Source organism: Trichosurus vulpecula, chromosome 5 (assembly GCF_011100635.1).
Source record: "Trichosurus vulpecula isolate mTriVul1 chromosome 5, mTriVul1.pri, whole genome shotgun sequence".
NCBI classification, from domain to species: domain Eukaryota; kingdom Metazoa; phylum Chordata; class Mammalia; order Diprotodontia; family Phalangeridae; genus Trichosurus; species Trichosurus vulpecula.
Genome location: NC_050577.1, coordinates 54569723 through 54858080, shown reverse-complemented (window position 1 = coordinate 54858080; position 288358 = coordinate 54569723). Strand labels below are relative to the sequence as shown.

Sequence of the window (288358 nt, the reverse complement as noted above, 5' to 3'; positions counted from 1 at the left end):
AACAAAAGTCCACCAAGTTACATAAAGTTGGACAGAACTGAATGACTGGAAAACAAGAATAACAGAGAGATTCAACAGGAAAAGAGAGAGAGGCCATCCTAGATACGGGACATTGTATGAGCAAATACACAGAGACATGAGGTCAAATGGTATGCTCAGAAGGCGTAAGGCTGTGTAGTTTGGCTAGAGCCTGGAGGACATAAAGGGAAGTCATTACATGATGAAATCCTCAAGGAATAGAATAGCACCAGATCATGGAATCTAAACTTGACTGGGCTGACAATAGTGAGCAATCATTGAATAAGCACTTAACATATACTGAGGATACAAAAAAAGCCAAAATAGCCCCTGCCCTCAGGAAATGGCATTCTAAGGAGAGAGACAGTATATATGAGATACAGAATAAATGGAAAAGAACTCCTGCCTTTCTCTGCCCATATGGGTAAGAAAGATGAGCCATCAGCTTAGGATAATGGTGGTCAGGAGACTTTCCTTCAAATCCCAGCTTTACCATTATTTATTATCATCATGATACCATTAACCATGTGACCTTAGACAAGTCACTTTATTACTCAGAAATTTAGTTCCTTCATCTACAATATGAGAAATTTTTGGCTAGATGATCTCCTAGGTCTCTTCCAATTCCAACATTCTATAGCTCCAAAGACTATTTTGATGGATGTGCAAAAGGTAAATGCAGAGGCTTCATGGTGGGGTAGTTAGAGAGTTAGCCTCAGAGTCAGGAAGATCTGTGTTGAAGTCCCATTATGACTCAACTGGTCATTCACCCTTTCAGTGCCAGTACTCCCAGGCTCCAAGTCTCTAAGACAGGAAGTTAGAGGGCACTGGTAGAGGAAGTTTCTTTGCCAGGAGGTCCCTAGATCATTGAAATCATAGGTCCAATCCTAAGGAAAAAAATGAAGGAATAAATAGAAGGAAGACCTGGAGAAGAGATCAATAGATACAATAGCTGAGAGATGGTCATGTTGGCCTGTATGGTGATGCCAGGAATAAGTAAGTAAGTAAGTAAGGATAGGATTGGTCCTATTCTTCATGTGAGAGATTCTTCAGAAGTGGAATTGGCAAGACTTCCTTGTTTTTGCCAGGAGTTCTCCAGACAGAAAACTTTACACACTATGGCAGTATAATAAAGCAACAACCTGGGTAAACACTCTCAGCTTTTTATTGCCAAATTATAGGCTCTTGGAAATGGTTAACCATCCTCAGATCCATTTACTTTCCAGTAAAAGAGGGGGGAATGGAGAATAAGATACTCGGGATTTTCACCTAGTATTTTCACCTTTGACTCAATTACTATATAAATAAATCACAGAAATTAAGGCATCGCTTTTAAAAATACATCATCCTAGAGCCTCATTGGAAATTCTAAGTCCCTTAATTAGCTAATTTAGCTTTATTTATGGAGAAACTTCTTTATCTCCCTCTGGAGAAAGAAGACTGGAGTATGTCAGCTTATGAAAACTTCAGTCTGTGTCTAGGTCAAATGTATATGGTGAAGTAATAATAAATGGATTTAGGAGGATAAAAATAGCAATGTTAGGGTAATAGTATCTATTAAGAGGCTTGCAAATCTTGGCGGCATCCCTGTGGCTGCCCACTCTCCAGTTCCACCTGGACTTGGGTATATTTAGTTATCCCATACCCTTGAATTACTGATGAGCTATAGCCACCACAGAACTTTGCCCCAGGGCAAAAACATCTGGAGGCAGGGGGACTGTGATTCTTCCCCATAGTGACTGTTATCCCCAAACCTTACCTTGTAACTTTCCAATGGCCCAAATGACTGTGAAATACAACTGTCCTTGGAGCACCTTAACTCTCCCCCAGGTACCACCTTCATCCAGCTCCCCAGATTCCTCTGGTCACTGCTCAGGCTCTTTGTATTTAGGCTACCCTATCTCCTTTTGCAACTGTACCCACAACTGATCTCCTTCTGAACCCCTCCATCCCAACTCTCCTCTCCCAGATTTTTCCCCAGGTAAAGAAGTCCTAGCTGTGATTCTGCCAAACTGGAAGGCAGACCATCTTTGTTTTTCTATCTTCACCCCTTCTCCCTACATCTACCACTTAGCACAGCTCTCTCTATATAATAATAAGAACACAGAGACTTAATAAATACTTATTAACAAGGTTTGCTGCAACACCCATGCCATGAATGCTTCCATATCCTTCTGGGTCTTCACACTGGCCATCCCCTATGTTTAGGATGTATTGTTTCTTCATCTCTATGTCTTTGGATCTCTTTATTCCTTCAAGATGTCACTCAATATAACCTATGTGAAGACTTTCCTGACCTCCCAGGCTGATAGTGTTCTTTCTCCCAAACTATATTTAACTACTTTGTAATTTTTTTTATTTATTCTTTTTGTATTTATTTTATATATGCTTATACATATACAAGTGGTCTCTTCTCTGGTGGTAAATAAGCTTTGAAAGGATACAAATTATTTTTTTCTTTGTTCCCCCAGAGCCTAGCGGAGGGCCTGCAACATAGTCAGTACTTAATAAATGCTTGTCAATTATTTGATTGATATCCTAGGATACTTTGGTCCTTCTCTCCTACTCCCCCTTGTCCCTTCACTCCCCTTTCCCCCAACTCCTATCCTCCTACTCAAATGTACACTGTTGTCTCTTTAAGCTCTCTCTTCCTGTGGAAGGGAGGAGACCAGTGTCAACCTTGGCATGAAATACATCCTTGTGATCTGATTCCTAGTTAGAGAGCCTGCTTTGAACATTGCCCAGATCACCGTCTCCCTACTGTCCACAGTGAGGTGGGTGAGTACACCAAAGGTGGGCTGATTAACATCTTTCAGATGGAGTTCTGCCAAGTTGATTGTTGGATTGTGACTTTTTTCTCCAGAGATAACGATGAGAAATTGTAAGTGGGAAAAACTCTCCATACATCCCCTGGGAAAGTGAGTCTTCTGACACTAGTGACAAGTAAAGCAAAGTTGTATGAGGCCTGTCGAAAGGGAGGATTCCTATCCTGCAGACGAAAAGCAGCTCCCTCTGGACAGCAGTAATGACCTTTCCACCTCTGCCTAGTTGCTGGTTTTTCTTCCTAGTTTACAATCCTGGGATTCAGTTCTTTGTGAATTGTCGTCTCCTAGTTCCCTTTCCCCAACAAAATCCAAACACACATTCACAAAGTCAAGGATAGGTACCATCAGCCAGCTGGACAAGGAACGTGCAATTTGATCCAGGGGACAGCTCTAAAATAAGCGACGTTATGTTTTTCAAATGGTGGTGATTTCATTCAAGCAGGGACCTCCTAGACTAGATTTTGCTGAGGTCCAATGGAAAAAGGTAAGATTTTGACCTCATGTGAATACTTGGATGAAAAAGATGTTGCTTTGAGAAAAAGATTGCCAAGACTGTTTTGGAGAAACTTTCCTTGGGCCCAGTTATTTCAGTATTGGCACTCCAGTATGCAGAAACAGTAGTAATTCATCAGGCCTAAGCCTCAAGAATCGTCCTTCAACCTTACTTCGAATAGGATAACAGATACTACATGAAGTGAAGAATGTAGATGAAGAGAATTCAAGTTTAAAATTCAATACATTTTATTGGGTGTTAATGTATATATAAGTCCCCGTGGTAGACATCGGTGATATGAAGACATAAACAAAATAGTTCCTACCCTCACCAAGCTTCATCTGCTAGGGGATGTGCCGTGTAAACAATTAAGTAAATGAAGGTTAATTTGAGAAGAGAAAGAGTGATAACATGTGAGGAAGGGGCAGAGAAGAGAGGATCAGAGAAAGCGTTATTAAGAAAGTGCCAGCTGAACTATGCCCTGAAGAAGAAGAAGAATTATGAGTAACCAAGGCCAAAGTTGTGATTGAGGGTGAGGATGGGTATAATGACTAATTTTTAGATGAGTTTGAGGTCATATGTGGTGACTTTTCAGGGAAGGGCATTCCAGGCAGAGAAGATGGCCTTTGCCAAGGTATGGAGGTCGAAGATGGAATGTACAGTTCTGGGAACATCTGATAGCCCAATTTGGCTGAATCATAGAATTTGGGAGACTAAATAAAATGCTAAGAAGAGAAGTTGGAGCCTTGGAGTTTGTATTTTATTCTAGCGGCAATAAGCAGCAGCCAAAGGTATTTGATATGACTGTATCTGAACAAAAACAATATTGCTTTGATTATCTTACCATTTCAGGTAACATTGGCCATTGTTTGGGTAATTCTTGCATGGGATTTACTGCCAGCAAATTAATCTAAATATTATCTAATTTGATAAGTGTATCTCAAAAAGTATCATTTGGTTTTCATATAGTATTTCTCTTTTGAAATAATATGGGCATTTTCCCTAAAAATTTTCACTTCCTTCACCCACAAAAATTCCTTTTTCCAATATAACCTTCTTATCAACAAAAGCAGTACTTGCTCTGAGAAGCTTAGTCTCTTAAACAATCAAGTGTCTTTTAAGCATATGCCATGTGTCTGATGCTACACTGGGCACAAGGGACACAAAAGCAAATATGAAATTGTCCCTGCTATGATGGAGCCTACATCCTACTGGGAGATACACGATCCCTTACAAACATATACAAAATAGGTATGTGCAGTATAAATACAAGGTAATTTTGGAGGAAAGATACTACTAATATCTCAGAATATCAGCAAAAGCATCATTCATATAAGAGATGACATTTGAGATAAGTGTTAATTAAAGGAAACTAATGATGTTAAGAGGCAGAAGTGAAGAGGAATGACATTCCAGGTATAGAAGACTGTGCAAAGGCATGAAGACAAAAAAAAAATAGAGATTTGAGGAAGGGTAAGACAGTCAATTTGGCTGGACATTACAAAGCATGAAAGGTAGTTGGAGTTAGGTTGTGAAAGTCTTTAAATTCCAAATGGAGGAGTTTGTATCTGACGCAAGGGGGCATCACTGGGATTTGTTGAGCATTTCTTGAGCCATCAAGATGACCTAGTTGTTTGTCCAAGCACCGAAGCTGAGAAAGTGTGGATAGCAAAATTGTCTGTGTCCCCATGCTGGAGGATACTGGAAGCTGACTCACTATAGGAACTCACCAAGATAGGCATAGAAAGGATTACGTGCCAGAGATGCCCCGTGCGCGACTTTGAGGATCACACTCATCTGTGGCAATGTCTTGTGACTAAAGATGTATGAGCAACAATACTCTTAGAGCACAAATACGACTTAACAAATTAGTATTTGAAGTCAGCATTTTGATTAGTTAGATTTGAGTACTTTGAAAAATGTAAAGCAATACACACATACATGTATATACATAAATTTTAAAGAAATATATGAAATTGTATTAAATAATTACAATTAATATTAAGTAAATAAAAGTACATTCCTAAAAATATATCTGCCCAGAGAAAATACAAAAATACATTTCAGAAGTGTCAAATTTGTAGCTTACTTGGGCGTTCCTTTCCCCATTAGGCTGCTTTTCTTCTTCTTTGTATGTACCTCCTACGCATCCTGTATGTACCAATATAACACACTTGTGTGTTATAATAATTAGCTCATTTAATCCTAGGGCAATTTAATGATCTCTAAGGCCCACATGATTCTTTCTTCTCTAGCTTTAGGGAGTTTATTTGAGATGAAAAAAACTCAATAACAATTGCTCTGAGCCACCACTTAAGAAAATTTCAAACTTTTCGGCAGAAATAGGGATCTCTGCTTAAATTTACATTTTTATGATTTCCCCAATCTGATAGGCATAAAGTGATAACTCAAGATTGTTTTAATTTTCATTTCTCCAATGATGATTTAAAGCATTCTTCTTACGACTTTACACTGTTTTGATTTCTTTATCTAAAAACTGCCTGTTCATATCCTTTGACCATTTAGCAATTGGGGAGTGACTCATATTATTTCAAAGTATTCTATAAACACATATCTCATTTGAGCCATATGATGGAGGAAGTGTGAGAAGAAGGAAGGTTACTCTTGTTAAGCTATGTGCCAGAGACAGGATTTGGGCCTATGGCTTCTTGATTCCGGTCTATTACACAACATCTGACAAATGCAAAATCAAACCTTGGTATTCTCAATCTTTTGTAGTTCGTGTCTGAAAAACATTTTCTTTATATTTCTTAACAAATTTATCCTATTCTTTCTGTACCATTAGATTCATCATAAAACTTCACCAGTTCCTATAAACTGAAATCTTCTACTTTAGAAAGAGAAAGTATATCATTTCAATACTTTTAAATGATACCATAGAGACAACATCAAGATACATTTATATTGCCAACATTCTTTTTTATGTAAGAAAATCACATCATTAAATTAGATCTCATGAATATTCAATAACTTCACATCTTGATCTCACACAGGACAATCTTCTCTACAGTGCAGCTCCTTTCCCTGAAAAAAAAAATTCTATGTAAATTTTGTGGGATTTTTTTTTCCTTGAGATCTTTTACAACTGGAATTTATTGAGATATTTCAGTAATTGTGACTTTTTCCAGCAAAACTTAAAGGGGTAGACTGGCCTATGCTTAAAAATCATGAAAAGATCATGTTGTCTGGTCCCAGATATTTTCTTGACTCTTCATATCCCTTGACTACAAGACATAAATTAAAATAGGCTCAAAGACACAGCTCTGCAAGTTTCCGTTTTACGTACTGACTTGTGCAAGTCTCTTGGTCAAATCAATTAATTTCTTTGGGCCTCAGTTTCCTTGCCTGTAAAACAAGGTTGGATGAGATGATCTCTAAGGTCTTTTCTGACTATAAATTATGGAATCATGAAATTTCAGAGTTGGGCGGCACCTCAAGAACCATATACCTAAAAGGATTCCCTTTATAACACACATGACAAGTCATCCCTTATTCTTAGAGCCCCTTTCCTTGACCTTGCTACACATCCAGCCATCATCCCATTCTTTTCACAACCAAATCTCAAAAATATAGTCTAGACTCACTGATGTCCCACCATACAGTTACTCCTCAAATCTGCAAACTGACTTCTTTCTCCATTCAACTCAAAGGAAATTAATCCCTCCTCTCCTACTACTCCATGATATGGTCCTCAAGCAACTTGTGCTTCTCCCAGCTCTCTTTCTCAACCTGAGAAATCCTTGGCCACATGAGGTCCTCCCCCCCACCCTAAGGAATCCTACAGAGGTACTTGGATATACTCTGCAAATCTGCCATGCACATAGGGTGTCCTGGGAGATGGGAGGCTTAAGACAAGGGAAATGGTCTCTGAATACTTGGCATCTAGGAATCTTGGAGCAGCGGAAGGGAGGAGTATCTGACAGCAAATACAATGTCATAGCAAGGATTCAGAATAATTCCAGAATAATTTCCATGCCAATGGAAAGAACTCTGGGTCTAAGATCAGAGGATCTGAGTTCAAATCCTGACCCTGTTTCTATTTGTGTGGCCATGGACAAGTTATCACTTTACCTCTCTGGGTCTCAGGTTCCCACACCTATGAAATGAAGTGGGTAGACTAAATGATATTTAAGATTCCTTCCAAATGACTTTTGTTTAAATATTTTTCTATTACAATAACACATGTAAGATCTGACATGGCTTTTTTTCTGTAATATATGGAATAGCATAGTATGAAGAACCTTATATTAGTAATTAGAAGACCCATAATCCACATCCAACAGAATCATTGAATTTCCCAGTTGGAAGGGACCTTAGTGACTATCAAGTCCAACCCACAACTGAACAGAATATCTCTTATAACATACCCAGCATATGGTCATCTCGCCTCTGTTCCAAAGAGGTCCACTTGACTACTTTCCAAGAAAGCCCATTCCATTTTTGGATATTTCTCATTGTTCCCTTAAATCAAACCTAGATCTGTCTCTTTGCAACTTGTCTCCGCAGCTCTTGATTGTGCTCTCTGGCTCTCTCATGCAACAGTGTCTCAAATACTTGAAGACAGTGTGGACCAATGGAAAAAGTCATTATGGGTAATACTGTGAATCCCTGGGACAGTCTCGGCTTACTTAGCCACATCGGAAGCCTTTCTAGCTTGGGGGCATCTGACAGAGCTTGTGTTCCACTAACATTGCTCTCAAGAAGCCCAGGTCACATGAATGCCACAATAAGGCATTGGAGGAGGACTTTAATGAAGCCTCAAGAGTCAAAGAAGAAGCATCAACCATCAATTCAATAAACATTTACTAAATGCCTACTATGTGCTAAGCACTGTAATAGGTGCTGGGGATACATAATAAGAAAAACAGTCACTGCCCTCAAGGAACTTACAATCTAATGGGGAAAGACAATTCACAAAAGGAAGATGAAAAGTGTCAGGGGAGGGCACCCCACACAGGTGCATGATGTTCTGTGGAGTCAAAACCAAGCAAAGCTGCTGGTGGAAAATGAAAGTTACCATGCCTTTGAAATAACGTAGTCCAAAGGTCATCATTAGACACTAGCCCATTTTGAATGACATAACCAGGGATGGCTCTAGAAAAAACTGCTAAGGTGCAGAGGGTTCTCTTGGGTATTTTCCTAACTCCTAAGTCACTCTATGAATGCCCCTGAATGGGTTTTTATCCTCCCCCAAGCTTTTTTCCCCTTATCCCATCTCCCATGGTCTATCCTGTCTTCTTCTGTTCTTAAACTCAGTGAGCACTTAGCTATTTTTGCTAAGATATAAACTGATGGTTTAAGGCATGACCCCTCCCCATGATGTAACTATGGGCCATTTCCTAGAATTACAGGACCACAGCCTTCAGAAATTATCTAATCCAATATTTTGTCAATGGGCAAGCTGAGTCACAGAGAAGTTAAATTTCTTGCACAGCCACACACAGAGATCTCTGAAAGTGTTTATGTAAGGAAACTTATGGTTGAACACGTTAACATGAAGATGATGTATGTCAATACAAAGCCTGCCCTAACCTATTACTGAATAAAAAAAATTTTATTTTCATCAAACTGTCCTCTCTACTGAATTGGATGTCTTTATAAACGACCAAGTACGCAAAAGGGAAATAAAGAAAGAGACTGAGAGAATTAAGTGTTCTCTTGTTCCAGTGTAATATGATCAACAAGTGGGAATCCTGTCTTTCTTTGAAGATCTCCAATAAGGAGGAACCCATGACTTTTAAGGAATGCTATTCCTACTCAGTGCTTGTAAATGTTTAACAACTGACTCTCTAGGGAAAAAATGCACACAGGACACACTTTTAGGTTTAATTTGAATTACTAACATTCTCTCTAGCTTCCTTAAGTCTGGACTATCAACAAAACAATCAAGCCCTGGTTTGTAGCTTTTGCTGATTTCTAATGCCCATACTAAAAACCTAACAAAAAGCTTCCCAAAGCCAATTCAAACTGGCTCCGGCACATCCCCTTGATCCCAGTCCACTTTTGTGTGGCACAAATCTAAATTGACCTCTTTGAGCCTCTACCCATTGTTCTTGGTTTGGCCTGTGAAACCAAGGAAAACAACATAACTCCTTTTCATGTGATAACACGTTAACTGCTTGAAGACAACAGTCATATTCCACCCTATTCCTCTAAGGCTTCTCTTCAAGCTGACCATCCTCAGTTCCTTCAGCTCCTTGCTCTGAATTCAAACAAGTAACTATTTTGACAACAAGCAATTGCATCCAGTTGTGGGAAGGGTCATTAACTCCCACATCACTTCTTTGCCATTGCAATACAATGGAACCTCATCATATAACAGCTAATTAAGACACAGATTAGGGTAGACTGTGAATCAGATCTTGCTCCTGAAACATAATTACAAGCACGAAAAGTCTGCCATAACTCATGGTTAGCCTATGAAGAGGGTATACACCTTTTCCCTTAACTATGCCAGATTTATCAAACAGTCCCACTATGTTATATACCACATAGTTCTTTTGTTCCACATGTATGTGGGAGCCAGCTCAAAATGGTTTGAAAAAGCTGATTATTAAAGTTTTCAGTGTGAACATTTAACTCCCCCTGCCCCGAAATCAACAAATGCTACAATCAGAGCTTGATTTAATTGTTTTGTTGACTGTCTAAACCAGGGATAGGGAACCTGCAGTCTCAAGGCCACATGTGGTCTTCTAGGTCCTTGGGCAAGACCTTTTGACTGACTGAATCCAGGTTTTACAGAACAAATCCTTTTATTAAGGGGATTTGTTCTATGAAGCTTGAGTTCAGTCAAAGGACCATACTTGAGGACCTAGAGGGCCACATGTGGCCTCCAGGCCACAGGTTCAGACTTAAGAAAGTATTGGAGAAAATGTTAATAAATGCAGATTAAACTTTTTTTTTTCCTGGAGACCTGGTTATTAGACATTTACCAATATACCATTGGTTATTCCCCAACTCAAGGATAAGTATTAATTGGAAACAGAAAGGTGGTAAGGGTCTCTTTATTACTTTACCATTTACTGTATAATTTAAAAGTAAGCTCTATATATAGCCATTCTTACGTTCTTTAGTCCACCAGTAAGATACAAGTCTTTCCCACATTCCCAGCTTCATGGTCTTTGTTCTAAACCAATATATGATCCTCCTTTCCTTCTCTGAGTTACTCGAACAATCAGATTTAACTGTGAATGGGATGGATAATTCTGAAGACTTCACAGGGTATGTCTAAAAGGGAGTAGGAGAGGTTTGGGATTTGGCCTTGTGATTCTGGAAGGTCAGGGCCTGGAGCTGTGGGCATGCCCTTCCCCCTCTCTCTAAGATGTTAGAAGATAATGAACTTCCTATGAGCTATTTGTTCTCTGCTCCAGGAAGGTCTCTCCTCCCCCTCCCACCCCATTTCTTCTCCTAAACTTTCAGACACCACCCCAGCAGTTGAGTTCCAATAGGGAAAACCTGAATGGATCGGATCAACCTTGGTCCTCTGTCTCGTTTTCATGCCTAAGACTGTAAGACTGTAAGATAGAGGTGGGTGGGAATCTTTTCATTAAGAGTATAAATTAAGGCAGGTTCCCTTTTACCTTGCCTCCTCTATTATGGAGGTGTGCCCAAATCTTGCAAGGTTTGTAAAATAAATTTACTTTGTTTCTCCTAAAGATGTCTCTCCTATTATTTGAAAATCCCTGTCCCCCATAACTATTTTATACCATTCTTTCATTTAACAAACATTTATTAAACACCTAGTATTTGCAGAGAGCTGTTCTAGGCACTGAAAATTCAACCAAAACTGAAGGAAGAAAGTAGCTAGTAACTGGGAAACCTGGCCCCAGTCTCAATGGTTTTTGGTAATGCATTTTATCATCCTCAATAGGATTTTTAGAAAGCAGATTGCTCTGAGGAAAGCTTGTTCCAAACCACTTATTTCTGGAGGTTTCTTTAAGGCAGTTTATTTTTGTTGTATTTATCCTTCAGTCTCCAAACTCAGCCAAATAGCCTGGAAAATCAAAAGGATATCTGGTTTATTTTTCATTAATTAAAGAGAACAATAAAGGAGAAATTCAATTTTCTTGGCCTCCAATCTGAATGCACTGAAGGGGACCAAAAGTGAAATTAATTATAAATGGGGCAGTTAGGGGAGTGGGGGAGGCAAGAATCAGCCAGTCCAAAGCAAATGGAAAGTTGTTTTTGGCTTATACATTGCTAAATGTTTCAATCTGAAAACTCCCATCCAAGATTAACATTGAATATCAGTAAAAAAAAAAAAAAGTGGGGCGGGGGAGGGAAGGAAGAGGGAAGAACATTTATGTTAATAATCTAGGGTGCAGTAGAGGAATTCTCTGTACTGATCATCTTGAATTATCTAGCTTCCTTCAGCCTCAGTTAAAGCTCCATCTTCTTCATGAGACCTTTTCTGAAACTCCTAGCGGCTAGTGCCTTCCTTCCCCTCCCCCCCCCCAAAAGTTACCTTAATTTTATTTTGCATAGATGTTGTGTATACTTTTGTTTGTACATACTGTCTCCACCAATAGAGTGTAAACTTCTTGAGGGCAAGAACTGTTCCATCGTTGTGTTTGTATCCCTAGCACCTAGCATAGAGAGTCTGGTGCACAGCTACATGTTTGATAAATGCTTTTTGATTGATGGATTAATCGAATTCGCTAGGAATAAAGTAAAAAACGGGATAACCTGGAAAAACCAACTTGTCACTCACTAGAGAGAGTTTTGAAATTCTCAGTTAGAGAGGTGATAAGCACTGAGAATGAGTTCAGGCCCTCTGGGTCTCACCAGTTTTCTGTGTGAACTTGGACAAAGCATAAAGCCTTTCTGGGACCCAGTTTTCCATGGGGAGACTGGAATCAAAATGATCTACTTCACTGAGAAGGAAAAAATGGTAATTAAAGAGAACATGGGAAAACACCTGGAGATTCTCAAATAAAACATGCCTCTCGAACACCTTGAAGAAAGTCAGTGGAGAAAACCCTGATTTACATAAGGTGCAGCATTTTAAAATGTGTTGGAATATAAAGCTTAAAATGATGGGCATAGCCCCGCGGGAAGTGGTCAAATGGCCAAACTTCTCTCAACATCCTCTAGGGAACCATGATTGTTAGTAAGTTTTGGAGAGAGGTTGAAAAGTCATAAAGTGAGAAAGTAAAATAGAACAAAGTATAGCAGCTCCATCTACTGACCACTGGGTGATTTTTTTACTTCAGGATAATTCATTCAACAATCTTCTGAAACTAGTTACAGATTCATAGCCTTAAAACTGGAAGGAATCCTTAGAAGTCATCCAGCTTCCTCATTTTACAAGTGAGGAAACTGAGGATGAAGGTGGTTGTACTTTGCCCAACGTCACATAGGCAGTTAATGGCAGAGTCGGGAGTAGATCCCTTTGTCTTCAGCTCAAGGCCTTTTCATTGCATGTTGTTGTCTAACTCCATCCTGGGCCATCTCCAGTCATCCTGATCTACATCTTGCCACTGGACCCAGATGGCTCTGGAGGGGAAAGTGAGGCTGGTGACTTTGCACAGCCCTCCCTCACTTAAATCCAATTCACTTGCAAACCATGGCATCTTCCTGATGCCATGGACCTCTTCAAGAACTAAGGACAAAACAATGACAATTAACCCCATCATTTTACAAATGAGGAAATTGAGTTTAACAGAGGTGGTGGCTTGCCCGGTGTCACACAGGTAGTAAGTAGCAAAGCTAAGAGTAGATTCCCTTTGAGTCCAAATCCAAAGCCTTTCCATTGTACATTGCAGTGCAACCCTCTCACTTTACAGATGGGGAAACTAATACTCTTGGAGGCTAAGTATTTGCCCAAGTTATAAGCGACAAGGTTGTCATGTGAATACAGGACCCCTTATTCCAGATCCACCATTCTTACATATTGAATTATGACTAGAAGAACCTTTACTGGTCAGTTAGTTCATTTCACAGATAAGGAAACATATCCAAAGAAAATCTAAACAGCTTAGGATGAGTCAGGGATTTATATGAGGAAAGATCCTTAGAGTTCGGTCCATCCAACGTACTCATTTCACAGATGAAAAAGCTGAGGCTCAAACAGGTTAAGTGATTTACCCAAGGTCACACTAGTAGAAAGGGACAGACAGAGGTCCATAGTCAGGTCCTTTAACTCCAAATCCAGGATTACGTGTGTTTTTAAAGGGTTTTGAAATTACCCATAAAATAAAAACAGTACACCTTAGGAGAAACTGCAAAATTAACAGATTTCCTTCTTTTTAAAACTGGTGAAAAGAAAATATTTTCATACTTTGTTTTTACTGTGAAAAGTATTTTTTTAATTTTTTTCCACTTAATAGCATTTTATTTTTCCAGTTACAGGTAAAGATAGTTTTCAACATTCACTTTTATAAGATTTTGAGTTCCAAATTTTTTTCTCCCCACACCCCTCCCCAAGACAGCAAGCAATCTGATATAGGCTACACACGTACAATCATATTAAATATATTTCCTCATTAGTCATGCTATAAAAGAAGAATCAGAAAAAAGGGGGAAATCACAAGAAAGGAAAAAAAGAGAAAACTATGCTTCGATTGGCATTCAGATGCCATAGTTCTTTCTCTGGACGTGGATAGCATTTCCATCATGAGTCTTTTGGAATTGTCTTAGATCCTTGCATTGCTGAGAGGAGCTAAGTCTATCGAAGCTGGTCATCACACAATGTTACTGCTACTGTGTACAATGTTCTCCTGGTTCTACTCACTTCACTGAACATCACTTCATGTAAGTCTTTCCATGTTTTCCGAAATCTGCCCACTCATCATTTCTTATAGCAAGATAGTATTCCATTATATTCATATACCAAAAATTAAATTTTAATATCCAAATTATTTAAGCCACATATCCTTGACAAGTAGCAGAGCCATTTTAGTATTGCATGAAAGCCAATTCTTAAATTGCCATGTTTCACTATGTATGCAATAGTTGGGGTTTAACAAGTCAGAGCTGAAACTTGCTACTTTAGGAAAAGAAAGAGGAAAAAAAAAGACAAACTGAAAAAGACGAGCCTTATTTGGTATCAAAGAATTGTGGACTCTTAGATGTTTAGATTTGGAAGCCACTTTCTAGTCTCTAAGTGTCTATGATTACAAATTCATGGAATTAATATCCCAACCTTCTGGTCAATGCAGGAATCTCCTCAACAATATTTTACAGAAAGGCATTTGTCCAGTCTCTCTTTGAATAGTTCCAATGATGGTAACCTGACCCACTTACAATACAGCCATTTTATTTCTGGCCAACTTTAATTGTTGAAAAGTTCTTACTTGAAAAGAAAAAGAAAAAGAAATTTACATGACAACTTTATTATGTATTTAGAAGGAACAGCAAATTGTACATAATGGATTTGCAATGTCATTTTTTTTATCATACTATGTTGTGGAGATATTTGTTTTATTCCATAAATTAAAATTTAAATAAATAAAAGTTCTTACTTAAGTTAAGCCAGCATCAGCCTCCTATCATATCCACTTCATGGTCCTCCAACACTACCCTCCAGAGACCTTCAAATGGATAGAGATAATTTTCACATACCACATGCCTCTCTCCTTTTCCAGGTTAAGCATCCATAGCTCTGCATTCATGTGGTACTGTTCTGGATATCTCCTCTTTACAGAATCATGGAATATAGAGGCAGAGAGAAACTCAGTGGCCTTTTATTCCAACGACAACAGAAATTCAGTTTCTGTTTGAAGACCACCAAAGAAGGAGAACCCACCCCCTCTCCAGGAAGGCCCTTCCATTATCAGGCAGCTCTAAGTGTTGGGAAGTTTTTCCTTAGACTGACTCTACATTTGCATCTTTGGAACTTCCGCTTCTTCTTAGCACAGGGCCTGGCACATAGTAGGCACTTGATAAATGTTAGTCGACTGACTAACTAACCACAACTTCCATTGTTCCTGATTTTGTCCTCAGAGGTCAAATGGAATAAGTCTAATTGCTCACCCGCCTTCACCAGTCCCTCAAGTATTTGAACCAAGTTATCACATTTCCCTTGTGGCTTCTTTTCTTCAGGGTAAAATCCCCAATTCCTTCAACTGATACCCGTATTACATGGACCCGCAGCCCTTCACCATGCTAGCTAACCTCTCCTAAACAGTATCAATTACCTCAGATCTTTTCCAGACAAAATTCCTGGCAAGCTGTACCCTTGTGTCAAATTTGTGTTGTTTTTCAGTTGTGTTCAACATGATACCATTTGGGGTTTTGCGGCAAGGATACAGGAGTAGTTCACCATTTCCTTCTCCAGCTCCTTTTACAGAAGAGGAACTGAGACAAATAGGGTTAAGTGACTTGCCCAGGGTCACACAACTAGTAAGTATCAGAGGGCAGATTTGAACTCACAGAGATGACTCCAAGCCCAGTGCTCTATCCACTGTGCCACCTAGCTGCCCTGTTGTGCCAAATATTTTCATATAAATCTGAAGAGCTCAGGCAGACTTGAGGGAGTTCTTAATTCCCTACCTCACTGACATCCCCGAGACAATCTAGGGATTTCCCTATCTGACTGTAGCTAGGATGCTGTTGTTAACCTCCTTTGCAAGCCCATAGGTACAAGATACAAAGAATGAACAGAATAAATTGTAGATCAAAGAAAAAATAACACAGAACTCATGAACAAATAATGAATAACCCCTTCTGGCTAGGTCTACCTAGCTTCAGTCACGGTATCAAATTCAAATAAAAATGTTCCACTAAACTATGTATAAAGGTCCCTGCCAGCCACCTTTTGACTTAGAAAACCACATGTCAACATTATCTATGTTCTATTTTATTTTATTATTGTACTTTTATTAAAATGTAATTTTGTTGACATTATGTTTTAATCTAGTTCTGGCTGCACTGGTATTGTGGCAGCCAAGTGACCCGTGGGAAGTGTTTTGACATTTCTTGTCTACAGTCGTGCCCTAGATACTAACTAGCATTTCTTTGAATATTTCCATTACTATGCAAACTAAGGATGGCCCCCAGTTTGGCTCCCCAACATGAATATGGCTCCTACTAAGGATTTACACAGCCCTGATTTGATACTCATAGGTATGACTCCTCTGGATGTCTACACAGAGTAATATCTTTGCTCAGCCCGCAATTCTCTGCAGCTTCAGAAAGTGAGGGGTGTCTCTCTGGGTCTCCTCTTTCCATCTGAGTTCCTCTGACTTCCTGTGCAATGCCGTTCTGCCTGCCATCCCACTTGCCTTTGGGCAGGGGTCTCAGTGGAATGCTCTCACCACTTATCCTGCAGTTTTACATAATGTACAGCAGATGGCACCCCACACTCTCTTTTGCAATTCTTAGCTACTAGCACCCCGAGATTATCAGGGGCCATTTGGGTGGCTGCGGATGACTCTGAGCTCCCTTGTCATAGCTAGAAATACATGATATAAAGTCAACAAACGTTTCTTGAGCTTTCACTAGGTGCAAAGTATTGTGCTACACCACGGGCATACAGAGACAAAAAGAGACTCAAGCTGACCTTTTAATGGCGGTACAACATTCATACAGGTAAGTGAAATATAAAGTGTTTTTGAGAGGGAGAGAACACTAAGGAAGGTGATTAGCAAAAGCCTCCTTCGTGGAGGAGGTGGCACCTGAACTGTACTTTTTGTTATTGTTAAACTTTGAGTTCAAGTTGTCTCCCTTCCTCCCTCCCAAGCCCACACTGGAGAAAGCCTACATATACATACACATACATACACATATACATACATATACATATACATATACATATACATATACATATACATATACATATACATATACATATACATATACATACACATATACATACATATACATATACATACAATACACATACACATATACATACATATACATGTACATGTACATATACATATACATATACATACACATATACATGCACATACACATATACATATACATACACATACACATACACATACACATACACATACACATACGTATATGTATACGTATACACATATGGAACCATACAATACATACTTCCATGGATCAGTCCTTTCTCTGGTTAGCATGGTCCTTTATAAGTCCTTTGTAGTCATTTTCAACGATCATATCACACAGAATAACTTGGTCATTCACAGATACTCTTTGTACAATATTATCATTACCATATATGACATTCTCTTGGTTCTGCTCATTTCACTCTCTGTTATTTCATGCAAGTCTTTCCATGTTTTTCTAAAACCAACCTGCTCATCATTTCTTACAGCACAGTAGCATTAAATCACAACCTAAGCTGTACTTTCGAGGAAATGAATTCAACAAGGATATATTAAACTCTTACTATGTGCCAGGTATTGTGCTAAGCACTGAAAATGCAAAGAAAGGCAAAAAAAAAACTTGATCCCTGCCCTCAGGGAGTTTATATTCTAATGGAGGAGATGATATAAAAACAATTAGCTAGATACAAGATATATGCAGAATAGATAGTAAGGATTTATAGATGGGGATGGTATTAACCACTATGGGGACCCAGAAAGGCCTGCCCCCTGGAGAAGGTAGCGTTTGAGTCAGGAAAATGGAGAGGTGGAGGTGGCTGGGTAAGGGATTCCAGATACTAGGAACAGCTAGAGGAAAAGCAGAGAAATGGGACATGGAATGTTCAGAGAAAGTAGGCCAGTGTTGCTAGAACATGGAGCACATAGAGAAGACTAGAGGATAAGAAGACTGGAAAGATAGAAAAGTAATAATGTTCTATAGCACTTTAAGGTTTGAAAAGTACTTTATGTATATGATCTCATTTTATACTCACAATAACCAATTTGTGCTATTATAATCTCCATTTTTACCAGTGGGGAAACTGAGGCAAACAGCAGTTAAATGACTTCCCTAGGATCACTTAGCTAGGAAGTGTACATGGCTGGATTTGAACCCAGGTCTTCCGGACTCCAAGTCCAACATTCTATCCACTGTTCCACCTTGATACTAGGTTATGAAGAATTTTAAATGAGTTTATATTTTAACATGGAGGTAATAGGGAGCCAATTGAGTTCATTGGGTAGGGGGATGACGTGATCAGACTTTAGAAACATCACTTTGGCAGCTGAGGGGGAGGGATTGGAATAGAGAGAAATTTGGGGTGGGGAGAGCAAATTAGAAAGCCATTGTGAAAGTCAAAGTAAGAGACCAAACTAGACTCGTGGCTATGTAACTGTAAGGGAGGGGACATAGATAAGAGATGCTGTGAAGGTAGAAATGTCAAGATTTGACAATGTGTTTGGCTATATGGAGTGACTTGAGGATTCTTGAGAGAGCCTTTAATTCAGTGACCACCTCAATTCAGTGACCCTGCCTATGTAGGTTGTTTGGGTTTTTTTAAAACAATTCATGGCATTGATGCAAATATTCAATAGCACAGGATCAAGTACTCAAGTATGGATTCATTTTTATCAGCCAGTCAATAAATATTCATTAAGTGCCAAATGTTTATGATTTACCAGGCCCTGTGCTAAGCATCAGGGATACAAGGAAAAGCAAAGAATGGATCCTATCCTTGAGGAGCTCACACTCTAATGGGGGAAGGCAATGTATAAAAAGAAGCTGAAAAGGGTCAGAAGGGGAGGGTACTTTGTATGAGGGTGGGGCATGATGAAATCCAGAGGAATACAACCATATGGAAAATAAAGAGATGGCTGCCTTCGGTGCCATCTTGAAACTGAGGATCTCAGAGGAGTTCTCCACCCTCTGCCCTCCATCCTCTCCAGTCAGAAAGAGGGAAAGGCACCAGGGACAGAGAATAAGTTCTAGGGTTAATGTAATCTTGAAGGATGATGAAGTTCCTAGGAAGCATGATGAAGTCTAGTTGTTATCATACCATTTCAGTCATGTCTGAGTCCTTGTGACCCCGTTTGGAGTTTTCTTGGCGAAGTTACTGGAGCAGTTTGCCATTTCCTTCTCCAGCTTATTTTACAGATGAGGAAACAGCCAAAGTTTAGTGACTTGCCCACAGTCACACAGCTAGTAAATGTCTGACACCAGATTTGAACTCAGGAAGATTAGTCTTCCCGGCTCCAGGCCCAGTACTCTAGCCACTGCACCACCTAGCCGCCCTGATGAAGCCTAGAGGACTTGGATGATAGCATAGTCTTGTATCCTCATCAAATTTGCAGATGAGGCAAAGCTGAGAGGTTTAAGTAACAAAATTGCCCAATGGGCTAGGACACTGGGCTGGATCCAACAAGATGAAATTCAAGAGGGATAAATGTAAGATCTTACCCTTGGCTTCAAAAATTCAACTTCATAAGTACAAGGCGACAAAGGTGCACTTAGAGAAGTAGGTCTGAAAAGGGTCTGGGGATTTTAGTGAACTACAAACTCATGACAAGTCAACAGTGTAATGTTGTTGCCAAAAAAAAAGCTAATGATGACTTTGGCCACGTTGAGAAACATAACTTCCAGATAAAAGGAGGTAAGAGTCCTGCAGGACTGTGGTCTGGTCAGACCACATCTGGAGTATTGTATTCTCTTCTGGGCACTGCAATTTAGGAAGAACAGAAATAAACCGGCAAGCATCCAGATAGGAGGGCAACTAGAATGAGGATGGGCTGAGAGGTCATTAAAGATCAGGTGAAGAAACTGGAAATGTTTAGCCTAGAAAATAGAATATTCAGTCTGAGGGAAGGGGAGAAAATATTAACTATCTTTGAATCTCTATGAATATTGTATGGATGAGGAAGTAGACTTAATCTGTTTGACCTCAGAACACTGACTAGAAGCAATGGGTGGATATTGTAAAGGCTTGATCTAAGGGGAAACTTCCTAAAAATTAGAGCAATCGAAAAGCCAAATGGGTTTGTTTAGGAGATAATGCAGTTTTCCCTCATGAGGCATCTTCAAAGAAAAGTTGGATGACTATTTTGTTGGGTGTGTTTTCATGAGAATTCTTTTTGGGGTCTGAGCTGCAGTGGATGAATTCTGAGGTCTCTTCCAACTCCAAAATCCTTTGATTTTATAATTGTTTCTTGGAGCTCCAGGAGTGTCTTTGGGGCCAACTGGGTGAAGTTATGCAAATTATACAAAGCATTGGAAGAAAGGGGTGGTGGTTCAGGGAGCCACTTCTCCAGGATTGACTAGAACCATGTAGAGAAAACTTTGTAGTTACTGCACAGTAATTTTGGCTTTAAGGTAAATTATTTGCTCTAGATCATGTGACAAGGCTCCAACAGCTCAATATTTTGTAATGAAATTATTCAGTGTGACAATAACTTTGTCTGGAAAAAGTCCAAGCTTCAATTTGGAAATCAACAGATTTCCTGTGATGGCGGTAGTATTTGGAGGGACAAGCTGAGGCTTGATGACATCAGAAGAAATATTTAAGAGTTCTTCTGTTCTACAAAGACTTAAACTCACTTTGAAGAAAGGCTGTGCTTCCTTTCTCAAACTTTGTAAGCAGCAAAACAGAAAAGGGTCAGCAGAAAGCTCCTTTAAACTGAAATGGGAAGATCATTCTAATAGCCCCAAAGGTTGGGACTTCTAAAAGCATGTAGCCAGCTAGGTAGCAGGCTAGTCTTGGAGTCAGAATAGAGGTGGGTCCAAATCTTGCTTCAAACACTTTTTAGCTGGGAAAAACATTTAGGGTCTGTCTCAATTTTCTCATCTGTAAAATGGAGAGAACAAATAGCACCTATTTTCCAGGGGATTTGTGAAGACCAAATGAGCAAGCACTTTGCAAACTTTATAAAACAATACAAATATTGACTTATTATACAGGCTCCCAAAAGTAGGCACAGGTAGACAGCTTCTCTCTATTCCTATAAACAAAAAAAGATTCTTTAAAAAAGAAATAGCATAAATATGAAGAGTTACTGACATGATCAGCAAACTACCAGCTGAATCCACTTTAAGGACTTTGGTCTTTCTGTTCCAGAGAAACACGATATGGATGACAATATCCCAATTATAAATTGAGGCTGATGGTGGCCTGGCAACCAATTATAAATATAAAAGAAAGGGAGTGCCAGGGGAACTCCAGGGAGAAACTTTGCCAAATAGGCAAGTGAGAACAGCTCCAGCCAGGATACATTTAGGTATTCTCTAACAAGACATATATTAATTGGGCTGATAGGATTATGAAAGGTTGACAGACCGCTGACTCCAAAACACAAAAAAAAAATGGATGAAAGCAAAGACATTGATTCTATCCCTATATCTTAAAGGAATTTGGCTTATTGTAATGAATGAAGGAAAGAAAGGAAGGAAGGAAGAGAGAGGGAGGGAGGGAGGGAGGAAGGAAAGAAGGGAAGAAGGAAGGAAGGAAAGAAGGGAGGAAGGAAGGAAGGAAAGGAAGGAGGGAGGGAGGAAGGAAGGAAGGAGAAAAGAAGGAAAGAAAGAAGAAAGAAGGAGAAAGAAAGACAAAAGGATTGAACAAAAAATTAGTAGCAAATATGTCAAGAAGGAATCAGAAGCAATTCTAAAGAGGAGAAAAGAATGAAAACCAATGAAAATGCAGTATTTTTTATTGCAGAATACATGCACCTTGAGGGCAGGAATTTTAATTTTTATCTTTTGGATGTCAGGTGCCTGGTATATAAGTGCCTAATAAATGCTGAATTGTATTGTATGCTTACATAATATCTAAGACCACCTATCTAGAGGGAAGCGAATGTCCCACCATCTAAGAGCCCAATTCCTATTCACATGTGCTGTTGCGGGGACCAAATGGAGTAACCGGCCTAAAGCACTTTGCTGACCTTAAAGTGCTATATAAAAGTTGGCATTACTATCACTATTACTCTTGAGATTGTTGTTTTTATTATATGTGAGGAAACTGTGACTTTCCCAAGGACACGCAGGCAGTGCCAGCCCAGTCTAGAGAACCTCCCAAGCTAGCCTCCCAACTGAATGACAAGTCAGCAAAATGAAGAGAAAAGGGCGCAGAGGAAAAGTCAGATTCCTCAATAACCAAAGACATGTCCATCCTTTTACCAGGTTAAAATGGCATTTAAGGAAACAACGGAAATGTTAAACGGTAGAGATTTTTTTTCCCATTATCATCCAATCCTAGTCATTCTACCTTTGCCCATTGGAAAATAAGCCATTTAAGGGCAGGGATTGTCTAGCTTGCTTATATTTGTATTTCCAAGTCAAGACAACAAGCATTCATTAGGCACCCACCACATGCAAGGCACTACGCTAAGCTCTGGGGATACAAAGAAATATTAAAAAACAAAACAAAATAAAATCCTGCTCTCAAGGAGCTTACAGTCCAAAAGGAGAGAAAACCTGCAAACAGCTATGTACAAACAAGATATAGACAGAGCAAAATGGAGATAGTTTCAGATAAAACTTAAATGAAGGATGAAGACTTCGTGCAGAAGGTAGGACTTTAGCTGAGACTTGAAAGAAACCTAGAGTCAAAGATGAGAAAGTAGAAAGTTCCAGGCATAGCCAGTGACAGGGACAGGATGGAAGACAGGATGGAAAGGGGCCATCGCCAATCATTTTAACTTACGTCTTGGCACTGGACTTTGAAGACTTTGGAAGAGAGAGTGAGGCTGATGACTTTGCCCAGCTCTACCTCACTTAAATCCAATTCATTGGCAAGTCAAGACATCACCCTTGCAATGTCATTGGTCCTCTTTAAGAATGAAGGACAAACAACCACCAGTGAAAATACCTGGAGGCCTAGCCTGGTGCCTGGCACATAATTAGCACTTAACAAACTCATTATCTATCTGTCTACCCTAATTCATAGAATCACAGGATTTGAATTGGGAGGGTCCTCAGCAGTCATCTTATCCAACCTAATTTGTATCTGATCATTTTTCTTCCTCCACACTCCATCCCTACTGCCCTCTTCCTTCACTCTTCAATTTTTATACTACTATTTGCTGAAAACTACTATTTCCACAGGGGGCACAGGGAGTCTGAAGGAGACCCCTATCCCTTTTGTGGCATAAGTAGATGGATGCTTCTCCAACCAGCTCCCCTCCGTATCATGTACCATAACACTGGTGGCTTTTGGCCAACAGTTCTTTCCCTAATTACCAAAGTCATAATCTGCATCCAAAAAAGTACTTTATTAAGTATCTAACACTGTTGGACACAATGAAAATGATCAAAGGGAGCTATATAAACCTGGTTCCCTGCCCTAAGGGAATTAAAATCAAAGACAGAGACACTTATTTTAAGAATAATGTTACTAACAATATGCCATTGAAAGCAGATTTGGAACACATCTTTAATGGATATAACTGCATGTCAAAAAGGAAATTAAACTAACTAAAAACAAATCCAGTTGAGACCCTAGCTTCTTAAAGTGTGCCATCTTCAAATAAATCAGCAAAATGGAGCATATTTGGGAAATGAAATGAGGCAGCAGAGATCTAGGTGGTTAGAACTGATTTTTTAAGCCTTTCTGGGCTAGATCATTCATTAAAACATATATGACTGATACATTGTCTTATTCTCCCCAATAAGTCATCAAAAATAAGTCTGCTGCAGCCTCAACTGACTCTGGAATCAGAGGAGCTGAGTTCATATACTGGTTCTGCTATATCCTAGTTGTGTGACCACAGGCAAATCACTTAACCTTTGGGGGGGGCCTCAATTTCCTCATCTGTAAAATAAGGAGCAGGGGTGATCTCTAAGGCTGATTCCAATTCTAAATCTATGATTATAGATGATCCTCTGAATCTTGTTTTTAAAGGAGACAGGGGTTGAACAGGAATGAGAAACCATGCCGCCACCTAAAAGAATCAGGAGTGTAGTGACAGCATTTAGATAGGCTTTATGCTTCGTGAAGTATTTGAGATATTTCATCTAATCTAAACCTTGCAAGAGCTCTGCAAGGCAAGTGCAACGTTGGGGTATGAACCCAGACCTTTCTGACTCCAAGTCCCAAAACACCATCCACTGGGCAACATGGCAGCCCCCGGGAGGAAAGAAGCTTTGGGAGAGAAAGATGTTGAAAGTGGTAGGAGCCGCGGCATGACAACTCTCTTCAGGTATTCGAAGGACTCTCATTGGAAAAGGGATTAGATTGGTTCTGCTTGGCCCCATAGTGGCAATGGCTAGAAGAGGCTGAAAGGCAAATTTTGAGTCTAGGTAAAAGGAAATTCTTCTCTATAATTGGAGCTGTGCAAACATGGAATAGGTTGCCTTGGAAAGCAGTGACTTCTCTGCCACTGAAATGAGTGTAGTACACTGGAAAGAACATTGTGTCTGGAGTCAGAGACCATGGGTTCAAATCCCACTTCAGTTCCTTACTAGCTATGTGACCTCACAGCAGACAGAGTGCTGGGCTTGAAGTCAGGAAGACTCATCTTCATGAATTCAAATCCAACCTCAGGTATTTATGAGCCATATGACCCTGAGCAAGTCACTTACCCGTGTCTGCCTCAGTTTCCTCATCTATAAAATAAGCTGGAGAAGGAAATGACAAACCACTCTTGTATCCTTGCCAAGAAAACCTCAAATGGGGTCATGAAGAATGGGACATGATTGAAAAACAACACTTCACACCTCCATGGGCTTCAGTTCCCTGCTACAGTAAGAGGGATTGGGCTACCTGGCTTCTGAGAGCTCTCCTAGCTCTAAATCTGATTCAAGCAGAATCTGTGAGTTGACCCGAATGGAAAAAGTAGGAGAGATTATTAGGCCTACTCAATGGCCTCTGGGGACCTTCCAGCTCAAAGACTCTGCGAATAAACAAAGTTGTAGAGCACAAGTAAACCAAGAACATTAATAACAATAATGGATCTGTGAACGGTAACCTATTTACAAGCCCAGCCTAAATGGCTCCTCAATGTAGGAAAGGGACAAAGGTATAACTGGGTTAGTGGCTATGGGGATTTTATTTCTGTACTGATCAAGACAAAGGGAGACAATTGAGGCTTCTGCAAGCAGAGGTGGTGCCAATTTGGGGGAAATCTCTTATCTCCAATCCCTCTTATCCCAAATCTCCCTCTATGTAGGAGACCCTGTAGGAGACCCTGAGCTAGATGCCTTGTGGCCATCTCAAGATCAAATGACCCAAAACTAGTGAGAGGAACTCCGGGCTTGGAGTCAGGAGATGGATCCCTGGTTCTGATCCTGGTGCTGACACTAACTCCCTGTCCAATTGTAAATAAGTCATTTATGCTCAATGCAATGACCAACCCATGATTCCAGAGGATGAATAATGAGGCATACTACCCTCCTCCTGACAGAAGTGATGAACTAACTATGCAGAAAAAGGCACGTACTTTTTCTGAGATGGCCAATATGGGAATGTTGCTTAATAATGCATATTTCTTACAAGGGTTTTCTTTTTCTTTCTTTTTCAGCAGCATGGAAGGAAGGTAAAAGGGAGAGAAAACAAATTTTGTTATTTTTTTAAAATACAATTTAATTTTTAAATAAGTCCCAACTTCTCTGTACCTCAATTCAGCCATAAAATGGACATACTTACCTCGCAGCATTTTTGGTGAGATACTATGAGTTAGTATCTATGAATCCCCCAACCAAACAGTAGTTATTTAGAATTGGCATGCCCTCAGCCCTGTAATAGTAATAATTGGCATATTGTGCTTTAAGGTTTGCCCAGTACTCTCTCTCTCTCTCAATCTCTCTCTCCCTCCCTCCCTCTCTGTATATATATACATATACATATAAATATATATATTATATATATATATAATCTCATTTCATCCTCAAAATAACCTTGTGAGGTAAGTGCTATCATTAACCCTGATTTTACAGGCTAATATTCTAATGCTTGTGGATATTAAGTGCTTACTTAGGGTCACTTAGCTATTAAGGAACTGAGGCAGGATTCCAACCCAGGCCCTTCTGACCCCTCACTCTGTCTATTACTATACACTCCCTCGCCAATGTACTACAAAGCATGGTGGGGAATAGATGTCCAGGGCCTGCCTCTAGTTTAATGAGGGAGCCAAGACTAGCATACATGAAATAGAAGGCAAAGAGAGAAGACAGTGTCTACCAAGGAGCTAAATCATATTGTAGGTAAGGGCCAAGGGCTGCCCCAGTCCAGGGGAGAGAAAATCAATACAGGCTTGAAAAGTAAATAATGCTGAAGAGATGTAAGTCGTTGCTGCTTTGTTTTTGGAACTCAGCCGGATCTGCTGCGAATTCATTATAAAAGTCAGAGATTAATCATGTTGTTTTAATATTATTGCCGTCGCCTCATCTTAACCTACAGGCCAAAGTTATTAACTGCTACCTGAAGAATGTCTTTGTCTCATCCTTCCAACAACAGAAAAGGAATAACATGGTTACCTTCTCCTACCCCCTCTCCTCCTGTCTGTCCTATCCAATTTCATAAACATGCCCTAAGTGATTAGTATGTAGAATGCACTGTACTAGAAGATCGAAAAAGAAGAAGGAAAGGGGATAAGGATGTTGTGGTTGCTGTCCTACCCTTTGTAACCCCATTTGGGGTTTTCTTGGCAGATATGCTGGAGTGTTTTGCCATTTCCTTCTCCAGCTCATTTTACAGATGGGGAAACTGAGGCAAATAGAGTTAAGTGACTTGCCCAGGGTCACACAGCTAGTAATCTTCTGAGACTGAATTTGAACTCAGGTCTTCTCGACTCCAGGCCCTGCACTCTGTCCGCTGCACCACCTAGCTGGAGGTGGGGGTTATAAAGATGAAAACAGTTCCTTCAAAAACAATACAATCTATAATGGGGGATGTGCCAACCACATGAGATTACTAATGACAACCCTCATTCTAAATCCTTTTAAGATTAACAAAGCATGCCCCCCCCAAAAAAATCCTCCCGAGACAGAATGACAGGAGCAACAAAGGAGGAATAGCAAAAGAAAAGGATGGTTTGGCTGGAGCACAAAATCCATAAAACAAAGCAATGAGAAGCGAGCCTGGAAAAGAAGACCAGAGTCATGTTGTGGACGTCTCTAAGGGCCAAACTGAGGAGACCGAAATTTAGCAAGGAGTGTATTATAGTGGCAGGTGGAAAAAGAGCTAGGATTGGAGTCAGGAGAAGCTGGGGTCGAATCCGTCCTTGGACACTTCTTAAAATGTGTGACCCTGGACCTCCCCGAGCCTCAGTATCCTCCGCTGTGAAACAGGAACAATAAAAACACTATCTTCCTAATCAAATGTGATAATGTATATAAAGCTCTTTGCAAAACTTAAAGAGCTGCAGAAACGGCCGCCATTATTTAGCCCAGAGGCAATCTATGCTCAATTTGATGACCCACCATGGTTTTCCAGAGACTAATAAAGAGGCATTCTACACCACTCCTGACAGAAAGGTGAACTAGATATGCAGAATGGGGCACACTAAAGAGAGTCACTGAAGGGTCAAAAGGGGGGAAATGCTTGACCTGTTCTGTAGGAAGATTAATTTGGTAGCTGCACAGAAGATGCATTTGAGAAGGGAGAGTTTGGAAGCAGGGAGACCCCATAGAAGACTATTACCATTGTCTCGATGAGAATGAAGGCCTGCCCTAGGATGCTGGCCGTGTGAATGGAAAGAAGAAGGAAATGTGGAGGGTTGGGATTTGGCAGGGCATGCTCATTGATAGGGTAAGGGGGCTCCAGCAGTGGAAGATAATACATACTAAACTGGAAGCAGGCAGACCTGCTAGGTGCAAATGCAGCTTGCCCAGGGTCACACAGCTAGTCTGAGGTCAGATTTGAACTCAGAAAAATGAATCTTCCTGACTTTAAGCCTGGCACTCTATGCACTATGGTGCATAGTTATATTAGATATTATTATCATAAATACTATTTGACTGGTATTCTCTACTTCAAGAGCCCTGTGATGATGGAAAGAAGTCTGTTAAACACCAGAGAAGAAAAGACATTGGGAAGCAGCATATCGATGTTAGTGACCTCGTGACTGGGTATCCAGCAGCCTAAATGAACTCACATTCACATTTAGTTCCTTTACCTCATCACCAAAATAGTAGGAGATTTAGTAGGAAATGAAGTCAACAAATAACCAGCACATGGAAGGTACCCTGGCTTCTTCAATGGGCCTCATATCCGAGGTCCTATTGCTGGAGAAAGAGTCCTCTGATCCTGGGTGCAGCCCTAATGACAAGAGACCTGGGGTGTGGACAATCAGTGGCTCAGGCCTTACTGTTTTTCTGATAAAAAGCAGAAAGAATAATGCCTCCACACTTGCCATAAGGTCCAACTTCAGGCTCCAGATGTTCAGGCATCTCCTATCCCCCTAAATATTAGTTCAATGGGAATGAAGACTGAGGGTCGGTCATTATTTTTGGCATAAGAGACAATTTCTGAGAGAGAGAGAGAGAGAGAGAGAGAGAGAGAGAGAGAGAGAAGGAAGGAGGGAGAAAAAGAGAGAGAAGGAGGGAGGGAGAGGAGAAAGGGGGAGATTAGAACACAAAGAAATGATCAACAGAGAAAAGTACTGAAAGGGATGGGAGGGGATGAGCTCCAGGGTGCTAAGGTGGGAGGAGGGGAGGTTGTTAGCCTCCACCTTTTATTCATTTTATTCCACTATTTTATTCATTTTCCCCTTTTGTGACACCTAGATATTAAGGAATCCTTGATGCCTATAATTTTCTAGGCCTCAGAATGCTAAAAATAATAACCAAGGAATTAAACGTCAGAAACCTATAAAGTCTAAATTCCTTAGTTTGGCATTTTAAGACCCTACAAAATCATTTCTTCTAACCTGATCTCACACTACCTCTACTTCATGTACTCTTTGCTTCAGCCAAATTTGCATGTTTCCTATTCCCCAACCACTCCACAATCTCCTGCCTCCATGCCTTTTGTTTGTGCCCATATTCATGTCCATCCTTCCAGCATCCCCATCTCTACCTGTTGCAATGCTATCCCTCTACCAATGAGGGATACCCTCCCCCCAATCCCCAACCCTGGCCATCCCAGAACCCATCTTGGGTGCCCAGGCAGAGGAGCTCCCACTTATTGCCCTTCCCCCCCACCCATTACTCCAGCAGAACCATCCTGGTTGCTCTGCAGCCAGAAAACCTGCCACCATCACCCTGTTGGTGCTTGATTACTCACATATCTTGAATGATATGAGAGTCAACAATTGGACTTTTATTGACATGAAGGACACTAGGCTGCCCTACCATTGCCTCTGAAATTCCTCCAGGCCTTACCTGCTTCTATGTCCTCCAGACCTCCAACCCTGTTATCTGAACCACGAGTATGACCTAGGGCAGCTAGGTGGTGCAGTGGATAAGGCACTAAGCCTGGAGTCATGAAGACTTGAGTTCATGTCCAATCTCAGACACTTACTAGCTGTGTGACCCTGGGCAAGCCCCTTAATCCTGTTCTGCTGGAGAAGGAAAGGGCAAACCACTCCAGTATCTTTGCCAAGAAAACCCCAAATGGGGTCACAAAGAGTTGGACACGATTGAAAAATAACACAACAATAATGTGACCTAAGGACCCCTGGGCCTTGCCATTCATCCTGCTACTGAACCTTATGATTTCTAGGGCTTTCCATCTACCCTCAGGTGAACTTTATTTCATGTGCTTTCTCCCTCAAAGTGTGAGCTCCTCGAGGACAGAGACTGGATCTTGCCCAAGTTTGTATTTCCTTCAGTGCCTAGCCGAGTTCTTGTCGGGTAGTAAAGCCTCATTCAAGTTTGTTAAATCATAAATGGAAAGAAAAAAAGAAAATAAAAAGTGCACAGCAAAGAATAAAAGAAAGCCTAGAAGGAAACACAGAAAAGCAACCAACACGAAGGATTTATTACATAGGTTTTCATGAAACGAAAATTTATTGTTTTATACTGAATCTTCTTTTCTGTTCTGCTGCATATGTGAAAATGTTCTTTTTTCCATTTTATACATAAGTTAAAATTAATTTAAAAAGAATCATAAGTGGATGTGTGATAATCACTAATCCTGGGAAAATAAAATGAAAAATACTTAGTTTAAAAAAATTCCTAACAAATTGAAAATAAGTAAATGAAGAAAAAAAAAACTCTTGCTAAAAGTTTATGCCCACTCCAAGGTAATTGGTATTGATTTTATTCCCTTCCCTGGGAGTTCAAATAGAGACATTTGTGGAATTCTACCGTGGAAGGAAGTACAATAACTAAGACCCAGTCACTTGCAGGAAAGCTTTATCTTAAATAATCCTTGCAAAGTATAGAATCTTCCTGCTATTCAGCCTAAAACAGGGAGGAGAATTCAGTTGCCAGATGTCACACAAGGACTTAATTAATAAGATTAATAAGGACAAGAAAAGATCGAGCGACAATCATCCAAATCCAGTTCCCCATTCCCCTGTGGAGGCCCGTGAGAACTTTACCTCCTCCCCTATCTTCTTCAAAGACATCCCCCTGTTCATTCAGAAGACATTGGAATAAGAGAGCAAAAAATGCCACCCTATTCCTATCCCATTTATCTCAGGAGATGAGACATGGTTGGATGCTCATGGACAGGGCCAGTCAATAATTCCTAAGTATCCCTGTATCTTGTCTCACCAACTGTGCTGAGCTTGACTTCATAGTTTCCTAATGATGATGATCTCCCTTCCTCCCTATTGCCTTATTAGCTCTCTGGCTCTCAGAACCTGACCTGACCAGGTCTTTATCATTTCCATGGGCTGTTATCTACAGTGGCTAGACCAAGTAACCATTTACTGGGACACTTAGAGAGATCTATGGCCTCATCTGCTTCCATTCACATCACTATGCCCTCCACCAGCACTGCCTAGAAACATTTTCTCAGTCCATATGACTCCTAGACATGTCTTTTTGTAAATATGCCATTGAAAAGCTATTCCACACACATGGAAGAGTGTGAAAGAGGCCTTCCTTTGGCTTTTTTCATATAGTGGGCACATGATTCAGCAATCAGACTGTCCATTGTCTCATGTTCTTACTACATGATCACCCCATTTCTGGTCATGCATGTCTTCAGTGAAGCACTGTATGTCATTTCTCACAATTATGTCGTCTTTGGGACTATGCTTCAGCCTATTTATATCCACCTTTTATATATGTGTTTTCCCATTCCTTTTTGATTACTTGGACTTTTCTTCAGTTCAATCAATTAACATTTGTTAAATACCTACTATGTGCCAGGCCCTATGCTAAGCTCTGGGATACAAATGAGAAAAAGACAGTCCCTTCCTCTAAGGACCTTACAGTCTAGTGGGATCACATAATGCACAAAAAGAAGCTGAAAAGTGGGAGGTGAGGAGGGGCACCAGGGAGTGCCTGGCCCGGGGGCATAATGTTCCATGGAGTCCAAACCAAACAGCTACTGATAGAAAATGGAGAGTTACATTTCTTCCAAGACCATCATTTCAGAATCACCAGGAAATTACCAGTGTTAAGAACATGAGCTTTTATAGTATCAACCTGTTTGGAATCATAGAAAGCACCATTCAGTTTCCCAAAGGCAATCTATCCCAATATCATGCTCCTCCTTAACTATATATGGGTCCAGCTTATTGTCCATATGCAAAATTTGTCCATGATGTACTGATGGGCTAGCTCAACAGGCTACCTCCAGTCAGGTGCAGGCAAGAACCTGGACCATATACATATTTCTTTCACTTTGTATTTAGGGCAGCTAAATACCAAGTGGTTAGAGCACTAGATTTGTAGTTAGGAAGATCTGAATTTTAATTCTATATAAGTCAATTAACTAGCTAGCTGACTTTGGGCAAGTCACTTAACTCTTCTCAGCTTCAGTTCCCTCATCTGTAAGATGGGGATAATAACACCCATCTCACAGAGTTGTTGTAGGAATCAGATAAGACAGCATATGTAAAGTGTTTTGCAAATATTAAAGCTGTATACCAAGTTAGCTTTTATTATTGTTGTTTTCCTAATGTGGGTGGCTGGAAAGTTCTCCGTTCAGTTATTATGCATTACTATGATGTTTCAGAGCTTGATGCAATGAATGCAAGGTCATCCACGAAAGGAAGCATCTGGAGAACCCTTGTCAGGAACTAGGAATCCTTTGGTTTGGCTCTGTGAAGGGTATTTTCCAGGGCACTAAGGTCTGCCATTAAGAACAGCCATCCCCTCTGGACTCTTCCTCCTCGCTGGCCCCCACCCTCCCACCCCACCTAACTCACCTCATTCCCCTCCTGAACAGCAATCAGCAGCACCTGCAAACCTCCTACAACCATCCAATTTCAGGTCATGCCATTAGTTATGGAATTTTATGGGCAACAAAATGGAGCAGATGCAGAAAAGGATACCACACCACACAACAAGCAAAGCTTTCTAGGTGGATTTTCAATGGGAAAAGGGATATTTAGTCATAACTTCAACTGCTCGAAAAGCATTGAAGTTGGTAATAACAATGATGGTGGCATTCTACTTGGCACTAGCTCTCCATACAGATCTCTCAGCACGACTGTTTTCCTGCTTCTGCCCCCCATTAATATTTCATCCATCGAGCTCTTTATCTCATGTGTTGCTTTAGCTCTATTCTTCCCAGAAGACTTTCAATGAGCACATAACTGCCTGCTTACCACTCCCTAATTCTCAGTTCCCTCCATCCCTCCCTTCTTCAATGATAACCCCATATACACACGCAAAAACAGCACTCCTCTGAAATTTTTTCTTTTGACTACCTTATGAAGATAACTAAAGCTTTAAAATAATCCCAAAGAGCCGATCTCAAAGTACATTCCAAAGTCATCACCCTCACGTTGTGTCACACAGCTTAAAACAAGCATAGATTGTGCCGAACATCAGGCAGAATGGCATCAGTTCTTAGGGATTGCCCAAAATATGTCTCAACCAAATAGGCTGGACGTCAAGACTAATTAGCATTTCCTAGACTGCAATTTGTCATTTTTCAGCTGATCGAGGGTGCCGCGTACCGCAAACTGGTGAGATATGTTACAATACCCAAAGCAAACTTATCCGGGCAAACCTAAATGCCCCATGGAAATTCAGGAAAGAGAAAGAACAGAAAGTTAGGAGTAATTGTGATTCCTGCTCTTTGAATCCCCAATGAATTTTTAAAATGTGTTCCAGGAAATATGCCCAAAATGATCCTAAAGTGCCACCCTAAGAAAACAAAACATGCTGGTACTGTGTAGAGACACGGCATTAGATGGTGGTTCGGCAACTGGTAGAGGAATAACATATGGTATATGGGTATATATACCAAGTTCTAAACCTTGCATAGGCTCTCTCTGGGGTATATAATAATAACAGTAACAACCAGCATTGACATAGCACGTTAAGATTTATAAGGTGCTTTACCTGTTATCTCATTCATTGGGTTATATATTTTGTTACTAGTAACTTGTCTTTCATGGGTTGTCGTGGTCACTTATTGGACAGAATACTGATGATGAGCCTCTTGGCACCTATCTAGACTGGTCCTGGGAAAGCAGACACAGTCTATCACTGGAATTATATATGGAAGCCTTTCTACCACCATCGAATCTTCCAGGGCTTAAACTCCACCATCCATAACATTTAAAAACCCATAGTTTGTCAATGTACCATATTCCTGCCAAGCTAAGTTTGGAGGGTTTCTTCACCATCAGGTTGACCACAGATGGGGAATTTTTTTTTCTTGGCTACAATTACTCACTGAAGCATCTGCTACAGAGAGGAGGAAGCACCCACACTGAGGAAATCGTGGCTCTTTAAAGTATCTAGACAATTTTTACTTGATAATTTGTTGGGATCTATGATATCATCATGATGATCACCAAACCATTATCATTATTAAAATTAAAGTTGAGGTTCAAACCCTCTAACTGGCCCAGGGACCACCAGTGGCAGCTAAGATTTGGTGCACAAGGCACCATAGTTAGAAAATTATCTAACATGGACACACACGTACATCTAAGCACATATTATATATATGCGAGTCCTTTAAAAATAGACTCCTTAAATTTCATAGCACATTGGGGTGCACCTTTCTTCCAAAATGGCACCATTTGGAAGGTGTTTATGTTTAACCATGGTGCACATAGGCAGCCTATTTAAAAACAAAACAAAACAGGACAAATGTACAGGAAATAGAACAGCCAGTCTAAAAAAATGTAAATACTCCCTCGACCCTCCTTGTTTTTTTCCAAAGGACATGTCTTGGTAAAAAAAAAAAAACTGAACATAAAATCAGTAAACCAGGCCCCACCCCAACAAAGGCTCACTCAGACTGGGCCCCATTCTACGGCTTGACCCCAAAGAAGTCATTTCTTCCCTCTAGGCCCTTGCCCCAAACTGGAGTTTAGTATATACTTCATGTCCAGGTTTCCTCATTTTTATTGAAAGTAATAAATGTTTATCCAGTAGGACAGCCTTTATTTTACCCCACAGAAAAAGTATAAGATTCAGAGGGCTCACAGGAGCCCATAATCAGGCATAGAAAATACATAAGTACATGAATAACTCCTAAAAGTCAATAAGCAGACAAGGAAAACATGGAAAGCATTCAAATAACTCATAAACTGTCCCTGGGAAGGCAATCATATCTGCAATCTGTGGAATTAATCATGTCCTTCCCATCAGCCCTATATTATCCAAATAACTAACTAGAGAAGCTAAGGAGGGCAAGGTCCAGGTAGGATCTTTGCCTTCCTAAGTCAAAGGTCCCCGTCACTTTTCCTTCAGCCACCAGGGATGATTTCTTTTTCTCCAAAAGCAGCATTGTTCAGGCAGTTCCCCTTCTCTCTCTAGAACAGGATGTGACTCCCTTTGGCAGCCTCAAAAAATGCTTTTAAGTGCATAAAATACATATTGGTAGGATTATAAAGGAAAATAATTATATTGAAATACATTTATCAAAATATTTTTTTTAAATCCATGAGGCTCTGGAGTCAGGAGAACCTGAGTTCAAATCCACCCTCAAATACTTACTAGCTGTGTGACCCTGGGCAAGTCACTTAACCTCAACTGCCTCAAAAAAAAATCCATTAAGTCCCTACAATCTAGCCACAGACCTCTTTGGGAACACTTGGGAAGTACTTGGCCCCTAGGTTAAGAATTCCTGTTCCCCTCCTCCTTGAGATTGGTGATGCCCAGAAAATCTCCTTTTTTTGGCAAATGAAGGAAGAAAGGAGGGAGAGAATGAAGGAAGGAAGGAAGGAAGGAAGGAAGGAAGGAAGGAAGGAAGGAAGGAAGGAATTAATAAGCACTTACTATGCCAGGCACTACACTAAGTACTTTACAAACAGTATCTGATTTGATCTTCATAACAACCCTGGGAGGTAGGTGCTATGATGGTCCCCAATTTATAGTTGAAGAAACAGAGGCAGATAGAGGCTGTGACTTATATAGGATCACACAGCTAGTAAATATTTGAGACTGGATTTGAACTTGGGTCTTCCTGACCCTAGGCCCAGTCCTCCATCCACAGCCTGGCACTTCATCCTCTACTGTAAATATTGTTATTCAATAACATTGTCCATAGACTTCCCACTCTGGCTATGTAAGAATCATATGGTTATTGCTTTCCAGGATGATTGGACCAGTTTACAGATCCACCAACAGTGCATTAAAGTACCTGTTTCCCCACATCCTCTCAAGCATTTGTAATTTTCCTCTTCTGTCATCTTAGCCAATTTGATAGGTGTAATGTGGTACCCGAGAGTTTTTAAAAGTTATATTTCTTTAATCACGTAGATTTGAGAAATGAGGCTTTTAGCAGAGCAACTTGTTACAAAGATTTTTCCCCCAGTTTCCTACTTTTCTTCTAATTTTGGCCACATTGATTTTGTTTGTGCAAAATCTTTTAAAATTTTATGTAATCAAAATTATCCATTTTACCTCCCGTGAACCCCCCTGTCTCTTGTTTGGTCATGAACTCTTCCCTTATCCACGGATCTGACAGGCAATTTCTTCCATGCTCCTCTAATTTGTTTTTGATGTCATCCTTGATGTCTAAAGCATGTACCCATTTGAAGCCTACCTTGTATTGTCAATTGTCTTCTTAAAAAGGTGCCAACTCACACACCCATACTCTATAAGAGGAGAGCTATGCACATGTAGGTCTGAGGGAATCTCTCTTACAAATATATATTATAGAATCATAGAAACTAACACTTAGGAGAAGATATTATTTATATAGCACCTATTCACGACGACCCTGGGAGACAGATAGACACTATTATTATGTTCATTTTCCATATACCGTATCACCTCTCCCTTAGATTTCATCCTCTTCTTCCCAGTTTCTTCTCCTTCCTTATGAAGTGGCTATCAAAACCCAAAGAAATTGACTAACAATGTTGCTTTTAAAATGGAATCCTACCTTTAACAAAAGGCTTTGTTAGGAAAGTTGATTTAAGCAAGTTAAAAGTATGTAAGGAGCAGCTAGGTAATGCAGTGGATAGAGCATTGGCTTTGGTACCCAGAAGATTCTTCTTCATGAGTTCAAATCCAGCCTCAGACACTTATTAGCTGCATGACCCTGGGCAAGTCATTTAACCCTGTTTGCCTCAGTTTCCTCAACTATAAAATAAGCTCTGGAGAAGGAAATGGCAAGCCACCCCTAGTATCTTTGCCAAGAAAACCCAAAATAGAGTCACAAAGAATGACAACAAGGAGGATTCAGATCCAACACTGGGTTTGTTGATGCCTAGGGCATTGATTTAAAGGGTGAATGGAACAAGAGACCACACATTACCTGGGGTGAAAGTTGGCTTTGTTTCGAGAACCATGTTATTAGGTGCTGTATATATACACAGGAGCCTCAAGGCTGAGATTATTAATGTTTTTATTATTTTTCCAGCAATTAAAAAAAAGAGCACAATTTCAAAAACCCAATTAGAGAGGCTCATTAGCCAGAAGCCAAGAAACATGCCTACACAACGTTTGCATTCTTTTAGTGGTCACACAATAGGGATCCTCAATAAGACTGTCCACTACGGGTCTCTCATTTGAAAATTTGCTAATGTGTTAATCTGGTTTAAAATTGTGACAGCTTGATCAAATTAATTTCATTAGCATCTTCTCTCTTCTCACTTTTTCTGCCACTGTGGGAATAGCCCATCAGAAATCACAGCATATCAGCACTGTAACCCTGAAATCCTCTTTCTTGAAAAACACTTTCATGCTTGTTAAAAGGGTCCCCTTAGGAGACTGTTTGTCTGCTAGGGAAAAATGCAGTTTCCTCTTCTTCATCTATACCTCTGACTTTCCCAGAATGAGAAACCTGGGAGCCAACTTTCAAAGCCATGGAAATTAGCCATGAACCTCTCCTGTTGCTAGGAAGGAAGGGATTGGGTTCACTGAGTACAGTGAGGCAGAGGAAGTAGCCCAGCTTTCCCCCATGAATTCAGTTCAAAAGAGGCAGAGAACACCAGCTCAGTGGGTGAAATCTAAGTGTTGGGAGATCCGGGAGCCAGCGAGCAGACATCTGGGCCCAGATGATATGGAGCCCTCTACCGACAATTAGCTGAGATCTTTGGAAGTGAGCACCTGAGGAAGGAGATGGTATCTGAGAGTGGCTGTGGCTTTATGAGTCATGGTTTAAAAATGAAGGAATGATCAGTTTATGGCCAGGGAGAGAGTGTCCCTAATGAGAGCTGGTAAAAACGTGTTTGTCCCAAGTCTTTCATACCTAATCAAATGGGTTTTAAACTGAAAAAGGAGAGAGAAAACTACTTCCATGTATCTACCAAACTAGGTACCTTAAGATGAGGTTCTTAACCTGAGGTCCATGGGCTTGGCCTGGCAGTTTGGGGGCAGGAGGGTGTATATACCCCTCTACACATACATATATACCCAAAAACATATATACTATAAACATATGTCTATATTTATACTTAAATCTGTATATCCATGCGTGCGTATATATATGATATATAAGCATGTAAACATAATTTTATTTCAATATGATGTGCTTCCTTTATAATCTTATGCAGTTTATTTTATGTATTTAAAAACACTACTCTGAGATGGACTTGGTAGTTTTCACCAGACTGCCCCAGGGGTCCATGTCACAAAAAAATGTTAAGAATTCCTACACTAGAGAGTAAATACAACGAAGAAGAATGGTAGTAGTGACAATAACTAGCATTTATGTAGCACTTTGTAAATATGATTACGTTTGATCACAACCCGAAAATTCACAGTAGACAACATCCACAAAATGGAGTGCTGTGTAAAAAGCAAGCTCATGGATGCAGTAACCTGGAAAATCTCCTTTACGTGACATCAGTATAATTTTCTTCTTCCAGTCCGACCTACGAGCATGGAGCTTTCAGAATTCATAGATTTGCTATGAGCCTGAAGGAAGCCTAAAGGGCGTCCGATCCCTCTTCTTAAAGATGACGGAGCTAAAGCCCTGAGAAGTTAAATAAATGTTTGGCAGATCATAAATTTGGGGCTGTGGGCCAGTCATAGAAGTCATATCAGTTCATTACAACTAAACAAATGTGTATTAAGTATCAACCATGTACAAAACACTGTGTTTGGTGCTAAAGACACAAAGATTTTAAAACAGCATTGTACCCATATTCAAGGGAGCTTACAGACTTACAGAAGGGAAATTTCTGTCTCTCGCTGTCTCTTTCTCTCTCTGTCACTCTGTCTCTCTTTCTCTGTCTCTCTCTCGATTTCTCTGTCTCTCTCTCTCTTTCTCTGTCTCTCTCTGTCTCTGTCTTTCTATGTCTCTGTCTCTCTGCCTCTCTCTCCATCTCTCCCTCTCTGTCTCTCTGTCTCTCTCTCTCTATCTGTCTCTCTCTCTCTCTCTCTCTCTCTCTCTCTCACACACACACACACACACACACACACACACACACACACAGACCAGAGAATATGATGACATGGCCAGCCAAACAAAATGTTATTAGAAATTTTCATTGGAAGCATAAAGGCCATAGCCCATAAAAACAGCAATAAAGTTGAGGTACACTTTGGAGTTAGGAAAGCTAGGTGATGCAGTGGATAGAGTGCCAGGCCTGGAATCAGGAGGACCTGAGATCAAATATGGTCTCAGATACTTACTAGCTGTGTGACCCTGGGCAAGTCACTTAATACTGTTCGCCTCAGTTTCCTCATCTGTCAAATGAGCTGGAGAAGGAAATAGCAAATCACTCCAGTATCTTTGCCAAGAAAACCCCACATGGGGTCAGTAAGAGTCAGACGTGACTGAAAAATGACTGAACAACCCTTTGGAGGTGGTCACAGGTTGAATTTTCCCAGAAAAAAAAATAATAACCCACTGGAAACAAAAAAAATTACTGATGGTGGCCAAGCAAGTTTCAAGAATTTCATAAAGGAACTTTCTCTCCCTTTGGGGAGATCAATCTCTTGGCTCCAATTGTCCTAAGCCTTGGCAGTTTGGTTTCCTTCTCTGAGGCACTAGGTCAATGGCCCTTCTTCCATTGTCTCTACTCTGCTTTGTGGAGCAAAGTGTGTGATGGAATGGAATGAGCCCTGGAACTGGAATGAGGGGCCCCGTCTCTTGATTCCTGCTCCTCAAATCCATTGAGCTCCCTCCACACTCCCTATGTACCCTCTGTCTCTGGACACTGGTGGGGTTTGGAGTGCAAAAACAAGCAGGGATTTAGAAGCCATACCTCTTCTCTATAAATCCGATCCCAAAGGGGAAACATGGGGCATTTTTCCACTTTGCTTCTTAACCTGATATTAAATTGGTCTCTTTTCTTTTTTCATCTTTTTAATTAGTCACAACGAAGGGTGAACCATTGCTTTTCCAGTGGTAAATCAGATATAGGATTAGGATAAATTACTCCTCACTCAAGGACTAGCTTCTGGGTTCCAGATTCTTTCCCTTCCTTACTTTTGCTTTGATTTTTAATAGTGAACTAGCTGTTTTAGGGAATTTCAAGAGGAAGAATATTGTCCTCTAGAATCCAGCAAGGAAAGAGAAAGAGAAGAAAGGCTGCCTTTGTGCCATTTTTTTGGTGTTAAGATACACACAAAGGCAGCTTGGTGACACAGCAGACAAGAGTTCTAAGCTTGGAGTCAGGAAGACCTGAGTTCAAACCCTGCTTCAGATACTTGTACCCAATGACCTTAGACAAGTCACCTAATCTCTCTGAGCCTCATTTTCTTTGTCTACAAAGGGTGGAGTTAGGTCTGACAGCTTCTAAGCTCCAACCCAGCTCTAAATCTATGATCCTATGAGGATGAGGGGTCCCTAAATCTTGACTAAGCTTCCCCAATGGCCAGGAATGCATGGAAAAACTGCTACCAATATACTAGAAATAAGCAACGGTTGTGTTGTTGCTACTTTCTTCTGTGCTCCCTACCCCCCACTGCCCACAACCAAAGCCAAAGTACCACAAATCAAGGTGATGCCTGTGTTCCAATGTCAGAAGTACGGGGAAGATGGTTAGGGAGCAGACAGCATCATTTGGAAGTGAGGTTAATCCGGAATGACTTTTCCTTGACAAAGTCATGACGGTTCTCTATACGTTCATTTCTCATTCTTTTCATTGGTCGCTGAGATGGTACACAGGATAGAGGACCATGCCTAGAGTCAGAAAGACCTGAGTTCAAATCTGGCCTTAGACATTACTAGCTGTGTGACCCTGCACAAATCCTGTACCCTCTGTCTGCCTCAGTTTCCTTATCTGTAAAATGGGCATGATAATAGCACCTATCTCCCACAGTCATGAAGATCCAATGAGATGATAATTGTAAAGCATTTGGCACAGTGCCTGGCACATAGTAAATGCCATCCAAGTGTTAGCTGTTATTATTATCAATGGTCACAATGTCCTTTAAAGATCCATTCTAGAAAGTCCCCAAGAACAGAAATCCTGTTAACTGGCCTATAGTTTTCAGCTTCTGTTCTCTTCCTTTTTTAAGAATCCGGATTTTTGTCCTTCAATCTCATGCTACTTCTCCCATTTTCCATGCTGTTTCTAATTGATATCACTGACTCAGTCGATGAGTCAACTCAATTCATTAAGCACTTGGCATTTTTTTTTGCCTTTCCTGTAGGTAAATGCATAAAAGTTCTATCAAGAAATACAGTGGTCACTGGTCTTATTTTGTTCCAAAATATATTTTTCTTTCCCTTTCTTCAGGATCACTGTGTTCTTGCCCAAGTTTCTATGCTCCAATCCATCCAACTGAGACCATCTCTGAGGTGCAAGCTGCTTTTTTCATTCTCGGTACCCAAGTGCAAACATTCATCTTGAGAGCAGTGATGCCAAGAAAGGTTTTTCCCTCTCTTCTTTTCACCCCGCTGATCGCAAAAATGAACATTATAAGCTGAGGTGTTTTTCCAGAGGTTCCTTGGATAACCTGGAACCCAGAGTCTCTTGTGTGGCTTTGCTCTTGGGAACTCCTTAAACATGATGCTGCAATTCTCTTTCATGGGAAATAGATGGGATGCTCAGTGGGGGAGTAATGGAGCAGATGTGGGAAGCTATCTTCAGGTTGTGGAGGAGAAACTCAAGGCAACCTGGTGCTCCAGTCTAGGGAAACATAAGACTACCTGTTTTCCTTACTTCCTCTTCTTCCCTGCTTCCTCCCCCACTTCCCAACTCCCAGCAAAAAGCAATCATTTTCTTAGTGTAGCAAGTTCCCCACAATTCTGGAATCCCTCATTATCCTAGGCTCATTGTTGGGTGTCTTGATTAAATATAGTCTTGCTAATACAACTCAAGCCCCCATCTAGTGTATTTTCTGCCAGCAGACCAGACAGAAACCATAAATAAACTAGAAAAGCATTTAATTGGATCAGAATACTCAAATAAATAATGGGGAAAATAAAGCACTACAACAATCCTCAAATACTTCCCCCATACACAAAGGAGGAAATCTTCTTGGGGACTCCCACACTGGTTGGGGCAAGAGAATATATCCCCCAATCCCTGAGTGCTAGCTGCTAGGGGCATGACAAGCACAGAAAGGTATTTGCCCTAACCTGGATGGTAATTAGGACCAAGGGACTTTATGTTGTCAGGGGTTGGAGGAGTGGATTGAAGAAAAGAGAGGGCAATTGACACTTTAAAGTGTTTACATCCTTGCTGGCATACTATCCATTGCTCAATCTTGTGGCAACCTGCTCTATCTCAGGGGTCCTTGACTCGACATTTTACAATTCCTTTGGTATGGTCCTGGAACTCACTTTGGGGCTGCCATGCTTCTCTGCCTCCTTAGCAACGATTCAGTGAAGGGCCTCCCTGTTCCCTTCCAAGAAGATTCTTTGCTACTTTCTGTACCAAACCACTGCTGCCATCTGCTATCTGATGCTATGGTTTTCTTCTGGGATTGGCAGAAGAGGAAAGAGTGCCATGTGAGACTGACCAACATATTTCTATAATTTGTTAGAAAGACCTCACCTTACCTTACTGACATACAAAACGGTTGCTCAGATATCAATCCTAGACTTGTTCTTTTCCTCTTCTTCAACTTACTACTCCACCCCCCCCCAAACCCCTGACAACATCAAGTCCCTTCGTTATCATTCTCAGTTGGATTGTCATGTCAGTCATAACTGACCCCTCATGACCCCATTTGGGGTTTTCTTGGCAAAGATACTGGAATTATTTGCCATTTACTTCTCCAGCTCACTTGACAGATGAGGAAACTGAGTCAAACAGGGTTAAGTGACTTTCCAGGGTTACCCAGCTAGTAAGTGTCTGACGTTGGATTTGAACTCATGAAGATAAGTCTTGCTGATTCCAGGCCCAGCACTCTATCCACTGTACCACCTCACGGCCTCTTAGCTAGATTAGGGCAAATAAAAACTTTTCTATGCCTGTCATGCCCCTGGCAGCTAGCACTCAGAAAAATTTGATATGCCTCAAGGAGATCCTTAACAACCATATAGAGGGAGCAATGGATTTCTGCCTTTATGGAAAAGGTCCCTATCTTCTTAATTTTAGTATTTCAGTACTCAGGCTATCTCTTCACCAAATATATATGAGAAAACATCATTCCCTCTCTCTTCATTCTACACTATTCCCCATAAGTTTTATGAGTATCTGTCTCTTGGGAGTATAACAGATCATATTTAAAACTCATGGAATTTTCTATTTTTATCCTAAGTCTCGAATGATTACTTTTTTAAAAAAATCACGTCATCATTTAACATCTTCGAGGTTGGTATTTGTTTTCCTTTTGCCTCCTCCTATTTTATTAACAACAATGATAGCTCTTTTTGACTGCCAGCTGTCAAGTCATATAGAGAATCTAGCCCATGTGCTCCTCTTCCTCATCTTCATCATCACCATTGTTATCACTACCATCACCACCACCACTCTCCCTTACTTGAAATTTTCAAAGCCAGTGCTCGCAGCTATTATACGACGATCATCTCCATTAAATAGGATTTAGCACACACTTAACTTCATATTTTATTAGGATGTATACGATTTAATCAACCTTCTATGAATCTTGCCATTTCACATATAAGATAAGCAATAGTGACCAGAAATGCTGACTCACACAGATCTGTGTTTCCTTTATTCCTGCCTCTTCCATTATAGATGAACTGTCACTGCCACTGAGGATTTTTTCTGACTTTGCCCTTCTTGAATAGCAATGTGCTTTTTGGCCTTTATTAAAGCTTAAGCAGCACCCCCTGTTTTCCTTGTACCTTCCGCTCTCTGCTGATTAGCCCTTCCTTCCTTTGTAACAAGAACTTTATAGACAGGAAAGATGGTGGCTTCCTGTTCCTGTTGAAGTGTTTATTATATTTAATTAACTCCTCTGAGTGGTGATTTCTCTGTTTTTATTAGCCAAGGAAATGTATGGTAAAACTCAGCTGTGGTCTTCCTTTAGCAGCAGTGAAGTTTGGAAAGCCTTGCCAGATCTATGCTGAGGTTTGTGGTATAGGCTCCTGTCCAAGAAAAAAAAAATGAATGGAGACCACCGACATATTTCCCACAAACCACCACAGGTGCTTGTGGCTTTTGAATGATCAAATATTGAAAAGAATCATTCAAATCCCCATGGTGGAAGTAGAAATTAAGGCAGGTAGGCTGCTGCCAGTTTCTTTGCTGTCTTTAAACATTTGATACATAAGAAGAAGACAGCTGTGTTTGCTCTGGAGGCAGCATGGTACAAGGGAAAAGTGCTCTGGGTCTGGAGCCAAAAGATCTGGTTCAAATCCCAACTATGCCACTTGCTACCTGTCTAATCATAGGTAAATCATTGCACCCCCTCCCTGAGCTCCAGTTTCTATCTTGGTAAAGTAAAAGGCTTAGACTAGATCTAGGGTCTCTTCCAGATACAACTTTATGATCCTGTGAATGGTTAAAAAAATTGACAAGTACAGTGTCATAGCTGCTAATACTAAGGCCAGAAAGGGCACGATCTTTGTATTTGGGAAGCATCTACTCCAAGTTGCTGAAGTACAGTTTTACGAGAAGATGAGTAGGTAGTTCCAAATGGCCCAGTTCCTCCTTGTGTCTCTCAAATGTTTCTCCACATGTAGAATTCAATCTAATCCAATCTAGCAAACACTTAAGTGCCTACTACATGCCTGGTTCTGTTAGGTTTTATCGAAAGACAAAATGAAAAGCAACCCCTGCCCCCAAGAAAACATTCTACTGATTCTTGACCTGTTTTGCAATAGGCAGAATAAAATACTATTAGGAGATGAGACCCACTCCCAAAGCTGTGCTGGTAAATGTTTAACAGCTGGCTTTCCAGAAAAAAAATAAATGTATCCATGACATGCTTTTAAGTTTTATCTGCAATATTAATATTTTCTCCACTTCTTAAGTCTGGATAACCAATCAGGCCCTGATTTGTAGCATTTGTGGATTTTTGAGGTATAAATGCTCACAATGAAAATTTAACAATCAGCTCTCCTGAGCCAGTATGGGCTGACTCCGGCACACCCCTAGGACTACTCTCCTTCATTCTGCACCTTGACAGTTGACACCAAGAGAACCTGAGCACCCCCAGCTATCCTTCTCCCTCAGATTCTGGAAATCATTCTTGAACATCTGAGCTACCTCCCTCATGCTAGGGGGTTCTGAATAGAACTTTATTTTTATTTGGTGGGGAGAAAAATGAGAAGAAAGAGTATTTCCATTCTACTCTTATCTTACTGAGCTTTCCCAGACTTTGAAGACTGTCTCCCAACCTAGATTTGCCTCTTTCTCATATTTCTTCAACAAGTCCATGAACCAAAAACAATTCCTTAGGTCCAACTTCATACAACTTGCCTCAGATCATATCTCACAATTCCATGTACAACTTGTATTCATCTGAGTGGGATCTCTGATTTCCATCTCCCCACCTTTTCTCCTGGCTTTCTTTTCTAATTTAGTGATGATTTTTGTTATTTTTATGACTGGGTTAGTTTATTCCTGCGAATGCCATGTTTAAGTATTTCTTTTCATTATGGCCTCTCCACTGTGTGGCAGAGATACTAGAAATGTTATGTGAAGTCTAGAGTTGAGACCTAAGGGTCAGGATGTTTTTGTTTTCCTGATTAATTATCCTTCTCAATTTAATAGAGTAATAGGTTGGCTCTCAATTTAAGAATAAGTGCCAAATCTCTCTGTAAGCAAAACCTTGTGAAACACAGTTTTTTCCTTTTCAAAGAAAACATCATTTTTATATCTTGATCCCTTGAGTCTTTTGGCATGAACAATAATTTGCGTATAAATTTACATATTAACAAGAATTTGCATATAAGTTCACATATTAACAAGTATTTGCGTATGTTTTCATTTCCACGAAAACCTCCTCTGAGTACCATGAAAAGAGTAAAAAGTTGATTGTTTATATACGTATGGATTTGTTTTATGAATATTCCATGGAATCCAGGCTTTTCTCAAGGGTTTGTCATTATAGAGTTATCAAGCAATTTGTACCAATCACTAAATTGACTAGTAGTGGAATACCAACTGTAAGTGCAAGAAATATAATGGCACTGCCTTTAAGGAATTTAAAAACTAGGGTCATGGCATCTAGAGTTAAAAGTCATACTTGAAATCATCCGGTCCAGAGCTGGGGAACCTGCAGCCTCCAGATCACATGTGGCTTTCTAGGTTCTTGAGTGTGGCCTTTTGACTGAGTCCAAGTTTTACACAACAAATCCTTTTATTAAGGGGATTTGTTCTGTGAAGTTGGATTCAGTCAAAGGTCCATATTTGAGGACCTAGAGGGCCACATGTGGCCTCGAGGCTGCAGGTTCCCCATCCCTGATCTAGTCTATATACAGATGAAAAAACTGAAGTCTAGAGAAGTTGTCAGTTGCTCAACGTCATACAAATAGCTGGAATTTGAACCCAGGTCTTTTGAGTCCAGTGGCAATGTTCTTGCTATCATAATACACTATCACACTATGCCTATTAATTGTTGATATTATATGTATATATAGATATGTACATATATATAAATACATATGTATATATGTACACACATAAATATAAACTGAGGAGCACATACAGCAGTGTTGTATGTCACATCTACTTAACATGTATTTATTGAATTGTTGAATAGTAAGAAACCATTGTAAAATGAAAGGAAAGAGGCTTTGGGGAGGATATGGGATTTGAGTTGGGCCTTGAAATATAGCTCACATTTAAAGAATAAGGGAGAAGAGAAATGAAGCATTTTAAGCAGGATATCAGTACTTCCAAAGATGCAAAGGCAGCAGGATGTAGAGGGGACAGTGGGTAGACCAGTCTGTTTAAAGAACAGTGTTTCTGAGTAAGGATACTGTACTTTGGGGCTGTTCTGAGGCTAAAAAAAGAAAAGAAGTATTTTTTTATTGTTGGCCAACATGTATGTTAAATCAAGAAGTGTGGCCCAGATGCTCTGAAGACCTGGCCCTATGGTTCTTGCCCTAAATTAATTTGTATACCAAGCAAAAGGGATCATAGAATTGAGGAAGGTTTTGTAACCTCAGCCTCCACTCACCTATTGTTTTTTTGAGTGGAGTTCCAAAATAGATTTTGGGGACTCAATGTGGGGTGAATCACAGTTTAAATAAGAGTTGCAAGGACCTTCTAACTCTAAGTCAAATAGTTATTTGCAACTAACGGATCTCAATCAGCATCAGAAATAAGGTAATTAAAAAGAATAGATTTAATGTTAGCCTGGGTATTCTATTGACCTTTGTTGATTTCCTGATTAGATATCTTAAGTCTTCAGCTATGCATTAAAGAATAATTAGCTTGCCCTTATAAGGCAGAAATTTTGTGGGCTTTACACCTTAGAAGATAAAAGCAACAACCCAGCAGATGGTAGCAGAGAGTAGCTCAATGACCACAAAACCAATAGAGATTCCCTGCAGAAGCAGTAAAATCACCAGCAGAGATGAGGAATCAGCATATGATATTACCAGAGAACAGTGACGTCTCTTCAGTGCTGGAGGATTGAATTGTCTGAGTCACATGTACAAGAGAATTAATGGAAGATTTTAACTCAAAATAAAAAATCTCCAGAGGAAAAATGAAAAAAAATCCTTGCCTCAATGGAAAACTACATGAAAGAATTAATCATCAGAAGGAGGAAAATGCAAAAAAAAAACTTAGTGGAGAAAAAGAATAACAGATGGTGAAAACAAATTTAAAAAATAAATTTAGCTCAGAATGCTACTGAAAAAAATTGAAGGCAAAATGGGAAAAATTCATCTACATCAAAGATAGATCTTCAAAATAGTTACCTACCTCACAAACAGAAGAAAAAAATCTCAAAACAACAGACAGTGCCAGAGAATCTTGAAAAGATAAAGGACCTAGACACTTTATTTCAAGGAATAATTGAAACAGGAGCCAAGATGGCAGAGTTAAAGGCAGGGACTCACTGGAGCGCTCTCAAATTTCCCTTTTAACAACTTTAAAATTATGCCTCAAAATTAATTCTGGAGTGGCAGAACCAACAAAAGTTTAGGGTGAAACAATTTTCCAGGCCAAGACAACTTAGAATGTCAGCAGGAAAGATCCATCTCACAGGAGTGAGAGTGGAGCACAGTGCAGCTCAGGACCCAACTCAGCAGGACAGCAGCAGACCTTGGGGGCATCTGCATCTGCATCAGATTTGGTGGCTTCAGGAGCTCTCAGCCTTCAGATGGTAAGGGAGTTGGACTACTGGTCAGAAGGAGATTACAAGGGACTCTTTGTTGGTAGTGGGTTCAGGACTCTGTTGCATTGCCCACACACTGTGAGGAGGAGCACTAGCACCTGTAGCCACAGTACATCAGGGGTCCTGGTCACAGTTCTAGTGAGGAAAAGAGTGCTTGTGGTCACTCAAGCTATAGCACAAGCCAGGAGAACAGTGACCACACCTCTCCTTAGATCATACCACCTTGGAAGAACTGAAAAGTTATAAGCCCACAGAACTAGCTCTGAAAACAGCAGCACAAAATACCCAAACATGGCACACTGCACCCCAACCCCTGGAGCAGAGCCCAACTTAAATGCAAAGTTAAAAGTCAAGAAATAGGTTGGAAAATGAGCAAACAACAGCAACAAAAAGAACCTGACCATAGAAAGTAACAATGGAGACAAGGAAAATTAAGATCCAAACCCAGAAGGAGACAAGTAAATCAAAGCACCTACATACAAAACTTCAAAGAAAAAATGTGAGTTGGTCACAAGCACACAAAAAATTCCTGGAATAGATCAGTAAGGATATTAAAAATCAAAATAAGAGAGGGAGAGAAAAAATTGGGGAAAAATGAGAGTGATGCAAGAAAATCGTGAAAAAGTAGTCAATAGCTTAGTAAAAATGGTGCAAGAATCCTGTAAAGAGAAGAATTCCTTAAAAAGTGGATTTGGCCAAATGGAAAAGAGAGCACAAAAGCTTCCTTAAGAAAATAATTCCTTAAAAATTAGAACTGGGCAAGTGGAAGCTAATGACTCTGTAAGACATCAAGAAAGAATGAAACAAAGTTAAAAGGATGAAGAAAATGTCGAATATCTTATTGGGAAAAACAACTTACCTAGAAAATAGATTGAGGAGAGATAATTTAAGAATTATTGGATTATCTGAGAGCCATGATGAAAAAAAAATTTAATGACCCTCAACATCATCTTTCAAGAGATCATCAAGGAAAACTGCTCTGATATCCTAGAAATTGAGGGTAAAAGAGAAGTTGAAAGAATCTACAGATCACCTTCTGAAAGAGATCCCAAAATGAAAGCTCACAGAAACAGTATACCCAAATTCCAGAGTTCCCTGGTCAAGGAGAAGATATTGCAAGCAGCCAGAAAGAAACAATCTAAATATCATGAAGCCACAGTCAGGATAGTACCAGATTTAGCAGCTTCTACATTAAAGTATAAAAGGACTTGGAATGTGGTATTCCAGAGGACAAAGAAACTAAGATATAACCAAAAACCACCTACCCATAATGAGTATAATCCTTCAGTGGGAAAAAGTGGATATTTAATGAAATAGAGAACTTTTAAGCACTCCTGATGAAAAGACCAGAGCTGAAAAGAAAATTTTACTTTCAAATACAACACTCAAGAAAAGCATAAAAAGGTAAACATGAAAGAGCAGTCATAAGGGATTCAAAAAGGTTTAACTGTTTTTACTCCTACATGGAAAGATGATACTTGTAACTCCTAAGAACTTTATCATTATTAGAGCAGTTAAAAAGAGTATACATAGACAGAGGGCATGAGTATAAGTTGACTATAATGAGATGATTTCCACAAAAATAAAGTGAAGGGATGAGAAAGAGGGATATACTGGGAGAAGAGAGAGGAAGAATGGAGTAAAGTTATCTCACATCAAAGAGGTACAAAAGGAAGAGCTTTTACAGTAGAGAGGAAGATGGGGTAGTGGTAAGCAATGCCTGAAACTTATTCTCATTGGAATTGGCTCAAAGAGGGAATAACATACACTCAATTGGGCACAGAAATCTATCGTGCCCTATAGGGAAGTAGAAGGGGAAGGGGATGAGAGTAGGCGGTGGTGCTCAAGGTGGATTGGAGGAGGCAGTAAACAGAAATAAAACACTTTTGAGGTGGGATAGGGTGAAAGGAGAGAGGGAGGGTGAGAGAGAGAGAGAGAGAGAGAGAGAGAGAGAGAGAGAGAGGGAGAGGGAGAGAGAAGGGAAGAAAGGAAGAAAGCTGTATTACCTCTCTCTCTCCTTCTCTCTCTCTCTTCCTCTCTTTCTCTTTCCCTTGCTCTCTTTCTTCTTTTGCCACATAGAGTATCCCACCTTTACCTGCCAGTGATCTTCCCAAGGGAATATAAATTTTAATCTCTGAAACTTTTTGTTTTGTTTTTTCCTCTTAAAGACCAACCTTAACCGCAAATCACAAATTGATCATAAGTTGGAGACGACTCATATTTGGGTATATGCCACTATTTTTTCTCTTTTTATTAGAAAGTATCCAGATTTACAGATTAATTTCAATTCAATGCAACAAACATTTATTACAATATGCTTACAATATGCTGCCAACTGGGGATACAAACTTCAAATGAAACTGTTTTTGCCCTCAGTGAGCTTACATTCCCCGTGAGAATTCAACATGACCCAAAGGCAAGTGAGTATAAAGTAAAAAATAATAATAATTCTAGTGAGAAAGAGTTATAAAAAGTTGGGGGATGAGGGAAGGTTTTGTGTAGGAGGAGCTATCTACATTGTGGTTCGTAGGAAGCCAGGGGTTCTATAAGGGAGAAAAAAGTGAACAGAGAGTACATTCTAGAGGTGAGAGATGAAAGACATATGAGAAATAGAGGGCAGACCAGTTTAACTGGAAGAGATGATGTGCAAAAGGGAATAAGATCAAACACTCATAGCAGTATAGATTTAGAGTTTGACAGGTCCTTAGAAATTATTTACTCTAATCATATCACTTTAGAGATGAGAAAACCGAGGCCCAGAGAGATGGAAGTGCACTACTGTATGCCATATAGTAAATGGCAAAACCAGAATTTGAACCCAGATCCTCTGAATAAAAATTTAGCAGTCTTTCCATTGTGAGGTGAGGAAGCCACTGTGCCTCCCCCACATCACCTGAGTGGGAGGTCAGTGTTACATAGATTTTTATCTCCAATGCAATAGGGGCCCATTGAAAATGTCTATTTAGAAGGGGCTACATTACATGGCCAGATCTATATTTCAGGAATATAAATTTTGCACTTACGTGGAGGATAGATGAGAGAAGGAAGAAGCTGAAGATAGGGAGGATGATTTGTAGTCTTTGTTATAGTCAAGGCAAAAGGTGATGAAGTTTTGGTCTTGAGTGGAGGCTTATGAGAAGAGAGAAGGGGATTAATGCAAGAGAAGTTGGGGAGATTGGATTGAAAAAACTTGGCAACTGATTGGAAACCAGTAAGAGGAGGGGACAGGTGAGTCAAGGATGACTATGTGTTTGAGAATCTAGGTTACTGGAAGGATGATAGGCAGAATCAACAGAAGTAGGGAAGTTTGGAAGAGGGATGGGTTTAGACAGAACATAATGAAATACAGTGAGTCTGAGATGCCCCTGGGACACCCAAGTAGGGATATGCTGTACATAGTCAGTAAAATGGGAATGAAGTTAAGGAGAGAAATTAGGACTTGATATATAGACTTAGCATTCATTTTCTTAAAATTATTTTTCTTAGGAAGGGGGAAGGCAGGACAATTGGGGCTAAATGACTTGCCTAAGGTCACACAGCTAGTAAGTGTGTCAAGTATCTGAGTCTGGATTTAAACTCAGGTCCTCCTGACTCCAGGGCCAGTGCTCTACTCACTGCACCACCTAGCTGCCCCAGAAGTCATTTGTATAAAAGTAATCATTGAACCCATGGCAGCTTATGAAGTCAGTAATGGAAAAAGTATAAAGAAAGAAATGAAGAGAGCCCAGGACAGAGCTCAGGGGAGGTGGACATCCCTTAGAAGACATGAGCAAGATTATGGTCCTGCAAAGGAGTGTGAAGATGAGCAGTTGGAGAGGTAGAGGAAGAAGCAAGAGAATGCAATACTTGTAAAATGTGTAAAGGAAAGGAAGCCAAGAATGAAGAGATAATGAAATGGAAGTAAAGAGTAGAGCTAACATTTATATAGCACTTACTACATGCCAGGCACTGTGCCAAACACTTTATAATTATAATAGCATTTGATACCCAGAAAAACCCTGTAAGGTAGGCGCCACCTTTTTGGAAGTTTGACTGTGAAACAGAGAAGAGTTATCAGACAATCATTTTAGGTAATGGCAGGGCCAATTGGAGCTTTTTAAAGGATGGGGACACCTGGGCATGAGTATAGATGGCAGAGAAGGAGTCAGTGGGTAAGAATAAACAGAAAGTAAGACAGAAGATTTTATCAAAAGGGCAAACTCCTGGAGGAGATAGGAAGTATGAGACCAAGACCCAACTGGGAGATTAGCTTTTGCAAGTTGAGAGAGAGAGGGGAGAAGTGGGAAAGTGGGAACATGGTAGGCAGTTGATATCCCCTCAACAGAAAGGGTTTCAGGGGAAGGTTTGAGGTTTTTTTGGTTTAGTGTGTTTTTCCCCTCTGTTATTTGAACATCTGGATATTTTGGAAGTTACCATAAAAGGTATCACTAAAACTTTCTTTTTCCTGCTAGTTTTCAAAGCTCAGCAATGATTTAAACATTCATTCCCCTTTTCCCCAAAGAAGTTTTAGTCTCTTCAGAAGAGAAATGTTCACTTTTCTATCCTGAAAACACTCAGGTCTATACAAGGCAAGTGTATCCAAGTATACTATTTTCTGACCAAAGAAATATTTTTTTCCATTTCATTTGGATTGTCTCCATGGCCTGTACTGAAATGGAACATAAGCAGAAGTTTGGAGGCGAGATGGGTTTGAAGGGAATATAATGATTCCATTATGGAAATACTGAGCCTGAGATGCCTCTTGACCTAGCTGACTTAGAGAATGAGTTTTGCTGGAAGGAGAGATAAGAAAAAGATAGGATAATTTTGCAGCATGAAATATTGCCACTTTACCAAGCTGTATTCAAATGTGTCATCCTGATGGAGGTGTCAATTGGGTTCTCAAAGACTATGTCAGCAAAGCACATGCCCTGGCACTTTCCAACCATATAGTTTGGATGGATACACTTGGATTAATTATTGAATAGTTAGGACTGTGTCTTTTCAGAGAAATGGCCTGGTAGTAGGCAGTTTGAGGTCAAAAGTTTTAAATGAAATAAGATCTTGCAGGCAAAAGTCACACCGAAAGAGGCTTTATGATTGGTGTCACTGGAGGAGGTAGCCACAGATGAGGCCATGGATCCATCAAAGCATCAGAGCATGATCTTAAGGGGAAGGGACAGGAAATAATAACAATAAGGTAAAACAAAAAAGGATATCTACAACACTGAGTGTATCCCCCAAGGAGATCAAAGACGTAAAGAAAGGTATCATATGGACCTAAACATTGTTAGCAGCACTTTTCCTGATAGTAAAAAATTGGAAGCAAAGTAGAAGCCCAATAAATGGGTAATGGCTGAACAAATTGTGGCATGTGGATGCTATAGAATGTTATTTTGCCATAAGAAATGGCAGATAAAAGAATTTCAGAGAAGCTTGGGAAGACTTACGTGAACTGATACAGAATAAAGAAAGCAGAGCCCAGAGAATATGTATAATAATAATACAAACAAAAACAATGCTAAAAGGCAGCCTAATGCTAATTAATTTAAATGACCAATTTTGATATTGGGAAGTAAAATAAGGAAACAAGAACACTTTTCGCTCTTGAATAAAGAGGTTGAGAAGTGGTAGGGACAGGAACAACCATACTACACATCCTACTGATTCTGAATCCCTATTGGTCATCATTCAAACCCCATTACTCATCCTCCACCATCAGATTCCTTATCTCCCTCAACCCTCCCACCCCAAAGTCTCAACTGAACTCTACCCACTCCTTCCAATGAGCCCTGTGGAATGCTTGTTCCATAGACAATAAAGTTGCCTTCATTTTAAATCTTTTACTCTCCCATTACTTCCATCTTCTAACAATCACTGAGACCTGGCGTTCCTCTCCATCCCACCCAGATGAAACAGCCTTCCTGGTCATGTTTTCCGGTACTGACCATATCTTCACTCATTCCTCTTAATTCACTGTTCGAGGTGAGGGATTTGGAATACTCCTTGATTTCCATTTCTACTTTCAGCTTCTCCTCCTACTTCTATCACTTAGTAACGTCTTCTTCTTTGAGGTCCATACAATCCACATCTACCACCCAGTCAAAATCCTGGAAGCTGCTATCTATAGACTTCAAGGTCACTTACCTTACTTCCTCCATGAGTTCAGTGCCCGGCTCATAATTGTTCTTTCTTCCCCAGCTCCTCTTCTCGTACAAGAGACTTCAGTATACATATTAACTTTCCCTCAAACACCCCAACCATTCAGTTCTTCTACCTACTTTCTTCTCATAACCTACTCTTCCACCCCACCTCAGCCACACCCAAGGGTGGTCATACCTTTGATCTTACCATTACCCACAAATGTACCACTTCAAAGCTCAAAAAATTTTGAAATCTCCTTATCTGAACTTATTTGCTTTCTACCTCTCCCTCTGCCTTCCCTTGCCTAACCTGACCTCATCCATACCATGACCTCTAACCCCTTAACCCCCCACTTCTCTCCTAGACCATCACCCCTGAACTAGCCACTCTCTTTCCCCTTTTTTATAGCCTTGATGAACCAATTCAACTCTACACAGTCCTCTTCTCTTGAGTCCCTGGCCCCCTAATATCATCGATTACAAGCCTCAGACTGAGATCACTTACATCATTCACTACTTTCTACCTTTCCTCCTACATATATACTGCTGAATGAAGGGGAAGAAAATCATGCTACCATTCTTATTGGGTTCATCACAAATTTTCCTCTATGAATTATTTCCTATTTATCCTGTATCTAGTTTGTTTATACATATTTGTTTGCTCATTGTGTCAACCCCTAAATCGCGAATTCCTTGAGAGTAGTGACTGTTTTTTGCCTCTTTTTGTATCCCAAGCACTTAGCACAGTGCTTGGCACATAGTAGATGCTTAAATGCTTACTGCTCACTGCTTAAATGCTTGTTTAATAAATACTTACAACAAGCATGTTGCATATGCTGTTACATGTGGCATCTTTGTCAATTGGTTTTTCTTAAGTGTTTTTCTTTGTTACAAGGATGGATTCAGTAGTAGAGGAGCATAGTAAGAAATGGTGTAAAAAATGGAAGGAATCAATAAAGCAAAAAAAAAGGAGAGGGTAATATAGAAAAAGCACTCCCCTGAAGCTAGAAACAACCAAAGACAACTCCAAGTCATGATGCTACTACTTTTACTGCTTTTTCCTTTCCTTATCTTCAATCCTCTCTTTGCCTTGAGTCTTTTTAAAAATGCTCTGTTCTTCCCTAACTTGTTGCTTTCTCTTAGCTCTCAAGTAGAATTGAAACTGTCACAAAGGGCATTCCCAGTATCCACAAAGAGTCTTCGTTGTTATTGTTGTTCAGTTGTTCAGTTGTGTCTAACTCTTTGTGACCCCATAGGCTATAATATGCTAGATCATGCTATCCTCCCCTATCTCTCGACATCTGTCCATGCTCATGTTTGTTGCTTTCATCACACTATCGATCCATCTCTTCCTCTGCTGTCACCTTCTTCTTTTGCCTTCAATCTTTCCCAGTTTCAGGATCTTTTCCAGTGAGTCCTGTCTTCTCATTAAGTGGCTAAAGTGTTTAAGCCTCAGCTTCAGTATTTGTCCACAAAGAGACTTTACTTGTATAGTAAGTAGAAAGCTACAGTTTTCTTCCCTTAATGTGTTTCTATTGTTTATATGATGATAGTCCAGTAGATAAGCCAAGGGTTCCCTGACAGAGAAGCTATCTCTTCACTCTAATAGAGTAGCCTGTCTCAAACTGAAATTTATTTTAAAGGTATTTCCAGGCTAAACTCAGATTAAATTCAATGACCAATCATGGTCCCAGAGAATAGATGATGAAACCCTCCTCTCAACAGAGAGTAGAGAGACTTACAGGTATGGAATGTGGCATATGCTGTTAGACACAGTCTCTGTGCTAAAAGTCTTTACTTAACTTTTTAATTATTATTATTGCAAGGGAGGGTTCTATGGAGGAAAAAAAGTATATCAGGAAATGACCGTGATGGAAAAAAACCCAGAACTTATCAACAAAACTTTGAAAATAAAAACGTATTGGGGGCCATCTCATGGAGTATAATTGGGAATGGACCTGTACTCTGGTTTCTTCTGGTGGGATAAATGTACTGGCTCCTTGATAAAAAAAAAGGACATGCCAGGGCTGTGTTCCAACAAAGAAATTTACTGTAATGAGACAATTTCTCTTCCGTTATTAGATAGTCCACAAAATGAGGGGCATTTCCTTGTTCAGTGGCTAATCATTTAGAACCCTAACACAGGGACCAAAGTAACAACGAAGAGTTTCTGGTCATACATGTCCTTGCTTAAGCAAAGGTCTGGACCATGGTTCTTAACTTGGGAGTCCATGAACTCTATTTTAAAATATTTTGATAACTGTATTTGGCTGGTGAACTTGATTTTTAATATTTTGATAGCTTTCAATATCATTGTTTCCTTTATAAACTTTTGTATTTTATTTTGTACATTTAAAAACATTAAGAGAAGGTGATCTTTAAAATTAAAAATATATATTTTTAAATCATAAAGAAATTAATTTTGACCAATTCTCTGGTATACATGTAATTTTACCATTCATTAAAGAGAGCAAATTTGCATACTAATGAAATGAATGTGCTTGTTTATTTTTACATAAATAAATCTTGGCAGAATATTTGATACTGCGGGATGTAGAGCATCTTCAACATTTTTCAGAGTTGATTGATATTTTGATTTTATAATCGTCAGTGCTGAGAATGATGCTTCACATAAATATGCAGTATAAAGTGGCAGAAGTACGTTTCAGAAATTGTTGGAAAAAATTCATTTAACGATTTTGTATGTACAGTAAAAACACTTCAACTCATACAATAGTCTCTAATCTGAGCCGAGGTGTTTCTGGCAACATTTGTTGGCATGTGCAGTGCAAAGTGTGCCTAACGTTAAAAATATTAAGTAGCCCTAATCTAGGTCATGCTTCTACCAAGAAGAGACCCATCCTCAATCATGTTCCATGGGATAGCCCCTCTGCTACAAAAATAAATGAATGGATGAACAAAAAAGCATTTATTAAGCACTTACTGGATGCCAAGCACTGTGCTAAGCACCAAGGACACAAATTCAAAAGCAAAGCCTTCTCTGCCCCCAAGGAGCTTATGTTCTGATGAAGGCTATAATGCATCCAAGGTAAATAGTTGTCCAGGAGGGGCTCTGTGGTTTGGAAAGTTAAGGGGATGTTGAATAAGGCCATAGGAAAGCAAAGTGAAAGGCATTTTCCAGGCTGTCTGACTCTCCTGTGCTCAATGGACTGAGCTCATTCTCATTAATTGAAATCAATTAATAAAGAAGTATTTACTGAGCATCTATTATGTCACCAGACTGGGCACTGTGGGAGATACAACATATTGTAAAATATCTCCTAAGAGTGTTTGAAATATTATCATTATAGATGTGTTCATTTGGCTTAAAAGCATAGTCTATAAAAAATTATGTGATCCATGTCAGAGATAACACATTAAACTATCAGTCATTCATACCATAATGTGTGTTCAGATATCTTCCCTCCTTGACTTGACCTAGCCTAGACCAGGCCACCTAGAAAATGAATATTGGTGAGAGAAGAGATGAGAGAAAGTGTGGAACATTATTTTTCTACAAAGCTGTATTCAGATGCCTCATCTTGATGGAGAATTGGCCCTGAGTTCTAAAAGGTTATGCTGGTGGAGGGTAAGCTCTGGTATTTTCCAACAATCTGGAAAGGGTTAGAATATAGGTCTGATAACAGATTACATGTTGGTTATCCGACCTAAGGACACATTTCATTCATTTTAACCATGTCCAACTCTTTGTGACCCCATTTGGGGTTTTCTTAGCAAAGATACTGTACTGGTTTGCCATTTCCCCCTCCAGCTCATTTCACAGATGAGGAAACTGAGGCAGAGAACCTCATCAATGCACAAGCAAGCATTTATGTAACCACTACTACGTGCCAAGTACCACACAAAGACAAAATAGACCATGCCCTCAAGAAGCTTACATTCTACTAACAACATAGGAAACAACATGCACACAGATGAGTGAGCACAAAATATACACAAAAGAAACAGAAAGTTATTTGGGAGTTGAAGTGAGGAGAGGCTACTAATAGCTGGAATAATCAGGCAGGGAATTTTGTAGGGGGTTGTACTTGAGTTTAGTCTGGAAGGTAGCAGCTACAGATTCCAAGAAATGGGGGAGCAGAGACTATTACAAGTTTGGGAGACAGCTTATGCAAAAAGCATGGGGGTGAACAATGGAATTTCATGCCCAGGTAACCATCAAATAGGTCAGCTTGGCTAGGATGAAAAATGCATGTGAGTACTGGGCTGGAGGAAGGGGGAAGGTAACCAGGGAACTAATGAACAATCAGTCTGAAAGGATAGTTTGGTGCCAGACTATGAAGGGCTTTATATGCCAAAAAGAGATGTTTGTATTTGATCCCAAAGACAATAGGATAACTTCAGGGTGGTTTCTTTTTAGCCATACCACTCACAAAGCCATCAACCTGTTAAAGCATGGAAGGCTTGTGATGTGTGTGGGTTGAAGAAACACATATACCAATTAAATCAGTTTCTTCAAGTATTTTAAAAGGCTCCATGTTGTCCAGTGGTCAATAGGAGTGCCCTGTATAACTGGTGCCAGGGGAGGGGAGAGAATGTGGAATGAGAGATGGTCACAAGTAGGGTGAGAAGGTCCTTAAAGGGGAAATGGAATGATATTGAAGATGTAGTTCACTAACTTCAGAGTTTTGCCCAAGATGGGTGGGTGGGCCTTTGGTTATCAGTATTACAACTATTATTTTCTTGGGATTGTGAGGGACACAGTGGTACAAAGGTAAGCCTGACAGCAGGGTTACAACAGCGGCACAAAAGACAACCACACTCCAGGTTACAGAAGCACTAAGAGAGGGGATAGCCTGTCCTCTTAAACACCTTGTCCAAGTACAGATTGAAGAAGAAGGTGGAAAGAGAGGCTCCAGGGGATGGCAACATGGCACTCAGTGAAGAACCATAAGACAAGATACAGGAGTGAAGATTGCTACGGAGAGGAAACCCTCCCCTTTCCACGTTGGCAGACTGAGGTAAAATCCTTTCCTGCTTGGGCTACTTACAGCTCTTGTAAGCACTGTATACAAACCTCAAGCTTTGGCTTTTGGTTTTAAGAAAACCTTTCCAATTCTATTAGAAAATACCTCCATGTACCCAGTACTCTATACCTGAAATGTCTACCTCCCTAGCCCTGCTTCATAGAATCACCCTCTTCCTTCAGGATACAGTTCAAATGCTGCCATCTACATTAAGCCTTTCCTGACACCACCCCCCAACAGCTGCTGCCCATTCTCCCAAAATATTCTGCATTTATTTGTATTTATTTTCTTCATAATTATTCTGTATATATTTATTTCTATATTTCTTCAGATTTATTCTGTATTATTTCATTTTCTTTGCATAGTATCTGACACCTAGTAGGTGCTTAATAGATGGTTGTTGATCTAGTGACTTTAAGATGCTAAACTAGGCTCTTACATTCTTCCAATGGTGACATTTTTATCTAAACTTCAGTAAAGTCTCCTGAACAAACAGGGCCAAAAATCCCTGTGACACACTTCCTTAACTGTAAAAGTTCTTTTTTAAACAAAGTACATGTTTACTACTAGGCACTTAAATGGGCAAGCAGAATCTCCAGAGGTTACTCCAGACAATTAAAATTCCACCACGTTGGCATCAGCCTCAGGAAAGATTTCAATAGAGGAAATAATCTTTGGCTGAGAAATTATGACCTGGAGCCTCTGAAATCAAGGTCTCTGGAAAACTGCAGGCAGGAAAGTCCTGTGTATGGCATCCCCCCTCTTGGCAAGGCCTTCTGAAATTAAAATCAAATGCTGCCTCATCAGGCAAGTTCCAAGTCATTTCATAAAAGTACAGTCATAACTCGACTTCAGTCAAACAATGTAAGATTTAATGGGGCCCCGGGAAGAGTTCTAGAAAATTCCCCCTCCTTTTGTTCCTCAGAACACCCCCTCTCAAGCAAAGATTATTATTTTTTTCCTCCTTCAGTTACTGAGTAGGAGTTGAATATCTGAGCATGAGGAAAGGTACAGGACAATTTTGTGTTCCAGAAAAGGAATAAAAGCAATGATGTAACCCATGCATAGTTCTGAGTACATGATATGCAACTGCATTTATTTCTGTGATTTCATTCCTTAGTAATGAGGGTCTGGGGGTGAGGGGAAAATCCATATGGGGGAAATATGGGACAATGGGAAGAATGCTGGATTTGGATCCCAAGACCTGCCTCTTACTATCTGTGAGACTTTGGTATTTCATGAAGCCTCAATTTCTTCATCTGTAAAAATAGAGTTGGACCAGATGACCTCTAAAGCTCTAAAATCTATGAATGTATGATAAATAAAATATAGACAAGCTTCTTTTTCTTTTTTACTATGTATATGCAACTGTCCATTTTACTTGATATTTAAGTTCAGAATAAACATTTAATATGGAAATATTGTTTTACATGATTGCACACATATATGCTACATCAAGGGAAGATGGGAGAAAAATTTGGAACTCAAAAACATTTTTAAATGAATATTAAAAATTGTCTTTGCATGTAATTGGAAGAAATATACTATTTAATATGAAAAGAATATTGTTTGGAGAGAGCAAGGTACAATAAAGAGATAAAAAATTTAAATAATAAAATACAAAATAAATAATTTGGGGGGAGCATGGTATAAAAAAGAGATTAAAAAATTCAAAACAATAAAAATAAAGAATAAACATATAGTTCAGAGGGAATCTGATACACTAAAGAGTGTGTGGCCTCACCAATAACTTATTGTGCATCTAGATAAGACATTTCCTCTCTCTTTGTGGCTCATGGTTTCCAGTTGCAAAATAGGGCTGTGCTTTTTGACACTTTGTCTCACCAGTGCTATGGATAAACGGGAGTGAATGATCTTAAAACTTCTCAGAGATCCACAAAAGCAGGTTGCCATATAAATGGATACACAGTAATGAGTGTCACTGTATCCTCTCCATTTGAGGATATGTGACTAGGTACATGACCTGTCACCCAAACATATCCAGGTTACTAAATACTCTTCACCTAGGAAGGCTATTCTCAGCTTTAAAAGCTATAAATTCTCGGAGGATGTCACCTACCTGTCTTTCATAGGCAAGTGTTCCTAATTGTGGTATAGATTAAATTGTAGTGTGCAGTGTAGTGTAGTGTAGATTGAATTATAGTGCAAATTTTTTAAAAGGCTTACCATAATGTCTTTGAAAACCTTAGTTAGAAATAACCTGGATAGTTTTAATGAAGATTAAATGTTTGTTTGGGTAGCTGAAAGTGGCCAAGAGGTCAATTCAGTCATGTCTGACTCTGCATGACTAGCACCTCTGCTGTGAGGGCTTGTAGAGCCCTTTTCAGGGCTCATCCACCTTTGGTTTATACCTTCATCCAACTCTCACCTGTGGCCCCAAGAAGATGTAGCATGTACAGTGGCCACACCCTGATAAACCATTTTTGGCAGATGGGCTAAACCAGGTTGAGAGTAACTTAGGGACCTCAAACCTATTTGTAGGTTAGTATATCAGCCCAATCTTGAGAAGACTTCCCCCAGTAGAGTAGGCAGATGAGAAAGAACAATTCGTTCCAATGGCCATGAAGGTGGCTGAAGGAGCCAATGTGGTGTGCTTAGAGCTTGGTCAGACATTGAAGACTCCAGGGTCATCCACTGTAATCCAGACTGTCACTGGTTGTCTTGACTTTTGTCCTTCCACTGAACTTTGATGACTCTGGAGTGAGGCTAACAGCTTTGTGCAACTCTGCCCCACTTATATCTAATTTACACAGGAGTCAAGACATCATCCCATGATGTCATTGGGCCTCAAAAATGAAAGACAAAGAACAGCCAGACAATGGAACATTTGATGGTACACTGGAAATCATCATTTTCCCCACTGGTAAAATGTGGAGTAAATTATAAGAACAAGATCTGGATGGGACCTTAGAGATCCTATAATCCACCCCCCTGCCCCTGACCATGTACAATACAGATGATGAAACTAGAACATAGAGAAGTAGATGTTATGAGTAGGTTGACCGAGTAGTCCATAGGTATTAATTAACAGAGCCAGGTTTTGAACCTAGCTCCCTTGACTCTAGAAACAGTGTTCATTCCAAGACAACACACTTCCTGAAAAAAATAATTCAGTTGAGCATCAGAATAGTTCTATTCTAGGTCTAGCTCTTCCACTAGTTAGTTGTTCAATCTGGGATGATTCACAAACAGTTTTGCATTTTCAGTTCTCTCATAAGTAATGCAGTGAGCTTGACTGGCTAAACTCTAGAATGTTTTATTAAAGGGATGCTTAGTTAATGACTAGAATGGGAAGCAACAGTCATAAATAGCATGACTTTATCAAGAACAGGTCACGCCAGGGGCTTAACCAAGATGGCAGCTGGAAAGCAGGGACTTGCTTAAGCTCTCCCCCAAATCCCTCAAAACACCTGTAAAAAATGGCTCTGAACAAATTCTAGAGCTGCAGAACCCATGAAATAGCAGAGGGAAGCAGCACTCCAGCGCAGGAAAGCCTGGATGGTCGCTGGGAAGGGTCTATCACATGGAGCTGGGAGCTGAGCAGAGCACAGCCCAGCATGGGCCATGCCAGGACCAACCAGACCGGGAGCTGGGCAGAACAGACCATAGCACACTGAATCAATCAGTGAGCTGTGGTAGTTACCAGACTTCTCAACCCACAAACGCCAAAGACAACAGAGAAGGTCAATGGGGAAAACTGCTGAATCAGAGTGAAAGGAGTGTGCCATGGGCCTCAGCCCTGGTGGCGTGAAGGTGGTGCAGCTCTGGGGCTGCTTCCAGAGTTCCAGCTACAGTTGCTTCTGGCCCCAGGCCCACCCAGTGGGAGGAATTAAGCAGTAGATTGGAGTGGGAGTACAGAGCCTACTTGGATCTGGGTCACAATCCAGGTTGGTGGTTCTTGGGGGAGGAGTAGCACTGGTGTGGCAGAGTTTGCTGTGTAGAAATAGCTCTGAAAACAGCAGCACAGCCCCTAAAACTTGGGACAAAGTACTCTCTACTCTACAAGTGGTCATACCCTGAGAAAAAACTCAAGGGTCCGGTAGTTGGCTGGAAACATGAACAGGCAGTGAAAACAGACTCAGATTCAGACTCAGACTTTGGATTCTTTTTTGGTGTCAAAGAAGATCAAAACATACAGCCAGAAGTCAACAAAATCAAGGAGCCTACATCAATAGCCTCCAAGAAAAACATGAACTGGTCTTAGGCATGGAAGATCTCAAAAGGGATTTGGAAAAGCAAGTAAGAGAAGTAGAGGAAAAATTGGGAAGAGAAATGACAGTGATGCAAGAAAATCATGAAAAACAAGTCAATGACTTGCTAAAGGAGACCCAAAAAGAATACTGAAGAAAATAACACCTTAAAAAATAGACTAACTCAAATGGCAAAAGAGCTCCAAAAAGCCAATGAGGAGAAGAATGCCTTGAAAGGCAGAATTAGTCAAATGGAAAAGGAGGTCCAAAAGACCAATGAAGAAAATGCTACCTTAAAAATTAGACTGGAGCAAGAGGAAGCTAGTGACTTTATGAGAAATCAAGATATTATAAAACAGAATCAAAGGAATGAAAAGATGGAAGACAATGTGAATTATCTCATTGGAAAAACCACTGACCTGGAGAATAGATCCAGGAGAGATAATTTGAAAATTATTGGACTACCTGAAAGCCATGATCAAAAAAAGAGTCTAGACATCATCTTTCAAGAAATTATTAAGGAAAATTGCCCTGATATTCTGGAGCCAGAGGGTAAAATAGAAATTGAAAGAACCCACCAATCGCCTCTTGAAAAAGATCCCAAAAAGAAAACTCCTAGGAATATTGTCGCCAAATTCCAGAGCTCCCAGATCAAGGAGAAAATACTGCAAGCAGCCAGAAAGAAACAATTTGAGTATTGTGGAAACATAATCAGGATAACACAAGATCTACCAGCTTCCACATTAAGTGATCAAAGGGCTTGGAATATGATATTCTGGAGGTCAAAGGAGTTAGGATTAAAACCAAGAATCACCTACCCAGCAAAACTGAGTATAATGCTCCAAGGCAAAATATGGATTTTCAATAAAATAGAGGATTTTCAAGCTTTCTCAGTGAAAAGACCAGAGCTGAATAGAAAATTTGACTTTCAAACACAAGAATCAAGAGAAGCATGAAAAAGTAAACAAGAAAGAGAAATCATAAGGGACTTACTAAAATGGAACTGTTTTGCTTACATTCCTACATGGAAATATGATGTATATAATACATGAGACCTTTCTCAGTATTAGGGTAGTTGAAGGGAATATACATACATACATACATACATACATACATACATACATATATATACATACACACACACATATATATATACATATACATATATACGTATACATATAGACATATATACATATATACATATATATATATATATATATATATATATATAGACAGAGGGCACATAGTGAGTTGAATATGAAGGGATGATATCTAAAAACATAAAATCAAATTAAGGGATGAGAGAGGAATATATTGAGAGAGGGAGAAAGGGAGAGATAGAATGGGGTAAATTATCTCACATAAAAGTGGCAAGAAAAATCAGTTCATTGGAGGGGAAGAGGGGGCAGGTGAGGGGGAATGAGTGAATCCTGCTCTTATAGGATTCAACTTGAGGAGGGAATAACACACACACTCAATTGGGTATCTTACTCCACATGAAAGTAGTGGGGAAGGGGATAAAAAAGGTGGGACAATAGAAAGGGGAGCAGATAGGGGGAAGAAGTAATCAAAAGCATACACTTTTGAAAAGGGACAGGGTCAAGGGAGAAAATTGAATAAAGGGGGACAGGATAGGATGGAGGGAAATATAGTTAATCTATCACAAGATGACTATTTATAGGAGTGTTTTGCATAATGATACATGTATGGCCTATGTTGAATTGCTTGCCTTCTTAGGGAGAGTGGGTGGGGAGGGAAGAGGGTAGAGAATTTGGAACTCAAAGTTTTAAAAGCAGATGCTCAAAAAAAGAGTTGTTTTTGTATGCAACTGGGAAATAAGATATACAGGCAATGGGGCATAGAAATCTATCTTGCCCTACAAGAAAGTAAGAGGAAAAGGAATGGGGGGGGGGAGGGGAAGGGGATGACACAAGGGAGGACTGACTGGGGAATGGGGCAATCGGAATATATGCCATCTTGAAGTGGGGGGAGAGCATAGAAATGGGGAGAAAATTTGTAACTCAAAATCTTGTGGAAATCAATGCTAAAAACTAAAAAAATATTAAATAATAATGTATGGAAAAAAGTCTTTAAAAAAAAGAACAGGTCATGCCAGCCAGTTTTATTTCATTTTTTTGAGAATATGGATAAGCCAATTGATCAAAATGTCTCACCTGGCACATTTTTTTTAAAGGGAAGGGACTTTTCTGTCTACAATAATGTGAATGAGAAAAACTGAGTAGTAACTAAAGTTGATTCTGGAGAAGAGATGAAGAAGTTCCTTTCCTTTTTCTGGAGAGAGGCTGGAGATCACTGGGTGCAGAGGGTTGTATATACACTGTCAGATACAGCTAATGTGTTGGTTGGTTTTGCTTAATCATCTTTTTTTGTTACAAAGAGGGGCTCATTTGGATAGAGGAGATGTATCCAGAAAAAATTGCGATGGAAAACCAAAAGGCATCAATAAATGTTTTTAAAAGTTTCTTAAGGTTTTAATTCCCAATGATATTTTCTAATGCGTTATTTGTCATTTTTCGTGTTAACTTGCTTATTAAACCTTGAGGATTTCAGTTTTTATTTTATGGTATATTTCATGGTTGCACCCACCTCATTCAGAGGCAGCATGCTATAGTTTATGGGTGAGGGAGGGGGAATCCTGTATGTGGTCTTAGGGAATCTAGTTTCAAATCCCGGTTCTAGCACTTACTAGCTGTATGACAATAGACAAGTCTCCGAGCCTCAGTCTCCTTCCTCGCATGGAAAAAAGTGATTAATATTTGCACCACCTACATCACAAGTTTGTTGTGAGGAAAGCACAATCAATAGTTATATTCGTTTTCTCTCCTTTACAGATGCAAGATTCTCTGCAAGCTTAGAAACATAAAAATATATTAATTGGTTTCATCATAAAATTGTTAGGTATATATTAAATTGCAGCAAGGGCCAATTTTTTTAAAGTACCACTTTCATAAATTGTTTATGTCTTCTTTGAAGTGTGTGTTGGGGGGCAGGGTGAGGCTTTGATAGCAGAATAAGAAATTTTTGAAATTTACTCTGTTTGCAATAGTACCACTGAGGCGTTTTGAGTAACAGAGTAATACGACCAAGTAGATCCATAATGAAAATTAGACTGACAGAATTATGAATGATCCATTGGAGCCGTCAGAGACTCAGGTGGCAAAACCTCTTGGGAGACTGTCACAACAGATCCAGGTGGATTCTAGTGAAATCCTGTATTAGGGCAGTGGCAGTGGGGATGAAGAGGAAAGGATAGGTTCGAGAAAGAAATTACAGAGGTAAGAACTAAACAACCTAGTCTTAAAGAATGAATGACTTAGAGAACAAATCATAGAAACTCAATAATTTCCTCAAAGAGAATGACAATAATGAGATAACATATCAAAGCCAGCAAAAAAAAACCAGCAAAAGCAGTGATCAGATGAAAATTTACATGTCTAAATGCTTACATCAATGAAATAGAGAAAGAGCAGACTAATGAATTGGGTGTACAATAAAAAAAAACCTAGAAAAAGAACAAACTAAAAATTCCCAATTAAACACCAGATCTTTCTTCTCTTAGTCAAAGTGTACATTTTGAGACATCTGTGGTCTGGAGTTCTCAATGAGAGCTGTTTTAGGATATCCATATATATAGGAAGGAGAAACTTTCAAGAAGGCAGAGGGCTAGATTGTAAAATGCTACAAAGAAATCTTTTCTCTAGTGGAAAGAGAACTTTAGGTTGGTCACTAGTGGGTGAGCAGGGAATCTGAAAGAGTTAGCAGATTTTTCCTTGAATGATTCTAGGAAATCAAATAATCAAGTGTGTATGTGTTTTAAAATAGACCACAAACCAAAAGTCATTATATTTCTCGCATGTAGTAAGACCTCAAATGTTTGTTAAGTGAATGAAATAAGCTTTTGATTTTAAGTAAATACATATGTACCCAAGATGATAAAATATCAGTCTTTAATATCAGTGCCTAAATATATGCTCTTTACAATGATGGGCAGGCAAGGCTGGTGAAGAAATTAGTGCAGAGTAACCTGTTCTGCAGCATGGATGAGAGTAGGTAAGACCATTACATTTCATGCATTTTATTTACATCAGTTTATTTATCAATTACCTTTAGGAACAGTTGCTTAAATGCTCACAGGTCCATCTGTTGCACAATCATTCTGTCTGCATTTGTTCATTTCTCCTTTCAGGTCTAAATCTAAGATTCTGACTAATAAGTATTTCACATGATTATACCAATTTACAGATGAGGAAACTGAGGCTTGGAGAAGTTATGTGACTTCCCTAAGGTTGTATAATAAGTTGCAAGTTATGGAGCAGGAGGGGAAAGGAGGATTTTAACCTGGATCTCTCCTAGCCCCAGATTCACTGCTCTTTTCATTATATCCTTGTCCCCAAATATTCCTTCTTCATTCTCGTCTGAGGAGCATGAAATGAAAGGAGGCCATCTTGAAAATATCCCACTCCACTTGGATCTTTTTTATTCTTTCAAAATTTTTACTGGATCTTAAAAAGTGAGAGAGATGCTCAAGGGTTTAATCTTCTCTCAAGAATAGAATTTCACTTCAACCAGAATTGCCAACATTCATTTCTCTCATGAAGATTTCCAGAAACCAAGCGTTATACAAGGCAGTGATGACTGTACATAGCAATTTGGGGGGATTTCTTCTGTAAAAATTCTGTGTCAGTTGAGAGGCACTATGGTAGCCTAGTGGATAGAGTGCTGGACTGTGGAGTGCCAGGAGGTCTTGGTTTCAAACCCTGCCTCTGATACTTAACTCCAGTAGGCCTCTGTAAAATAGGGTTAGCAGGACCTGTAGTACCTGTCTCATAGGCTTTGTGTGAAGGATCAAATGAGATAATGTATATGCATAATGCTTTTCCAAATGCTAAATGACAGTTATTATATTGTTTGCCTTTCCTTAAGCCTCACTTTGATAATGACAGAATTAGTAGTTAAGTATACTGTGCTTTAGATAGGTAGGCAAGGGATCAAGGAAATACCCACTTCTTGTTTTTATTTCACCATCTATATAAGGCTCAACCTTACCCCCCACCCATTGGTACAGGTGTATAGTTTTCCATCCTTATAGCTCTGGTGCTGAGAGTAACTATTGTTAGGACATTATGGGTCTCTCTGCTGCCTGGTTTTATTGCATTATGGCTGCCTTTATAATTTGTCTACTGTAAGTCAACTGGGTAAGGGTCATACTTCATCCTGTGCCTGGTAGGGTGACTACTCTGAGTGCTGGATCTTAGTTAATAAAATGATGATAATAATTGGTCCCTTCCAGCTCTTAATCTATGATCCTCTGAACCATCCTACTGGCCCATTGTTCTTGGAACAAGGTTGGCTATTTTTAGGGCTGTGTAGGGCATCTTACCTAGTTTGTAATAAATTGTTACTACTTGAAATGGTGTGTGGTGCCCAAAAAGCTTAGAAATGTGGAGTCAGAGGAAATGGTTTCAGATCCTACCTCTTCCAGTTATTATGTGTGTAACCTTGGGTAAGTTACTAACCTTTCTGGGCCTCAGTTTCCATATTTGTAAAATGAAATAGGTGGACTAGATGACCTTCAAGTTCCATTCCTAAGTCTCAATCTGTGAGTTTAGTTAGTTCTGGAAATGCCTTTTAACAGTGCCATCAACAAACATTCACTCATGCATTTAATTCCAGGTGCAAAAAGGATTCGAATTAGAATTCCATTGCCTGCTTTAATTTAACTTCAAGTCTCTAATCTCTCCTGGGGACATTATAAAAGTGCCTAAGGAAATGCAAAACAATGTCTAGGTCTCTTCTACAGCGCTTCGTATCTAGATTAGGGGTCTCTAACTGTGTGTGTGTGTGTGTGTGTGTGTGTGTGTGTGTGTGTGTGTGTGTGTCTCCGGTGTGTCTCCGGGACCCCCAAGCAAATCTGGTGAATTCTGTGGACTTCTCAGAATAATGGTTTCAAATGCATAAAATAAAAACAAGACACTACACAGGAAACTAATTATATTAAAACCAAGTATATTGAATATTTTTTAAAAACATACGTTTTCTAGGTTAAAACCCCCTGATCAGGAGGCAGCAACCTGTGTGTAATGGGTAAAGACTTAGAATCAAGAAGACCGGGGTTCAAATCCAAGCTCCTACTTTTCCTAGCTGCTTGACCTTGCACAGGTCGCTTAACCTATCTGTGCCTGGTCTGACTTAAAATGAGGGAGGTTGGACTTTATCACCCCCAAGAACCCTTTCAGGTCTCAGTCTTTCTAAGTATGCCTGCTAGGTCAAAGAGCAAAGGGAAAATCCAAAGTGATCCCTCGCCACCTGTGGCGCAGGGGAAAAAATCTGGGGCAGATGAAGCGGGGACAGGGGTTCTCCTCGCTCTGATTGCCCCCTCCCTGCCTCCTTCAGCCCTCTCCACGCCTCTGGCCGGCAGGGGGCATCACGAGTCCGGCTTCTGGGCCGCGCCAGGGTCTGGGGGCGAGCCAGCCCGCGTGTGCGCCTGTGTGCGCAGGCTAGGGGGAGACGACCGGGCCAGGAAAGGGTTAAATAGTTGGTGGAGCCTCCGCCGCCGCCGTCGCGGCGGCGACTCTACAGGGAAACCCAGCAGTGTGTGGAGGCGAGGGGCGCGAGCGAGCGAGCGGGCGGGCGAGCCCGTGGGATGCGGAGCCCGGGGGCCCGCGGCGGCGGCGGGAGGAGGAGGAGGGCGCACAATACCGCCGCGGGGAGCCGGGGCAGCAGCAGCCGGAGCAGCAAGAGCCGAGACAGCAGCAGCCGCAGCAGCAGCAGCAGCGGAGGCAGCGGCCGCAGCATCCCGGGCCGGAGCCGCCTGATGCGGGCGGCGGGAGGAGCCGCAGCCGGAGCCGCAGCCCGAGCCCGAGCCGTCTCCACCCCCGCCGCCGCTGCAGCCTCTCCCCGGCCCGGTGCCTGCGGCTGCGGCGGGCGGCAATGAGCAGGTCCGCGGCGCTGCTGCTGCTGCTCTGCCTGCTGGGCTGCAACGTGTGGAAAGCGGTGACCAAGACCTTGCGGGAGCCCCGGGCTCAAGGTCGGTGCGGGGCCGGGGGGCGGGGGCCGGGGGGCGCTTTGTGCTGGCTGAGACACTGCGGAGGCGAGGCGGCTGCCGCCCAGAAGGGGGAGGGTCTGGGGGCTTCATTGTGTTCGCTGCGGCGAGGGCCGGGGTGCCCCAGGGGCAGATGCTCCCAGCGGGGGGAGGGGAGGGGAGGGGAGGAGAACTGGAGGAGGGGGGGAACCAGCTGCTGCTGTTGGCTGAATGGAGGACTCGTTGCATTGATCCGTGTGCGTGCACGCACACACAGAGCACACACAAGCACACCCATCCATCCCTTCCTTTGGGTTATTGCGAGGAGAAGGGATCTCACCTCCCTCTCCGCCCTCTCTCCCTCCCTCCTCCTTGGTAGGTTTCGTTCCAGAAAGGTGGCTCGGGTGCTGGTGGTGGGGGAGTAGCTGGACGCCGGCCTTGGGCTCTTTTGTTGGGTGCAGGCGACTGGAAGACTGTTGGGATTGGAAGAATCGCTGCTTTCCAGCCGCAGTCCCTCCAGGGTTTCCCCTTTTCTATTTCCTGGGGAGTGTTAGGGCGCACCCTTCGGCCCCGGACTCGGCTCCTGCAGGGATCTGTTCTGTTCCCATCCCGCGCACCCCCACCGGTTCCCCCCACCCCCGGTTGCTGCTGCTGCTGCTGTTGCTGTAGGTTCCCCTGCTCTGTTGCACAGAATAAAGAGATCTGGCAGCTCTGGAAAGTTTCTAGGGTTTTTCCTTTCCCTGCTCCTTATCTGACATCTCTTCTGGTCCCTTCGTGACTCCTTGGAAGATGCAAGAATAAATACCTTTCCCCCTCCTCATCCTTCCCCGTCCCTGCCCCGGGTTTGGGGTGAACAAAAAAAGGAAAGCCTTAACGAACTTTTAAAAATTTGGCCTCTTTAAATTCTCTGCTTGCCCACTTCTGGGTTCAAGTGGTCGTCTCAGACAAATGACAAGCCCATCTTTTGTTTTTAAGGCTGCATTTAGTTTGGGGAAATCCGGATGCGTCCTTTTGCATACCCCCTTTTGGAGGAGACTAACTCAGCTTTCCTGGGGCTGCCCTTTGAAAAGAAAGTGTGGTTGGTGGCTCGGGCTGGAGTGTCAGACTCTCCCCAGGCCCCCAGATCTCACTTTCAGAGCAGCAGAGAGGAGTTTGTGCGAAGCAGAAACTCCTGGTGTCCTTTCAGCCTAGAGTAGCACCTGTATTGGACAGCCAGACCGGCCACCCCTTATTGGGAGGTGGGAGATACTCCCCCCTCCCAGATTATTCCTGCAGGGAGATTGCATTTCTCTGTGGTCCCTGTGTGTGACAAGTCTTGGGGGGAGAGGGGAAAGCGAGGAGGGGGAAGAGAAGGAGGGAGAGAGGGAGAACGAAAGCCAGCCCAGCTTTATTCAGCATTGCCTGGACTTAACATCTGAGAGCTTGTCTCTCCAATTTGTCACAGTGAGGCCCTGGGTACAATCTGCTGGTGTTATGTTGTTACCTAAAGTGTGTAATAGAGGCTGGCAGTCTGAGCATGCTCTGTGTTACTTGGAACAGTCTCTTGCTTGATTCTTATCCACAGGTTATCAAATTAGGCTTCTTGTATAAATGGGTTAGGAATGTATGGGTGCAGGTAATTTGCTGGCAGATCAGAGGATCATAGATTTAGAGCTGAAAGGGGCCTCAGAGGTTATCTAGCTGGCCCTATTCAGCTTACAGCCGACGAAATTGAGGCCAGGAGACACTAACTTCCTGGGCCAAGGTTATCCTGATAGCCACAGAGCACTGGCTTCGGATTCTCCAAGTTCAATGACTGAACTTCACCTGTACTTGTAATGACAGAACATGATTTGATCTGTCCAGGATTCTTTTAACTGTAGCTTGTCTTTCATTGTGACTTCATTATATTTTTAAGGACTTTAGATGTTTTTGTACTAATTGGTCTTTTAGTAATTACCCAAGGTACTCCATTTGAAGGGACAAAGAAAATATTCTCTTTGGCATTTGAAACAAGTGGATATAGAGAAAGAAATAGGTAAACAATTTATAACAGCTGATTAAAGAATGGTAGCTGTTTTTTTTTTTTAAATGAAGAATGCATTGTCAATTTCACACTGAATGGGCTCTACCTCAGTCAGACTGAGACCTGTTAAAGACCTTAGCTTAAACAGGCCAAGGTCCCCCTCTGCATCCTTGGCCATCTCCGGTTGTCCTGATCCATATCTGGCCACTGGAACCAGATAGCTCTGGAGAAGAAAGTGAGGCTGGTGACTTTGCACACTTGAATCCAATTCACTTGCATGTCATGGCATCACCTCTCTGATGTCATGGTTGTCTTTGAGAACGAAAGACTAACAGCAAAACACATTTCAGAGATCTGATTCCTAGTAATCCAATTCCGTATGTAACAAAGTGCTCAGAAATTACATAATGATATAAAGTTCCTGAGGTGGTCTTTATATAATAACTTTGTAGATCTTCTGTTATGACATATGTGTAGGGTGCATATCACAGATATCTTGGAATCCCAATGACCGAAATGGTTATGTGTTAGATAGGAACTATTAACTTGGCAAGTTTTCATTTCTGTTTCCCTACCCTTCCTTATTTAGGATAAATTCTTAAAGAGTTGGTTAAACACCACAGTTACACCAGGAACTACTGTCAAGAACAATGTGGTGACGGATGTTAAGCCATGGTGTCATTTTTTAAGGAAAGGGGAATTTCCAGTTTCACATCCTTAACCTACCAACCAAGGTAGAATGCTGTGATGGTAGTGGTCATATGGAGGACTGGATTTGAAGTCAGGAACACTAGGGTTCAAACCCTGCCCCTTCCAATGACTACCTGACTCATCTTGGTGGCCACTTGACCTTCTTTGTTCCATATTTCCTCATCAGTAAAATGAAGGAATTAGACCAGAGAAATTCCCAGGTCCCTGTAGCACTAAATCTGTGATCTTTGAAAATTGTTTTTGAAATTAAATATTTAATAAAGAAACAAAAGGTCTTTTTAAAAAAAGAAGAATGGGGCCTCAGACACTTGACACACTTACTAGCTGTGTGACCTTGGGCAAGTCACTTAACCCAAATTTCCCTGCCTTCTCCGCTCCAAAAAAAAAAAAAGAATAAAAAAGAAGCTTGAACCTCACCCTTTCTATAGCCTAATTTGAAGTACCTGAGATAGGATCTGAGACAGATTCAGAGACAGATAGACTGATAAATGGATGAGTAGGTGAGTGGATGGATGTCAGGGCTCTCGAGGCATAAGAACTACATAACAAGTGGGTCAGCCTAAATACACCACAGCATCAAGAAATTTTTTGGCAGAAGCCATTTTAGACAATTATTTATCTATTTTCATGGTGATAATTCTGTTTGTTTATCCCAGGGATGATATTGCTACAGGTCTTCTCTGCTCAGAAATGGAGTCTAACTTTGTTCTGTTTTTGTCTTGGGTCATACATCATAGATTTAGACCAGGGAAGGAACCTTAATAGTGATTCTAACCTCATTTCACAAATATGGGAACTGAGGGTCAGAGAAACAAAGTGGCTTGCCACAGTTAGTGAGTATCAGAGCAGGGATTCCAACCCAGGTGCTCTGGAGAGGCTGGGGTGGGGAAACCGTGGCCTGGAGGCCACATGTGGCCCTCTAGGTCCTTGGGTGTGGCTTTTTGACTGAGTCCAAGTTTTACAGAACAAATCTTTTTATTAAGGCTTTTGTCTAGAACTTCTCACTGAGGCTTTCCATGCTGTAGCAGGCTGGGCGTATTTGAATGGATTTGGGTGTGGAATGGAATACCTTTGTGTATTTGTTCCTGAAAATAGTTATATTCCCTGAAGGCCACAGAAGTAGGCACCTACAGAGGAAAGACTGATAGACTATGCAAATATATGCCATGTAATTTTGAAACCAAACTGTTCATTTGCCAACAGAAGAGTCAGAACTGGGTCTTAAGAACTAGCACCAAGATCTGTGTGATCTATAACTTACTGTTCGTTATTTAATGGTGATGTAATTGTAGATAGAGTATACTGACTGCTTTGTCATCTTAGTAAAGTGAGAGGATTACACAAATCTTGGCATTTGGGGCTGCATTTTGGGTGTTTTTCAAGAAAATCATTCTTCCTTAAGCTGGGTTTGGGCTGTCCGAGTGAGCATTGTGGAATCACTTTATAAACAACGGGTCAAGTAGCATAAGATGCTGTGGGAATTACCCAGCCTGCTTTATTTGTGTTGAAGTTGTGTTAGAAATAGCTAGCTAAATAAAACACCTGATGTCACACTGTAGGAAGGTGCAAGATTTGGAATTAACATCTGGGATTCCTTGCCAGCCAGGTGAAAGAAATCCTCCCAGAGATAGTAAAGGTGTCTGGAAATTTGGGAGCAAAGTCTGTTGCATGGTTTCAGGAATTAATTTTGTGTTCTGTTTACTTTTCTACATTTTGATTTTCTGTAATCAGAGAATCTAATTAAGCTAAAATCATTACTAAATGGAAGGTCTTCTAAGAAGTAATCTCTAAAAACACTGACTTCAGTGTCAGCATTTATGACCTTGAACTTGTCTTGTGACCGAACTCCCCGTTTCTCAGTTTTTGTTATCATTAGTGAATAAGTACTTGCTCTTTCCCTAGAAGATGGTAGTTACCAACCAAAGGGTAGAAGTGGATAACAGTAATAAGCTTTGGGTTACCAGAATACGGACACACATATACACATACATTTTCCAAGGAAAATTGAGTAATTAGCATAATCCAGAGTTTAAACTGGGATCAAAACTTTAACCAATGGTTCATACATCTAGAAGAGTCCTTCTCTGATAGGATCAGAGATTTAGAATTGTTTATTTTACACCTGAGGAAACTGAGGTCCAGAGAAGTCAATCCCTTTATTGGTTTATCCTCCATGTTATGGTCCTTAACTGTAGGAGTTTCCTTAGATTCTGTTCTAGGCCCTGTTCTCTTCTCCTTCTGCGATCTGGCATGGTATGTTCATCATCTCCCATGGATTTAAACTCTAATCTCTGTGCTCATGACTCTCAGATTTATTCTTCAGCTCCTGTTTCTTTTCTCAGCTTGAATTCCTACATCACTAATTGCCTATTGGATCTTTCAAAATGTCCAAAACCAAACCTATCCCCACCCCCAGCCTTTCTCTCTTCCAGACTTAGCTGTCCAAGGCACCACTATCCTTCTGATCTTTGAGCATTTTCTTCACACTTTCCCATGTGACACATTTTTCAGTCAGTTGTCAAATATTGTCGTTTTTACCTTTGTAACTTCTCACATCTGATCCCTTCTCCCTGCTCACCCAGTTACCCTAGTCAAGCCCTCATCAAGTCTCCCCTAGATCATTATAACAGTGTGCTAAATGGTTTTTTGCCTTGTCTTTCCCCATTCCAGTCCTTCTTATACTTTGTTGGTGTTCAGTTGTGTCTGACTCTTTGCGATCCTGTGGACCATACTGTCCATAGAATTTTTCTTGACAAAGATATGCTGCTACCTTATTTTCCTTAAGCACAGATCTGACCATATAACTCCCCATCTCTCAACTCAATCAAATCCAGTGGCTTTACAACACTCTAGAGATCTATGCTAGATCTAGAAATCCAGAGGCTTTATTGCCTCTACAGAAACTCTTGTTTAGCTTTTAAAGACTTAGACAACCTGGCCCCAGCCCATCTTTCCAGCCTCACTGCACATTACTCTTCTTCTTGAACTCCGTAATCCATCCACTGGCCATCTCTTTGTTCCTCCTGTGACACTCCCATCTCCTGTCTCCAGGCCTTGGTGCTGTCCATCCCCATGCCCGGAATGCCCTCCTCACTTATATCCACCTCAAAGAGAAGAAAACCCCTTTCTTCAATTAAGATGCAGCTTAATAAATCCCATCTTCTGGATGAAATAGTTCTCAATTCCAAAATGACTTTAACTACTTTGCATAATTGGTGTTTATTTACTTTGTGTTTATGCTGCATGTTTTTGTATTTACTTATATATTATGCTTATCATATGGATGTGTACATATTTATAATTTGTATATATGTATATAAAATAAAAACTTAAAAAACAATATGCTCCATTTTAGAAACGGAGTTCCCTCACTGTTTCTCTGAAACGGCCGACTCACCTTTTGCATTTAAAATCATTCTGCCTCCCTCTCTCCTAGTCTCTCTGTGTTTCCTCCTCTGACTCCCTCCTCTTCTTTCTCCTCCTCACTGAGAGTGTTGCCCAAGATTCAGGTCTCTTGTTCATTTTCTTGATTTGTAATGCCTCACAGAACACAGAAGTTTCTCCTTGTTTCATCTTTTCTCTGGATGAATGAATGCCAGGTCTGTAATAGAATCATGGCATTTCTGAGTTGGAAGGGGCTTTTGAGATCAGGAGGTCCAGAAAAGGGAGGAGGCAGTGACTTATCCAAAGTCAATGAATTAGCAGCTGACCCCAAACTACAGTTTAGGTCTCTTGGTACCAACCAAGGTCAGTATTCTTTTTCTTTGATCTGAATTTCCAGCCAGAGCTGACATCTGGGTGAGTCTTGCCATCCAAGCCAGGATTCTTTTCATATTATCTGATTTTCCAGGCGTGATCTGTTTCCTGAATTCTGGTATCTTATCTGTGTAGATCAATGGAATATTTCACAAAGGTCCCCTGGTATCACTTCAAGCTTAACCTCTACAAAACTGAACTCTGTCATCTCTAATCACTGTTTCCCACCCAATAAGAGCCTATTCCTGACTTCTTTCTTTTGTCAATGGTTTGATCACTCCACCAGGCTTGCAAGACTTACATCTGAGTCATCTGAGCAACTGTACTGGGAGGCAGGAGGCCTGGTTTTTGTCCTAACTCTGCCATGAGCAGATTTGAGATCTTGAGCAAGTAATAAGTAACTCAACAAGCACTTATTAAATGCCTACTGTATACTTGGCACTGGGAATAAAAGTGTAACCATCCCTGCCATCCAGAAGATTCCATTCCATAGAGAATTTTCTAAGTTTCCTCATTTGTAAAATGAAGGAGTTAGTCTAGAAAAAAATCAAGGGTCCCTCCAAATTCTAAATGACATGATTCTATGATATTGCTGTTGTTCAGTCATTTCAGTCTTGTCTGACTCTTCATGATCCCATTTGGGGTTTTCTTGGCAAAGATCCTGGAGTGGTTTGCCATTTCCTCCTCCAGCTCACTTTACAGATAAGAAGACTGAGGCAAACAGGTTTAAGTGACTTGCCCAGGGTCACACAGCTAGTAAGTGTCTGAGGTGAGATTTGAACTCATGAAAAGGTCTTCTTGGCTCTTGGCTTGGCCTTCTCTATCTACTGTGCCACCGTGATCTTGACTTATTCTTATTTTTGTCTAGACTTGGCCGAATTATCTTCTTTGGGCCTTCCTTTCCCTTCCTATACCTCCCCCCAAATATGTGCGTATGTGCATATATTTGTGTGTGTAAGTATGTATATGTATTTGTGTGTAGGGGTATGTGTGTACAACCTCTGCCCCAATCATGCACACACTTTATTAGTGAGGAAATATCTACATCTTCAGATATTTAAACTTTCCTAACTAGCTGTCCTAACTCACCATGTCCAAAACAGAGCTCCTTTCTGTTCCCAAATCCACCCCTCTTCTGAACTTTCACTTTCCTTTGGAGGGTCTTACCATTCTTCTCCGTGCAGCCTCAGAGTCATTCCAGACCCCTCTCTTCCTCAGTCCACAATCAGGTGCTGATTCTGCTGCCACGATGTTCCCTCACCTCTGTCTGTCTGCCCACTCACATGGGCACTGCCCTAGGTCAGGCTCCCATCCCTGGACTTCTTCAGTAGCCTCATAAGAGGTGTTCCAGTGGATGGAGCATTGGCCCTGGGGTCCACAAGACCTGAGCTCACCTTCTGCCTCATGACACTCACTAGCTAGGTGTCCCTGGGTAATTCACTTAACTTCCATTACCTTAGTTTCTGCATCTGTAAAATGTAGCTAATAATAGCACCTAACTCTTCTGTTTGTTTTGAAGATAAAATGAGATATTTGTAAAGTGTCATGCAAACCTTAAATGCTATGTAAATATGAGTTGATAGTATTATTTATTATTATATATTTTCGAGCATCTAGGTGGCACAGTGCTGGACCTGAAGTCAGAAAGACTCATGTTCCTAAGTTCAAATCTGGCCTGTGTGACCCGGGGCAAATCACTTAACCCTGTTTTCCTCTGTTTCCTCATCTGTAAAATGAGCTGAAGAAGGAAATGGCAAACTACTCCAGTATGTTAGCCAAAAAAAACCCCTCCTCATGAAGAGTCACAAATGACTCAAATGGCTGAGCACATAGCTGTTTAAAATGGCTTAGTATCGTTTGAGTTAATTTTGACCCCTATCCTTCTCAGTCAGAAAACCAGCTTCTTTTCAAAGCTCATTAGCATTTGGCAAATGTGTTTATTTTCATTGTGGAAAAACTTACTTGAACCCAGTGAAGGGAAGGAAAAATGAGAGAAATGTAGTCTTATGTCAAAGATATAGAATGTTATAAAAACAGAGATTAAAAAGTCATAACTTGGAAATAATTTATTGGAAGTCCCTTGTCTCTCCATGGGAAGATTTTGTACTGAAAAAAAGTTGCCATTGCCATCCATGCCATGTGTATTTGGTCTTCATATTCAAAAAGCTTATCTTTTGATTCTCTTCTCCCACCTTTCCCCCTCCACTTTCTCTCTCTGTTTTTTTAAACCTGGGCTGTCTTACTCCTCCTTAGGCAGCCCACTGCAGCTCAGAGCCCGACAGCTCAAGAGATTTCTCATTCTCAGCCTTTCTGGTAGCTGGGATTACAGGTGTGGGCCACCCCACCCTGCTGCCATCTTTTGTTTCAAAACTCTGTGTGTGTGTGTGTGTGTGTGTGTGTGTGTGTGTGTGTGTGTTTGTGTTTAGGACAATGATCAAGAAAATGTATATATTTAAAGAATATGAGGTCATACTTTAAAAAAAGACTATGGAAACACAGAAAATGTTTTCCAATAAAATGACAAATCATCAATGTGTGCTTTTATTCTCTGAAATACACACAGGAATTATTGCTTTAAAACAAAGCAAGCTCCCTGAAACTTTGTTGTCAAAACAAATCTCAGGTGTTTTCAGAAAAGATGTTTCATTTGTTAGTAACTTACCAAACCCTTTCCACATATATATCCAGGAGTTAGACTAGAAAAAGTTCTCATAAAGCATTGTCTTTTTACAGAAACAGACATCTCCCAGAAGTGCTGGATTTAGAAAGATAATCATTTTACTTGTAGAATGGGAAGGAATTCAGTTCATCTGTGGAAAGGAGAGATACAAAGCAGGATGATGATGTCTGTACAGTGGAGAGCTTCTTTTAGTGACTCAACTGTTCTCTGAAGGTTTAGCACTATCCAAGAAGACCTCCTTGCCCTCGTGTGCATTCCCTAGGAACACTTTGTCAGATTTTGGACCTGTCTCAAGAGACATCATGCCACATAAACCATATTAGTGGCTATGTTATTTTAACTGAATTAACTCAGCCGCAATTCACCATTAAATTCAGGAAATCTTGATCTGATAGTTATATAGCCACATTCATCATTAACTGCCAGATTTATGTTATCTGGAGCCTGCCATGAAGTATAGAAAAGAAAAAGCATGTTGAAACAGCTAGCTGGTACGGTATCCTCAGATACCCACTAGCTGTGTGACCCTGGAGAAATAACTTAACCTTTATCGGCCTCATTCTCTTCATCTGTAAAATGAGAACGTATATATACATATGTATGAGTGTGTGATTACAAAGCATTGAGTCTTTAAAAAAAGTTATCTCCATTTTAGTTTTTCTACTCTGCCATTTGTTCATGATATTTTCAGAGCTTCTAGCAATTTCTTCCTCGAGTGAGGGTTTGATTTTAGCAGTAGCTAAAAGTAATTCAGAATCTCTACTAGTAAATAAGATGAGTGATCAAGAAGAATGATTTTGTTTTGGGTCAAAAAACCCCACTAAGCTTATGCCAGTGTGTTGTTCTAAGAAGGATGCTGGTATTTGTTCAGTTACTTCAACCATCTGACTCTTCCTGATCCCATTTGGGGTTTTCTTGGCAAAGATACTAGAATGCTTTGCCATTTCCTAATCAAGCTCATTTTACAGATGAGGAAACTGAGGCAAACAGGGTGAAGTGACTTGCCCAGGGTCACATAGCTAGTAAGTATCTGAGGCCACATTTGAACTCAGGTTTTCCTGGCTCTGGGGCAGCTTGTTGGTACAGTGGATAGAGCACTAGATGACAACAGCTTCCTGACTCCAACCCTGGTGCCCTATGCACTTTACCACCCAACTAGTATTTGGTTCCTAATTTTTTGGTTTTCATTACATAGAAATTCTGAAATGCTTTAGAATGGCTACCTAATAACAAAGGACTGTTTGATCTTATGGGATGAGTTCTCAGTGAGTCATGTGTATGATGTCAAAGAAACAAACTGGCATTGTCTTCACTTGAGATTTTTGCCATTTGTGCGTTTAGGGACAGTAGGGCTGTAAGGTTAATGGGGAATAAGATCTTCCCCCCTCCCATCAATAGGCCTCATGTGGAGCCCATTAAGGGAAGCTTGCTTGCTTGTAGGAAGGCTTACACACCTTTTGTTAGTTGCTAATTAGGCACTGAGCCTAAAGAGTATATATTCTGAGAGGTGAGCTTTTGCTTTGGGGACTTGCTTATGAGAAGATGTTGTGATTCTCTGGTCAAGACTCTGAGTGGCCACATGTAAGAGGTCCCTGACTCCTCAGAGGTAAAGGCTCTTTTGATTCAGCGATGGATGTAAAGCTTTGATTCAGGCAGTAGAGCCCTGTCGGTTGATCTGTATTTCTTTTTTTTTTTTCCTATGTAATTAAAGAAGATCATTGACCCAATTTAAGTTGCTTTCCTTAGTAAAACAGATCTAAGACCCTACACTAGCAGCCATCCTGGGTGTGCCAGTGTGGTTGCTATTACAAGGGCTTTACAGTTTTTTGTAATGGACTTTGACACTGAGTTTTGATGCCAAACCGGAAACATCACTTTTAAAGCCATTTTGCCTAACTTCTCTCGAAAAATCGAGATTGAAGACTCCACTGTTTTCATTTATTGCTCAGAGTGCATGATCTGGACTTCAGAAAGTTGCTATTGTTGCTTGAGTTTTCTTCAGAATTGACTTTATTTTCTTCACCTAAATTTAATTCTTGTCATTATCATAGGCAATTTTCTCTTGGGATCAACCAAATCATTGCATTAAGATTTGTTGGTCCTGTGCTGTGAGTGGTTAGAGTTTGTACATCATCATTCTGGACTCTTCTTTAAACCTTTCGTGCTGATTGGAAATTCTATATGGACAAGGTGACCTTGGGCAAGTCACTTCAAAACTCTTTATTCTCAATGGTAGCCATGGGGGTGGGGCTGGGGCAGGGAAAGGAGAGAAGAAAAAAAGAAACAAAAGAAATTTACGTGATTAAGTTTATTGTATTTAAAAGGAATAGCAAGTTGTACATAAAGATTTGCAGTTTTGTGGGCAATAATTTTTTTTATTATACTGTTATGGAAATAACTTGTTTTATTCCATAAATTAAAAATAAAATTTAAAAAGTAACTCTTTGACCCTTAGATTCCTCATTTCTGAGATGGGGATAATACCTGTATTATGTACCAACTCTTATAGTGTGTTACAAGGATCAAATTAGATAATTTTGTAAATCACAGCTCTTTTGTTTTTCTATTTACACAAAACAATGGGTGCTCCATATTACAGCAGCTACCAGCACAAGACTAATTTTTTTTCTTCATTGTTCGTTCTTGCTTTTAATTTTTACTCCAGTCTTGTTCCCTTTTTCCTTTACCCAGTCCCCTCCCTGATTGAACCTTCTCTTGTAACAAAGGAAAACACTTAAGGAAAACCAGAGGTCTCTGACCTTGCATATATTATTATTAACTCCCTATATATACCCCTACATCCATAGAAGCCCCCTTGCTCTCTTGAGATAATATAAGTGTATTTCACCATCATTTCTCTAGGACTGAGATTGGACATTACAGTTAGGCAGAGTTTGACTGCTTTTAGTATGTATCTCTTTACATTATCATAGCACTTGTATATCTTGTTCTTATGGCCCTGGAGTCAGCGGGTTCAAACCCTCGCTAATTAGCTGTAACTGCCGTTAGCCTCAGTTTCCTCATCTGTAAAAGGGAGACATTGGGCTTGATGCCCACTGAGAGCCCTTCTTGCTCCAAATCTGTGCTCCCACGTTCTCCTGGTTTTGCCTATTTCAGCCTGCATCTGTTAATATTCCTTTGAATTTCTCATATTTTTTATTTCTTATGGAACACGAATATTTCATTACTTTCCTATGCCAAACATGCTCTAAGTCATTCTTCCGCCAATGGTTGTCCAGTTTTTGCTAGTAGAAACATACAAAAAAACCCACTGCTGTGAATACTTTTGCATATATCATAGGATCTTTCTCTCTTTGATCTCCTTGGGTAGATGTCCAGTAATGGCTAGAAGGGTGTGATCAGTTTAGTAACTTTTTTCAAATAATTTCAAATTGATTTCTGGAATCTTTGGATCAATTTGCTACTCCACCAACAGAGCACAAGGGGCCTGCCTTCCCATAACTGGGCTGACATGGCCAATTTCTATCTTTTTCTCTTCTTTGCTTCTTTGAGGTGTGTGTGACGAAACCTCAGAGGCTTATCTTCAAAGTGCCTGGCAGACTGAAAATGTTGCAACTTGTCCCCATTCCCGTCACTCTTCATTTGCTTCTGAGGACCGTAGCAGAAAGCTTCTCTCATTGCTTTTTAGTCAGAGCTCTCCTCCAGTTATTACTGCTCCAATTTCTACTTCAAGAGATTCCAATTTTTAATTACAATAATGAGGCAGAGGCTGTGGCCCAGAGCATAGGAAGGTGGACCTAGGCCAGGGCAGGACTCTTCTTCATAGGTCTTAGGTGGGCAACTCTCTGAAACTCAGGCCCAGATAGAGATCAAAGTTGTTCTTGGATATATTTTCTCAAATGTATCACTTTTCCGTGCACAAAAAAAAAATGTAAAGTAGAGGTTATCTCAGGCTTTAAGCAGAATAAACCTAGAGGGAAAAATTAATTATGGACCACAAATTTCACCTAATAATAGCTCATAGCTAGTGTTTGTATAGCACTCAAGAGTTTGCAACTCATTTGATGTAGACAGAAAGCTTCAGAAGTCCAGAAAAGATAATCATACAATTTCAGAATGGCTTTCTTTATTAATAACAATGGTGTGTGAATAGAGCATTAAGGTTTGTAAAACAGTTGGTATGCATTATTTCATTTGAGCCTATTATCAACCCTTGGAGTTACTGTAATTAACATTATTCCCATTTTAGAGATGAGGAAGCTGAGGCTCCATGAGTTTAAGTGGCATGCCCAAGGTTACACAGTAAATGCCAGAGGCAGGATTTGAGGCCAAGGTCTCTAAAGACGGCAAGCCTAGCATCATTCCACTGTTGAGCACTGCCTCCTGTTTCTACCTGTTGGAGGGACAAGAGTGTCTAGGAGTGGTTTTGAAAATATTATAAGGAATCGGCTTTTATTTTAACGTTTTAGAAAATTTTTTAAAAATAGAGATGGGCGGGGTCTATGTACATAGAATGCTGCATTCACTTTTAGATGAGGTCATTGTATTATTCATTTTGATTGTTTTGCTTTGGTACCAGAGACCTCTCAGTAATAATGTAAATGTTGGTGAAGTAAAAACAAACTCATCCATAAATTTTTTTAAAAAGGGCTATTTTTAGAAATAGAAATAAACAAATAGGACCAGAATGCTTTCTCTGAATTCATTTATGATTTCAAAAAGTAAAATAATTTCTCTGCAAACAGTAACGTGAACTGAAAAAAAGACCTCAGACAACTAGCTTTCAGAGTGAACACTGAACCAGCTTGGATTTGTCCCAGGATGCTAGAGCGGAGCAGGTTGTCTTAGTGTTCACCCAGGTCCATCCAGAAAGGATAGGTCAAGGATGGAAAGAAAACAATACCCAAAGCATTAAGTTTTACCTCGCCCTAGGAGCTATGGGAAAATGTGGTGTCTGGGGGTGAGGGGAGAAAGGAAGGCAGGGGAAGAAGTGGAAACATTGGTCCAAAGGAGTTTGGGGAATTTTCTGTGGTTTTTTTGTTGATTTCTGTTATCTCTGTCCATCCGAATGGTTGAATTAGCTGCGTGAGAATTCACATACCTGTGGTTACACAGAATTGGCTGCTTGGGGTCACCTTGAACTAATTATTAATGTATCAGGCTCTAGTCTGTAGCTGCTCTGGGTACTTAGAGATGAAAAGAACCTAACCTCCTTTGACCAGATTCCTACCATTTGATAACAAATTATGAAGGCAATGTTGTTTCCAAAATAGTATGTGTGTGTGTCTATGTGTGTGTGTATGTATGTATTTGTATACATGTGTATATATTTTTTTAATTGCCTCCCCTAATTCTGATTGTGTTTCCTTATACCTGCTATACAGCTCAGGACTGATATTTTGTTGTTTTAGTTTAGTACAAAGCTCGGTCTCGTAAAGAAGGAATTAAGTGGTCCTAAATATATGGAAGTATACAGCAATCCAGGTAATAGAGATTTCTGGAAAATTCTGTGTACGGTGTATTTTTGTGGACCATTTTAATGACGCGTAGTTTTAGTCCAAAGTTTTAGTAAACCTGTGCTAGATATACTGGTGATGTGTCATTACACAATTGTGATTATGATTTATATTAATTTGATATATAATGTATAAGTAAATAACGAAATATATATTTGCATACATCATACCTCAGTTTTGTCCACCTTAGACCTTTTCCCCTTACCCAATCCCCTCCCCGTTTGAATTTTCCCTTGTAACAAAGAAAAACATTTAAGCAAAACCAACAGGCACAGTGCCTTTGACCATGTGTATACTGCATTCCTCATCTGTAGTACGTAGTATGTGTGTATGTATTTGCATATATATAAACACATGTAGATACACAAATACAAATACAGACACTTATACACACGCCCACACAAATACATACACATATATGTGTATATACACAAATAGATACACAGACTTAGAGGGCTTAATGTGTGTGTATGTTTATGTGTGTACACACACACACACACACACACACACACACTTTCTCTCTCTCTCTCTCTCTCTCTCTCTCTCTCTCTCTCTCTGTTTATTAGAGGGCTGGCCTTGGATTCAGGAAGACCTGGGTTTAATTCCTATCTCTGTTACCCTGCTTTTCTGGGTTTAGATTGAATTAATGCTGACCTAGGGACAAAGGTAGGGTAGGTCTGGGTGTTTGACTTTTCCCTAAGTGTCCAGGTCAGTACTTGCGGAAGGGCTTTGTTCCTGCTGATCATTTTCATCTCCAGGTCATAGCTGGAGGTCAGTGACCTCTGGTTTCATGATCTGCATCACCACTCTTTAATCCTAGTTTTCAATGACCCTGTTCTTGCCCACACCATTCAGTCTCGCCATTGACTGCATTTTTCGCTGGCTGCCTGCTCTTTGCCTGGATTGCTCTGTCTACTCACCTGCTGGCTTCCCTGACCTCCTTAAGGACTCAAATCCTTTCCCCAGTCTGCCAACCCTCTCACCTCCACCTTCACCCCTAACCCCAGTGCCTTGTGTCTGAGATCACCTCCTATTTATCCTCTATTTCTCGTGTAGGCACATATTTATTTCCATGTTGCTGCACCATTAGAATCTAAGCTCTTTGAGGGCAGGGACTGTATTTTTGCTTTTCTGTGTATCCTCGGTGCTTTTCACAGTGCCTGGCACATAGTAGACACTTGAAAATGCTTATTGATGAAGACAATGATGATTTTATCTGATTCCTTGCAGTAACCCCAAGACCAATGCTTGGAGGACATTTTCACTGAGATTGGTTGTAATTTCCTGAGACTTAACTTGCTTAATACTCAAGTCATCTTCTTCTCTCCCTCCCTTCACTAAAAGACCCGGATTGCTGACAACGTGATTTCTGTTAATGGTATCACTCACTTTTCTGCTAGCACTAGAAGGACCAGAATTTAACCATACCTTGAACGTGAATTGAATATGAATTGATGCAGTGCATTTTTAATCCCTTAGGCAAAGAAAATAGAGATAGCAGGAGGAAAATTTTTATTTCAAACTAAAATGATACTATCTGCTTGTAATTATTTGTATTTAAAGTGCATCTGTACAGGTAGGAGAAATTATAGCAAAGTATAGTAAAAATGATTTTTAAAATGGTGCTTCTGGTCCTTTTAATGTTAGTCCACCAAGTTCAAAACCTCCCCCATCATCTTTGATTCTTTCTTTTCTCCCCACCCTCATATTTAATTAAACAAATGTTGAATAAATGCCTGCTGTGTCAGAATGCGGTGCTAGGCACTGGCAGATGCAGACCGTTTATAGCTACAGCCAATTAGTCATTAAGACCTTCATGATTTCAGCCATAAGAGGTGTTTCATCTGTCCCTTTGCTGCTACCACCCAGTTGAGGCCCTTATCTTTTGTCTTCTGCCGCCATTATCTTCCCCTCCAACCCATGCTATGCCAAACCTGCCAATAAATCTTAAAAGATTCCCCTTTGCTCATGTTGTTCTACTTCTCATAAAGCCTTCAGTTATCCCCCATTGCCTTCAGGAAAACATCCAAATTCTTTAACTTGGTACTCAAGGTCCTTCACAGCTAGCCCCTACCTCCCACTATTCCTCTACAAGAAGCTGCCCCACCCCCCCACTCTAGCCAAGCAAAACTGAAAAAAAGACCCAAACACAAAAATGGTATTCTCTCCACTGCTTTCAATTCAATAAACATTTATTAAGAGCCTGCTATGCAATGGCACTGTGCTAAGTGCTGGGGATACAAGAAAAGGACAAAGACTATCCCTGCCCTCAAGGAGTTCACAGTCTTAACAGGAAAACAGCAGGCAAACAACTGTATACTAACAGTATGTTGTGTATATATACAAACTTGTAGTATATCCTCTTTGTTTAGATATATAAATAGAAGTGTAAGAGCTGCGAGACAATCCTTTTGTTACACTCTGTTCTTTTAAAAAGCTGACTGGAGTCCAGTCCAAACCAGCCTTGGGCTCCACAACTAATGATGTGGAGGTCTTGGCAAGAGTTCAGAGAAGACCCACGAAGATGATTAAAGGCTTTGAAAATAGGACCCAGGAGGAAATTAAAGGGAACTCTAGAGTCTAGAAAAGAAAAGAATAAGGAGAATTTTAATCTCATATCTGTAGTAATCTGTTCTTTGTACCATTCTCTTAAGAAATGAAATTTCAATTCATAATATGAAAAATCTTGATGAACAGTTCCAATACACCTGTAACTTCAAAGGTTTATTGGTTTTTTTTTCTGAAATTTACATTATCTACAGTGAAAAATGTAATTGGAGCAATTATGCAATTATAATGCATATAATAAGATTGATTTTTAAATTGACCAAAATGACAAAAGATAGAAAAAGTCAAGAGTGGAAGGGCTAAAAAAAAAAGATAGGGAAAATAATATGCAGTTGATTTGGTTGTGATTTATTTCATTCATTTTGCATAACAATTTTGGAATTCTGTTTAAAAAAGAAAGAAATGGCACTAAAATATCTATAGCCTTTGGTCCAGAGTTTCCCATGCTGTGCATATACCTCAATGAAGTCAAGGATAGAATGATCTCTCCTTTTTCTTCTGCTTCCTCCTCTCCTCTCCCCACCCCCCCCCCCATATATCACATACACACACACACACACATACATTTAAGGTTACAAAGTGCTTTGCATAGGTTATCTCATTTGATCCTCACAATAATCCTGTGAGGTAGGTACTGTTATTATCCCCATTAAACTGAGACCAGGTGAGATTATGTGACTTGCCCGGGATCACATAGCTAGTAAGTATCTGAGACAGAATTTGAACTCAGGTCTTCCTGACTCTCAAGTAGCACATTCCATCCAGTGTGCCATATAACTACCTGAATATAACAAAATAATCAAAGCCACATGTTTTGTAGTAGCTAAGAACTAGAAACAACATGGATACTCCTAGATTGGGGAATTACTAAATAAAAATATGGTACATGAATGTTATCGCAGGTGTGCTGGCAACAAAAAAAAGTATGTACAACACACTTATAAGTTTATTCTGCATTGTTAACATTTTCTCTTCTACTTTCTTGAGTCTAGATATCAGTATAATTAATCAAATCTTAATTTGTAGTATTTGCTTATTTCCAGAGTATAAACAGTCACAATGAAAATTTTAACAATTGGCTCTTGGTACCTAGTAGGTGCTGGCTTCAGTAAACTCCTGAGTGTAATGCAATATTATTCCTCCTTGAGAAGTGAAATAAAGATTACAGAGAATTAATTGTAGACTCAAATGGACTGATGCAGAATGAAGTGTATTGAACCAGAAAAACAGTATAGCCTGGTCCCATTAATGTGAATAATGAATCCCAGAAAGTGGCTGCATTATTCTAATTAGACCATAATTTACATTATTATTATTTCAAATAGTTCGAATTCAGTTATATGCCACCATGAAAGGGGATTCATTGTTTGCCGTAATTGGGACCTAGTTGTATACACAACAGGCACAACAGTGTAAAAGAAAAAAAAAACAACAAAAGCAACAACCAAAAACACAGGAAAACTGAATAATTACAATGACCAAACATGACTTTGGAGAAGAGTCAAGAATCTGTGTAGCCCTCCCTTCATGGAAAAAGAAGGGGAACATAGCATTGCATGTGGCACATGAGTTCACTTGTTGGACTTTTCTTAGCTACTGTTTCCTTTCCTTTTTTTAATGTTTGTTACTAGGGGTGGCTTACAGGGTGGGGATGCATATAATTGGAAATGAATATAATCTAAAAACAAAAGGGCATCAATAGAAATAAGAATTTTTTTAAATAAAAAGGGAGCCCAGAATGAGGCATCATCTTTTTAGAGATACTTCTGATAATTTTCTACTTATATAATTTAAAGCATTTTTTAAAAAAAAAAGGGGGGGGCCAGGCTCTGTTCAAATTATATTTTGACCTTTTGTATAAACTATTGTAGATAGGCCTTTTCTAATTTACCGTTCTAATGAAGATCTTTTAAAAAGAGCTTCTGATTGAGTGTCTCTAATGTTAAATGTTGACCTTCACCCCTTTTTAAAGAAATCTTAAATGTATATAGTTGTTAGAGAGAATAAGTGTTGATGGACTCTTTGGACCTAAGCCAGATTTTTCTAATACGTAAGCCATTCCTTTCCAAGGCTTCATTAACCCTTCGTGTATGCCATTGAGAAGGCTGAAATAAGGACCTGAAGCAATATAATTTATGAAATGGAAAGGGTTCATGACACTTTAGAATGGCTTGCTTTGTGGTAGTCAAAAAATCAAAATCTGGATGAGAATTAAAAAGTTTTAAGACTACGATTCCAGAGGTTAAATGACTGAATACTACCCACTTTTTGACAGGGTGATGTAGAACTCAAGATCAAGGAGACATGTATTTTGGGACCCAGCCAGTGTCGGAATTAGGCTTCCTTCATTGTGCATATTTGTGATAAAGGATTTTCTTTCAAATGGGAGGGGTAAGGAGGGAAAGAAAATAAATACTTGTTAATTGAAGGAAATTTTTTTTAAAAAGATTTTATGTAGCTCTAAGAGAAATTCTGAAACACTGTTAAGGAATTGGGTCATGCTTCTTTATTCCACTAGATGATTTGACGTTGCTGATTAGTTGATTCGGTACTTTAAAAGATCCGAGATCTCTTTGGTGAGTGTGTGGTCTCCCGTGATGGGAACCACAGCCCCTCTGTGTCAAGCTTTGTGAAGGGAAAGTTGTATTTCTTAGGTAAAATGTGTATCTCTCCTAGAGATGGTTATTAAATTGCAAGTTGAACCTTTTTCTGACATTCTCCTCCACTTGTGCACACATTCATGTGTATTTGTATATATAGATATACGCCGTATAAGGTTCTGTGTGTGTGTGTATGTGTAGATAGTCTGGACTTCTAATTTGACCTGTCTATATGACGCTGGATAACTCACTTGGAACTCAAATTTCCACATCTGTAAAATGGAGACAAATAATAACACCTACCTCATAGAGTTGTTATGAGATCAAATGAGATTTTATGTGTGTGTATGGACATATATATGCATATACATATGGACATATGTATGCATATATAAACATGTATAAAGAGGTGTCCATATATGTGTGCGTAAACACTACATAAATCTGGGCAGTTATTATTATTGGTCTGGGGAGCTCTTGGTATAGAATCTCCCTTCATCAAATACAAAACAGTAAGGTTTTGGGTTTTGGGGGTTTTTTTTGAGAGTCAAATAGGGCATTAAGAAATTAAGTGACTCACCCATCCATGGTTGCACTGAACAGATCATCCTGATTCCAAGGCTAACTGTCTGTCCACTATACCATATTTTTATGGAACTCTCTATGGATCTAGGGGACAGGGATTTTTGTTCTGCATAGTAGAATTTGTATGTATAATTACCATTTCTGTCTCAAGAGTGCTGTTAGTCCTATGGCCTTTGTTTAGAATATATACAATTCTAATTAGAAGCATTTAAAATTATTCCCCTGAATGTCCTTTCCGTTGCCTCTGTCTCTTTCTTGGTTTTATATCTAAATGGATTTTTAAAATTTCTTTGGTAAGAGTCTTCTCTTACATGACTGCTCTCAAGGTCTATGTATATCATCTTTGTCTAATTTTAACATGAGGATGGTTGATATACAAGCAGTGTTTTGTTTCATTTTTCTAATTCCTGGGAATTATGTGCCATGGGGAATGTTGGTTCACCAAGATTCTTATTTCATGACCCATTAGAAAATAATTTTCCTATCTTAAGGAAACTCGAGCAGTTAGATGAATGCATTTATGTAGTCCCAAGTATCTCTGTGTGTGTGTGTGTGTGTGTGTGTGTGTGTAGTCTTAAGTTCTGATTTCACGTGTCCCTATGACCGTGGACAACTTGCCTGAAGCTCAGTTTCTGGTCATCCAGTGTAGAAAAGCCTTGCTTTGTTCTCTATCTCTGGTCACTATTTATAATATTCCCATCTCATCACAAGGGGCAGGTTATTGGTTGATAATAGCCATGTTTCTGGAGGTGTTTTCTTTAGAGCAGGATCTCTTGGTCTTCGCATGGCTGACAGATCTCGCCTCTCTCTTTGTTGCCATCTGCTATAATTCTTTTCTGCCTGTGTGGTAAGGCAGATGGGGAAAGGGTTAGAATACTTAGAATATTCAACTGGTGGGGGGTGGAGGACACAGTGCCTTAGCAATCTGGTCCAGTTTGCAGCCCATCTGGTAGAACACGGAAAGCCCCTTCAAAATATGACTTTGATGTGCCACGCTTGACAAGAAGAGGCCTCTCCGTCATTCTCTGGTTTAAATGTTACTGTTATCAGGCTAGTAAAATCTTGCTGCTTTGCCCCCAGGTTACAGGCTCAGTTGGCACACCACTCATATTTGAAAAATCATCAGGTATGTGGGTTTAAAATATTGGGAGTAAAATATTTCTTTTCTGTGACTCTGGGACATATTGGTGCTGGAGAAATTGCAAACACCGTTCTCCTCCCCTCCCCAGCCCCTAACAGTATCCTTTCCAGGCCAGCCACCACTTTTGACAAAAAGCAAGCTGCTAAGTACCCTCTAAACAAATACACATTTAGTGCCATCTTTGAGAATCTACTCTAATGCTCCTAGACTGCATTTGGGTTTTCAAATCAATAGAAAGTTCTTATTATACATTTCCCCCTTTTTTGGGTAGCAGGAGTTCCCTTCCCTGTTCCTCGCCCTTTTCACATTAAAAAAACAATTTCTATACTTAATGGATGCATAGACTATGATACTATTTTTCCACAATTGGATTGAAATCAAGTTTACTTCAAATGAAATATGAAGCTGATGTGAATTATAAATCAATACACATTTAAGGGCTTCCTGAGTATTAAGTGATTTTGAAATAAGAGCTTACTTGCCTCTTAGATCCCAGAAAAATAGCTTTCTGTATTCATTAGTGAATATTTTTAATTCAGGTAATAATGATAGCTCATTCATACAGCTCTTTTAGGTTAATAGGCTTTAGTCACAACCGCTCTGTGAGGAAAAGCAGGCAAGCATTAGCTAACTTTTTCCAGGCAAGGTTCTGAGGTTGAATGTTGAGATGAGTTGTTTCGGGTCCCACAGGTAGTGAATGTCTGAGGTTGGATGAGAACCCAGGTCACAGGATGCTAACCGAGAACCCTTTCCTCTCCAGCCTGTGTCTTGGAGGTATTTCCGCTACTTAAGCTTTCTGATGGCTTAATTTACATGTATAAGTCCTTAGGGTAGAGATTTGATTAAAGAGGCTTTTCAAAGCAGGTTCCTTCTAACTTTTTCCCCCCTCTTTATTTTCCCTTTTTCCTTTCCCTCATACCAAGCAAAGGAAAGGGAAAGGGGAAAAGGGGGCTAAATTTACCTTTTCATTTTATTTCCATTAGTAAGATTGTTGTGCTTATATGAGATAAAACCTTTTGAGGTTTCATTTCTGTAACTGTAGGATCATAAATTTAAAGCTGGAAGGAAATGAAGAGGCCATCTGGCTCAAAGCTCCATTTTACAGAAGATAAAACTGAGGTCCTATTTGGTTACTTGTCCAGGGTCACTAAAGTGGGAGTATTTCTGCAGAGGCAGGATTTGAACCAAGGTCATCAGGCTCCGTATCTAGAGTTCTTTTCAGTAGGATAGTCTGCTTCCCAGGAAAGCCATCACCTACGTGGCAACTGATGAGGCAGCTTGGTGCCTCAGTGGATAGAGCACTGGACTTGGAGACATGAAGACCTGAGTTCAAATTCAGCTTCAGACACATATTAGCTATGTTACCCTGGACGAGTCTCCTAACTGCCATCTGCCTCAGTTTCCTTATCTATAAAATGAAGATAATAACAGCATCCGCTTCCCTGGATTGTTTAGGGAGGCAGAGGGGAGGAATGAGATAATATTTGTAAAGCACTTTCCAAACCTCCAAACCCTATATAAATACTAGCTACTAATTATTTGGTGCTGTCACTTGGGGTCTTGCTGGCATTTATTGACTCTTACTATCCTTGACATAGGGCAAGCTATTGTTCTAGTAGGAAATTTTTAAAAAATTTTCTATTTATATGAGAATCATGGTTTAGAGTTGGGGGGTGGTGCAGGGTGGGCTCTGAAGTCCTTTCCAGTTCTAACTCCTATCATCCTGTTGTGATCATTGTCATTCAGAGAAGAAAATCTCATGTTTGGGGTCCTCAGGTTGTTAAGCTCCTGACCCCTTGAGTAACTGAATTTAGAGAAACCAGAAGTTGCTGGATATTGATTACAAAATATGGAATGCCATATGTAGTCTCACAGCAGTTTATATAGGCTAGGACCTGTGGGTGGGGGTTACAAACAGGCAGATTGTGTCTGAATTTAAGGAACTTCTAACCAGCCAAGTTTTCTAAAAAGACTGCAGCTGGCTCCTTTTCTCTCTGGACCAGTGAGCCAACACAGGTTGGGGTGGATGACCCTTTGTAAGGGATACTGTGGAACAGGATTCGTGCCTCAGGGAACTAGTTGGGTTTGCTGACCTCTGAAATTCCTTCCCACTGAAATCCTCTGATTCTGGTCCTTCCATCATGCTAGTTAGGAGCTGTCAGAAGCAGCACACGAACCCATGTCTTTCAGCATTCAAATGCAATATTCTTTCCACCACGAAGGCCAGCATGTGAACCCAAGCAACACCTCCCTCAAACTGTGAGTGAGTATTTGGCAGTAGCATTCATGAAATCTCCCCATTAGGGCCAAAGTGGAATATCTTAGTTTGTAAAGTTAACCCCCATCTCTTTGGAGACTTAGGAGATATCCCCATCTGCCAGTTCTTCTCCTTCACCCCCAGATGCCTTGTGGCAGTTTTGTAAACCTTGAAGTGCTATATAAACATTAGCTATCATCATCATCAACTTTGATACATATTGTCTCCCCAGGTAGAACGTAAGTTTCTTGAGGGCAAGGACTATTTCATTTTGTCTTTGTGTCAATAGCACCTAGCACAGTTATGTATCGGCACTTAATAAATGCTTATTGATTGAATGATGGAAAGAAGGGAGTGAAGAAAAGATGTCTACAGCCAGGTACCTAGAAAGATATCCACCCATACCAGTGGAATTTCCTTAGAGCAAGGATTTCTGCCTACAGTGGGAGGAGGTAGGTGCATAATGTGTTGTCCATATGGAAATATCTGAGAGTTGTTCTCTCACAGTGGGGTTGCTATGGAGGCATCCAGTAACGGTGACTAGAGTGGGGTACCCCTACTGAGTTTAAATACTATAGAAAAAAACAGCTTCTTTATAAATGGAGTTTGGAGGGGGAAAATGGAGTCATGCCAGGGCAGTTCCTCCTGTTTGGTAGAGAACATCATTGATTTTCACTGGTGTTGGACAGTTTTGTCGCATTTTCCTCAAACTTCATTTCCTATTTCCCTTGTTATATTCTGTGTTTTATTGGCCAGGGGAATGAATAACTCAGCCATAACTTAGCTAAGAATACTGAGTACGGTAATAAGGCCCTTGAAAAAAAGCCAGAGCAAAATCACCAGTGGTGTTTGTAAGCTTCATAATAAATCTGTTTCTCACACCAAGGGGTAGGATGGGCAGGAGGGGGCTTTCATTCCCAACCTGTGACCTGTGTCTGATTTGTCATCCTGCCCCAACTAATTTCAAAGCCTGTCTTGCCGCCTTATCCTTCTTGCTTGGTTAATCTTCAACCACCTACTCCCTAACATCGAAGAAACCTTGTTATGTCCAACATAACTTTCTCCTGTTTTTCTGTTTCTTTTCCCCCTCTTCAGTTAATGGCTTGCATACCTTGTTTTAAAGTGTGATTTGTTGTCTTCTATTTTCCTCCACCCTGGCTGCCCCTATCTGTGAAACAAGTTGGCCAAATGAGCTTACCTCCCCAAAATGGAAAAGGAGACAGGAAATTCAACCTCTGTAAAGATTTTTTTCAGTGAGAGAAGGGAGGAGGGAAGGGAACATGAAAAAAAAGTTGCAAATGCCCACTTATTCCAAGAGCTCACTCATATATTTACTAATTTATCTGGGGATAAGTAAATGTGCTGTTTTAGAAACTGAAAAGGAAGACAGGGAAAGAGGAAGATGCTTTGTGTTAGAATTCTTAGTGAAAGAAGCCATTCAAAATGCATCCTCATGAAATCCTCATTCAAGAAGATACAGGTCAGTTCAATGATTTCTTAGAAAAAATGAAATGACTGGAAGCTGCTTGATTCTACTTAACACTTTCCAGAACTGAAAAGGTGAGATTGTAGGAAAGAACCCATGATGAAGGAAGAGAATGTAAACGCCTTGAGGGCAGGCTCCACTTTGGTCTTTGTATTCCTGTGAATGATGTAGTTCCTTGTGCATAGTCCTTCATTGATACTTTTTGAATTGAACAGTTCAATTCAAAATGGCACCATTCATTAGTTGGAACAAAAAAAAATATTCCAAAGTCAGTTTGAGATTCCAGAGAGAGTCTATACATATGCTGTGAACAGTCTCTCTTTTCCTCCCCCATTTTTCATGTTTATCCAGCTTAGGCCCTTGAATTCTATGCCATTTATAGCTTTTGCTTTTAACATATTCTAGATGGCTCTTAGTACGTGTCATTCTGTACGATAGGTCAAGAATCTTCTCACTTTTGTTCGTAGCCTGGGATTTGCTAATGAATCATTCAGCTTCTGGAGGTGAGCGAAAGGAGGATATTTATTGCCTAGTTCTTTCCAGAGCCAAATATGAATAATTTGCTGGCCTCCCCCCACCCAATTAGTAAGGGTAATTGAGAGCACTTCGGAGTGGCATGAAGCCCAACTACCTTTTAAAGCTAAAACATATATGAATACAGAGGGAAATAATTCATTTTGTTGGTGAGGGGACCTTATTGTTCATTTGGAGTATCAGTAATTCACGGGCATCCTCTGGAGTATAACTTTGCACACTCTTTCCACTGAGAGCCTCCTGAAGATTCATACAGTGTCATTTGATTGAGGAAGCATTTATTGAGCACCTACTTGGTGCCAAATATTGAGAATACAATGACAAAACCTGGAGTCCCTGCCTTGAAAGAGTTGATATTCTTTCTTTTCTAAGACTGACTCACTTATTTCTTGTCTACATACACATCACTCAGCTACGAAAAATAAAGATTGTAGGGTAGTTTGATATCATATCTAATTTTCAAGCCTGGAAGGAGGGAGAACATAAAGGGAGAATCCAGGAAGTGGACAGATAATATTAATATGGGCCTCTTACCTAGTCTCCAGCTAGCTGCTGCCACCACCAGTTTCATGATCCTCTTTAATGTGTGGGAGGAGTGTCTGTGAACCCACCCCTCCCTCTCCTTTTACTCCATGCCCCCGGAAACTCCCAGTAACATTTCATTTTTAAAAAGTAATCTTGAGAGAGTGGTTGATCCTTATGCAAAGTCTCACTTAAAAAGAGAGAAATGGTTTTTAATAGCAGCCAAGTACTAGGTAACATAGACATATGCACACTCAAAGTTTCATCGGAATAGGGGGAAATGGTAGCTGAGCAGGAGGCTTAACATCATTTCCTTGAGGACGCCACTGATTGAGCAACATTTATTGAGCACATAATACTTGAGATGTCACCCATCCTCCAAAGTATTGATTTGTGGGACAGGGATGGGGCGGGTGAGCATCTAACCAGTCACATTTGTTTCTGATCTAATGGAAATTCTTTTCCAGGGTAACAGAAGCTCTCTAGTTCTTGTTGACATGCCTTGGTCCTGATCATGGAGCATGACTGTTACTAGCCCTAACGTGTTACAATGATTTGTTTTGCTATTCTTTTGGTAAAAGTTCACGTCAGACAATGTTCTGAACAAATCACTGTAATGGAGGTTGTTGGTTTGATATTGTGAAAGGAGATGTTTGTGCTTCAAGGGGACCGTTTTATCACCTGCGAACACATTCTGGAGCTTGCCAGCCCAGTCAGTGACTGACTCCTTGCCTTCCTGTTTGGGTTTTCTTTGTGAGAAAGTGGCAGAATGGAGTGACCTTTGATTGCTGCTTCTCCAGTGAACATCTTAGCTCTCACATAGGTCGTGATTGAACAAAGAAGAATATTCTTTTCTTTCTCATTCACATTTCTTTGAAGATTACCTTCAGAATCTTTTTTCTGTTACCCTTGACTCTTTCAGCTCCCTGCTTCTTCCTTTCTTCCCACTCTCCTTGACATATGAGCATCAGACAGACAAGGGCAGGGTTTGAAGTTTAGCTGGAGAGTGGGGTGTGCTTTAGGAAGCCTGGGCTTTTGGAGCTGAGAGGAGATTCAGGGCTTAACCTGGTGAACCAGAGGGAATGGATGCTGAGAAGAAGCCTTGGCTCTTGGCTTACTGAATCCAAATCCTTGCTTAAGATCAAATTATTTTACTTACATTCTTCATCCATTTCTTATTCGTTTCGCACTAGCTCTTTTCCTTATACAGGTGATGGTGAGAGGTATGGGGGGAGGAGAGAGAACTGATTTCTTAATTCTAAGATTGGGTGAAGAAAATGTTATAGTCATTTCTGGAGTCCTTAGAATTGTTTCGACTCACTTTTTTCAAAGTTATCAAGCAAGGTGAGTATTAAATATGAGTTAAACCCTTTTGACATTTTGTAACTTTGCCCAGCCATAGCCAAGAAGAATGTTTCATTTTTTTGTGTCTTTAATTCAGAGATCTAAAGTCTACGAGTCATTTGAAGACTAAGATGGAACTCTATATTGAAAGAGACACATTATGCTTTCTCTCACTTTCCATCCCCTGTGAATCTCAGAGTATTTTATAGTCAAATATGATTTTCTATAATTCTATCACTTCTTTCTCACCTAGGAAACCAACCAACCCCATCCCATTTCATTTGGTGGGCTCTGCCACCACCAGATGGTTTGGAAGTTGATAGTACCAGCCCTTTTATTTGTACCATAGCAAATCTTAGAGGCTTGGGGGTTGGGTGAGAGGGTGGGGGTGGGTGCTCCAGAGTTCAGGAGATGAAGAAAGCTGCTATTATTCAAAGCTTTTGTCTCAGCAACCTTCCCCCTCTCCCAACTTTCTTCAAATCCTGGTCTGCCAAAGTGGTATAAAGATATACCTTCTTCAAATGATCCCAGAGACAAAGTGTGATCATATCATTTTATAGGTGGAGATGTATAGGAAGTATGGTCAGAAGAGCTGATGTAGGTGGTGGCTTATGGTTTAGTAGGGAGATAGGACTGGTTGATAAGACTAGGCAGCTATGTGAGAAATGATGAGCCCTCCCCTTTTCCCAAATTCCTGATTTTTAAAAAGTTCAGTCTTTTGAAGGACAGTACTGATAATGAGATTGCATTAACTCTCCTCATATTGGTCAGACCCCACCCAACCTAGATTAAGGAATTTAATCTAAGGTAGGAAAGCCCACTGTGTTCTACTCAAACTCAGGTGGAAACAGATCCTTTTGTCTCGATAGCTCAAGGCTGGCAGTGGTCTGGCATAGAGATATTTTCTCTAACCAAAAGTGACATGATGATGGGTGACATCAGTCCCTCATTGGAAGGTCATATAAACTGTGAGCCCACTGCCATAATTGTCTTTGGTCTAAGAGAGATGGCCAAATGACTATCCTTTTATTAATAACCTTTTGGCCTTATCAATAAAATGATTAAATTACCCAGAAATTATATATGCATGTATGTATGGTCTAATATTTTCTGCAACACCTAGCCACTAGTATAGCTAGTCCCTTCAGTGTGTTCATTCTGGCTGCCTTAGATTTGTGCACAGGATGTTCTCATAAAGACTGAAGTGATGAGAAAGAAGGTGTATGAGTTGGTAGTTTTTGATGCCTTCCAGGTGACTTTTTTTATCCATGATCAGTTTACTTTTTGGGAGAAAGGAAGAAATGAGCCCTTTTGAGATTATCTAGAGATCCTTGAGTACTTTTATAAAATGGCATAATGAAATAAATGGAATTCTTTCTTCTATATCTGTGCAGGTCTAACCACTTTTTCTGATTCCATCTTCTTATAGGAAGCTGTGTTTTCACATGATAAAAGTGGCAGAATCGTAATTGAGGTGGTAGAGTCTACATGTAGTGGTTTTATTATTAGTCCCAACCAGAATAAACCACTAAAAAAGCTAGATGCTCCATTTCATTTCCTATCTGTTTGTCCCTGTGATTGCACATGTGGATTTTCCCCCAAATAATCTGCTTTAGTTGCATCTCATGCAAAGAGCTCTGCCAATTCATCTTCTCCTGGACTATGGTATTTTGTGAATCAGAACTGATCCTTGTCTCCAGCCATCTTCCTCTGTATTGTTTTATCCATGAACTGATGCTCTAAGAGACCTTGTTTTCATCTGCCATGGGTCTCTTCTTGGCAAGGTGATTATGTATTTGCCAAGGTAGTTTCTGGCTTTTTTTCTGTCTCTTTGTTTTGAATACTGTTTTGCCTCAGTTACAACAGCTGTTATAACATCATCTGTCAATGAACCTATTTTTGCCCACTTTTCATTTCTTTTTCATATTAACAACCTGTTTAAGCAATTTGGATTAGAGCTGCTATAATCACATACAATGTCTCCTTTTCATCTTTATCCTTTCTTTCTTCTGATGTGATATTTACTTTGACCATTGTACTAACCACTCGTTCGGTCTGCTCTGAGAAAGCGATGACCGTAGTGTTTATATGTATTTATATTGTGTAGTTCCTTGTACATAGTAGGTACTTCATAAATGCTTGTTGAAATAAAATGATTTTACTTGAACTATGAACTGTAGCCTTCCAGGGACGCCTGGGTATTGAGGGACCGTAGGAACTTATGAAGGACTACTGAAGATAGTGCAAACACAACCCACTACTAGCTAGGAGGTAAATATTAAAATCATCACATAGCCTTTGCGATTTTAAGACATTTAGCCTCTGAATGAGGATGTCGTTTAATTTTAGTGTCTCTTTTATTCTGCAGTCCGGTCAATGTGCTTGGACCTGTTAGCTCGGTTGATGACAGAGGAGTTTATGCTTGTGAGGTCCAACCCCATGGGGATAAATTAGCTTTGCAAAGAGACTGCTTCCCTCAGCTTACTACCTGGAAAATGTATATCGTTGGCCAAAGAGAGCAAGGCAAAGTGCCAGTGGTTCATCCCCAGGCAGCCAGCACCATGGACAAAACAGCTTTGTAGCGACAACTCATCACTTTTGCTAGGAAAGGTACCATGTTTATTTTAATGGTGAGCCAACTTTTCCCTGTTCTCTGCAGTGTTTCTAAATGTTCTGCCTGTTCCCCTACTGGTCTCTAATGATTTTACTTTATTTTGTGTTGCTGTCCCCTTCTAATGCTCCATATAAAATGGTGACGGGCCTGTAGACCTTGCCTCCCAAGAGCACTTCTGATGGCATTTACGGTGAATGAGCCCTTTTGATCTTCATTAAGTTTCTGACTCAAGGGTGACAAAGATTCTTTCATATTCAATCAAGGTGAAGGCTTTAATGTCCCTGCCTTTTCATAGTTCCTGTCATAGACATTTAGTCTGTTTTTCAGAAACTTTATACTCTTTGACCACTGGTTTATTGGAGTATGGGGCATATAGAATTAAGTCAATTCTTTATAGATTTTATTTTTTACACTTTTTTTAAAAATTGTTACTTACTTGTAACATTCATTTTTAAGAAATTTTGAGTTACAAATTTTCTCCATCCCTCCTGTCCCTCCCCATATCCATTGAGGTGAGAAATGTGACATCAGTTATACATGTGACATCATGCAAAATATATTTCCATATTATCTATGTTGCAAAAAAGCAAGAAAAATAAAAGGAAAAATATTAATAATTAAAAATATTAGTAGCTATAGGCTGGGAGAAAGAGGAAAAGTGTTTTAATTTGTACTCATCTTAAGCATTATTTACCTCCTCTTCTCATGTTCTTTTTTAAAAACTCCATATGAATAATAATCATTTCAGGCGACATTTATATAGTGATTTAAAGTTTGTAAAGTTTGATCCTCACACTGTAAACTTGTGAGCTGAGTGCCTTTATTACTCCTGTTTTACAAATGAGGGAAACTGAGGCAGCGAGTTTAAATGACTTGCCCACAGTCCGTCTTCTGGTAGCTTTGGGAGACAAGATTTGAATCCATCTCTCTTTCCTAATTCAGTGGGGAACACTTTTACCACTGGACCATTAGCCTATTAAAGCCAAATGACAAATGTTTTTTCCAGTTTTCCCTTGCTTTCAGCAGAGGCAGAAATACAGCGCAGTTGATGAAACACTCAGCTTTCGTTGGAAAAATCACTAAAACACAGGAGGAGACACTTGAATGTTTATTGTTGTCTAAATATAAGCATTTTGTTGATGTCATATTTCACATATTAAAGCAAACCAAAGCAGTTTGAGCTTTTTTTAAGCCTGAAAATCAATGCTGAGGAGAACAAAACTCTGTAGAGATGTTGCCAGCCAATAGTAAGGCATGTTTATATAGTGATGGAAAGTTTACAAGACACGACAATACTGGGAGGCAGCTGGGGTAGATGTTGGTATCTTCATTTTACAGATGAGGAAATGAAGGAGGCTCAGAGATTAAGTGACCTGGCATTGTCACACAGCCGGTAAATGTTGGAGGCAGTCTTCAAACCCCGATCTCCCAACTCTGTATTGAAGGTACTTTGCACAACATCCGGCACTTTGTAATAGCAGAAAAAAAATCCAGAAAGTAGATCAAGGAAAATCTATTTACGGGGGCCAATAAGTTATTTCAGAGCATTTGAAACTACATGTTAGTGTGCCTTCTTGTATTTAAATTTTTTATTGAATTTATTTATAACTTTTGCTTTGACACAATAAACAGTTCCCAACAAACAGACAAATAGACGATCTTCCAAAGTACATCCCTCTTAAAACAATCACCTTCCGATTTCCAGCTGAAAGGATAGGACAAACATTGACCCTTGTGTTCGATCAGAGTTTTGATGCCTCTCAATGTTGATATGGGACTGGAGCTCAAGAGAGAGACTTCCTATATAGATCTGGGAATCATCTGCTTAGAGGTGATAACTGAGCTGATGAGATCACCAAGTGAGATAGTACAAACTAAAAAGACAGGGCCCAGGGTAGAACTTTGGGGACATCTACAGCTAGTGGATGTGACCAGCAGAGAAGACAGGAGGAGAAAGAGGAGAGAGCACTGACATGAAAGCCTAGAGAAGAGGGAGTCTTGAGGAGGAGGATGTGAGCAGCACTCCGGAGTGCTACAGGAAGGTCAAGACGGATGACCACTTAACCATGACGATGCCCAAAGAGTAATTATGTTTACGCTCAGATGCAGTAATTTGTTTAGCTACTCCCCAATCATTTGGGCACAAATGTGTGGCATGCAGCTATTTGTTAACCCAGTGCTTTTATGAATATTTTTGTGCATCTCAGTCTTCTGTGGCTGTTAATAAAGTCCTTGAGGTCAGGCCCAGAACTGGAGTCTTTGGGTAGAAGGACATGTTTACTTTATTAGCTTTTCTTTCCAAAATTCTAAACTATTTGCAGAGAGGTGGAACTAATTTGCAGTTCTATAATCAGTAAATTAATGTCCCTGCCTTTTCATAGTTCCTGTCATAGACATTTAGTCTGTTTTTCAGAAACTTTATACTCTTTGACCACTTTGGAGTATGGGGCATATAGAATTAAGTCAATTCTTTATAGATTTTATTTTTTATACTTTTTTTAAAAATTAAGTTGTTACTTACTTGGAACATTCATTTTTAAGAAATTTTGAGTTCCAAATTTTCTCCATCCCTCCTGTCCCTCCCCATATCCATTGAGAAGGTGAGAAATGTGACATCAGTTATACATGTGACATCATGCAAAATATATTTCCATATTATCTATGTTGCAAAAAAAAGCAAGAAAAATAAAAGGAAAAATATTTTGCTTCAATTTGCACTCAGTTCTCTCTCTGGAGGTAGATAGAATTTTTCATTGTAAGTCTTTCAGGATTGCCTTGAATCATGGCACTGATTAGAATAGCCAAGTCACTCACAGTTGATCATTATACAAAATGCTGTTAATATGTACAGTGTTGTCTTGAGTCTGCTCATCTCACTCTGCATCAAATTCCCAGGTTTTTCTGAAATGATCTTGCTTGTCATTTCTTGTAGTATTTCATCACGATCATATATCACAACTTGTTCAGCCATTCCTCGATTGATGGGCATCCCCTCAATTTCCAGTTCTTTGCCACCACAAAAGGAGCTGCTATAAATATTTTTGTACGTATAGATCCTTTTCCTTTTTCTTTGATCTTTTTGGGATACAGGCCTAGTAGTGGTATTGCTGGGTCAAAGGGTATACACAGTTTTTTCACCCTTTGTGCATATTTCCAAATTATTCTCCACAATGGGTGGATCATTTCACAACTCCACCAACAGTGCAGTTAGTATCTCAATTTTCCCACATCCCCTCCAATATTTGTCATTTTCCTTTTCTGTCATATTAGCCAGTCTCATAGGTGTGGGGTGATAGGTCAGAGTTACTTACATTTGCATTTCTCTAATCAATAGTGATTTAGAGCATTCTTTCATGTGACCATAGATAACTTTGATTTCTTCTTCTGAAAATTGCCTCTTTATATCCTTTGACCATTTATCAACTGGGGAATGACTTGTGTTTTTCTAAATTTAACTCAGTTCCTTTATATTTGAGAAATGAGGCCTTTATTCAAGAAACTTGCTGTAAAATTTTCCCCTACCTTCCTGCTTTCCTTTTTATCTTGGATGCATTGCAAAACCTTTTTAATTTGATGTAATCAAAATTATCCATTTTACTTTCTGTGATCCTCTCTTTCTCTTGTTTGGCCATAAATTCTTCCCTTATCCACAAATATGACAGGTAGAATTTTCCATGCTCCCTTAATATGCTTATGATATCACTCTTTCTCTCTAAATCACATGCCCTTTTTGATCTTATCTGGGTATGTGGTGTGAGATCTTTATCTATGCCTAATTTCTGCCAAACTGCTTTTCGGTTTTCCCAAGCAATTTTTGTCAAATAGTGAGTCTCAAAAGCTTGGATCTTTGGGTTTATCAAAAGCTAAATTACTATGGTCATTCAGGACTGTCTATTGTGTACCTAATCTATTCCATAGATCTACCACTCTATTTCTTACCCAGTACCAGATTGTTTTCATGATTACCACTTTGTGATATACATAGTTTGAAATCTGGTACTGGTAGGCCTCCTTCCTTCACATTTTTTTATTGATTGCTTTGATATTCTTGACCTTTTGTTCTTCCAGATGAATTTTATTTTTTATTGGTGTGAAAAGGTTTTTGTTCTTTTTTTTCGTATGGTTCCTGAGTTTATCTTGGCAGATAGACTCCCCAGCATTTTATATTATCTGCAGTTATTTTAAATGGAATTTCTCTCTCTTTCTGTTGGAGAGATGTTAATGATTTATGTGGATTTATTTTATATCCTGCAACTTTGCTTAAGTTGTTAATTCTTTCAACTAGCTTTTTTAGTCGATTCTGTAGGATTCTCTAAATATAGCATTGTATCATGTGCAAAAAGTGATAGTTTTGTTTCCTCATTGTCTATTCTAATTCCTTCAATTTCTTTTTCTTGTCTTATTGTGATAGTTGGCATTTCTAGTACAATATTGAATAATATTGGTGATAATGGACATTCTAGCTTCACCCCTGATCTTATTGTAAAGGCTTCTAGCTTATCCCAATTACAGATAATGCTTGCTGATGGTTTTAGACTACTTACCATTTTAAGGAAAGCTCCTTTTATTGCTATGTTTCCTATTGTTTTTGATAGGAATGAGAACTGTATTTTGTAAAAAATCTTTTTCTCCATCTATAGAGGTAGTCATATGATTTTTGTTTTTCTTATTAACGTGATCAATTTTGCTGATAGTTTTCATGATTTTGAACCAACTCTACAATCTTGATTAAATCTCACCTGGTTATAGTGTATGATCTTCATGATATATTGCTGTATTCTCCTTTGTAATATTTTATTTAAATTTTTTTCATAATATTCATTAGGAAAAATAGGTTCATAATTTTCTTTCTCTGTTTTTGCTCTTCTCAGTTTTGGTATCAGCACCATAGCTGTGTCATAAAAGGTATTTGGCAGGGTTTCATTTTTCCCAGCTTTTCCAGATAGTTTATGTATCTTGACATATTCATATATCTTTAAATATTTTGTAGAATTCACTTGTGAATCCATCTGGTCCTGGTGATTTTTTTCTTAGGGAGCTCATTTATGGCTTGTTCAATTTCTTTTTTCAAAGCTCGGGTTATTTTAGTATCCCATTTCCTCTTCTGTTAATCTGGGCAATTCATATTTTTGTAAATATTCATCCATTTCACTTAGATTGTCAGACTTATTAGCATATGATTGGGCAAAATGGTTTCTAATAATTGCTTTAATTTCATATTCATTGATAGTACATTTACCCTTTTCTTTTTTGATACTGGTTATTTTTTTCTTTTTTTAACCAAATTAAGCAATTGTTCATCCATTTTATTTTTTTCTCATAAAACCAGCTCCTAGGTTTATTTATTTACCTATTTATTATTCATTTATTGATTAGTTGATTCAATGGTTCTTTTGCTTTCAATTTTTATTACTCTCTCCTTTAATTTTCAGGATTTTAATTTTGATGTTTAGGGATTTTTAATTGTTTCTATTTTTTTAATTTTATGTACAACTCATTGATCTGCTCTTTCTCTGATTTATTGAGGTAAACATTTAGAGATATAAATTTTCCTGTAAGTACTTGCTTTGGTTGCATTCCATAAATTTTGGCATATTGTCTCATTGCCATCATTCTCTTTAATGAAATTAGTGATTGTTTCTATCATTTGTTCTTTGACAAATTCATTAGGATTAGATTATTTAGTTTTCAATTGATTTTTAATCTATCTTTCCATGGCCCTTTAGTGAATATAATTTTTATTACATTGTGTCCCGAAAAGGATGCACTTAATATTTCTGCTTGTCTGTATTTCTTTGTGAGGTTTTTATGCCCTAGTTCATGGTCATTTTTTGTGAAGGTACCATGTAAAGCTGTCTTTCTATTCCCATTCATTTTTCTCTAGGGGTTTATCGTATTTGACTTCTCTAAAATTCCACTCGTCTTCTTAACTTCTTTCTTTTTTGTTTTATGGTTAAATTTATCTAGTTCTGAGAGGAGTTTATTAAAGATTAGATGCTGGATACCTTCTATAGGTCTTGCTTATACAATCTGTTCCACTGATCTATTCTTTTATTTTTCAAGTTGAGTACCAATTTTGATAGGACTGTTTTGTATTAAAACTTGAAATCTGTTAATACCAAACATCATGTTCCTATGTTTTCTTTTTCACACTTCATCTCTTGATATTCTTGACAATTTACTTCTTCAAATGAATTTTGTTGTTTTCACTAATTCAATAAGATATGCCTTTGGTTATTTATTTGGCTTAGCATTAACTCTTTGGATAATTTGAGTAACATCATAGTTTTTTTTTTACTATATTTATACAACCCAGCCATGAGCATTGTCCATTCTTCTCTAATTACTTAGGATTTTTATTTCTGTAAGAAATTTTATAATCCTGTGTTTGTCTTGGTACATTAATAAATAAATTTCAATTTATAAATAAATAAAATTCGATTTCTAACTCTTCCTCCTGAGTTTCCTCTATAATACGCAGAAAGCTTGATAATTGTATGGCTTTATTTTGTTTTTTGCTACTTTAGTGAATTTATTAATTGCTTTGATGAATTTTTGTATTTTAGTATCTTTTAACTTTTGGTAAGAATGTGGCCTATGTGGCATTTTATTTAGTTTGTATAATTAATATATTTAATAGCTAACTATTGTTTTTTTATTTACTTTTTTTTGTCATCTAAACAAATAGCTCTGTACTAGTCTAGTAATTTGCATATGGCACTGAATTTGCAAATGGAAAACAAAGTTGACTTGTTCTTGTTGATTTTAAAAACATAGTTTGAATTCTAAGAAATGTAAATACACCCTTAAGCTTCATCATGCTTTAGTCAGTATCAGAAATATTATGTCTAAAATGCATTTTTTTATAGATCAACCCCTTTTCCCATTAAACAGTTACAATTTTAGAAATGCTTTCTTTTCTTTTCTGATTTAGCCAAGCCCTCCCCTTTCATTCCCGCTACTGTCACCCTCTTTGAAGTCCTCATATCTCACTGCAATGATTCCCTCCCTCTCTTCTCTTCCTCCCTCCACCCTTCCCCCATCAGTTTGACATGCTGGAGCCAGATTTGTCTTCCTAGAGCACAATCCTGATCTGATGATGTTGGCCTCCTAACCTCTGTCATGTTCTAATCCCTGACTTCTTTCTAAACACTGATCAAGTACCACCTCCTAGTGAGACCTTTCCTAATTAGTGTTCTCTGCCTCTTGAAATTCTTTTGCATTACTTTGTTGTGGGGTTTTTTTTTTATATCCCCAGAGTCTGGATCTGGAACTTAGATATATCAAGTGCCTAATAAACAGTTGTTTGAGGAAACTGAAAGTCATCTGCCTTCTCAAAACCTTCAGTAAAAGGATTATGCTTTGGGTCAGGAGGAGGAGCTCCCTCCCCATACAGATAAAAATCATTGATCTAACAGAATGTCAGTGCATCTTGCTTATTTCCATTCTTTCATACTCTTATTTAAATAGTTTGCATAATTTAATTGACTGTAGTAACCCAGAGCAGAAACAGGAGAGGGGAGGGATAGGAGCAGTATCTGAGATGGGCCAGAAGGGCTTAGAGAGGTTAACTAATTTGTCCAGGGTCACACAGCTAATAGGTATCTGGGGCAGAATTTGAACTTGGGTCTTTCTGACTCCAAGTCCAGTGCTTTATTCCATATGTTACCTAGCTGCGCTGGGAAATCAGAGTCAAGTCAATGCATGCTAACCAAGGCTACCATACTCTTCAGTTTAAATTTTGGTTTTGAGCAGGTTCAGCCATATAGCAAAGTGCTTGTGCTCAGTGAGTCTGCCTTTTCCATTGTCTCTCTCTACCCATCCTAAGCAGAGTTTGTGAACAGAATGCTAGTTAGTTAGAAGCATTACGTTGAAAATTGATGTCTCTGTACTCTGTAATCTGTGAAATGCTAGATAAAGGTGAGCTAGTGTTTGTAGCCTCAGTGGGGCTCCAGGGATGATTCTCCATAGGCCTTTAGGCAGGAGGAGAAGGCAATGAGGTGATGACAGGAGGCCTGGTACTCTAGAAGGGAAAAGAACAATACAAAATGGGACCTTTTTAATAAAATATAGCTCATTGATTAATCAGTATTATTTTAACATACCTACCATGTGGTAGGTGTGTTTGGGCAGCTGAAAATGTGTAAGACACAGTTTGGATGAAGAAAAGATTGTTAAAACTGTAAGTTGGTTCGTATAAGCTCAGAGAGTGATTTCCACTATTCCCTTCATATCCAGATGTTAGCTCTCCTATTTCCTCCTGACTATACCTTTACTCTCTCCTTGGGGGTCTCCTTTTTCCCCTTCTGAATACTAAATGGAAGTATCCCTTAATGAAACCTTGCCTTCGTCTTCTCTCTGTACATTGGTGATCTCTCACCTACTTCCTATAACCTTACTTCTCACCTCTATGCAGATCTTTTTCCATCTCTGTTCTCCAATGCTCCAATGTTATATTTCCAGATGCCTGCTGGACATCTCTGCCTAGTTGTCCTGCCCGTGTCTTATACTCAGCCTGTCTGCAACTAATCTCATCATCTTTTCATCCAAACCTGCCCTTCTGGCTTTTTCTGTTTCTGTTTGATAGTATCGCTGTTCTTAGAGTCACCCAGCCATGAAACGTCAGAGTCACCTTTAACTCTTCCCTTTCCTTCATCCTGGTCCACGTTCAGTCAGTTGATGTCCTGCCATCATCATAGCTATTTTATTGACCCTCTTCTTTTCACTTCTCCCGCCTCCAACCTAGTTTAAGCCTCTGTTACCTCTCCCCTTGAGAAGTGTCTGCTAAAGACTCTTCTTGCTTCCAGTTTCTTCCTGTCCTAATTCCTCTTTTGCCTTAAGGTCAGAGTGATTTCCCTAATGTACTATTCTAGTCATGTCACCACCCTTCCAAAAAAATCTTCATTGGCTACCCACTGTGTAATGGATAAAAATCTAAACTGTCTTTCTGGGCACTCATAAACGTCTAGGGTCAGCCCTAACATTTGCAGCCTTTTTAATGAATAGAGCTGTGTAGTCAACCTCAGTCTTTCCAGCCTGACCTTGACCTATCCTCCACACCATGTTTCAGCTAATCTTCACTATTTATGTTTTTCTAATGTAAACTCTTCACCTGCCTCATTTTTTTTGTTCCCACTATTCCTCAGACTTTCAGTGGAGTGCCCTGTTCCCTCCACTCCCATAGTGCTGCTTCTTGCAATTCTTTCCCTCCTCCAAAGCTAGCCTCAGTGCCAGCTCTTCCATGAGTCCTTCTCTTTATTTTTTTTCTTAATCATCTGGAAGTGCTTTCCCCCATTGATCTGTTTGTGCATTCTTTAGACCTTCCTTATAGTTTGATCTTATTCTAATTATATTTTATTTATAATATATTAGTAGAAGGTCTATGGAATACTGAATAGTCTTGAGCTTGGGGTTGGAAAGACCTGAGTTCTCACCTCTCATGGTTTGATAGGCAAGTGACCCCCAGCACAAATCACTTAAAAAGGTACTTCGTTAAGACTTATTTCCCAAGTCTCTGTTTTGGTGAAGGGAATCACTATATTGGGAGTTTCCTACCCTGCCAAAATCATACATATTTGTGCATGCTAGATGTTATAGTTCAAATATAAAATGTATTATTTATAATATTATACTTTGTGTGTGTATGTGTGTCTTATCTCCCCTACTAGATGACAGATTCTTTGACAGCTACCTTCTTGTCTCCCCACAGCCCTGAGTAGAATCCTTTGCATGTGCCTATTTCAAGGATCTATGACTTCATTGGTTTCAGTAACACTCCCTGTCCTGGTGCAGACACATCCCTTCTGGGATTTAGTAAGTAGCCTTTGAGGGTTACTGTGGCTGAAAAGTTGCATTACCCAAGGGTCATCCTTGTGATCATACGTAGTAGTAGTTTATTAAATATGAATCGAATGAAAATGAATTAACAAGCCACAATGCTGTACCCATAGTGCACCATCTTCTCACTACAACTTCAGGAGTGCTTTCATGAAAAGAAATGGGAAGAATAGCAGGAATTCAAGTACATTGAACAGATGTAGTCCAGATGGATTCCCTAGGGTCCAGTTCAAATCCATGAAATAAATAAGACCTTATAAGACTCATAATGATAGCTTGTTTATTTAATTGGGGGGTGGGGTGGGGAGATAAGTTCAGTGATTCACAGGACATTTACTCTTGTACCACACCTTACAAAAGAATCCCAAAGCCCTTTAAAAATACATAGAAGAAGCATTTTTTTTTTACAACTACTTATAGTAGATTAACCTCTAAACAGTATGGAATGCAGTCATCTCTTAACTGGGACCCAGACATGGTCAGGAAGGAGTATAACACTCCACAACAGTTTGAGCCTAGTGAAATAATGTGGGACAACTAAGTTGATTAGACATCCCTTCTCATGTCCTGGTAAGAAGAAAAAAAGGCCATAGAGTGATGCTTAGGGTCATATCAGCTGAGAAGTGATGTTTGGCACAATAGGCTTAGAGTAGAAAGATTTGAAAATTCAAATATTACTTTCTGTACTAATCTTTAAGTCCATTTGAACCTTGATTCCATCGTTAAAGAACAAAATTAATTCTACGATCAGCCAGAATATGCTTAAAAGCTTTGGGCATCCAGCTCAGTATTATAGAAGGAATCCTAGAAACTTCCATCCTCAATGGACCTTGAAGATCATCTAGACCAGGGGTTCTTAACCTTGGGTCCATGGACCCCAAAGATTTCAGTGGTGGACTTGGATAGGAAAAATTACATCTATTTTCATTGACCTCTAACTGGAATTTAGCATTTCCTTCAGTTAGTTAAAAACAGGATTCTGAGAAGGGACTCACTGGCTTCACAAGGTTTCCAGAGGAAAGATTAAGAACCCCTGATGTAGAACCACCTTCTCAGTTTACAAGGTGAGGCCCGGGAAGATTAAATGATTTGTCCAAGATCAGTGGCAGAGCCTGGATACACAGGAGAATGGTTTTTTTTCCTTTATTCTTCCTTGCTGTGTTCGTTTATGATCTTTGAGAGAAAGAGAGGGAGGTGGGCATTAAAGGAATGTGATGATAACTCCTAAGATCGTAGAGTTCAAGCTAGAAAAGTTGTTATAAAGCCCAGCTCATCCAGTGCCCTCATTTTGCAGGTGAAGAAACAGACCTTGAGAAAAGAAGTGGATTTTCTAGGTTCCTTCCAGCTCTACATAAATGATCCAGAGATAGGTTATAGGCAGTAAGTCACGGAGCTGGGAAAAGGAGCCAAGTCTAAATCCAAATCTAGGGCTCCTTCTACTGCACCGTATCATGACTCCCAGTCTTATTCCATTTGTGCATTTTCCCAGGCCTCTTGTTTTACCTCTTCCTCCCCCAGATGCCTTTTGAGGAACATATGTTCTATAGGCTCAATCAGTAAGTATTGAAGTGCTGACCACATGCCGGGCACTGTCCTAGGTGCTGGGGATACAAAGTCATAAGTAGAACAATCCTTGCCCTGAAGGAGTTTCCATTCTATTGGGGAGACAAATGTACATATACAAATAGATACACAATATATACAAAATAGTTACTGTTTCAGGGGAGGCATTAGCAGCTGGAGGGGATCAGAAAATGGAAAATTGTATGTAAGAAACAAAAGAAGGGCAATTTAGCTGGACCATAGATTGGAGGAAGAGGCAGGATGTATTATAAGGTGTAAAGTTAATGAGGAATAAGATCTTCCGTGCCCATCAATAGGCCTCATGTGGAGCCCATTAAGGGAAGCTTATTTGCTTGTAGGAAGGCTTACACACCTTTTGTTAATTTCTAATTAGGCACTGAGCTTATTAGCTGGAAGCGTATATATCCTGAGAGGTGAGCTTTTGCTTTGGGGGCTCATCTATGAGAAAGATGTTGTGATTCCCTGGTCAAGGCTCTGAGTGGCTGTATGTTCAGAGCTCCCCGACTCCTCAGAGGTAAAGGCTCTCTCGAATCAGTGGTGGATGTAAAACTGATTCAGGCAGTAAAGCCCTGTCTGTTGGTCTTTATTTCTCTTCTTTGTTTTTCCTCTGTTTGTATTTTATGTGATTAAAGAAGATTGTTGACCCCTGAAACAGCTATCGTTCCTTAGTAAAGCAGATAAAAGAACCTGTCCCGGCAGCCATCCTGGGTATGCCAGTGTTGTTGCCGTTACATGAAGCTAAACAGATAAGTTAAGGACAGGCTTTGAGCAGCTTTGAAATTAGGCACGCCTGAATTTGGCAGTTTAATATAGGTGTTCCACTATTTGTAGGACCTGTGATTTGATCAGGATGGATTCTCCATTCATTGGCACTTCAAGTTGCTGTGACTGAAATCCATCACTCCCTAGCCAATTGGGTATTGAGGCTCTTCCTGCTTAGCCTATTGAGGACAGGCATTATTTTATTTTTAATTTTTTGTATTCTCAGCATTGAATAGTGTCTGGTACATAGCAAATGCTTAATACCTGTTTGTTGATTAACTGAATGGATGGTTTTCCAGTGATAAATATACAGTTCATTTCAACTTAGTGAAACATTTGCCAAAGCTTGTGATGTTCAGCCCTAGTATTGAAGAACCCAGGCTTCTTTCCACCTTACAATGAGGCATCATTTTAGGCCTCCAGGGGAGATTTCTGTGGGTAATTATAGAAAAACTTCATCATAGAAAAATAGGCAATGTTGGGGAAAGGGTGGAATTAAATGACCAGTTGCTTCTCAGATTTATTGCCTATTTGCTGCTCTGGTAAAAATGGCTTAAGAATTTGATGCTATTGGCAGAAATAAAATATAGGAATTATTTGTAGATGTCACTAATAATCCCTGGGCATGACATGGTTAACTGAAAGGTCTCCTTTCTGCCTGTTGTCTTATCTCTATGTCTGTTCTCCCAGAGAACATGAAAAGAAAAAGGTGGTGAGCTTTGTGTATTTGAGAGGGAGTGGGCTATGAGGATGGTGGTATAAATTCTCATAATTAGGACAGTAAAATTGCCTTCAAGGTTCATAATAATTCATCCAGAACTGGCTTACCTATTGAACCTCATCTATTTTTAAAAAATGAATTTACTGAGCACATCCATTCATCCAACAAAATGCTTTGTGTATAATTGGTGCTTAATAAAGGTTTCAATTGAATTATGCTAACTAGTGCAGGCAGATTTGTGGAAGAGAACGTTAGTCTACTTTAAAGAACAGACTCCTGTAGAGATAGGCAATCATATATCAAAACAAAAGTGCCAATTTGAAGCCATCCTTATCTCATCATTAAGGCAGGGATCTGGAAGGGTCCCCACTTGGAAATGCTGTTGTTTAACATTATTTTCTGTTGTTTATATATTCCCAAAAGTAATAAAGGCATTTGTTCAAAATTCTTTAATTTAGGCACACATGTCCTAATGTAACTTAACTAATTTTAGCCTTAGTATTCTCATATGCAGAATGGAGAGAGTTGCACCTGTAACGCCTACGTCACAGTATGTGGCTCAAATGAGATTTTTATACTTATATACCTCTGTGTGTGTGTGTGTGTGTAAAGGAATTTTCAACTTTAAAGTTCTTAATCTGGTTTCCATTAACTTGTTTATTTTTAAAAATTTATTTAAATTTGTTTTGATAGCTCAATATAATTGATTTCCTTTGTAATCTTATGTATTTTATTGTATGTATGTAATAAAATTATTCTGAGAGGGCTCCATAGGCTTCGATAGATTGCCAGAGGGTCCACAATATACAAAAAGGTTAAGAACCCTCACTATAAAGGGGCAAGGACCCTACCCGTGATTTCTATAGTAAAGGAAACTCCTTCCACTAATAAAGATATTGACATCATCAGCTTCAGGTTTTAGAGAGCTGCCTACACTATTGAGAGTCACCCGACCGGTGGGTCAGACACAACTCCCTAGTTTAAGGCCAGCTCTTGATCCAATATGCCATGCAAACTTTCAGGTAGTAAACAAATATCTGTTCCAGCACATAGCACAGCATCTGACACATAGTAGGTGCTTAATATTGATTGGATTATTAATAACTTACATTGCCCTCTTCCCACCAACCAACGTTTGGTAGTAATATCTTGTAGATGACCCATTTTCCACAGTCGGAATGGGAGCATATGGACAGTGGACGCTGAGTGTTTTATGACTCATGTGAAAATTTGTGACATAAAACATCTGTTGTTAGAACTCAGAACCCAGTGTATACTTGACCATTAGTATAGGGATCAAGGCATTGTGGTGGATTTGAGCAGTGGATTTGAGATTAGGAAATCAGATTCTGTTTCTTATTAGCTGTGCCGTTGGTGGGTACCATTTAATGACTCTCAGGCTTAGTTTTCTCATCTGTAAAATAGGAATTATTCTTGCCTTATATTCTTTACGGGATTACTGTGAGGAAAGTGCTGTGTAAACCTTACTTTTCTTTATAAATGTGAGATATCATTGTTATTCTGATGCTGGCAATACCTAGGGAACCATCAATTAATCAACCCACCAAATTTTATACTTACCCACCCACACGCACACACATATATGTACACACATGTATGTATGTATATGTACATGTACGTACATATGTAATATATGTATGTGTATCTGTGTATCAGTAATTATATGAAAAGTCAATTAAATAGATTCATATTATCTGACAGGTTATGTTTGGTGAAGCTGACTTAATAATGTCTTTATGGAATAAATCTGTTCTATGTACTGTTGTTTTTTTCTTGTAATATAATAGCCAAGCCACATGACTGGTCTGAAATGTTATGCTTAACATTAAATTTAATTTTTTAGCAGGTATAATCCCTTTTCCTTATTATTCTACAGTGAGATTTCTTGCCTTATTTTGTCAGACTATATAATTAGTAGCTGCCTGGCATATAATTTGAAATCCTTATAAAAAGATTTAGCATATTAAAAGTACATTTGGCTGCAGGTGGAAGAATTAGAATCAGAGGGGGGAAAAAAACAGAAAATAGGTTTTGGTTTTCAAATCGTATGTTGTTAAACAAGATTAGTAAAGTCCCTTGTGTGCATAATGATACCCAGAACTGAGTCTTACTTGTCTTTATATCTCACACATTAATTTGAACTTTTGGCGGGGGGAGTGGACTGGACCCATGATTTCGTTGGTAGAGGGAACTTTCTCTACCAGCGCAGAATATGACCGAGTCTATCATTTACAAGAGTTGCCAGTAGATGTTAAGTGACTTGATCAAGGTCATACAGTTGCTATATTTTGGAGATGGGACTTCAGCCCAGGTCTTTCGTGGCTTTGAAGTTGGCTCTCTCAGGGTTCTTAATCTGGACTCCAAGAACTTTGGTTTCCTTTCGGTTTTAAATATATTTTGATGACTGTATTTTAGTGTAATTGATTCCTATTGTACTGCTATGTGTTTTATGCATTTAAAAACATTATTCTGAAAAGGGGCCCATGGGCTTCCCCAGACTGCCAAATACACAAAGGTTAAGTCATACTTCCTCTCGTCTTGGACACTGTAGGTGCTTAATGTTTGAATCGCCTTGAATTGCCACTGCATCTGCTGTACTCTCCAGAAAAGAGCAATCAGAGGGGCAAAGGAAGTGAAAGGAAGGACGTCTGTGGGGCAGATTCAGAGATCTGGAATGTATTGTATGGAAACTTATAATCTCAGTCTATAAAATCATAGCTAGAGCAAACCTGGATACTTAATCAGATCTTGAAAGAGTAAAATGAAGGAGTACTGATTGAAGCTTAATAAAAATTTAGGATAAATAGAAGGAACTACAGAGGTTCTCTTTTTAGTGCTAGTCCGACTTTAAAGGAAAAAAAACTTTTGGGGGGGTTATTCTGAAGCTTGACGAACACAAAGGAGTGTGAATATTTCTGGATATAAAAAAGAACAGAAGAGCTTACCTATGAAAACATGAATCTTATCATATAAGATTGGGTTTTTTGAGGTATGTACTCTTTTGATCACTTCCCTTTCAAAGCTGTCTGGCTTTTCTGTGTTTGCCTCTGAATGATCTTTCTCTGTATTTTCTTCAAATGTTTTATTGGTACTATTTTCCTTCTTCTCTTTTAAAAAAAACAAGGGACTCACGATGGAGAATGCTATCTTCATCCAGAGAAAGAACTGCGAAGTTTGAATATAGATCGAGGCGCACTACATGCTCGCCTTTTTTGCTTCTTTTTTGTTTTTGTTTTTGGGTTTGTTTTTTTTTTTTGGTTCTGTTTCTTCTTTCTCATGATTCATTCCATTGGTCAAAATTCTTCTCCACGACTTGACTAGTGCGTAAATTAATTCAATGTGAAGTTATACATGACAGTTATATGAGATTCCATGCCATCTTGGGGAGGGAGGGGAGAAAAACTGGAACTCAAAACTATGTAGAACCGTGTGTGGTAAACTAAAAATAAATAAAGAAATTAAAAAAAAAACAAGGAGGGTGGGTGGGGAGGAAGATTATCACTATTCTCTTTTGTAATAAGCAAGACAAATCCACGATACGGACCATGTTTGAAAATGTATATTTCATTATGAACCTGTAGTCTATCATTTCTCTCTCAAGAGATGGTTAGATTGCCTTATCAGCATTCTGAAGGCCTGGTTGGTTATTGCATCAAGCAGAGTTCTTCAGTATTTTGAAATTGTTGTTTTTTAGTGCTGTAGATATTTCATAAATTGTCCTGGTTTTGCTCACCTTACCCTGTCTCAGTTTCTCCAGGTCTTTCCAGATTTCCTCATTCCCTATGGTGCAGTCTTCTAAGTGGTACTTTGGTGGAGTGGATAGAGAAAATTAGCCTTGGAGCTAGGAAGGCCTGGATTCAGTCCCTTCTCTGAGACATGTTGGCTTTGTGATCCTGGGCATGCTGTTGTACTTTCTTAATTTCCCAGGCAACTCTCTGAGATTGTACCTTATAGACAAAATGGCATCTGGCATTGGTAGAAAGGGTTTACTTCTTAGTTCTCTAAACAACTCTAAAACACTGTCACTTGCAGAGAAGGTGCTAATCTCCTTTGCTAGCAGCAATTTCTCACCTGGGAGTTTCCTGTCTTCATGAAGTTACAGGTCCAGATGTTAGCCCTACATTTACAGACCATCCCTACAATTACATATCATAATGTGTTCCCCAATTGATGAGCACCCCTTTAATTTCAAGTTCTTTGCTACATGAAAAGTATTTCTGCGAATGTGCTTTAGTATTCATTACCTAGGATGACTATGCCCTTTGGCAATATGTCCCGTTATGAAACTATTAAAGATGCAACCTGGACTGAATGAACAATGGGTCAGACTCAGTATAGCAGTTCTTATGTTCTTATAATTGATGCTCAGAATAAGTACTGCAAGATCATCAACGAAAGACTGAATGAAGTCAGGTGTACGCCAGGTATTAAGATAGAAATATAGTACCTGGATGTCTCATCAGTATAGTTACTAGACTTCTGAGGCTGAATTTGAGCTTAAGTCCTCCTCACTCTAGGGCCATTGCGCTCTCTTTCTCTCTCTGTCTCTCTGTGTGTGTGTCTCTCTCTCTGTCCTCTCTCTCTCTCTCTCTCTCTCGCTCTCTCTCTCTGTCATATGATCTTATATTTCCCAACGCCCCAGTCCATTCTAAAAACCTGGCACCAGAATATTTTGTCATATATCTTAGCTCTGTTCATGTTACTACCCTGCCCAGGATCCTTTAACAACTTCCCACTTCCTTCATGATAAAGTCTAACTTCTTAATCTTGCATTCAAGGCCTTCCCTACCCTGATCTCAACTTACCTTGCCAGCTTTATCTCTTTGCCTTTATCTACATGGTCTCCAAAGCTCTAAGCCAGCTGGACTAGCCCTTGTTTCCCAACTGCCCTCTCTAATTTCCCACACTTTTCAAAATTGCTCACTTTGCTTGGAATTCCCTCCCTACAATATGATCTCTCAAAAACTTTACTCTTAAGATTTCATCCCACCATCAGACTTCACCTCCCCCAGCCGTCTCTGTGCTTCCAGAAGATTTGTCTGTAGCTCTCTCTATCACTTCTCATGTTCTGCTTTGTATTATGGTGATTCTGGATATATCTTATCTCCCCAATTAGATCTTAAGCTCCTTGGGGTTAGGGATTAGATGTTACTCATCGTGGGGGTGTTTGTTGAATGGAATCACTAACCCACAATTTCGGGGTGTTGGGTGGGTGTTTAAGACCTTATTTTTCTAATGCCTTAAAATTTTTCATTAACTGTTTCATTGATAGAGTAGAAGGACCTTGGGCATGGGGCGGAACTGTTATGAAAAGCGTTGATACAGATGTTTTTACTCAGAAAGCGATTGGAAGTGTAAAAGCCTATCTTTGACCACAGTTTGGTCTGCCTGTAACTTGTTTATTCCATCTGTTACTGAGCTGTGGCTCCGGTCCTGACAGAGTATTGATGGGCTGCTGCTGCTGCTGCTTTTGTTTTGGTTTATTTTTTTTCCCCACAGAATCCACTTTTTAGATTCACAATTGTAGCTGACCCTGGAATAGGCACCGGTGGTGGAGAGAGATTTTCTTAATTTGTTAATAGGAAATCTCTTGGCTGGTGGATGTACGTGACCCTGAGTCATTGCCACTATTTAAAACTAAGCAATAAACTTCAGCTGGCTGTGTATGAGTAGGCTACTCGTGCATGTCCCTGGTGCTTTCCAGAGAGTCAGCCCAAGGTCGAGAGGTGCCATTCTCAGAGAGTTTTGAGGCATACCGAGGCAGCTGATGGCCAGTAGATTAAAGTTAAAGTCTATAGGTTAGAATGTCAGCAACAGATAGGTATAGTTAGAAAAAACAGGTATGTCTGATTGGACCCTAATTTTTTTTTTCAAAAGAGAAGAAATAAAATGAGCCTTTTAGAGAAATGTTATTTGAAGTACAGCAGGAGAACCTGGATTGCATTGAATTAAAAACCAGATGGACCATTGTAACTCATGCATCTATTTTATACACAAGTGGTTCCTTATCTGTTGCCTCATGTTTTCTACTTCCTTTTGGGTTTTTTTTCCCCAGGATGGTTGGAAAGTATGGAAATTCACTGTGAATAACTGTGAAAACTCCTAATAAGCCTTAGTTAGAATTCTTTCTTGGTATGGGTAAGTGGGACCAATTTATTGGAGTATTACCACTTTTCTTGCTGATGACTTTGGTGCTAGGATCTCAAGAAATGGGGAGCAGAAGTAACAGAATGACATTGGCATGATTCATTCACCATTCAACATGGCATTGGCTGGTGATCAGGTATATTCTACTTGTACTCTCTTTCAAGTAAAACTGAAAGAGGGAATGATATACTCTTGGCAAACAAAGATATTGCTGTTAAAGAGTCAGTGCTGGTTTTAGGATTTTGCATTGGTGGGGTTGGAATGTCTAAGGACTTCATTGTTCTATAGTCTTTATCACCTTCTGCTCACAAAAACACATTTTCTATATTTTAAGTACAGTTGTGTTGTGTGCCACATTTGTCATATAGTCAGCTGGCATTTATGAAGCACTGTGCCAGGCACTGTGCTAAGCACTGGGGATACACAGAAAGGCAAAAGACTTGATACGATGTTCTCTCTTGGTTTGGGGAATGCTATTCTCTCCTGGTTTTCCTCCTACCTATCTGAACCCTCCTTTTTTGTTTCCTTTGCTGGATTCTCCTCCAGATCTTATCCTCTAACTGTAGGTGTCCCTTAGGGTTCTGTCCTGGGCTCCCCACCCTTCTTTCTCTATACTTCACTTGGTGATCTCATCACATCGCATGGGTTTAACTACTGTCTTTATGTTAATGATTCCCAAGTCTACCTTTCCTGCAACAATATCTCTGCTGACCTTCAGTCTTGCATCTCCAACTGCCTTTCAGACATCTCAAAATGAATGTCCAGTAGACTTCCTTTTTTAATTAAATATTTTATTTTTACCAATTATATGTAAAAACAATTTTTAACATTCATTTTTTTAATTTTGAGTTCCAAATTCCCTCCCTCTCTTCCCTTCCCCACTCATTGAGAAGGTAAGCAATTTGATATGTGCAGTCATGCAAAACGTATTTCCATATTAGTTATGTTGTGAAAAGAAAACAGACAAAAAACCAAGAAAAATAGTTTTTCTAAAGAGTAGGCTTCAATCTGCAGTCAGATTACATCAGTTCTTCCTCTGGAAGTGGATAGCGTTTTTCACCATGAGTCCTTCAAAATTGTCTTGGATCAATGTACTGCTGAGAATAGCTAAGTCATTCACAGTCAATGATCATACTGTATTGCTCTTATCATGTATACTGTTCTGGTTCTTCTCACTTTATATCAATTTGTGTAAGTCAAGGTTTTTCTGAGAGTATTTTGCTCATCATTTCTTATAGCACAATAGTATTCCATCATAATCATATACCACAATTTTTTCGGACATTCGTCAGTTGATTGACATCCCCTCAATTTCCAGTTCTTTGTCAGCACGAAAAGAGTTGCTGTACATATTTTTGTACATATAGTCCTTATCCTTTTCTTTTTAATCTCTTTGGGATATAGGCCTAGTAGCTATATTGCTTGGTCAAAAGGTATGCATGATTTTTTAGCCCTTTGGACATAGTTCCAGATTGCTCTACAGAATAGTTAAATCAGTTGACCACTCCACCAGCAGTGTTTTAGTGTCTCAATTTTCCCATATCCCCTCCAACATTTGTCATTTTCTTTTTCTGTTCTTTTTGTCAATCTGATGGGTGTGGGGTGGTATCTCTGAATTGTTTTAATTTGCATTTCTCTAATCAATAATGACTTTGAACATTATTCCATATGACTTTAGATAGTTTTGATTTCTTCATCTGAATACTGTTTATTCATATGACTTGTATTCTTATAAATTTGACTCAGTTTTTTATATATTTGATAAGTGAGACCCTTATCATAGATACTTGCTGTAAAAATATCTTCATGCTTATGTTTCCTCATATTTTTTCCTCTATCCTTCTCTCTCACTCCTTTTACTCTGTCCCTCCTCGAAAGTATTTTACTTCTGACCACCATCTCCTCCAGTCCATGCTCTCTTCTATCAGCACACCAACCTCTTTCTTTTATCCCCTTCCCATCCTACTTCCCTGTAGGGTAAGATAGATTTCTATAACCAAGTATGTAGCTATTCCGTCTTTGAGTCAGTTCTGATGAGAGTAAGGTTCACATGCTCTCCCCCACCTCCATCTTCCTCTCCACTGTAAAAGATTTTTTTGCATCTCCTTTATGTGAGATAATTTACCTCATTCTACCTCTCCTTTCCCCCTTCTTCCAGGGCATTCCTCTTTCTCACCCTTTAATTTTATTTTTTAGATATTATCACATCATAATTAACTCACACCCATGCCCTCTGTCTATGTATATTCCTTCAAACTGCCCTAATAATAACAAAGTTTTTAGGAGTTACAAGTATCATCTTCCTGTGTAGGAATGTAAAGTTTAACCTTAAATCCCTTATGATTTCTCTTTCCTGTTTACCTTTTTTAATTCAGTTGAGTCTTGTTCTTGAATGTCAAATTTTCTATTCAGCTCTGATTTTTTCATCAGGAATGCTTGAAAGTCCTCTATTTCATTAAATATTCATTTTTCCCCCTGAAGGATTATACTCAGTTTTGCTCAGTAATTCTTGACTGTAATCTTAGCTTCTTTGACCTCTGAAATATCATATTCCAAGCCCTCCGATCTTTCAATGTAGTAGGTTCCCACAGTGGGTGATGGGGGGAGGGAGGTAGTAGCCTCGGGTGTAATTGGGGGGCATAATAACAATAAGGAGGTGGCGGAAGTATAAGGAAAGAAGAGAAGAAAATTTTGAAAAACCATTTGAACATGTTTCATCTGTTGTGTAACAGAGTTAAAGTTGTAGTGATTACATTATTTTCCAAATAAACACACAAAATGCAAGTTATAACTGATCATTGGTCAAGTGGGCTGAAGGGTCTTAACATGCAAGTGTTGGCAGGCAAGCATGTTGCTCATTGTTGGGAAGTCCAGTGTTCATCGGCAGGAATATGTGTGTGTGATGACTTGTTTACAATATGATACTATATGGTTACATGATGCAATACATGATGCAGGAAAAAACCCACAAATTTACAATAAATTATTAAATTTAAGATGTGGGTTTTTTAAAAATTATATTTTTTGAAATGACACAGATTTCAAAAAGACTGTTAAAGGATTAAAGAAAGCAGATTTCTGGGGGGGGCACTGGGTAATTTTTTTAAAAGGGGGCAGTAGACCAAATAAGTTTGTGAACCTCTATAAGAAGCTGCTAAAATTGGGGTGATTCTGATTGTGGCTCCACAACATTTGAATTGTTTCTTTCTGGCTTTTTGCAATATTTTTCCTTGATTTGAGAGTTCTAGAATTTGGCTATAATATTCCTGAGAATTTTCATTTTGGGATTTCTTTTAGGAGGTGATCAGTGCATTCTTGCAATTTCTGTTTTATCCTCTGGTTCTAGAATATCAGGGCAATTTTCTTTGATAATTTATTGAAAGATGATGACTAGATTTTTCTTTTTTGTGATCATGGCTTTCAGGTAGTCTAATAATTCTTAAATGATCTCTCCTCCATCTGTTTTCCAGGTCAGTTTTTTATCCAATGAGATATTTCACATTTTCTTCTATTTTTTTCATTCTTTTGATTTTGTTTGCTTGTTTCTTGATGTTTCATGGAGTCTTCATTTCCACTTGCCCAATTCTAATTTTTAGTGAGTTTTCATGAGCTTTTGTACTTTTTCCATTTGACCAATTCTGCTTTTAAGGAATTCTTTTCTTCAGTGAATTTTTGTACATCTTTTTCCATTTGGCCTATTCTGTTAAAGTCTTATTTTCTTCAGTATTTTTGTGCCTCCTTTACCAAGTGGTTTACTCTTTTTTCATGATTTTCTTGCATCACTGTCATTTCTTTTATTTTTAAAATGAGGTTTTAGCTCCTCCAGGAATTCTTTTTGTGCCTGAAACCAATTCACTTTTTTTTTAAGTCTTTGGATGTAGCAGTTTTGACTTTGTTGTCATCATTTGACTTTGTGTCTTAATTTTCCTTGCCAGCATAGTAACTTTCTGTGGTCAGGTTCTTTTTGTTATTTTGTTTGCTTGTTTTTCTAGCCTATTTCTTCACTTTTAACACTTTGTTAAAGTTAGGCTCTGCCCCCATGGTAGATAGGGCATTGTCCCAAGCTTCAGGTTTTTGGTGCAGCTGTTTTCAGAGCTAGTTCTAGGGGTTTGGAAATTTTTAGTTCTTCTAACATGGTGTGATTAAGAAGAGGTGTGGTCACTGCTCTCCTGGCCTATGCTCTGGTCTTTGAGTGACCACAGGTACTCTTTTCTGCCCTAGAACAGTGCTCCCTTGAAGCCACATGCTCTAGTGTGCTAGTGCTCCTTCTTGATTAATTCCCTTAATAAATGTATTTGTTCTATGAAGTTTGGATTTGGTCAAAGAGCCACACTTGAGGACCCAGAGGGCCACATGTGGCCTCAAGGCTGCAAGTTCCCCACACTTGACATATATGCTTAGAGTTTCTTTAAGGAGAACTGTCATAAAGCTTTCATAAGAACTATCATAATCATTTAATCAACATCCACTTATTAAGCACATACTCTATGTATATTTATATATCCTGCATATATACACATAGTAAATATGAAGAGAAAAATACAAATATGAACACAAAGTGGTTAAATACAGTGTTGTTAAGGAGCGAATACACTAGTGGTTGGGGGATCAGCAAAGGCTTTCATGTCAAAGGTGCTGCTTGAGCTGAATCTTGATCTGAGAAGCACCATGATGTAGTGGAGAGGGGACCTAGCCTTGTTGTCAAGAAAACCTGAATTCAAGGCGTCCCTCCAGCCCTTCCTCACTGTTTGACTGTGGATGAGTCTCTTTACCCTACCAGGCCCCAGACAAGCTTAGGAGGCTGTGGATTAAGGAAGAGCGGCTGGTCAGTGCCAACCAAGAGAATTTGTACTTTGAGAGTGACGTCTCCAGAGGGAATGGCAGGTCTGGACCAAAGTAAATAAACAGAAGCTGAAAATTTACCATCAAATGTTTGTTTAATACCAATTTGACAGCGTTGGCTCTGGAGCGACACAACTGAATCAAGTAGAATATTTTCCTAGCTGTAGTAATTTAAAATTAATCAAGTGAGTTTACACAGATGTACATTTGAAAAATATGGTTAAATGCAGTATTTTCAGTGTCATCTTTTTCACAATATAGAGCACATGATCCAATGTAGAAAAAACTTGGGGAGAGACATGGAAAGTAAAAGTTCACAATCTCTTTTTAAAACACTTAAAAATAAATGAATCGTTTGAGCCTTGGAAAGCATTTCAATAAACAAACCCTGGTAATGAACCAAATTCGAATCCCTTGGCAGCTGATTTTCATCCAGCTGTATTCAGTTATTGAACATCTGTCAAAGAAAGTAATGCATAATTTGTCCATTTCGAACAATGGCAGAAAGCTGCTTTTAACCCTCAGTGGTATTTTCTACAACCTCCTAATCTCTACAAAGTTGTTAAGATGCAATAAACCAGGCTTTTATCAGTCCTGGAGTGGCTGCTGGAAGCATAAAGATACTCGAGTTGACATTCATATGAAAGGAATTATAACTATCCGGAGTTTTATCTCACAGTGAAATGTGCAGCATCCTACTCAGTCACGTGTTGGTGTGTTAACATAGAGTCAACAGCAGCACGGATAGTGTGTTTCCTGGCTACATGAAAAATGACATGAGATGAAAATCAATGTTTTATATATGTGTTGCTGAAGAGCTGGGGTAGATTGGATTAAATAGCATTCTAAATTCTCCATCCTTTGAATGCTTTTATGTAAAGCATACCTATGTATTATTATGACACAAGGCAGAGTTAACTCAGCTTGGGGCAAGCCATTTTATTTTTGAAGCCATAATTTTTCTCTCTCCTTCTTTTAATATCTTTGTCACCTTTGATAGGGGCTTGCTCATTGTTCACTTTTTGCAGTTTTGGGTGCTTACTGTTCATAGAAAATTCCTGTCTCCATTAGGGTGTTTCCAAATGGCAAAATCATGAATTGAGTATGTAAACCAGTTTGCAGTTGTGGAAGAGAGGAGAGCATGACAGAATCTTTGTACCTTCCCACAAACCAAGCCCCTAACTTGTTTCAAATTCAGATCCTGGGAGGAGATGATTGAGTAATTTTTCTTAAACTATGGGCATTGAGAAGAGCAGGATACAAGAGAAAGAAAAGAGGCCATTTTCCAAAAACTCCTGGGACCAAGCAAGCAGAAATTCTTAGTAATTTGTCCCTCATGTTTTAACTGTAGTTTATGACCTTTTCTTTTCCTTCCTTCCTTCCTCCCTTCTCCCTCCTCCCTCTTTCCTTCCTTCCTTTCTTTCTCTCCTTCCTTCTTTTCCTTCATCCCTTCTTTCTTTTTTTTATGTACATTTATTTTCTAAACAAAAAAATATCCCTGAATGGAAATAGTAACACGCATTTGAAATTGTAATTCATTACTTAAGCATCTGCCCTCTATGTCTTCTGTGTTTGAAGCATTGCACCAGGTATAAACTTAGTTGATTAGTCTCAACAGCAGCAAGAACTTTTGGAGATTTTAAAGAAACTTTCACAGCCTTGCGTCTTTCTGAGCCAGGATGGCAAATTGATCAAATAAAGATCCATCACTCTGATTTTGACAGCAGTCCTGGCTTTAATTGCCAAGATCAGCACAAAATCTGCCCACATTAAGTCACTCTTCATCTGGTTTCCAAATACAGTATACAGTCATCCTTCAAGTTTGGCCAGCTTTGAAGTTGGCTGAGTTTCCTACTGTACCTTTCAGCTTGCTGTCTGATGGCCTTCAGTATGTCAAATGTTACTGTGATAGCAGGGCCTCTGTAATGACTACATGTTTACAGAAACTGTTACTCTTTGGGATTGTGCAAGAGTAGCATGTCTTCTGTGTAATCATGTGATTGGTGTAAAGTGGTCTCTCTACTTTTAAGAATTTTTTTTGTATTTCTGTTTATGCAAAATGGTTGGGCTTGGTTTGCATGGAACTACAGGTAGAGAGGAGGCTTCTGCAGAAATCATTTTCCCATGTGTTCTTTCCTTTCTGAGTTACTGGGAAATTGATGGTAGGGTATTTGTGAGCAGAAAAGAGTGCTCACTCCTTCTCCCTTCCCCCTCCCCCCAGCTAATTGGGAAAAGAATTAATGTATTAGTACATTTCTTTTCTACTGAACAGGAAACTTATCTGAGGATGAGTTTCTGGAAGGGAAAAAAAACCCACAAAGTAAATCAACATACATCATCTACAAGCTTGCCTATTAAAATAATATAGCTCATAGACTCCTAGAGTTTGGCAAGACCTTGAAAAATTAGTGAGTTCAACCCCTTCTTTTCATAGATTAGGTGAATTGACTTGTTAGGGCTACTCAGATAGTAAGTGGCACGGCTAGGAATTGACCTCATACCCTCTCACTCCAAATCCATTGCTCTTTCCAGGGCTTTCTGGGCTCCCTAGCACCATTTTTGCTAATAGTTTGAGTTGTATTACGGGTATTGCTTCCATGTCAAACCTCCACCTGCACTTCCTTCCGCAAACTCTCAAAAACAGGAACCAAATCAGGTATGGAGAAAACTGAAACCAATGACTTTTGGTCACCCTACACTTCCTTCTCCCTTTGTTTCCCTACTGAAGAACCCCAAGGAGGCTGCAGAATTCTTTTCTTTCCACTTTTCAGGCCTGAAACCCCTGCTTCCTCATCAGGAACCACTGCCTTATTTCACTCTTTGTGAGAGAGAAAGGCAACCCTTCTGTCACAGTATGGGCTTGTAAGTGTAAAGAAGCAAGTAGCCACTTTTATTTCTTTAATATTTCACATTGCTTGCTTCCAAAAGAATTTGAGGCAGCTTGTGAAATTAAACATGGTATAAAAAGGGACATTTTAAGGATAAAAACACAAAGAGCCAATAAAAATGTAGAGGAAGAGGTCAAACATATTAAGCACTTAGGAAATGCCTACTGTGTACCAGGCACTTGGAAGTAAAAGACAAAAAGAAAACCTCAGAGGCTTGCATTTTTGTCAGAGGAAACAATATGAACATATGTTAAATGTATATGTATGTGTATATATATATATATATATGTATGTGTGTGTATATGTATATACACACATACACATATATAAACTGTATTCAAAATAATTTCAGGAGGGGGAGACATTAGCAGCTAGGAGCATCAGAAGAAAAAGCCCTCCTTCTGTAGAAGGAGACGTTTAAATGGGCTTTAAAGGAAACTCAGGTTTCTAAGCATTGAAGTTAAGGAGGGAATGCATTCCAGCCTCTGTGAAGGAATAGAGTTGGGAAATAGATTGCTTTATATAAGCAACAACAGAAAGACCAGTTAGGTAGAACCGCAGGGGAGCAAGTGTATATGGGAAGGTATGAAATGCCAATCAGAAGAGTTTGTATTTGATCCTGAAGGCAGTAGGGAGCCACTGGAGGTTTTTGAGCAGGGGAATAAAATGATAATGATTTTCATTCTGTGAAAATCACTGGCAGCTGTGTAGAGGACATGAGGTAAGCTCATTATTAGGGTTGAGCATTGAATTTCATTCTGTTTCCTGGCAGCTAAAACAAGAAGCTACATCATTTTTATTGTCTGATCTAAGAAGGTACACATATTCCTGTGCGAGAGGCTTGAGTTAATTCTGTGGTCCTGGATCTTTATTTCTGTCAAGGACACCATCTTCTTCCCAGTCTCCCAGGTTCTCAGCCTTGGTGTCTGGACTCCTCATTCTCATTTGCCCCATCCATCCCATCAGTGGCCAAATCTTGTCCTTTCTGAGTTGACACTGTCTCATCCATACATCTCTCCATCAACGCTGCTTCAGCCCCTCTCACCTCAACTTTTGCAAGCGCTTTCTTGTGGTTCTGCCTGCCAAAAGTCTCTGCCCACTCCAGTCTGTCCTCCGCTTAGTCTGATCATGTTGGTGTTCAATAAACTTCACTGGCTCCTTGGGACCTCTATTTACAGCTGTTCACAACCTAGCTGCTTCTCTCACTTTACTCCCCACCTCACACTCTATGGCCCAGCAATATGGGGCCACCTTATTGTTCCCCATCCATAATGCTCTAACTCTTCTTTCTTTTTCTCTGCACTGACTTTCCCCTATGCCTGAAATGTTCTCTCTCCTGACTACTGCCTTATGACATCTTTCCACTCAAATGAGGCCTTGATTTTCCCAACCACTTCAGATTTTACTTCCAATGTTATCTCCTATGTACTCTCCTTGTATCTTATGTACCTAGGTCTTTACATGTTGTCTTCCCAATTAGAATATAATATCCTTAGGAAGGCAAGGATTGGTTTTGACTTTCTTTATATCCCAGATATTTAATACATATTAGTAAGTGCTTTTGAATTGATCGATATTATTTCAATTAGTTTTGGTTACAGTTTCCTGGTGCTTTCTATCTCTCATCCTTTCTCTTCCCTCCCTCCCATGGAGTAGCCATATGTTCTAGCCAGGCAGCTGGCACCCACCCCAGAAAGGGTCACAGTGAGGACATCAGAATTAGTAAGGGAATCTCCCTGAGTATTTTTATCATCCTTCATCCTGAGAGAAACACAGAGCAGCAGTTAGGCTATGGGAGAGGAGGGACCTCTGGTTTCCCTCTTATTTTAAGGACTTTGTCATTATCTCTTGTGTATTCATTATAGCCAAGAATGCCATCTTAAGAAGGTTCTTAATCCGAACCTCCCCTTCCAGTGACTCCACATGATTGGGAACTCCCCTTTTCAAATCTCCATCTCTTACTTAGGCCTGGGGAAAAGACAGTGTTCCAGGCCCGTTCTCATATGGCTGAGTTCAGGGCTTGTTGGTGGTGCCAGGAGAATGACACCAACATCTCTGGGAACTGTTTCTGACAATTTGAGGTGCTTAGCCAGGCACCTCACAAGAAGTAAATCCAAATGGAGATATCTTCTCTCTAAGGTCACCTGATAATCTGAGGAATCCAAGGGAGTATCTTGCCATGATTACAGTATTGGGCAAATACAGCTTTGGATTAATCAGTAGACAAATGACTTTTCTTTTAACTTCGCAAATGGAAACTTTTTTTGTTCAACATTGACACTAAAGTATGTTTGCCAGGTTTAGTAGTGAGGGCTGTCAGAGCTGGCTCTTCGTTAATTTTGTCTCGAGTATTTTTCCCTTATCTCAGATCTTAATTCTTCAGCTGCAGAAAGTCCTTCAGACAGATTCAGGGTATGACTAAACACCAGGCAGATCCCCCTTCAGCATCCTTGGGTTTGGTCAGAGGTGGAGGGGGTGGCATCTTGCCTGGGTGTGATGGAGGAAGCACATTGTTCATAGGAAATATCTGCCTAGGAAACAGAAAAGGCTTCGTGAACGATAATGAGGTTACGGCTCGAGACTTCAGATAGACCTGTCTGGTTCCCCTGCCTGAAGAGGAAGTCAGGAGGGGAGTATCACTTTTATAGTACATGGGCTCAGAAATGAGAATCTCCCTTGGGGAAATCCTATCTCAAGGAGGTGAGGGACAGGGAGAGAAGCTTTTTAAAGAAATTAAAAGCACATCCCCGTCCCCTTTTCTTTGATTACAGTCACACAGATTGTAAAATAGTTTCCCCAGCTGAAATGTCGGCTTCTCAGATTAAATCTGCCACTAGAAACAGGTGAGAGGAACATCTGTAAGGCATCCACCAAGGATGTTCACCAGTTCACTTTGGGAACACTCCAAGTATCAGCACACGTTGGTTTGACTCTTAAATTGTTTTTGCTCTGTACTGAATTAATGTAGCTCCTCCTATAGTATAATGTTCATTTGCTGAGCCATGGAAAACTCCAAAACTAATACAGAGGCAGCTAGGTGGTACAGTGTACAAAGCACTGGGCCTGGGGTCAGGAAGATCTGAATTCAAATCCTGCCTCAGGCACTTATTAGCAATGTGATTCTAGCCAAGCCACTTAACCTCCGTCTGCCTCAGTTTCTTCATCTATAAAATGATAATAGCATCTACTTCCCATGATTGTCATTTGGATAAAATGAGATATTATTTGTAAAGCACTTCATAAGCTTTAAAACACCAAGTAAATGGTAGCTATATTATTCATTTATAGGTGGGCCTCTGGTTTACAAATGCTCAGTTTGTGCATGGGGACTCTAGCAGAATATAAATTCTTTGAGGGCAGGAACCTGTCTCCTCCCCAGCCAGAAGACCTCCAGCACCTCAATGAATGAATGGAGTGAAATTGCCTTGCTTCTTGACAAGGACAGAAAAAAATGTCCTCCTCTTCTGCCCCAGAGAGGACTGGGACCTGCTGCCTTTGGCAGCTTGGAAGCCTCATTCTTTCTCCTGTGACCTGGTGGAACTGGAGCAAAGGGGTCACCCTCCCTCCAAGATAGACACTCTCTCTCTCTCTCTCTCTCTCTCTCTCCAGGCCGCCTGGCATCTGAATTTGGAATGCAGAGCCTGTGTTTTCCCATGGAAACAGTATTGTTAGGGGATGGCCAGGTTTTTTAATTCTCTAAATATTATAATTCAGATGCATTTGAATTAAATGGCTTTTTGTGGGCAATTCTGGGGCCCTAACCACCATTTATAACATTGTTTCTGTGGGAAAATCCTGCCCAACTGCCAAACTGGCTTCCAAAGAAACTTTTGGAGCACAAACCTGGAAGTGGGAAGCTACCTGTATTTGCTAATTGCCTTCAGAGGCTTCCTGTTGCCCTCAGTTCAGGGAACACTTATTAAGCACCTATTGTGTCTAGGACACTGTGCTGGGCACTGGGAGTATAGAAACAAAAATAAAAGTCCCTGCTTTCAAGGAGTTTCCATTCTGTTCCCTGGTCTTTTATTTGGTACTTAAGGCGTTCTGTCATAGGGTACCATTCAGTCGTCCACCCCATCCACACAATCCATGCTCCTGTCAAACTGGACAGCTCTCTTGGTTCCCTGAAAAGTCTTCCACTTTTTGGCTCCTTTGCCTTTATCCAGACCCTGGGAATATCTTTATTCCCTCTTGCCTTCCTCCAGTCCCCTGCGCCTCCTCTTTTCCTGTCGAATGTTTACCCAAATTGTCTTGAAAAAGTGCCATGCTAATGCCACCACTTCTGGGAAGCCTTGCCTAATGCAAGGCTGTTGGCTGTAAAGGCAGGAAAACATGGGTTCAAATCTTGCCTTTGACACAAACTGACTGTGAGATCTTGGCACTTAACCTTTCTGTGCCCCAGGCAACTCTCTAAGGCTCTATAAGTTACAGAACAAGTACTGGATTTTGTTGTTGTTTTTCAGTTGTTTTTGTTGTGTCTTACTCTTCATATTTGCTGCTAATTTTTTGTTCAATCTTTTTGTCTTTCCTCCCTCCCTCCCCCTCTCTGCCCCTCTCTGCCCCTCTCTCTGCCCCTCTCTCTCCCTCTCTCTCTCCCTCTCTCTCTCCCTCTTTCTCTCCCCCTCTCTCTCCCTCCCATTGCATCCTGGGCCATCTCTAGTCATCCTGATGAATATCAGGCCACTGGACCCAGATGGCTCTGGAGGAGAAAGTGAGGCTGATGACCTTGCACAGCCCTCCCACACTCAAATCAAAGTCAACTGCAAGTCATGTCATCATTTTCCTGATGCCATAGTCTTCTTCAAGAATGAAGGACAAATACTACAACTCTTCATGACTCCATTTGGGGTTTTCTTGGCAAAGATACTGCAATGGTTTGCCATTTCCTTCTCTAGCTCATTCTACAGATGAGGAAACGGAGGCAAACGGGGGAAGTGACTTGCCCAGGGTCACACAGCTATTGAGTGTCTGAGGCCACATTTGAACTCAGGAAGATGAGTCTTTCTGATTCCAGGCCTGGTGCTCTGTCCAATGCACCACCTAGCTGCCCCTACATACTGAACTGGTAGAGAGAATTTCCTAATAGGCCATTCCCTCTGCCATTAAAATCACAGGTCTAGTCCATGCTCATCCCATTTCCGCTGACAGAGTAGGTGTTTAATAGATTTATGTTGTAATAAAATCTTTTTGTAGAACAGTGGAACTGATAGGAAATTAATCTGATGTTGGGTACTATAACTCAGATTAAATCAACAGATAATGATTGATCCCCTGCTCTGTGCTAGCCCCGTGCTCCATGTTGTCTGTTGTGGATGGGGCAGAACCAAATCAGATTTACTGAAAATGCAGTCAACAAGCATTTATTAAGCATGTTCTGGGGATGAAAAGACCAAAACCATTCCCTGCCCTCAAGAACCACGCATTGTAATGGAAGATACAGCCTGCATTAAGGCCACATACAGACTAGATGGAGGTGACTGCGAAGGGGAAGGCAGCCTATGGGGCCAAGAAGAGCCTCCTGTAAGAGGTGGGATTGGAGCTGCTTGTGAAGGAAGCAGGGAACCTGGGGCAGGTGACCAGACCAGTTTAACTAGACTGAATTGTGTATGGAAGAGGGTAAGGTGTAAGAAGTCTGGAAAGGTAGGCTTGGGGATAGGAGTCAAGTTTCTTGCATTAGGAAGGCAGAGGTTAAAGCCTGAACCAAGGAAAGGTTTCCATCATTGGCATGAACACCAGGCAGAGACTGGTCCCTATCTCCTTGAAATCATGAAAGGACCACTTCTTAAGTAGATACTCTCCATTTTATAGATAATAGAGAATAAAGGGACAATATCATTCCTGAATGTAAACATGAGACACTTAGGGCTTTGATTGGTATTGTTCATCAGCTGGGACCCAGAGAAGTGAATCTTCATTGTTAATGGCCAATTCCCTATTGCTGGAGATTTTCTAGTAGAGAAAGGCTGGATGCATGTACCCTAGGGAGTTTGCAGAGAGGATTCTTGTTGAGATAAGAGTCTAGTCTATAGGGCCTATTCTCTGATATGGTACTCCTGTTCACAGAGTATAACTGTAAACCATGTTAACTCAGCCCTTCACATTTATATTTGAAAAACCAAATTGTGGAAGAGACCAAGAGGTGCACCCGGGGTAGAAAGAGCTTTGGCAAAGATACTGCGGTGGTTTGCCATTTCTTTCTCCAGCTCATTCTATGGATGAGGAAACTGAGGCAAACAAGGTAAAATGACTTGCCGAGGGTCACACAGCTAGTAACTATCTAAGGTCAGATTTGAGCTCTGGTCTTCCTGACTCCAGGCCCTGGAGTCAAGATATCTGTCATTGAATCTCCCTGCTGCTATTTAGTAGGACCACTGAGTAGTGTAGTGAATAGAGCAATGGATATTGAGTCAGGAAGACCCAAGTTCAAATCCGGGCCTCAGGTATTTACTAAATACCTGTTATCTGTCACTGTTGTCTGCCTCAGTTTTTTCATCTGTGAAATGGGGGTGACAGTAATAGCACCTACCTCAAAACGAGATATTTGTACTTTACAGATCTTAAAGCACTTCATAAATGCTGATTATTATCTGTGTGACTGTAAATCACCATATCTCACCAAACCTGTTAACACATCTGTAAAATGAGGAAGATAATACTTATCCTCACAGAGTTGTTGTAGGAAAAGTTGCAAAGCCTTTAGAAGGGCAAGTTAGTATGTCTTTTGCAAGCTTTTGAAGCAAGCGGGTCAAAAATAGTTGAAAGTAAAGTTTTTTGTGTTTTTATTTGTGTGTTTGTGTGTGCATGATTTTTTACCATGTGCATTTGCCTTCATCTTCTTTGTATTCCAGTGAATTTAAATGCCACTCTTAAATTTAAAATATTCTGAAAGGTATTTAGGATGGCAGGTTGGCGTATGCCAGCTCGCCCACCTCTCTTTATGAATTTCCCCACATACAAGAATATAGAAAAGCATCTCTGTCTTACAGTTTCTGCAAACAAATTGCTCACAACTCTAGTTCAGTGTGAGACAAGTGATTCATTTTTTAGAATTGCAGAAAATTATAATTACATATATACATATATATAAACACATATTTATGCACACACACATATGGGGCTGTGGTTGTTGGGGGCGAGGGAAGACAGGAATGATGCAGGCATGCCTTGATGTCATAGACTAGTTAAGATATGGAGTGGTGGCAGTCAGCCTGCAGTAGATAATGTGCTTATAGATTGAGACTGCAAAGTGCCCTTGACAGATTCAGGCCCAGACTCCATGTCACTCTGGGAAATCTCAGGAGTGGTAGAAATTTGAGAAGTTCTGAGAAACTCAGAAAAATGTTGAATATCATTCTGTCACAGCATCTGAAATTCACCCTTCCTCAGACTCTGCACCAGACCCTGGATCTTTCCTCTCCCTCTCCCCTCTCTCTTTCCCATCAGATGCTAGAGACATAAAGACAAAGTGAAAAACAAATTTCGTATTCAAGGAACCTATATTTAACTTATCTAGTAAATATGTTTTTGCCAAACCACTTTGTCTATGGTATGCTGTGGAGCTTGACATAGAATCATAGATTTAGAGCCAAAAGGGACTTTTAGGGGCCACCTAGACCAGCCTCCTTATTTTGCAGATGAGGAAATAGTCACAGCAAGGTAGTTTAGAGGAAGAGTCAGAACTGAAACTTAGAACCTCTGATTCCAGAGCCACTGTAATCATTCTGACATAGATTGACAGAACCAAGAAATGATGGAACCCTGAGGTTATGGGAGCCCCCCTAAAATAAAGTAAGAAGAAGGGGACATTTGGGAACAAAAGTAAGGAAATTAACCTTTGTAATAAGAAATTGCCATAAATCAGAATATTTTTGCTAAATAAAATTTCAAGTCTCATATTAGAGAAGGAAATGTAGAAAGAATAAAAAATGTGTAATGGAACCCTTATTCATCACAAAGTAGCACCAGAGTTCCACAGAAGAATTCATGGTAATAAATGTGGTGATTTAGATATGTTAATGCTTCCAGGTGTCATTTTTGCCGAGAGAGGCTTCCTGGTGACATAATGCTCCGAACAAGCTGAGTGATTCAAATATTTAAAATTTCAGTAGGACAGAATAGGGAAACTTTTCTGGGTAGGTGAGCCTTATTTATATGACTCGTGGGTCAGTCTGTTCTCCACATAGGGTCAGCTCTGTCCTGAGCCACTGTCTTCTAAGTCTTTTATTTTTAAAATGTATTGATATATATTATTATGACAAAACCAGTAGTTTCTAATGAAGACCCAAATAAATACCAAGATATTCCCAGCAACAATTAAGCAAAACCTTGAGAGTAAATGTCAATTTCCTCTACTTTCATGGTTTTCCCATTGTTAACAGAAATAAAGGATGTGACCTTTTCCTCCTCCTCCTCCTCTTCCTCCTCCTACATTTATTTACAAATATGTCCTTGTTAATTTCTCATGTGTAAATGATGTGCTTCCGTGATGGTGGAAGACCAGTGAGCAGATTCAAGAGCCCCCATGGAGATTTAGACAGTGTTTGCAACAATCAAGAATAAAGATAGTCAATTGTATACATTAAAGATTGTTTGCAGTGGGAATTTTTTCAGAGGTGAAGAACTATTACAGCCATTTTCAAAATCATTGGACAAAACAGACTGCAGAGTCAGCCGACCTTTCCCCGTGAAGAGCAATTTTCTGATTTAAAAAGTAAGTATTAGCAGATGTGTTGCATATTTACAAGATAGAAGATTGTCTCTTTAGAAGCTTCTCTGTAGCTTTCTTAACTCCTACAATGAGGTAACAATTTTGTTTTCTGGCAAGCACTCGCCTAGCAGTCCCAGATAAATTCCTGTGTGCTTAGATTATGAAGAAAACTGTATTGGGAAATAGAGTCCAAATGAGCTTCTCTTGAGATACATGCAACCTGTATCAGGGGACTTGGTATACAAATCTAGAGTTTTCTGTACATTGTAAAAAGCCCCTACTATGTGCTAGGCACTGAGGATTCAAAGTCAAAGAATAATCCCTGCCCTCAAAGAGCTTATATTCTGTGGGGAAAATAACATGTATATTTACAAATATATACACTGGGATGGCAAGAAACATCTATTTAATATTTTCATATCATTACAAACCTTATGTTGATGTGGAAAGCATCGGTTATTTTCAATTGTAGTTTGCTTGGTTATTGTGTGTTACTGAACTTTTTGTGTTGTTTGAATTGTAAACTTCTTTGAGGGCACATGCTAACCTTCTATTTTTTTTAAATAGCTATTTTTTTTATAGCATTCAGTGAGCACCAACAAAGATGAGCATTCCAATAAATTTCAAAAGGATTGTCAATGAAATTCTAGACTCCAAACTAAATTCTTTAGATTGATTTTTAAAGTATATACTAATTTTTATAATATAATAACAGAAGATCATTTGCCTCTGTGTCCCTTTTTGGCCTCTTTTGTGTGTCTCCCCAAAGTTTGTTTCTGTTGTTTTTGTTATTGTTTTACAGTTGTAGTGGGTATGTTGTTGCGATGGCTGGGTATAGTGGGTATAATGCTGGTGTTGTGGTTGTCTTCATTGCATCATTTTGTTTCTTGTCTCTCTCTTTTTTTGGTTTATTTTCTTTATTTTTTGGTCTCATTTTGAGACTGAGCATTCCTAATCTAACAGAGGCTGGAAGGAATGATCACTCAAGGACCTGATCACATGACCAATTGGTCCAAGAGCTTTGACTGGCTTCACTTTCAACCTAGGTTTGTTATCCCCACTTAGGTAGACTGATGTGGGACCCTTGCTCCTGGACACTCATGGGATTGATGATGAGATTAGTATGGATTATAGATTGGCAGCTGAAAATCCCTGCGCTCACAAGATCCATCGTCAGCCTCTCTGGCTGCAGGGATACCAGGACCTTGTTTTCTTTTCCTTTTTTACTCCATCTGATATGACACGTTTTTGTTCAGCTGTTTCCCAGTTGTCTGGGTTGTTTCCGGGTTTCACAATTAAGAATAAAGCTGCTATCCAATTGAACTCAACTTGCACATTTATTCGGTTTTTCCTAGGTGTCAGACACTGTGCCCGGGCACCGGGGATCCAAAGACAAAAATGAAATGATCTTGGCCTTAAAAGAGTGTACAGCCTACTGAACGAAAACAACATACACACAGATAAATGTATACAAAATATATATGGAATGAATTTCAGTCGGGAAAAACGTTAACAACTGGGGCTTTCTGAAAAGGCCTCCCGCTGTGAATACTCTGTACAGATTCATATTTTTCCTTCTTTTAATAACAGCCTTAGGTTATAATAACAACCTGAGGGTCTAACCCTAATATTGGGATTGCTGGCTCAAAGAGTAAGGATGGTTTTCCATCTCTTATTACTTTAGATTTTCTTGTCTCCCCACTCCATGCCTTGTCCAGGGCTGGGCATGTCAGCAGTGAATAAGTACTGGCTGGTTGATTTGATTGAGGGATTGGAAAGAAAAGCATCTCCATAGCAGAGATCTAAATTAGTGTCTTCTCTGAAGTCTTTACCCTTTTGCCCAGAAAGACTATTCCTCTCCAACCCATTTCTTGTTTTAGGATGAAAAGATACTTCTATAATAATACCAACTTACATTTATGTAGTATTGGACAGTTTAGCAAACGCTCTCATGTCAGTTATCCTATTAGATTCTTGTAGGAAGTCTATGAAGTCACTAGCCAGCAGGAGTTTTGTTATACACATTTTATGGAGTCAAGTCAACAAGCATTTATTAATTACTTACTGTGTGCCAGGCACCGTGCTAAGTGTTGATGATACAAAGAAAGGCAAAAGACAGTTTTCCTAAACGAGTTCACAAACCAGCAAGGGAGACAACATGCCAACAGCTATGTCAAAACAAGACAGAGACAGGAGGAATTGGAGATAACCAGCAGAAAGAAGGCCCCAGAATTACAGGGAATGGGGGAATGCTTCTTGTAGAAGAAGGTGAGATTTTAGCTGATATTTGAAGGAATCCGGTAACCAGGAAGCAGAGAAGAGAAGAAAGTCATGGGGGCTAGATAATGAGAGCGAACAGAGTTGGGAGAAAGAGTTTCCTGAAAGAGAAACAATGGCAGAGCCTGGAGGCAAACCCAGCCTTCAGACACCAAGTCCTTTCTTTTTGTTGCTCCATGTTTTCTCAAAGGCTGAAACATCCTGTGGCTGCTTGACCGAGGCCATGAAAGCACCCTGCCAGAATGAGGCTGAGGTCATGGATTTGGTCCACGTGTGGGACGGTTCTCTTTACTGTTCCCTAGCTGCCAAACCCACTTTTCCCAGGGCAGTCATTTGTCATAAGGAGAAGAAAGGCTGTGTGGGTATGTCTTGGTAAAACTATCACGGCTGCCCCCAGAATAGCTAATGTATATTACCTTATTGATGGTGGGTCAGTCAAAGGCCTTTGAGAATATGATCTTCCCAAAGCACAGATTTGGCCATGTCATCACCCTTACTCCCCATCACCTTTATTATCAAATATAAAACCCTCTGTTTGGCATATAAAAGCTCTTCATAATCTAACCCTGCCCTAACTTCTAGTCTTACACCTTCCTCACACTGGGATCCAGTGAGTCCGGAATCCGGAATCTGGAGTCACTGGATCCCTTGCTGTTCCTCAAACAAGATATTTCCGGTCCTGTTTCTGGGCATTTTTTCCAGGCTGTCTCCCATGCCTAGACTTGTCTCCCTCCTCATCTCTGCCTTCTGACTTCTTTCAAATTCCAGTTAAAATTCTACCTTTTACAGGAAACTTTTCTTGGCCCCACTTAATTCTAGTGCCTTCCTCTGGTTGATATCTTCAGTTAATCCTGTATATAGCTTGTTTATACATAGTTGTTTGCATTTCTCAACTCCATTAGCCTATGAGCTCCTTGAGAACAGAGACTATCTTTTGCCTTTCTTTGTTTTCCCAGCTCTTGGAAAAGTGTCTGTCACATAGTAGGAACTTAATAAATGTTTATTGACTGACTGAAAAACACCTAGGGGGAAATTCTTTCTTTTGACATTCAAGGATATCTGCAGTTTTAGAAATCTTGATATAAGAAAATAAAGTCAACATCAGAGGTCTCATTGAGCATTAATGGTGTGTGACATGTGCCATGAATGTGACTTATTCAAAAGGGAAAGCGGTCAGCATTTGGAATAGAAAGATGCATTTGTGAAGTGATCTGTGAAGAGTCAGAACATTTGAGTAAGGATTTTTGGAGAGGGGATCAAAAATCATATTGTTGTGAGACTATGTTATGAAAATCACCAGACCAGAAGAAATAAATGAGTTACAGAAACAACAAAATGTTGGTATGTAGATGTAATAGAGTAGGGAAGGGGGAATGCAGCCATCTGCAGTTAGGTGGCCCAGTGGATTGAGCTCTGGACCTATAGTCAGGAAAATTTAAGTTAGAATCCTGCCACAGATAGTTCCTAGTTGTGTGATCCTGGTCAAGTCATTTAACATTTGTTTGCCTTAGTTTCTTCAAACATAAAATCGGCATGATAATAGCACTTACCTCTGAGAGTTGTTATGAGATTAAAATGAGATAATATTGTAAAGTGCTTCTCAATCTTTAAAGCAGCATATAAACGCTAGTTATTATTGTTATTATTACTTTTATTATTAGCAGTAATAAAAGAAAAGCATTTAGTAAGTTTTGGCTTACCTTAATAACAGTTTGATTCTTGAGAAGGCAAAGGAAACAATGAAGAAAATTCTGTTTCTGATTTTGACTAATGATGTAGAACTGGCCCTTCAAGTAGGAGCGATGGGAAGCTTTGGAGGAGGTGACCTCTCCATTGTAGAGTTTGTGATAGAGAAGGAAAGGAGTGGCCGGCCTCTTTCTACCACATACTAGATTAAATGAGATTGGAAATCCTATTTTAAAAAGCCTTAGGGAAAGGTAAATAGGACCCAGTCCGAGAAGGAAGGGATGCTCTCAAAGGACTTCTGCTGACAAAAACAAACTCTTCTAACAAAGTGAAACAGGAACTATCCTAAAAGACCACTATGTCATTGGCACAAAAAACTTATCAATTAATTAACCTGAATATGTAGGTGGCAGAAACTTTGTTGTAAAAATGGTTCTTGAGGCCATTTTTTGTTTTATTGAGTCATGTTTTTCATAATCAAGAAACAATAAGCACAACAGAATTTGATATTCTCTACATCTTTCAGTCACTTATGAGAGGGACCAGATGCAGTTCATTGTTCACAGTTGCTTGTGAAAGCTTGCTTGTTGCTCAAATTAAGGATGCCTTCAGTCCATGTATAGGTGACCTATGTAAAGTTTTTGCGTAGATGGGAGAGTAGGTCAGTCATTATTAATGTTTCTTCATCCTTTTTATTCTTTATTTTATTTTTGGATACTAATAAGGTTTGATGGGTTTTTTTCCCCACACCTTTGGTATCTTCTCTTTAGATATGGGCTAAATGATGAATATAAATCAGTGGATTCAGAGATGATTTGACAGTCAGGAACCAACAAAAGGTTGTTAATAAGCCAGTATCAACTTAGAGAAATACATGAGGGCAGTAGTACAGGATAGGAAAGAACATTGAACCTGGCGTGTTCAACAAGGTTGAGTTCTAACCCTGGCTCTGCTGCTTATTATTCAAGTGTTCCTGATCTCTCCTAACTTCACTTTCCTCTTCTTAAAAATAAGAGAACTGGAGTAGATACCCTCTGAGGCTCATTTCAGCTCTACGTCTGTGATCCTGTCCAGTTCCCCCAATTAACTGGCCCTTGGCCTTGTGCAGCTTAACATTAAAAGATAGCACAGATATCTGATTTGCAGGATACACAAAACTTGGAAGGGTATCTGACGTGTAGAGTAAGAGCTGTGCAGTCCAAAAAGATTTCAACCAACTAGGACGATGGACTTAATCTAATCAGAAGAAATTTAATAAGGACTAATATAAATTTCATGCTTGCATATTTAAAAAATTCAAGTATGAAACAGGGGAAACATCACTGGAAAACAGTTTTTGTGAAAAATATCACAGCGTTTTAGTGGATGCCAAAATCAATAGGAATTGATAATGGGAAAAGGCAACCAAATAAGATATGCAATCTCCTACTGCATTAATTAAGTGTTCCAAGCTAGAGAGGTGATAATCCTGCTATACTCTGCCCCTTGCAGAATATATTTGGGATCATGTTTTCAGTTCTAGGGACCACATTTTAGGAAGAACCCTGACGAGTAGGAGAGCCTCCATGACAAGTCTGCTAAGGATGGTGAGGAAACTAGAAAGTACGGCATAAGTTTCTCCTGTTAAAGAAACTAGGGAGATTTGTCCTGGAAAAGAGAAGATGACATCATGGCTATCTTTAGATATTTGAATGTTTGTAGTGTAGAAGAGAGATCAGAATTGTTCTGCCTTCCTCCAGACAACAGACCTGGGAGCCAAGAGTGGAATTTGGAGAGAAGTCTTTGGCTCAGTGGAAATGTAGCAAGGTGACTTATGTCACCCACGCTTGTTTGTGGATAACCTCTCAACTGGCTATTTGACTGGTTCCCATATTTAATTTTATCATTCTGACATCTGAGGTAACCTAAAAGTATGTTTGGATATTTCCTTATTAATTACTAAAATATCAACATATCTCTGCATCAACCAGCCTCAGAGCGCCCACCATATTTCATCAAATGTCATTTATTTAGTAGACTAGAGAAAACTCCTTCCCTTGGAGTTTCTCATTTTGCTCTCTGTATTAAAGTCACTTCTTTCCTAATATTAAATATTTGCATAAAATAAAAAAATGTAAAAAATGAAATCAATAATAAAACAGAGATGTAGATAATTACTTAAACCACAAACTACGAGAAAGAATACAGCCAGTCACCTCTGATCGTTACTGTAACTTCAGATGACTTTTCACCAATGCAAATATAGTCCTACCGTTCATTTCACTTAAGCTAACAAGCAAAGTCTCGTCTCAAAAGGCTTTTTCCTCTTCACAAAGAAAAAGTTACAAAAGATATGTCCATCTTCTTTCTCTGTCTCTTGCAGCTGATTCCAACCATTACAGCAAGTGTAGCTTCTCAACTGGCCCTGCCACTATGTGCCCTTGGAGAGGTACCTTCACTTCTGAAGGCACCATTTTCCTCATTTCTAAAATGAAAGGGCCCTAGTAGGTAAATGCTAGGTTTCCTTCTAGCTCCAACTATCTATTTTTTTCCCAAGACTGCACTGGGGTGGAGGCAGAAGAAAAGAGACACATAATCAATCAACAAGCGTCTACTATGTTCCAGGGACTGTGTTGGGTGCTGGTGCAGTACAGGTATTCAAAGGCCATCAGATGCAGGACCTTGTCGAGGATTCCATGTCAACAAATTTAAAAAGGCACAAGAGAAGTCTCTTGTCCTTAAAGACAGAAAGAACTTTTCAATCAGCTCCCTCCTCACAGCATGAAGGCCCCAGGAACCTTACCTGCTCTTTGTTTCTATCGTTCTTTATGATGATTTTACCTAGAAGCCTAGAAGGAAGTGGCTCTTACTTCATTTTAAGCCCTTGCTCTGTTCCTGTTTTTGCCTAACTTTGTTTCTCTAGTCTTCAGTTGATCGGCCTTCTCTGTTTGGGACCTGGCCAGTATTTCTGTTACTGGAATAGCAAGTGAGCTTCCATGAAAAGGCAGCCAAATGGTTCCAGAGACACACATCTGTGATTTATTTTACACCTGTTACTAAACAGCTGCCTATGTGAGAGCTAAAGGTAACAACATTGATGCATAAATTAAAAACAAAGTGCAGCTACCTTCCCCATGCTGAAGCTCAGAAAAGGGCTATATTAAGATTTTTTAAAATTTGTGTGTTTGCAGTAGAGTTAATAATTAGGTTGGCAGTGAGAGATGGGTATGGAACTCCTATTTTCAAAGTGAGAGAGAAAAAATACATTTCAAAATAATGTCACCAACGCAGTGAGCCAAAGGTTAAAAAAGCAAAAAAACCCAAATCCGTTGGCTTCAACCCAAGTGTTCCATAAACTTGAAGTGTGTAGATAAGGTTCATTATGGCAAAAAAATCACAAGAAGCAAGATACTTTAGGAGGTTTCCCCCTTTTTAATAGTGCAGGAAATTTAATTCCTATAGTAGGAAATACTTTCTGATGTCCTTAAGAAAACCCTCATGACTAGGCTTTGTAGAAGTTCATATTAATCACGGGATTTGAACATTTTGGAACTGGAGCATGTGGCGAAGGTCATTTTTTCCTGGCCGTATAGAGGAATCATAGTCGTCACTCCTTTCTGGTTTTTCAAAGAATAATTCAATCAGATAGAACAACCCAATAGGGTGTTTTGACAAATGTTGATTTGGAAGCTCAAAAAGTATACAAGGGGGCAGTTGGGCATAGTAGATTGAGAGGTCTGGCTTTGGAGTCAGAAAGATTCCATGTCAGCTCCTGCCTCTGAATCATATTAGCTGTGTGACCACAGGTAAGTTACCAAACCTCTCAGTGCTCCAGGCAACTATATAAAAGACTATGTCCTACATGAATTTGCCAGGATGCATCATATGAAGATTATTTCTACACTGGGAGTAATCCACACTGAAATCACAGATCTGGGCTACACATGTTTGTAACCACATAATCATTTTTATGATTCTTTTGCCACTCTGGCCAACTATTTTCTGCTTCAGAAGCTAACCAATGATGACCCAGACCCTTCCCTCTCTTCTGAATTTCCCTATTACTCTCAAAATCACCACCATTTTCCTGGTCACCCATGCTTGTGCTTGGCTCCTCACCTACAGTCAATCAGTTGCTAAGTCTTAATTTCTAACCTCATAACATCTCATATACATGCCCTTCTCTTCATTAGCACAGCTGCTACTCTGATGTAGGCTTACTATTGAAATAGCCTTCTGGTTGGTCTCTCTACCTCAAGTCTTCCACTTGGCTCCCAGACTGATCTTCCTCAAGCCCAGATCTGACCATGACCTCACCCCCCCAAAAAATAAAACCAAACCAAGCCAAAAAAAATCCAGAATTCCTATGGTTCCCTTTTTACCTCCAAGATAAGATATGAAATCCTCTGTTTAACTTGTAAAGTCCTGCACAAACTGGCTCCTTCCTACCATCCCAGGCTTCTTATACTTTACTCCCCTCTACATGATCTCCAGTCCAATATCCCTGGCCTTCCTGATGGTTCTCAGACAAGGCACTCCTCATGCCTTTTCACTAGCTGTCCTCCAGTGCTAAGGTCCTCTCTTCATCTCTGCCTGTTAGCTTCCCTGGTTTCCTTAGTATTCACCTCAAATCCTGCCTTCTGTGAGAGGTCTCTCCCAGTCCACCTCCACTGTTCGTGCCTTCTCTCTGAGACTACTGCCTATTTACAATGCCTTCTTTAGGGAGCCATCATTAGTGAAACTTTTGTACCCTACACATTATGGCATGCAAGGAAGTAGTAGTGACACCATTAGGAGGAGCAACTGAGTCTGACCAAATATCACAGAATCTCTGGCACAACCACACTGGTCATCCATCTTGTGCTTGAAGACCTTCTATGGTGGAGGAATCCATAATCTTCCAAGGTAGCCCATTCCAACTAAAGGCAGCTGTTTTGTTGAGCAAGGTTTTCTTTGCAAGTCTAAATATGTCTCTCTTCAGTTCCCCCTTTTCCTTCGAGTTCAAACTGATATTTATGAAAGTACCTGCAGAAGGAATATGTGCATAGGGCCACACAATTTGTGAGGTACTCAGGGAACAGTATTCGGGATATCTCATAGGGAGAGAGCTACCAGGAAAACGGAAGAGTTTAAGCCATACTATTCTATGTGCCCAGGTGCCTCCCAGAAGAGGTGACAAAGGAAAGATGAGCAACTGGTACCCATACACCTACAGTTTCATGTCTATAAAATCTTTATTGGAATGCTGTCTGCTTACCTCCAAGGTATCTTTACTGAAAACATGAGAAAGGAATAGGTAGATTTGAAGGCTTTTTTCCATCACTGCTGATTATTCTTATCACCATATAACTAACCACAGTAAAATAGAGTTTTAAGGTTTAACAGCTTAAAACAGCACTAAGACATTTGGAATACCTTTTATAAGATCCCCACTTTATCTGTTATTTTTCCATTTCACAAATGCGTGTGACTTGATTTAGCAAAACACAGCTTTAAAGTCTCATGTTAAACATGAGATATCCCCATTTATGTATTCGAATCATTTAAGATTCTGACATTTGATCCTAAATGATAATAGTTATAATGGCTAGCATTTATACAGCATCTGTTACATGCCAGACACTGGGCTAAGTACTGTACAACCCTGGGAGGTAGGTGTTATTTTTACTTCTATTTTACAGTTGAGGAAACTGAGGTACTCAGAAGCTAAAGTGACTTGTCCCGGGTTGCACAGTTAGTAAGTGTCTGAGCCCAGATTGAACTGAGATCCCAGTGTCTCCAAGCCTGGCACTTTATCCTTTGAGCCACCTGGCTGGCCATCTCTTAGAGTTCTCTGCCTTGGAACTTTGTTGAGTTGTTGCCTTAATATCAATATCAAGGGAAGGCTAATAAAGTAAGGAAAACCTGTGGTCACTGAAATTGCCCAGTGTTATTATAGATCACTGACCTGCGTGGCATCCAAAAAGAAGAGTGATTTTATGTTGATAAGGAGGTTCTACAGACTGTTATATCTAAGGCTTTCAAGCATCACCACTCTGTGTGCCCCCCCCAGGTTGAGATGAAATCCTATTTGTAAAGCACTTAGCATAGTACCTGATGCTTAGTAGGTAGGCACTTAATAAATGCTTGTCATTCTCTCACCCTACTCCCGTCCCCAGGGTCCACAAGGAGCCCCTCTGACAGAGGTGCAATCTAAGCTCTCTCAGACTTTGCCGTAATCTCACCTATACTGGAAGATTGATGAATCATCCGATGGGGAAGTATCAAATGTGGCCAAAGAGAAGAGAAAATGCTGACGCAACAGAAATCCTTCCCCTACCCCCACCCCAAGTCACTGCGCTGAGAGATACACACAAAAACCCACTTCAGAGAAGGCTCTGAATAATGCAGCCACTCCCTTCCCTAACCCTGCAAGCTTATTTGGTTGGGTCTGAGCTACTCTCCACCAGTCACCAGTCTACTGGAAGGTTCCACCATTGTGGCTCCTCAAATAACAACTCTCCCTTATCTGGCTGCCCACTACATGCCTCCCCAAGAAATGGCACTGCGATGTAGCTTAGCTTGGCGCCCTTCTTGGTCATGCTGCTGACCCTAGTCCACTGCCTCAGGTTTTGTTGCTGCCCCCACCCATGAGCCTGACAGGTGCTTTCATCTCTGAATGCTGTTGTGTTGATTGCATTGAGTCCTGGAACTGTACAGGGCCTCCGCAGTTGTTAGGAAGCGATCAGCCTTGCCATTCTTACTCAAAAAACACATTGCCCTGATTTTAACGTTCAGTTGGGCAGCTTGCCTATTGAATTAGTCCATCACTGTGTGTATCTTGCATGTTTTGCATATTATTGAGAGGCAGTGTGATGTAGTGAGGCAGGAAAAGTTTGGTTCTGGATCCACTTTTGATATGTGTATTAGCTCTGTGACCCAGGGTAAATCACTTACCCTTTCAGTGCTCTAAGGCAGGATAGGAGAGCAATAGAAATAGATCCCCTACAGGTGGCATGTGGACTTAGAAAACCACAAATTCATACCATCTATGTTTAATGCACTTTTATTTATTTTGTAAAACATTTCTCCAATTATATTATAATATGGTTTTGGCTGCACTTGGGAGTTTTGCTACTGCTTGGGGCCCTCAGGCCATGAGTTTGGCATTTCTGCTCCACATAGTTCTGTGAGACCATGAGTTGAAGGGAAAGTGCCAGCCTGCCTTGGTAGGGGGAGTTTCCTCACCTGAAAATTCCCTATATGGATGAAGTGGCAGTTCTTATCCCTATATACAGCAAATGTGCCACTAACTGGTCCCAGAAAGGAATAGGAGGAGAAGATTGATTTAGGGCTTATCTGAGAAATTGTATGGTGTACTCCATGATCCTGAACTGTTGGCTTCCATAAAAAGCTATCTGTTTAACACAAATGATGCTGTATGACTAGGAATCATGGCATGCTACCATTTCAGAAGAATCATAACTGTAGGCAGCTGAGAGTAGACATAAGGAAGAGTGATCACAGAGCCTGCTGCCAGGACCTTTCTTTGCTCAATGGGTTGGCTAAGTCAGCAGTGGGTACTGGAGTCCACATGGGACCATGCAGAGCTTCAGTACCCGCCAAGGATGAACAAAAGACTTCCAATAAGCAGCTTTAGTTTGGGGGGAAAAGTCACTTCCATGCCAGCATTTCTGCTCCCCATGCTTAAGCAGACATCCTTGGCTTTGAACTCCTATTAATACTTCCCTCACCACACCTCCCACCCCCAGTCACCCTGGTGACAGACCAGCCTGCAGATTATGTCTGATCTCCTTCCTTGAGACTTGCTTTTCTCTGCCCCAGCAGGGATTACCCTGTTCCCCTGCTTAGGGATTTCCCTAATGATGGGCATGCACTCGTTCTGCTTTGGGCAGCTCCCAGTGTTAAGCATCTGAATTCCTAATACAGATGGCTTGCAGCTGCACAGTTAGGGAAGGCTACCTGCTGTCTTATTCTCTAGGCTAGCAGCTCCAGTGACTATGGGGCTGTGGCAGCAGTTGGTTCAAACAGCTGAACAGCTAGACAGGCAGCAAGGGGGCACTGGGGAGGGAGGCCACCAGCAGGCAGCTGAGAAAAGCAGGAGAGAAGGTGCTGGAGCTGAGACTTGAAGAAGTCCACCTCTGGGAAATTGGTTTCTGGAGGACTTGGGATCATCCACTGAGGATAAATTAGCCTGGTGGGACTTACAGAATATCACCGGATACATTGCTTAGCCCATCTGTAGGCTGCTTCCAGCCACGTATTCTAGCTCTATTGTGTGTTGCTCCCTCCCCGCTAATAGAACTGTTGAATTTGTTCAGTGTGGTTGATGCTCAGTAGAATGTCTGCACCAAGATTGGTCATCCAGTCATTCTGGTTTGGGAAGCCTCTATTCCAGCCAGCTCAATTTACTTGTTGACTAAGCCAGAGATGGCAGGTCAGTGAGAATTCTTGCAAATGAACCATAAGAAGGAGTCTTTGATGCCTCTGCCTCCCCTGACAATATCTTGGTATTCAATAAAAGATAATCATGAAGAGTTAAGGCTGTGCCCCATGTATAGAGTACTAATTGTCATCACCCTCTGGAACAATCGTATCTTCTCCTTGATACTCAGTGCAATGGACCCGTTGGCAGGGGCAGTGATAATTATCAGATTGAACCTCCAGGATCCATGGAACATGGTTCCAGTCTGAATATGGGGCAAATGGAAGATGAATTCCTAACTTTGGCATGGCTTTTATAAATGGATTCCTCTTTTGTTTATGTACTTGCAACTCATTTTTAGACCAGCAGGATTTGATCCAGTGTGGTTAACAGGGAATTCATGCCCACAATAAATGAAGAAAAGAGATCAAAAAAGTGCATAGCTTTTGTGAACGAGTTCAAGTTTCTTTGCCCAGATGCTTTCCATCCGTGGCATTGAAATGTTACAGAATCAGAATCTGAGAGTTAGAAGAATCCTCAGTGGCTATCCATTTCAACCCATACATGAAAGGAACTGCCAGTATAACATAGCCAATAAGTGGCCATCCAGCCTCTGCTTGAAGACCTTCAAGGAAGGGAACCTGACACCTCCCAAGGTAGTTCATTCCACGTTTGACAGCTCTTAATTGTTAGGAAGTTTTTCCTGACATCAGGATTAAATTTACCTGTGCAACTTTCATCCAGTATTCCTGGCTCTACCTGCTGGAGTCAAACAGGACTCGAACACAGTCAACATGTTCCACAGAGTCTTCTCTTCTCCAAGCTAAAGATGTGTGCATGTTTCCTTCAACCAACCACTGTCTGATATGGATTGAAGACTTTTCACCATTGTCACTCCCTTCCTCTGGTCATTCTTCTGTTGATAAATTTCCTCTTTAATCCATAGAACCTAGAACTGAACTCAATACTCCAGATTGCAGCCCAACAAGAACAGTATACAATAGGACTATCATTTCCCCATTCCTAGAAGCCATGCCTCCTCTAATGCAGCTCAATAAGGCTGTCATCTTTTTTTGGCTGCCCCATCACTCACGCTTCTGACTCATTTCTGATCCTTTTCATCTGATGTCTCACCACGACTCCCCCTTCCCACACTTGTAAAGTTGATTTGGATACCCAGGTGTAATTAGCACTTTACATTTATCCCTATCAGACTTCATCTTGCTAGATTCATTCCCGTGTTCAAGCTTGTCAGGATCCTTTTGGATTTTGACTTTATCTTCAGTGTGTTAGCAAGCCCTCCTAGCTTTGAGTCATCTGCAAATTGAAACCACAAGTGAGATCACTAAAATCTTTTTTTTAGGGGGGAAGGCAGGGGTTAAGTGACTTACCCAAGGTCACACAGCTAGTAAGTGTGTCAAGTGTCTGAGGTCAGATTTGAACTCAGGTCCTCCTGACTCGAAGGCTGGTGCTCTATTCACTGTGCCACCTAGCTGCCTCAATCACTAAAATCTTACTAGTGATTATGGCACTCTAGGTAAAACTTGGAGGTTGAAAAATGTCCTGCTTTTTAAAGGGTGGGAAAGAACATGACTTCTCAAGACTGGTCAGCCTGATGTAAATCATTGGCAAAGTTCGAGACCTGATAATAAAATAGGTGGTTTGTGACTATTTAGAAAAGGAAGCAATGATTGATGGTAGCTATTACAAGTTCACCAAAAATAAGTCATATCAGGCTAACCTCATTTCCTTTTGCGACAGTCTGTAGGCCTAACAGGGAAATGTTGTAGATAGAGCATATCTGGATTTCAGCAAGGCATTTCACAAAGGCCTCCAGCTTAGCTTTGTGGATAAGTTAGAGAAATGTGGGCTGACTGGGAGTTTAGTTAAGTGGGAGTCCCAAACTGATTAATTTCTAGGGAGGCCTCTAAGTGATGGAAGGCTATAGGTTCAGGTCTTTGGTCCTGTTCTGTTTAAGATGTTTATCAATAACTTGGATGAAAACATTGATAATAGGCTTATCACATTCACAAACATTGAGCTGGGAAGAATGACTAATTCTTCAACTAATTCCTTTGATGAAAGTATCCACAAAAGGTCTCTGCAGATAGGAACAGTGGACTGAATCTAATAAGATTATATTTGCCTGTATTAAATTTCAAGGCTTACACACGAGTTATAAAAAAATCAGTTGTACAGATACCAGTGCAGGGAGAAGGTGTGTTTTAATAATAGCTCATACATAATATGAAAAACACCTGGGAGTTTTTGATGACTGTCAGCTCAGTATGAGCCAACTATATGGTTGACATGGTTGCCAGAAAAGATAATGTAATAATATAAGGTGGTGATCATGAGAGTCTAGTGTCCAGAACAAAGCAGTACAGTCCTACCGTCCTTAGCATCTGGAGTATGATCACATTCAGTGCCAGGTACCATATTTTAAGGATGCTGACAAGCTAGAGTCCTTCCAGTGGAAAGAATGCTTGAAAGAAAGGGGGTTGGTAAGCCTGATGAAAAGAAGATATAGTGAGAGAGGTGACATTCTCCTCAGACTGGTGAGTGGCCATCGTACAAGATTCAGTTTATCCTCTATAGATCCAGAAGGCAGAAATCAGACCAGTGGATAAAGTGCTGGACCTGGAGCCAGGAAGACCTGAGTTCAAATGTGGCCTAGTTGTATGACCCTGGGCAAATCACTTAACTTCTGTCTGCCTCAGCTTCCTCGTCTGTTAAATGGAAATAAAAATATCATCTGTCTCTCTGGGTTGTTGTGAAGATTAAGTGAGATAATAGTTATAAAGCTCTTAGCACATAGGGCTAGCCTATAAGCACATAGCAGGTACATAATGATTATTTTAAAAATTCAGCAGATGTTATTAAACATCTATCATTGTGTACTAGTGTGTTGGGTTCTGGAAACAAAAAGAGAAATATATTATGGTCTAATAGCCTTTGCCCTAGAGGAAACTGTACTTTATTGGAGGATGCAGTATTTACTCAAGATGATTGGAATACAAAGTATGTACAGAGTAATTTTAAGAGAGAGAGAAAGCACTAAGGATTTTAGGGAGGGGCATCAGGAGGAGGGGGGAGGTGCCTGAATTGTTCTTTGAAGGATTCTTTGAGGTGGAGGTAAGAAGGGAGTGGATTGAGATGGGGAGAACACCCCATTCAAAGACAGGGAGGTGGGAGATGAAGAAATTACAGGGAGATCAGTTTTATCTGATCATAAGAATTTGCAAATAATTTAAAGCCACATGAATTAGGAATAGATTGTTTTGTAAGGCAGTCTCCAAGCAGAGGCTCATCACTTGACAGGGCTGTCATAGAGGAATATTACATAGGAGGCTGGGCTGTGTGATTTCTGGGGTTTCTTCCAAGTCATAAGATTCTGATTCCAGGACATGGCCTAATAATGGTGAGTTGATAGCATGCTTTAATAAACAAAGATTTTTGTAAACAGTAGATATTTTCCATGCTCACAAATCTATTTTCCTTATTCCAGACTGAAGCCTTAAGTGAGGAGTCTGTCACATCTTATGACAAAGTGTAGATTATGACTCAGTTCCCAGAGATAGGGAAAGAAGATCACAGCATGACATTCTCACTTCTTGGGGGCTCCCACAGCAACATAATCACTTGCATTTAAAAAAAAATCAGTGAGAATATCAAAAAAGATTCAAGGGGATGTCTGTCGATCAAAAGCTATAGCTAAAAATCAAGGAAAATACATAGGGTGTCCCCAAGCTTTAATTCAGTTTTAAGCTATTAAAACTGTACTAAGGATTTGGGGACATCCTATATTTAAAAGTAGGGGAGAAAAACTCTTGAGGCATCTACATCAGAGTGCAGCAGTTGCAACGGGTACTAAGATGGAAGGTGTGTGAGTGGCAGAAAACTGCTGGGAGTCAGCAGGGAACAAAAATTATGCCAGACTCTGGCATATTTGTTGCTGCCAGCTTCAAGGGGACAGTGCACACTCCAGCACACTAATTGTATTCTTGGTGTTTGCAGGAAAAAAAAAAACACCCCACCAAACAGGACTAAGAAATTAAGCACTTGGAAGGATTGCCAAGCATTTAGTGCCACTGGAAATTGGCTAAAAGTCATGGAATATTGGAAGAGGGGCCGTCAGCTGCACATGGTTATTGAACCATATCTCTTCCTCTTCATTTCTGGGTTTTGTTTTTAAGTGCAATTTATCTATAGTGAGCGCAAGGACATGATGTTCGTTCCATTTTTTTCAGAGATCATAAAAATTGAATGTTACAAGTGCTGAGGTTTTAGAGTAGAAAAAGAAAAAAGAAAAACTCAGGTAACCTAAGATGTGTCCTAATTATGCCAAATTGCAAGGAAAAACCAAATCATTGTCTTTTGTAAGATAAGAAGGAGGGAATTAGAAGCTGTTTCTTGACATCGACGCACATCTGCTTATGGTGCTGTGTATGAAGATGCTTGCAAATACTCTGACATTTGAAATCTTAGCATCCAATAAAACAGAAATGAAATATTGCATAGCAAGGATCTTTGCTCTGTCAGTAAAATAGTTTAAATAAGCCCTCATTTAACAAATATTTTAGGAAAGTCAAGGAATCTTTGCCATTTGGTTTAAGGCAGGGGTGGGGAACCTGTGGCCTTCAGGCCACATGTGACCTTTTAGGATGGTCCTTAAGTGCGGCCTCTTGACTGAATCCAGATTTTACAGAACAAATCAAAGAAGGCCATGTGTGGCCTGAAGGCCGTAGGTTCCCCATCCCTGGTTTAAGGGATAGAGTGCCATTGTAGCTCTGAGCTCTTGGGGTTAAATTTAGCTAATCACAGTGCTTGGTGATAAGTATTGTGACTTCCTTTTCAACTGCTTTTCCTGATGCTAAGCAGAAGTATCAGGCAGCTTAGAATAAATTTTTTTCTTTAATCCATTTGGCCCAAATGGACTCGCTCTAGCAGTGTCTCTTATTACCCACTGTGCAATTATTGGGTCATTATTGTTATGTTTGTTGTTGTTTTTTTTCCAAGCACAGTGGGTTGCTCTGGAAACTGACAGCTCTGGATTTTTTTTAAAGAGTGAATAAATTTCTTTAAATCCCAGAACAAAGTTCAATAACATCTGAAAAGTTGGAGAACAAAAAGGGAAACAAAAATTGGGGAAAGTAAGCCAAAAGTTTCATGGGGGAAAAAATACCAGGCCTGTTAGCTTAATTTTCCCCATCCAAAATAAAGGTTATGGTTTTTTGAAGTGGATTCGAGAGCAAATTAAAATTATGTGCTTAAGGGACAGGTGAAAGTTGCTGTTGTAGAAGTCTGATCCTAGAAACATCTCCAGATCACTCTAGATGAGAAACAACAAACCAAGAGCTGGACTTCCTGCAGATGCTGTCTGCTAAAGGGAAAGAGGGGCTGCTTTGGAGAATTGGATAGAAAATATAAATTAATCGTGACATTCAGTTACTATCAAATGCATTTTGTTCACTGCAGGACACCAACAGAAAGAACAGTTTGTGATATTGTTTGAGAATGAGAAAAGGAAAATAAAAAATAAAATAAAGTAGGCCTGGTGTTCTCTTCCCACCATTTAAATAAATTTTGCCAAATACTGCATGATGGAGAGGGCATTTTTGTTGTAATCTGTAACATGCATGCCAGTCTCATTTCTCCTTGTGGCCATCTTGTATGTCCATTACTGCTTGGCAGTGCATCCACCCAAGCTAGCAATTTGAAACAACCTTGTTCCATTTTAAATCTGAATTTGTGGGAGATGGAAAGGAAATGACTAAAAGATGATGTTTGACCAAAAGATAATGTCTAGCTTTCTGCCCACAAAACAGATGCTCTCTGCACTGCTGAAAGTGGAGTAGTCTGTGCCAGCATAGCCAAGCTTGTCCAAGTTTGCACAAGAGGAAAGGGCCATGAGTGAAGAAATCCTATGTTCTTTTCATGTCTCCATGGCTGCATGATTGGTTTAAGGTGTCTTTGGGAAAGATTTATGTCCTCATACTTATCCATATTAAAGTTATTGGATCATAAGTCTAGAACTGGAAACGACCTCAAGAAACCATCTAGTTCGTCAAGGGATTATGTGGTTTTGCCCAAACTCACAAGTGACAAAGATGATGATCTCCATCAGTTCAGGAACTGGGGAGAATGAGAGATCTCCATTTTTTCCAGAGAAGTTCCTGATTTCTAGGAGGGAAAATATGATCTCCCCCTACCCTTCTCTTTCTTTCTGTCTCTTCTTTCTTTCCTTCCTCCCTTTGTTCCTTCCTCTCTCCCTCCCTCTGTCAGTGCCTCCCTTCCTCCTGCCCTCCTTAAAATTGTAACACTGCTGCTAGTGACCCACCTCTCCTTACTGAACATCATTTTGTGAGGGCATCACCAGATACTGACATTCAGAGTATTTTGTGTTAATATTCAGGCTTCCTTACATGTCCTGGCCTGAGTCATAAGAAGCTACCAAGTGTTGATTGTGTATTAAGTATTGTGTCTTTTTTTATGTCTTTTTTAGTTCCAGCTTTGCTTCCAGGTAGTGGTGTGAGATTTAGTAAGTCAACCACTCTACCTCTCGACTTCTTTATCTATAAAATGAGGGTTTTGAAGTATGACCCAGAGGTCATTCATTTAATGCCTACCTGCTATGCATATCCACAAGGAGTTGTGCAGCTTAAATACTTTCAGTGACAACAGGAGTTCACTGCCTCATGAGGCATCCCATTCTATTTTTGGACAATCGAAAAAGTTAATGAATAAAAAAGCTTTTATTAAGCGCTTCCTATGTGACAAGTGCTAGGAATACAAATATAAAAGTAAGGAGGTCATGCCCTCAAGGAGCTTATAATTCTCATAGAGGGAGACAAAAGTGGGGTTCAGTGGTCAGGGAGGAATATTTTAGTTTGGAAATTACAGGAATGGCAAGTGAAGCTGTAAAGGAATACATTGATACATACTTCCCTGGAACTGTGACACAGTTGATTTGATTTTGGTTCCAGAAGTAGAAAGGGAAGAGGGAGACGGGGATATGACAGAGGATAGGCAGTGACATGGTGACTGGAGGGACATCTGGGAAGTGAAGTAAGCCCAGGCCAAGATGTGCTAGGTGACCCAGACAGTGGTGTTGCCAGGTGGGGAGTGCTGGGCATGAAAGGGTCTCTGGGGCTTAGTTTCTGAGCTTTGTGGCTTGACAGCTAGTAGGAGCGAAATTAATCCTGGCTAGATATAGTGAGATACTGAGGAAGCCCCCAGTCAGGACAGTGGGACCCTCAGGGTAAGAGTTCTAATTGTTAGAAATCCCCTCCCTATATTGAGCTCCCTCACACCTGTCTCCCAGTTACTTCCACCCTTCAGATAGTATGAAGATCTTGTTTATTCTGTCTTCTCTGGGATTCCACAGAGATCCTTAAGAGCAACTCAGCAGTTCTATTTGTATGTCCCTTCAGCCCCGGAAATAGGATTTACTAGGCTGGGTGAACTTCCTTATTGTTTTCGGTCTTAACCCTTTTTCTTCCCATTCTCAATAGGAAGACCATTCTCCTTTGATAGAGAAATCAGATATAAACTAAGAGTTCAGTAGTTTCAACTTTGCATTAGCAGCACTTCATCCTCTCCAAACAGTAGGCTATCTGTCCCTTTCTTCTTCAACTTAGCTTCAAAAGTATTTGCCTTCTCAACACTATCTTAGAGAATTTTGCTTTTCTTTTGATATTTCACTCCCTTATAAGCCTTTGCTTCCATCATTTATATGTGTCTTTTAAAAAATCTGAGTTCACCAGAGAGCTCCTTGTGTGGCCACTTTCTAAATCATCCCTTATTTTCCCCTCCTTACTATCATTTGCAATTACATGGTCAGAATTTCATTCCTGAGAGCTTCTTAAGTGGGCTTTCTTTTTAGATTCTTAGGCTCGAGAATCATAGTTCTTTTTCCTCAGAACTTGAAATCTGTTTTTTTGAGGTCTGTTGTAAATGTCATACTATCTCCAGGGTTCCTGTCTTTTGCTGTCATGGACTCAATAATAATATACGGCCTTTTTTCCAAGGTTTGTGCCATTTTGTCCTTTTTGGTCAGAATCGTGTCTAGAAGAACATCTGCCCTTGTCATTTTCTTTACCTTCTGAAAGATTACATTGGTTAGCAAAGCAAAGTATTTGGATATACAGAAAGTATTGGATATTCAGTTTTTAGGAAAAGTCTGCTTCCAGCAGATGTTTCCTTAGAAAAGTTCACCTATAGCCACTACATTATATCTTACTTTTGCACTATTTTTGTGATCTATGCCCAAAACTAATCATTTCTTTTCTGCATTTTACTAGGTAGGCTATAATATATGGTGTAGTAAATAGAGTGGTGGGCCTAGAGGACTCAGCACGATTCATCTTCCTGATTTCAAATCTGGCCTCAGACACTTCCTAGCTGTGTGATCTTGGGCAAGTCACTTAACCCTGTTTGCCTCCATTTCCTCACCCATAAAAATGAACTGGAGAAGGAAATGATAAACCATTCCAGTGTCTTTACCAAGAAAACTCAAAATGCGGTCATGAAGAGTCAGAAATGACGGAAAATGACAGAACAACTATAATATACTTCCACAGAGATATCATGTCTGTTTCTCCCTCCTTTTACATTCATTCAAATGCTCTCCTTCCTTCTTTCTCTTTTAGATTTATGGATTTTCACAAGATTTTTTAATAGTGCTGTTACTCAATATCTTCTAGTTACACTATTTCTTTTAAACAAGGTTACCATATTTCAGGCATGCGTCTCTTCTCACAAAGTATCAGCTATACCCATGAGGTTATTTCTACCTTCTTATGTAGAGATTGCAGGTTCACTCTATTAGCCATACGCCATGCATAGGTATAAACTTTGAGGCCACACGTGTTTACGCACTTCTATGTACTATTCCTTCCGAAGTGGTTCATAGATCTTAAGGGGTTCATTGAAAAGTTACCCAGGTGGAGCAATATTCAATATAAAATAATATTCAATATAAGAATCAATGTTCAAAAAGGAACAGCCATTCAAGAAAAGACTAGAAGCAGTGGTGTGGGTGCTTACAGCTGGATTCAGCTGCTATGGAAATAGGATGTGTTACACTGAGAAATTAGCAGCATAAAGCAATGTCCAGATCAAAGGTAGGCTCAGCACCAGCATCAAATCATTTCTCAAGAAGCAAAGTAAAGATATACAGTCAGAAAACGACAGACCAGAGCCTGAGTTTTATGAGGGTTTTATATAGTTTGCCATTATCTGTTTCCTGCAGGCTGGTCGTAACTTCCAGCATCCCCTAAAGTTGTTGCAACTGGCTGGAATTACTTTCTAATGGCCAGACGTTCTTCCCTGGTTATCTTCTCCTATGAATTGTTGGATATCTGCATTGCTATGCTTTATTACATTCCTTTGCACCCAAACTTTTAATTATTCATTATTTACTATCCAGTCAAATCTTATTTTATTAGCAGCACCTTCCTTAACTGGTCCTACTCTTCCTATCGAAACTTGTTTTCTATTACTACCCTACATGCACACCCTGCTCCCATATTGTTTGTTCTCCTTTACTGTCTTCTTACAGTTGTAATTTTCCCTTCCCACCATTTTGTCTTTGTTAATAGTTTTCTTTTCTAGAATGTCGTCTCTCATTTTCTTTTGTTAGATTTTCATCCATGTGGTTGTTTTTGCTCAGTCATGTCTGACTCTTTGTGGCCATAACACGCTAGTATTGACCATGGGGTTTTCTTGGGAAAGATTCTAGAGTGGTTGGCCATTTCCTTCTCTAGTGGATTAAGGCAACCAGAGGTTGAATGACTTGCCCAGGGTCACATAGATGTAAGTGTCTGAGGCTGGATTTGAATTGGGGTCTTCCTAACTCCAGGCCCAGTGCCCTATCCACTGAGCCATCTAGCTTCTAATCCAAATGGCCAGCTAACAATGGAGATTCCTCAGGCTCTGTCCTGGGTCCTCTTCTTTTTCCCTCTACATTATTTCACTTGGTAATCTCATCAGTTCCCATTGATTCATTTTCCTATCTGGGCTAATGATTCTTATTTATTTATCCATCCCCAGCCTTGGGGGTGACCCCCAACCTCACCTCTCCACCTGCCTATTGGACATTTCACAATGGATGTCCTGTAGACATCTTGAACTCAACATATCCAAAGACAAACTCATTATCTCTTCTCTTTTTCCCCCTCTTCTCAGCTTTGCTGTTACTGTCAAGGATACCCCTAACTTCCTAAAGAGCCAGTCTTTAAACCTAAGTGTCATCCTCAATTCCTCACTCTCTCCCTCCTAATCTAATGTCTAATCTATTGATTCTACCTTTGAAACGTTTCTCCTCTACTCCCCCTTGACTTGTCCCTGCCTGGTGCAGGCCCTCATCACCTCACACTTGAACCGTTATCATAGTCTGGTGGCTACTTTCCTTTCCTCAAGTTTCTCCCCACTACAGTATATCCTCTATTCACCTGTCAAATCAATCTTCTTAAAATATAGGTCTTACCATATCAGCCTCTCTACCCCTGTCCTCCACCTTCAGTAAACTCTAGTGACTATCACTTCCAAGATCAGATATGAAAACCTCTGTTTGGCATTCAAAGCCATTCATAATCTAGCCCCTTCCAGCCTTTCCAAGCTTAAATAGAGCATCCAGAATAAGGTAGCCAGGATTTTGATGGTCCTGGAAATATAGCAGAGAGTTCTTTGACACAACTGAGGAAGAAAAATCTGAGGAGAGAGATAGGACCCTTTTTTTTCAAATATTAAAGGGCATCTTTGTCACATGTAAGAAGTTCATAAGCGCCTACTATTTGTTGAAAGATAGTTAATAAGTGGCTGGTTATTTGAATTCTTCAAGTTTATTCAATACTAGACAATACTAGAAAAAAGCTTATGAGTGGAATGTTAACATTTTAAAATATTTATGGTTACATAGTATTTTAAAAGTAACAGGTCAGTGTATATTCAGTTCTTTTGTGTTTTGGCTTCTCTGACTTTTCATATATATATATCTATACACACACACACACACACACACACACACATACACACACATATATATATACATGTCTGTATATTATCGTTTGTAAATTATGTGGATTGTCAAATAAAAGGAAATGCTTAATATTTAGAATTATATAAATGGTACATCCATCTTGTTTAAAAAAAAAAAGGATAATCAGTAAAGACAGCCTTTGCCCTCAAGGAGCTTACAGTCTAATTGAGGACTATACACAAAAGAAAGCTGAAAGAGGGGGAAGGGAAAATGAGACTTTTTTTTTATCTGATCTCTGAGGCAGAAGTGCTTGACTTGGCACTATGATTAGGTGCTACCAAGAAGCAAGTGTAGATTTAATATAAGTTTAAAACTTCCTGACATTTAGCACTAGCCCAAAGTGAAGTCCTGGGCCTCTGAAGGTACTAGGTTTCCCAGCACTAGAAATCTTTTTTTCTTTTTTGGAGATAATTGGGGTTAAGTGACTTGCCCAAGGTTTCCCATCACTAGAAATCTTTTTTTCTTTTTTTTGGAGGTAATCAGGGTTAAGTGACTTGAACAAGGTCACACAGCTAATAAGTGTCTGAGGCTGGATTTGAACTCAGCTCCTCCTGATTCTGGGGCCTGTACTCTATCCATTGTACCACCTAGCTGCCCCTAGCACTGGAAATCTTATAGCAAAATCTGGATGCTTTTTTGTGTAGTAGGTTATAGGGGAGTTGGTTTTTTGGTTGTTGTTCAGAAGTGGGTTGGACTTGACCGCCCTGAAGGCCCTTGTAGGTAATTCTGTGATTCTGTGACCTTGGATAAGTTTCTTTGTCTTTGTGAGCCTCAGTCTTCTTCTTCTGTGAAATGACATTTTTCTAACCTAATGTTTTGTGACTTTATGAAAGACATGTGATTGTCTTTTCAGGCTATATGGCTATAGAACTAAAGAGCCGCAGAGAGGTCAAGAATACACAAATTATGATATTTTTTTATTTATTCAATATATTTAGTTTTCAGCATTGATTTTCACAGGAGTTTGAATTACAAATTTTCTGCCCATTTCTACCCTCCCCCCCCACTCGAAGATGGCATATATTCTGGTTACCCTGTTCCCCAGTCAGCCCTCCCTTCTGTCACCCCCACTCCCTTCCCATCCCCTTTTCCCTTCCTTTCTTGTAGGGCAAGATAAATTTCTATGCCCCATTGCCTGTGTATCTTATTTTCTAGTTGCATGCAAAAATTTTTTTTTTGTTTTTGAACATCTGTTTTTAAAACTTTGAATTCCAAATTTTCTCCCCTCTTCCCTTCCCACCCACCCTCCCTAAGAAGTCAAGCAATTCAACATAGGCCACATGCATATCATTATGTATAACCCTTCCACAATACTCATGTTGTGAAAGACTAACTATATTTTGCTCCTTCCTAACCTATCCCTTTTTATTGAATTTTCTCCCTTGACCCTGTCCCCTTTCCAAAGTGTTTGTTTTTGATTACCTCCCCCCTCTTCTATCCTCCCCCCTCCCTTCTATCATCCTCCCCCCCTTTTTTATCTTCTTCCTTCTTCTTTCCTATGGGGTAAGATACCTGATTCAGTATATATGGTATTCCCTCCTCAGGTCAAATCTGATGAGAACAAGATTTACTCATTCACCCCTCACGTGCCTTCTCTTCTCTTCCTACAGAACTGCTTTTTCTTGCCGCTTTTATGCGAGATAATTTACCTCATTCTGTCTCTCCCTATCTCCCTCTCTCAATATATCCCTCTCTCATCCCTTAATTTTATTTTATTTCTTTTAGATATCTTCCCGTCATCTTCAACTCACCCTGTGCCCTCTCTCTCTCTCTCTCTCTCTCTCTCTCTCTCTCTCTAGATATATATATATATATATATATATATATATATATATATATATGTACACACATACATATATACATACATAGACATTCACTCATACATATATGTACATAAACATATACACACACACACACACACACACATATATATATATATGTACATGCATATTCCCTTCAGCTACCCTAATACTGAGGTCTCATGAATCATACACATCATCTTTCCATGTAGGAATGTAAACAAAACGGTTCAACTTTAGTAAGTCCCTTGCAATTTCTGTTTCTTGATTACCTTTTCATGCTTCTCTTGATTCTTGTGTTTGAAAGTCAGATTTTCTATTCAGCTCTGGTCTTTTCACTGAGAAAGCTTGAAAGTCCTCTATTTTATTGAAAGTCCATATTTTGCCTTGGAGCATGATACTCGGTTTTGCTGGGTAGGTGATTCTTGGTTTTAATCCTATCTCCATTGACCTCCGGAATATCATATTCCAAGCCCTTTGATCTCTTAATGTAGAAGCTGCCAGATCTTGGGTTATTCTGATTGTGTTTCCACAATACTGAAATTGTTTCTTTCTGGCTGCTTGCAGTATTTTCTCCTTGATCTTGGAGCTCTGGAATTTGGCGACAATATTCCTAGAAGATTTCTTTTTGGGACCTATTTGAGGAGGAGATCGATGGATTCTTTCAATTTCTATTTTGCCCTGTGGCTCTAGAATATCAGGGCAGTTCTCCTTGATAATTTCTTGAAAGATGATATCTAGGCTCTTTTTTTTGATCATGGCTTTCAGGTAGTGCAATAATTTTCAAATTATCTCTCCTGGATCTATTTTCCAGGTCAGTGGTTTTTCCAATGAGATATTTCACATTGTCTTCCATTTTTTCATTCCTTTGGTTCTGTTTTATAATATCTTGATTTCTCATCGAGTCACTAGCTTCCACTTGTTCCAGTCTAATTTTTAAGGTAGTATTTTCTTCAGTGGTCTTTTGGACCTCCTTTTCCATTTGGCTAATTCTGCCTTTCAAGGCATTCTTCTCCTCATTGGCTTTTTGGAGCTCTTTGCCATTTGAGTTAGTCTATTTTTTAAGGTGTTGTTTTCTTCAGTATATTTTTCAGTATTTTTTTTGGGTCTCCTTTAGCAAGTCATTGACTTGTTTTTCATGGTTTTCTCGCATCCTTCTCATTTCTTTTCCCAATTTTTCCTCTACTTCTCTAACTTGCTTTTCCAAATCCTTTTTGAGCTCTTCCATGGCCTGGGACCAGTTCATGTTTTTCTTGGAGGCTTTTGTTGTAGGCTCTTTGACTTTGTTGACTTCTTCTGGCTGTATGTTTTGGTCTTCTTTGTCACCAAAGAAAGAATCCAAAGTCTGAGACTGCATCTGGGTGCATTTTCGCTGCCTGGCCATATTCCCAGCCAACTAACTTGACCCTGGAGTTTTTCAGTGGGGTATGACTGCTTTTAGAGTTTAGCGAACTATGTTCCAACCTTGGATGGATGCGCTGCCACACCAGCACTCCTCCTTGCCCAAGAACTCCCAACCCGGACTGGACTTAGATCTTCAGCAGGCTCTTCCTCCTGCTCTGATCTGCCACTTAATTCCTCCCACCAGGTGGGCCTGGGGCCAGAAGCAACTGCAGCTGTACTTCTGTAGCTGCCCCACCTCAACTGCCCCCGGGGTGGTAGCTGAACTGCAAAGTCTTTCCACTCCCGCAGCTTTTCCCACTAACCTGCTCTGTTGTCTTTGGTGTTTGTGGGTTGAGAAGTCTGGTAACTGCTGTAGCTCACTGATTCAGGGCGCTAGGGCACACTCCGCCCAGCTCCTGGTCTGGTTGGTCCGTGCCACTCATTGTGGGCTCTGCTCCGCTCCGCTCTGCTCCCAGCTCCGTGCGGGATAGACCTCACCCAGAGACCATCCAGGCTGTCCTGGGCTGGAGCCCTGCTTCCCTCTGCTGTTTTGTGGGTTCTGCAGTTCTAGAATTGGTTCAGAGCCATTTTTTACAGGTTTTTGGAGGGACTCGGCGGGGAGCTCACGCTAGTCCCTACTTTCAAGCCGCCATCTTGGCTCCACCCCCAAGAATACACAAATTAGCAAAACAGAAAGTTTCCTTGGTGCCTATAAATAAGAGTATCTTTATATTTTTAGGACTTGGGCAGTTTTCTTTTGGATACAGATTTGCTTACATGGGTAAGACTGAAATTTTTCTCCTAGAGCTCTACTAAGAACTTTTAAAGGCGTGAAATAAAAGTTGCTTGGTCCACGTCTTAGCATTCATTTTTAATATCTGAGAAGACATTCCAGTGCTGCATCTAGAACATTGAACACAATAGAACTCAGTCTTTCCATTGCTAATTCATGAACCCTTTAGCTCTTTCCAAATCCCAGCCTCTTTAGCCCGTTTCTCAGCAAGTGATGTGATAGCAGAAAGCTTGTAATACTAGGAATTAGTAAATGTTACATTACCATAAAATTTCATAAATCACCAGGGAACCCTTGTAAAAAACCACCCACCCGCTTGCCCCATAAAAGCTACAATCTCTGCTATGTCTATAGTTATAAAAGCTGAGTTAATTTACATATCTTCCAGGAGAAGGGGTGATTACCTTAAAATATATAGATGTACTTGTAATTTATCTTCAAGTCTGCAATATGCTTGCATTGGTATTGTTGGAATAAATTAACAGAGCTTACTTTGTTAATGTCAAATTCTTGGTTTTTGTTACACTTATTTCCTTCATCATTTGTTTTCTTGTCATTGAGTTCTAATTTTCAGCATCATTTTGTTTTCTGTTTTAAATTACTGTGTTTTGATATACATGAATACCTAAGATGGGGAAAGGAAGGGTAGAGAATTCTCTCCAGGCCTTCATTGTGGTTCTCTTATTAGAAAGGGATGGTTGTTATAAGACGCAACATGATCAAATCGAGGATGTGAGATATTTATCGAGATTCATCATTTTATTCCACTGGATCCATGGTCCTTTTGATGTAGGCATTTCTATGTCAAGTCAATGCAGTACAGTGTTAAAAATACTGGACTTGGTGCTAGAAGACATAGGTTTTAATCTACTTTCTGAATGACCTTGGGCAAGTTACTTGACCTTTCCCTTCCTCAGTTTCCTTACATGTAAAAGGACAGGGTTGGATAAGGTGATTTATAAATTCCTTTCTAAAGTTTATGACCCTTTCTTTAATCCCTTAATTGTTATGGATTGCAATTCCTCCAATTATAATTCTTTTATACCTTTCCCACCAACCCCCCATATTTAACATGGTAGGCACCTTTCTTTAGGTCTTTATATACTTTGCGGCTGCCAGTACAGGCTTCAAGCTGTCTATTTGTCATCTCTCATTTTCTCTACTGGATTGACTCATTTCCATTTCTAATCATACATTTTCTAGGTGATAGATCTCGTATTCCACTTACACAGAAGCCACCCGTGGAAATAGATTGTGGCCTCTTTCCACACACCATGCATCCCTTCATTTCCTCTAGGTCACCTACAACTTTGACTTTCCATAGATCGGGCATCCTAACCGTATACCATCCCCAGGAAAACATTTGAGTTAAAAAGATCATTTTGTATTATGTAGCAATCTGGAATAGTTCAAAGTGTGATGCTGTTTTTTCTATGTGTAATCCAACCTGCTTTCTTCCCATTCCTCAATTTTAGGCCCAGCACATTGTCCAACTTGAGAGCCTGTTCATGATTTATGAATGAATGTACTTATTTGAAGGACCGAGCATCTAGCTGCCTATCATAGCCTACACGATAGGCATTTTTCATACATTTAATTTTTCCTTATATGTAGTATTAAGCTGGTCTACTTTGAGCAATCATAGGTTTCATTAATGAGGCCCTTTGATGTTCTGAGGCTTAATATTATCAACATAATATATTCTACAAAGAAGAATGGCCAAATAATCTTAGCATTTATAGGAAATCCTTCTTCCATCTTGACCCTGTGCTGGACATCCTAGATGAGAGAGGTTAGTACCTTGAGTGAGCATGCATTTTTCTGTTTTATGCTTCCCTTGAGGCATAAAATAATCAGACTATTGTTGAATAGATTTCTCTGTGGTTACGTTTATCAAGGAATCAGGTACGATTTTAACTTATGCATGAAAGACTCCTTATTAGAGGAGAACCTTTAAAACTACATTTTTCTCTACTGAATCAGATGTTTTCTAGGAACCAGTATACAATAAATGGTGATATGCAGTATTCACAGTACTTTTTAGTCAATTTTCTGACTCTAAAGATGTGATTTGCTATAGAAATTCCTTTACAAAAGTCTTCTAAGATGTGATAATTTTGGAACAGGAAGGGAGAATCTAGAGGTTATCTAGTCCAACCTGGTTGTGCTTTACAGAAGAGAAAACCGTGCTCCAAGAGGTAAAAGGAAGGGGAAGGGGAAAAGGAAATAAGCATTTATTAAATGTGCCAGATGCTGTGCTAAGTGTTTTAGAAATATTATGTTGAAGCTGGAAGGTAGATGCTGTTGTTAACTTTGAATTACAGTTGAGGAAACAGAGACAAACAAGTAATTTCCCCAGGGTCACACAGCTGGTAAGAGCCTGAGATGAGATTTGAACTCAGGTCTTCCTGACTCAGGGCCAGCACTCTATCTACTGCTCTACTTAACTGCCTCTAGGGGTGAAGGTAAAATATAATTGCCTAATTAAGGCCACAGACAGTAATGTGTCAGTGCCAGGATTCAGACTGAGGGCCTCTATGGGAGACAGCATGGTGCAAGGGTCCTGAACTTAAGGTCACCCAACCAGAGTTCAAATCCCGGTTCTGCCACTTAATTCCTGTGTGACCTTGGATGATTCATTGACACTCTTTCAGCCTCAATTTCTTCATCTATAAAATGAGGTTAGACTAAATGAAGAGGCAGCTAGGGGGTAGGTGGCACAGTGGATAGAGCACTGTGTCTGGAGTCAGGACGACTCTTCTTCCTGAGTTCAAATCTCCCCTCAAACACTTACTAGCTGTGTGACCCTGGGCAAGTCACTTAACCCTGTTGGCCTCAGTCTCCTTGTCTGTAAAATGAGCTGGAGAAGGAAATGGCAAAACATTCCAGTATCTTTGCCAACAAAACCTCCAATGGGGTCCTGGAGAGTTAGACACGACTGAAAAAATGGCTAAATAACAAAAAGACTGAATGATCTCCAAGGTTCATTCTAGACCTCAGTCTGTAGTCCTATGACTCTACATTCCATGCTTTTCTTACCATCACTGCTCTGTCTCCAGTCTTATGACTCTGAATCCCATGATTTCCTGCTCTCCTTCTGCCTCTTACTATTCGGCCTCATTTTTTCAAGAAAGCACTAGCCTTGGAGTCAGGAAGATGAATTATATCTAATCCTGCCTCAGACGTTTACCAAATGCGACTCTGGGCAAGACCTTCAACCTCTGTCAGCCTCAGTTTATCTCATCTGTAAAATGAGCTTGATAACAATACCGCCTGCCTTACAAGGTTGCTAAGAGGAGCCAGTCAGATGACGTGTAAATTGCTTTATGAACATTAAAGCATTGTATATAAGCTTTAGCTATTGCATGTAGATCATTTCTTAAGATTTTACAAAGAATAGAAAGTGAGCATATGAGTCAATTAGTTATTGCTATGCTCTCCATCACTTTTTTTGTGTACCTCTATTTATTGTCTCTGATTTTCCTGTGCCGTTCCTTTGGTATTTTCCCTTTTCTGAGATGCTCTATAGAAACAGACCCCTCCATGGTCTCAGGATCGTTTCCCCTTCAGGATAGGTGGTCCCCCTGTGTAACTGGTCTACTCTGGTTGTCCTTCCTACCTTCATTTTCTTAAATGCCATTTCTCCTTCCTCATTTGGCTCAGTGAAAACAGATTTGGAGTAACCAAATGTGGTGTTCTCACTGTCATCGATGATAGAAGGAGATTATTGTAGAAGCGATGACAAATCTCTTCCATTTTACTACTGTTTTTTGCCCTCGAGTCTGTTTTATCTGGGAACGTCCTTGAGATGTGACCTAGTTCATGTTCATGCCAAGCTTTTGATTGACTTGGTTTGTAAAAGCCCTCCAGTGCTTTGGGCTATTTTGAGGGGCAGCTCTACTCATCCTCTGCCATACTTGCTTGTCTGTGGTGTTTTGTAAATGAGATATGGACTCCGTAGAAATGACCCTACTCTACCCCCTTTTAAATGTAGACCCACTCTGAAGTCTCCTGAAGCTCAATCTCAAAGACATCAAATAGGCTTTTAGCTTCCAGGAACTGGAGATTAGACCCACATACTGCCTGTAAGTGGCAGAAGGAGGTGGATGGCATCAGGTGAACCCTATAAGGGCTGATGGAGGCTCAACCATTAAGAGGTAGTGGCATAAAGGAAACAAAAAAAGAGGTGATTCTAGGCACCTGTAACTTTATACCTGCTTGGGATGGATGTTGCTTCATTACAATTCTGTACTTCCTCTTTCCTTGAACTTCTCAGGCCAGTCTGTTTGACCTGTTCTTCGTACTCATTCATTGCCTGGCTTATCATAGGATCTATATTTAGAGCTGGAAGGAACCTTAGGAGATCATCAAGTCCACTCTTCTTATTTTACAAATGGGTAAACTGAGGCCGAGAGAGGTTAAATAACATGCACCAAAATCACACAGGTGGTGTCTGAGGCAAGGTTTCAACACATGTCTTTCTGACTCCAAATTTAATCTGCTATGCCATGCACCTGGTTATAATCATTTTGTATCATAGGTATTTGAACACACATCTCATCACCTTCCACTAGCAGTGTAGTGGAAGTGGAAAAAGAATTGTTCTTAGCATCAGAACCGGGGCTAGAGTCTCAGTCCTTACATTTACTAGCGCTGTGATAGTGGGCAAATCACTTCAAGTCTCTGAGCCACAATTTCCTCGTCTGCAAAATAGAAATAATCACTTAAGAAATGCTTTTTCCTTCTTCCCTTCATTCATGGTTGCTGTGAGGTGAGGAACAGCACATCACTAACTTTAAAGTGGTATATAAATTGGAGCCCATTTTCAGTTCTTGGGAGACTGTTCGGTTCCATCTCCCAAGGCGTTTGGCACAGCATGCGTCCCGTGAGGAACTTCAAAGACTGGGAGTAAAAGCTCTTGTAAGGGAGATGTATAGGAGGAAGAGAACATGTAGGGGTTGGTCATTGTGATGAGGGCAAGGGGTGAAGAAATGGACAACTGGAGTCTTCCTTTGGTATCCTTGAGATGTCTGGCGGTAGTGAAGAAAGTGCCTAGTACTTGGGTACCCAAGTCCTTACCTTTTTTTTTTTTATTTGTATTTCTCTTAGTGATTTGGAGCCATCTTTCATATGGATGTTATTGTTGTATCATTTCAGTCGTGTCTGACTTTTTGTGACCCCTTCATTTTGCAAATGAGGAAACTGAGGCAAACAGAGTTAAATGACTTGCCCAGGATTGCACAGCTACTAAGTGTCTGAGGCTGGATTTGAACTCATGAAGATGAGAGTTCGTTATTCTAAGCCCAGTGCTCTGTGCACTGTGGTGCCACCTAGCTGCCCATATGGTTGACAGTGGTTTCTAATTCTTATATTGAGAACCCTTTATTCATTAGAGGCAGCTAGTTGGCATAGTCAATAGAAGTCGGGAAGACCTGAGTTCAAATCCAGCCTCAGATACTTCCTAGCTTGGTGACCCTGGGCAAGTCACTTAATCCCTGTCTGCCTCAATTTCCTCAAGCGTAAAATGGGGATAATAATGCTGTTTATCTCCCAGGGTTATTGTGAGGATCAGATGAGATAATATTTGTAAAGCACTTAGTATGGTATCTGACACATAGGAGGCACTTAATAAATGCTTGTTTCTTTCCTTTCTTTTTTCATATCTTTTGCATTCTTGGTCATATCTTGAATACCAGATCCTTATGTTTGGGGCTAAGATTCCACCCCATCCCCAGATAACAGCTTCTCTTCTTATCCTAGTTGCATTGATTTTTGTTCACATAATTTTTTTTTTAATTTCATGTCATCTGAACTGCTTATTTTATCTTTTGTGATCAACCCATTCTCTAGTTTGTATGACTTCCCCATGTTGTTCTCCCCCTATGAGTAACTGATCTTGTGCTCTTGGAATTTTCTTTTACCCGGCTTTTAATATTCAGGCTGTATATCCATTTTGAGCTGATTGTGGTGTACGGCAAGAGTCTATTCTTGTTGTCCAAGTAGTCCTTTTCAAATAAAGAATTCATCTCCAGGTAATTTATGTTTTCATGTCTATTGAACACTGAATAATTGACCTCAAATATTTCTGGTTCTTTTTTTTTTTTTACCTAGTCTGTTCCATTGAACTGCTTTTCTATTTTTTTTAGCCAGTGCCAAATAGTTTTACTTTACATTATAATCTGAGGTCTGAAAGTGATATTTCCCCTTCTTTTCTATACTTCATATTCTTTCTCTTGAGATTTTAGACTTTTTATTCCTCCAAATGAATTTTGTTTTTATTTTGTCTAGCTATATAAAGCTAGCCCGGGATAATTTGGGATTGCATTGTTTATAAATTGTGTAGGTAATAATGGCATGTAAATTTTATTTGGAGGTCCCAGTCATGAACACTGAATCTTCCCCATAAGTCCTTTATTCTTTGAGGAATCTCTGCCCTTGAAAACATATTTTAACTGTTTTTCAGTGTAGTCCTCAAGGTTATTAAAATAAGGATCCTGGCCACCTTACATTCCACTTTAGCGAGGTTATCAAAGAAAGTAGCTTAGAATCTTAAAAACCTGCTCTGGACCTTTCTGTAGCAGAATGTGTTTTGGCTAATGCTCCTGGCCAGGTTTTCCCTGTTGGCAATATTTTGGAGGCCCTGAAATACCAGCTGGGAAGTACACCAGATGGTATGTGGTGTACAGACTCTTAAAACTATCACTTTTTCCCCCTTTGGCTTTTGGTGGGAGTGGAAAGGGTGATATTAGTAAAGAAGATGATTTCTGACAATAATAGAGACCATGGGAAAGCCATGTTGACTTTGCGGGAAGAAAATTGGCAGAGGGGAGAAATTGGCAGAGGAAGGGGAAGCTACAGAAGGAAAAGATTTGCTAGCTTACATTTCCTAGGCCATTTGCTAAATCTTCTTCCTGATGTTGTTTTCAACATCGCATATTATGTCATTATCACCATAGAAGTTTCCTCAAGAGTAACAGCATACGTTTTCTCTTCCAGAAGTGACATTGAAGGTCCACATCAGTGACGCCAGCACCCATCAGCCAGTCAACGAAGCCTTCATTGAGATATTTACCAACCAGGTTTCTGTCGCCTCTGGAACATCAGGGGCAGATGGCACAGCTTTCATCAAGTTTCAGTATCAGTTGGGCAGTCAGCTGATCGTCACAGCCAGTAAGCCTGCATATGTACCAAATTCTGCACCATGGAAACCAATACGGTTACCTGGTAAGTTAGGTTTCACTTTGTTCTATCTGATTTCTTATGCATTGCATTTGAATCCAAGGAGAAATTGACCTCTGCTTAACCAATATTGATCAATTTATATTTACCACAGCTTAGTCCTCTGTTCTCCATTAAAGTCAACCTTTAAGTTTTATCATTGTGTGGAGGTGGGTTCGGTCGATCTTACCAATAGAATCCTAAGTTTTGGAAGGTCCTAACAAGCTGGAAGTGGTTCGAGAAGAGGTGACTAGGTCTATGTCCATTGTCTGAGAACTACTCCAGCCTGGCAGGGGAGGGGAACCTGTGGCCTGTGACTGAAGCCTTTGGATTCAAAGGGCCCCACTTGAGGACCTAGAGGGAAATGGCTTTTATTTTTATAAATTTACTCAGCTCTCTATATATTTGATAAATGTGGCCTTTATTGAAGAAACTTGCTGTAAAATTTTATTCACAATTATGATTACTGCGTATCTCCCTCTATCCTATTTCCCCCAATGTTTATATTACTCTCTCTCTCTCTCCTTTCACCCCGTCCATCCCCCAAAATATTTTGCTTTTGACTACCACTTCCCCCAATCTGTCCTCGCTTTTGTCAGCCCACCCCCCCTTCTCTTATCCCCTTCCACTCCTACTTTTCCTGTTTGGTAAGATAGATTTCTATATACAATTGAATATGTATGTTATTTCCTCTTTGAGCCAGTCCCAATGAGAGTAAGGTTCAAGCGCTCTGCCCCATCTCCCCCATCTTCCCCTCCACTGTAAAAGTTCTTCCACACCTTTTTTATGTGAAATACTTTACCCCATTCTACCTCTTCCTTACCCCTTCTCCCAATGCATTCATCCCTCTTGCTCACCCCTTAATTTTATATTTTTTAGATATTATCCCATCATATTCAACCCATATCCATGCCCTCTGTCTATGTATACTTCTCACTGCTCTAATAATGATAAAATTCTTAGGAACTGTATCATCTTCACATGTAGGAGTATAAACAGTTTAACCTACTTTAATCCCTTATGATTTCTTTTTCATGTTTACCTTCTGATGCTTCTCTTGCTTCTCGTATTTGAAAGTCAGATTTTCTATTCAGCTCAGGTCTTTTTATCAGGAATGCTTGAAAGTCCTCTATTGCATTGAATATCCATTCTTTTCCTCCTGAAGGATTATACTCAGTTTTGCTGGGTAGGTGATTCTTGGTTGTAATCCTAGCTCCTTTGCTCTCTGGAATATCATATTCCAAACTCTCCAATATTTTAATGTAGAAACTGCTAAATCCTATGTTATCCTGATTGTAACTCCACAATACTTAAATTATTTCTTTCTGGCTGCTTGCAGTATTTTCTCCTTGATCTGGTAGCTCTGGAATTTTGCTATGAGATTTCTGGGAATTTTCATTTTAGTATCTCTTTTAGGAGGTGATTGGTGGATTTTTCCGATTTCTATTTTACCCTCTGGTACTAGGATATCAAGATAGTCTTCCTTGGTAACTTCTTGAAATATGATGTTTGGGCTCCTTTAAAAAAATCATGACTTTCAGGTAGTCCAACAATTCTTAAATGATCTCTTCTTGATCTGTTTTCCAGGTCAGATGTTTTTCCAAAGAGACATTTCACATTTTCTTCTAGTTTTTCATTCTTTTGATTTTGTTTTGTTTCTTGGTGTCTTACAGAGTTATTAGCTTCCATTTGCCCAATTCTAATTTTAAAGCAATTTTTTTCTAAGAGGAGGTGTGGTCACTGCTCTTTAGGCCTGTTCTCTGTTCTGTGAGTGACCACAAGCACTTTTTTCTACCCTAGAGGTATGACCAGGGTCCCTGCTCCCCTGTGGTCCCAAACTCTGGTGTGCTAGTGCTCCTCCTTGCCCTGGGACTGCAACATAGCTCCAAGTATGGGCAATGTAGCAGAGTCCTGCGTCCATTTCCACAAAAAGAACCCCTATAGTCTCCTGACCACCATCTCGACTTTCACCAGATTGAAGATCTGTTTTTGCCCTTGTCTCCTTGTGTGCATTTAGAAAATCCATCAATGGTCCCTCTTTTGTGTTTTGTTGTCATTTGTTTGTTGTCATGATTTTTAACCCCATATGTATCTTTCTCTTTCTAGGTTTAATTTTCCCTTTTTTTTATCTGGAGTAATTAACTCCATTGCTTGTGCCTTTCTTACTGTATTTGTTTACCTTTTTGTGTTTCTATTGTCTGGGTTGCTTTCAAAGCATACAATCTCTCATGAATCTCTTTTTGTAGAAATGCTTCAAATTCCTCTCTTATTGAATCTCCATCTTTTTTTCATTGATTTCATCCTGTCTTCTATCATCCACCTCTCTCACTTATCAGTGATACTGGAGTAGTTTGCTGTTTCCTTCTCCAGCTCATTTTACAGATGAGGAAACTGAGGCAAACAGAATTTAGTGACTCGCTCAGAGTTACATAGCTAGTAAGTATCTGAGGCCAGATTTGGACTCAGGTCTTCCTGACTCCAAGCCTGGTGCTCTAAGTGAGTCACCTAGCTGCCCACCTTGTATTTAACTAAACTGGTTGCTTCCCTATTGCCTGCAAAGAGGCTCATTTCTCCCTCTTCCTAAAAAAAAGAAAGCTCCACTCAATCCATTCATCCCCAGTAACTCCCTTTTTGTAACCGTACTCCTTGGGAAGACTGTCTTCAATCAACGTCTCCACTTCTTTTCCTCTAGGCATTGTCTTGTATCTCTCTTCCCTTTCATTACTAACCTCCTTGAGAAGGTTGTCTCCAATTGGTGTCTCCATTTTCTTGTCTCTCCCTATCTTTTAAACTTTCTACTGTCTGGCTTCAGTGTCATCATTCTGCTGAAACTATTCCCTCCAAAGTTACCAATCATCTCTTCATTGCCAGCTCCAGTGGCCTTTTCTCAATCCCCATCATTCTTGGCCTCTCTGCACTCTTTGACCCTGTTAATCCTGCTTAATACTCTCTTCTCTCTAGGGTTCTTTGACAGTGCCCTACCCTGTCTCCTCCTACCTTTCTGACCACTCTTTCTCAGTCTCTCTTGTTAGCTGCTAATAATGGGTAGCCCCCCAAAGCTCTCTCTGTGCCGCCTTCTGCTTCTGTATATTTCACTTGGTGATCTCATTGGCTTCCATGCATTGAATTCTCATCTCTCTGCTGATGATTTTTAGATCTGCTCATCCAGCCCTTTGCTTTTTTCTAATCTCCAGACTTGTATCTCAGCTGTCTTTTGGACATCTCAAACTGGGTGTCCTTGGAGATGTCTTAAACTCAACATATCTAAAACTGCCTTTGTCTTTCTCCAAAAACCTTCCCCCCATTTCTGAATTTCCTTTTACTTGTGAGATCACCACTCTCCTCCCAATCAGGCTCGAAATCTAAGTATCATCCCTCTATATCTCATTCTCTTTCATGTCCAGTCGTCTGGGAAGTCATGTCAACTTTACCTTTGAAACTTCTCTGCCCCCTCTGACTCTGACACCACCTGGTTCAGGGCCTTGTCACCTCACACCTGTACTAATTTTAGCCTTTTGATCAGTCTCCCTGCCTCTTATCTCTCCCCATCACAACCCATCCTCCTTCCAGCTGTCAAATTAATCTTCCCCAAGTACAGATTTGATTATGTCATACACATCTGCCTTCAATAAGTTCCTGTGGCTCCCCATCACCTCCAAAATTAAATATAAAACCAAAGAGAGTTTGAAATCCAAAGCCCTCATAACCTCACCCCCTCCAGCCTTTCCAGTCTTCTTATAGTCTTGTTATCCCCACATACTTAGGGCTCCGGTGCCACTGGCCTGCTTGTGGTTGCTCACACAAGAAGCTCCATCTCTTGACTGTGTATTTTTACTGGCCCTCCATGCCTGGAATTCTCTCCCTCCTCATCACCACCTCCTGCCTTCTCTGGTTTCCTATACATCCTAGTGAAAATCCTACCTTAATGCCTAGTGCCTTCACTCTGGTGATTATCTCTGATTTGTTCTTTATGTTCTTCAGTCATTTCCATCGTGTCTGACTCTGTGGTCCCATTTGGGGTTTTCTTGGCAAAGATACCAGAGTGATTTGCCGCTTCCTTCTCCATCTCATTTTGCAGATGAGGAAATTGAGGCAAACAAGGTTTAGTGACTTGCGCAAGGTCATACAGTTAATAAGTGTCTGAGGCTGGGTTTGAACTTAGGTCTTCTTGTCTCCAAGCCTGGTGGTCTATCCACTGAGCCACCTGGCTGCCCACCTTGTGTGTAACTAAACTTTATTTATTTTGTATCTATCCTGTGTCTATCTGTTCTCTATATACTTATATATGTTGTCTCCTATAACACCAGTTCTGGAGAGTAGAGATGGTTTTATTTTTTGTCTCTGTATGACTAACACCTAGTATGGTGCCTGGTGCAGAGTTTTTGATTGATTTATTCATTGATGAATTCCAATAGAATTAAAGTCCTTAAGAACAAGAGCTGTTACATTTTTGTCTGTATCTATCCTCGTGTCTGCCATGTAGTATAGTAGGCACTTCATAAATGCTTTTTGATTGAATGTGTGAGGAAGGCCAAGGGGCAGGGATGACATTTGAAAACTCTGTAGAGGGACAAGTAGAGTTTGTAGGCCAGGGTAAAATGAGAAACAAAAGCAAGAGTGAGGCCAAGGGGACAGACTTCACCTTCCTTTACTCTTACCACCAGCTCATCCTCCCACTGCAGCTTCTACAGCCCAGAACAGAGTAGGACCAGGCCTTAGGGAAGGGTAACGGCAACAGGCAATATGGTGGCCAAGGCTGCAGCCAGGGTCTGAGGGATCCCAAAAAAAGGAGGAAAGGAAGAGAGAAGCTTGAAGTTGGGAGGGATAGGGGAGGTCCTGGGGTGCTTGTATATAAGGGACATCTGTTATTTGGGAACTGCCAGATGCTTAGAGACCTTTAGCCCTGGCCTCCCAGAGACCTAGAAGAATTTGGTTTTATCCTCAGTCACCAAATTGGATTTTGTCTTGAGAGAACAAAATCGTAGCCCTTTTCATGCCAAGGGAAGTTCAGAGGTCATTCGGGCACCCGGCTCAGCTTGTCACGAGAGAATGGTAGCATAGGCTGTTTGAAATGCCTTCCCTTTGGATGCAGTCGTCACAAATGCCAGAAGAAAAAGGAAGCTATTTCCCTAATCTCGTTTCTCCTGAGTGAATCAGACAATAGTCACATTACATTTTTTTCCAGCTTGCTCCTTCACAATAGTCAACCCTTTGTTTGGAATATTAATAAGAAATGCTGCTGCTGAAATGGTTTGATTGAATTTCAATCAGTGACTTAGCACAGTGACCGGCACATAGCAAGCATCTAATAAATGCCTGTTGCCTTGCCTGTTACACAAATTCACTAGAGCTGTGGAATTAACAGGAGCTTTCATGCTTCAGAGTCCCATGTGTCCTTCCTAAAAGGGCATGTTTTCTATATTTATAATTTAAAAAGAGCTGTTTCCAGCATGTACACAAAACAAGGCATTCTTAGCAAGTTTTTTTTTGAGCTGGATTTCTCTCCTTACACCTTACTTAGCAAGCAAGCACCAAGGTATAGACTTTTTCCTTCCTGGGGGTGGAAGAAGTAAGGGGAGACATCATAAAGAGCTTTATTATCACCAGAGACTGGAGCAGACTTAGCTAGATCACGTTTTAGACTGACTGTCTCAGATAGTGTAATTCGAACTTTGAAAATGGTGGTCTGGAATATGTCTTCAAAAGCAGACTTTCTTCTTTTTGTTTAAATTTTTTTAATTAATTCTGAAGAATGTGGGCTCTTCCACACATAGATGATTTCAGTTGGAAATATCTCCTACCTTTTCAGGGCTCCTTTGTTCATTTATGAGTCCATATTATTTTTGGCTGTTTTAATTGGTAGTCCCTGAGTTGGACAGATCAAAGATAAATTGAAAACTACTGTGTTTTTTAAAAATTTGTTTTGATAATTAGCATTCCTGAAACTGAAAGGAATAGTAGAGAACAGGTTATTTAATAATTTAATGTGAATCTCCTTCCTTGACAGATCAGGGATCTCTGAGCCTGAGGGAGAAGAAGTCACTTAAGCCAAAGTCACACACCTACTTAGTGGCAGAGATGGTGCTTGAACCTAGATCTGCAGCAGCCTCCTGGGTTAATGTTCTTTCCACAACACTGGGCTACATCTACGTTCTGTGTTATGTTATAGTGATCTAATGGTTTGCTTGGTTATTGTATATACACAGCCTTAGAGTCAAAAAGACCAATGTTCAGAGATTTTCCCTGACTCATACTAGCTGTGTGACCCTGGACAAGTCATTTAACCTCTAAATGACTTGGCAGTTCCATAAGACTGTTAGCTACAAATTTTCACTGTGCATGAGTAGAGGGAGTTTTCACAGTGGGAATTCCTTACTCCACGGAACTTCCCCCCCCCTCCCCCTGCCTTCTAAAAAAGCCTGCGTGTGCATGTATATAACATAACTGGTATATCTCTAGCTGTACAAATGTGTGTTTTTAATGTAAAATTTTAAAATCTTAGTAACTAAAGTTGTACTCTATAATTGACTTTTAAAAAAAATAGAAACTAAGTAGAAATAGCATATTATCCAAGGGCTGTACTCTGCCACAAAGAAAACGATTGGTCCAGAATCTCAAGAGGGTCCATGAAACACTGCTAAGTGAGTTGTTTTCAAGCAGATAGTAGACCTTGCATTAAAAGATGGAATGTCCTTCGTCAGGGAAAAACCAAGTAGTGATGTCATTGTTCTTCCGTTGTTTCAGACTCTTTGTGACCTCGTTTGGGGTTTTCTTGGCAGAGATACTGGAGTGGTTTGCCATTTCCCTCTCCAGCTCATTTTACAGATGAGGAAACTGAGGCAAACAGGGTTCAGTGACTTGCCTTTGTGTCTGAGGCCAGATTTGAACTCAGGAAGATGAGTCTTCCTGATTGCACTCTTTGCATTAGGGTGCCACCTAGCTGCCCCTCTCCAGATAGTGATAGGAGTCCTCTATTAGGAGAGATAAGAGAGAAATATCTCCTGAAGGTTTCATCCAGCTGTAATTAGCGGTCTGCCTTTCTGTGTCTCTGCTCCTCTGACCTCTGTGGTCCGCACGGTCAGCTTACTTGACCCTTTTCCTCATCTTTCTCCTCTTGAACTATGGCCTGCACATTCACTTCTTTAGATACTTTTCCTGGAATTTTCATAGACTTTAGCTAACTGATAAAAACATATAACTCCTGAATTAGAGTAAGACTAAAAACACTGCCATTAGTATGCTCCTTGAGAACAGGGACTAGCTTTTACCTTTCTCTGTATCCACAGCCCTCGGCATATTGGCACATAGTAGGTGCTTAATAAGTGTTTCTTGACTGATCTGTGAGCTCCTCGTTACGTGTAGATCGTTTCATTGTATGTCTTTGTATTCCCAGTTCCCAGCACATAGTAGGCACTTAATAATGTTTAACTGACTGATTGATCTGTGGTTTATTAGATGCTAAAATTCACTGCCATCCATTTTTTTCCCCTTCCAGTGTTTTCTTCTCTAAGCCTTGGCCTGCTCCCTGAGCGATCGGCTACTCTCATGGTATATGAAGATGTCGTCCAGATAGTTTCAGGATTTCAAGGTACGTTTAATATTTTAAAGTAGACAAAGGCAACTTGCAAATTCACTTACCTCAGCCTTGCCAGCAGCCAAGTCATAAAGCGTCTGCTGGCAGGAAACATCACTAACCAGAAAGGATGTGTTAGATCGTTGGTAGATCATTATTTGGCTTGAATGGATTTCTTTTAGGCCCAGCTGGTTTTTCTAGGGCCTAGGGACCTCTGCTGACTGGCCTGCCTGCTTAAACCATGTCTCAGTGTGAAAGGTCCTCTTATTTAGACTTAGAGGTCTAATTATTGCTTATATCATTTAGTATCCTTCCCTCTGTTAATTAGGTCCAGTTTACCATGTTTTTGTTGTCGTTCACTCGTTTCAGCTCAACTCTTTGTGACCCTTTTGGGGGTTTTCTTGGCAAAGATACTGGAGTGGTTTGCCATACACATACTTGATGGATAATCTTTTGTTTTGTTTGTAGGTGTTTGCATGTTTTTCTCCCTGTTAGACTGTGAGCTCCTTGAGGCCAAGGATGGTTTTATTGTATCCCTGGTACTTAGCTAAGCACCTGGCACATAGTAGGGATTTTATAAATGCTCATTGACTGACTAGCAGCATTCTTCTTTCAGCCTTCAGTAAATAAACATCATTTCTAATAGTTTCAGAACCCTTTTGACTAAACAATAGTGCCTGCAAAATCTAACTTATCCTTTTTAGTTCTTTACACATATGGAAACTGAACTAAAAAACCTAATTGCTTTGACCTTGGCTGTGACAGGAGATCCTCAACAAATGTGGGAGGAGTGAGCAAATCTCTAGGTAAAGGACCCCTCTGATCTGAATAGAGAGTTTTATTTCACGTGTACCTCATAAACTGAGACTCGTACTTTCTGACGCCTAATTTTCAGTGAAAAGACAATCTGTTTTATATCACATTCACCAATATTATTATCATGGACATAATTTCTGTTGTTTTATACAGAAAACATCTGGATGTGGTGCTGTGTTCCTTGCAAATGTTATGGTGATTTCTACCCCAAATCTTTGTTATCACAGAATGACAGCTTAAGAGCCGGAAGGGACCACAGAGGCCATCAAATCTAGCTGTACTTAGCCCTTTACAGCAAGTGATAAGAGGTCATCAAAGCTTGTCTTGAAGACCTCCAAGGAAAGAGAATCTGCTCACCTTTAAGGCATCCCATCCCACTTTGACAGAACTCTACTTATTCAAAAATGTTGCCAAAATTTGTCTTTTCAGAACTTCTATCTCATAGCCCCTGGTTCTGTTCACTAGGATAGGAGTTCTCAACCTAGGGTACTTTAAAACATAGATAGATAGATAAACGGATAGATGAATAGATGGATGGGTGGTGGGTAGACAGATGGGATGGACAGACGGATGGATGGATGGATGGATGGATGGATGGATAGATGGATGGATAGATGGTTAGATAGGCAGACAGATAAATAGGTAGATAAACATACAGATAGATAGCTGCCTTCCAGTATAGTTGATCTCCTTTATAATCCTTGGTATTTTATATCATGTTTTTAAAAACATTATTCTAAGAAAGGTTGACCAGCTTGACCCAAAAAAGGTTAAGGAGCCCTGCTCTAGAGTGGAGTAGAAAAATTGTTCCACCTTCCATGTGACAGCCCTTCAAATACTTAATGACAGTAATCCTGAAGATGAGGGTGAGAGGAAATGATTGAGGGGAGAAGCTCCTGGAGGAGGCAGGAGGCCTGAAATCATCATCACAAGAACAGGGGTCTGCCTCGGCGATGAGAAGCTCTACCTTTTCTCAGGAGCAAATGGAGAGGAAAAAGGATAAAAAAGGAGGACACTCACTAGCTACGTGACCCTGGGCAAATCACTTACCTCTGTTTGCCTCGTCTGTAAAATGGGTATAATAGTTGTACCTACCTCCCAGGGTTGTTGGGAAGGATAAAAGATAATATTTGTCAATCACTTTGCAGACCTTAAAGCGCTACATAGAGACCAGCAATTATTACAGTTGTTATCTGGACCTGTTTACGTGAATTCATCAAACACATCTAGATACTCCCTTCGTATATCCCTATTTATCTTGGGCATCGATTGAACCATATTTGTCCTTTCCTATCCAGCCTAAAGATCATAATCATAATATTAACTAATTAATAATAATAATAACTGCTGACATTTACATAGCACTTCTATGTGCCAGTAACTGTGCTGTGTGCCCACAACAACCCTGGGAGGTAGGTGCTATTATTATACCCGTTTTACAGGTGAGGAAACTGAGGCAGAGAGGGTTCAGCAACTTGTCCAGGGTCACACAGCTAGGGAGTATCCGAGGCCGGATTTGAGCTCAGGTTTTATTCCTGACTCCAGACCTGGCCCTCTACCCACTGCACCACCTAGATCGTTTTCCTTGGCACAGAAATTGGAAGCAAAGACACCTAGGCAGCATCGTCTTCTTTTTGTCATTGATTATCATGATCCCATCCACCTCACACAGCCACCCTGCCCCTTCTCCAGTGTCATTATAAACAACAATAATGATGTGGTCACGGTCCATGGATTTCCTAGCTCACCTTGGTTCATGCTGAGTGTTATCACTCCTCACACTGTCCTCACAGGCTAGTGCTGTGCTTCGATGCTCATTCGCCATTGTCCGCCTTTACTGCCCTCTTGTATACACCTTCTTTCTAGTCTCAGTTGGGGAGTGAGTAGCTTGTTTATCTTCATTTCCTTCTCTCTCTTTTGACAATTCTTTCCCTCCTCATCACAACTGAATTGTTTCTCTAGAGAGCTTCCTACCCCTCCTGGCCTGCTTTTTAGACCATGGAGTCCTGCTTGTGTTTCTCTGAATCCCCAGATCTAGTCTGTATGTCAGACTATGCCTAGCTTTTCTCTCCTCAAATTATGAGATGATGCGGTTACTCCCGCAGAGTTCCCATCTTTTTCACCTCAGGAACCAGTTCAGTTCATCCACCTTTCAAAGCATAAGCAAGTCAGGAAATTGTTAACTGATGTATTCGCGGCAGAGAGAGTACTCCAGCAGATGTCCAGCTAATTGAAGGCCCCTTCCCCTGCCCACCCCATTATTGCTATCTCATGCCTTCAGGCTCCTAATGACAACATTGCCTTCCTCTTTGTCCATGTTTATCTTCACACAAACGCTCTCCACTATGTCTCCCCGCTTCTGGTTCCTAGATTTCCTCCCAGGAGTGACTTCTTAATATACAGTGCAACCCTGGCCCCTCTTTTAATTAGCCTGTCTCTTTTGAGGAAGGCATACCTTTTCAGAGCTGGACTCGTTCCAGTCAGGAAGCTCATTCCACTGCATCCAAGGGATGATGATGTCTGTAAGATCCAGGCTGCTTCCTTACTTTGGGATGCGCCACACACACCTCTTTTTACCACAGTTGTTGCACGTGTGCACTGTTCTCTGATGCCACTGGTTATGTGGCAAGCATCTTTTGTGGACATTGTCTTTCAGGAATCTCTGGAGAGCTCCATTGTTATTACCAAATGGTAACTACACTTCATGGTGTCTACCCTGGTAGATATATGTCAGTCATTATCTCCTTCCCTTTTCTTTTTCAATTGCAAACTTAATCAAAAGGGCTTTAAAGTCTCTGGGCAAATACCTCTTTGTACACGCTTGTTAGGTGTACTACATATCTAGTCATGAGCTTATCATACCTGTATTTTAAGTCATAGTTCATAAGTCTAAAATAAAATAGCCCTTGCCTTGAAGGAATATACATTCTGCCAGGGGAAAGCAATTTGTACACAGCTTAGTAAATCACACACACACACACACACACGGGCAGGGAGAGACAGGAGTCTGTGTACATACATACAGGTGTGTAAATACATATGTGTGTTTTATGTAGGTATATACATGCACGCCCACATTTATACATGCTTGTTTGTCTTTCATTTTCGAAGAAGACCAGTGACATCATAAGGTAATGTCTTAACTTAGGGTGAATTGGATTTAGGTGAGGCAGAGTTTCACAAAGTCATCAATGTACATGCATGAATACATGTGTATATACTTAGTGTACGCACATATATATATATGTATATGTATATGTGCAGGCACGTATATGTTTATACACACAATTTATGTACCTGTACATACGTATGTATATACACACACAAACATAATTTTGTGTGTGCATTAAGAAGTTCCAGGTGGGGGGGGAATGGTTTTGGATGGAGAATCAAGAAGGGCTTTGTGTAGGAGGTAGACCTTCAGCCTAGTCTTCAAAGGGGAAGCAGGGGCTCTAAGAGGTGGAGGTGAGAAGGAAGAACATCCCAGGCATGGAGAAATGGGAATGTCTTGTATGGGGGACAGCAAAGAAGCCTATTTGGCTAAATCCCAGAGCACATGAGGAAAAGTCATGGGAAATCAGCCTGGGAAGGGAGGTAGGAGCCAGGTTATGGAAGACTTGAAATGTCCAACAGAGGAGTTTGTACTTTATGCTCAAGGCTCTAGGGAATCCCTGCCTTTGGGAAGGGCAGCGACGTCACACTCATGCACTGGTGATGCCCTTGTGAAAGGTGTCTGGAGGATGGAGCTTAGAGAGGAGAGGTCATAGGCAGGAATCAGAGTCCTGACAGGAGGTGATGCTGACCTGAACTTGGGTGATGACCTTGGCAGGTTAGAGAAGGGAATGAATGTGAGCAATGTCGGGAGGTAGAATTACAGTGACTTCCATGGAAGACATTGGGGATGTTTCCTCTGCAGAAGAGAAGACCCCGGGGAATGAGATGGCTGCAGCCAAGCATTTGAGGTGCCGTCATGGAAAAGGGATTAGATTTCTATAATTCTTTGGCCCTAGAAGGCAGAACCTGAAGCAGCAATGGGCAGACAAGGTGGAAAGAAACAAATGAAACAATATTTGCAAAGGCTTTTGGTGGTAAAGCATTCTAATGTGGGAGAGGGGCAGGAGGAGGAGGGATATACCGGATTTGGAGTGGGGGGGGGGGGGGTTGGGTTTAAATCCTTGCTCTGCTATTTACTGAGCTGTACAAGTCATATGACCTCTCCGGACATCAGTCTCCTCATCTGCAAAATGAGAGGATTAAACTATGCAACCTCTGAATTTCCTTCCAGCTCCAGACCAATGATCCTTTGGTCTTAAACCTTAAGGTATTGTGTAATACCTTTATGGAGAAGGAGGGTATTGACCTAGAACTGCAAGGATGGCTAGGATTGGATAAGCAGAAAAAGGGATGGCATTTTGGTGAAGGAAGCAAGGTGGGGAGTGGTGAGAAGTCAGGAATATGCATCAGGAGTGTCAAGCTCCAGAGGCTTGAACCAGAACAAAATGCAATTGGGAAGCGTTTTACAAAATAAGTAAAAATACAATACAACATAGATAATGTCAATTGGGGTTTTCTAAGTCAAAATGTGATCCATAGAGATTTCTTTTTATTTGAGTTGGACACCACTGATATGCATGACACGTTCCAACGGGATCATATAGTTCAGATAGGAAGGTAATTGGCAGTGTTTGAGAAGGCAGGTTGGGGTTGGATTGTGGAGAATCTTGAATACCACCAGCCCAAGGATTCTGGATGCTGTCCTGTCAGAGCTGGGGACCCACCGATGGTTTGTGAGCAGTAGAGTGGCACTTTGGAGTCAGAACTTTGGGAAGACTAATTTTATGTGCAGAATGGATTGAAGGGACAGGGAGATCAATCATTTGGGAGACTGAGAGCCTGAACTGAGGAAGTGGAAGTGGGGATGTAATGGAACAGGCAGATGCAAAATATATCACAAAGGAAGAGCCGCCAAGACTTGATGACGGATCAGATATGGGCAAACAGGAAGGGGTGAAAGATGACTCAGGTTTCCAGCCTGGCTGACTGAGAGAATGATGCTGCTCATGACAGAAATAGCAGAGTCAAGAGAGCCAGCCAGTTTTCAGAAGGAAGAAGAGTTCACTTTTCAGCATATTGGGTTTCAGGTGACCACAGAACATCCAAATGGAAATATCTAGCTAGCAAATGGAGCTCAGAAAACGATTGGGCCTGGAGGTGCAGACTTGGGAGGGTCTTTCACTGAGAGATGAGTATTGAAACCCTAAGAATTGATGAGCTCTCTGAGCTAGGGAGCTGCCAAGGGCCCAGAGCTGAGTCATTAAAATCTATTTGTCTTAGAACCTCTCAGAGTAGTAAGTACATACAGGTCCTGCCTGCTCAGCTGATTTAAAAACATTTTTTAAAAACTATTTTTAGTCTTCCCATCTTTGTACTCTAACTGAGAATTGGTGACTTGTCTTGAAATGAAACAGCAGTTCACCATAGGATCTGGAAATGGTGTGAACCTTGGGGAGTTTCTAGAGCAGCTCTTTATTTTTTCCCAAGTAGAAAATTGAAGACCATAAAGGAGAAGAGACTTAGAGGAGGTCATACAGATGTATGTACAAATGTGTGGAAGAAAACCTATTTTCCCATTCTCTAGTAATGCCTCTACTTCCAGGATCAAAAATAATTCTGTATGACTTCCAGAAAGAAACAGTTAGTCAGTTACATTAATAAATAATGTTAAACCACTTTGAATTTTATCAAACTCCTTAAAAATTTTTTCAATGTATTTTATTGATTTTTTTCTTTGTTTTTTATATGACCTAGATTTACTTCTGTATCCCTTTTCTTTCCCCCTCCCAAAGACCTATTCCTGGTAACAAAGAATTTAATTTAAAAAAAAAGGAAGAAGAGAAAAATTTCATCATAACTGATCAAGATAGGAAAAAAAAATCTGATTTTATATGCAGTATTTCAAACCTGGGGACTTTTTTTAACCATAAAAATAATTCAGTAACTTCTACCTCAACAAATAAAAACTCAAAGGGCTAAGATTAATTTCTGTAAAATATAGAGGATTATGGCTGTCCTTTTCTCATGGGTGCATATTGTGATATTCAGGGTGAGCTGAAAGTCTGGGTGTGTTCACCCATATGTCATCTGTTCAGACAGCAAATGGAGCTTGCAAATTATGTGGGTCAGGACATCGCATCCTGTGTATTCACAATTTGGTACCACCAGCTTTGCATTCCTGGAGAAGTGGAGGGAGGGCTTTGTAACCTGCCAGACCACCAGACAGAGCCCTGTTAGACTTCTATTTAGTGGGTCAGAACAGGTCTGTCCTGTGTGTCTAACAGTGCCCATGCCCAGGGGCTGATTTGGCCCAACTGAATCATAACTGCAAATAGGCCAGCTCCCCAAAGTACTGGATCATAGAATTCTAGGTGAGACCTGAGAGGTCATTGAGCCCAACCCTCTTATTTTACAGATAATCTTAACTAAGATGCAGATTAAATGACCTGCCTGGGGTCCCATAGCTAGTAAGTATCTGGGGGCAGGATTTGAACTCTGGTCTTCCTGATTCTAAGTCCAGAATTCTATCCATTACCCAACTTCACTTCTAGTGAATAGACATATGTCTTCAGAACATGCATAAGAAAGAAATCCATTGTTTTTGTTATGTGTCTCCCTCTACCCCCACTTTGAAGATCAATTGATAAAATCCCCCACACCATCACCAACTTTTCTATGTGATAGAGCTCATTTCTTTGTGCCACAGGTACTGCCTCCCTCAGCCAGAAAACATGGTAAAAATGAATTGAATTTCATAATAAAATTGTTCGGGTATCATTTAATGGGAAAACCAACAAGCAGGAAACTGGCTGCCATTTTTCTGTGTTCTTGAAAAAGAAACATGAAATTTTACATTTAAAGAAATCTTAAATGGCTGCCTAGAGAATTTTCTTTCATTCTTTATGAGAGACATTACACTATAGCTGTGGATTTAAAAAAAAATTCCTGATAATGCATGTGTTGCTTTTCTTTGTATCCCCAGAATTTAGCACACGGTGCCTGGCACATGATAAGTGCCTAACTGATGCTTGTACCGTTGATTGTTGACTGTCCTGTGGTTAAGGCCTCATCTATATCACGTAGTTTCAGTTTGCCAACTGTCCCAGCACCTGATGAAGCAGATGAGTATCAAGAGATTGGGGGCCTGGCCTTAGCTCAGCCACCAACTAGCAAATCTTTTCGTCTCTCTGATCCTCCTTGATTTCACTTATAAAATGAGACACCTAGATTAGAGATTACATAATCTCTAGGATCCCTAGAGATAAAAAAAACTTAGCAATTCCCTTTCCCAACTTATTCCGCCAATTCACCCCTCCTTTGCCCAGTATCACACAGTCTGTTCCTTTCCTAATCGTTTCCCCATCCCAGGCTTTTCTTCTCTTCATTCCTGTCGTCTTTCACCTTGCTAGCCAACACACCCTTCCCTTTCCTGAGGTTGCTGATTCAGCACGACTGGAGCAGCTGAGAAACTGGGACTGTGTGATGTGGACCAAGTTTCAACTATAAGGCACCCTATTCAATGTCCAGAGCTTTAAAAAAAAATCCAGGAATATCTGGCCCTCTTCAAGTGTTATAAATGGATCCAAGCCAGGCAAGGTTGTAATGCTCCCTATGGAGACAGAATGGAGAGTATCCAGAGGTAGTCTTGGCAGTGACACAATCGAATTACTTAGCCCTGGTCAACCCTGGTTTCATTGTTTACTCACCAGGCTTGACTCGCTGTACCCCAAAGCAAAGTAGCCACCTTCTACCTGCAGCCGTTTCTGATTCTTAGGAATTGTGCTCCCCTCCTCCATCTATTGGGAAACATACTTCCCAATGTTCTTCAGAGGAGTCAGACTTGATAGGCAGCCAGCAAAAAACCTCTGAGTGGGGCTGGAACCAGATTAAAATGCAGTTGGGAAGTGTTAACAAAGCAAATAAAAATACAACACAACATAGATAATGTTCATTTGTGGTTTTCTAAGTCACTATGCAGCATAAAAACCCAACCACTGGAAGATACATAAGGATCCCTGCCTGCAGCAAATTGACTTAGAAAACCACATGTTTGTGTGTGTGTGCGTGCATGTGGGTGTATGTATTATTAACAAACCAGCACAGTAAAGTCTAATAGGAACCACATTTTAATCTGGTTCAGGCTGGCTTAGAATGGTCTTTACATTTTTGAATACAATTAAATTAAAATTAACTAATTGACATTAAATTTAATGTACATAGAATATAAATTACATTAAAATCCAAAAACTGTTTTTAACCCTATGGCATACTAAAACAGATAATGGGCAAGGTTTGGCACTTGGCCCATTGTTTAACAATCCCTACAGGCTATTCTCCATGACTATAAATGGCATAAAAGGTGATAACCTGCTTTTGCTGGAAGGACTTCCCTATTCCAGTGGAATCACTGGTCTAATTCCCTAACCCCTTAATTTGGTATGTCATCTGTAGATATACAGGGTGTCTCAAAAGTCTTCATGCCATTTTTAATAACCTAAAAACCTGCACTGAGACTTTTGAGATACACAATTTATATGCATAATCTCAACTGTGTCCTAGGACACTGGACCTGGAATCAGAAAGATTTGGCCTTAGACACTCACTGGCTGTGTGACTCTCGACATCACTTGACCACTTTCTGCCTCAGTTTCCTCAGCTGTAAAATAAGGATAATAACAATACCTGCCTTCCAGAGTTGTTGTGGGGATCCAATGAGATAATAATTGTAAAGTGCTTAGCAGAGTTTCTGGCAAATAGTAGGTGCTTAATAAATGCACATTTCCTTTCTTCCTAATAGATTATAAGCTTCTGGAGTACAGGGACCGTTCCATTTTTGTCTTTGTTGTCTTCATACTTCCGGGTCCTAGCATAATGCCTGGTGTATGGTAGACAATTAGTGAATGCTTCTTGATTACAAGACAAAGACTCTCCCCTTACACACACCTTACCACCCCTTGCATATACATTGTGGTCAATGTTTGGAAATTTGTCCTGAGCAATGAGCACCCATGTGGTGGGCTTTGCTACTTGACCCAGATATATACAAGATCCTAGAGTCAGTCATCGTTGTAGAGTAGAAAAGGACCTCAGAGGCCTGACTGAATCCCCCCATCTCACAAGTGAGGGAGCTTAGCCCCAGGGAGGTGTGAAGTGATCAAAGTTTGGACTAAGAAACATTCCAGGAAGCATTTGACCCCAAGTCTTCCATCCCCAGGGCCAGCCTTCTTTCCATTGTATTCAGTTGAATTCAATAAACATTTATTAAGCAGCTACTGTGTGCCAGGCACTGTGCTAAGCACAGTGGGATCCTAAAAGAAGCAAAAGACAATTCTTGCCCTCAAGGAGCTCACAATCTAATGGACTGTCTAACACTGCCATCAATTGTTTGTGATAAAACTATTTGTGGAGAGCCCTTCTCACTGGAAATTTCTACGATTTTGCTGCCATGAACTCCACTCACCATGAATGAGGTGCTTGCAAACACTGCTACTGTTTCTCCTTGTGTCTCCAAATTCACTGTGTTCAGTTACATTGAGTTCACATCACAGCTCTGCTCCTTGCTTTACCTGTGTGACCTTGGAAAAGTCACTCTGTGCCTCTGGTTCTGTTTTTTTTTTCATCAATAAAATGAAAAGATTGGAGTAGTTTGTCTCTAAAGGCCCTTCCAGCTGCAAATCTTCTGAAACAGCTGCACTTTAGAGGTTTGTGTCCTTGAGAGGTTTGAGCCCAAGCCACTTCTTTACGTGGCTTGTGGCTGCAAACATGTGGACACTACACATGCATACGTGGGTGGGTCTTTCCCTAAAGATCCAGAAGCGTGGCTCTATTGAAACTTGTAACTTGGGATGGTTCATTTATTTAGACTGTTTCCCATTTACAAGTGTAAACTAGCTGAAAGCAATTTCTTCTTTTTTATAGTATCTCATTTGTATGCTAACTTTAAAAAGCATACATTTTCTATAATTAATTGCCCTACCTTCTGATTTTAATTATTCTCAGCTTCAGTTCTCACTCCCCCACCCCAGAGTAGGGTTGTAATAGTTGTAATACTCCATCATTGGCCTCTTTTAAAAGAAGAATTCATTTTAATGGAAAGGTAAATGACCGTAAAGTTCCATTTTGGTCTTCTGTAGTTTCTTTATTGAAATTACTGTGCTCTGTAAAATTTCATGATGAAAAAACAAAATCCTTGGAGTGAATTTATCATTGTTGGATTTATTATCGTTATCATTATTATTTCAAAGCATATTGTGCCGTGTCTCATGAGACTTCCATTGTTTTACGGACAGGGAAAAGAACTAAAATCTCTGCTTGTTCAGCTACATAAAGATGTTTTTAACCTATAGCCATGCTTTCTGTTTAGGAAAGAACCCACACTATGTGACTGCTCTTTAGTATAGCCCATCAAACCTAGTCCCAGGAAAGAAATTTTTGGGGATTGGGAGGATACTATGATGACAGCTCACGTATAAGACTTGAGGCGTGTTGTATGCAGATTCACAGATGATGCCTCATTGTTTAGTTCAACATAAAGTCAGGGGTTCTAGATTTAAAAGAGTGAAGACCATTAGGAAGGGCAGGGGAGTCCATGGTTCTTTCCAGCTGGATGTTTAATCCTTCAGTTGAAATTTTATCTTTTGAAATCTTTATGACAAGATTAAACAATAAGTAAACTCTGCTAGGCTAATGGGAATTTTCATTTCTTGGGCAGAAAAATAGACTACATTCTGTCTTTCTTTTGTATGGGCATTTGTCCCCCTGCCCATCACACATTCACAGAGACACAGAATACATTTTAAAATGTATTTAAGCCTGATTCAATGGAATGAGCCTGATTTGAGAGTCAAAAGACCTACCTTCTAGGTCCAACCCAGTACTAATTAGATATTTGACAGGTCACTTACTTTCTCAGTTTACCCATCTGCAAGTGGATGGGGTTATATAGGATGACTGAAAGCACCATGTTTGTTGTTGTGTTGTTTCAGTCACATCTGACTTGTGACCCCATTTGGGGTTTTCCTGGCAAAGAAAGCCATGGTTTTGACGTTTCCTTCTCCAGCTGATTTTACAGCTGAGGAACTAAGGCAGATAGGGTTAGGTGATTTACCCAGGGTCACAAAGCTAGTAAGTGGCTGAGACTGGGTTTGAACTCATGAAGATGAATATTCCTGATTCCATGTCCAATCCTCTATCCAATGCTCAACCATCTAGGTTGCAAAAATCACCATGGGATCCTAGATCTAAAACCTTGTTGATTTTAAATTGCATGGTAAAGGGTCTTTCAGTAGGCATTTAGTAAGTGGAATGTAACCCAGCTTCATTTGCATAAGACCCTCCTTATTGGTAGAAAGAATGACTATTTGATGTTCTACGCTTGTATGAGGGTCAGAATTGTTGAGAACTTGGAGGAGGCCTTTAGCTTTGAGAGAGGACATATGGGACTCCCATTTCTCTTCAGGGAGAGAGGTCTCTGGAGAGAGAGCTCTTTGGGTAAAAGCCAGCATGTAGAGGGGCTGGCACCTCAAGCACATTTCAGATTTCTAGGGGGCTGCCCTAAAGACTTCAGGGAATTTCCCTTTGGATAAGATTGGTTGACTCTCTCACTGACTCTTTTTCTCATATTTTACTCCTAGTGGGTGAGCTCATTCTCTTTGTGTATTGTTTGATATAGTTTAATCTGTGGAACTTTGCTGATTTGTATTTGTTATCAACTTGAATAAATGTGTCTATTCACTATTCACAGTGTATGATTTGCTCTTCACCATGTGGTCTTTGTTTAACTGGCATTTGGTGGGAAAGGTGTTAGACCTTCAGACATAGCTTAGGCTACTCTTTCCCCCGTAATGGACAAGCACTAAAAATCATTTCCCTCATGCTAGTGACACTTAGAAAGGGAAAGGATAGGTTTAATTTTAATACAGGATCCCCTCTCCAAAGAGAGCAAGGTGACTGTATCCTGGCTCCTTCTGATCCCCTCTAGGCGGAAATGAAGGTCTCCCTTCAGAGATGCCAAAGATATCTATTCGTGTTTCACTGTGAGCTTCATTTTGATGAACCTGCCTGGAAACACACACACACACACACGCACACACACACACACCCTATAATACATCCATCGCTGAATCTTAGAGATGGAAAGTGCTTTAGAGATGCTCTAATTCAGCCCCTTTAATTTACAGCTGAGAAAGCTAATTCCATATTTTTTTTAGTGTCTTTGTCACCATCTGTATGACCTTGGGCAAGTCACTAAACCCCACTGGGCTTCACTTCCCTTATTTTTAAAATAAGTAGGTTGGGCTAGATTACCTCTCAGTTTTCTCCTAGCCCTAAATCTTATGGTGATATTACTGTTGTCCTTCTGAAAAGAATGCTGGGCTAGTCTTTCCAAGGGTGTGGCAAGTGGGCAGGTCCCTCTTTTCATGCTCAGTGCTAGGCAACCATAGGGATTCTTCTTCTTTGGTTTTTCTCTCTAAAGACCTGTTGATTGTTTTCAGACAACTGAGTGGGGTCAGCAGAGGGTGGAAGAATAGAGGGAGATGTGAGTCTATTTTTGTGAACTCTGAGTACAATAAATGTCTTTTTTTATGAAAATTAAGAATTTTATGCTACTTAAGTTTGCTTGTACACTTCCCTTGTTGGTAGGAAAGAAATCAATTTGATCTGTTTTGGAAAGGAAAAAGAATCTTCACTAACTCCAAAATAAAAATTTTTCAGAAGGTTAAGTAGAGAGTTTGGATATTAATATGTTTTGAATTGTTTGGTTTTGAGGACACACTGACTCATCTCCTAAACTTTTGATGAGCCTAAAGGGACCTCAGCATTTTAACCACGCAATCACATTGTGATAAAGTTAAATAGAAAAAGTAAACTTTAATAATTCTCTAAACTGTTTGTGGCTTTCACTTTGTTCCAGCCAATCTAGCCAATGGAATTAAAGCAGAACCATTATTAATGGAGTAGTAGGGTACCAGTGCCCACTGTAGTTGTGAGACACAGCACACAATGGCAGAAAGAGCACTAGACCTGGAATCAAGAGAGACACAGATGTGAATCCCACCCTTCTGACCATGAAGGCTTAAACCTCATTAAACTTCAGTTTCCTCATATGCACAATAAGTACAATGCCTCATCAAGTTGTTTTGAAGGTCAAATGAGACAATGTATGTGAAGCATTTTGCAGACCTTAAAAAGAGCTATATAATTGTCACTTATTACAATACTTCTCCATCCCTTTATCTCTCAAATCAGATCCCTTTGGGAAATTTGGGAATTGAGTGATGAGATAGCTGGCAGTTTAGGATAACTTATGAACCTCTTTTTCCTCCAGGTATTGGTATTCTGGTCAGTTTCCTTAAGTCACTGTTTTAATCTCTGTTAATTAGCCCCCAACCAAGAGTGTATGTTTCAGAGACAGAGACAAAGAGAGACACAGAAAGATAGATACACCCTTCCTGAACAGTGTTCCCTTAACCAGCCCATGCATCCCTTGTGTGGATTTTCCTAATGGAGTATAAGGGCCCTGGGATCAGTTGTATAAATAGTGCTGACATGGACAGATGTTTAACCCCACTACACACTCTGGTTTTATTTAGCCTTCTACTTTGGCCTGAAAGAGGACAAGATAAGTCTGTCATGTTACATTTTTTTAAAAGGCCTTTGGTTTTAATTCCCAAATGTTAGCAATGTTCTTTACTCTCTGGTATATATTGCACACAGCCCTTGCCCTCGGGGTTTATGGAGTGGGTAACACAGACAGTACTGTTTGTACTGAAATACATTGGAGGAAAGTAATTCAAATCTCAACAGATTCAGTGTCATTGAAAAGACTCATAGAAGAAATAAGTGCTTGAGTGGGTTTTTGGGGAGGGGAAAAAAGAGGGCAATGGTTGATTGCCAAAGAAAGAGAGACTCAGTCTCAGAAGGCAATATGGAAAAAAGGAACAAAGGAAACAAGCAGCATGTGTAGGCAGAGAGAAGGAAGCATAGAAATGGTGTGGGGGAAGCCAACAGCTGATTGGGAGGGTGCAGAGCTCTGATGGTGAGTACAAGAAGCTTGAACTTTATACAGACTAAACTTAAGGGATTTGAAGGAAAATACAAAATCCTATTTTTGTCCTCAGGATTTTGTAAAAGGCCTAGGAGAATCAAAAGACAAAGTAGAAGGGAGTCAACGTTGACCAGTTGACCAAAGTTGACTAGAGATTTGTAGTGGGATTTGATGAATGAATCAGGTGGGAGTTGGGCCTACATTGATGATTAAGGCTCCCTACTGACATCCCTAAGATTCTGAGATTTTGTAATTCCTTAGTTCTGAGTTAATATAGTCCAGATGGCTACTATTCAGAAAAGTATTAGTTTTTGGAACAGAGATAGAGAAAGTTTTTTAATATTTTGAAACAGGACTAACATGATAACCTAGTTAATCTTGGCTAAGGTTGGTCACATTTTAGAACATAGACTTGATTTTGGTATAGCTTGTGTTCCAGAGATCAGAACACCAGATTTGTTCCATACTGGAATTGCCTGGTGAGATTTGACACTTTGACTGGGCATATGATTCAGGAACGCTGCCCCTGGTCTAGAAGTTTTATGTTTGGTTTAACCTCTAGACCTCAATTCCCACAGCTATAAAATGAGACAAGTAGATGGATCTCTAAACCTTCTTAAAGTCTCTGATATTCCATGATTCTGTCTGAACTCCAGCCGGTTCCTACTCTTAGGTTCATTCCCCTGCCTGTCTTCCTGAAGTCATGAGGATCCTAGAGAGCTAAGAAGGACCTTGGGGGTCATCTGGTCCACCTCTGTCATTGTGCAAATGAAGAAACTGAAGGTTAGAAAGGTGGAGGTCCCAGAGGTACCAACAACAGCTGACTCCCAAACAAGCATGCTTTCTACTCTGCTCTCCTCCTTTCTTAACACCAAGTGCTCATCTGGGATCATACATTTTAGAGCTAAAAGAGAACTCAGAGCCCATCTAGCCCAAGACTCTCTTTTGACAGATGAGGAAACAGCCATCCTTGGAGATGCAAAAGACTTTTCAAAGTCACACAGGTTGTAAGCATCAAAGGCAGAATTTGATTCCCAAGCCAGTGCTCTTTCTCCTGGACCATTCTTCATCAGAGATTATCTTTGGAGGCTACTTCAGAGATTATCTTTGGAGGATGCTAAAGCCTCAGAGGGTGCTAGGTGGCGCCATAGTGCATAGAGCACTGGGCTTGGAATCAGGAAGACTGATCTTCCTGAGTTCAAATCTCCCCTCAGACACTTACTAGCTGTGTGACCCTGGGCAAGTCACTTAACCCTGTTTGCCTCAGTTTCCTCATCTGTCAAATGAGCTGGAGAAGGAAATGGCAAACCATTCCAGTATCTTTGCCAAGATAACTTCAAGTTAGGGTCACAGAGAATCACACATGACTGAAATGACCCCACAACAACAAAGCCTCAGAACATCCATGGAACAAATAATAAATATGGGGTACCTAATAACACCCACAAACCTGAGGGAGGCCATAAAGAAAAAGAAGTACGTATTTGAAACCTTTGATGCCTTTCAGAGAATGGCTGGACTTATTTGAGTGTGAACTCTGATACTGTAGTTTGCAGTCTGGTTCTAATAATTTTGAATTGTGTTAGTGGCATTGTTACTTCTAGTTACTGTCATCATAGCATCAAGTAAAAACAGGCTCAGATCTGACAATCAGAACACCACCTGGAATAAGGATGAGACTACAGATGGTCGTACAAAGTGATTGTTCACCCCAGAGAGCTTTAGATAAGCCCAACCTTCTCCTTTAGGGGAAACGCACGTGATAAAGGATGCGCAGTCTCTGAAATCTCATCATAAACTTTGTAATATAATCTATCCCAATTAGAATGGGCTTGCTGTCCAGATAGATCTGATGGCAAACAGCCACTCTTTCCTAATAATCAGCTACAGTAAGTGGCTAGAGTTCTTTTCATGGCAGCACTTCCATTTTCTCTGTTTTTCCAACTTGGTCTGCACATGTGTTCAGAGTAAAGTAGATTTTAATCAGGAGATTTGTTTAGGATGTGTTCCTTCTAGTATTAAATCTTGCACAGGGTTGTTTTTTAATTGATTAGCCATCCATTCCATGCATTTGGATACGTTTTTTAATTTTACTCACATCTAGCATCAAATGTTATGCAAGGAGAAAATTTGCAAATAAATCCTGGAAAGCATTTTGTTTAAAAAAAAAAAGCAAATAACATCCTGTGAGAAAACAACCGTGACAATGGGCTATTATTTCTAGCCACATAATAGTATGTTGTCACATCTTTGTGTCCGATGATGGGGAAGAGGAATTGGGGGGGAGGGGAAGGGAGGTACTAAACCTTCCAAGAGGCACTGACTTGCTGGTTTCCGTTTTCTAAAAATGGAAGCTGCTCCTTTAATAAGTCAGTGGTTCATTTTTGCAGGTGCTCGGCCACAGCCTCGGGTTCATTTCCAGAGACGAGCCCTGAAACTCCCGGAGAACACCAGCTACAGTGACCTGACTCCCTTTCTCACGGCTTCCAGCACCCCAGCAGAAGTGGACAGTTTCCCATATTTGCGGGGATTAGATGGGAATGGAACAGGTAATTTGAATCTCTTCTCTTTTTAATCATGATTTTACGTGTCGGAACTTGGATGTGTTGGGTCACTGTCAACACTGTCAGTAGGTTGCAGGAGGAAAAGGTCTCCAGAAGTAGGTAGATATTTAAAATGCAAGAAAACAAATTAGGACTTTCAGTCTGATCCGTTGTAGGCTTAATTTCAGTGTCTCTTTAATTGTTTTTCTTTAAAGAGACATGTTTATTGGATATCTTTTTATCCATCATTCTGTGCCGATTAATACCAAGAACTGAAGAAGGAGATTCTACACTATTTGGGGGGAGAAATCTAAACTAATTCAAGTCAACCCAGAGGAATTATTTTTTATATTTTAAAACATTGGAGAAACTAACAGTTTTAAAAATGAGAATACAAATTCAGGTTCTTTACGTCTTCATTTTCTTTCTCCTGTTGAAACCTTTATTCCCACTTGGATTGTTGTGTTGTAAAGGGGCCACCCGACTTGATTCAAGTATAAGGAAATCCATCCCCACCCACTTAGAAATCCTTCTGTGCTGGGAGTGGAAAGGGGTGTGTTTGTTCTAGTTCAGGGAATAGCAGCCCAAGGTTCTGGTGCCCCACCGACCTGAGGCATTGGGTGGTGGGGATCTGTCACTTTCCCTCTCTCTCATTCCTTTTCTTTCCTTCTTTCCCAACTGCCTTTGCTTTAAACTGGTGTGGGGGGATTGGGGGGGGTCTCTAATTGGTCAGTCATTATCTGCCACTTAATTTCAAAGCCATACTCTGTATGTTTTCTGGTTGAAGTCCAAGGAATTGGACTGAAAGCCCTGGTTGCAGTTGGCATTCTGACTTAATTCACTTAAACAGGTATTTTTTTTCTGCGTGCCAAGCACAGTGTTAATTGCTGGGGATCAGAAACAAAAAAGATACAGTTCCTGTCCTTGAGTGGCTTATGTTCTGTTTGGGGAGACAAGAAGTAAATGTGTGTGTGTGTACACATATGTATATGCATATATGTACATATATGCATGTATATATATGTGTGTATATATACATATATTATTATGTATTTATGTGATAAGTATACAGGATATAGGCTATGTAATATTGGAATGGGGTGGGGGTAATTGCGAGTAAGGAATGACTCCAAGATTAAAAAGCGACTTCAAGATTAAAAACACAGATGTCTAGGATGGTGGTAATAGAAGTAGGGAAGTTAGCAGTATGTTTAGGAGTGAAGGTAAAGAGTTAGGTTTTGAACAAACCCTGCTTCTCAAGTTGGAACCACTAAGACCATAGGAATTTGAAAGCATTTCCATCTCATCAGGAAAAGACTAGAGACTCTGGCCTTAGACTTTGTATTGGGGTCTTGTGTCACAGCTTGGCCCTTCCAAATGCACCAAAAGTTGCTTATTCCTGTTCTGAAACATCAGAAACCCTGATTTCCAGAAAGACAGGAAATCAAGAGCCTTGGGTTCTCTTTTTTGTCTTCTCCTTGCTGCCAGGACTGGCAATAATAGATAACACTCATTAGACTAGTTAAAATGTAAAAGGGGAATGTTGACCCAGATCCAGCCAGGTGAGTATGTATGGTTTTCTTTGGGTGACATTTTGTTTACCTTTAGGAGAACTCAATTTAATCTGGTAAATGATTCCCCATACATATTGAATGAAACTGAAGGGGCCTAGAGGAGCTTCCTAAGCCTAAGAGATCTTACCCATTGCATATTGCTTAAAGGAAACTTTTTGATAGAACCCAAGGTGATGTGGTGATTTTGTTGCTGAGGCTTTTCCTTAGTGCTACGTCTCTTTAAAAAATGTTTCTTCCTGGGGCAGCTAGGTGGCGCAGTGAGTAGAGCACCTGCCCTGGAGTCAGGAGGGCCTGAGTTCAAATCTGGCCTCAGACTCTTGACACATTCACCAGCTGCGTGACTTTGGGCAAGTCACTTAACCCCAACTGCCTGTCCTTCCCCCCTGCAAAAAAAAAAAAAAGCAAAAAAAATGTTTCTTCCCTTTTTAATTTTTTATACTGTCAATGCCTTTATTATTACATAGTACTTTGCTGTCAGACTTGTGATTGGTCTTGAGTAAGCATACCACAATAAATATTGCATTTTCCTTTTTGAAAGTGGGGCTTAGAAGGTAAGTTTCTTAACTTTTTTATTATAGCACAATTACAATAAAGCCTGAGAATCATCAAAATTCATCCTTTAAAAAAACTGATATCATATTATAAAACCTTGAACTTGAAGAGATTCCCACATTGCTTAAAGCTCATTAATTAAAATTTTTGCATACACTCCATTTCCAGTAGCTATTAAATAAATTATGAAATCTGAGCCAGTTGGGGGAAGGAAAAAATCAAGAAGGGGACCTATTGATTATTTTTTTTTAGTTTGCTTTATTTCAGTCTTCTATGATTTGAGAGATGAGAAAGAGAAGGTCTTTTGAAGGTTGTATTTAACCTTTATTTCCTACTAGAATAACTGAGACGCTTACTTAAGAAGAATAGGGCTTTATTTAAAACCTTTCTCAGAGAAAGGGCTAAGTGAGTAATGTGCCTATATACATAATATAGGACTTGATTCTTTGCTTTGTATTCCTACAAGATTGGAGGATGGGAAGAGGCAGGATCTTCTGGACAAATGTATTAACCCTCTTGGCTAGCACTTAAGGTAGTTATCAAACTCTGCCTTCATTTTGTTTATAGCTTCTCTTTCATCCTCAAATTGTGACTTTAGAACTTATTAAATGAATGCTAAAGAATCTCACTGAGTTTGTATCGAGGAGGAGAACAAAGCAATTTTCTCTTGACAAGATTATTAGCCATACTTGAAATGCCACAAAGGAGCAGAGAAGGGCAATTTCCTAATATAACTCTTGGATTTAGTGCTGTTTGCCTCATTTTCCTCATCTGTAAAATGAACTGGAGAAGGAAATGGCAAACCACTCCAAAAGCTTTGCCAAGAAAGCCCCAAATGGGGTCACGAAGAGTTGGACATGTCCAAACAACAACCAGAGTCACTTCTGATTCCAGATCCATTGTTCTTTCTGCTACACCATGTTATGTATGTATGTTAGTCTAGTGCACGTTGAACTGTCTTAAAGGAATGCATGTCTGGGTTAGAGGAGTTATCCTGTTTGTGGGAACTTTGGAAGGAACCCTAAGGTACCCTAAGCAACTCTCTAAATTAGAGTTTCTTAACTGGGATCCTCGAACATCCATGGAGAAATTTTGGGAAGTCTGTGAATTTGGAACAATAAAAAAAATTACCTCTTTATTTTTACTAACCTCCAACTGAAATTCAGCATTTCTTTCATTTATAATTGTAGGCAGCAAACATACTGGGAGGGGAACCACAGGCTTCACTCCGGCATCCAAGATGAAAACACACACACACACACACACACACACACACACACACACACACAAAAGGTTAAGAACTCTGCTTTAAGATTGTGCAGAGGAAGATGCCAGCCTGTATCACTTCGAGGGAGTTTCCCTATCTGAAAGTTTTCTGTTTCAATGAATTTACAGACCCAACCCTCATCCCAATCCCTTCTTTTCTATACATGGTTTGTTTTCCCTGTTGGAATATAAGCCCCTTGAAGGTAGGGATTGTTTCACTTCTGTCTTTGCATCCCCAGTTTAGTACAGTGCTTGGCACGTAGTAGGTGTTAATAAATGCTTGTTGATTGATTGAATGTCATCTGACCTAACTCCTTTCCAGGAACTGAGGCTCAGGGAAGTTCAGTGGTTTGCCCAGGGCCACATGGATAATAAACACTAGAGCCAGGATTCAAACCCAAGGCCTTGGACTCCAAATCCAGTGCTCTCTGTACTGTGTTTTTATGCATGTTTTGGGGCAGATGGTAAGGAGCCAGTGGCAGCGTAGAGACTGAGAGTGAATGAGGGGCAAGGAAGGGGTGACTATTGGAGAGGGAAGAGTGGGAGGAAGGAGCAAAATAGGATTGGCCTTAAGCACTGGTAGGCATGGCCAGCTTCCTGTGCTGCTCTGAATTATTCATATTCGTCATTTCTTATGGCATAGTAATTAGCATTATATTCGTGTACCACAGCCTATTTAGCTATTCCCCAACTAATGGGCATCTACTTTGTTTCCATTTCATGGCTATCACAAAAAGTGCTGCTGTGAATATTGAGAGAGAAAAAGAGAGAGAGAGAGAGAGAGAGAGAGAGAGAAAGGAAGGAGGGAGCAGCGGGGAAGGAGAGAGAGGAAGGGAGCACAGCGAGAAAGAGAAAGGAGGGAGAAGGGGGAAGAAGGAGGGGGGAGGGGGAGAGAGAGAGAGAGAAGGCAAGGGAGGAGTGAGAGGGAGCAGGGAGAGAGAGGAAGGGGAAGGGGAGGAGAGGAAGGAGAGGGAGGGAATGGAGAGGGAGAGAGAGAAGGAAGGAGAGGGAAGGAGGGACAGAGAGGGAATGCGGGGAGAGGAGGGGAGGAAAGACAGAGAGGAAAGAGTTGGGGGACCATTCTGTCTTTGACTTCCTTGGGGTCTGTTCCTCACAGGGAGATCTCTGGGTCAAAGGGTATTAGATACCATAGCAAATTGCTTTCCCTAGTGGTTGAACTGACACTAGACTCATTCTATAACATATAAATCCAATTCTAGCTATGTTTGTGATAGGCAAACAGTGATACCCTTGCAGGAAAGACTAGTGATCATATATGTTGGTAGGAATCTTTTCACTGTATTTGCTCTGATCTTCTCTGATGTGTCCATAAGTCTGGAAAAGAAGATGAGCAATTGTCAAAAAATTTACTTATCCTCATGTAACATATGACAGGAGAATGGAATCTAAAGTGGCTTGCTTAATTCTTAATTAATTATTGGTGAGACAATTAAGTGACTTGCCCAGGGTCACACAGCTAGTAAGTGTCAAGTGTCAGATCACATTTGAACTCAGGTCCTCCTGACTCCAGGGCCGGTGCTATATTCACTTCGCCACTTAGTTGCCCCCTTAATTCTTAAAAGTGTGTTAATAATCTATCTTGCAGCCTTTAGTTTATCTGTAGACTAGAAAATCCTTAAAGTGTTGGCTTTTATAAATATGTTCTAATGTAGAGCAACGGGTACATTCAGTACCTTTGAAACAGATAAAAAATAATAACAGGGACCCAGAGATGTTACAAATATTTCATTCCAAGTTCCAAGATTTTGAAGTAATTCTCGTATAATTTAAATAGTTTCTAATAAACTTAATTTTAAAATCCCATTTTTTTGCTCATGGAGTTCAATTATGAGACTTAATTTGTGCAAGAATGTATTGACGGGGATTTTAGTACTTGCCGAAGGTAGTTACAGCTCAATACAATCTTTTCGTCCTATTTTGCAGAATAACAATAATAATGATGATGATGAATGACACCTGCATGCTGGAGACTTGGAGCCAGGATAACCAGAGTTCACATCCATGCTTAGACACTTACTAGCTAATATGACTCTGGGCAAGTCATGTGAACTGTCTGCCTCAGTTTCCTTATCTTCAAAATGGAAATGATTATAGCACCTCCTTCCAGTGCTCTTGTAAGACTAGAACCTTAAAGTGCTCCATTAACACCAGCTGGCTACTAGTTATATAATTCCAAAGTGCAACCCTGGGAGATAAATGATACAAATGTTATTATTCCATTGTTACAAATGAATCATAGTAATGGTTTGTCCATATAATCCTTTAAGCATTGCAAAACACTATAAAACAAAACCTCATTTGATCTGCTATGTGAAGTACATGCTATTCTTACCCTCAGTTTTCAGATGAAACAGAGGTCACCTAGTGAGGTTAAGTGACTTGTCCAAGGTCACAAGTTGTCTGAAGGGGTATTTGAACCAACATTGCTTTTACTTCAAGTTTGTCACTCTAACCCATGGAGCCATACTTCCCAGGTTTGGATAAGATGAACGCAGATGTCCTTTCCAACTCTCAGACCCCGGCCCCATGGTTACCCCATGACTCCCACCCCCATAACTGGAGTTCATATGTACATATATACAAAAATGACGGCTTTTATTTTTAGGAAATAGCACCAAGTATGACCTGACCCCTGTCACTGCAGTCAGCGTTCACTTACTCAGCAGCGATGGAACCCCAGTCATTGTGGATGGGCCTATTTATGTCACAGTTCCCCTGTCCCCACAAAGCAGCCTGAGGCACAATGCACATGTTACTGCGTGGCGATTTGACCAAAAACTTGGTGAGTAATACTGATCTTCTAATGAATGAGTTCATTTGGATATGTTTTCCTTTCAGGAAAGCCTTGAAAACATCCAATTTCCAAAGCAGATATTGATTATTATTCCATTAACATTCTGGTGTGTGTGTGTACACATACGTACACACATGCAACACACTAATTCCCTTAAATGGGACCCTGCAAGATTACAAGGTCTAAAAATTGGGTATCATACTCTTTATCCTTTTTATTAAAAAAAAAATCTTTAATGAAAGTCAATCTGATACATTAATTGTTTTCTGTTTTCTATATTATGTTCCAAGCATTTTTTTATAAATAAAAATTTAATTTTTATCCTTTGCTCCCACTGAAAAAAGAAAAACAAACCCCTTGTAACACAAGCATAGACAAGCCATGCAGATCCCTATATTGTCCATGTCCATAGATGTACATTTTATTCTGCACCCTGAGTCAGTTATCTCTTTTCAAAAAGCGGGTTTTCATTTAAAGGGAAACAAGTTGGTTTTAATGATAATTGTGTTGGAGGATTTCCACTTTTCTTTATTTTTTTAATCTGTTAGATTTGCTGAACATGCATTTACCTTTATCTCTCTCCTACCTGTTCCTGCACCTTTTGCATTCCTGCCCATCATCTGGTCACAAACTATATTCATTCCTTTGTTTGAAATTAGTCATTGGTTAATAAATCTTCCCCAAAAGGAAATGGCCCTAAAAAAGAAAACTTCCCCTTACATCCTGAATTTATCTCCATGGAAAGTAGAGTCCTAGATGTTCCTGCCTAGCCACCTTGTTTTGAACTTCAGATGGGCATTTTTTGTCTGGTTCTCTTTCAAGATCAGCGTATTTTTAATACAAAATCTATAACTTGAGAAGATTTTTAGGACATATTTAATAAAGAAAATTTTGGTTTTCTTAACTTTAATAGGCTAATCTGATTTAAGGGTACATGCTGAGGATTTTCCCTATGTATGTTGGTTTCTAGACCTCCTTTAGCTGCTAAATCAGTTGCCTTCTGTACCATAGGCAAGTTTAGACTCCCATTTTTAGGGCAACATAGGTCTGTACCTAAAACTAGTATATCCCACAGGGCTAAAAAAGCATCCCTTTTGACCAACATTGAGCACATTGGTCAAATTCTAGCTAAACCTCAGTGGCTGATCATCTGCTAGTCTAGAATACCATGATTCAGTTTTGAAATCAAAAGCCCACCATTTTTTGCTGTACTCCTCAGCGACAAACCAACAGCATTGCCTACAATTATGCCACATTTATTTGTGCAAGTCTGATCTTTCCCAAGTGTGCTAAGGCGTTTTTGAAGAAATATTATGCTAACATAAATGCTTTCTATACAAAACCATCTGGTTAATTCATGGTCTTTTAAAAATTGTATTTTTCTCAGCTTTTTGATAAAATACAAGTAATGTGCATCCCAATGTCAATAACTAAACTAACCCTTCCTGATGCTATTGATTACAGAAACATACTTTGGTATTGATCAGAACTGGGTATATGTTGTACTAAATTCTGCTTTCTTTCACTTTACATTCACCTTTCTCCGTACCTGTCTGTTGCTCATATTTATCGTCTTTATGGGAATATAATCTTTCAGTGCATCAGTCTACAATATTCTACTTAGCCTTTCCTCCAGCTACTAGGCAATGAGATTGTCTCTGCTTTTTGCTGTTATACATAACACAGGTACAAAATGTGTGATTGTCACTTTTTCATTTGTATTAATTCATTTCCAAATTACCTCAATGTTATGATTTACTGGGTTAAGTGGTACCATTTTTATGACTCTTACTGTCTGTATACCAAATTTTGTTCTCCCTAAAAAGCTGTGCTTATTTGCATTGCCAACAACAGAGTGGCACTGTTTACCCAATGACCCTGCCAATGATGGATTTTATATTTATTCTTGCTAATTTAATGAGTATGATGTGGCATCTCACGGTTTGTTTTCTATTGCATTTCTTCACTTATTTGTGAGGTTAACTATTTCCCCAAATGTTTATTTACAGTGTTTTCCCTATTATAATTTTTTGTTCCTATATTTTGACCACTTATAAAGATGGATGTTTTAAATGTTGGTATGTAGCTCTGTGACATGACTTTTTTAGTGCGTTTCTTGAAATATAAATCAAGTGGATCTCCATATAAAAACTATATGAGACTTTATCTGCGAGCCTAAGAAGAGCTCAGGGAGACTTAAATGTAGCCCCAAATAGGGAGAAAGTAAGAGAACTTGGGAGTTACTTATTCATTGTCATAATTTAATAGAACATTCTTGGATAAGTTTTTGGTCTCCTTGGGGAATATGGGAATTCTGGTACCACTTTCTTTATCCCTATCTATAGTATCACTGTCTACCTTTGCCTTTCTCAGTCTTTAATTTGGATGAATGGGTTGAAATCTGATAATTAGATTGGAAGATAGGCAGTGTTGTATTTCTTACATTCCTGTGATCACTTTATGTTGTTATGTTATGTTATTATGTTGTTATGTGTCATTCCATAAGTGAAGTATATTGTATGACTAAAGAGGCAGGAAAGTATAAGGCAAAGAATATTGGATCTAGGTTCAGATCCTGACTACTGCTCACTAACAGTATGAGATTGATACATAATCTCTCCAGACCCTCAGGTTCTTCATCTGCAAAATGTGAGAGTTGGTCCAGATGACATCTGAGGTGGTTTTTAGCTCTCCACCAAAGAGATGATATGTACCATGATAGCTTAAAGCATGTTTACAGAAATGTTCAATATGTTTATTGGTCACACACTTTCTAAAAAATAGCCTTTGATGCATCAATCTCTAGGCTGTTAGAGGCAATTCCCCAATGACTGGCCAAATTCTCAATTTCCCACATGTGAATAACTTTCATGTAGTTGAACCTTCTACTGGGAATTTCCATTGTATATTTGCTTTATTCTAGTTTAATTAAGGTCTTTTAATGTGGTGCTTTGCTATGAAAACTCAGACTGCCAAGTTCCTGTCTTACTTATTGACTCTAACAGATGATTATGTGAATGTAAAGCAAAGCAAAACTTTTGGATAGCTCTTTAAAATAAGGTCTAAACATTTGGAATGTGTGTTTAGAAAAATTTTAAAAGAAGAGATTTTTCAAAAAAGTACATTTTTGAAAGAAACTATATGTGTCCTGACTTAACAGAAATTCAAGAGAGGTTGGTGTAGGTGTTACAGGCAATGGTGGTGATATGTTGGGTTTTGGTTTGTTTTTTTTTTCTCCAGGGATCTGTACATATAATCCACATTATTGTGATAGAAAAAAATTTTAATAAAATAAATTTAATAAAAATTTAAAAAATAAAATTTTGCTCAGGCAGAGAGTCAGAAATGAATCTTGAAAAACTGAAACTAGGCATTTTCTTATAATCTCCTCACTTATCTTGGTTTCAGTGTTGGTTTTTAATCTCCAGTTAACCATCTGTGTTCTGGTCTTCCCATTTTCCTTAATTGATTTTTTTTAAAAAAGCAAAATAGGAAATGAATAGTTAGTATTTTTTCTCTGCAGTCCTACAGTTATCCTCCATTCCCTTCTAAGAAGCAAATCTCTCTTGGTGATTCTTCCTTTTGCCCTCTCCTAGCTATTTTAAATGTCCTTCTTATTGTCCTGCGCATTAAGTGCAAACCTCAGCTCATTCAGCAATTTCACTCTCTTACTCAACTCCAGTTTGGTGCTGTTCCTTCACTCTTTGTAGCCCACATCTTTCTCTTTCCTGAGTTGGTTGATGACCTCCCATTGTAGCCACATCGGTCTCTTTAGAGGCCTCCTTTTCTCCTTCAGTGAAATAATTTGTGATTACATCATCAGAATCATGTTCTTTCTCATATTCTTTACCATCCCAACCTGAAGTGATTTCCCTTTTGGAAACTTTTTAGAGACCATTAGGCTAGTGGGCTTAAATCTGTTTTTTCTCTGAATTTTTGAAATCTACTCTTCTTAAGTCATGAGTATACATAGAATGTCATACCTCTCCATAACTATTTCTAGTTCCACCCTCTGGGCTGGGAGTAGGAGGGTAAGAATGAGAGGAAGTGGTAAAGTGCGCAGAGGATCTGGCATGGAGTCAGAAAGACCAGAGTTCAAATGTAACATCAGACACTTATTAGCTGTGTGACCCTGAGCAAGTCACTTATCCTTATATATGTGTCTATATGTGTATTTGCCTGTTTTCTCAACAATGGGGATAATAGCACCTACTTCCCAAGGTGGTTGTGAGAATCAAATGAGATGATAATGGTAAAGCACTTGGCACATGATAGGAGCTACAGAAATGTCAGGTATTATAATTTTTCATCATCTCATGCCTGGATTATTGCAACAGCCTGTTAGTGGGTCTACCTGCCTCAACTCTCTCCCCACTCCAGCCCAGCCTCCATTTGGCCAACAAAGTGATATTCCTAAAGTTCCAGTCTTAGCAAGCTTAACTCTTCCTCTTTGTAACTTGCCCAGGTTACTTATAGTGTTGATCTTTGGGCCAAGCAAAACAAGTCCAATCTTATGGTAGCCCTTCAGCTGCTTGAAGAGTGTTCTCCTGTTCCCATTAATTCTTCTCTTCTCCAGGCTAAACATCCTCCCATTCTGTCAAGTTATCCACCTAATAGCATAATCTTCAGGTCCCCCATCATCCTACATATGCTCCAGCTTTCCTTTGTTTTTCTTCACTTATCATCTTAACCAAGTATTCCAGGAGTAGTTTGGCCAGGGAAGAACAGAACTATTACCTCCTTTGTTCTGGTTTCTGGCTCTAAATGTAGCCTAGAATAACATTACCTTTTTTGGATCCCAACTCAAAATGTTCACTCATATTAGAGATGTAATCTACTAAAACCCCCAAATTTTTTCACATGAACTATAGTCTATCTACACCTCTCCCATCTTGTATTTGTAAAATTAAATTTTTGACCCTTACTCTAAAACTTTAAATTTTTCTCTATTAAAACTTTAACATATTAGATTCAGCTTATTCTTTTTTATCCTGTTTGCAATCTATTATTGAACATGATGGATACCTTCTAGTTTTGTATCAGCTGTTTGATAAACATTCCATCTATGTTCTCATCCAGGTCATTGATAAAAATATTAAATGACACAGGACCAAGGCCAGATCCTTGTGGCTTTCTACTAACCACCTCTTACCAAGTTAATGTGGTACCATTAATGACTTTTTAGAAAAAGTTTGGTCATTTAACCAGCTAAGAATTCATCTAACAGTAATATCATCTGGCATGTATCACCCCATATGTTTTTAGTGAGTATAACATTGAGAAACTGGATTGAAATCTAAATATATATATATATTATCCCTTTAAAAATCAGCCAGTAGACACAGTTAGCCCCTAGGAAAGGTTTTTACTGAGATGGCGTAGTAAAAAAAAAAGTTGCTACAAAAAATTCCCTTCCCTGACCCTGTCACAAACACATAGGAAGAGTAGTGCAGAATAGAATGGTAGTGATGAAGCACTCGTGTTGAGGACGTGTGTAGCCAAGACATCTCATAGCTCTATAACTACAGGCTATTAGTGTGTTTTTTCTCTGTATATAGACCTCACAAAGGTCCCTGCTGGGTGCACTGCCTGTGTTAGACAAGATGCTCAGCTGTGCTTACACCTCGCCAAGCATCACTTCTGGATAGGTCAGATCCACTGGACTACCTGGATCTTCTCCTCATTAGGCAGCTGTAGTCTCCACTACCTCATACTTAAAGCTAAGCTACAATGCTCAGCTAGGTTACAGCTCTGTTCTTTCATAAAGAGCAGAGACCCTTAGCCTAAGCCTGGAAGAAGTTTCTCTAATCCTCTTCTCTCAGATCCTCAAATATAAGACTTGCCATCTTCCAGACAGAAAAATGGAGGTTTTAGCTTTTCCTTTTGGCAACTCAGCCTAATTTAGGGCTAGGTAACTCTGTGAGAGAGCTCATCTTAACTATAGGACCATCCAGTATATTTCCCAGATCTTTTTTTTCTGCCACTAGGCCATAGCCAAGAATGAATGACCATCTGCCCAGGAATCACCAAACAGCTCTGGAACTCGGGGTTCCCCACCTTTTTTTTTTAACTTGAGGGTTCCACTGTTGGTCTTTGCATTAAGTGGCTATAGACAAAGTACAGAGGGAGTCTATATCTTCTTTGTCTCTGCTGGCCTTTAATATTCAAATGAGCTACTCAAAACTTCATATCCTAAAAGCTGTAAAATGATCCACTATCTTCTATAAAATGCTGATGCAGTCTAAGTGGGATGTGCCCTATCCTAATTTGCCCATTAAGAACCACAAATTTGCTGAAATCTGAAAGGGACACAACTTTTATATCTATCTACAACATTCTTTTGATTGACCAATCTGTAGATCCTATCAAAACTGGAAATGAGGTTAGTCAGCAATGAACTAATTTTGATAAGACCACGCTGACCTATAATGATTACTGCTTCCTTTTCTAAGGAAACTATCCCCCTAATCATATGTTTTAAAATTTTTCCAGGAATAGAAGTTAAGCTCACAAGTATATCGTTTTCAGACTCATGCTTTCCCATTCTTGGGAAAATTGGGCTAGCCTTTGTCCTTCTCCCCATCTATAGTATCTCTTCTTCACTCTGAGATCTTTCAAAGATCATCAGCAGTGGTTCAGCAAACATGTCGGCTAGCTCTTTTGGTATCCCAGGATGATCAGCCAGTTCTGGAGGCATGACCTCCTTAGAAGAAATTGGATGCTACATAACTGTCTCCATACTTATTGGGGTTTACACTCCGTGCTCACAACCTTTACTTTATCCTGCCTAGTTCATTCTCTTTAGAAGAGAAAAGCAAAGTAAAGTGAGAGTTCAGCGGTTTGCGCTTTTCACTGCCCTCCATCATCATCATTGCCGTAATTCACTTCAACCTCCTTTGAACCTCCTTGTGCTTTCAGCAGATCTAAATAAACCTTTTTTTGTTTTTGTTAGTGTTCTCACCGACAGTGTACTTAAAAACAAGAAAAAAATAATTTCATATACTGATGAAATCAGTGTTAAAATTCTCACCGCCTACAGTACAAAATATTTTAATATCGTTCATCCATATTTACGGATAAAAAATTGACATGCTAAAAAATTAAATGATGCTTATTTTTTAAAAAATGCTGACAGAAAATCTTAGTCCTTTTCTCTATTTTGGGGTTCTGCTCTTTCTTGTAGAATTTAGAGGATTATTTTGGGGTTTTTTAACCTTGTCTTTATCCAGCATCACTGGAGAATACAGCATTCTACATGGGTTTTCTAGATAACTAAAAACTACCCTTTAATGGGTTAAGATTGTTTGTTAGCCTATAGTTTTTAACGTAAGCTTTCTAAAACTCATTGCAGAATGCTTTAGCTCCTTAAAGAGGGGATACAAAATACATTTGAAAGTTATTTTAAAAAAAAGTTAAAAAGGGGTCACCCTTGTGAATCACTCTCCAATATTGCCATCACTTGCAGAATTAATAGGCTCAAGGTCAGTGTTGGCAGGGTCCTCTTAGAATAAAAAGCCTGAGATTTACCGCTTGGGAACTTAGTGATGTTGACATCTGCTCCGAGATCATGCTTTGCTTCCTTGGCAATGTTTCAGGTGATGGGAAGTGAGATGATAGCTGGGATAGTTAAAAAAAAATCCTTTCATGCCTTTTATTCCCCTTTATTCTTTGAGGATTTCTATTATTGTTATTGTTGATACATTGTAGGGACTTCTTGAAGGTTCACAATGTCATTATAATTTAGGAACTTAGGTAGCAGTCCCATTCTGATTATTTCAAAGCACTTTTCCTAATATTTGGTATCATCATGAAGTAAGTACTGGGTTTTTGTTAGACTAAGAGAGTCAGAAATACCAGTGAAGCAATTTACCAGAAATTCCAGCCGATTCACAGTAGGGCACTGCCACCAAGTGATTTCTAAGAGACATCATGGTGCAGTGAATAAAATGTACTTGCAAGGGAAATCAGGCACTTGAATGCAAGCACTGCCTTACTAGCCACGATCATAGACAAGTTCCCCTGCCTCCTAGACATGCTTTTTACTACCCACCTCATAAGGTTGTTGTGAAGGATGTGCTTTGGAAACCTAAAAATACTACAGAACTATTATTATTTGTATTTCAGCTACATGATATGTTTAAAAGAAGCTTATAATTTAATCATGTTGGATATTTCCATGCTTTCTTGGCTTTTTTAGAATCCCAGGGATCACCAGATCCTCAAATATGTGAGTCCACAAGACCATGATGCTTTTTCCTGCTAAAGAGTTATGGGCATGACTGCCTTCTTAAGCCATAAGTAGGAGTTCTAATCATCCATCCCGAGCACTGTATGTCCCAGCTCAGAGCTGTCCTCAATGTTGGTAAACAGCTTGAGGATCTTGGAACAAAAAGCTTTTGCAAACCAAGGGACATTCTTTGTGTGCCCGCAATGTGGGGGAAAAAAAAACACTGGTCCTTTCAGCATACTTACATATCAATATTACAACCCAGTCAGCAGCTGTAACTTTGAACATAAAAAGGTTGCTATTTATTTATCATTCTCAATTATCTGCACCAGTGGAGGAGAACAGTGGTTTAGATAATCCAAAACACTGGAAAATTCAAAACAATTCATTTGGCTTTTGAATGCATTTTTCGAACTTACATTTGAGGTGTCTGACATGCTTGTCATCCATATTGCTTCAAGACCCAACTGAGAAAGAGCTGGAAGAAAATACCTCAGTTTTCATACTAGCCCCCTTCCTAGTAGCTTAACCCTGGTTGCTATGTCTTTCTAAACTTCCTGATTGCCTTACTCACTGTTGCCCTCAGAAGCAAGGTAAATTAATTTTTTGTTGTTTTAAAAGTCTTTCTCAATGGCTGACCCAGTTTGGAGGTGGGGCGCCACCTTGGATCACCTTTGACCTTCTACTATTCCTACCTGAGTATAGACCTAATACCATGTAACTCAGGGGAAGAAATGAAGAGAACGTGAACAGAATTAAAAGCAAAAAGGAAGCTAGAAAATGGAAAAGAGCATCGTTACGAGAGCAAGAGTGGCCTGGAGAAGGGTCTGGGAAAGCAGGATCCTAAGTCAGGAAGACCTCTTAATGATGTGTGACGTAAGGTGGGCCTGGAGTCAGGAAGACCCATATTCAAAGCTAGCCTCAGAGGATTACTACATGGGTGGTCCTTAACCTCTGCCTCTGATCCTCAACTGTAAAATAAGGACCATACTAGTACCTGACTCCCAAGGTGGTTGTAAGGATCAAATGAGATAGTTTCTGTGAGACACTTAGCACAGTATCTGGCCTCAATAAATGCCTATTCCCTCCGCAACACCACCACCCCCTTTTCCTCCTGTGTGATCTGGGACAAGATATTTAACCTTTCAGTATACGGGCAACATTCTGAAGACTTTTAAGTTGCTGGGCATGTGCTGATTTCCATTGGTAGAGGGAGCTTTCTCACTGGGAATTCCCTACACCCATGAAAGCAAACATAGGTCTGATTCCAGAAGGCTAGAAGAGCCAAGATCAAGTTTGCCAGCAAGTGCTGCCCTGGGTTGGTAGAGAATTGGGCTCACTATTAGCTAACTGTAGCCATGTCTCCAGTGGGACAGTGTTAAGGCAGTTGGAGTCAATATTCTCTGGAGACCTGCCCGACTCAGAGTATCTTACATCAAGTGAACCAGCAGTCACACATACGTAATGTTGTGTTTGGTTTTAAAAAATATGAAAATTTAGACATTTGTGAATACATTATTTCATTGGAGATTCCAGTCATGTCCTGTCCGGCAAGGTTGTATCTATGGCATTCTCTGATTATCTTTTCCCTATTCGAATATAAACTCCTTGAGATCGGGGATTGCTTCCCTTTTGTGTTTATATTGCCAACACTCAGCACAATGCCTGGCACATAGTAGGTACTTGGAAAATGCTCCATGGTTGAGTCACAATTTCATTCAGAACATATATCTTCAAAGGTGGCGGAAAACTTCCTGCTTGCCTCCCTTAATATTATGTAGCACTGGGGCAGCTAGGTGGCGCAGTGAGTAGAGCACCGGCCCTGGAGTCAGGAGGACCTGAGTTCAAATCCGGCCTCAGACACTTGACACACATACTAGCTGTGTGACCTTGGGCAAGTCACTTAACCCCAAATTTCCCTGCCTTCCTCCCTTCAAAAAAAAAAGAAAAAAATATTATGTAACACCGTAAAGTGCTAAATAAATCAGAGTTATTGTCATTATTATTATTATTATAGCTGGAATTTCTATAACATTTTAAGGCTTACAAAGCACTTTATGTACATTGTCTCATTTAAGCTTCAGAACAGCTCCTTGAGGTGATTGTTATTATCCCTGTTATACACATGAGTAAACTGAGGCAGACCCAGACTAAAAGGCTTGCCTGGGACCACCCAGCTAGTAATAGTCTGAGGGCATCTTTGAACTCAGGTCTTCCCAACTGCAGATTCAATATTCTGTGCATAGCAGCACCTCGCTGCCTTCTAGAGCCCTGCACTGACATTCAGACTCTGCCACTAACTTGTCCTTGACCTTGGACAAGTGACTTGATCCCTGAATCTCAGTCTCCACATCTGTAAAATGAGGGGTTTAGACTTAGCTGCTTTCACAGGGCTCCTCCAACTCTGACATTCTTTCTTATGATTCCATAATTCTAACTTCCTAGTCCTCGTGCCATATTTGTTCCCTAACAAAATTAGCTTTTTGTGCCCCTGCTTTTTCTATAACGTGTTTGTGTTAGAAACTTGATTAGAGGTTTTCTCCCTGCTTGGGGCGGAGAGCTGAAGCTTAGGGTTTACAGCCCAAGCATCCCTTCCCCCCACTGCCGAAAATATACCCAATCAAAGAAGATTGGAGTCACTCGGCTGCCTGCCAGCAGCAGGGTTAGCTCCCCTCCCAGTTCCTGGATGGAGTTGAGAATACATTCCATTGTGAAACAGCCAAGTCAATTCCCCTTTGTTAATTGGGAGCAAACAAGCGTAGGGATTTTTAGCCCTGCAGACAAACTGACAGCATCTGTGTTGCAAAGCCAAGAAATTCAGATGAATAGAAAAGCAGTAGGCAGACCTGAGAAGCAGGATGGAGGACAGGTGCTGTTTAAATATGAAGCCAGGATTCCCACACAGACCCCACTTTATAAGGCTCAAGGACCAGAGCATCCATGAGCTACAAAAAAGCATTGGGAGCTTGCAGAGTATTTCTTGGCTGAGTCACAGTTGCGGTTAGCACAAAAGGTAGGGTCCAGTTCTCATAAAAGTCCCTTTCCCTTTTTATTAGAAGGATATAATGCTCTTGGTCCCCATGAGACCATGACAGGCAGAGTTGCCATTAATACTGTTTCTATTTAGACTGTACCTATGATTTCAGTGATATAGGGACCTTGGTCTATCAGTGCAGATCAACAGGTCTTAGAATTGGCTGTGGGCACTGAGAGACTTGAACCCAGACTATTACATCTATTACATATAGTTTAAATTAATTAAAATTAAAGTTTATATAATTTTAATTATATTACATCTATCTGTTACAGACAAGGATAAAATGAATGTCATTTTACTTGACCGTGTTACTCATTTAGCCAACAAAGTAGGTGTGCCCTGTGAATCTACGGACTCTCCGTGGACCTAACATTATCATCATCATTCTCATGACTATCAATATAGACTTCAGTTTGTACCAGTAGCAACAGTGTCTCAGTGGATAGAGCCCTGGGACTGAAGTCAGAAAGACCTGAGTTCACATCAGACCTCAGACACTTAGCTCTGTGATCCTGGTCAAGTCACTTAACTTCTGTTTGACTCAGTTTCCTTAACCATAAAACAAGCATAATAATAGCACCTACATCCCAGGGTTGTTACAAGAATCGAATGAGGTCATTTGTAAAAATGCTTAACCCGGTGCTTAGCCTATAACAAGTTCTAAATGCTTTTTCCCTCCCCTGGTCCTTTAAGGTTTACAGAGTGTTTAATATACGTTGTCACCTTTGATTCTCACAACAGTCCTGTGAGCCAGGTGCTGTATATACACTTATCCTCATTTTGCAGAAGAAACTGAGGTTCAAGATGTTAAGAATTTGCCCAAGGTCATACAGCTAGTCAACCTACCCATCCAAGCCAAGCATCCATCCACTGCACCGCCTCTCTGGCTCTGGAGCAAACTGAGACCTATGGCAATAAAGGGACTCTCCCAAAGCCGCACAGCTACTGGTATGTGTCACTACTATCAATTATTTGTTTCCACGAACAGGGTGATTAGAACCTGCCCTACAGACAACCTTTCTTTCACCCTGCATTCAGTTCCTGTTGCAGATTTCACAGATTAAATCTACCTTGGAAAACAAATAAAGTTGGATTTTGCCCATCGCTACGAATAACTTTAAGAATCGAGAGATTGGTACCGCACATGTGCCAGCAAGTAGAATTCATTATTTTTAAAAAAAAGCAAGAACACAGAATCATTGTTGGGTATCAGAATGGAATTTTCACTGCCAAATAAATACCTTGCTGTGGGGTCTTGGGCAAAGCCCAGGTCACATGCTAGAGTCAATATATCTCATGCTTTGTTAGAGTTTCTCTTTGGATAGGGTCTCTCTTTGGGTGCTGTGGAGGCTTTCTTGAGAAGGGTGTGGGGGGGGGGGGGCGTAGCATCTGATGAAACAGGGCAAATTCAGTGAATAAATTGAATGTACAGTTCAACATCAGTCATGTGAGAAGACACAGTCAGTTACACCCTGAAAAGCAAATGTTCGTCTTTATTGGGTCTCACCAAATTCAAGTTATCATGCTCATCCTGGGTTGATGAGTACTGTAACCAAGGAACCCCGGGCAATGAGTGAGGATTATTTCACCTTGCTTTAGGAGAGGATCCGGTTTACGCTCTCTTTAACCTGTTAGGAGACGATTGAGTTCCAGCAGGACAGGGAACAAGCAGATGGTTATTCTTGCATGTGTAATAGCTTTTTAGACAGCATGTTGCCCTGTTGCCTCTGGGAATGGTCACTTGCTAGGAAAGAACTAGGTCAGTGGGTTTGAAGTCAGAATGTCTGACTGGATAGGCCTAATTAAAAGAGACAAGAAAGGAAACTACATCTTGCTAAAAGGTACCATAGACAGTGAAGTAATATCAATCCTAAATACATATGCACCAAGTGGTATAGCACTCAAATTCTCAAAGGAGAAGTTAAGTGAGTTACAGGTTCATGACCAAATAAGAAATAGAGAGTATTACAAAATGTAAAATACATAATTTTGATTATATTAAATTAGAAGGCTTTTGCACAAACAAAACCAATACAACCAAGATTAGAAGGAAACAGAAAGCTGGAAAACAATCTTTACAACAAGCATCTTTGATGAAGTCCTCATTTCTCAAATATATAGGGAACTGAGTCACATTTATAAGAATGCAAGCCATTCCCCAATTGATAAATGGTCAAAGGATATGAACAAACAGTTTTCAGATGAAGAAATCAAAGGTATTGATGAAGAAGCACTCTAAATCACTTTTTATTAGAGAAATGCAAATTAAAATGACTCTGAGGTACCACCTCACACCTATCAGATTGGCTAATATGACAAAAAAGGAAAATGATAAATGTTGGAGAGAATGTGGGAAAATTGGGACACTAATGCACTATTGGTGGTGTTGTTAACTGATCTAACCATTCTGGAAAGCAATTTGGAACTATACTCAAAGGACAACCAAACTATACATACCCTTTGATCCAGCAATATATGCCACTACTAGGTCTGTATCCCAAAGAGATCATTTTAAAAAAAGGAAAAGGACCTACGGATGCAAAAATATTAATAGCAGCCCTTTTCATGGTGGCAAAATATTGGAAATTGAAGGGATGCCCATCAGTTGGGGAATGGCTGAACAAGCTGTGGTATATGAATGCAATGGAATACTATTGTGCAATAAGAAATGATGAACAGACAGATTTCAGAAAAACTTGGAAAGACTTTTAAGAGTTGGATGCAAAGTGAAATGAGCAGAATGAGGAAAACATTGTACACAGTATCAGCAACATTGTGTGATGACCAACTATGAATGACCCCATTCTTCTTAGCAACACAATGATCCAAGACAAGTACAAAGGACATGTACAGAAAAATGCTATCCACATCCAGATAAAGAACTGATGGACTCTGAATGGAGATTGAAGCATACTTTTTTCGCTTACTTTATTCGTTTTTGTGTTTTTTTCTTTTGATCTGTTTCTTTCACATCTGTGACTAATAGGGAAATATGTTTAATATGATAGCACATGTATAACTTATATCAAATTGCCTACTATTTTAGGAATAGGGGAAGGGAGGCAGAAAAAATTGGAACTCAAAATCTTGTAAATGAATGCTAAAAATTGTCTTGACATGTAATTGGGGAAAAAAATAAAATACTATTAAAAAAGAAAAAATGCTCAGTTTGAAAATTAGGGGAAAAAAAGAATGCCTGACTGGAAGTTACAACGAAAGCCACAATGAAGTTCATGGATACCCTTGTTTAGAGATACCTGTTTTAACAACCTGGATTTCTCTGGTCACCTGATTTGTATCATCTTGCTCCGATTTTCAAAATATCATTAGTGTCTGTCCACGTTTAGAATGAAGCTACATTGTGGGATTCAGTTTTAGCTGCTCCCGCCCCCTTCCCCTCAACAACAAACAAAAAAAGCTATCTTGTTGAGGGTGTGTTTCTATAGAAATAGCAGTTACTCAAAACCTGCCTTTTTTTTTTTGTTATGTATGGAGCATCCGTATCAGGCATTCAAGAGTACACTGTCATAATTGCACCAGAGTAGGTTTGTCTCTGCCTCAACCAGTGAACAGTTCTGTTGCTGCTGCCCACATTTAATTAGCCCTTTAGGTAAGTTGTGGCTAGAAGAGTCTTGCCTGTGGAAGAAGATTAAAATGTAGATCAATGGGGTGGGTGGAAAATGAGGTAGTTCTTCCTTCATGGTGCACAGAAATAGAGGTTACAGCTTTAAGAGAATGCAGCTGGGAACGGCTTGTCTTTTTCTATATATACCATAAGCCATGGGTGTAGATTCGATGTGACATATTTGGATACAAAAGGTGCAGTGTCTAAATTAGAGGTGTGAGATGTATTGCGTTTTATGTTGCAATGGTGACTAAGAAAGGAGGGGGTCCTTTGCTAGGGTAATTGAGAGGAAAGTATTTGTATCTATGACGTCAGTTAAATGTGGTGGGTTTTTTTTTTAAGATAGGTAGATTGTGTTTCCTTTGTCGTTGGAAGCAGTACAAAGGGAAACAAGCAGAAAGAGAGGCAGTTTCCTAATTTAGTATAATTCTGATTTATCTGTAATTAGAAAAATTATCCTGAGGAGAGTTTTAGGTGCTTCCCCCCTAGCGCATTGAAACATTCTTTAGAAACAAAGAAAATTTTTTTCCTGTGAACATCAGCTGTTCCTTCCCAGATATTAAAATTGCCCATAAAATGGTCATTGGTTTTTATCATATAATTATCTACCCCTCCCCCAAAAAAAGGCAGTTTACCTGTGAAGACAGCAGAGAAAAAAGTATATTAGAAATAACAAAGGAACTCTAAAACTCCACGCTTGAATTACAGTAAGAGATATAATCGGTCCATCAAGAGAGTACACCCTGCCAACGAGCTCCGATTCCACCTTGTCAGATGTGATTCATTATTCAAAGGTACAAATTGTTATATTTTTGCCACCACAGGTAAAGTAAAACAGTAGCTGGATTCAGCTAACTGCATTTGTCCAAATGGCACAAGGCCAGATAACAAAATGCGCTCAGAGTGGGAAGAATAAAGAATGCCCAGTGATCTCAGAACACGGACATTTATTTTTTGGTGTTGCCTAGCAACTTAAAAACAATCTTGTAATATTAATCCATTCCTAAGAATTGTTCAATCCTGGAATGTTAGAGAGAGAGAAAATTTTCCTGAAAATAATGACATTATATCATCAATTATAATATGGTTCAGGTGGGCACTTTCATTTTAAAACCTTATTTTTACTTTCCCAAAATATTACTTTCTGGGACTGAAACTTCCCAGGCTAGTTGGTTGACAAGCTCCCTGAACAAATTATCATAATCAATTAAAATGAATCCACAGAGTGGTCAGGTCCAAAACCACTTGTCTCCTTTGTATTTTTTGTCTGTAATCTTTGTGTCAGGAGGTGACCTTTATTACCTTTTAACCTTTTACGCCTCATCATGAGTCGTCCAGAGCCTTGGTTGGTCATTGCTTTGAAAGTTGTTTTTCTTCACAATGTTGTCCCAGGATAAATTGTCCTGCTGGTTCTGCTCACTTCACTCTGTGTCAGTTCATAATTCCCAGGATTCTCAAGTCTATTTCTGGGTGTGGCATCACACTCCCTTGCTCAATGGGAGTGACTCCTTGACAGGTGTGGTGTCTTAGTTTCTCAGCTGCGACTGGTCACTAGGCTCCTGGGCTGGGTAAAGCAATTCGCTCAACTGCTGTGTTAAAAGAAAATCCAGGTTGGTCAATTAAAGGCAAGCTCAGGAAATGAGACAAAAGGAGTCCATTGGCCCCCCAAGGTATCAGGCAATTGGAGAGGGCGGGCCCCCAAATCCCAACTTTGAGTTAGTACATGTAGCATGTCTAAATATTCATTTGACAAGTGCATTTGAAGGCCTAGTATGTACAAGTCACAATATAAGCATTTAGGAAACCATAGATGCAAGGAAGTATGGTCTAATCAATAAGCATTTATTAATTGCCTGCTATGTGCCAAAGTACATGGAGGGGAATAAGATATAAGAAGACTGGAAAGGTAAGAGGAGATTAGATCATGAAGGACTTTGAATACCAAACAGTATTTTGTATTTGATCCCGGAGATAACTGGGGGGGGGGAGGTGGGGGGGAAGGAATTGACATGGTCTGATCTGCACTTTAGGAAAAAATCACTTTAGTGATCAGATAAAGAATGGATTGGAGCAGAGAGACACTTTAGGCAGGCAGACTCACCAGTAGACTATTGGAAAAGATGCTGGAATTAGAATCAAAGTATTTGGGTTCAAATTCCAGCTCTGCTACTTATGACCTGTACAAGCCCATTCAACACTCTGGACTTGTCTCCCCATATAAAAAGCAAAGGGTTTGGAGTGGATAACTTCTTGGGTCACTTTCAGCTCCCTATTGATCTTTGTTTGAGTCTATAAAATACTCTCTCTGGCTATCAGGCACCTAGGGAGGAAGATGAGGAACCAAAGATTAATTAAAATAGCATGCTTATCACAGCAATTTTAATACCAACCTAAGTAAGATAATAATACAAATCTGCTTTTTAAAAAATATATACACTTTAGGATCTTTTTTGTTTTGATGTGGGGAAACCTGGAGCTGAAACTTAATCATTCAATTTCATTTTTTCTGTTAGTCTTCAAAAATCATATTTTCTGCCTGGCTGTAGTGGGCTTTTCTCTCAAAAGCGAGTACTAAAGTCTGCTTCCAATACAGACCTCCGAGAGGTTCCTCCTGGAGAGAGACTGATAGGCTATCAGCAGTAGATATATGTGTGCATATTTATATAGAGATATACACATACACATGCATATACACACACACAGAGAATTTTTAATAATTCAGTCTGTCGGGAATTTATCAAGTACCTACTATGAACATGGCGTTTAAGGTATAAGGTATAAGAAGACTGGAAAGGTAAGAGGATGTTATATTGTGAAGGGCTTTGAATGCCAAACAGAGTATTTTGTATTGCCATGGGGATTAGGGAGAGATTCACAGATAAATAAAATATGGTCCCTGCCCTCAAAGAGCTGACAGTCTGTCAAAAACAGTATCACAAAAAACAAACATTAAGCACTTACTTTGTGGAGATACTACCCTAGGAGACATGACAGAGTGGGGGTCATGTTATAGGCATTTGTGTATAGTGCCCGTAGATAATGCCTGAGGAAAAATGAAAATTCACCTTTCTTATCAATTTGGCTTTCTTATTTTATAATTATTATACAAATAATGAGGAAATACTCTCAACAGCTTCATAGGATCATAGATTTAAAGCTGGCGGGGACCTTAGAATCTATTTAAATTCAGCGCTCTCATTTTAAAATGAGGAACTGAGGCCTATAGAGGCAAGTCTGGCCCAAAAGCACACAGGCAGCAGTAAGTTACAAAGCCAGAATTTGAACTCAGATTCTCTTACTTCAGGTCTTTCCACTATGCCCTATTGGTTTTCTTCATGTGCAACTAAAATTTGATGGGTCACTAGCTTCTTACGTTTTACCCAGATTCTTTATAGTTCCTGTCTCTGATCTCTTACTGAACCCTGCACATAGCAGTATAACATCAGTAAGTTTTATGAAAGGTACATCCCTTGATAAAGCTTTCCAAAGAAATCAGCAGCTATGTGAAAACTAATTTCAGGAATTTATTATTTTTAAAAGCATCCCAAATAGATCCAGAAAACATATAAATGCAACTATGGCAAGTAAACAAGGGACTCATTGCCCATTTTTTTTTCTGTGATGAGAATTTAATGCAGCTCTGATCTTGTGCAGTGAAACATAAGGTAGTTGGTTATAGAAAGTTGTCCTTAATTTGATTCCTGGTTAAATCAACCAGGAAGCCGGCTTGCCCAAAGCTATCAGAACTCAGCCATGTGCTCAGAACACTTGCTCCTCCCTTTGATTGCTTTCAGCAAGAATGATTGGATAATTGACCATCAGGAAAATCCCTTGCCTTATAATTAACAGGAGATGTTTACCACTCAACGATTTCATGGAAAAATAATTGCTGGAGGAGGAAACCAAACTATTAGAAGGAGCAAAGCCCCAAGTTGGGAGGAAGATTAGGATAGTACAATAAAGGAGAAGGTTCTCCTCTTTAAGAGGTATGATGGGGCATCTTTGGTTGTAGCTATAGAAGGTAGTATATGTTTGTTCATTCTTACATTTTGTTCATTTTTTTTTTGAAGGGTGATCCTTAGCCAACTTTGCTAGAACAAGCAAGATTATGGCCTTCGTTATTTTGGGTTGATCGAAGATTGAATTTGAGGTTATTGTTTAAGAGAGTACAGATGTTGGCCTGGAAAAGCATCCCAGAGGACCAGATGCATCAAGATACTGTAATGAATTTGGAGTTAGGTAACCCCTGAACAAATCTCTCTATCTCCTTGAGTCTGGTTTCCTCATTTAACATCCATACTGCACATCTTATGGTATCTGCATCAGAAAGGGGCATTTTAAATTCTAAGGTGTTATATAAATCTGACCTATATATGGGGCTTGTCACATGGCGCTCAGTTGTATTCAGGCATACCTCATTTTATTGAGCTTCACAGGTACTGTAGTTTTTACTAATTGAAGGCTTGCGGCAAACACACCCCTCTTCCCCCCATCAAACAGGTCTGTTGGTGCCATTTTTCTAACAGCATGTGTTCACATCATGTTTCTGTGTCCCATTTTGGTGACTCTTGCAATATTTCAAACTTTTTCATTATTGTCATATCTGTTACGGTGATCTGTGATCAGTGATCTTTGCTGTTACTATAGTAATTGTTTTGAGGCACCACAGACCACACCCATATAAGCCAGTGACCTTAATTGACAAATGTGTGTGTTCACTGACTTGCCAATGCCCTGTCTTTCTCCCTCTGCTCGAGCCTCCTTATCCCCTGAGACACAACGATATTGAAATTAGGCCAATTAATAACCCTACGATGGCCTCTGAAGTGTTCATGTGAAAGGAAGAGTCACTTGACTTGGCAAACTTCCTTGTTGCTTTATTCCAAGAAATTGCCTTCTTCTTCCTAATAGTTCATTCCATTGGTTATAATTCTTCTTTGCAACATGACTAATGTGAAAATATGTTTAATGTGAATGTATATGTAGAGCCTATATCAGATTGCATGTCATCTTGGGGAGGGGGGAGGGAGACAGGAGGGAGAGGGAAAAAATTTGGGACCCTAAAGCTTGTGGAACTGAATGTTGTTAACTAAAAATAAATAATTTTTTTAAAAATAAAAAAATTGCCACAGTCACCCCAACCTTCAGCAACCACCACCCTGATCAGTCAGCAGCCATCAACAAGGCAAGACTCTCCACCAGCAAAAAGAGTATGACTCACTGAAAGCTCAGACGATAGTTAGCAGTTTTTAGCAGTAAAGTATTTTTAATTAAGGTATCCACATTTTAGAAAAAATCTTGTTGCACGTTTAATCAGTTTAGTATGAACATAACTTCTGTATGCACTAGGAAAGCAAAAAAATTGTGTGATTTGCTTTATTGCAAAATTCTCTTTATTGTGGTGGTCTGGAACCAAAACCACAGTACCTCTGAGGTACACCTGTAATCCTAATCTTACAGAAACAGTTCTGAAAGGCAAGGCCAAAGTCTGAAGCTTCCTGCCACGTCTGAGAGTTGCCTATTCACAGTTTGTAAGGACGTTGTCTAAAAACAGTGAACCCAAATTTTAAGAACTTTAGGTGGGATTTGGTCATCTACCCAGATTGATAACAATCAGTAAATTGAGCCAAGGCTCAGCATAGAGTAAGTGAAAAGACTTTGTGATTTATCTTGTAGAGTTGGGGGAAGGTTTCTCCCCTAACCTCTGAATCTCCCCCAGCATTTCTGAGTATCTGTCATTTGATCTAGCCAATTATGAGGGAACAAGAAGGAAATCTTCTTACACTCATTCTGTTATAGCAACTCAGCCAGGAGCCATAAGAAAACTGAATGGGGTTCTAGCATGTGTCCACTTTTCAAACTCAGCAGTATAAGGCAATACAGGTGCCTCTCCCTTTCTGCAGTAGAATCATTTTGATACTTCAAAGGACCTATGATCTCTGCAGTGTGGATACTGCTTCCAGAATTACTTATCCCTTCTACACCTTCTCATTCTTATCCATGTCATTCAATAAATACTCAAGAGGAATTCATTCCATCTATAAGGAACCCCTCTTCCATTTGGTCTCTGCCATGGATAATCCTACACGAGAGTAACAAATACCTTGGCCAAATATGTTGTGTTATACTTTGTTTTATATTATTATTATTATTATTAGTCATGAAATAGTCTAATTTTTTTTCATGGAACCTTGTGTGATTTTGACATACGTACAGCAAACTCCTTTCTGGAGGAGATCCTTTAAGATGGCAATCAGATGCTAATTTATAGTCAACCGGAGTCACAGTGAGATCATCAGCACTTTTGTAAACTCTGTGGTCAAATCAGTTAAATTCAACAAACATTTGCTAAGCACCTACTATGTGCCAAGCACTGTGCCAAAGATGTATTTATTATAGAGTATGATTGGAAAATGTGTTTTTGCAAGCCATCTTCAAGAATGCTCCTCATCCTCACATGCTATTCTTATAAAGAGCCTATAGTGATAGTAGAATAGGCCATGATTTATGTTTTCTTTATTATTTTTTTTTGTAGTTATAATGTCCATGGTTTTTTTCCTAAGTGTTTGGTATCATCCCTCCTTTCATACTTAAATATCTTGAGAATCAGTTCCTCAAAGACTCAGAACTGGTTGCCTTCATCATGGGCCTCTTCTGTGTGTACTTGACCTCGTCCAGCCACTTTTCCTGTCTTTGTTTTCTGTAGATCCGTGTCTATTCTCTCACTCACTGCATCAGGGACTGTGATATTAGAGTGCACATGTGGTGCCTCCATGGTTATTGAAGGAAAAAAGTTTGTTATAGTAATGTTCACAGATTTTTTCCATTTTTCATCTGTTATTGTCTTCCTTCGAATTTCATGCTTAAATGCTCTCAGGATTTGGTTTAATTCAATCTCTTGCCAAGTTTTCTGTGAACTCTTTTCCCTTTGCTTCTTGTTTTATGAGATAATTCTCCTAACACTTTTTCTACCCACTTCCTCTATGAGGAATGTAGTAAAGAAAAATCCTTCAAAATAATAGGCTGCTTTTGTTTTATATCCAAGTATGTAACGTCTTATAGTGCCTTATCTGGTCCATGGCAGAGTGAGTGAATTGGCCATTTTGAAAAATGGAGTTTGAAATAGCCAGTGATAGGGCTGCTAATGCAAAATAATTAAATCATGTAAATTTATTATAAATGGCCCAAAATAGTATGCTACTTCAAGATGTGGTCAGTGGAAATAACAAAATAAGTAGATGATATTAAAATTTTACCCTATCACTCATCAATTATCATATTAATAAAAAGAATCCTAAATAAAATACATTTTAGTACTCCAAGGACCTGTTGATATGGGTACTTCCTCCACTGATGTCTGATATAAACTGCAACCTCTCTCCCACTTAGTAGAGGGATCTTGAGAGCTGCTAGGACTGAAAAAATCCATTGCCAACTTAGATATGAACCTCTCTCATTTTAGTTAGGCTGGTCCTTGGACAACAAGTATGTGGTCTATCACCTAGTCTTTCAGCTTGGTAGGATCTAACAGAACTTGTGTTCTGCTGGCATAGACTTAAGAACCAATTTATCCAGTGTTGTTGGTATTATATAAATTGTTTTTGGTTCACTTCATTCTGCACCCATTCTCATTATCCTCTGAGCGGACATCTCCAGTCCCTGAGGCCCCTCCCTCCCTCTGATTAGAGAGAAGAGAGTGTGAACATTGGAGATCTCCTCCCAAGTTCTCCTCTTAAGGGACTTGCCCAGGACAGCTATCTCCTCATTTCCTGCCAACTTCACTTTTCTGGATTTCATTATGCCCCACCCCCCAGGTACCCTCTCTTCCTCCCTATTCTTCCTCTCCCACTCCTTGTTACTCTTTTTGCTTCTTTACGTGAGTGTATGTGTGTCTGTTGAGTCCTCCATTAGATTGTAAGCTCCTTGAGGGCAGAGACTATCTTTTGCCCTTTTTTGTATCCACAGCATTTAGCACAGTGCCTGACACATAGTAGGCCCTTAATAAATGTTTACTGATTGGCAGCCATCATCAGTCTTTGTGACAATTACTATGAATTTCCAAAACTAGTTTGACTCTCATTTCATACAGATACAATTTTTTTCCCCTTTTCCCCTTCCCTGGAGTATCAACTAAGAATATTTAAGAACAACTTAAAGGGGAAAAAATCATCTGGTACTTAACTACAACTACTGATTTGAAATTAAGGTTTCATTAATTTTTTCAATTGGCATTTTCCCCTGGCACTGGCTCATTTCTGGGCTGGCTATTGATAGAGAAGGTAATGGTGACATCTCCACTTCCATAGGAATTAAGCTGAATATGAGATTATTTGTTGTCCCACCTATTCAATTTCAGTGATATTATTTAGTTCTAGTAATTTATACAACTTAGCCAATTAAAAAATGAAGACTCAGTTGGAGGTTTACAGTAGCACTACAAAAGCACTGTTATGATGGTTAGACAGCCTTTATTTCAAATGTAGCCCTAGGTTACATAATGTAGCTGAAACTGTGAAGGAAATGAATCATGAATAAGTATATTTGAGACCTATTCAAGCTACTACCTTTTAGATAATCTTCATTATTTAAATAATTTAAAATTCATAGTTAACAGTATGTTTAGTTTTCTACTTGTAGTATATCATTTGAAAGCATAATATTTGCTCATTCTTTGGGACCTTCTTGAATTTTTCCTGTCCTAAAAATACCAAATATCCAAATTTGGAAAGCCAATAAAAAAAAAGCTTCCTGCTGTCCGTCTCCCATCTCTACTCCAAATGCTTATTTGAGCTGATTTGTTAGTCCCCAATTATAGCCTTAGGATACAAGGTTGGTTTGGAAGAGTAGCATTTCTTTCTTTCTTTTTAGAAAAATAAAGCAATATAAAAGGAATTGTGAATTTCACTTTTTTCAAATTTTCTCCCAAACCATTAGTCAGCATTTAGAATTTTCCTCTTCTGCTTTGAATCAATTTTTTCCAATCTGATATAGGAAGCTTAATTTTTTTTTGAAACAGAGATGCAGCTGGAACGATGGAAGATATTTTTAGAGCCAAAGATCAAGACCATTAAAAGATCTCTAGACTTTCAAGCGCCAACAAAGAAGTGTCTTCAGATCCTTGATTCCTGCTAACCCTCTTTGTATGCATCAATCATCACTTACTCTGAAATTTTGCAACCATATGATTTATTTTGCTGTGTCTTGCTTGTTTATTCTAGGAAACTATAAGTCATTATTGTGTTCTTACTCAGTAGAAATATTTAGGCTGGCTTTAGTGTGCTCTGATTTACTGTACCTTGACTTCCCAGCTACACACAGGATACTTCTGGAACATCCCTTTTTCCATAAGGCTGCAGGCCAACTCTTCTTGCCAATAAAATGTATTTTTGGAAAACTGAGTTGCCTTTCAAAGGAAATAAATCTACTTTTAAGGAAATTTTTGTAGTCTTCTGAAAGAGGGGTGTTCCGCTCCATCAACCCCAATTAATGTAACTTAAAAGATGCTCTATATCCTGGTATTGCTATCAAGTGAGAATGCCTCAATTATAGAATTACAGAATCAATCAGATCAAAGGTAGAAAGTAGATGCAAAAAATTCCTAAATACCTCTATTGAATCAGCCAGTCAATCAAAGGTGGAAACTAGGTACAAATTGAGTGAAAACAGATGATTCTATATAGGAAATATATTGTGATTTTTTTTAAAGAGAATTAGTCATGCCTTCTGAAATTTGGCTTAAACAGCCAGTTTGGAGTCCAATATTCCAGTAGCCGGTCAGCCTAGAAGTAGAGAACCATTTGAGCCTCTGAGAAGAAATCATTTGAGGGTGTGGCAAGAAAATTTGTGACGGTAGAGAGTCAAAAGATTTCGATTTCCTAAAGGAAACTGTAGCAATGTCCTCAGAATATCAGTGGCTGATGGTAGCATCTGCACCAAGAGCAGAAGACAAATTAGATCTACCAAGGAAAAGCAAGCTCTACAATGCCACCAACCCTCTGAGCCCAATGAGGGCTGCATCCACCAAAGGAGAATTCCAGGAGAAGGCCACAAAGGGAGCAAAGGACTTCCAGAGACCAGAAGTGCTCTGTAAGCATAAGCCTACTTTCCCCTGGATTGTAGATGTGGGAGAGTGTGACCCACACCTTTGTGGGGCAGAGGAATGGCATGTCTTGATACCAATAGTTCTTCCTAAACCACATTAGCTTTCTAAAAGCTGACTAAATCTGACTAGCTGATTGATAATCAGTGTGGGAGTACACTAGCCAGAGCTTCTGAGCAACAGTTCCAGAAACCACCCCAAACTCTCAGAGCTAACCCCAGAGCCCTGAAGAGAGAAGGAATCAGCCACACTCTCAGACCTAAGCTGCCAATTCAAGTGGAAATTTGGAGGGTGAGCCCAAGGGAATAAAGTGCTACAATGTATCAAAATCAGATTTACTAGGAACATACCATGTTTTGTACCATTATCTTCTATAACATAGCACTTGATTATATATACTCCCACTTACATTCTTCTCAAATTGTTTCAGATATAGAAACTTGTCTCCCCCAATCCTTAAAAGAAACTGTTAATGCAGTTTCTTAAGACCCTACTGCACCATCACAGTGTCCAGCCCCTAGTAGGCTAGGGTGGTGAGGGTGGTAGCTGTGCAGGTAGAGAGAATGGAGATGTATTACAAAGAGATGTTATGAAGGTCAAAATGTTAAGACTTGGCAACAAAGTGGATATGAGGGGTGAGTGGGAGCACAGAATCAAGGATGATACTGAGGTTGTAAGTCTGAGTGACCGACAAAATGGTGAGACGCATAACAGTAAAAGGGGATTTGAGAAGAGGGTATATATGCTATCACTTATTCTGCTAAATACTACACTGCATATTTTATTGGCAGTATGAAGATCAGAATGTTGATGTTAGATTCGTCTCTGGATTCATAGACTTCTGGCAGTAACTCCGTGGCTCCTCCCCCATCTCCCACCCCCTGGGTCTTCAGCCCATGGTCGACAGATTGAATGAGAACTGTTGCTCCAAGATTGTTCTGTGTCATTTTTCAAAAGTAGTCTAACTATACCTCACTGCCCCAGAGAATTTTAGTTCCCTATATATTGTTCAGTCTTTTTCAGCTATGACACCATTTGGGGTTTTCTTGGCAAAGATACTGGAATTGTTTGCCATTTCCTTCTCCAGCTCGTTTTACAGATAAAGAAACTGAGGCGATAATTTCCCAGGGTCACATAGCTAGTAAGTGTCTGAGGCTAGATTTGAACTTAGGAAGATGAGTCTTCCTGATTCCAGACCTGGCACTCTATCCATTGAGCCCCCCTAACTGCCCTATATGGAGCATCCCAAAAGTCTTGGTGCAATTTTAAGCTTTAGTAGCACACATGTGTATGTATAAGCTACAAAAAAAGGCAACCATTACTAGCTTAGAGCTGCTCCATTAGTTATCAAATATTTAAGGCTTTTTTTGGTGGTGAAACATAAATGTTAGTTATTGTTGTCCTATACATGTCGAATAATTGAAAAATGTTTAAATTTAGATTTATAAGCTGTGAACGTGTGAGGCCTCCGGACGTTGTTTCTCCTTCCAGGATAGATAGCACTAATAATATCAACTTCTTTTCTTATTACCAAACCTTCAGCTGAGGTATCCCAGCTGCTAAAATACACCCTGGCAAGAGGGATTGTTGCCAGGCAATAGAAATCTAATGAATCTTTTTAGTTTGGGCTCAAAATAAACATTCTGTTTCATATTCTTTCTGCCTTCAGTAGGTTTTCATTGCTATCTTTTTTTAACATCTCCGAATATCCATTTCCCTAAACGCTTGCTCATTTTTCTTATCTGTATTTTTAAAACAAAAGTTAATTACAGCAGAGATTTCTTTAGTCCTCTTCACCAAGATAGAAGGTCATATCTTCTAGTTATTACCTAGGATACCCTATCAGATTCTTAAAAGTAAATTTAAAACCATGGTTATTCTGCCCTTTTGTTTTCTTGTGTAACAATGATTATGCTGGTGCAAAGCCTTCATTTGAAGGCTCATATTGCTTGATGCACACTGAATCCTCCTGGGTGAATAAGCTGGACATTGGTTTGAGGAGATTCATTAACTCAGGTCCAGGTGACATTTTAACAAGTTATTTCTACTTGAAAGAATTTCTGTGCCTTTCTGTGTCATAATGCTCAAGTTTTAGAGTTGTGATGACTTGATCAGAAATTGATGAAAAGAATATTAGATGTAAGCTCTCATCCCTATTCTGACATTAACGGGCTGGACTACTTTTGGTCAAGCCACCCTTCCAATCAATCTCCAAATATTTAAGTGTCTACTGTGTGCCAGGTACTGTGCTAAGTGCTGGGGAGATAGACAACATCTCTGAGTCTCCTATTCTTCATGTGTAAAATTAGGGCAGTAGGAGTGCACTAAATGGCTTCATTGGGTCCCTTTCAGCTCTAATAGTCACTGGTTTGGTGCATTAGGAAGTGTGCTATAAAGCAGACCCTGGGGTTGTCCTATTCTTAAGGTCTCTCCATTGTCCTAAAACATAGGCTGAATTCCCACCCAGGGCATCTTCTGAGCATTATAGGATTATAGTCAGCTCCTCACTGCCACCAACTTGCCTTATTTTTTTTCTGAAGAAAACCTTAGAAAAATGACGTATCAGATAAAGTTCAGTTTTTGTGTCTTCCATCCCTAGTTACAATTGTGACTCTGATGTTAGTGAAGGGGGACTGAATTTAAATTCTTTGAGAGCAGGGACAGTTTCATTGCCATCTTTGTATTCTTAGCCTAGCACAGTGCTTGGCACACAGTCAGTACTTACTAAATGCTTGCAGATTGACTGATTGACTCCAAGACCGACAGACTCACCAGAACACGTGGAAACCCACAATGAGCATGGAGACTAATAAGTAGTATATTATTTTTTCAACCTTAATATTTGTAAAGTGCTTATTAACATGGTGATTGGCACACAATAGATGCTATATAGATTCTATTTATCATCATCATCATCATTATCATGATGATATGGCCCTAAGCTGATTTTTTTAGTTAATTGTGTCTACTTTTCACAGAGTCTCTGTTTCCCCCTGCCCAAACACATACAAATATGCCCTCTCCATAACTAACAGGCATGGCCCAGGAGCAGACCTTCTCATGAATTAAATACAGTATAATCTTTTTGTATTTAGCTATCCAGAACACAGATGAGGCACAGCAAGGAAATTAAATAAAAGACTTCTGAGCAGCCCATGTATGACTGATATCACCAAAGTACTTTGTAGGTGGCCCTTTCAGATTTTCATTCAGAATCGACTTACTCTTAGGCACATTTCAAATAAACATAGTTATGTGGTTTCTCAGCCCAAGGCAGAATAGAAGCAGTAAATTAGAAAGGAGGAGGAGGGGAGGATGCTATAGTGAGGTACACTGTCAGCAAAGAGGGGCTCACTGACAGCAGGGGAAGAGAGAAAATGCAGACATAAAAGCTCCCAAAGCATAACATCTGGGGCCATTAGGAGCAAAGGTAAATAACACAGCTCAGTATTCCCTCTAATTATCACGGTAACATAGTAGAAGGTGAAAATTGATGTTCGTGTTGATGACTGAGTCAACCCAAGTGTTAAATTATATTCATGATAGGCCAAGAAGGCTGGAAAAGTCATTTTGGGATGCATCTCCAACTGCCTATTAGATATCTCCAACTGGATGTCCCATAGACATCTTCTAAACCCATTATCTTCTCCCCTCAACCTCCCACCAAACCCTCCACTCTTCCTAATTTCCCTGTTACTGTAGAAAGTACCACTTTGGCTTCAAACCTTGATGTAATGGTTGACTCCTCACTCCTGTTGACCTAGTCACCTAGTCTTATTCTTCTTGAAACATCTCCTACCTGTCCTCTTCTCATCTGTGATATTGCTACCAGCCTGATGCAGGCTCTCATCACCTCACATTTGGACTACTGTAGTAGTCTACTGGTTGGTCTTCTTGCCTCAAGAGTCTCCCCACCCCAGTCCATTCAGCTATGAAATCAGTCTTCCAAAAACTCAAGTCTGACCGTGTCAGACCCTCCCCTGTCCTCTTCCCATTCAGTCAACCCCAGTGGCTCACTATTGCCTCTAGGATCAAATACAAAATCCCCAATTTGGCTTTTAAAGCCTGGTCCCTTCCTACTTCTTACACCTTGTGCTCTGCCAGGTTCTCCACAGTCCAGTGGTTCTGACCTCCTTGATGTTCCTTGCACAAGACGCTTGATCTCCTGACCCTTGGCATTTTCAGTGGCTGGTCCCTCTCTCCTTCCTCCTCTCTGCCTCTTCAGCTTCCTTCAAGTCTCAGCCAAAATCCCACCTTCTGCAAGAAACCGTTCCCAATCCCCCTTAATGCTTGTGCCTTCTCTCTGTTGATGATCTCCAGTCGATGCTCTCTGTAGCTTGTTTGAACATAGCTATTTGTCTGTTGTCTCCCCTGTACTGGAACTTCCTTGAAAGTAGGGAGAGTCTTATGCCTTTCTTTGTATCCCCTGTCATCTAGAAAACTCAGCCATGGGAGATGACTTAGCTTGATATGGTTGAAAAGAACACTGGATTCAGTCATAGGATCTTACTTTTAGAGCTTCAAGAGACCTTAAGGACCATCTAATTCAACCTCCCCCATGTTACAAATGGGGAAACTAAGGTCTAGAGAAGCTAAGTACCTTACTCAGTGTCAAACAGGTATTAATTACCAGAGATAGGTTTTAAGCCCATGTCCTCTGGCTCTTCTCTCTATTGTATGAGTCAGAAGACTCATACAATGTCACAGTTCTCCCTGTATGACTTTGGTCAGGTAATTTGAACTCTATTAGGATACAGTTTCTTCATCTGTAATATTTGAGGGTTGGACTGGATAACTTTTAATCCCTAGCCAGGTCTAAATTCTGAGATCCCATAAACTCATTTCCGGTCGTGACAAATAAATGAAGCATTGCTATCTTCTCTTTAAAGAAATGAAAGGTGGTGTAGCATCATGCAAAGTGAGCTGGACTTTGTTTAGGAAAGACCTAGGTTTGAATTCTGCCTCTGACACTTACTAGCAATGTACAGTTGAGCAGATTATATCGCCCTGTCTGAGCCTCATTATTGTCGCATTTATCACAGGGTTGTTTTTAAGGCCCAAGTGGAGATATAGAATGTAAAACATTTTGTAAGCTTTATACATAACAATAATAATCAATTAAATTCCAAAAGCTGGGTTCCTAACATAACATCTATTTCTAAACTCTTTTTTCAACACAAGAAACCACACATCACCCACCCCTGTTCCTCAGCTTCCCAGAGTTAACAGATGTCCCACCTACCCAGTGAATCTTGGAAGCTGGGCCAGAGTAAACTGAGTGTCCACCTCCACCAGCCCCTCCCTCTAGATAGCTTGTTGCTGTTTCTATAGACTGCCCCAGGGAGAGTAAGGCCCTGTAAGCAAGTGGTGGGAAGAGGAATTTGTTGGGGTGAATAAGGAAAAAGACTCATGGGAAGGAGCAATGGGTCTCTCATGGTATTAACTCTCTATGTATGTCACTAGGGATACTGCACAGTATAGGAAAAAGAACATTGGCCTTGAAAGAACAGAGTTCAGATCCTGAGGCTACCATGAACTGTTGGGCTAGTGTGACCTCTGGTTTCCCTTCCAGCAACAAGATTCTAGGACCTTGGGACCTTTGACAAGTCATATCCCTTTGCTAGGCTTTGAATCTATGAAAAGACAGATTGACCTCTAAGGTCCCTTTTAACTTGAAAGCCCATGATGATCAGCCTGTGGTTGCTAAGGTTTGGTAGACACCTAAGCATCTGGAGGTTATCTCCGTGGGCAGACAGGTGGGAGAACTGAATGGGAACAAACCAACAGGAAGCTAGCTTTCAGTTGTTGGTGCACTTTTGAGCCATTGCTTGTTCAGCCCCATCCCCACAAGCATGATGAGAGGGTGGCGGCCTCTGTTAGCTTCTTGATCTCAGCTTCAGGCAGTCCCTTAATTATTAAGCAAAGGAGGCTTTACAGGGATTTTAGTTGTTCCATGATAGTGGAGAAGGCAGCTGGACTCAAGTTCCCCCTAGTGAATAAAAGGAATGATCTGTCTTGCTGCACACCCTCGCTCTGGATCATGCAAAATTGTTCATCCTGGAACGTTATGATTTCAGTAATGAGAAGCATATGCTTTTAATATACAATTCATTAATTCTTTCATTCCCCATAGAGTTGTTTTCTTCTACAAGAGCTCAGAAAGTTTGGGAACATCTCTGCCAGTAACCAGACGCTTCTTGTGTCACAAAGCTGTGTCCAGCTTTATTCTTTGAGTGTGTGTGCATTTTCTGGATGACTTATGCCAGAATAAATGATTGTATCCACCAACTGGCTTTCTTCCCTTAAGCCCTAAAGGGTGGGTGCCTTTGTTACACTTCCATTAGGACATAGCTCTCGTTGCAACCCTGCCTTCCTTGTGACCAAAGGTTGTCTGATCTGATTAGCCCTCTGGTTTCACCTTTGGCTTTCCTGCATTCATTTATTATATCCCCAGGGCAGAATGCCTTGCTATAGGGACCCATACCTCTTTTTGACATCCTGACCTATGATTTTTGTTGCTATAGGGAAACTGCATTGACCCAAATTACCAACTTCTTTATAAATTACAGTCTTAGAGAGCTGCTTAGGCCATCATTAGGTCAAGCGATTTGCCTATGGTCACAAACCATCTCTCTCTCTCTCTCTCTCTCTCTCTCTCTCTCTCTCTCTCTCTCTCTCTCTCTCTCTCTCTCTGTCTCTCTCTCTCTCTCCCTCCTTCCCTCCCCTCCTCCTCCCTCTCCTTTTCCCTCTCCCTCCCTTCCTCCCCCCCCACACACAAACACACACACATACACACATTATACACACACACATAAAATATCTCAGAGGTAGAGTTTGACTCTAAGACTGGACCTGTACCCATCACGTCCCATCACATGGGGCAAGGGGAGGGCCAATATGGGGATGAGGAAAAGAAATACAATTTATGGTCCCTCCTCTAGAAGAGGTTCTTAACCTTTTTTGTATCATAGACTAGACCCCTCTGGAAGTCTGATGAAGCCTGTGTTTTTAAATATGTGAAATAAAACACAAAGGATTACAAAGGAAGCAAATTATATTGAAATACAGTTATCAAAAATGCTTTTTGAAAAATGAAGTTCACACACCTCAAGTTAAGAACCCTGATTCTAGAAGCTTACAATCCAGATGGGGAAATAAAATAGGTGTAGATGAAATAATTACCTAACAGTATCATTACTTCAGTCACAGTGTGGTTATTCCTTTCCCTGCCCCCTTAAAAACATCTTTATGAGCTCCTGTAGCAAAATAAATAAATTCAGTACTGCTTGCCAATCTCCTGGTGCCTCTCTAAACTTAGCTAGATTGGTCCTCAGCTAAGTAGGCAAGTACTTGACTTTCCGGCTTGGTGAGACCTCCCAGAAGTTACACTGTACTGGAGGAGGCTTTGAGAACCCAGGGTTTCTTCTACACTGTGCCAGAGCATCAGAACAGGCCTTGTATAAAAGAATAGCATACATTGTTTTATAGGACTATAATAGATTCCCACAGTAAATTTTATGAGTTCAGAGAAAGAGGGTGATCAGTACAGGCCAAAGTCCACTGGAGAAGACCCTCTTGAATTTTAGCTCAAAAACAAATTATACTGATCAACCAGAATAACATTTATACATAGGGAATTTTAGTCCAATATGGAATCCTGAGAATACATTTATCATGAATGTTGGATCAACAGTTGGTAATAAGAGAAATTTCCTTCTGTTGATGAAGTGCATTCTTTCATCTAAAAACTGAACATGAATATGACCACTCCTCCCCCTCCCCCCCCAAGGTACTTCTTTCATTCCCAGTTTTCACTGTGTAGTGGAAGAATCAAAAGTGCTCAACTAACCAGATACCTTCCATGTAAAAGTTACAATAATTTAAATTTAGTTTAGTTCGAGTATATTACATATTGGTCTGCATACCATGTAAGCCTTTAGTCACGTTAAGTAGATGGTTTTCAATACAGGTCTTAAAATTGTGTTAGTCTTATAGATGATAAAATTGGGGCTCAGAACGTTCAGTCTTCCGGGCATGTGATCTAAAGATACAGTATTTTTCCCAAGAAGTTTTCATTATGTTCTAGTGGGGAGGATTTACATGCCACAATTTATTTACAGGAATCTTTTTTCGTTTCAACTAAAATAAAGTCTGCCACCATTTCTCAGACACAAGTAGAAGTGCTAAAGCAATCACAAAATGCACCAAAGGCTATATTTCTCTATGTATCATTTTTGTGTATTTTTATTATAAAGTTCTTGAGGTGATTAAACCATCTGTTTAAAACAGGAGGTGGAGAATTATGACACCCATCATCCTCGGATCCCTGTGAACCGTAGAAGTAACATAAACCCAAGAAAAAGGGAATAGGAAAGATTTTAAAGGCATCATCACATTTTAGGGAAGAAATGGATAAACTGGAGAGCACTGAGAAGAGGGTGGTTCAGAGAGTGCAGGACCTCAGTATTATATGAGAATTGGTTTAAGGAAAAAGGGATAATTATCCTGGAAAAGAAAAGGATAAGATGGGGAGTGGGGGGAGGGGAAGATAGCTGACTTGAGTTATTTGGATGTTTGTTCAGTGATTGAGGGATTAGACTTGTTCTGCTTGACCCAAGAGACAAAACTAGGTGCAATGGATGGAAGGTACAAAATGGCGCATTTAAATAAATAAATTTAAATATGATTTAAATGGCTCCTAATAGAGCTATTCAGAAGGGAAATGATCTGTCTCTTTGCTCCCCACTCCCCAAAGGAGATTTTCAAGGAAAGGCCAGAGAGCCCCTTGTTGGGGATGTAGCAGAGAGGATTTGAAGACAGGATAAAGATTGTACCAAATGGGCTCTGATATCTCTTCCCAACATAAGGTCCTGGGACTCTGGTCTAGTTATTCTCCACTGAAGTTGTTAATCTTCAATTTTAATTCTTGGGAGACTACAATATGGCATGATTTGCAATGAAATAACAGCACTGGGAAAGTACTGAGGTTAAAAAATGGTGACCATTTCTTTCAGGAAGGAGCTTTGGGTCATTAAGAGCACCATCTAATTTCCTTAAAGGCAATGTAGCCCATTCTTCTTCCCTATTCAGTTCTACTCACATTGACCATTCACATCGTCTCTCCCTTATGCATGCAGTTGATGAATCAGCTAGCTATATAACTTGTCTGCCCAGCTGCGTATCATAGTCCCAGCACATATGCTTCCACTTGGTTTTTCCTATGTAGATAGTTAAAACAGCCAGATCAATCAATCAGTCAGTCAATAGCATTTCTTCAATATTCATTATGTAGTTGGCATTATGCTAAGCCCTGGGGATACAGATACAAAAGGGGGAACCCTCAACACCCAAGGAAGGAGATCACTTACATTCTACATGTTACATAACTACATGTTACATGTAGTTTATATATGTTATACATGTTTTATGTGTGTGTGTGTGTGTACACGCGCATGCGTGTGTGTGTGCAGGTTGGGGAAGCCACAAGGATGATGAGGAATCAGTTAACACACAGGTTCTGGAAACAATCACAGTGCTTATTTGATTGCTGTTTGCAGAGCCAAAGGAAGAAAGGAGAAAGGAGGAATGTACCTATGGTGACAGGGAGAGAGGATGGTAGTGAAGCTTGGCCAGGATGTGGGGGGCGCTCCTTTAAGAGACTCTTCAGTCCTCTGGGAATTGATGAATCACCACAATGTCATCCATGAACAAGAGCATCCTCATCGTCTGTAGGGAATCTCTCTTCCGTTTGGGCTGTACGCAGGACATTCCCCCCAACAACGGCTGTAGATGTTTTGGGTGAACCTGTATAGCTCTGTTTTATGCCTTATTTGACATGAACAGTCAGGAAAAAGTTAACAAAATTCTCTCTGCTCTTGCAACTTTTGAGGCATATTCTGCAATTTTGATGTACTCATGAGAGACAACCTTCTTGGAGAAGAGCCTTGAAGGTAGCATTATGGTTTAATAAATCAAAATTTTTTTATAGTCAACAAACAATAAGTGTGGCTGGAAGTATTGCGACTGTGCTCATTTGATCTCTGTATTCCAGGGGATCCTGATGAATTCCTTTCTTGTGCCGCCCTAATTTAAGGAAGGGTTGTGGGACTAGGCAGTAATTAAAAACCTGTGGTAAATACAGACTGTAAGATTCCTTGGGACATAAAAGAGTACAACGTCTGTGCTCTTTGTAATCCCAAATTTCTTCACACCTGATGAGTGGAGTGATATGATTAGAAGGCAGTTGAGATCCTTTGACTGATCATCTGGGGGCCCTTCTGCCATTTTGAAAAGGTACTTTCCTAGTGATAGTTCGTGGAACCACTGCCTTGTTACTCCAGTGCCCTCCAGTGTTCTCACGATTGATCCCATTGAGGCAGACGCTTGTCTGTCAGTCAAGGCCTCGGGTTGTCTGTTGAGGCAGGAGGTGCTTTTACTATCTTAGGCTCAGCTTTGCTTTGCTGATTTGCCTGAATGTTTTCCTTAACTTGACTCTATGAAGAATGTGTAAATCAGAACTTCTGGTGGGGAGGGAAATGTTCTTGCCAAGTGCCATTAACATACGGACCTTCTTGGGGTTTTCTGTGTATGACATGAGGATGTTTGTTATGAAGCTGAGACATGCATCTCAGTGAAATCTTTAATTATATGCAGCAACCAAAGGCAGCTAGATGGCACAGGAGAGAAAGTGCTAGCCCACAATCAGGAAGCCCTGAGTTCAAATTTGGCCTCATATACTTCCTAGCTGTGCAACTCTGGGCAAGTCGCAGCTTTCTTCCTGTTTTCTCATCTGCAAAGTGGGGATGATAAAGAGTAGCACCTGCTTTATAGGGTTGTTGTGAAGATCAAATGTGACAGTAATTGTCAAGTGCTTAGCACTGTGCCTGGCAAATAGTAATGCTTGATAAATGCTTGTTGGTTGATCAATTGATAGTATCTGCTCCGGAAAAAGAGAATCATGGGAATCATAGAATTAGAGAGTTGGGAGGAAAGGAACCTTCTATTCCTAGAATCGTCAGACAAGTCATAGATTCATAAAACCATAGATTCAGAAATAGAAAGGACCTTGAAAGTCAAATAATCCAACTATCTCAATTTACAGATGAGGAAATTAAGACCCACAGAGATAAAAGTGCTTTCTATGTGGTTAGTTATTCCAGGTGCCAAGTGGTTGAGCCAGGATTCAACCCAGATTGTTGGACTCCAAATCCAGTGCTCTATCCATAAACAACTCTTCCCCTCCTAACTCCCCTATTTTACAGATGAAGAAACTGAGGTCCAGAGGGGCCACGGTTACCCAGCTGGTCAATGACTGGGCCAGGACTCAGGTCTTCAGTCAATATATTGTTCCCTAGACCTTGACTAGGAGTCCATGAACTTCTTTTTTTAGTATTTTGATAACTGTAGTCCACTATAATTGACTTTCTTTATAATCCTATTTATTTTGTTTTATGGATTTTAAAACATTCTGTGAAGGGGTCCACAGGCTTCACCAGGTCACTAAAGAAATCCAAGACACGATAAAGTTTAAGGAGCCCTGCCCTAGAATGATGTTCAGAGGATCATCTTCAGTTGTTCCTTCTCTGATAAAGCATTTCCTTGGAGAGATGTACCTCCTAGTGGCCCTGGTCCGTGACTGTTGGAAGTGATATGGCACCCCACCTTGGGCTCTCCTGCCTCCAGCCCACTTTGGCACCACTGCCAGGTTATCCTTCCTCCTGTACCATGATCATGCCACTGATCAGATTCTCCAACTTCACTATGCTCCAGAGCCGAGGGACTTCATTTTTGCTGACGCCTTCCTGGAAACCACAGGAATCAGCCAAATATGAGTCTCAGGGCAAATCTGTGACATCACGCTCTCTACTGGAGGAGAAGTGAGAACATGACTGGATAAAGAGGATGGTTTCCCCATCAGTGCAAATTAATGTAGGTTGTCTTCCAGCCAATCTCCTTCCCATGGTCTGAGACTTACTGTTTTTATATCAACATTAAAATATTCTGGTCAATAAACATTTATTAAGTGTCTACTATGTGCCAAACATTGAGCTGAGGAAATAAATAAGAAAAAGAAAGTCCTGGCCTTCCAGGAGCTTACAGTCTACTAAAGGAAGACAGCACCCAAAAGGAAGCTGAAAAAGTAGGCGGAGGGCCCCAGCGGGGACATGAAGTCAAAACAAAGCAAAGAAGCTGATGATAAATGAAGTTTAATTCTAGTTGCTTTTTAACTAAATTACTAAATTACTAAACTAAATCTACTCTACTGGAATTCTGTAAATATTTCTATATTGAATCACAGACTCCCAGATTAACAAGCAACCTCAGAGATTGGATAGCGCAACTCTTGCCCAATGCATAAATCCCCTTGTTCCCTGTGAGGAGGCTGGGAGGGAGAGCATATCATCTCCCCATTAGAACGTAAGCTCATTGAAGGCAGAGACAGTTGGGCTTTTGTCTTTAATTCCCCAGCGCCTATGCAATGCCTGGTATATGGTAGGTACTTAATAAATACTTGCTGATGGATTGATAGCTCAATCAATTCCTTCTGGCCCTAAATTCTGTGATCATTTGAGCTATAAAATTGGGCTAATAAATAAAAACCCTATAGCATTTGTTTTTCTCGGTTTTTTCCTCCAGTATTAATGATAATAAGGGCAAACACCTATAACAATTTAAGGTCTGCAGAAGGTTTTAGGTTCAGTCTCTCTTTAGCCTCAGGTGAAGTCTGTGACATAGGTGCTCTAGGTGTTTGTCATTCCCATTTTACAGATTAGGAAACTGAGGCCCAGAGAGATCAAATCACGTGCCTACTACTGACATGCCCGTTAGTCATTGTGAAAGGTGAGAGCTGAACCCAGGTTTTCCTGACTTCATGTCTGCCAATCTGTCCACAGCATGGGCACTCAAGAACTGAAGGACCTTGAGGGTTAGGCCTTTGTGTCTCCAGCACCTAGTTATAATCATGCAAATAGTAGGCGCTTAATAAATGACTGTTGAGTTGGGTGTTTGATGGAGAAGAAAACTCATTCTGAAGACAATTTAGGCAGGTAACCCAAAGTCCAGCAAGTATCAAGACTAGAAGGCTTCTCCTGATCTCCCCCTAGAGCCCTTTTATACCTAACCCAGTGTCTGCTTCCTCTGAGGAGCAGTGAGTGAAGAATCTCATTTTGGGGAAACCGCAAACCTAAACTTTCAAAGGTACTACCCGGCAGACAGACTGATCCTAACAGGAATGGAAAATGTCTATGGTAGTAAAATGGGCCTGGGGGAATGTTGTATGCTTAGATGCTTGAGGAGCATTGTGGCCCCAGAGGGAGGAAAAATGAAAGAAATTTGTTCCGTTACAAGAGACCTGTCGCTTTAGGAAACTTCCTTCCCTACTATAGAAACTGGTTGGGTTTCCCCTGCTTTTAAAGTATTTGCTATTTCTATTTACTTTTAACAGCATTGAGGAACCAGAATGGTGCTTTTAAGATTTTTATTTTCCTAGAAGTCCCTAGGTTAGTGTTCTTCAGTAAATGAATCCAAGATGGGAGTCTATCCTCTCCTCCTTATTTTAGCAGCCACTGGGCTTGTATTCTGCTCCTCCTTCTCCCTCCTTTCCTACCTCCTCTCTCTCTCTCTCTGTCTGTCTCTCTCCCCCTCTCTCTCCCTCCCTCCCTCCCTCTCCTTCTGTCTCCCTCCCCCTCCCTCTCCTTCCCTCTCTCTCTTTCCCCCTCTCATTTTTGTTTTGTCAGTTTTTTAATTGAAACTGCTCTAAACCTAAACATAAGAGATCAGCAGTTTGGGAAATTGAACGGGAGGGGCAAAGGGACATGCAGAGGAAGCCCTGGGAAATTTTGGAGGCATCCCTGTCCTTCCCCTTTTGTTCAACAGCTGGTTAGGACTTGGAGGTGCTTTGCAGTAATTGGCAGCAATGATATGAGGCACCTTTTTTCCTACAGGCTGCATTTGAATGTTGCCATGGCAACAGAAGAGGCCACTGCAGCATCCCAGGCGCTATAGGAAAAATTCAGTAGGAGCATCCTTGGTCATGCTAAAGACAAGGGTCTGGAAGCACTAAGGTTGAAAGTTTGAGACCCAGGATCACCAACTGACACATGGCATGATGCTCCCAGGGTTAGGCATGAGGTTATTTTAGGCAGGAAATGTATAAAGTTCTCTTTCTTTCAAAAAAAAAAAGGTTTTATTGGTGCCTTTTGTCTTTGTATCATAGTCATTTCTCTTTGACACACACAGACGATGAGAGCTGGCATTTGTATGGCACTTTCAGGGTTTGCTAAGCACGGGACAAATATTATTTAATTTGACCCTCACAGCAGCCCTGTAAATTGGGTCCTGTTATTGGCTCCATTTTACAGATGAAGAAACTGAGGCTTAGAAAGATTAAGTGACTTGCCTAGGGTCACAGTGCTAATTAAGTATCTCAGGCAGGATTTGAATCCAGGCCGTCCTAACTCTAAGGCCAGCACTCTCCACCCAAGCCACCTAGCTGCCCTGTAACAAAGAAAAACAATTCCACAAAAATGTTCACTAGATACATCACCAGATATGATGATGTATATAGTATCCTTTCCTGGTAGCCCACCACCAGCAGCCTCTGCCTTGAAGGAGAAGGTATGTTTCAGAGGTTCAGAGATTTAGAGATTAAATTGGGTTTTGTGGGGGCAGCTAGGTGGCACAGTGAGTAGAGCACCAGCCCTGGAGTCAGGAGGACCTGAATTCAAATCCGGCCTCAGACGCTTGACACACTTACTAGCTGTGTGACCTTAGGCAAGTCACTTAACCCCAATTGCCCTGCCTTCCCCCCCTCCAAAAAAAAAATTAAATTGGGTTTTGTCCCCATCATTTGACCCTATCATTTCACAGCTCAGGACACAGAAGCCCAGAGAGGTTTATTTGTTCAAGTTCATTAATCTTTTCTCCAGAACCTTCACTGATTCTTCAGTGACTCAGACTTGGATGAGATTTTTAATAATCTTTTCATTTCCATGGTTTTAATGATTAAATAATCATTAGCGTTTCAGGGTTTGCAAAGTGCTTTATAAATATGATCTTAGAACAACCCTGGGAGGTATTATTATCTATCTATGTTACTCCCGACTGTTTATTATCTATGTTTTACATGTGAGGAAACTGAGGCAAACAGAAGTTAAAATGATTTACCCGGGGTCAGACGGCTAGTGAGTGTCTGAGGCTGGATTTGAACTCAGATCTTCCAATCTCCAGGTCCAGTGCTACATCTACTGTTAATTTTACTCTGCATTCCATTCATGCCAACGTTTCCACGTTTTTGAATTCCTCACGTTTGTCATTTCTTACTACACAATAATATTCGATTACACCAATATACCATAGTTGTCTCCACCATTTTGGTTTCCAGTTCTTTGCTACCTCAAAGCTTGCTCCTGGGACTGTTTTGGCCTACAATGGATCTTATTTTCTGTCTTTGGCTTCCTTGGGCTATATACCTAAAAGTGGGATCACTGGATCCGAGGGTGCGGGCATTTGAATGAGACTAAAAATACAGCTGGGGCTCGAGGAGGCTGCTGCTGGCAGGATGCCCAGGGTCAGAGATGCCTCTTCATGGTCCAGTTATCTTCATGAGTGCTAGTGGTGCAGATATGATGGGATGGTGGTGGGCTCAGTCTGTGATTCTGGTCTTCTCTTCAGAGTCTGATGGTGCTGGTGTCTCCAGAGCCCGAGGGAAGTGGGACCTGAGGGAAAGCAGGTTGCTAGCCCCTATTCTGACTCCTCCTTGGTAAAGAGCCTCCAACAAATCCTCCTCCTTCAGTAGGCACATCCCTGTACAATCAGAAGGCACTTTGAAAATTGGGTTTTATGGGGCAGCTAGATGGAGAAGTGAATAGAGCACCAGCCCTGGAGTCAGGAGGCCCTGAGTTCAAATCCAGCCTCAGACACTTGACACTTACTGGCTGTGTGACCTTGGGCAAATCACTTAACCCCAATTGCCCTATCTCCTCCCCCCCAAAAAAAGAAAATTGGGTTTTACAGAAAGAAATGCTTCTTACAATGAGAGCCCACAAAGAATGCACTGCACAAACCATAGGACAGAAATAGTCAAACTTCTTTACAAAGGCTGATAGTCTCATGGTGCCTTAAGGCTGGCAAAGCTCTGTATGTACGTGGTGGCCTCATTGGATCATCACAGCAGTCCTGTGAGGTAGATAGGACAGGTATTCTTGTCCTTATTTTACAGAGGAGTAAACTGAGGCAAACAGGGTTAAGTGACTTGCCTAGGGTCACACAGCTAGTAAGTGTTTGAGCCAGATTTGAATTCAGGAAGATGAGTCTTTGTAATTCCAAGCCCAGCCCTCTATGCACTATGGTGCCACCTAGCTGCCCCAACAACAACAAATATCTGCTGTGTGCCTGGATACCATGTTAAGCTCTAGGGTTGCAAACAGAACAGTACCTGCCATCAAGGTGCTTGTTTTCTCCTGGGGGTGGACAGTTGGGAGTAAAATGTGTAGTTTCCTCTACCATCTATATACTCAAATGAAGCCATGTATATAAAGTGCTCAGTAAAGCTTAAAACATCAGAAAAATATCTATTATTGTCATGTCCCATTTTTATAACCAGTAGTCTAAAGCCTTGAAAAGAGGCTGTGATCTCTTCCTTAGAAAGAAAGAACCAAAGATATCCAGAAGCCAAAACTAGAAGGATCCATGGAAAGAGTCCCTTGTTGTCCAGAACCATAATTTGACCTCTTTAATTATAAAATATGATAGCTATAATTCTGTATGGGTGACTGTTATCACTGAAGTTCTACTGTGGTATCACCTTATAGCATGAAGGTGTTTCCCCCGTTCTTGAGATGTGGGCACAAGCTACAACAGGTCACACAAATCTTCAAATCCTGATCCAGAATATCCATTGCCTGGGGACCAAGGTGACTCATCTCTGGTTTGGCCACATGCTGATGAATTTCTTAGCCATAGCGTCTCTCGAAAGATGGTCTGCTAAGTTGAAAAAAGGCTATGATTTGCATCAAGCAATCACAGAACCTTGAGACCCTAATGAGGCTTTTAAAGTGTTTTTCTCTTTTAAGCAACAGGATTTGATTTCTTACATTTGAAATTCTGCTCTGAATCCCACAGGAACGTGGCTGAAAAGTGGCTTAGGCCTCGTACAGCAGGAGGGGAATCAGCTGACGTGGACCTACATCGCCCCACAGCTGGGGTACTGGGTGGCAGCCATGTCTCCCCCCAACCCAGGTAAAGTGGAACAAAACCCTGTGAATGTTTGTCAAGACCACATGCTCGGCTCTTTGTGTGTGCAAACTGTGTGTAGGCAGTCTTAGGTAACTAAGGAAATCTTCTCGAATGAGTGAATGAGAGAAAGAAAAAACATTTATTGGGTGTGTCCTTATGTTCTAAGAGCTGGAAATACAAACAGAAAAGGCAGGATAATCTCTGCATCCAGGAAGAAAATTCAGCTCCAGGAATGATAGAAAGGCTTCAAAGTCTTAAGAAATCAGCTGTACAGTGAGTGGCAAGGTCCAGGGGTCCTTAGGTTAACGTGGATCCACAGGTCAAATGATGGTACCGAGAGTCCAGAGGGAAACGTGGCATTAAGCAGGAGGGCAGGTGATAAGTGCTAGTGGTCTTCCATTCTCTATTCCACTGAAAGGGGGCAGGGTCTATCTCTCATGTCAATCATGACTTTGGGGATTTTTTTTTTTCAATTTAGTAAGTTAAATTCTGAAAATAGTATTTAAAATCTTTAAGAAAAACCCATTTTGCATCATTATCATGATGTCACTGAAAAATGTTATTTCCTCTTACATTTTGACAACTCCTAGAAGACATTCTTAGGCAAAAGCCAGGGGAGACACAAAAGGCCACACTGACCTCCCCAGTGCCTGGTAAAATGACTCAGACCATCTTTCCATCAAGCCATGCTGCTTATCTGAACATATACTCACTGATTATTTCCCTCTTTTTTGAAAATGCTGACTTTGGCAATGTCGTGGATGCTTATTAGCTCATCCCCCTCCTCCAATTAATATTAGCCTTCAGCACCTAAAGCAAATTCACATTTAAAAAATAAAAAATATTTTCCCATTGGATCAATGTGTTACTTACAATTTGGGATTCATTCTCTTAATTTTTTTACAAATTTATTTATTATGAGAAATAAGCAGTAAGTTCACACAGTCATGGATTTAGCAGTAGGGGCCACCTAGGCATGTGAAGGAGGGACTAAGCTTGTTCTCTTTGACCCCAGCAGGCAGAATCAGGAGCAGTGGGAAGAAGGTACCAATTCTTAAGCGTAGGCTTGATGTCAGGAAAAGCGTCCTAACAGTTTGAGTGGAACAGGCTGCCTCAAGAGGTAGTAATTCCCCCTCCTCGGAAGTCTTCAAGCAGAGATTTGAAGACCACCTATTTTTCACTAGATGGGGATTCCTTACATATTGGGGTTGGACCAGATGCTGCTGAAAGCCCTTCCAGATCACAAATTCTGTGATGGTCGAAGCTCTTCATGTTACAGATGAAGAAACTGAGGCCCAGAGTCATTTGCCCAAGGTCATACAGATGACCTTGGATCATGGATTTGGCAAAACTGGGATGTGAGCAGCCTGAGCCATTGACTTTACAGTCAGTGTTTTTCCCACTGTACCATTCTGCTACCTGCTTTCTCCATGTCTGTAGTGTTTTAACCATGTCTGTATTTACATCATATGATAACATACTGCGAATGCCTTCCTTCCTGTGCCCTCTAGAGATGTATATTGGTATATCATGGTACTTATAAATGATTAACAGTGTACAGTTATTTGGACTGGTCTGGGTTCTTTGCATTAAGTATTATGATCATAAGATCATTTGTTAGAGGGCTTAAGTTAGAGCTTTAATCTGCTCAAATAGCAGGGCTTAAATATATACCACAACAAAACTTAAAACCCAAATCCATAACCACTTAAGCTCCCCAGGATCCATATGGCCACCATGCTAACCTTGGCTGCAGCTACACTTCTCTTGTTCGTTAGAGAGCCGTTTTTGTATCCCTGTATTGAAAATAGGTATCATCAGATAACTTGAGACAGCTGATGGCACAGTGAATGGAGCACTCAGGTATGGAGTCAGGAAGACCTGAGTTCAAACCCTGCCTCATACATTTACTAACTGTGTGACCCTGGGCAAGTCACTTAACCTTTTTCTGCTTCAGTTTCTTCAACTACAAAATGAGGGTAACAATAGAACCTACCTCACAGAATTGTTTGAGGATGATAAAATGAGATAATATTTATAGACTGCTTTATGAACCTTAAATCACTTATAAATCCTATGTGTGTGTGTGTATATATATATATATATTCCAAAATAAGAAAGAGTAATCTTTACCTTTAATATTCCTTTTGTGATTTGGCATATACAGTGCGATAAATAATTTTTTAAAATGCTAACATGTTTTCAGGAGAGAAGGGGAAGGATGTTATCCCAGAGGTCGAGTGAAATAAAGCACATTTGGCATTCTTCAAGCCTTAAAGGCCTCTATGGGCACAAGCTGCTATTATGGTTATTATGATTATGTATTACCATTATGGTAACAGTGTTCATAAAGCACAGGGTACTGCAGGTCATAGATGCTTCACAAATGTTTGGCGAATTGACCTTAGTTAGATATAAAGGAAGGGAAGAGGTTAAACCAAAGTAATCTTGTAACTTCTCCCCTCTGATAAAAGCTCCTCCTTCTTGAACTTTTTCTCTTTATTTCTAAGTATTCTGCTCCCATGTATTCAGTTTCTTTCACTGATAACCAAACTGTGGCCCTGGAACTGATTGCCCTGCCATTTAAGGAATCCTGTCTCCAAAGGACTTGTTACATAGGCAGGGGTAGGCGGGCGGGAACAGGATGTTTAGGGGAGAAAGAAGGAATTGTAGATGCTGCAGTGAGGGTCACCTTTTTCCACTAAGCGGTGGGTAGGTCAGGGGATTCTGCCAGCTCATCTAAAGAACCCCCTTGCCTAGCTCATGGCTCAGGAGAGGCAGAAGCCACGGAGATCTCTTCCAATTGTCTCCCTTTCTGTTGAACAGTTCTCGTCTATTTCTAAAAATGCTGTTTTCTGACCTTCCAGGTCCTGTTGTAACACAAGACATAACTACGTATCACACGGTATTTCTTTTGGCCATATTAGGAGGAATGGCCTTCATACTTTTGATTTTGCTGTGTCTTCTTTTGTATTATTGCAGGTAAAGTTCTATCACTTTGGCATTTTTCGTTGTGTAAGAATGTTTTATTTTACTCGATAATAAAAGTCTAATTTTCCCCCCACAGGACAAGGTGGAGGGCCAGGGCAGGTTAGAGAGGAGGGCAATGGGGAAAAATTCTAGAAACTGATCCTTACAGCCAGAATCACAAAAGAAAAAGCAAAGCAAGAAACAGGACAGGAAATACCATGTGGAGCCCTACAAAAAAAAGAAATGGTAACATAAGAGCTGGGCTTGGAGGGATAGGAAAGGGGAAGGGCAGGCATCATTGGACAGTTTTGATACAGACCAGTGGATTGGAAAGGATATTAAAACACCTCTGATCCAAAAATGATCAGCTATATATCTTAAGAACAAATCGAGACAATTACTGTTTCAGTGTTTTGTGTGTGTCTGTGTATATACTAAATGTAATATTATATATAAAACATCAAATATATATGCAATTTTATATATGTACATATCATATATACCCCCCAAAAATCCTAATCCTCAATTCCATAGTAACTTTTTTTTAATAGTGACTAGATGCTGTATTGATTTATGAATGCCTGATGACAGCCTCTTCATAGCATATACTCTGAACTAAATTAAATTGTCCAGGGGGAGGGGAATAGGAAAGAATGCCTAATTCTTGTGTATAGTTTGCTAATTTTGTTCCTTTTGATAGAGAGAATTAAGATTTCCATCACAATTTGAAACTGTACTCATGGTAGAAACCATGTAATTTTTGGTTTGGGATTTTATTTCTTATTACAGGAGGAAATGTTTAAAACCTCGTCAGCACCATAGAAAACTTCAGCTTTCTACAGCCCTAGACAGTTCCAAAAAAGATCAGTCAACGTCCATGTCCCACATAAATTTACTGTTTTCCCGACGAGAATCGGAATTTCCTGGCACCCTATCAGTTGCCAGCCATGGGCGCCCAGATCCATCAGGCACAAAGGAACTGATTGGTGGTGTTCACATGGAGATGATGTCTTCTAGCGGTGAAGCAGATTTGCACACCCCCATGCTCAAACTTTCATACAGCACCTCACAAGAATTTAGCTCCCGAGAGGAACTTCTTTCCCACAAAGAAGAGGATAAAAGCCGAATATCCTTTGATAATCTGACACCCAGTGGGACCTTAGGAAAGGACTACCATAAATCTGTGGAGGTTTTTCCTTTGAAATCAAGAAAATCTGCAGAAAGAGAAGGCTACGAATCCCCCCTCAAAGATGATTACAGGAGGAGTTATAATGCTATGTTGTCCCAGCCTTTATTTGAAAAGCAAGACAGAGAAATTCAAGCCTCCATCAATCACATTTCTGCAGGAAGCAAACTCACTATTCAGGAAGAAATGTACCCTACATCTTCATCCCCTGAAAAAGAGCAACTGCTGGACCGCCGGCCAACGGAATGTATGATGTCCCGGTCAGTGGATCATCTAGAAAGGCCAACCTCTTTTCCTCGGCCAGGCCAGCTGATTTGCTGCAGTTCTGTTGACCAGGTCAATGATAGCGTTTATAGGAAAGTCTTGCCTGCCTTGGTCATCCCCGCTCATTATATGAAATTGCCAGGGGACCATTCCTATGTCAGCCAGCCACTGGTTGTCCCAGCGGACCAGCAACTTGAAATAGAAAGACTTCAGGCAGAGTTTTCCAACCCTCATGCCCAGCTCTTCCCACACCCCTCCACCCAGATGCAATCCCAGCAGCTGTCTTCACAAGCAATATCACAGCAGCACTTACAAGATGCAGGCTCCCGCGAATGGAGCACACAGAATGCTTCCATGTCAGAATCTCTGTCCATCCCTGCATCCCTTAACGATGCAGCTTTGGCTCAAATGAATAGCGAGGTACAGCTTCTAACTGAGAAGGCTCTCATGGAACTAGGGGGTGGGAAGCCACTTCCCCATCCTCGGGCATGGTTTGTGTCTCTGGATGGAAGATCCAATGCTCACGTTAGACATTCATACATTGATCTCCAAAGAGCTGGAAGGAATGGGAGTAATGATGCCAGTTTAGATTCTGGTGTTGATATGAATGAACCAAAATCTGCCCGAAAGGGGAGAGGAGACCACTTATCACTTCAGCAGGGGCACCCACCTGTGCAGGAGCATCAGCAGAAAGAACAGAGTGTCCCAGATAGCACGGCCTACACACAGCTAGTGTACCTGGATGACATGGACCAAAGCGGCAGCGAGTGTGGAACCACAGTATGTACCCCCGAGGACAGTGCCCTGCGTTGCTTGTTGGATGGGGCCAGTCGGAGGAGTGGTGCCCAGCTGCCCAGCCTGCAGGAAGAAACAATAAAGCGAACTGTGGAAGCCCCACCCGAGCCATTAGCCAGTCCTGAACATGGAACATCTGCCCATGAGGAAGATGAAGATGATGACGATGATGAAGACGACCAAGGAGAAGACAAGAAAAGTCCGTGGCAAAAGCGAGAAGAAAGACCACTGATGGCTTTTAACATAAAGTGAGCTGTTGTAGATCCACCTTTCTGTGGAGTATAAAATTGCCAAATATTCTTTCTATGGAAGCGCTTACTCGTTTGTGGAAAAGACAAAAAAAACACAATGGCAAATGTGGACAGCAGACTTGGGTTACATTGCTGTTTGCTGTGTAAATGTTAGAAAGGAATTAAAGTTATTACTGAGAAAAAAGAACCGATTTTAATGGATGTCTCCAGTGAGATGGCTAAAAGCAGATTTTGAATGTTATCCCACATACTTGATACTTACATTCATCACCAAGGACATTGAGAAAAAACAAGCATTTTATTAGGTATGATGACCTCACTTCTCTCTCAGAATATGGGAATAGTTGGGATTTTTTTTTTGCATTTCTTGAATCAATTTTATTCTGATAATGCTACTGTAAAGCATTTATTAAAAATTCTTTTTTGGCACTTAGTGTCCGAGGTATGTGTTATCTCCAAGGAAGGCTATGCATTGCTGCTGTTTAGTAAATTTTGCTTAGGTTATGCTTTGGGGTTTGTTTTTTTATGTTAATTTGTTTTGTTTGGGTTTTTTTTTTTACACAACTTGGTTGTAAACATTTTATGCCTTTGTTTTAACATGTTTTGTTTTTAAGTGATTGATTTTAATGTCTCCCTTCAGGAACTCTTGTGAGTTGCATCTCTAAATATTAAAGCCTTTTTATGAAACCAAACTGAATTTGGTGTCAGCTAAGAGTCCTTTGATTCTGGTCCCATGAATTCCAAGTGCCTTTTTTACAGTGACAACAGACGGCCCCTTTTTTTGCTAACTTCTTTAATTGTACTGTCTGGATTTTTATAAATTGATAAAATTATGTGCTCTTTTTTTTCCTTCTTTAAACTGCATGCTGCCAAGTGGCCATTTGTGCTAAGCATCTCTCATTTCAAGTACAGTGTATTCTCTAGTTATCACGTGTAATGTGGATTCTGTTTAGCTAAGATAGACTATAGGACATTTTAAAAACACCTTTTCCTACCTTTCCTGTTGGCTGGGTGGCCAAGATTATGGTTTCATTGACTTTGTATAGATGGTTACTTAACTCTGGAATCCTGTGGGCTGAGCTTGCTTCACATAGAGTATGGACTGAGCAAGTGGACTGAATGTGTTTAAAAGTATATATTAAAAAACAAAACCGTATGTACTTACTCTCCAAAAGTGCCAGAATGACTCTTCTGTGCATTCTCTTTAAAGAGCTGCTTGGTTATCCAAAAATGATCATTCAGAAATAAACTCTGGAAAAAAAAACAAACAAACCAACCAACCTCTGTTGTGGTTCTTTTTATTCAGCAGGAGCCTTAAGATTTTCCAAACTGTATGATTTTCATTTTTTGTGGGGGGAATTAGGCATACCATTTTTCACCCCCATAAAAATGTGTTTATTGGCTCAAAGAATGATAATGTTTTTAGAATTGAGTGAACTTTTGAGTACGCCTAGTCAAACTCCGTTTTCATTTTATTTAGGAGGGTGATGAAACCTAGAGAGGGGAACTTTCCTGAAGTCACACAGCCTGGATAGTAAGTAACTGGGATCACAGGATCCAAAAGGTTCATGACTAGAAGAGAACATAAAGACTGTCAAGCCAACTTCCCCATTTTACAGGTTTCACCTAATCCAGTCAAAAGAGGCAAATATACTTAGGATCATAGATTGAGACTTGGGAGGTACTTCAGAGCACTTTGGATCTAGTTTATGAAACCAAACTGAATTTGGTGTCAGCTAAGAGTCCTGTAGGGATTTGTCCCTAAGGGATTTGCCCAAGACAGAGTATAAATAAGGAAACTTAAGGAGCAGAACCAAAATTTCATGACTTCCAGTGCAGTACTTTTTGTACTATAAATTTTGCCTTTTGTTCCTGTTCAGTCATTTTCAGTTGTGTCCAAGTTTTCTTGGCAAAGTTACTGGAGTGCTTTGCCATTTCCTTCTCCAGCTCATTTGACAGATGAGGAAACTGAGGCAAACAGGGTGAAGCGACTTGCCCAGGGTCACTTGGCTAGTGTTTGAGGCCAGATTTGAACTCACAAAGATGAGTCTTCCTGACTTCAAGCCAGCAACTCTATCCACTGCACCACCTAGCCTTTTGTAAAGATAGAATTTAAATATGTCTAGGCTTCTAGGGATTCTGAGCCTTTATTCTAGTGAACTTCATATTTCTTTACCTTAAAAGTAAAACTTTCATTTAATTTCCTTAAGAACACAGCTCACATGCAGCTTACTAGTTCTCTAATCAACCGATATGTTACCTATACAAGGCTAGCTTCATTTTGCCATATTGCACATAAGGAGAGACACGATATCACTGCCTAAGAACACGACATTTTATATTTGTGGTTTGATGTTGGGCCACATTGTCACTGCTCCAAGGATGATTGCATTGAAATGAGCAGGACGATCCCAGATTTGTAAAGCTGCTCGCTAAATCATTAATGGAGATGTTAGTACGTAGAACAGATTGTTTGGCAAAAATAAATTCAGCTTGCTATGTTTACTGTAACAGCTACTTTACAAAATCTTTATTGCACGAGTCCCATAGTGGCAGGCAGAATTATGATCAAGCTAACTGAATTTTATTATTTTCTGTTTTAAATGTCATGATTAATGTTCTGCTTTTAAAGGGGAAAGTATCGGGAGGATACATTACTGTGCTGATCAACTAAGTGGATATGAGCCCACAGCGAGCCTAGTAAGTCCTGTGTTATTTGGAAGTGGACATTCTTACTTAGTGATGACAGATAAATCCCTTCTGAACCTGACTAGGTCCATAAGCCACCACCATCACTACTGCCATGAGTTTAATTTTCCCCCCCAAAATAATGATAGATTCATAGATTTAGAGCTGGAAGCTTAGAAATGCAAAATCTCTTTGGTCCAACACCTTCATTAATAGAAGAGATGGCTGAGACCTGAAGAGGTAAAGAGGTTTGCCCAAGGTAGAAACGGTATTTGGAAGTGATTCCAAGTTCAATGGGATTTAATTTCCCTATTTTTCTAATTCTTTCCACTATACTATGCTCCGTGCTCATCATTTTTTATAGGAGAGTAAACTGGAGCCCAGAGGAGAGTTAAGTGATTGGCCCAAAGCCACACAGAGAATAAAAGATAGGGCCAGAAAGTGGACCTAGGTCCTCGGACTCCAGAACAAGAGTTCTTGTCTTTAAGCAATCAGCAAAGAGTAGATGGTGCTAGAGATCAGGAGAACTTAACCTTGTTTGCGTCCTGCACCCCTTTGGCAGTCTGGCAAAACCCATGGGCTTCTCAGAATGTTTCTAAATACAGAAAATAAAATACATGGGATTGTAAAGAAAATCAATTATATTGAAATATAATTATCATTTTTTAAAATAAGTTCATGGATCCTAGGTTAAGAACCTCTGGTCTGTGTGATATGACATGAATGGCACTAAAATGTTTGCTTGTTCCAAAATATCTCTCTACCACCTACGGTGGGGAACCTGTGGCCTCGAGGCCAATACCTGAAATCCCTACCATTAACCAAACCTTCGGGATAGAGTACCAGACTTGGAACCAAGACCTCCTAAATTCAGGTCCTGCCTAAGACATTCACTAGCTGTGTGACTCTAGGCACCTCACTTCAGCCTCAGTTTACTCTTCTGTAAAATAGGAATCATAATGCCACTTACCTCACAGAGTTGTTGTGAGTATCCAGTTAGTTAATATAAGTAAAACACATACACACATAAATATATTTGTGTATACATATGTATAACCTTAAAGCATTACATAAATATGTGTTACTAGTATTATCAATATCATCATCATCATCATTATTATTATTTGGGCTAAGTTTCAGTGACTTAACAAAATGCAAATATGTTACATGGGAGGGCTAACACGTTAACTATCAGTGCCTACTATCACATTAGTCAACAAGCATTTATTAAGTGCTTACTGTGTGCCAGTCACTGTGCTAATGAGTTTGTCAAAGCACAGATGAGTATCAGTCAGCTGGGAAGCTTTGGGGACAGTGGGTGCAGAAGCCAGGAAAGGTCTGAAACATAGGGCAGCAGATAAGGGACTTTGGGGCTACTGAGAGTGGCCCCTAGACTTTTTGTGTTGCTTAGCAGCTGCGTCAAAAGCAAACTTTGCCTCCTCTCCAGTTCATCTCTGCAGGGCCGGCCATCCAGAGCACTCAAGCTTCTCCTTTTTCCTCCATCATCCCCAGCATTAATTAGGCTGGAAGATGAAGCAGACACGTCATGGAATGAGAGACCTGAAGTGAGAAGGTGAAAGTCACCCACTTTCTGTAGCTTGGCCTTCTTCGGTATTTGGCCAAGATCAGACTATTCAGACACATAATACTGTCTGCAGAAATAAATCTGACACTCAAGTCATCAGGCTTATGCCACCTAGTGGTAGATTTTCATTCATTCTCAAAGCAGATTGCCTCTTGTTTTTTGCCCTTAAAGAAAGGAACCAGCGAAGGGGGTCTCATTCTAGCAGTACCTAAAACAGCACAATGAATTTTACATGGGCAGACCTCGATGGAGCTAGCCAGAGAACAGAGTGAACACAATCGATGCTGCACACCTGAATTGCAGCGGAGCATTTCACAAACACTCTTATAATAGGATCATAGATTGATAGCTGGAAAGGCATCAGAACCAGCCTCCTCAATTCATAGATGATGGAACTTAGCTTCAGGTTAAGTGACTTGTCCAAGGTCACAAGAATAAGTGATAAGTGAAGTGATAAACGATTGAGACAAGATCTGTACCAATGTCCTATAACACCGAATGAAGTTGCTTTCTAACCCAAAGACTGTAAGAAACCTCACTGGATGTCAGGAGCAGATTAAGCCAGATCTTAACTGGCAGAGAACTCAGCATTCTCAGCTTGATCCCAGGCTTATCTAGTCCAACACCTTTATTTACAGGTGAGGAAAATGAGGCCCATGAAGGTTCAGTGACTTCCCCAAGGATATTTGGGTGCGCTTATTGATGCAAAAGCCCATCTCTTTATACTAGCATTCTCCTAGATTTGCTATATTTGGTTGAAACTTTGTAGCACCAATCAAAGGAATCAAAAGTAATCCAAAGAGCAATGGACAGATACCTGATTATCATAAATAGAACAGACCGTCCTTACCAAAGATAGTTTGCATGTGATAAAATATGGGAAGGGTTGCTAGAGACAGTTACAACTGGAAAGGAATTGAGTCATGAACAAGAAAGGACAGCAATAGAAACAGATGAATATACTGAAATCCCCCAAATATTAAAAGAACGAAAAGGCCTCCTGTACACAGCAGGTGCTAAGACAGTTTAAAAAAAAAGAAGCTGTAATCTGTACAGAGGAGGAAAAAGCATGCATGTCAGAGAAATTATGTGCCCATCAAAGTATGTGCCACATACTGTGGTAGGCCAGGAAAAAGAGGGCGGCAGGGAGGAGCAAAGATGAATAAAAGGTAGCTCTTACCCTCAAATAGCATAACAATTAAAGCTGCTGTGTTACCTTTGGAAAATTAGGTTTTCTCAGGTTACTTCAATACATTGTAGTATCCTTAATTTATATGTTGCTGTATTCTCATATTATTTTCAGTTTGTAAACTGAAGAGGAAAAGTACTATTTAAGTAATATAATAAATATATTAATATTAATGAGGTGTTAAGTGTTGATACAGAATTTTACAATTCATTTATCCTATAACTAATGTTTCTTATTAGTATTATTTATTAGTAATACATATAATTGCTTCAGCAAGAGGTAAGAATATAGAGTATTGGATGGAGGACTGGCCCTGACGTCAATACGAGTTTATCAGTCAACAAGCATTTATTAAAAACTTACTGTGTGTCAGGCACTGAAGGCTTAAGTCTTACTACTTTTGTTGTATATTGACTGTGGCCATGGGCAGGACTTTGACTTCTAAATGCCCACAGCAAGCCTGTAAGTTATAAGGAAGTGACCAGTCTACCTCAATAAAAGAAACTGGGAACCAAACATCACAACAGTGATTGAAAAGGGTAATCACATGTTTTGTCCTAATGATTGGGAAGGTATACTTAAGGAAGAGAGAGGGTACAACATCATTCTAACACTACAGCCCCCACATTCTAAGTACTAAATGTTCTAAAGGAATACCATTAAAGCCTATAAATTGATAAAGTATTCATGAAAACAAGTGCAAGACTGTGGGCCCAGAACCAAATAAAAAAAACAGAAAAAAATAGTAAATCTAATGAAAATTAGGTAGCAGGCATAATGAAGATTCTCCCCATCCCCCCTCCATACTTTGTTAATTTTTATAGGAATCGGTTTTAAAACTAGGCAAATTAATAGACACCATGTTTTCTGTATGCTCAAAGTTTTAAAAATTTTGTTCTTTTTTTTTAAGAACTTAACTTTTTTCCCCTACACACTGCCCCCCCAATATCTCATGGCCACATTTTTTTTAATAAAAGTAAATTTAAATAAATTTTGTTTTGAGAGTTTTCATGATCTTCATCTCTAGACCAATCTTCAAGTGAACAACTGGAGAAAAAGAAAGAGGTAGCAAACAACTGGAGAAATACAATGAAAACTTTTCAAGCCAAATGAAGTTTTGGCAATTTTGATCCTGGGAGATATTTATAAGACTCTGGATAGAAACACGGACACATACATACCAAAATTTTTTTTCTAATGTACACTTAAACTTTTGAAATTTTAGGTTTCATGTTTAAATAACCAAGAATTCAGTCCGTTTTGTGTATGTTAGTATGGGCACATTCAATAGTTTTCACAGAGATCATGTAATCATAGAATTTCAGAGAACATGCAGTCCAATCCAACCCATTTTTACAGATGGGAAGCTGAAGACATAGAAAGGTTAAGTGCCTTCGCTCTGTTGGTTAGCTCCAGTTTATCCAGTGTATAGTTTATTTGTATATAGCTGTTTGAATGTTGTCTCCCACCTTAGACTGAGAACTCCTTGGGAGCAGGAACTATCTTTTGCCTTTCTTTGTAATAACCCCAAACCCTAGCACTCAGCACAGTGCCGGGCACATAGTAGGACCTTAATAAATATGTATTGATTGATGGCCCCCAAATGGTTATGCAACTAATAAGTGGCAGAACCAGGACTGGATTCTAGGTCTCCCAAGTACCAGCCCAGTCTTCTTCAACCACATTGGATCATACAACATTGACTGATTGTTATGATGACCTCATTTCCCACCTCCCCCCAGTGTTCTCTATCTACATAGTACATATTCCTGATACATCTCTCAGCTTTCTAAAAAAGTATTTCAAGCATCAGCACAAATTATAAAATTCCATCTTTGAATTCCTCTTTCTTTTCTCCCTTAGTAAATGTTTGTTGATTTATTGGTAGGTTGATTCACAGGATGCCCTACTCCTACTCCCTTTTTGCAACTTCAAGGTCTCAGTGACTATTTAGGAAGCCAGCTGCATTTCAGCTAGATTTGAGGGAAATGTTAAAAAAAAACCTCCCATTGTCCCCATTTACCTTGGTCCTCCTGCTTGTTCGTGCCAGCCTTGACTGCACAACCACTTCCCATCTTCCGTAGCCGAGGGTGGCCCTTAACTGAAGAAGTCAGAAAGTGTCAGTGTGACACAGATGAAAGAAGTATTTATTACACTTTCCTTTATTCTGGATGGCCTCGACACCCATGTCAGGGCCACTGCCTACAAGGCAGGAGCATTAGGAGAGGTGCCTGATGCTCCCCGGCAATAACCTTCATAATTTATTCATCACAGACTGCACAGCTAATTGCCTTGTAAAATGTGGCACCTGCCTCTTAATGCCTTAATTAAGCTGCTTCATAGTATGCTGATGTGCTTGTTGCTCTAGAAATGAGGGTAAGTTGTTCTAAGATACCTAAGGAAGGGACCTCAGGAGCCTTCTAGTCCAGTGCCCTCATTTGACAGAGGAGGAAGTGGATAGGATATGTCCCTTGGGCAAGGTTGACTAGGCAGGATTTGTACTCAGGTACTCTACTCCAAAGCCATATTCTTTCCACTTATTTGGACAATCTGGCCACCTAAGCTATCCATCAATTGTTTGTCATAGCCTGGGTGAAAGGCATTCTGTTTGTTTTTTCCAAAAAACTATGAAAATGGGGCAGTAGTAGACAGAGCATTGGCCCTAGAGTCAGAAGGACCTGAGTTCAAATGTGGTCTCAGACATTTTCTAGCTCTGTGACCTTAGGCAAGTCATTTAACCCTCATTACCTTAAAAAGAAAGCTGAAAATACTCTAGAAAAACTGTCCAAGTGTCAAGAAAATTTCACAAAGCACTTCTGTGTAGATATGTGTGTGTATGCCTATGTGCATGTCTACACACGTACTTCAGAGGAGCTTTAGAACCCAAAGGATGATAATGATCAATTAAGTGCTATGATGAATCCCATAAGGAATGTAATAAAACGACAAGGTGTTGTTATTCTTGCCTGTCCTAGAATAGGATCATTGGAAGCACTGTGGTTCAGTCATGTCCAATTCTTCGTGACTCCATTTGGGGTTTTCTTGGCAAAGATAGTAGAAGGGTTTGCCGTTTCCTTCTCCAGCTCATTTTACAGATGAGGAAACTGAGGCAAACAGGGTTGAGTGACTTGCCCAGGGTCACACGGCTAATAAGTGTCTGAGGCCAGATTTGAACTCATTAAGATGGGTCTTCCCAATTCCCAGCCCAGTGCTCTATGCACTATGGCGCCGCCTAGCCGCTCTTACTAGACTAGTGATATCTATATAATATAATATGATATCTATATAATAGCCATTTCATAATGTTGAACAAAGGTGCTGTCAAAAGACTACTTGAGATATGGTCCTTGCTTATTTAGGATGTTTCTGCAGGCATACAAAGGCAGGCTTAATCTGTAAAAGGGGGAAAGCGTGACTGGCCATATGTTGTAGCTCTGTGTTTAGTCTTCCTTGACATTCCCTTTTTATGGTCTTCCTTTTTGAGTAAACTTTCAGGAGGTCAGGGGGGAACTTGCCTAGGTCTTTTCTTTACCATTTAAGACACTTATTTAGTAAGAACCTGTGCTAGGTAATGTAGCTGATTTCATTTTCTAATGCTTACCATATAGAAGCAGGCAGGAGAATCACTCCAACCCTGACCATGATTTGCTCTAGGCTAGTCCTGGCTGCTTGTAGAACTCTTATCTACCAGATCACCAAAATGAAATCCATGTCACTGAGAGAATCGGCCTTGGAAACCTGAACTCTAAATCCCTTCCCAAGCTCTGACAACCGATGAACTTCAAGGGTGGGGAGTTCATTTTGTCTTCTACAACTAGAGAAATGGAAAGTAGTTCAGGTGCCATAGTCACCCATGATTATCTTGTAATGGAAATCCTCTGGGACCAAACTACTGGCTATGTGTGAACAACAGGTACATATGTAATGGGTTTTTCCCCTCCCAACTTACTATAGAAAACCCCACAGAACATTACACTGTAACCAACCAGCTTGGGGGAAAAAAAAAACAAGGAAAAGATAAGGCTGGTTCCAATGTATTTCTTTTCTAGGGAAGGAAGAGACCCCAAGTGTGGGCTCCCCCACTGAAATATAAGCTCCTTAAAGGCAAAGACAATTGTTCCTTTTTCTTTTGTATTCCCTAATGGCTAGCATAGCACCTAGAACATAGTAGGTGCTAAATAAATACATTGATTGATGTAGAGAGTTTATTCTGTCAGTTCAGAATTTTCCCCCATAGAAAGAAATTGTCAAAAAAATGAACAATAATAATAAATATGATAATGAATAATACATCATTATACAGTAATGCTATATTAATTATATATCATAATATTACATTATGATATATAATGATAAAATATTATACATTAATATTAAATAAGTATATTTATAATATATAAATATTATATGCATATAAATAAATATAATAAATAATAACATTCATATAGCATTTCCTGGTTTCATATAAGTAACAGATTATGGATAGAAAGTAACAGAAAACAAATATATATGTGGAACCATCCCGCAAGAATAGTGTCAGGGGTGTCAAAGCTCAGAATGAGCTGATACTGGTGAGGGAAGCTAAGGACAAACGTAGTTCATGTCAGCTCTGAAGATCTTTACCCCACTGATGAGTCAGGACCCCAGGGCTTGGCCAGCTCCAGCTTCCCCCACAAGTTCTAGGAGTAACCCCAAGGAATCATTTGACTCAAGCCCTCACGGCTCTGCTTCTTCATGAGATTATCAGTCAAGACCCATTTAGTCAGACAGCCTTGAGTGGTTTTCTAGAAAGGGGCATTTACTTAAGTGGCACAAGAAGTATAGTCGGTATAAAACACCCCCCCCCCATAATAGTCTGTGACAGGCTCTCTCATGAGTGTGTACAGAGTCCAGGGGAACATTTTTCTCTGTGACTTGGATAAAGGCATAGCTGCCATGCTCGTCTTGACAGGAGGATAGGGCTGAATCAATAAGATGAAATTCAATAGGAACACATGTAAAGTTTTCTAGTTGATAGCCACCCCACCCCCGAAAAAAAAAAAATCAGCTGCATAAATACAAGATGGAGGAGGTTTGACAGGCAGCAACTATTCTGAAAGGGATCTGGGGGTTTTAGTGAGTTACAAGATCAATGTGAGTCAACAGTGTAATGTGGTTGCCCAAAAAACTAAAGTTTCCTTGACTACATTAGGAGGGATGTAGCTTTTAGGAGTAGGGAAGTGATACTCCTACTGTACTCTGCCTTAAAAAGACCTCTTCTGGAGTATCATCTTTAGTTCTGGGCACCACAGTTTAAGAGAGTCAATCCTGCCTCACACACTTACCAATCCTGGACAAGTCCCTTGACCTCAGGTTTCTCATCTGGAAAACCAGAGTGGTGCTCACATTGTCCTCACAGTATCGTGAAGATCATATGAGATAATTTATGTAAAGTACTTTAAATCCAGAAAATGCAGGTATGAGAAGAGCACTGGTGCTGGAGGATGTCTGGAGGAGGGCAAACAGGATAGTGCGAGGTCTTGAGTTCATGACGTATAAGGATCATACACCATTAGGAGAAAAGAAGACTTGGGGAGAACGTGCTAACTATTCAAATATCTGATGGGGCAGAGGTGACTTGGTCTGTTTGGCCTCAGAGGGCAGAACTTGTGGAAGTTTCAAAGAGTCCAATTGGGCTTAATGTCAGGAAACCAAAATCGAATGGGCTCCCTTGAGATTTGGTGGGCTTCCACTCTCCGGAGGCTGTTAAGCAGAGGCTAGAGGGCCTCATGCCAGGGAAATTACAGTGAGGATTTCTTCACGTTTGGATTGGACCACGTGGCCATTGAACTCCCAAGTCTCAAATTCTGTGGTTTGTACATTTTTTTACTTGATCCTCAAGATAGGTTAGTGGCTAGTAGTGGTATCGTTTTACAAATCAGGAAACTGAGGTTCAAATGAAGGTCAACCAACAAGAATTCAACAAGAACTTATTAAGCACTGAAGATACAAATAGGAAGAATGAAACAATTCTTACTCTTAATAATTGAGTTTGCATTCTAACATAAAGTAACTTAGCTAGTAAAGAGTAGAGATGGAACTTAAGCCCAGATGCTATTATTATAAATCCATTTGTTTCTACCATAAACAGTCAACAGCCATTTGCTAAGCGCCTACTATGTGCTAGGCACATAGTAAGTATTGAGGTTAGTTCCTGAAGACAGTTACTGCCCTCAAGGAACTCGCAGTATAATGGAAGAAACAACATGCAAACAACTATGTGCAAACAAGATGTATAGAGGATTAATTGGAGACAAACTCAAAGCATGAAGGGGGTTCAGGAAAGTTTCCTGTAGAAGGTAGGATTTTAGTTGGGGCTCAGAGGAAGCCAGGGAAGCCAAGAGACAGAGAGTGACCTACCAAACTGCTTCAAGCCCTAGGCTTTTGTAGGTCTGGTCACATCACTATCCGTAGAAGGCTCCCCATCTTCCTTCATTGCTTCTTGTTAGAATCCTTGGCCTCCAAATTCAGCTCAAGTACCATCTCCTACAGGAAGCCTTTCCTGATCTTTTCTGGTTGCTAGTGCTATGTGATTACTTAAACCCACAATGTAATTTATACAGAGGGACTGTTTTATTTATGCTTTTGTATCCCTAGTACCTAGCACTGTGCCTCAACCATGAGCCAGAAGTAATAAGAGATCCTACTTTGGATCAAGAATAGGTTCTAAGAAAATGATTCAGAACAGATTGATGGAAGAAAGGAATTTCCTTCCTCTTCATTGCTTCCTGCTTCCTTAAAAGTGGAAACCCCTCAGAGACCAGCCAAAAAAATACAACTTTAAAGCCAGTGTGAATCCCAGGCTAAAGATCTCTTACCCTTTCTGAAAGAACACAGCACTCTCTGAGTAGCAAAAAAAAAAGTGACATAGCCCAACAGAGAAGTAGCCCAGCCCCGAAGAAGTGGAGGTTGGCCCAACAGAAGAGATACTAATCTGACACCCATGGCACATCCATCAATGAATTTTTATGCAACTTGCTCTGGAGGCATCCAGATTTGGCAGTGAATTCCTGTAATCACAGCTGTGAAGGAGGCTGAGGTAGGATCTCTTGTACTTCAGAGTTCTAAGCTATAGTGAACCCAACAGATCAGGCATTTGCACTAACTATGGCATAAGCATGGTGAATCCCTGGAAGTAAAGGACCATCAGGTTGCATAGGGAGGGGCAAGTCAGTGCCCCCAAGCTGATTAATGACGGGATCAGAACTGTAACTAGATATTATACTTACAGCCTGGGTGAGATGCAGTCTTGCAAAAAGATCAGGCTTGAAAAAAATTTTGGAGGAAAAGAAGGGACATCAACTCCCACAGTTCTAGAGTTGCAAGTTACCCTATAAACATTTGCTCCCTACACATGTGCCTTTCCACTATAGTACTTTAAATTTGAGCCTACTTTCCTTTGTGGACACTGTACATTGGTGGGAGAATGTGCTTCAGGTTTATGAGTAGAATGTTATATTGAAATCATTCTTATTTTTGCCTTCTGATTACTATGTGTTTTGATTAAGAGTTATGGAGTCAGCTGACTGATTTGTTAAATGGGAAGCACACTGGCAGGGGCTCAGGAACTAAAGTATACAGTTATAGGAAAGTATCCAGCTACCATAATTGTCCCTAGAACTCTGGAAGTGTTAGCTGTAACTGTGGCACTCCCTATGGGAATCCCAAACCTGCCACTTTAAGTGAAGTTTTGGTGAGTGAGCCAATGTGGAATCTGGGGGAAGCACTCAAATGAGGAAAAGTTCTATCCAGAGGAAGTGTCCTCTATGATGTTCACAAAAATGAAAGAAATGTAAAGCTTATCTTTGGAAAAGCAATGTGGTCACAGTACAAGTCTATTTCAGTAGTTCCCAAATTCAGGCCACCAAAGACATTGAAACAATGATCCAACTGCTGCTGCTTTTATTTATGAGTCAGATGGAAAGGTTGGTGTAAAAAAATTATACATATATACACACATATATGTGTGTACATATACACACACACGTGTGTAGTATGAATGTAACATATACGTGTGTGTGTGTGTCTATACCTATATGTCTATATACACGCGTATAAAATTTTTTACCTTGGAGATAGAATTTCCAGTGTCTCTAACCTCACCATTAAAGAGAGCATCTTTGAAGTTGAGGTCAAGCTAAGATTACCCAGCTAGGTAGGAAGAAATATGACTAGTATATGGTCAGTCATGTCATTACAAAGCTTAAGCTTAAAAACAAGAAGGACATCATTGAGAATTAAAGGGTCATCTACCATCTGTGTACATGGTCTCTCACTTCCTGTACACAGGTAGTATTGAAACTAACTCTCTCTATGGAGGTATCACTTTCTAGCACTCTGTCACCCAAGTTTGCTTTGAAGGACTGAATCTTGACCTCTTTTGTGACACACAGGAACCCGTGGCAAAGGCCTTAGGGGATTCCAAGCTACAGAAGTCACAGCTCCTGTGACACTGTCTTAGTGTATGGCTCCGCTTGATCCCAATGATCCAGAAAGTACTATAGGCGTTTTTCAGCATCAGAAAATTAAACAAAGAATAGTTTGAGGCTGTTGCCATCCATACCATAAACTGAAGAATGTTCAAGACTTGCTAGTATTGCTTCTCTTCCCCTTGATGTTAAAACTGTGGCAAAGGTTGAGCTGTGATCAAACACAAAACCACTATCCTTACCAGACACAGTTTCATTGTTTACTCAGACATCCAACCTGGTGTTACACCATTCTATGAATGTGAAGGCAATGGCAAAGGATGACTTGGCAATTTTGAGCTTGCAGAAATCTCCCTGAGATATTCCCCAGCTTGATGGGACCTCAAATTGTTGCAACTGGCATCATGAACATGTCTGATATGGGTAAGAACATGACCAGTAATAAAAGCTGCCTGCGCAAAGAAAACAATGAGTACAGGGGCCCCAAAGCTGAGAAATGGAAGTGGAAGATGAGAATTGGGGAAGCAAGACATTGTCTAAGGATTCACTTGAGGATTGTGCTTTCTACAAAGAAGCCGTGGTGACGCATGAGAAACTCCAAGGCCAAATTGGTGATGAGGAGAAAAGGAAGGGTTTTTTTTGACAAATGTAATTAAATAATGTAGTAACTGAACCAGACTAGAAGGGTTCTGAACATCAGCAAAAAGAATTGGAGAAGACCTGCAACCCCATCATTACTCAACTGTGTTAGAGTGCAGGAGGGCAGCTAGCTGTCATGGCAGATATAGGGCCTGGAATCAAGGCTCATTTTCCTGAGTTCAAATCTGGCCTCAGACACTTATTAGCTGGGTGGCCCTGGGCAAGTCACTTCACTCTCTTTGCTTCAGTTTCCTTATCTGGAAAATGAGCTGGAGAAGGAAATGGCAAACCACTCCAGTGTCTTTGCCAAGAAAATCCCAAATGGGGTCAGGAAGAGTTAGATAAGACTGAACAACGACAAAAGGCTATACTAGGAAGCATTCCTAGAAGCATTGGATGAGTTGATGAGTTCAACTAAATCTATTAAGACAGAATGAATTAATAAATGATGAGAGTCTTTTATTAATAAATATTTGCTATATGCCAAGAACTATGCTAAGCCCTGGGAAATACGAACAGGAAAACCAAAATCTCTGCTTTCAAGATCATTCTAATTAAAAAGACACAACATATTTAAAAAGGTAATTGGAAGGGTGGATACTCTAGATGTCCTAAGGTACAAGTGGAGGGCCAGGTAAAGGTGGTTGACAAGGCTCCAAGGGTGCTTAAGTTACACCAGAAAACCATGCTGGAGATCTGGAGATGGATGGTCATGGCAGATGGCTGATGAGGTCTGAAAGACCTTAGGATTCAGTTAACAGGGCAGATGGGAAGGTCTGGTGATCCTCCTGCTCACCAGAAGGAATAGTGTGGGTACCTCCCATCCCGTCTAAACAGTGGGAACAGTGAGGTAACCCAGACTCATTTGGGGTAGTTTAGAGCTGGGGGAGTAGGTGAAGGGGAGGTGAGAGAACTCTACACAACTTGTCAGCAATTGAAGACCCCAAAATTGTAGCCAGAGCTTAGTTTGAAAACCACAAGTATAAATTTGGAGCCTTCTGATACTTGAAGATATGACAGGGAGATGGGAGATTTGTGTAAGCAAGTGAAAATGCAATTCTCACCCTGAAGAATAAAAATCTATTTTAAAATTCCCCCATTTAAAAAATGTTTATTTGAGGGTAACTTTTAGGCTGCTTGCCCTAGGTGTGAAAATTACTAGTTATGACTTTACTACATTTACTTTGCAGTTAACTACATTTCACATGCTAGGGTTATATTCTTTTCATCAAAGAACCAACAATGAAATATCCACTAAGCCTGAGTCAGCCCAGTGGGCTTAAGTCAATGAGGATGGAGTATGTATTTGCATTGATTTTCTTTGAAGTACTTTTTCTGTCCCTTCATATAGACTTTGAGGTTGACAAAATCTTCAGTGGAAGGAGAGGAGGGCATCTCTAATCACAGAGCACTAGAGGACTAATACTACCTGCTCACAGCATTGTAACTGATAGTAATCATGAGTCACTATGAGAAAACAGGAAATGTAACTTCCCTTCAGGGGAAGAAAGGCATTTCTGAGCTCCTCTGCCCAGGGAGAAGAAGCTTTTTATGTGATTTTTTTTTCCATAGACACGAAGAATATCAATTTGGGTTAGGAAAAGGAGTTACAGCATAAGTAACCAGGGACTAGTGCATACTGATCAAAACAATTATCTAAAACATTTTAGAATTGTTCTTTGTTTCTTATGTTTCTGAAAAATTCGGGATGGATACCCACTTTGAGGCCTGTATCTGCATAAGTAGGTCAGTACATTGATGAAATAAGCCAAACAGACCTCTCCATTTGCATAGGAAAGTTTGATCTGAAGCTTGAGTTCTTAAAAAAGTTAATTTAAAAACACTTAGTGAGCTAATACATCAAATTAAAAGGCAATGCAGTTAAGTTTTTTTAAACTGAATTTGAGACTATCAATTTTTCTTATAAAAACTCATGAGTTTTACATGAGTTTCCATGTTTTTTGAGCCTTGAATCAAACTCCTCTGCACCTCTGACTCCAGTCCTTATGGCATTGAACAGGTATAACATAAACACGACTGTATATATGACCAACTACATGAGTACCACTGAGGAGGCCATTTTGGAAGAAGCATTCTTTCTTGTTGAAGCAGAGATAGCTTGGGTTCAAAAAGACTCAGTCTCATTAGGGGAAGAATAAATGAAAAAACATAAAGGATCATAACAGAGTCAAGTAACTCTAGGACAAACCTAGAAAAGCTGGCATTTAGAAGTTAAGAAATCAACAATTTCTTATGTACCTACTATGTGCCAGTTACTATGCTAGATATGGGGGGACACAAATACAAAAAAAAACAATATCTACCTTCAAGGAACTGTTGTTTGACCTTTGTTCTCAAAGAGGACAATGATATCAGGGAGGTGATGTCATGACAAGCAAGTGAATTGGATTTAAGTGAGGGAAGGCTGTGCAAAGTCACCCTGTTAAGGAGAGAAGGACACTAGTCACTGTGGGTTCAGGGTAGATTTCATGAAGAAGGTTCTACTTAAGCTGTGTCTTGAAGGAAGAAAGAGATTCTAGAAGATAAAGGTGAGGAAGGAGTATTTTCTAGCTTTAGGTGATAGCCATTGCAAACAAGGATATTTTAATTGGACTATAGAGAGTGGGGAGGATAATGTCCAATGAGACTAGAAAAGTAGGTTGAAGCCAGATTGAGAATGGTTTTAAAATACCAAAAAAAAAAAGTTTACAGGCACTAGCACTAGGGAGCCACTGGAGTTGATTAAGAGAACCACTTGGTCAGATCTGTACTTAAGGAAAATCATTTGGAAGGTGTAGGGAGCATAGATTAGAATAGGGAGATACAAGATAGGCTAATCTGGAGTTCATTGCAGTAGGCCAGATAAGATATGAGGAGGCCTGCACCAGAGTGGTGGCTTTATAAAGAAAGAATCAGATTCGAGAGGTGTTGGGGAAGAATCAACAGCAAAATTTGGGAACTGATTGTCTACAAAGAGTGAGCAAGAAGGAGGAATGGAGGATAATGCTGAGGTTACAACCGTGGTAAACTGGAAGAATGGTGATGTCTTCAACAGTCATTGGCAAGCTTGGAAGACAGAAGGATCTGAGAGGAAAGAAAATGAATTTGGACATGTTAAAATTGAAGATGTTTCTGAAACATGCAGTTTGAAATGTCCAATAGAGAGTTGGTGTTGAGGGATTGAAGCTCAGAGGAGAGACTAGGGCTGGATATCTAGATCTGGGAGTATGTGCATAGAAGTTATAAATTCATGGGAGCCGATGAGATCAAGAGAAGAGTAAAGTGAGAGAAGGCCCAGGAAGGTCCATGGAGAACAACCACAGTTAGGAAGTATGATGATGAATGATGAGGGGTCAGAAAGGAGGAGAAACGGGAAAGAGTAGTGTCATGGAAACTTGGAAAAGATAATGCTAATGATGATGATAATAATCTAGTATTTATATAGTGCTTTAAGGTTGGCCAAGTACTTGGCAGAGACCTCACTGGATCTTCTCAAAACCCTGCAAGGGAGGCACTACCATTATCCTCATTTTACATTTGCGACGAGCAAAGTTTAATGACTGCCCAATATCACATGGCTAGTAAGCATCTGAGGGCAAATTTGAGCTCAGTCTTTCTAACTCTAGGAACAGCACCGCTACCAGTTAACATCCAGGAGGAGGGTGGCCAATACTTTGAAATGAAGGATGAGGACTGAGGAAAGCCCATCTTGGCCAGTAAGATCATTGGTAACATTGAAGGGAGGTGGTTCAGTTTCAAAAGGCATTTGTCAAAGAGGCATGTGACTTAGCAAAGGGTGATGCGGAAGAAATTCCTGGCTGGAACAAGTCATGGCCACAGGAAGCAGGACTGTATGGAGGATGACTCAAAACCTATTTTCTGTGCCTCAGCTCCCTGACTCCTAAATTCGTGTTTGCCTGTGAATGAATATACCTTGGGGAGAGACCTTCAGCAAACACACCTGAAAATATAAAGACCTGAATTAGCAGCCATATCAACACCTTGGTTTTTATAATTCTGTGTGCAATAGCTATAATACACAATACTACGTGATGAAAGTGTTGGAAAGAAGGTAAATGGCCCTCTTGACGCCACAATTCCTATATCTCAGCCATCATCCTCATCCCTTGGGACTTTGGACTTCATCCCTGGGACCCCGGGCTTTCGCCTTATCTTTTCCAGAATCAGGCTTCCATATTCCCTGCCATCTTTTACCATCTCCCTTTCCAGTTCCCCTTTATGTGCTATTTTCCCCCATTAGAAATATAAGCTTTTTGAGGTCAGGGACTGTCTTCTTTGTTTGTACTTGTATCCCCTGACACTTAGTAAGTCCTTGATAAATGACTCTGTCTATCCATCTAGACATAGGAAATATTGGAAGCAATGGAACCAGTCCTTGCCTCTTTAGAGAAGGTAAGTTGTTGGGAAGAGGTTACTTCAGGAGGCCTCTAACTTGATTAATCTCTATTGATTTGCCATCAGACCTAATTATGAAATGGAAAGTATGTTGGTTTTTTAGTGGTAGGTGATTTTCAATGAACTGTGGGCATGGGTGGATGACTGACAAATCTCCATTCCGCAGTTTGTAGATCAGTACTAATAATTCTTAGGTGCATTTGCAGTAGACATGAGTGACTGTGGAAGCCCATTTCAGATCATTGGCTGGAACTAATCAAGTTATTCCCATAGAATACCTAGTGCTTCACAGGAATCTTCAGGAGCAGCCCCATGAAGACCAAGCATGTTGCTGGTTATCACATTTGGAAACAACATTCCTTCACTTTATTGACTGTGGTAAGAACACATTCATATTATATCGGCATCACCAGTTGTCAATTCTCACCCTTTCTAAGATACAGGGTGTCCTAAAAATCTTACTTAAGAGATATAAGAGCAATGCTCTTACAAAAAAAACATCATTTGAAAGTTTAATTATTTAAATTTACTGTATAGTTAGGCAATTTTGTGAATTTTAAATAATTTTTAATTTGAACAAGACGGGGTGTCCTGTCACTATGCATTGCATGTGTGACGGTTTCAGGGTACCATTTTCTCAGACTATTGGACATTATTTGGCCATTTCTTGTGGGGTCAAGTCGAAACAGTCATGTATGACATTAAAACCTATCCTCTGGATGATTTTAAGACAAGGATTATAAGGGCAGGACTTTCCCTTGAATATTTTCACAGAGTTCAAAAATTTGCTAAATATATCTACATTTTAGGACTTTAATCATTCAAATGTAAGACTTTTAGTAAGTTTGTGGCCTTTTATATATCTGCAGCAATTAAAGCTTAGAAGTGCAGTAAGGCTTTAGAGACACTCTGTATGTTCATTCAACATGTATATGTCCAAACCTATGAGCAAAGCATCTTGCCAGACACTGAGAGGATTGCAAGAGAAATGTAAGGTACAACAGTTCCGGCTGTCTGAGACTTATACTTGAGCTGGGGAAACCAGCCATACGTGTATCCAACAAGTCGCAGCCCAGGTCAATAATTAAATACCATGAAACTTCTTCCAAACAGTGTTTGAGTTTGGTCTTGTTTTATATTGGAAATAACAATGAAATTCCAAGGCTAGGCTGCATCGTAGCAAAGTCTCAGCAGTGTGCACGGACCTGAGAAGTTCTCAGTGGCCACCAGTGACAGAAGGACCAAATGTGAGCCTTCTTACTAATAAGACTGAGGATATTTTGGGGGCAGCTAGGTGACGCAGTGAGTAGAGCACTGACTCTGGAGTCAGGAGGACCTGAGTTCAAATCTGCCCTCAGACACTTGACACACTTACCAGCTGTGTGACCTTGGGAAAGTCATTTAACCCCAATTGCCCTGCCTTCCCCCTCCAAAAAAAAAAGAAACAAACAAACAAACAAACAGAAATGAAGACTGAGGAGTCCTGGACTTTTCAATATCAAAGAGGCTTCAGAACTTATCTTGTCCAACCTCTGCTTAGCCAGTGAATGAGAAGGTTGGACATTTAGAGATGCTTTAAGTTTTGAAAGGTCTTTGTAGACATTTTATGTGACCTTCATGTAATCTGTAAGATACCTTCTAGTTTGGACAGTCAGGGGTGGGGAATCTGCCGGCTCGAGGACACATGTGGCCTTCTAGGTCCTTGAGTGTGGCCTTTTGCCTGAGTCCAAGTTTTACAGAACACATCCTTTTATTAAGGGGATTTGTTCTGTGAAGTTTGGATTCAGTCAAAGGACTGCACTTGAGGACCTAGAGGGCCACATGTGGCCTTGAGGCCACAGGTTCTTCATCTCTAATCTAGACCCTTCCCCTCTATTAAGCCAAAGTAAAACATCTTGTTTACTGAAGCCTAAGGATTTAAGTACTGACAATAGTGACTTAAATTTATATAGCACTTTAAGTTTCAAAAATCATTTTTCTCACAGCAATCCTGTGAAGCAGAGAGTGCAAGTATTGACACTCCTGTTTACAGAGGCAGTGAAAAGGTAAGGGCCATCATATACCTAAAGTCTGAGGTGGAGTTTGAATATAGGTCTCCTGACTCCAAGTCCCCTGCTCTTTCCTCTGGGCTAAACTGCCTTCCTCTAGTATAGTATTAATGAGTTGGAAGATCATGATTTATGTACAGTATTTTTTAGTAACCCAGAGAAAATAATACCTGATTGTCAAAAAGGTTCAGTTCCAAGATGGTGGCTTTTCCGTCAGTCAACTGGAGAACAATTCCTGGCAATATGTATTCAAAGATTAATCTGTATACCACACAGTACTGGACATGGAAGTAAGCAAAGAGAACTAGAGTATACTAGTCATTGGTGGATGTGTTGCATCTTTTTGATCGTTTTTATCTCTCCAAAAAGTCCAAAATGCCATCTCTAATGGTAGGGAGATTGCCCTGGGTTTTCTGAAGCTATGCCAGCAGGCTCTATGAAACTAGAAAGGAGTACTACCTTGGCAATAAACTAATTATCAGTGGTCCAGCCTATCCATGCACTAAAAACTCACTGCCAGTGGTTTGGCCATGAACTCATGGATTTTTTGGCCAAGGTAATCAAACCCATTTGATTTTTTTAAGGGTTCCATTTATAAATAAATAAGGAAATCTTCTGGTCCACTAGATTATGAAGGACACAAGTATAGGATGAGGGGATTTAGGCTAGACAGGTTCTTGTGAAGATCTGGTTGTTTTAGTGGCCTGCAAATTCAAGAGTCTGACATGACAGCTCAAAAAGCTAATGCAGCATTAGACTACTTTAGGTAAGAGCCAGGCAGTCAAAGAGGGGTCATCATCCACATTGAGGAAACAACCAAACCAGTGAGATCATAGATCCATTTAAGTATTGAGTATTTATTTCTGACAGATGGGGGCAGCCTGGCCTAGAGAAGTCAGATTTAAATTCTTACCTGGTCTAACTCTTACAAGCTGCGTGGCCTGGGAAAAGTCGCTTAACCCCCCTGTGCATCAGGCAACTCCCTAGGATTTAGCTACTAAATCATGCAGGGTTGCAATCCATGCAGAGGTCCATGTTTTACATATGAATTACATATTTTATATGCTGAGATCCATATAATTACAGATCCTTATAGACCCCTTAGAGTATTTCTATCTCAACACCACAGGGATATAGGATTAAATTTATAGACAAAGAAAGTTTATCAGGATAAGAATCTTAGTAGTTACTTAACTGGGTTTGAACTTTCTTATTTCTCCTTTTCTCATTTAAACCCTTTTCCCAGATCTGGCCTTCAGATAAGACCTGATAAAGCTTGTCTGGACTGGATCCAGCTCCAAATTTCTAGTTGACTTAGATTGAATTTGGCATCTCAGTTTTGTGTCTTAGCCCTTCTCCAGTCTCCTTCCCCAAACTTTAGCCTAGATCTAAGGTTTTGGTTCCCACCCCCAAGGAAAAAATAATTCTCTCTCTCTCTCTCTCTCTCTCTCTCTCTCTCTCTCTCTCTCTCTCTCTCTCTCTCTCTCTCTCTCTCTCTGTGTGTGTGTGTGTCACACACACACACACACACACACACACACACACACATGGTTCTACCCCAAGCAGCATGCATATCTTATTCCCTAGATGAGAAAGTGCCTTCCTTGCCTAGCCTCCAGAATTCTTCCCATGGGCTTCAAACCTGCATTTCTAGTCACCTCTTAGAGGTCTGTGTGGCTCCAGCCCTGGGAGTTTTCTCCGTGTTTCTCTTTCCCCTTCCGTTCTCCTTGACCCACTCTGTGCATCTAGCTCACTTTGCCTGAAACAAACCCCACAGCCCAGTCTGATTGTGCCTTTTAGATAAAATGTTGGCTTTTTAAGAGGATGTTATCTGCCCCCTTCTCTCTCCACTCACCCAGGTTTCCTAAATTGCTGCCCCAACCTTTCCGTTGGTCTTCCTGCCTCAAGTCTCCATCTACTCCAATCCTTGAGGACAGGGACTGATTCGCTTTTACCTTTGTATCTCCAGTGTTTAAAAAAATGCTAGTTGATTAATTAAAGGAACAAGTCAGGAAAAAACCCAGGTTTTTTGATGGCAAATGCAATGCTCTTCTCTTTCTGCCGTGGACTCGACCACTCACCTCCCACAGTCATTCATTGCTCAAGACTCCCCCCAAGGAGAGTGGTTTATGTAAACACAGGTTCTCAATCATTTATAAAAGTAAAAACAAAAACCTTAAACATATAGAAAATAGTCATGGTATATTCTTTTCCCACCAATCATGGTTTTCCAAGCCCCCTTTAGAAAACAGCCCAGACAGAGCCACATCCCATTAAACCCCCCAGGAGAGCTTTGTGTGAGCTCATTTGACTTGAGGTAACTCTATATTCCCCAATGTTTCCTTTGCTGCTTTCTAACTTCTAGCTTCTCCTATACCGTTAGTTGCTATTGACAGATGCGAATGGCTAGGTGTCCTGTTAGTTCTTTCTTAAAAAAAAAATACATCCAGAGACAAACCTGGGGACAAGGAGGAAATGGAAAGTTACACTCAGAATCCTAAAGTGGAATTCTGGGAGCAAGGATTCATCAACATGGGAACGCCTTGTGAGTAGGAATTGTTTGATTCTTTGTTGTTGTATCCTCAACACCTAGAACAGCGCTACTTAGAACATGATCCTAGAATCATAGATCTAGAACTCAAAGTCTAACCACTTCATTTTTCAGGGGGTTTAGGGGTTCAGGGAGATTGGGTGATTTCTGAACTTAATGAATGTTTAATGCTTAAATGACTCCCACTGTGTGGAGAGAAAGTTAGGGTACATGTGATTGTGCCCACATCGCTCTGATTCCTTTTATAGCAAGAAGAGCATTTCTACAAAGGAAAGATTACCTCATGAAGCAGGAATGAGGCAGGGAACATGTGGGTCCCTCCTCCCCACCAAAAAAAAAAAATAAATTGAGTCATCTGGTGATTTTCCAAGCCAGCTCTTCATCACCTTCCTTTAGAGATGCTGCAGAGACTAAGGGATATAAAACCTCCCTGAGAATGCTGCCACCCCTGTGCTGGGTCCAGTGGTCTGACTCAGTGTCTCATCATGGCCTGAGGCTGCTTTTGTTGTCCAGACCTCGTTCACGGTTTCAGTGGCATCCTAAAAGAAGCCTTTGACAATGGGCGTTCTATAAATAGAGTTTTTACGCAGAAACATTACCTCAGGCCTGCTACCTGGTTGGTCATCTTTTACCCTTTCTGTTTGTCCTAGATATGGAAGAATTCCTTGGCACACACGACCCAGAATAGTTGGTGCAGGAGGATGTTTTGGGGGAATGTGTGATGCAAATTGAGTGGAATTAAAGTGGCACCTGGTACTTCTCATAGGATTGAGGGATCATAGATCTGGACCCAGAAGGGTCATCTGAGACCAACTAGACCAACTCATTCATTTGAAAGATGAGGAAAGTTTGACCTACAGGAGTGAAATTACTTGGCCAAAGTCAGACCAGAAGGTATATCAGAGGTCCCAACACACTCGTTTAACAGATGAAAAAAGAGGCTCAGAGATGTTAAGAGACCTTCCCAATGTTACACAGGTTGGTGCTCTCCATGGAACACTGCTGTTCCACCCCATGTGGACAGAGAGGTTCTGTGAAAACATTTTGATAATTACAGTTTTCCTCTCTAAGATCTTAGGTATTTGGGAGACATATATAAGGTATTTATGTAGGGCATTTGGGAAAGGGGTAATGAAAATAAGCCATGTTTTTCCATTTTACTTCAAAGTCTCTCTGACCTTTGGGGTATTTCAAACACTCAGTTCCCCCACACCAACATTTATGAACTCTGCCAATATATTTCAAGCCCCAAAATGTTCACGGTTGAATTCATCTGGGTAATACCATAGTATTTATGTCCAACCCTGCTACAGAAAGTAGAGCACATTCTCTTTAAGTTCTAACCTCCCTTTGTGGTGAATAAGAGTTCAGTCCATTTCATCTTCTCAGCTAATCTGTGAACTCCCGTTGCCCAATTTTAGATCCATTTAGGTCAGAGGTCTGGAGCAGTGAGGGATGAAGTCTCTAAAACACTTGATTTATGCCGTTCCAGTTCCTTGGTTCACATTGTCAGAGTTCTTATTAAAGGGACTCTGATTTGAGCTGTATCATAGACTGAATAAAAATGGATTAAAATAAATCACCGAGCTTTGGTTATTTATTATCAAAGCCATGACTAGTCCTGATTGCACATTGGCAAGTGATGGCTGTGTGGCAAGGGGTCAAGCCCAAATGCCAGGAGAGATATGCCCAAGGACACCGTGAAGGTTCTAAACCACTGAAGGGGAAGGAAGCCTGCCCCAGATAAAGCCACTACCAGGGGAGGAGGCATGCCTAAGAACGAGATTATTGGGGCCTTCTAAATTTTCAGTCCTGATAAAAGCTCTAATCACCATGCCCCAGTTAGAACAGTGATAAAAAAAATGGTCCTTTTTCCCCATCTCTGTATTCTTCAGAAGCATCAGGAAATAGTCTTCATATAAACAATAAAGAATGCTCCCCATATAAACACAGAACAATTTCCACACCGCAAGGCTGAGACTTTGTTGAAATAGGTTTTCTGGTAACCAGACAGATGTATAAATTGGACCCGAGGAGGTATGACTAATGGGTTGCCCTCAAATGCCCCTCTGCCCCTTTAAAAAATTCCTGGAATTAATAAGGTTTTGGGACCTTAGTGATTTGGGAAGAGATAGAGAGATGGAGTCACTGCCAGCAACCGGAACATTAACATCCAGAAGGGGGTCCAGGCAAGAGGCTGATTGGTGAGGAGCTTATGACTCAGCTAGGAAGAAGAGTCTGAGTCAGCCCCCAATTTTCAGCATCTCTTTGTGAGGTAATCCTTCTAGAGCAAGTCTGTAGACTGTGGTGGGTGGGCCAGACTATCGTTCCCTGACCCTACCCACAGCAGGTCTGTGGATGGATTTCAGGGGGGTCTAGGAGCTTGGGGAGAGGAACGGACATTTTAATTCCACTGAACTTTGGTTTCCTTTGTAATCTTGCACGTTTATTTTATGCATTTGAAAACATTATTCTGAGAAAGGCTCTATAGATTTCATCATATTGCCAGGCCTGCCAAAGAGGCCCAAACCCTCTGACGTAGAGGGAATTGCTACAAATATCCAAGCACTGGAGGAGCATCAGTAAGAAATGTTCCTGTGTCCTACAGCCTCCCCAGTGGACCCTCCCATTTCCTACTAAGAATCATGGGTTTGGAGGGATCTTTCACTGGATAGATCTGAACTTACTCACTTTATACTAGGTATATTTGCTTTGTACTTGTGCCCCCCATTAGAATATAAGCTCATTGCAAGGAGTGATTGTTTCATTCTTTGTACTTGTATCCCTAGCAACTGGCAGGATACCAGCCCTAGGCAGACATTTGAGAAATACTTGTTAACTGATGCTTGCCTTCATCTAGTCTTCTTTGGGTTTCGGGGGCATATATTTGATACCTGACTGGCCTGGGTTTGGAGAAAGAAGCAGGAGGCAGAGGCCACAGTAGGAAGGCTGTGAGCTGCCAGGGACTTCCTTGATAGTGTCTAACCATCTGTGTTATGGACCCTGGAGGTGACCATGTGCCAGTTGTGTTTGGGGTGCTTCCACATTCCCCAGCCCTGCTCTGTCAGCAACGAGGGCTGAGCAATAGAACTGAGAGAGGGTGGACAACAAGGAACCCAAGTCCTGCATGGTGGGACCAACACCAGGGGGAATACCTAAGGGTGAGGCTAGAAGCCAGATACAGACAGGTGAAGTTAATAGCAAAGCTAGGACAGCGCACAGCCAGGGGGAGAGTCAATAAATGAGGAATTAACCTGATGAGCCAGAACAAGGGCAAAGCAGGTTTGTGGTCCAGCCACAGCACCAGTGGGAAGCATGCTGTTAAGGAGTTCTCTCTTTGAGGGGCAAGCTTAGCAGCTGAAAGCCTGTCCTCTGTCTCTGTCTGTCTCTCTGTCTGTCTCTCCTTTCTGTCTCTCTCCCCTCTTTCCTCCCCCTTCTCTCCTTCTCTCTCCCCCTCTTCTCTCTCTCTCTCTCTCTCTCTCTCTCTCTCCCTGTCTCTCACTCTCTCTCTCTCTCTCTCTCTCTCTCTCTCTCTCTCTCTCTCTCTCCTCTCTTCTCTCTTCTCTCTTTCTCTCTTTCTTTGTCTCTCCTCTCTCTTTCACACACACACACACACACACACACACACACACACACACACACACCCTCTGTCTTTCCTCCCAAAATACACTGACTCAGAATTAGGATGGCTACCAGTCACCTTCTAGATAGCTTCTGACCAGATAGAAGACATGTGCCAACCAGCTCAATTCAATTCACAAGCATATGCCCCTACTATGTTCCAGGCTCTGGAGATGCAACAGTGAAGGAACCCATCGGAACTCCCAAAGAGCTTATTTGGTAAATGTTTATTGAGCTCCTTTTGTTGTTGCTTAGTTGTTTCTATCACATCTGACTCTTAGTTATCCTATTTGGGGTTTTCTTGGCAACCATACTGCAGTGGTTGACCATTTCCTTCTCCAGCTCATTTTACAAATGAGGACACTGAGGCAAACCAGGTAAAGTGATTTGCCCAGGGTCATGTAGATAGTAAGTGTCTGATTTCAGATTTGAACTCAGGTCTTTCTGGCTCCAGGTAGGGTACTCTATGCACTGCACCACCTAGCTGCCCTATTGAGCTCCTACTACTGTATGTATAAAATACTTTGTTAGGAGTAGGGGATCATTGCAACAATTCAGCTAGCAGCTGTTGTGGGGGTGAAAGACCAACACAAGCCCAACAACAAGAATGCTGCCAGTACAGGTTCTTTTGATCTGCTTTACTAAGGAAAGTGACATTGAGGGGTTAACAACCTTACTTTAATCTAACATATACATATAAACTCCCTTAGTTCAGGAGGAAAAGCCAGCAACCTGAACTTCAGAGCAAATACAAATAAGTTACAAGCATACACAATATAAACAGACCAGATCACAATTTATAGTTACCAATAAACCATCAACATCTGGGTTGATGAGCTGGGAGGCTCTTGGAGCAGCCACCCATAGTGCCATGCCAACCCTTCTCCAGGAGTGAGAGCCTCAAGCAAACAACTCTGTTCTCTCTTTTTATACAGTCTTTAGAAGTCATCAAATGTGGTCTGAGGGACCAGAACTTAGGCTCATACTATTGGCTCTGGCATTAGCAACTCCCCTTAGGGCCCTGGGGGCTTCATGCCCACATCAGCTTAGCACCTAGTAATTAGGGGTCTGAGCCTGGGGTTTAGCACCTAGTTAGACTCCATCAAAGACACTTAATTAATTTAGCATTTTAAAACAGAAAAAACAAGTCCCACCTTAATTACCAATACAGGGATATGAAATCAAAAAGGAAATAATATCTGCCCTCAATGATTTTACGTTCTCCTGAGGGAATAGAATATGTATACAGATAAAAATAGCAATATCAGTAACAACTAGCATTTATATAGTGCTTTAAGATCTATGATGCACTTTACAAATATTATTTCATCCTCACCACTGTAGGAGGTAGGTGCTATTATTTACCCCCATTTTGCAGATGAGGAAACTGAGGCAAACAGATGTTAAGTGACTTGCTCAGGGCCACACAGCTAAAAAGCATCTGAAGCTAGATTTAAACTCAGGTTTTCCTAACGCCAGGTTCAGTCAGTCAGTCAGCAAGTAAGCATTTGTTAAGCTGGGCACTGTGCTGAGCACTCGAGATACAAAGAAAGGCCAAATCAGTCTGTGGAGAATATACAAGGAGTTTCAATAGGGAATTCAGAATGTAAGGGCTCAGATTGATGGGGCACAGGCTCTGGAAACCCCCTTGAACTCTCCTGGAATCTTCCCACTTGATCTGGCATTAGCCTGAGGCATCTACTCATCCCAGTCAACTGGCCTTTCTGCACCTGGCCCCACCCTAGACCTCCCACCCTTGGTCCTATCTAGACCTCATTCTCCCTGGCACGTCCAGGTCCCTGGTGTTCCCAGCCCTTCTCTGTTACCTCACAGTCACCCCAGCCTATTGGCCATTCCCATCAAGATCTTCCCTATACCCCTCCTCCAGTCACCCCAGCCTACTTGGCCACTCCTAGATCCCTCCCACAGTCTTTCTCTCTGTAAGATCCATCTTGTTCCCATGAAAGTCCTCAGATTCAATCTGGCCTGATTGCCAATACAAGCTTCACCAATGCTCAGACTCCTTAAGAGTCTGTCCAATTGGTGGATTTTTAGAATCACGCCCACCCTCTATCAGTGTTCTAATAAACCTTATCTTTGGCTGAAAGAAAGCTTGGGTCGAATTCATTTAGGCAGCACCCTCGTGTTGCTATTTTGGGGCCCTAGCACCCCTAAATCTCAACAAGATTGTTGCTGTTTTTGAACAACAATAAACAAGAGGATCAGAGCAGGCCTCCTAAAAAAGGTAGCACCTTGTGATCATCAAAAGAATCCAGGGATTTGAAGAGGCAGAAGTAACGAGGCAGCAGAAAAACATGGTGGCCAAAGATGGAATGTCATATCTGGGGAATAGTGAGGAGGCCAGTTTGATCAGAAAGAAGAGTGAGTGAAGGGGGACAATATGAGGAGTCAAACTGTAGGGTTAGTTTTAAGTAGATTGAGGATTTTGTCAGGTTAGCCTAGAGGCAACAGATTTTTGAGCATGCAAGTGAAGGCAAATTTGACAGCTTTGTGGAAGATGGGTTAAAGAGGGAGGAGGCTAGAAGAAGGAAGACCAGTTAGGAGGCCACCGAAGCCATCCAGGAGAGAGGTGGTGGTTGTTGTTGTGTTTGTCCTAGTTCATTTGGGGTTTACTGGCTAGATTTCTTTGTAAGACCAAACCTTAAACCCACACTCTGGAGCTCATAGATTGGACCACAACAGGTCCCTGCCCAAGTACTACTTAATGGCTATATTTTGGCCCTCCTGGCTCACAGTGAATGTCAATAGTAACTGCTACCCTGAGGGTCCTACCCACCCAGTTTGATTTTTTTTAAATTAAAGGAGCCATCCCTTGACTCACTTCTTAAAGAGGCCTATTCATCAAATGGGCATTACCTCACTCAAAGTGAGAACCTAAAAAGGCCTTAGCCTAAAAGGGCCAACGTCTCCCAATGCATCCTGGGCCATCTCCAGTCATCCTGATGAATATCTGGCCACTGGATCCAGATGACTCTGGAAGAGGAAAGAGGTGATGAGGGCCTGAATTAGGGTGGGGGCCATGTTGGGGAATAGATATGACGTGTCATGGTGGTAAATTTGATAAGATTTTGTCAGTGATTGGCTGAGAGGGGAGAAGGGAAAGAAAAGAATCATGGACCATGACAAGGGTATATATAAATCTCTGTGACTGGAAGAATGGTGATTCACCACGAAGTATGTACTTCCCTGTTAAGTAGACAAATCTACTTATCGATTGAGGTTAGAAGCCCCTAACTTCAGAGGCTACAGGACCACAGCTTTAGAACTACAAGGGCTATTGGAAGTTACCTAGTGCAACCTCCCCATATTACAGATGAGGAATGCGACTGGACCAGGATCACACAGGCTTACCTGGCATTTGAATGTAGGTCCTCTAGCTCCAAACCCAGGGAAGCTTTTCACTCCTTCTGGATTTGGGATCCAGGTGATGAAGCCAGGAAGTCCAGAACCAATCTCTCAAAATACTAGTAGATACGTAGACTGGTGGGAGACACCATTCTAGTTTGGTGTACACACATATTCCATGCTTTATGTGGTGCCAAAGCAGGCTGCCTCTGGGGAAGGGGCCTTGGCATGGCCCATTTACTAGAAGTAGCAGCTAAGTAAGTGCTGTCTCTGGGCTCATAACAATAATATCCAAGTTATATGATGCTTTAAGGTTTACAAAATATATATTTTGTAAAAACTCTACATACAAAGAAAAAATTCTGGTAATATTTCCAATCCAGGAATTTGTTTTGCTTCACTATATGTATGTGTAACAAATTTTCTTTTTCTTGCCTTCCTGGGGGGGGGGGGGCGGTGCAAAAATAAAATAAAATTGAATTAATACTCAAAAAAATGATGGTGGCAGAAAAAATATATATTTATATGTATATAGTATTTTGTATTTATCTATTTTTATATTATATATGCATTTTTATTTTTTTCATACCAGTCTTCCAACGACCCTGTGAAATAGATGCTGTTATTATTCCCAATTTATGGATGAAAAAAACTGAGAAAGCTTATGTGATTTGCCCAAAGTCACATACTTAACATGGATCCGCAGCAAGATTCGAACCCTGGCCTTCCCGATGGCCCTTCCAGGGCCCTGTTGACTGTACCCCTCCCCCCAGCTGCCTAACATGCTGGGCAGATTCAGGGATAAGCAGAAGACAAAGTGTAAGCCAGAGGCTGCCCCCACTCCCTAAACAGCTAGGAACGAGAGACATGGACTTACTGGTACTCCTCAGTCAATACTGGAGGTCTCTGGAGAGAGGGCCTTTGAACAGATAGGCCCTCAAAAGTGTTCTTAAATGAAGATCATGGAGAATCCCATTGAACTTTTTCATCCTCAGAAGGAAGCCAGCTCACGCGTGGTCCCCTCAAATGGCATATTTCTTTCCTGATTCCTGCAATTCTTAGTCCTCTAAATGCCGCGGTTTGCTCCCTGAAGGAAGAGAGGAGCGATGACGTTTTATCTGTGGGAGTGGATGTCTAGGGAGCCCTTAAGCCATGTACAGTCGGGAGCATTTAGAGGACAGTTCATCCTATCACACTCTTGGCATATGTTAATGTCAATCTCACCAGAGCAAGCCTGCTTTTCTAAGTGTTTGCTAAAGGGCTTCATGTGCTTGCAACACAGAGCCTTTCATCCGTTATTCTGTCTTGAAAAACACAGTGTTTGTAGGTATTCAGCTGAAATGCAGATCAAAGAACCAGTCGAGGTTGATCTCCAAAAGATGCTGCTATGGAAAGCGAACAGAATATACGTGCTTCTCCCCCTGCCACTCCCCACCCCTAATAGATTCTTCTGGGAAATTATTAGTGAAGTTCTCAAGAAGGAGGGCTGGCATTCTTTAACTTGGGATCCTAGTTCTGCAAGAAATCCTTTGGGTTATTAAAAAATGTGAAAAAGTACATGGAGACATGCAATGTATTTGAACTTTTTATATGAATATTAAATCTTATCCTGACTTCAAAAAGGCAGTATTTGGGCTTCATGAAATTGGAAGTTAAATTAAAAAAAAAACACTTCCCACGTTATTCACCATTCAAATTTAATTTTGGCAGACATATATTAAGCCTCTGCTATGTACAAATAAGGGCAGCTAGGTGGCACAGTGGTTAGAGTCCTGGGCCTGGAGTCAGGAAGATCTGAGTTCAAATCTGGCCTCAGACACTTATTAGCTGTGTGACCTTGGGAAAGTCACTTAACCCTGTTTGCCTCAGTTTCCTTCTCTGTAAAATGAGCTGGAGAAGGAAATGGCAAACCACTCCAGTATCTCTACCCAAAAAAAACCCCAACTCAAATGGGGTCAGGAAGAGTCAGACACAATTGAAAAACTGAAAATGTACCAAATAACATCACTAAGTGCCAGAGAAAATAATACAAAGTTACATCCCAGCCTGTGTTGATGTCACAATTCAGGAGGAAGCCTGAGTCCCTGATTCAGCAAAGCTGATCTCACTGCCCCTTAAAATCCATTCAACTCAGTCTCAACTCTAAATCATGTGATTCTCATTTTGTCTTAGTATTCTCAGTACCGGGTCCCAGAGGATATAGCACTGGGCCAGTTCAAATTCAGCTTCAGATACTTGCTACCTGTGCTATCTGAGGCAAATCACTTAACCTCTTTCTAACTCAGTTTCTTCATCTGCAAAATAGGAATAAGGATGGCACCTGCCTCCCAGAGTTGTTGTGAGAATCAAGTGAGATAATTTTTGTAAAGTGATTAGCACATAGCCTGGCACATAGTAGGTGCTGTATAAAAGCTATTATGGTGTTTAGCACAGTGCCTGGCACATAGTAGGTCCTATATAAATATTAGCTATTATAGTGTTTAGCACAGTGCCTGGCACATAGTAGGTACTATATAAATATTAGCTATTATAGTGTTCATCACAATACCTGGCACATAGTATGTGCCATATAAATGCTAGCTATGCTTATAATTATTATCATTATTATTACTGATCTCTCCTATTGTTAGTCATACCTGGAATATCCTTTGGCTTCCCATTGCCCATCTGAATTCTATCACAGCAGGCAGCTCTGGAATAGAGCCTAAATTTGGATTTGTAGTCAAAGAACTTGGGCTTGGGAAAGTCACAATGCTTTGGACCTGAGCTTCCTCATCTATTAAAAAAAAAAAGATGTCCAACTAGAAAGTTTCTAAGGCCCCTTTCAACTCTGACTTGATGATCTTCTGAACCTATCACAACTTCACAACCCAGATCAAACCCCACCTCCACTATTCATCTTCATCTTCCCCTACACCCACCCACCCCCTGCCTTTCACTGTCTATGTTGCTCATTTTGACTGTTGATTTCACCTCATTTTCTAGTGTTGATTTTAATTTATTATTTTTATTATTTTTAAAATTTATTACTATTCTAATTTATTGTTTTCCCATTTATGTTGGCAGCTCTAAGAGGTCAGGGATCAGATCTGTGTGGTGCCCTCCTTGGACGCAGGAAGTCCTGGGTTTGAATCCTGCCTCCGACATTTAGCAACTTTGTAGCCTTGAGTAGGTCACTTTAGTCTTCTGTGCCTCAGTTTCCTCATCTATAAAATGAGGGGGCTGGACTCAGTGACCTCCAGGGCTCCTTCCAGTTCTAAATCCACAGCTTGTGATTCTCTGATCTTAGACTACTTGGTCATTCAATGGAGAAACAGAAACATGAAACGCTTCAAAGGATGCTGTTCAGACCTTGATTTAAAGAGCAATCTTGTTTCATTTTATTTAATTGGAAACTACATTTCTGCAGCAACATGTTTTTTCTCTTAAGCTTTGGTTTATCCACTAGCCACGTCCTGGGGCATGGAATCTGTGAGTAAGCTTCCGTTTTTTCCTCTCTGCCTCATGTCCGTTGGCCCCATGGGCCTGCCACTGTTCTTTGTGCTTTGCCACAGATTCCCCTTCTCTCCAATGGATAGCTCTAGGGCCTAGTTTAGGGCCTCTGCTGGTCCAAGGGCCTGCTGCTGTTCTTTGGATGTTTCCACAAATTTCCAGTCTCTCTCCAATGGATGGCTCCATGGTCTAGTTTAGAAACATCTCCGAAATCCCATCCACTACATTATCTCAGTCTTTCTCTCTCGTTGATTGGTCCAAAATAGTGCCAGCTGCATAAATCGTTGCTTTGACAACATCTTTGCTAGCATTTCTGCAGTAAAATTCCACATTATATTTTAAGGTCTTTTTTTTTTTTTTATCAAATTGTCCCTGATCTCATCACTTGGAATCATAGGATTTTAGTGCTGGAAGGGATCTTCTAATCCAACCCCCTTATTTTACATATTAGAAAATCTGAGGCTCAAGGAATTTAAATGATTAACCCAAGGTCCCAAATTTACTAAGTAATCTAGCTAAGACTTAAGCCTGGGGCCCTCATCTTCCTGAGTTCAAATCTGGCCTCAGACACTTACTAGCTGTGTGACCCTGGGCAAGTCACTTCACCCTGTTTGCCTCAGTTTCCTCATCAGTAAAATGAACGGGAGAAGGAAATGGCAAACCACTCCAGCATCTTTGCCAAGAAAACCCCAAATGGGATCAGAAAGATTTGGACACAATTGAATCTGATTTCCAGTTGAGGGTTTTTTCCACTATAGCGTACTATATGCCATTACCAGCCATGAATCCTTTCTCCTTCAAACAGTCAAATCAAAACTAGACTACCGTTGTTTTACCTCCCTCCTTCAAATTATAACTAGCTCTGGAGAAGGCTGTTGCTTCCTGGCCAAAATCGAAGTCAGCTTCCTCTCATTTAAAACATATTTCAAAGCTCACTTCCTTAAGGAAACCCATAACATCAATGGCATAAGGACATACCCATCCTTCAAAATAAGACAAATGGGATTCTTTCCCGTCTGGCAAACTGAAAAATAGGGAGCATTTTCTAAAAGGCCATTGTCTTAGTGGCAAATTAATTTCCTTGTCTATTGTATCTTTAGTATAATGCTTATAATATATAACATTATGCCATGTTGTAGTGCTATAGTACATAGAAGCAGAGATGTAGTAGGGTGGGAAGATCAGAGCTTTGCATAATCTCCCTGAAACATACAAGATTCTGATAACACTTAATAGTGTTTCAGTAGCATAGAAACAACTGACTTTAGCAACTAGGTAGCAAAGATAATTTGTTAAGATAGGGAGGTAACAGATGGGGGTTGTTCTTCCCCATGTCTACTAAACAGCTGCACTCAAGTGCAGTCCAACCTCACCTTGCTTTCTCCCCAGCCCCAACTCAAAGTTTCCAGAGTCCCAGGGTTTCTTCACAAGGATGCTTAGCTCACCCTCCCCCAAAACAAACAGGCATTTTATTTACAGGCATCTTGTGAAGTTTATCCTGGGCATGTGCCTCTCTTTAGAATGACACATGAGATGAGAGGCAGTGTTAACCTAGTAGGTACAGCAGAGGTCCCTAACTTTTTTGCTATTATGGACTCCTTTGCCAGTGTCTGGTGAAACCTATGGACCGCTTCTCAGAATAATGTTTTTCCATGCATAAAATAGGATTAAAGAGGGAAACTGATTATATGCAAATATTTATCAAAAATTTAAGAAAAAAAAGTTCATGCACTCCAGATTAAGAACTTCTGGGCTAGAGAGCTGCCAATGGAGCCAGGAAGATCTGGGTTCAAGTCCTATATCCGACACATTCTGACAGTGTGACCTTGGATGGTTCATTTAACTTCCCACTGCTCTGGGGAACTTGAATCTATAAGTTGCAGAGAATGTGTTGACCTGAATTGGTAGGTGGAGTTTCTCCATCTGAGTGTCACAGTATCAATTAAATCATAGGTTTTATCTTTATCTATCTGTCTGTCTATCCATCCATCCATCCATTCATCCATCCATTCATCTATCCATCTGTCTGTCTGTCCGTCTGTCTCTCTGTCTATCCATCCATCTATCCATCCATCCATCCATCCATCCATCCATCTGTCCGTCTATCCATCCATCCATCTATCTATCTATCTATCTATCTGTCTGTCTGTCTGTCTATCTATCTATCTATCTTAGCTCAAAATGAAATACATGTTTGCATACCTGATTCTGTGTCAATAAACTTCAAGTCCTCAGCCATGAACCTCTCTTAAAAATGTACTGACATCTTCTGCTTTGTCATCACAGTAATTTCTGGATATGAATCCCAACCCTGACTCCCAGCTAAATGAACTCACTTGTAGCAACAATAAAAATAAATCATTAAATAAAACCAACACAGTTACTATATGTGACAATATATACAACGGTCCACAGCTATATTCATCTGTCCTTCCCAGAAGGACAGAATTATTTACTCATGTCTTCTCTGGAGCCAAGACAGTCATTCCAATTACTCAGCCTGAGGCTTGATGTTAGGTGTCTTTGTGTTTGCATCATTATGGTTGTTGTCTATGGTCTGGGTTCTTCTTGCTTCACTTTGCGTTAGTTTCTACAAGCCTTCCACAATTTCTCTGAGTTCCTCACATTTTTCTTTTCTTACTAATATTGGATCTGGGTTTGAATCCCATCTCTGCTACTTTCTCCCTGTGTGACCTTTGGCAATCCAATAAGCTCTCTGAGTCTTTAATTTCCTCATCTGTAAATGAGAGAGTTGACTATGTGACCTCTCAACCTCTTCAGAAAGCTGGTCTGTGATTGTTTGGTCCATTACATTCAGATTCCACAGTAAGCTCAGCCATTCCCCAATCACTGGACACAAACTTAGTTTCGTGGTATCATACCCTATGAAGCACAGGAGCAGCAGCCAGAGGACCTGAGCCCCAGTCTAGATTCTGCTATTCTGAGCATATCATCTGCAAAACAAGAAGATTAATCCAAGGGATCTTTAAGGTCTCTTCCTGACCCAATATGTGATCCATACCCTTAGATATGTACATGGCTCTTCCCTCTACTGCTCAGTTTACTCCTTGCAAATCATAAGGGGAGAAAACAACAACAAAAACCCTTCCTCAACTGAAACTGAATGCTGTGAAATTATAATGACCAATTGGCCCCATAAGAGATATTAGAAGGCACCTCTCCATCTTGTTTGCAGAGGTGAGGGATGATGGCTGCGGAATCCTGCATACAGTGTCACACCTTTTGGGTGTGTTGTTGGCTTTATTGGATTGCTTTTCTTTTCTTTCTTTTTGTATTTGTCATAAAGGGTAGTTCTCTGGGAAGGGAAGTTTTGGGGAATGTATTGGGAAATGTAGGTGATATGAAGACGGACAATGCTAACACCTATTTATTTTTTAAAAAGGATATTCCTTTCTTATCTATTAGATTAGATTTGTCCACAGGTCCACACTCCTAGAAGTTGGGTTAGATTTTGGAAGATTACGTTGCTACAGTTGTTGTTTTCCTAATTCTGTTTATTTCGCTTTGCATCAGTTGATACAGGTCTTCCAAGAAAGGAATATTTTTGCTCGCTTGGAAGGATTCTGAGAGGCGTAGAAGCTTAGTAGGGTCTGAGGAGCCAGGACACACTCTTGTCATACCATGTTCCCTGGAGCTGAAGGCTTCAAAGTGCTATCATTTCTTACTGCTAAGCTTTGAAATGCAAACTGAATAATGACCTCCTTTTATTAGATCTTCAACTGCCCACAGGATTATGAGATCATAGATTCAGAGTTGGAATTGATCTTATAAAACTGTCAAGTCCTGCCCCTGCATTTTACAAATGAGGAAATTAAAGCACAGAGTGGTTAAAGGACTTGACCAGGGTCACACAGTTAGTGAGTGTCCAATGCAGGATTTGAACTCAAGCCTTCTTGACTCCAATTCAGTGTTCTTTCAACTATACTATCCTGCCTTTCCCACTCACATTTTGAAATTTCAATGGCTCTACCAGGAATGCGATAGACTCAGCAAGCCAGCAGGGAAGGATTTATCCTTAGGGTTGTAGCAGCAACAACCTTGGGGAGGAAGACCAGAAGACCATCTAACCTTTCTACTCCCAATTTCTGCACTTGTGCCCTCATAAATACACAACAGACTGTGATTTCAGCACTGTGAGGAGCTCCCTCCACCAAGGTGCCAAAAGTCACATGCCTAGGATCAGAGGCTGGATCTGAATACAGCTCTTCCTGCATCTAAGCCCAGCATTCTAGCCACCACCTATAACTGCCTCCTTTGGCATATGGGAATAATTCCTTTGGAATATAAAATAATATATTCTCTCTACCTACCTTGCAGGT

At 40.2% G+C, this 288358-nt stretch overlaps 1 protein-coding gene across 1 annotated transcript; it reads left to right on the top strand.

Moving 5' to 3' along the window:
* Window positions 1-70315: 70315 nt before the first annotated feature.
* Window positions 70316-251223, top strand: FAM171A1 (family with sequence similarity 171 member A1). The gene is made up of 8 exons (XM_036761432.1): window positions 70316-70642; window positions 170805-171032; window positions 178522-178614; window positions 195907-196065; window positions 202078-202254; window positions 244376-244492; window positions 247357-247471; window positions 248249-251223. Exons 1-8 carry the CDS (start codon window positions 70546-70548, stop codon window positions 249954-249956), a joined length of 2694 nt encoding a protein of 897 aa, XP_036617327.1. The 5' UTR covers window positions 70316-70545; the 3' UTR covers window positions 249957-251223.
* The last annotated feature ends 37135 nt before the right edge of the window (window positions 251224-288358 follow it).

What these genes read in the sequence shown, in the direction of transcription:
- FAM171A1 (XM_036761432.1), top strand. Translation starts at nt 70,546, where the DNA reads ATGAGCAGGTCCGCGGCGCTGCTGCTGCTGCTCTGCCTGCTGGGCTGC. An exon ending in GCGGGAGCCCCGGGCTCAAG is followed by an intron (nt 70,643 to 170,804) that starts GTCGGTGCGGGG and finishes TTTCTCTTCCAG; the next exon opens with AAGTGACATTGAAGGTCCAC. An exon ending in ATTAGATGGGAATGGAACAG is followed by an intron (nt 196,066 to 202,077) that starts GTAATTTGAATC and finishes TTTTATTTTTAG; the next exon opens with GAAATAGCACCAAGTATGAC.